The 288,358-nt window shown below is 45.0% G+C and overlaps 1 protein-coding gene across 1 annotated transcript; it reads left to right on the top strand.

Annotated features, from left to right (window-relative positions):
- Positions 1-62,734: 62,734 nt before the first annotated feature.
- Positions 62,735-215,463, top strand: DCLK3 (doublecortin like kinase 3). The gene is made up of 5 exons (XM_069214970.1): positions 62,735-63,081; positions 115,758-117,634; positions 166,864-166,996; positions 199,620-199,787; positions 214,879-215,463. Exons 1-5 carry the CDS (start codon positions 63,021-63,023, stop codon positions 215,073-215,075), a joined length of 2,436 nt encoding a protein of 811 aa, XP_069071071.1. The 5' UTR covers positions 62,735-63,020; the 3' UTR covers positions 215,076-215,463.
- Positions 215,464-288,358: the final 72,895 nt, after the last annotated feature.

Raw genomic sequence — 288,358 nt, 5'->3', positions numbered from 1 at the left:
AAAACCCCCAAATAAAACATTTAAAATCACCTTAAAAATCTTCCCCCAACATACAATATACAAATCCTCCTGAAATAACCGCATCAGAATGATAATAATCACTATTCGCATGTACCTAAAAGACTTTTTACAGCAATCAAAAACCTGCCAAGGGTGCATGCAACATTCAAGAATCGCATAGGTTCCCTGTGGGTGCAGGACTGTCCGACAATCCATTAGAATGTGCAAAATATTGCATTTAATTCCCAGGCCACAAGTCCATTTGCCAGCAGCATCCATCTAAGTTGAGTTTATCTCAGATGAACAATAACCGGGGTTAATTCCAACTCTTGCCCTTAATAGTTCATGTCTTATCCTACATTCGGGTGAAAATCCAAAGAAGGAAACCATTCTTCATGTCCCCATGAATTTAGCATAAACTGGACGGAACCTTTACCCACTAAATATTTCTGATCAAATTCTCTAGACAATTCCTTGCCATGTGTTTTGATATCCTTCCTTGAAACCTCCAAATTAAAATTCTCCGGGCTCATCTTTACCTTCATACTACTACAGATATCCATCAAACTTTCCATTACACACACAGCCCAGTTCATTTCATTTTTCACAGTCTCGTACTTGCACCATAGAGTGACCTTTTGCTCTTCTTCCGCCCTCAACCGATTCCTAAAACTAATTAGAGCTACTTGAGCTAATATGCCCCAAGATCCCATTTCTGTTTCCAATCTCACAGCCTGAATCATCGCTGATAGGGACATAATATTTTTTAAACATTTCCCCTCCTCTTTATCCCAATCAGTTTTCCCACTCACACACAACAACTCAGCTCCATACAAACTTTGTAAGGGTATCATGGCATGTAGGAGGCTGGCATGGCTTATAGTGGGTACCTTGTGGTACTTACACCTTGTGCCAGGTCCAGTTATCCCTTATTAGTAGATTAGAGGTGTTCTAGCAGCTTAGGCTGATAGAGGTAGCTATAGCAGAGCAGCTTAGGCTGAACTAGGAGACATGCAAAGCTCCGACCATACCACTTATATCACTTAGCACTATTTCACAAGAAAACACAATACTCAGAGTTACTAAAAATAAAGGTACTTTATTTTTATGACAATATGCCAAAAGTATCTCAGAGGATACCCTCACTTAGGCGGTAAGTAATATACACAAATTATATGTACACAAACCCAAAACAGGTAAGTAACAGTTAGAAAAGTAGTGCAAACAATGTAGAATCACAATCGAATGCACTAGACAAAATAGGCCCAGGGGCACCACAAACCATATACTCCAAAAGTGGAATGCAAACCACGAATGGACCCCAGGCCTAGTGTAGTGTGTAGAGGGTCACTGGGAGTGTAAGAAAACACTAAAGGTGTCCAAGATACCCCAACCCAAGACCCTGAAAAGTAGAAGTAAAGTTACCCTACTACCCCAGAAAGACAGTAAAGTCCAGATAGGGGATTCTGCAAGGAGAACAACTGACTGCAAAGTGCTGAAGACAGATTCCTGGACATGAGGACCTGCAAAGGAAGGGGACCAAGTCCAAGAGTCACACAAGTGTCCGGGGGGGGGGGGGGCAGGAGCCCACTAAACCTTGGATAAAGGTGCAAAAGGGCTGCCTCCGAGTGGAAGAAGCCGAAGATTCTGCAACAACGGAAGGTGCCAGGAACGTCTCCTTTGGTCAGAAGATGTCCCATGGCGTGCTGCAGGATGCAGAGGTGTTTCCATGCAGAAAGACTGCAAACAAGCCTTGCAAGCTGCAAGAGTCGCGGTTGAAGGTTTTGGGTGCTGCCAGGGCCCAGAAAGGACCAGGAGGTCGTCCCTCGAAGGAGGAGACAGAGTGGGCACTCACCAACACAGAGAGCCCATGCAGAAGCAGGCAGCACCCGCAGAAGCATTCTGAAGATCCAGGCACGACGGTCGACTCAACACAACAAAAGGGAGTTCCCACGAAGTCGGAGTCCAACTCAGCGAGTTGGGCAATGCAGGATGGAGTGCTGGGGATCTGGGCTAGGCTGTGCATGAAGGAAGTCTTGTAAAAGTGCACAGAAGCCCTAGCAGCTGCAGTTCACGCAGTACACAGGATTACTGTCTGGCGTGGGGAGGCAAGGACTTACCTCCACCAAATTTGGACAGGAGGGCCACTGGACTGTCGGGGACACTTAGACCCAGCTCCTGTGTTCCGGGGACCATGTTTGTCCGGATGAGAGGGGACCCAGAGGAACGGTGATGCAGACGTTTGGTGCCTGCGTTGGCAGGGGGAAGATTCCGTCGACCCACAGGAGATTTCTTCTTGGCTTCCAGTGCAGGGTGAAGGCAGACTGCCCTCAGAGCATGCACCACCAGGAAACAGTTGAGAAAGCCGGCAGGATGAGGCGCTACAATGTTGCTGGTAGTTGTCTTGCTACTTTGTTGCGGTTTTGCAGGCGTCCTGGAGCAGTCAGCGGTCGATCCTTGGCAGAAGTCAAAGAGGGAAGTGCAGAGGAACTTTGGTGAGCTCTTGCATTCGTTATATGGTGAGATACCCACAGGAGAGACCCTAAATAGCCCTCATAGGAGATTTGGCTACAGAGAAAGGTAAGCACCTATCAGGAGGGGTCTTTGACGTCACCTGCTAGCACTGGCCACTCAGAGCAGTCCATTGTGCCCTCACACCTCTGCATCCAGGATGGCAGAGGTCTGGGACACACTGGAGGAGCTCTGGGCCCCTTTCCTTTGTCCAGTTTCACGCCAGAGCAGGGCTGGGGGGACACCCGAACCGGTGTAGACTGGCTTATGCAAGGAGGGCACCATCTGTGCCCTTCAAAGCATTTCCAGAGGCCAGGAGAGGCTACTCCTCTCAGGCCCTTAACACCTGTTTCCAAAGGGAGAGGGTGTAACACCCTCTCTCAGAGGAAATCCTTTGTTCTGCCTTCCTGGGACTGGGCTGCCCAGGCCCCAGGGGGGCAGAAACCTGTCTGAGTGTTGGCAGCAGCTGTAGCTGCAGAGAAAACCCCAGAGAATAGTTTGGCAGTACCCGGGCTCTATGCTGGAGCCCCGGGGATGCATGGAACATGATCCTAGACATGTTACATGGCCATGTTCGGAGTTACCATGGTGACGCTACATATAGGTATTGACCTATATGTAGTGCATGCGTGTAATGGTGTCCCTACACTCACAAAGTCCGGGGAAATTGCCCTGAACAATGTGGGGGCACCTTGGCTAGTGCCAGGGTGCCCTCACACTAAGTAACATTGCACCTAACCTTCACTAAGTGAGTGTTAGACATATAGGTCCTTATAAGTTACTTAAGTGCAGTGTAAAATGGCTGTGAAATAACGTGGACGTTATTTCACTCAGTCTGCAGTGACAGTCCTGTGTAAGAATTGTCAGAGCTCCCTATGGGTGGCAAAAGAAATGCTGCAGCCCATAGAGATCTCCTGGAACCCCAATACCCTGGGTACCTAGGTACCATATACTAGGGAATTATAAGGGTGTTCCAGTGTGCCAATCAGAATTGGTCAAATTATTCACTAACCTGCAGTGACAATTTTAAAAGCAGAGAGAGCATAAACACTGAGGTTCTGGTTAGCAGAGCCTCAGCGATAGAGTTAGGCACCACACAGGGAACACATATAGGCCACAAACTTATGAGCACTGGGGTCCTGGCTAGCAGGATCCCAGTTACACATATCAAACATACTGCCAACATAGGGTTTTCAGTATGAGCACTGGGCCCTGGCTAGCAGGATCCCAGTGAGACAGTAAAAACACCCTGACATATACTCACAAACAGGCCAAAAGTGGGGGTAACAAGGCTAGAAAGAGGCTACCTTCCTACATAGCAGCATAAGCTTTCAGTGGCGGCCTATGGGACATCTCACCAAAGTCCCTGTTAAATTGTTTTTTTTTGCTTACCGATGTGACAGCTTTTACTTTTGCTGCTTCAATATGTACACCCCCACCTCAAGGATGTTGTGAACCAAACCCCCAAATACTTGTATTAGTTCACCTGATCCAACTTAGTGCCGCCGAAGTACCAGCTAAATGCAGTGGCTTTCCTACAAATACACATCACTTTCGTCTTCTCAAGATTCACCACTAACGTTTTTGTTTGGCAATAATTTGAAAATGCATCCAACTTTCTTTTCAAACTTATTCCTGTCTGGTCTAATTTCACTAAATCATTGGCATGCAAAAGGCATGCCACATGATGGGCATCATCCATTTTGGGGCTTACACCCCTTTCCGCAATCAACACAGCAGGCAAGTCAGCGATGAACAGGGAGAACAGTAGAGGGGCCAACACACATTCCGGACGTAACCTGTTGTTAATTGGGGTTTTCTGATTTAGGGTCCCCTCTCCATCTATAATAACTTGGGCCTACTAAGCGTATTCAATTCCTGAATTAATAACAACAGGCTCTTTGGTATATCCTGCTTAATCGAAGTTTCCCACAAGCACTAACGATCCACCAAATCAAAAGCTGCACAGAAATCCACAAAGCAGCAAAACAACCTATCCCCTTGATCTATCGACTTCCGAGCAATGGACCATAAGGCAAAACAATGATTAATAGTTGAATGGCCCTCTTTGAAACAGCAATGCTTGGGAGGAATGATTTGGTTTGTAGCAGTCCAATCCTTAAGTAAACCCAGTACAATTTTCGAAAACAGTTTTCCCCCAACATTCAGCAGGTTAATCAGCCTATAATTCTTTGGGTTTGTTAGACCTGACAGCCTTAGGGTTTTCACCCCCCAACTTTTTGCCTTCCTCCCTCCATTTTTCTGACACTGTTTTTGCTGGTTTTAGGACTCTGCACACTTTACCACTGCTGTCCAGTGCTAGAGCGAATATTTTCTCTCTCCTAAACATGGTAACATTGGTTCCTACCCAATTGGCATATTTAATTTACCTGTAAATCCCTAGAAAAGTGCACTACAGGTGCCCAGGGCATGTAAATTAAATGCTACTAGTGGGCTTACAGCAGTGATTGTGCCACCCACATAAGTAGCGCCTTAACCATATCTCAGGCCTGCCATTGCAAGGTCAGTGTGTGCAGTTTCACTGCCTCTTCGACCTGACATTTAAAACTACTTCCCAAGCCTTAAACTCCCTTTTTCTACATATAAGTCACCCCTAAGGGAGGCCCTAGGCAAACCCATAGTGCAGGGTGCTATGTAGGTAAAAGGCAGGACACGCACTTATGTGTTTTACATGTCCTGGTAGTGAAAAACTCCTAAATTAGTTTTCCACTACTGTGAGGCCTGTTTCTCTCATAGACTAGCAATAGAACTGCCCTCATATACTGTTAAGTGGTAGATTCTGATCTGGAGGAGTAGCCATGTCTTGCTGGGAATTGCCTGACTGGTAATAGAGAATCCTGCTTACTGGTGAAGTTGAATTTAATATTACTATTTTAGAAATGCCACTTTTACCATCTGTGCCTTACAGCCTATCTCTAATCCATGCCTGGTCTGTGCCGGTTGACAGCTCCCCTTGTGCATTCCACCCATACAACCATAAACACTGGACACTCAGTCACATCTGCATACTGAACGGGTCTTCCTGGGCAGGAAGAGTGGAGGGGCTCCCAATTACATTTCAAAGGCCAGTGACCTGCCCTCACACAAAGGACTGATAACCCCCCCTCCCGCAGGGATCCTGGCAGACAGGGCTGGCCTGAATGGGTAACTTGTGCACTTCAAAACTACTCTTTGAGGTTTCTCCCACTTCAAAGGCTTTTTTGGGCAATAAACTGGGTCTCTGACCCCACCAAATTAGACACTTCCGGACCTACATCTGCACTCTGTCAGAGGGACTGCCTCGCTGCCCAAAATACTCATCTGGACTTCTTTGCGGGAGAAGGACTGCTGCCCTGCTTGTTGTCCTGCTGGCCTCTGACTCTGCTGCAAGGACTCTGCCTTCCTCCTGAAGTGATCTCCAAGGGCTTGGATTGAGCTTGCTTCCTGTTTCTGAAGTCTGGGAAATCGCCGCACCACCGACCGGAATAATACAGCACCGACTTCCTGACAGAGAATTCGACGCAGCCCCTGCCTTGCAATGGAAATTTCAATGCATCACCTACCAGATCGATGCAGCGCCTGCTCCTTCTACCAGAGCATCAAGGATTTGATGTGACTCAAAGTCCCTGGGTGTCACAATATCCCCGCATCTCTGTGAGGAACAGTAGACACCTGAAAAATGGCGCAAACCCTTGCAGCATGGAAAGAAGCAACAAATCGTCTGTGCAGCTGTGGTAAATCCGACGCAAACCTTATTTTTCCATGCATCTCCTCCTCTGAGGGTCCCCGTGCATCATTATTTTTGATGCATCTCAGGTACTGTGTGTAACAAGGAAACAACTGTTGATTTCTAAGGATCGAGATTCTTTTAAACCTTTTAAAAGTGATATTTCAACTTGTACTTGTTGGATATTCGTTGTTTTGACCTTTATTATTATATAATCTATTTTTCTAAACCTGTGTGGTGTATTTTTGCGGTGTTTTCACTGTGTTACTATATGATTTATTGCACAAATTCTTTACAAGTTGTCTTCTAAGTTAAGCCTGACTGCTCAGGACCAAGCTACCAGAGGGTGGACACAGGATTATCTGGATTGTGTTGTGATTTACCCTGACTAGGATTGTGGTCCCTACTTGGACAAGGGTGTACACCTCTGACAACTAGAGACCCCATTTCTAACAGGGTCCTGTACATCCCCTATTTTATGGTTGGGCCTAACAATTGCGCCTCTCCAGCTTGCAGGAAACTCGCCTAAATCCAATATATTGTTCTGCAGAAAAAATCCACCCACCAATCGGATCGGATCTTTATTATAACGGCTGGAAGATTATCCGGGCAGGCTGCTGGAGTCAATACCAATTTCCATATAGTGCGTTTAATACTTTCTACCAAAAATAGGGATCTAGTAACCTTATCTACCCCCACCCACTGGGTGGTTGGCCCTGCCACCTGCTCCATTGCAGCACTATAAATTTATTTTAAGTATTGGACCCAGGCATCTTCTTTCACCGCACACTTCATAACCCCGTGTGATTTTCCAGAACCATCCTGCACAAGTTTCCAAAACATTTTTAGGTTTTCACTATGTATTGCATCCAATAAATAATCCCAACACTTCTCCTTACATAACCTCTTCTGATTATGGACCATATTATTATATACTTTCTTCAATTTTGGAAGGCTATTATAACTCTCAAAATCATACCTAAATCTAAGACTTCTCTCATGCTTTCTTACTAGGGCCTTTAGGTTCCTATAGTCCTCATTCAACCAAGCACTTCTTTTCCCCTGGCAGCTCTGAGCCCGATACTCTTGCCCCATTTTACCTTTTAGGACCACCTTTAAACAAGCAATTACTTGGTTGGGAATGTTCTCAAATGGCCTTAGATTTTTAGCCTGGCCTTACTTAACGTAATCTCTTGTTGGAAGGAGGCTGATACTGCCAGTGACTCCTTTGAGATACGTGTTCTAAGGTGCTTTGGGTAATCAATAATTATCTCTGTCTTCTTGCTTCCATGATTAGTTCCTATTTTAAGGGGTAATGGTCGCTTCATCCTTCTTCCCCTACACAAAACCAATTGATTTAATCAAAGTTCCATGCATGCATGAAAATAAAATCAATAGGGTAGGACTGCACCCCATTCTTAAACGTTCGATTTGCGGGTCAATCTGACTCTATTTGACCATTAATGTAGAACAGGGCCTTTGAAGCCAGGAAATTATTAAGTTCTTCCTCCTGTGCCTCACATTTTGTAACTGGGAAGATGGCAGGATTAATATATATGCCAATAATATTTCTTTATGCCATGGGTCTATTCTCCCTCGATTTAACTTATTATGAAAGTCCCCTGACTTTATGGAACTTATCACACAATGAGTCTATTTCATCCTTGAATCTTCCCAGTTCAAATTTACATCCTACCCCACAAATGTCCTATAAATATACATTAACTATTATTGTGGTGTCATAGCCAGCCACTTACAGTTCAATTCTATTGGAAAGACCTTCTCAGCAATTTTTGTGGAGACCAAGGTTATTAGCACCCAGAGAGTCTGCTCTGATGGCTTTTCTTAGCAATCCTATTTAATAGAGTAAGCCCATCAAACAATTGGGTTTCATCACACTGACAGGTTTCCTGCATGCACATGATCTCATACATCTTCATCGCCTGTTCAAATCTTTCAGATTTTAACATACTTGCTAGACCATTCATGTTCCATGTCAGTACCACTAGACTGTGTAACGACCCAGAATCCAAGTCAATCTCACTCAACCACCCTTCTTCCTCATAACCTGGGAATGATAAGCCTGCATACCTTTTCTCATGGCTCATATCCTTCCAGGCAATGGCCATACCGGGGCTCTGCACAGTTATTTCCAAGACATCCTGATCGCAATACCCCTTGCCAATCAACCTGCCTTGTCTAGTGCCAAGCCCTGTGTGGTGTCTAAGGAATGCTTGGTTTTGACCATCGTCCTCCAGCATTTCAGTTCCCTGGACAAACCTTATCCCTTCCGTTAATACCTCACTTTCGGCCTTTATAAGTAGCAGCTTAACTGAACCTTAATAGAACTGGCCTTTAGTCACTTCATTCCCCTTATTATTTTTTATAAAACCTACCTGTTTAAGGTCCTTGGTTCCTATGTCTTTCAGACCAGGGCATTTGGAGAAGGCAAACAATAATTTAGATCAATCTTGAGGGAGTAACTTCTTTATTCGTTTCCCTTTTTCCTCCTTTTGGGCTGGTTCAAAATACAGCCATAGGTTGCTACTGCCTCCGTTGCCTATGGCTGTGGATGCTAAACCACCCCTGCCCCTACTCACACTACCTTTCCTTTCCTACCCTTCCCCCTTAAGTAACTTGTATAACCTTCTTGGCCTTTACTTGCTTATCATGCTCTGTTTTCTCTCTACTTAGGGACTGAGGGTTCCTTCCTTCACAATTCTCCTGAGTTGTCTTTCCGTTCCAGTTTTGACAACTCATCCTTCCTATTGCCCTAATGGCCTTTTTGAATGGTTTACTTTCATGGTCTTATATTGGGGAATTTCTCCTACCCCCTGGGTCAGGCACCTTTGAATTCCTAGTGTTTATTCACACACTCTTAACTTGCTTTACTCTTATAGGTCTTGGTATATACTGCCTATAACAAGTATATTACCCTAGCCTCTTCACAAGCATAGGTTGCCTAGACACATATATACTCTGCACTCCTGCCTCCTCTTTGTGTGGTACTTCAGTTTCTTGCTTATCTCCTTCCACAGATCTAACCATAAGGGCCTTTTTCTGCTGTAATTTACCCTCAATTACCTTGAACTGCTCTTATGTGCCTTCAGAACATTGTGACTCATTAATCAAACCTCTACTAGCCCTTGCAAAGTCTTCTGTAACATTAACATCATATCTAGCATTGACGCCGAGAGTGATGCTTTAAAATTTTCATTCAGAGTGGAACTTTGCTCTATATCATCTAAAGCTTCTGTTACAGTGACTGAGCGCCCCCTGTCTCTCTCCTCACGCTCCCTCCCATAGCCAGTAAGATCCTCCCAACCGGACCCAGCCTCTGCATCCCCATTCCTTTCTTCATCTTGCCTCTCTCCTCTCTCAAAACACGAAAGAGTCTTGGTGACGAGGACAGTCTTTAGTGTTCAATTCATTCTGGCTTAACATCAGTAAACTTAAATCTGAGGATAGGCCGCCGGAGTCCCTTGGTAGTTCTTCTCTCATTAGGCCCAACTCAGCTAGAGGTTGTGATATTTTCCTTTTGAAGTGCTTACCCACAAAATCGATCTACTCACTGACGCCCCGCCGAGTCGTTCCTTGGGGGGCTACCATATTGGGTTTATCTCCTTCTGTTCCAACCTATAGGCTTTCCTTTGCCTTCTTTATCAAGGCCTTCTGGTTCTACCAGGTCCTCCACTGGCCTATCTTCTAATGCCAAAACAGAATCCTCGTGATGTCTGGTAATAGACTTTTTCTCAGCTTCACTCTCCCATGCACCATCTTCCCTTGATGCCTAGCTTGGGCGCCTACTCTGAAGCCTTTGTGCCCTTATGTCTATACAATTGCTTCCAATACTAACTTTCCTTGGGCAGCTTGATTTTAAAATCATTCCATGGTACTTACCTCTGCTTAACTGAGCCAATGTCTTACCAAGAAGCCGCCGGACCAGTGCTGCCACCTCCACCCAACTTCCTTGCACCGACTCCTTTAGCTCCAGGTCCTGTGGATCCTCTAAATGGTTTCAGAAATTTCTCTCCTCACTCCTTTATGCTTGCGTTTCAGAGATAAAGACTCCCTAACCACAGCAAGCGTATTCTGTACGCCATGCACCTCGTGGCTTCCCATGTGGGGGGGTGGCACAGTTGCCCCACGCTGGCCCAACAACTCTCAATACCGCAGGCTTTCAGACTTTCCCTTCCGGCGTAATTATTCTGTTGCACCCACCTCACCAGCTCTCACAGCTCTCGCAGCACACAGTTTCCCAAGGCACAATCAGCATCTCCGGATGGGGCGGGCGGGCAGACACGAGCATGGCAGCGCCCCCATGCACACCTGCGCAGCATAATGTGGTGAGGCATTGCAGTCCAGCTGCAGAGGAACACTTAAGGGTAAACTATGGTACGTGATTTCCTCACTTACTGATGAAAGCAACTGAGTGCATATGTAGCAGTCTCTAGCTTCCATTGTATATACAGAATCATATAACAACTTATATTACACATTTGCAGATAAATCACCTCTACAGCCATCAGTGTGTAAGTATTTGTCATCATTGTAAAGTAGATTTTAATCAGCAATGGAATTTGCTAAATGTGGGGTATTTGTGAATGTAACCTTGTCTGAATCACTTGCTATGAGCAGACTCAAACCAATAAGCTTTATTATAATCATGATAACTATTACTACCACTAAGCCTATACATATGTATCTGCATTTCCTACCTCAATTTCGATTCGACAACATGAGTTCTCTAATTTCAGACCAAAAGTTCAAATAAAATATTAAATAAAAAAAATGCAAAGCAGCTTTAACGTATCACTGTCCCTTTCAGTCCTTTTCGTTTGTGAGCAAAGCAAAAATCTATCAAAAGTAATCACTTTTAAAAGCACAAATTATTCACAAAAAGTCTGTGATTTGTAGAAAGTTCATTAAGTGTTTTCTCTATTTGTAAATGTTTCAATGCTTCTACTAAAAGTTAAAATGTCTCTAATAAAGGCTCAGCCCATCATCACTAATATTCCCTTCCAAAACGTAATGTCTTTATCCAATAAGCAGCAATGAGATTTCAAAGTTTAGCTCCACTGCAATTTAAAACTCAAGAATATTAAACTGGATTCGAATTGTTGAAGCAAAAGGGTGCAAACTCCTTCTCCCAGCTATTTGCAGCAAAATATGTCCATTCAGGTGCTGGGTATTTTCAGCTTGGTACTCTCTTTCTCTTTGATCTTCTATTTATGCGACCTTTAGCATCACTTTCACTTTGGCTTGACTCTTCAGTCTCCTCAGCAATAGTTCAAAGCACTTGTACAGCTGGCACTGAGTGCTCTTTAGTCTAATTGTCTCCTGGTACAGCTCTTTTATCTACAGCAACTGGTCCTTCGTCAGCTACCGAGCTTCCAAGCAGCTGTGAGTTAACTGATTCTATCTCAACCCTTCTGTACTATCTACTGTTGTTGACTTCCTCAGACCCCCCTCAGACCGCACTTGTGCTATAGCAGCCACTTGTCTGGCCCCAACAGCTTGACTAACCTGATTCCTTTAACCGACCCTTCTATAACTGGTGCTGTATCATCTAGGGGACCTGGAACTTTGAAAGTGTGGCTAGCATGTACCCAGTTAGGGAGACCAGCACACTTCACTGCAGTAGTGGCTGCCAAAACAACTTGATGAGGTCCTCTCCAGCGCGGTTCAAAGTATGTCTTCCTTGCATGCTTTTTCACCATGATCCAGTCGCCTGGACATAGTTCATGGCAACGCTCCTGTTGTGGCAGTGCTGAAGCTTCTTCAACCTGATGAGACAAAGAATGAATCATGTCAGTCAGTCCTTTGCAATAATCCAGCACCAAGTCATCTTTAATGTTCACCATCCCATGCACAGGCACTGCTGGCCATCTCATGTCTCTCCCCATGATAATCTCATGAGTGGCCAACCCAGTTTTTCTGTCTGGTATATTGCGCATACTCATCAAAACTAGAGTGAACTCGCCTGGCCATTTCTCAGTGGTGGATGCACGTACTTTTGCCAGTCTGGACTTCAGGGTGCCATTAATCTGTTTGATAAGTCCTGAAGCCCCAGGTCTGTAGCTGCAACGTAATGCTGCACAAAACAATTTCAGGACCTCACTGTTGAAATGAGTTCCTCAGTATGACTCTCCATAAGACGGGAATTCGAACCGTGGAATCAGTTCCCTAAGTAAAAGCTTTTCTCCTCTGAGACTATCATTTCTCCTGTTAGCTTCAACCCAGTGTGAGAAAATGCATACAATGACTAAGACATATCTTAGTCCATTGGACACAGGCAGCTCTATGAAATCCAGCTGCATCCTGTTGAACTGTCCTCCTGATCTATGTATATGACTCAGTGTAACAACTGTGCATTTTTCTACTTTCATCTGTTGGCATGTGACATCAATGGCACACAGCTTCTGCAATCGTTCTAAATCTGGGGTTAAAAATGTATGTCTAAATGTTCTGATTGTTGTATCTCTACCTATAAGTGAATGTCCATGATAGTATCTAGCCGTCAGTGACATTAAACTATTGGGCAACACTGCTCTTCCATCACTTGAAACTCAAATATCATCCTCATTTCTCTTGACACATCCTGCTTTAACTCAACTTTGCTGCTCTTCTTCTGTCACTTCCTCTTGCAATCTCTTAGCTTCCTCCCATGTATCAACAGCAGTTAACAGGAAATTTTGATTTGTCTCATCGCTGTTCTCCATTAAAGGAAGTACAACTTAGAGCACAATATCTTGTCACCTTATCAGCATATGTATTACCTAAGGTTACATAGTCAGTAGATTTCTTGTATGCTGCACACTTGAGAACAGCAATTTTTACGGGCAGCTGTAGTACATTCAACAGATTGTAAATCTTATCACCATTATGGAAAGGGGATCCAGGAGAGGTCATGAACCCTCTCTGGGATCACAATTGTCCGAAATTGTGAACAACACCAAAACCATACTATCAGTGAAGATTCGGCTACTTAGGCAGAAAAGACTTCTCAAAGCCAGGAGGCTTGAATCACACCTGAGACTGTGCAATCTGCATAACCAGCTCTCGGGATACCATCTTTATCTCTTAAACAGAAGCTATAAACGAACATGACATAATCGATTTCAGTTAAGGTTACATCTTGAATGTCAGGTCTTGGATAGGTGCACAATCCAGTCACATTGCGACAGTCATGCTCAACCTCATTCACACAATCACTGACATTTTCTACAGGATTTGGCAATAACGTAGCACGGATTCAGAATGGTACATCTGTTGATGTTAACATTCGGTGAAACAAGGATGACTTGCTCATAGCAGGTCAAATGAACACTGGTCAAATAATGTGTTTTAGTTCAGGTTACCAACATTTCCACAGAGTGGGGAATGAACACATTCAGGGGATGACCCATAACAATTCCTATGCACTGTTAGATGCTGATGCTCAGGGCAGCGACTGCCTGCAAACAATCAGGCACCGCTGAAGCCAGAAGATAAAGTGTGGCAGAAAAATAAGCCACTGGCTTGTTCGCATTTCCATGCAGCTATGTTTAAACTGAGAGACCACATCCATCCCTCTCACAGCATAACGAAGAAAAACTTTTGTTATAATCAGACATTCCCAGAGCGGGGGCTCGGCATAACCTTTCTTGCAACTCTGTGAAGGCATGTATTCAGTTGCCATCCAATGGTACAAGATCAGACACATCTTTGTGCCTCAGACTCTGTAAAGGCTTGGCCGCAAGGGAAAAGTTTGGAAATCTACTGGCAACTGTAGCCAACCATGTGGACTTATTTCTGTGTGACAGGGGGATTCATTTTCATGATTGCTGAGATTCTTTCTTGAACCACTTTCCACACATCTTTCTCAAGGTGGTGACCTAAATACAGGACTTCTTTCTTGCAATACTGTAATTTTGCTTATGTCTATTCTCTCCTAAATGATTCAGAAGAGCAATTGTGTCTCTCATGCATGCTTCTCGGGTGTTTCATGCAACAAGAAAGCCGTCTATGTACTGCACTAAAACTGAGTGATAGGACATTTTAAGTGATTCCAGATTATTTTTTCAAGATCTGTTTGAAAATTGAAGGACTCTCAGTATACCCTTGTGGAACTTGGCCCCCTGCTAAAACATGACTGCTGAGTATAAACACATGAGGAATCGACTTTCCTCATGCAATGGTATGGAGAAAAAAGCTTGACATGAGTCAGTCACAGTAAACCATTCTGCTTCAAATGGAATGAGGAATAGAATCACTGCAGGATTCAATACCATGGGACAACATGGAACAACAATCTAATTTACCTTTCTAAGGTCATGGACTATGCAGTACTTTCAACTGGGCTTCCTCAGTCCTAAAATGGGAGAGTTACATGGACTTCCCACTATCTCTTTCAGGATATCTTGTTCAATTAAGCAATTTATCAGAGGAGTGATTCCAACAAAATTGGGTATCTTGTTATATGGAGATGTTTTGGGATATGCTTCATTTGGCTTCACTGTTATTTTACTAGCCTCAACTCCTTTGTTAAGTCCTATTTCCTTTCCTGAAAAGTCCCAATCTTCAGGTGTCACTGTGTCTTTTAAATTTTCAGGCAGTTGATTACATGTCAGGATTGGGTACAAGGTGACACTCGGATACTGCTTCACATTATACAGGGTGCACCTTCCTCATTTATTTGGATTGTGATTCCTCAGGGTGTGCAGCTAATAGAACAATTTAGCTTACGCAATAGGTTATGTCCAAGTAAGATTACAGGGCCTGAATCACACACCACAAATTGGTGCTCATCTTCAATAGAACCTATTTTTACTGGGACACATTCTGTCACAGGGTTGGAAAACTGTTTATTTGCGACTCCTACAACCTGGATTCTTTTTCCTGATAGGGGCAAATTTGGTACTTCTGCTGCTCTGACAGTGAAACGTGTAGCTTGAGTGTCAACATTATGACCCATAATGTTAACATTTACATTGGGACCACATTAATCTACTTCTAAGGATGCACCGCACATGCAATCCCCATAATCGGAGCTTGAAGAATTGATGAATTTCTAAAAACTCCTCATCACTCAGGTTCATTAGCGGAAACTGCAATGGTTTCTGACTCATGTTTGCACTTTCAATTTGATTTAAATCCAGTTGGGGTATGACCATTTGCTGTTAAGTCATTGGGGCTTACGGTACCTGCATCTGCTGTCCTGGGGACACATTTACATTTTGCACTCAGGGACGCTTAACTCTTTGATTTGAACTTGAGTATTGCCTTGTACTTGAGCAACTCAAGTATTCTGCCCTTGATTATTAACATTATTAAGGGGATACTCCCTTCATCAATGCCCAGAATTTCCACATACATAACACTGATTAGTTCTCTTCAAAGTCTGAATATCAAGAACCCCCTCCTTTGATCTACCTGCACACCATGGCCTCTACCTCTAGGCTGGACAACATTAGTCACCTGCTATGATTATATAATTTGAAATACAATTTTGCACAGGCAGATTCACATCAGGTAACTGCACCATTTGGTACACATTAGAATCTGTCTAAACCTGATTCACAACAGGACTTGGTACAGGCTGAAGTGTGTTAAATCTCTGAACTCATTGAATTTGAAGGTGTACCTGTTTCTATCTGATTCAGGGTCTGTGGAACTGGAGCAGTTGGCACATTCAGGGTCACATTTTGTACTGCTTCACTTCTTGGTCCTACCTCAACTGAGTGATACAGTACTGGATGATTCACCAGGATCTGATTTATAAACTTATCATCTGAATTACTCTCATATGTCACTGTCTTTTTATCCTCAGTTTATGTTGCCTGTTCTGCCTTTCCTGTCCTTTTCTTAGTCTTAGGTTTAGTGCTTTTGTCATCTTCATTTAAAATAGCCGGGTACATTCTGACTCCCTCAATCACATTTGTTCTCCACAGTTTCTGTTCTGCATCCCATTTAGCATCTGCAAGTGTCTTTATTGGTTTCTGCATTCTGTTCACATTTTTTGTTTGTCATTTTCTCTTGTGCTATGAGTTCCCAAATATAAACAGCTTCAGATTGTACTGGTCTTGAAGATGGTTTCATCTCATAAAGTATTTTCCTCAGATTGTCTAGAATTGTCAAATTAAAAGTTCCATAATGGAGAAATGCTAGGGCACCTTATTTCTCAGTAATGTTCATGCCTCAAACTTGCATAAAATCCTTTAACAGGTGATACATAATGACCTGGAGTACCTTTGGGTGGGGTCTCTATACCCTCTCTAACTGGAAAATACACATCTACTACTAACACTCTCTGTAAAACTTTAAGGAATTTAATTTTTAATAAAAAATCAGCCAGTTTACTGCAATACCCTTTCAGTCGAATCAGGAAGTAACTTAAATCCCACAATTCTATTCTCTCCATGGCTTCAACCAAGAGCAATGCGGCACTATCCACAAATACCAGCGTGGCTTCACACCAACTGACCTATACCAGCAAGGCACACAATGCCATCACACTCACTTCTTTCAGCACTGCAGGCAGTTTGCAATTGCCTCTCACACATTCACCCACACACATCTAACGCAAAATATTGCAAGCGAAAAATAACCTGTCTGCACACTACAGAGTAGGAACTCAAACACTTCAAAGCTGTAAGGAGACACACCTTCCAGATGTAGCTTTCACAATTACACGAGTAAAACTTGACCAGCAAACCACACTTCTCTTGATACAGATCCTCTATGTGCAATCAGGATTCACTTAATACCAACCAATAACTCACATTCATTCAAGGAAATCTATTGGCACTGTCAATGAAGTTGCATGACAAGTACTTCAGTGCAGACAATAAATTCACCAAATGTCTTCTACACTTGTGCGTTATCCCGGGTCTTAGGCCACGGCGGACCCGTCAACAACAACAACAACCGCAGACATTTTTTTGATCAACAAGCACCAAGTGCCACAATCAAATGAGTTTGAAGACTCTACAAAAAGTTTCACAGCATAATACTTTATCGCAACCTTCAGGCCAAATGCAATGCAAGCACAAACCCAATTAATACTGTAGGAAGCTCGCTCTTTATATGATATATCAAATTGAGATATGTTGTGCAAAGAGTCCAGGGGGTTCCATGCTAGTGGACAAGGGGTTGCTCTAGCAATCTCAAGGTGCTCTTTTAGCGGGTAGTGTGGTCGAGCAGCCTTAGGCTTATCAGAGAGGATTGTTAGACATCCACAAATATACACACAGTCAATAAATGAGACACATGACTCAAGAGGGATATCCCCACCCACACCAATTTACAGAAATAACTAGTAACCTTTTTATATGTTTTGACACCAGAATCAATACGATCAGATAAGTATGTTTTGCAAGAGAAATCTTTACAGTTTAGTTTAGTTAGAGTATAGTACACACCAACAGGTCACACTGGGCAGCACTGAGGTGGCCAGTGTTACACTATGGGGGTCAGTCAGGTCGAAAAGATGCTACAGGCGGGAGTAACCAACAAGTGGGTTTCAATCTTGAGATGTCCAGGGACGAGAGGACACCTTCAATCCTCTTCTCCAGGGATGACGTGTGCAGAGGTGTCTTGAGGCATCTCCATTGGAGCACTCGTGGTTGATGGGACCTGCGTGTAGAGGCTACAGGTGACGTTGGAGTGTCCACAGTGGGCAAATCCACTCGAGGGCTCTCTCTGGAGGGCTGGAGAACCATGCTGGCACCGTTGGTCCGCTTCAACTCAGGCAGTGCGGCACTGGTGCAGTTTTGCACTGCTAGTTCGACCTGGCAGGTGTACCCCCTTGCCAGGCCCAAACCTTCCCTTTTGTTACATGTAAGTCATATCCAAGGTAGGCCCAAGGCAGCCCAGTGGGCAGGGTTCAGTGTATTTAAAAGGTAGGACATATACTAGTGTGTTTCACATGTCCTGATAATGAAATTCTGCTAAATTCTGTTTTCACTACTGCAAGGCCTATCCCTCCCATAGGGTAACATGGGGATTGCCTTGAGATGTCTTCTAAGTGCAGTTACCCATTGGGAGCAGATAGAGATAGGAGTTTGGGGTCTCTGAACTCACAATTTAAAACCTTAGGTGACTTTGTGCCAAGTTTTAGACACGACTCATCCATCTTGTAAGAAAATGTCGTACCGAAGTGCAAGTTATTTTGATGCATCACTGCCCCAACACACTGATGCGTCACTTCATGTAAATATGCCCTAAATCTTCTAGGATATTCCCAACTCTGTGGAAAACCACACCCTGTTTGACTCAAATGGCAATATGTATGGCTTTAATTGAGTTGCTACCCTTTGCTGTTCCAAAACTTACCAAATCATCTTCTTCCTCAAAATATCATACTTTTTTTCTACTACCAAAAGAATTAAACATTACCCTCCTTCACTTGATAATCCGTCCTCACCTGTTTCAATGGAACTCCTACTTGAAGAGATCAGGGCATTTCAACCTTTTGTCAAAGTCACTACTAAATGCATTCGGAGCCTCGATGATAGGTGATCTCTCATTGAAAGGAGGGTCTCCGAAGTGTTGTTGCGCCACGCCCCCAGCCTCTCCTGCAGTATTAGAGGCCCAAAATTGGGCATGGGGCCTTGCTTCTTTTTAGCGCAGCGCGCCTCCATGCACAAATAACCTCTCCCCCACTCACCTGCTATTTTGTCCTTCTTTACTGTCGCCCTCGTTTGTTCTTCCCTTTATGTTTTTCCTTTTTCCCATTATTCCCCTCTCTTCCCAGCATGCATTGGTTCCCTTCTCACTATGGTTCCTTGTCCATTACTTTCTATGTATTTTTCCCTATCCAATATGGTGTCCTTGCACTTCCTGCTGGTCGCTTCCTGTTCTATGGGTATTTAAGGGCTGTGATTCCTTTCCTCCTTGCGCTGCAACACTTTCTGTTTGGATGGTGTCTTAGCTCCTTCTCACTTGTGTCAGATACTGGTTACGCTTTTTGGTCTAGTGTTTTTCCTGTGCATTTTGGTCTTGTATTCTACGTATTGATTTTTGCTCTTGTTCCAGGATTTTCCTTTTTGAGGTTTTTTCTCCTTTTTAGGTTTTTTTTTCCATCTGGCACTACTTCTGAAGGACATGGACTGCCCTTGGCGTTCCTATCGCCTACAGCACCGTGGCTACCAGAAAGAGTCGCCCCTACCTGGGCCAAGGCAGAACATTCAAGAACAAGAACCTCGTCACTCGTTCAGCGGACTCAAGGCTCAAGCAACGCGTAAGTCGTGACAAGTGTAATAGAGCGTAAGTGACATTCAGGAAGATATGCTCAAAGTTGATGTATTGTAAAAGGAAGTAGCATTGTTGAAGACACAATTATAAGATTTGGAGAATAGGAAACAGGTGGAACAATCTATGACTTTATGGCCTTCCAGAAGACATAGAAGGCACAGACCCTATCTCATTGTTTGATTCATTTTTGCCTCAAGTGGTTGACTTACAACCTTTGACCGTATTGACTACCAGAGAATGCATTGACTGGGTCAACGTGTGAATTCTACTGCTTCCTCTTCTAAGCCCAGAGGTGTCATTCTTTCATTTCTAGAATGTATTGATCTCCTCAAAGTGCTTAATGCTGTAAAAGCCTAGAAGCAATTACTCTGGTCTGGAAAAACCATTTTAGGATCGCAGCTAATCGACAAAAAGAAATTCTTGATCTATACCCATATCTTCGATCTATGGGTGCTCTATATGGTCTGTTCCATGCATGTATTTTTAAGGTCACCTATAACAATAAGACTACTACCTAAGAAGACCTTACCAAGCTCTGGAAGTCTTTTGAGGATTGCACAAGTGAAGTTATGAACACATCAAGACCTCTAGGTATTAATGTTCCTTTTATCGTACTTCTGAATTGCAGATTATTCTTTGTTTTTCTTGTTATTTCTTATGTCTCTAGTTTACTTATATTGTGATAAGGTGGTCCTGTTTGATGTCTTAACTTTTTCTTTCTGTTTCCTTCATTATATCTAGTCCTTGTCCAACGCTTGTTTCTTGCTTGTTGTGCCGCCTTCACTTGCCCCATCTCCTTTTTTTTATCTTCCAGTCAGATACATTATTTTCAGTCGTCTCTTGTTTGAAATGTACTTTATCTTTTTGTCTTATATTATTTAGCCTTTTCTCATCTATGTTCTTCTTTTCTTTTATTTCTTCTCTTTTCCCCTTTACTCAGTTTTTTCCAATATTTATTGTGCTTGTTTGTTCTTCACTAAGATGTTTTTCTTCACCAACAAAGAAGACCTAGTCATTTTTTTCAATGTTCTATACTTTATATTATTCAGGGTTATTTTATGGAATATGAAAGGTTTTAATAATCCCATACAGAGCCGGAGAGTTCTTTCTCATCTGGGTAAGCTAAAATCCAGCTATGGTTATTATTCAAGATCCTCATCTTTCTGAACTTGAAGCTCTGAAACTCAAATGATGTTGTGTTGGAATGGCTCTTGTATCCACTGCTCTCAATAGGGAAAATTGTGATATTATCCTTTGTAACAAGAAATGTAATGTTACTGTTGTGCCCCAGAAAATTGATGGGGAGGACATATGGATAATTGGTACATTTTTTATGACTAATATTCCTAAATCTGTATTTAAAGTATATGGTCCCACACAGATTGATTATACTGATTTAGGGAAGAAGTGCCTTCAATATGTGGCTGATTATTTTTAAATGGGGATGATTATAATTAGAGAATGGTCTGTTTTCAGGATCATCAATCATTGGTCAAAATTGTACCACATGAAATACATAAACAGTTCAATTTCACTGTCTCTCAGAGTGCCTTGACTGACCTGTGGAGGCATTGTAATCCCACCACCAGAGACTATACTTTTTATTCCCCAGTTCATAGCTCACTTTCAAGATTAGATCATATCTTTTTAAGCGAAAGCCTCTCTCAAAATGTTGAAATTGGGTCCATTCTGATTTTGGGTCACACCCCGGTCATTGTTGATATAGATGTGATTCCTGTCCAAGACCCCCGGTGTAGATGGAGGTTTAATAACACTGTGACGGGGCGTCTGGCACAGCAGCCGCCCCTTGGTGTCCCGGGGGCACTGCTCGGTGGGAGGAAGGCCCCGGGGTACCTTTCTGTGACTGTTCGCCTTACAGAGAAGCCATGCAGGAGGTTTCCAGCTCTTCTGAGAGGAGAAACGCGGCTGCAGGGCTTGGTAAAAGCCAAACCCGGCATATGTGGAGAGAGGAGGAAGCGGAGGACAAATTCCAGAGCTCGGCCGAGGCAGAGGGACACGACCAGCTGACATCTTGGAGCACAGGGAGCCAGGAGGAGGACGAACGCTAAACCGTACGGAAGGGGGACATTAAAAAGGATCGGGAAGTGGAGTTGTTGTTGGTTTTTCCTTTTTGCAAGGGTTTTTTTTATTTTGGGTAGTATTGTTAGTCTTTTTCTGTTGGGGACAAGTTATTGTCTGTCCCACTGAGAAAAAAAAACTGTTTTTCTTTATTTCGCCATGTTTATGTCTACTTTTTTTGCCTGAGGGGTGTGGGAGCTGAAATTTTGGTACAATCCGGATAACGCCTATAGACATTGCTATGTCGGGCTCCTGATAACCCCAACAAAGATTTGTTTCTTTATTTTTCTCGGTTTAAGTACGCATGACATAAAACAAACCTCCCTATAAACAGTTTCCGAATTTATTCCTTTCGGTATTAATTTGGCTCACCAGGTCAGCTACAAGAGACGAGTGAATAGGAGGGAAAGTTCGAGTTTTTTTGTTTTTTTTGTTTAGGGGCCGAATTAGTAGCAGGAAAGCAAATAAAACTGCACCTACCACAAAAATGGTAAAACTACAGAAAGTAAAAACCATAGAAAACTGAAGGAGAGCAGTTAACCTCTTTGAGCAGAAAGAGAGAAAAGAAAAAAAAAAGGAAAGAAAGAAAGAAGGAACCAGTGAGAAGAACTACAAGAAACGACAGAAGGAAAGCAGGAACAGGACACTAGCGAAAGGAAAGAAATGGCTAAGTAAAGAAAAGGAAAGAGCAAAAACGAGACCAGTCAGACAAACGCAGGGAATAAAGAGATGGGGAGATAGAAGGCAGGAAAAGAGGAAAATAAAAGGAGAAACACTTACCCACTATTTCTGTTCTTCTTTCTTTTGCATGCTTCTCCTGAGTGAACCCTGGGAACGAAAGAGAGACGAGAAAGAACGTGTGAAGACCCACATAAAGAAGGAACAGCACAAAAAGAGCTGCAAAGACACTCCTAAAACCTGTTCGTATCATATAACAAATCAATAAAACATTTGCTTTGTGTATAACAATACCACAGCGTCCTTCCATTTTCTGGCGCCTCTCACAAACACTTTATTGAAGGATGCTGAATTTTCTTCATCCTTTACGTCTTTTGCTCTGGAATTTGTTGATATTCACAGTGGTCCTACTCTATATGGTCAACTGTTATGGAACACATGTAAAACTATTACCTTTGGCTGTAGCCAGGAAAAGAAGCAATTTGATAAGGAACATAAAACACTGCTAACATCTATCAAAAATGTAGAACATCAGTTTTACTCTTAATCCCCTACAGTGCTACAGGATATAGTTAAAACCAAAATGTGATTTAGTGAAATACCTTCAAATGCTGCCTCCACCATGCTCCTCAAAAGTAGTGCTCGCTATTATAGAAGTTGTAATGAAGTTGGAAAGTTATTAAATAACTATCTGAAGGTTAAGCAACAATGTACCAGGACAGACCACTGGCAGAATTCTCAGGGCTGTCAATTTCTTAAAGATAATGCAATTTATGCAGAATTTGAACATTTCTCTAGATCTTTATATACTCTAGTTGTTGTTCCCCAGCATGCTGTGATTGATGATTTACTAATAAATATTCATGTATTCTGAATGTTGCATTTGCATAGAAAATGAGTTAATATAGAAAATAATACACGGCTTAGAGAATGTGCCTACTTGAATGGCTGCCAGTGAACACGAAGCGCCCTTATTAATTGCTCATTAATATGGACTGATGTGCTCATGTTTAAATTAATGTAGTTGTATGTTATATTAATGATTACTTATTATTTATTTGGTTTATTAATTGTAGGCCTTATGTTAGCAAGTTCTTGGGCCTAGTTGCACAGCCTCATGTTAAGTTGCACTGTTTAAATCATTCACATAAAAGAGCTGTTTAGAGAAATGAATACTTGCATTGTTTCACTGCGTTGACCAAATGCTAGTAGATGGCTTCCTTTCCAATGAGCACTGCTTGCTAGAATACACTGTATTAGCTATCGTTACAATGTAAAGTTTAGTGTGTGTGTGAAAGTGATGTTCCCAGAAGCTAACAATGGATGCACTGACTGAAGGACAGAGAGATACAAAGTTGTTACCTGACGAGTATGACAATGGGAACAGGAGAAGAGGAGCCAATCATCGACATGTGAAAGACAGTTTAGTTATATCCTAGATTTGAAGTTCTACTTTCAGTGGACTAAAATGTAAACATACGATTCTTTGACCAATAGCAACGTGGGAAGAGTTTGAGAGGATTTTAACTTAGGCCGTCTGCACAGAGAGAAGCGCGCCATTCTGATCATTGTCACCTTCCATGCTCATTCATATTTGATTCCTTACTTAGAGAATTCTTTCCTTAACTTTATTGCTTATATTTTGATGCTGAATGCTGATCTTTAGAATAGGCTTTGCAAGTGGTTCGGATAGCTTAGAGCCCCCTGTTCTGAACCGTTTCTTTTCATGATCCGATGCTAATGCTGACCGAACAGATGTCCAATTGACGAAGACAGTTGCAGGTTGCTGATCCATATCCAGGAGAGGTACTAATCAAATGTTATTGTTTGATGTAATTTGTCTTTTGTTTCTAGGAACCAACCGCTAATTTTGATAGATCCATAGCTAGATGCTTTCCAAATTCGTGTTGACTAAATTGTTTTGCATGAAGTCCAAACATGCTATTCTAATCAGAAGCTTATCTAGGAGACCTAAACAAGATGTTTGCTAATTATTAACAATATTTTATGTTGTTTCTTTGCGGAATCTAAATGTATGCTATTTCTATTTCGCAGTTGTTCTTGCTATTAATTTGTACTGTAACCCTAGAATGTGTAACAATACATGCATTTGTTAAATTGAGATTCTTTCGAAGATTTGGTCAAATGGTGTTGTTTCTGTATCTATACCATTTGATTTTGAGATGTGATATTAGCATTGTTAATGTAGGGGAAATAAACATTCTAACTTTTACATAAAGGTGTGGTTATTCATGGCCAAAGGGTCATGGTGTGTGGAATTACTGACTCCAAAGATTGTTGATTCTATTGATTGATATTGTTATTGATTGGTATTGAATTTGAGTCTTATGGTGGGGTTCACTCTAAGAGCAGCCAAAAGGTCGATCGAACCTCTAACGCGTCCCCTTATAAATTAAAGATAAAAAGCCAAATAAGGTCAGACGCACTAGCATGATTTTTTAAGATACATTGATCACCCTTCGACTACAGACATAGATTTTCCTTTTTGGAACAATATGTTTCTTTGCAGAAAATCATGCAGGCTATCTGCTCACTTAAGTAAGGAAAGTCACCTGGTCCTGATGGTTTCTCTGTGGAATGTTTCCATTATTTCTCTGATCTTTTAACTCCAAAATTATTTCTGTTATTTTGTTTCTTTGCTTTGACGGCTTCAGTTACAGGAACCTTTCCAGAAGCCACTTCATGCCTTATTCATAAGGATGGGAAGGACCCTGCCTATTGTAAAAATATATTGCACCATTTCTCGTCTTAATATAGCCATATAGCAGGCTTCTGAGGGCTATACCAGTTGTTAAAGGCCCAGAACTTTAGTTATTGGCCCAAGCCCCTGGCAAGGTCCTATAACTGCAGAGAGGGCCTTTAACAACAGGTATAGCCTAAGGCATAAAGGCTATAGGACCATTAGAACTCCCCCCCCAAGGATAGAATGTTTTAAAGTAAAAAGAGAGAAACATGAAGACAGACATTGGAACTTTGGTGCTCCGGGCATATATCAGCCATTATAAGCTTAGGGCCACTCCATTGTTTTCAATGGCGCTCTCAACATTCTAATGTTCTAATGTTGATTACAAAGTTTATGTAAAAATATTGACTTTGTAACTAGATTCTTTTCTTTCTGCACTAATTGGGAAAGAAAAGTCAGGGTTTATTAAGGGTAAACCTGCCTCAGACAAGAAGTGCTTATGTTTTAAGGTTCTTGATAGAGTATTGTCTTAACCATTAGCAGCAATAACTATTGATGGTAAGAAAGCCTTCAATAGACTGGTTTGGGATTTTATGCTTTCAGCTTCAAGATGGCATCGTTTTGGTCCTAAAATGATATCCCTTATAGCCTTATTATATCAATCACCTATGGCTTCATTGATAGTGAATGGCATGACCTCTCCCTACTTCCCACTCTGGAGAGGTGGCCATCAAGGCTGCCCTCTCTCTCCACTTATACTTATTCTTGCGCTGGAAAGTTGTCTTTCTCAGATTAGGTCTAACTCGCTGATTGTGGGCTTTTAATATGGTGATAACCACTTGAAATCCTCAATTTATGCAGATGATATTCTTCATTTTGCCTCTAATCCAGATGCCTAACTATTGGCTTTAATTAATGATTTTTCATTGTTCTCATTCATCTCCGGGTATAAAATGAACTCTGCTACAACACAATACTTCCTTTAAATAAATTCTGCACTAAACAATCCTTTGACTCTTTTGGCTTTATTTGGACTTCTTCCAAGATCAAATACTTGGGTCGATGGTTCACTAACTCCATAACTGGAACAATACATATTAATCTTAAGGACTTTCTGTCCAGAGCTGACACCTTATTTTCAGGTTGGAATCCTTTATTCTTCTCTTCGTGGGGTGGCACAGATACTATTAAATTGATGATCTTATCTATTTTACTTTATACCATCTCAATGATACTTGTAAGAATCCCTCTCTCTCGTTTTGAAAACGTTGATTTCATTCTCTCTACGTTTTTTATGAAAGAAGAAAGCTTCTTGATTCTCTTTGAGTATGCTAAAACAAATCTAGACGTGAGAGAGGAGTTAACTTTCCAGATTTTGGTGAATACCATAAGGCATTTTGCCTTTGTTAGGCTTCAATGTGGGTACGAAAGAATGCCTCTACATTTTCCCCATTTTGGCTTAAAGGTGAGGAATCTTACTCACCCCTTCCCTTTTCAAGAAATAATTTTCTTTTACTTAAGTACTCTTTGTCATTAATCACTGAGGCCCTCATTGTGACATTGGCGGTAAATGCTGCTTATCGCCACGCTGACGGCCGCCAACATACTGCCACAGTGGTGGATATCCGTTCACCATTTTATGACACACACACACCAATCCGACAGAATACAGCCACATACACAAATCTGCCAGACCAAAGGTCAGTGATAAAGTGGCGGTTCCAAAACCCATACCGTTTCGCCAACAAAACAATGCCCATCACATTAAGACCGGCAATTCACCAAGGCGGACATTCAACGATGGTAAACCATTAGCGGTACATACCGCTGCGCACAGAATGGACACCCACATACAAAACAACACAACATTGGCCAATACCAAATACACACACCTGACACCCATACACACACCACACCCACAAACCCACATCACTATAAAACACACACCCACATTACCCACAACCACTTACAAACAACAATTGCTACCAGGAGACTGAGAAGAAGAGCACAGAAACAACTAGAAACACACACCACTTACACCCATACACCACAACGGCACCCCAGTTTAACTGAGGAGGAGTTAAGGGTCATGGTGGAGGAAATTGTCAGGGTAGAGCCACAGCTCTTTGGAGCACAGGTACAGCAGATATCCATTGCAAGGAAGATGAAGCTATGGCAGAGAATCATGGACAGGGTCAATGCTGTGGGACAGCACCCAAGAACAAGGGACGACATCAGGAAGAGGTGGAACAACTTAAGGGGGAAGGTATGTTCCATAGCAGCAAGACACCAGCTCACCATACAGAGGACTGGCGGTGAACCCTCACCTCCTCCTCCACAGCTCAGAGCATGGGAGGAGCAGTTACTGGCAATACTGCATCCTGAGGGACTCACTGGAGTAGCTGGAGGACTGGACACTGGTAAGTCAATATTTACTGCCAATACCTGGATGCCATCCCACACCCACACCTTCACTCCCATCACTCCACTCCATCCCACACACTGGACCTACACATTTCACTAACTCCAATGCCAAGCCCTGCACTGATGGAAGTTGCACAAGAGGGGGAATCTAAGTCAGATGACGGATAGCTGATAGCAGGTCAGGCTCCAACTGGGCACACAGCTCTGTGATTGTGGCCCTGTCCAGTCTATAGGTGAGTATAATGTGCCTGTCCTCCAGTGTAGCTAAGTCCACCAGGGGTCTGTACACGGGGTATGTCTCCATCTCCTATTCATCCACAGGGGTAGGTATCTAAGGGACACAAGAGTGTGTAGGCTGTCACAATTTGAACAACTAAACCTCAACAGCAGTCCAAATTGTGCAATTACGTATTGGGACAGTGTAAATTTCAAAGTATGTGCCTATTTATCCTGTGACGCAGCAATTATCGATAGGCCTGTTCACTCCCCCCCCCTGAAATGGGGACCACCTGTCCTGTGTGGAGGGACAGGAGGAAGTGAGGTAATTCCGCCGATGTTGGGCGTGGTAGGCGGTCATGAACCGCCGTGCATTTCCTCATTGGATAATATTGAGCCCTATGGAGTACAGTGGCGAATGGGGATGTACGCCGACAGTGATGGTGTACCCCGCCAGGGACGTGACCACCATTTTCTAAATCATTCCTCACTTGTTTCCTGACCTTCAACAGGAGAAGATCTACACTGCATGTGCTGCTGTGACCTGTGGCTGGAACATACAATGGCCCATGTGACCAGGGAAAAGGCCCCAGCCTTCACTTCGGAGGAGTTGGAGCAACTGGTGGATGGGGCCCTGCCCCAATTTGGACTGCTGTATGGGCCTCCAGACCAACAGGTGAGTACACTGTGGGCACGATGCATGTGGCATGAATGCATGGAGATGTGAGTGAAAGCATTCTGTAAGGGGGGGATTATCTGTTGGTGGTGTACATGTTGTGTGCTGGGCAATGTGTGTGCCAATGGTGATGGAAAAGGGTATGACGAGCCGTGTGTGATAACCTGGACTGTTAGTTTAATGATGTTCTCCTGTCTGTATTGCCTCTGCAGGTCAGCGCCCATCAAAAGAAGGGAATATGGCGTGCCATAGCCAAGGAGGTGTGGACCCTAGGGGTCTATGGCATGCGGAGCACCCACTGTCGCAAACGGTGGAAGGACCTGAGATGCTGGGCACGGAAGACGGCGGAGGCCCAGCTGGGGATGGCCTCCTAATGAGGAAGGACTGCCCGTCGGACCCTGAACCCCCTGATGGCCTGCACACTGGCGGTGGCCTACCCTGAGCTGGTTGGGCGCTTGAGAGAATCACAGCAGACACAAGGGGGTGAGTACAGTGGGTATCATAACAATGTTTGGCTGGTGGGGTCGTATCTGGGTGGTGGTAGTGTGTTAGTGGGTGCCCCTAAAGCCAGTCCAGACAATGCAGCGTAGTTCCTCTGAAGGGTTATGGTTGCATGCCAAATACACGTAACCTAACTTGTTAGTAGTCACTTCCAGGGCATCGTGGGTCCCAGATGTGCTGCAGTTGGAGGTGTGTGCTTCTCATCATGCCTTGGTGACTAGCCATATCACTTGTAGTGCAATGCACATTGCGTAGGCCTTTTCCCTGTGGTGTTGGTGCAGCCATTGACCCAGTGTATCCTTTGTGTCTCTCCCCCCTTTCTTGTTTTGTCATCCTGTCCTTGTGTGCATTAGCATCATCTGGCGGAGGAGCAGGGGCACCAGCGACCGAGGGAGCTGCATCCCACATGATCCTGGAGGCAGAGTCCACCGACGCCGAGGGAACCAGTGAGACGGAGGGCGAGGGGAGCACCACGGCGGAGACTGGAGGGGACAACACAGAGTCTGATACCTCCTCTGATGGGAGCTCTCTTGTCGTGGTGGGCAACTCTGTGACCACCCCAGGTGAGGTACAGCCACCACCCCTGTACCAGCACCGCCCTCCCAGTAGCCCCTCAGCGAGTTGCCTGTGCTAGCTCACCCAGGAGGATGGGCATTTCCTTCATCCCAGGCACCTCAGGCCCTGCCCCAGTAATCCCTGCTGCCATGAGTGAGGAGGCTATTGATCTCCTGAGATCCATCTCTGTAGGGCAGTCAACCATTGTGAATGCCGTCCAGGGGCTGGCATCCCAGATGCAGCAATGCAATGCTTTCCTGGAGGGCATTCACGGTGGATTTGCTGCCCAACAGAGATTGATTCAGGCTCTGGCCTCCTCTCTGATGGCAGCCATTGTCCCTGTTTCTACCGTCCCCCCTCCAACTACCACTTCCCAGTCCCAGTCCCACTCCCCTCAACCCCAACCCATCCCAGGCACACATACAGACGAGCATGCACACAAGGCAACACTCAAGAGTGGCACAGGCAAACACAAGCACCACACTTCATCCCACAGACACTCACACAAACACCATACAATTGAAGACACCGCAACATCCACTGCCTCCATTGTCTCCCTCCCTCCTCCTTCACCACCTCCCTCGCAGTCACGTCCACACTCACACCTGCATGCACTACATCTACTATCAGCGTCACCACACCAAGCAGAACATACATCTCACTGGTAGACACCTCCACAACAGCCATGCACACGTCCCGTGTCCTCTCCCACCGTGTCTATCCCTCCTCCTAAGGGACACAAACGCAAACACTCACACAACCAACAGCCATCCACCTCACATCAGCATGCAGCCCATGCACCTGCACCCAAATCCAGCAGACATACACCTCCAACAACCACTCCCTCATCCTCCACTCCCATTACTCCTCCCTCCTCCCGCTCCAACGTCCCTAAAAATCTTTTCCTTTCCCAAATTGACCTCTTCCCTACCCCTCCCCCCATCCTGCATGCCTGGGCAGGGTACCAAGGACACAGCCCAGGACCTCAGCCAAACAGTCCACGGGGACAGTGGTAGCACCACCTACTTGTGGTGGTAAGGATACCAGACCTACAACACAGAAGGGGAAGGAGTCAGCACCACCAGGGAAGAAGGGTAGGGGGCCTGCACCACCAGGGAAGAGTGTGAAGAGTTCTGCACCACCAGGGAAGAGTGTGAAGAGTCCTGCACCACCATGGAAGAGTGTGAAGAGTCCTGCACTACCAGGGAAGAGCGTGAAGGGGCCTGCACCAGCTGTGAAGAAGGGGAAGAAGCCTGCACCACCAGGCAGGGAGGGGAAGAGCCCATCCACCCATGCCAGGAAGGGTAAAGGATCTACGACCCATGGACAGGAGGAGAAGAGGCACTCTACGCCTGCGGAAGCTGTCAGGCTAACAACGCCACCACCACCAGCTGTCACGGGCCCCCACTGCCAACTGTGGAAGTGCAGCCATCAGGGAGTGCAGGTTCTGTCCAGGAGGCTCCTCCAACCACCACCACAATGCAGCTATCTGACAGTGCAGTGTCTGCCCAGGAGACTCCGCCATCCACTACCACAATGCAGTCATCAGGGAGTGCAGGGTCTGCCCAGGAGGCTCCACCAACCACCACCACAATGCAGCCATCAGGGAGTGCAGGGTCTGCCTAGGAGGCTCCTCCAACCACCACCACAATGCAGCTATCTGACAGTGCAGGGTCTGCCCAGGAGGCTCCGCCAACCACCACCACAATGCAGCCATCAGGGAGTGCAGGGTCTGCCCAGGAAGCTCCTCCAACCACCACCACAATGCAGCTATCGGAAAGTGTAGGGGCTCCCCAGGAGGCTCCGCCAACCACCACCACAGTGCAGCTGTCACCGCCAGCGGACGCCATGTAGGCCACCCTCCAGGGCCTGCTGTGCGGGCTGCCACCTCCAGAACCAGTAGGCAAGTCACCCACATGAAAGACTGCGGCCTTGCACTCACCAGGACAAAGCAATGGGCATGTTGCCCCCTCCAGAAACAGTGGACAAGTTACCCACTTGAGAGACTGTGGCCTTGCACCCCCCTAGGACAAAGCAATGGGCATATTGCCTCTTCTAGAACCAGTGGGGACGTTCCCATATTCGGCTGAGGTGCCCCCCCACCTGAGGTGCTTTTCCACTTGCAAGATGATGTCCCTGCAGTGCTCTCTCCGGCTGTGTCAGTAAACAGGTTGGGCCTTGGACTAGGCCCTGTGGCCTTGTGTGCCCTCATGACTTTGGACAGAGCATTGGCACTCCATGGACATTTGTATATATTTGGTTAGCGTGGTGGATTTTGCTATGCTAATACATTGTCGTTACTCCACCATTATGGTGTGTGTTTTATTATGGCATGTGTCATTGGTTTATGTGTGCAGCTGGTTGTGTGCATGATGTGTCTGTCGGGTGTGTGTTGTGTCTGTGTGTGTCACTCTTGTTTTCCTCCCTCCCTCCCTTGTGTGCTAGGTGGCTGTCCTCACCGTCGTCGTCTTAGTCGGCGTTGGTGTTCCAGGTGGAGCATGACGTAGAAGATCATTGCGAAGACTTGCAGTTCGGGTTCCATGGTGGCGTGGTTGTTCCCTGTGTCTCCAATAGTGAGTCCTTTCACTTCTGAGCTCTGTTTCCGACAGGTATTGCCCCGGAAAAGGTGGCGGTTTCCTGTCTCATAATATGGTGGGCGGTACTTTGTCTCCCACCTGGCTGTTGTTGATTACCGCAGTGGTGACTGTTGTTTCCGCCACGGCGGTTGGTGTGGTAGATTGGCTGTCTATGGGAGTTATCACCTACACATCATAATTTGGCAGTACTTACCGCAAGCCTGTTGGTGGTATTACCGCCACTTTATCACTCACTGCCAGGGGCGTAATGAGGGCCTAAGTGTTGAAATATGCATGTTCATTGTTGTTTTCATACTTGTCTGGGAACCCTCTTTAAGTAAGGCTTTTCTTCAGAAGCCCTTATGGTATAATAAACTTATTAAACTTCATAATAGACCTCTCTACTTGAAATCATGGAGTCCACAGGTTATTAAATGGGGTTTGGATTTCGTTCCTCAATTTCTATCCCATTTCTAATACCCCAACTCCTTTCAACCTATGTTCTCCCTTTTATTGAATTTTGTGTTGGGTATTCTGTACTCTTTACAATGATACTCTTTAGATGATATTTCCAATTCCTATCTTCCTACACTTGGTTTACCTCAGATTTTTCATTCCTACCTCAAAACATCCCTTATATATCTAAAATCCTTTCCTTTCCCACCCAGTCAAGACTGAAATCTAGGCTTGAGCTCTTGTGGGAGAAGAATTCCAACCTTATTTGTCTGCTTATTGTCTGGGACAAACCTGGCTAAAGATTCAAAACCCTTCTAGGACTGCCAAATTTACATAGACATTGTTCTTTCTATATAATAGGCTGTATGTTACTCTCTTAATTGCTTCTAAATTCTCTCAAAATAGGTCTAGTAATTGCTGGACTCGTGCTCAACTCAATAGTGATTTATGCCATTTGTCATTTTGGTGTTCACATACACTGTCATTCTGGCATGAAGTCTGGAAACAAATCCAGTTGATTTTCCACATCCCATCCCCCTTCAATATCACTACTACATTTCCTGGTAGATTTTCCACATTCCAACCCCCTTCAGTATCGCTACTATATTTCTTGGTAATTTAGCTGATCTCATATACTATTCAATAATAAATTGTTTGACCTCTTATTGGCTGTTGCTTTCCAAAAATAACAATTAATTGGAAGTGTTCATAAAACATTTATTTTCAAGAATAATGGTACACAGTTTGTTAACATCATAGGTTAGATTGTGCGTTTGTGAGCTGCTCTGTTAAGGTGGTCAACAGAGAATCATTTTGGCTTCCTCTAACTACTTTTCTGAATGCTTTGCCTAAGGAGAATTTACATTTTTCCACTGCTACTGCAGAAAATATTAAACCTTTGTTTAATGGATCTTGCCTCTTTCTTTCTTTATTAATAGTACTATTCTGTATTTTCCTCCCTATACTTTCTCACAAATCCTTCATACTTTGCATAATTTGTAATCCTTGGTTTCAATAATCTTCTCCATACTCTTCTTGGTACCTATTTTTTTATCCCTCCTTTTCCTTTCCTAGCAGTGCTCTATCTTTATGAAAGCTATAAAAGCTTTAGTTTCATATGAAGAAATATTTTGTCTATTATTACCTTTGTATAACATTGTTCTGTAATTTTCTATGTATTCTCACATGCTATATATATATATATATATATATATATATATATATATATATATATATATATATATATATATAATTTACTCTATATCTCGTTCTATGGGTTATATAAAGCTTTTTACACTTTAAAAAGGACAGTTGAATACAGTTGCTAGTGGAAGAGCACAATTTTATATTTGCATAATTAATACATTAATTAGCAAAGTGTGATTTACATTGTTAAAAAAAGTGTGCATATAATTTGAAGTAGATGACCACATTTAGCCATTATAAGCAGCACCTGAGTTAGCATGCTGTATAACTTAAACTTAGCCACATTTCTATTGCCATATCGAAAGTCGTATTTCACATGTTAAAGGCTAAGAGGCCTGTACATTTCATTTCCATTGTTTTGCACCTTATGTGTTTTTCTACTGCAGATGCTGTGTTTTTCTAGATGTTCTTTCCTAGCTAGTGTATAGCTTATTGTTATGTATTAGTCGACTTATAGCGAGCTTCTCATCAGAAGAAGAAGATTCGAAGATTGCGGAGCGATTTGTGTGAAGAGCAGACTGTACCGGACAGTGTCCAGTGTAAAAACTCAAGGACATAACCATGCATTGACCATTTTGTTACACTGAGAAAGAGGAGAGTTTATTTGCTCCCAGAGTCTGGAGAAATATGACTAGTTTCCGCGAGTGAGAACAAGCTGAAAGTCGCATCTAGTGTTTTTCTTGTGTGGGTTCTTTAGACTAGTGAGGAGAGATGCTTGTTGACTTTGAACTGAGAAGACCCTTTTCATCTCTGCTGATCTCCTCTTCCTGAGTGTAAAGGCTTAATGCCCAAGTATTCATATGCTGTTGTCAGAGAACTTTTTTTGGTTTTCTGATGCTGTCACCTTATTTACATGCCTAACCAAATGCTCTTTCTTGACCTATACCCACTTAATTTAAATAGCGGCTTTCGTTAATGGAATACGCATTATGATATTCTTTTTGTAGCCTCGTTAATGTTCTATTTTTCCTTCTCTGGTCCCATGAACCATTTAAAAATCATGCTTAAATATGAATATTTTTTTATTTTTCATTTATAATTTTCTTTATTGAATATGAATACTTAATGAATTAATGACCTTAGATTTAACAATTGTATTAATAAATCCTTTTAATGTACTACAATTATGTTGTAATTTCCTGTGGCACTCTATTGGTCTTTACTGTTTATGGAAATGAATGTAAATTATTGGTCCTAGGTCTCTCTCCTTGTCGATGAAAAAAGGTTCATACGACCAGTGACAGGGTTTGAATTATTATTATATTGTAAGTTTGAAATTTAAGAATCCTGGCTCCATCACTACATTGTTCTAATGTTTCATGTTGTGACAATTGGAATAGCTAACTTTTACATGAGGATGATGGGGGGAAATAGATGTTACATATAATGGGCACTGTGTTTTACTTATTCCTTTTACATAGTGAGCAAAGTGATTTTCTCTATCAGGAATGCTGAGTGTGAATTAGCTATTACATACACCTAGTATTATATATATATTATATTTCTAACTTCTGTGATTGATGTAAGGAAACAGTAAATGGCTATTTCCTCACCTTGAAATATGCCTGAGGCATCAAACTGGATCTAGACAATCTTGAGCAGTACCTCTGAGGTAGGTGGCAGTTGTTCGGCTCCATGTCTTCGACGGAGTGACATTGTGGTGCCTACATAGGTGCTACCCTGGCATGCTGACATCAGTTCCTGGAGAGCTACCTAAGTCACTTTTTGACCACCTTTTTGCTGTTTTTTGTGGAATTTTGCAAGAGGGTGATGAAACTCCTGTCGGTGGGGCAGAAGAAGGCTCCATGCCCTTCTCGGTCCATTTCCTATTCTCAGGGCTGCTCATCTCGGGTCACTCTGACAGACAATTGTCTTCACACCCAAAGACTTCTTCCTCCAAGTTGGTTAAGCTGAAGAAGCAGAAGAAAAAGCAGTTGAAGTGCACTTTGACTTCATCCCCCAAACACCATGCTGCTAGGGCTCGCTCCCACACCCTGCCTGCAAAGCTAGCACCACAGCCTTCTCCATGCTACCCTGAGTTTTCTGGAACAAGAGCAACACATGAGCAATTAACAGAATTCTATAACACTGTGCATGCCATATTTAGGCCACAGACTCGCTCTGGAGCACCTTTGGGCCCCACAGATCCAAGAGATGCTCCCCCTGGGTTAGCATCAATGGCTTCACCCTCAACGCCAACCGGGTTTTCTGGATCCATTCTCAGATCCAGACTAAAGCTGAAATGGATGTCTCTACCCACCATGGCTTCATCCTGCCCAGCGCCACCACCGGCACTGCTCAACAATAAGCCAATAGCCATTCCAGACACTGATCTGATGCTTCCTTTGCACCACTCGACATCGCTGGTCACGCTGTCTAGACTATCTCAATCCTAGGACGGCCTTGCTGATCCCTATCTTCCCGAAAGAGATGATGGAGCGGAGGTGTATGGTACCCTGGAAGACTCTGATGATGATCATGATGGCAACTGGTATGAGGAGGTAGGCAATGCCAGTGGCCTGGATACCTCCCCAAGTGCCAGCATAGTCTTTCCTCTGGGCCAGATATCGGAGCAAGATGCAACCTTTGCCACCATGATGCACAGGGGGGCAGAGGTCCTAGATCTTCAACTGCTAGTTGTTGACATCAAGACCAAGACCCTTGACGGAGGTGGTTCAACCTGGGGCAGGCTCATACTCTCTTTGATGAAGTCATCACTGACGTACTCCTGGGGCCTGGGAGAAACCTTGCATAGGGGTTTCTGTACACAGATTGATTGCCTATCAGCACCATTCCACCCTGGCAGAACTAGCCTTTCCCTTCTCAGCACCTCTGCCCTAAGAGCCTGGGGATGCAGGCATCACCAGCGAAGGTCAACCCAATCGTGTTTCCTACCACACCACTGGATAGGGAATCCAAGAGGCTGGACACCTTTGGGAAACACATTCTTAATTCCACCAACCTTGTCATGTGGTCCATGAACACCACATGCCTCTTGGGATGCTATTCCTATGTGTTGTGTGATTCTGTTGCGCAGCTGCTTCTCATCCTGCTTGAGGAAGATCACACCATTCTCAACCAAGCTCTGGTGGATGGCAGGGATGCAGCAAAGTTTGCCATCTGGTGTGGACTTACACCACTGACTCCCTGGGTAAAGCCAAGGCTTCTATGCAGCCCCTACATCATCATACCTGGTTAAGGTTCACTGGGTTCTCAGAGGATGTCCAATCTTCATTGATCGACATGCTCTTTGATGGCTCCTGCCTATTTGGCAATAAGGCTGATGCAGCACTTGAGTGCTTTCGCAAGAGCAGGGTCACTGACAGGCTCTTTGGTCTTTCCCTCTTGATCCAGCCACAGCAGAAGTCCTTTCGCCCTTACTACAGACATGGAAGGGGTCATTTCGAAGTCCTGAAATATCAGTCATACCTTGAGTAGCAGCCCGTTCAACCCTTTTGAGGAAAGGGCCATGGAGCCCAGAAAGATTGCTTGAGCCTGTTACAGCGTGGTGTCTAGTACCCTGCACCTCAAACTGCGGCAGCCTCAAAACCTCTTTAGTGTGCCCTCTATCGAGCACAGCAATCCCATTGGCAGCAGAATCAGGCACAACCTGCCCCAGTTGTTGGCAATAACATCTGAAAAGTGGGTGCTTCCGATAATCCAGAAGGGGTACGCCCTACCATTTTTGGAAACACCTCCATCTCCCACCATCCCCGGGAAGTGCAGGCTTTTTTGACCAAACAAGCCATTGAGAGGGTGCTCTCAAAGTAGGGCATGGTTGTTATTCCAGCTACTTCCTGGTGCTAAGGAAGGAGGGAGGCCTCTGCCATATATAACACCTGCACCCTCTCAACTTCCCCTCTCAGCTACTTAATGAAAAAAGTGAAATTCAGGATGCTCACGCTGGCTCTGGTTCTGTCTGCCATGGATCGTGGAGAGTGGATGGTATGCATGTGACCAGCAGGATGCATGCTTTCACATCCCCTTTCTGGTAGCCCACAGGTGTTACCTGCAGTTCATGGTGAGCCACATGCATTTTCAGTTCTCTGTCCTCCCCTTGGCTTTACCAGTATCCCTTAGGTGTTAAGAAAAGTGATGCCGGTGGTTGCAGTCCATCTCCAGAGGTTGGGAGTTCCAGACTTCCCCTACTAGACAACTGGCTGTTTAAGGAAATCTCACTCCAGGCAGCTGTTGCCGACCTCCAGACCTCAATGGACATCTTCCACTCACTAGGGGTTCACTCTCAATGTGCAGAAGCCACACCTGACTCCCATTCAGATGCACCCTTTTATCTGAGCCATTCTGGACACAGTGCAGTTCCACATCTACCCTCCGGGAGGGCGAATCCAGGATATTCAGACTATGGTTCCAATAGTTCAGCATCTATCCTGAATGTTGGTGGGACTGACTCAGAACCTGCTGGGTCTCATGGCCTCTTGTATCCTGCTGGTCACACATGCCTGCTGACATATGTGGACTTTGCAGTGGAATCTTAAGTCCCAATGGGCTCAGCATCAGGGGAATCTCTCCAACCTGGTCCATATATCTAAGGGAACTGTAAAAAACCTACAGTGGTATTTAACAAACTCTGCTTGGGACTGCAGCAGACCCCTCTCCCTTCCCCAGCAAGAGTGGTGACAGAAGCGTCACTCCTGGTTTGGGGCAGCCTTCTGGCAGAGGTGGAGTTCAAAGGACTTTATTCTTGAGTGGAGTCTCCACATCAATTTGTTGGTGTTGAGGGCAATTCGCTTGGTGATGAAATCCTTTCCTCTATCAAAGGAAGGCTGGTTAAGGTGTTTACAGTCAACAACACCGCCATATGGTACTACAACAAACAGGATACAGGGTGGTTGTGGATGCTGTGCCAGGAGGCTCTGCACTTATGGGCATGGTTGGAACGTCAGGACATTTTCCTGGTTGTACAATGTCTAGCAGAATCTTAGAGCACAAGGGTGAATGAACTCAGACATTGATGCCTTGTGGATCAGGGAGTGGTTTAAGGCATCTTCAGGATTGTGGAGAACCTTCGTTAGATCTATTAGCCACCACCAAGAAGGTACAAAGTCAGCATCTTTGTACGCTGAAATTTCCTAAGCGGTGTTTGCTCAGAGACGCATTCCATCTTGAGTGAGACTCAGGACTCTTGTACACCTTTTAGGCTGATACCACTCCTATCCCGAGTTCTCAAGTATATCAAAAACAACCAGGCCCAAGTCATCCTAGTGGATCTGGGTTGGGCACGGGGTGTGGTAACCTGGCCTCATGAGCATGAGCATCTGTCCTCTGGTCAAGCTACCCCTTTGGGGGGACCTTCTATCACAACAACAGGGCAGGGTCCTGCACTCGAATCTGCACATGCTCCACCCTCAGGCATGCAGATAGAGCGGCGATAGTTGAGGGTTTTTTGATCTCTCTCCTGAAGATGTCATTCTGGCAGTCAGGTGTCCCATCTACTAAAACTGCCTGTTGTTGGGATACGTTTGTGACTTGGTGTGCCTCACGGCATGTGGACCCCCTTTCTGCACCTTTTGCTGATGGTTTGTTGCTAATTCTTTCTTTAGCTTGGTAAGGACTTGATCTGTGCACCGTTAACATTTTCAGGTCAGCCATCCCGACTCTTTTGCGGCTGCCAGTCAACCCTCCCTCTTTAAGTCACATGTTGTGACTTGGGTTTTGAATAGTTTGCAGCGTGTTTCCACCTACTCCTTTTGTGATTACCCACTGAGACCTCAATTTGGACTTTACTTTTCTTGTGTGTTCTCCCATAGAAACCTGGAAGCATGCCATTGCCAAGCCACTCTTCAAGTAATTATCTGCTGGCACAGCCACACTCTCAACTATAGACCCATCTCCCTCCTACCATATCTGGCCAAGGTCTTAGAGAAATTAGTCAACCAACACCTCACCAACCACCAGCTCCTCAACCACACACAGACCGCCAAAACAAGAAACAAGTCCTAAACGACTGCTCACTGGATGAACGTCATCTGCCTCCAGCCTCCAGCTTAACACCAACAAGACAAAAGGAGTGATCTTGGGCAACAACACCTTCAGTGGGGGTCCAAACTAGTAGTCAGCTGAACACAGACCAGCACCCTTTCCGGTAACCTCTGGATCATCACTGACAAAGTGGACATGCCCGCACAAGGCAATGCCATCACTGCATCCTGCTTCCACACTCTGAAGATGCAGAGGAAGATCTTCAAATGGTTTCCAAACAACACCAGAAAAACCACCACTTTCACCCTAGTCACCAGCAAGTGGCACTACATGAACACTCTCTATCACCACCAAGCAACTCGCCTGAAGACTACAAACCATCCAGAACTCAGCAGCCAGACTCATTCTCAACCTACCACACAGAAATTACATCACCCCTCATCAGGGGGCTCCACTGGCACCTGATACACAAATGTACTCATTTTAGACTCCTCACACTCATTCAAGGCAGTGAACAACTTAGCCCCCACCTATCTGAATAGTTGCTTCTCCTTCTACCAAGAAATCAGACACCTCCGCTCCACAGGACTCATATTCACACACCTACCACTCATACACAGAACCAGATCAGGAAGATGGGCTTTCCCTTACATCACTCTTGGTGTGAAATGACCTCTCACTCCAAATCAGAGCCTTCTGCTCTCTTCTTGAATTCTGCAAGATGCTGAAGGCCTGGCTTTTCAATTAACCAATCAACCCTAGGCAGGGCTAGGCATACATAACTTCGCAACGAGTAAAGCGCACCCTTGCTGGCGATAGTGCACTTTACACATACACGTAACAAATACATTTTCAATTATGTTCTAATGTTACCTGTATAAAAAATATGAATTGCTAATTTGTACGCAGGAGATTACGGGGGAGATAAGGTATCTCATCACAGGCACAGTGTTTTACTTCTCCCTCTTGGGATAATGGGCATAGCATTTTTCTCCATTGAGAATGAAGACGTTAAATAGCTATTAAATGTACTTGGCACTATGATGTCATGATTTCTGTAAGGAAACAGCAATTAGCTATATTACGTCTTAGGGATTATGCCTATTGAACGGCTGTTGAGTGCATTTTCTACTACGTTATAATGATTCCTATAGAGAAAACGAAAGTAGCTAATGTTTACATGCGCGTTTATGGATGGTAAATGGCTATTACATATGCTGGGCATGGTATGTTACTCATTTCTCTTGAAAAAATGGATTAGATGGTTTCTACATGGTGGTAGATAGTTGTTAAATCGCTGTTACCTATACCTAACATAGTAATATAATGATTCATTTGAGGATGTGGTAATTGATAGCCTCCGCACATAGAAATAAAGGTGTTATATGGCGGTAGCATATCATTGCCAATCTATTCTAATTGTTCCTGTAAGGAAAATTGGAATAACTAATTTTTACAACGGGGATTATTGATGAGTAATGTTATTCCATATCTTTGTCACAATGTTTCACTTACTTCTCTTGGGATAATGGGCATTATGATTTTCTACATGGGCTGTGATGGATGTTAAATGGACATTAAACATCTGATACTATGTTTTAGTCATTTCTGTTAGCGAAATGGCCACAGAAAATTTCTGTATGTGAGATTATGGTTGCTAAACAGGGAACACACCTGGTTATTTATCTACTATTTTCAGTTAGACAATTTGTCATATAAAATTTCTTTAATTGTGGTTATTGTGTTTTATTGGTAATTATACAGTGCTTTCTTGCCTTATGCTTGGGCCAAAGTGATCTCTGGATTCTCAAGTAAGCAATGTATATAGTACTTCAATGTCATACAGTGCTACAATTTGCATATAGTTCGTTGGCATATTTTGGAACATTGTTTAAAGGATGTTGGTTGTAGGTTGGCCTTAATAGTTATGGATCCGGAATATTAAATCCAAAATATTGTCTGGCTTTAATTTCATGGTCAAATGATATGATTACAAAAATAATGAGAAAGCAGATATTCAGGTGAGTTTGCCTTTTTTGTTTCTTAGCACGGTGTACCTTAGCTTGATGGCTAAAAGTTTGTAGTTTTGTTTTTTTAACAAGATTATTTCATTTATTTAATTGTTAAATATATGCATGTTTCATTATTTTGCATTTATCATATACACGTTTTTACATTTTTATTTTGTGAGATTTACTGGTGAATTGGGTGAGTACTATTTTATGTGAAATATATTTTAAGTAAGAATTTATTATGAAAATGAATTGTGTTGCTCATCCATCATAAGACAAACGTGTGCTGTGACGTGGACATCGCTGTACGCGTCATATTGATTTTGAAACTGCCCCGTTGTCCATTCCATCCAAGCCTCCCTCCTGTTGTTGATGTTGCCCATTAAACACAACCCACCCTCTGCTTTCCATGTTGTTCACACCCACCTACCATAAGGAAAAAGAGCATTCGCAATGCAAAGGGTCTCACATTTGCTCGAGTTAGGATTATTAGCGTTGCAAACTCCTAACCGGACTTTTCTTGCCACACAAATGACAAGAAAAAAAACACAGCATGATCGCGCTATGTAAAATGCAGCGCGATCACCCTGAAATTGGAAATGGAAAAACCAAACGCGATTGCTCTATGTAAACTTCTGCGCGATCGCGCTGCGTGGAAAATAAAAAGGTAAAGTAGTCCGGAAACCATGCTGAAAACATCAAGCCTCGGATGGTTTCAGTAGTTTACAGGTGCTGTGTAGGTGGGCTAAACACTGGAAAAGGCATGACGTATGCATGCCTTTCACAAATGAAAGCAAGCAGATTTTAAAAGGCAAGCCCACTAACCAATGAAAGTGACTGACATGACATGGGCGTGATTAGAAGCCCAAAGAGAGATTACAGCATGGGATGGAGCACTTTGCGCTCCCCCATAAAAAAATGCGCAATAACGTGGCCAGTGCTGGCCATGCAATGATGCTTTTTTCTATTTTAGCCATGCTGCACAACAGCTGTGCTGTTCTACCACATGGCTAAATGAAACTGACAAACCAATAGCTTTTGCATTAGGGAAATTTTTGTTCAGCAAAGTACTTGTAAGTAGTGTGTTTTTAACAATCACTTCTTAATTAAGTTTAATTAGTGATTCTAGATATATTTTAAATTATTTTACAGTAATATTGAAAAGCTATATTTTGGAAGTAATATTGTTTTTAAACTATTATTTAATTTAACATACTGTATTTGTAGTTGATTTTTTCATAGTGGTTATTTTTGTAGTTGATATTTTAGTTATTTACTTTTTATCTATGTAAACTCAATATTTGTTTTGCAACTACATTCTTGGTCTCAGTTGTAGTCACACTTAAGTACCCTAATTTATGTATTCTGTGAGATCTCAGCACCTGGTTTTCACAAACCTCATCTGCAAAGACTTCAAATTACTCACTAACCCTGCCATGTTCAGTTGCAACCTACTCGTCACTGGGATGACTGAAGGTGAAAGCCATACCCTTTTTTAAAAAAATTTATTTGATTTATTTTCAAATGAGATGAAGTCTCAAACACAGTCAATGACTGACAGATCGCACCCAGTCTCTATATCCCTTTACTTTCCTGTCTCTCATGCTCAAGGACGTCAGTTCACCAAAATGCCAGGGGTAGCAGAAGTGACATCACACGCTATTTTATCTTTACTTTCACTGACGCACATGCTTCCACACACATTCACTCATGCACACACTTTTTTTTAAATAAGCACACGCACACCTGCAGTTGTGTACACAACATACATTCAAAAGTGGCTTTTTACTTACCTCAGCTACCATGGAGGATCATAGACTCCTAGGCCAGGCAACTGTACTCCACTTTTATTACATTAATAGTTGAATAATATAATATAATTCTCTATTATCGTAATAAAAAAACTGATTGAAAACAAGGAAGTGGATCACCAAGTGACGTCTGTAAGAATGAGCTCCCCCTGGGTTCCTGGCACTGATTTTGCCACCTTTGAGGCTGGGGGTCACAACGACAGTGCCAGAAGTCACAAGGGCAAGCTGAGGATTGCAGCTATGACCCCTGGTGACCCCTAAATGACGTCCATGCTCATGCTCCCCATTCTTTATCACATTTGCTGGAGCATCCTATGCCTTCATACACAATCTTTCCCCTTATCCTATACATCTCCATTCCCAGTACCCAGTCATGCATCTTCAGGCCTATTTTGCTGCCCCATTTCTGGTCGATCTCCATCTTTGACACTATGCACTCCAGATTATTCAGTAGTCTGTTGTAAATTGACATTTCTGAGTCATTCCATAGGCCCAAAAATATATGGTTGGTAGTTGCCTCAATAATCAGTCCCATAGCCTCTTCTAGTTTGAAACATTCTTATAACACAGGAAGGAAGGTGACCTTCTGGACACATTGTCAGAAGTATCAGTTATCTATAACTCTACCCAGTTTGTATAATAGTGGTCAGGTGTAGTATATTCTGTGTAGAACATTCAACAGGATTAGGCAGAAACTTGACTTTATTGCTACTACCCTTGGGAATTGTTGTTCACCTCTCCAATCCTCATCTTCCAGTTCCCCTATATTTCTATGTCAATGGGCCTTCAACCATTCAAGGTCCCCCTGTGTGTTTCTCATCAGCATGGCAGTGTGAGGGAGATAGCTTTTTTGGTCATGCGCCATTCCAATAGTCTATTTTCCAGAGGGAATTCTTACATTGCCTCCTCCCTCCTCAGGATCCTTGTTTGTAGTGCGTTATGTAGTTGTAAGTATATAAATAACTGCGTTGTGGCCATGTCATATTCTGTTCAAAGGTGTGTAAATGGACATTTGCGTCCCAAACATCTTCTACTGCGGATAGTTGTTGAAAGCCTGACAGTTTTGTCACAGGGCTGAGTTTTCTGCCCAGTCCTAGAGGGATTTTTGGTGTCAGTCTTTTGTCCCAACACATTTCTGTATTCAGTTTAGGTTACAGTTGCTGGTGGGATATCTTTTTTCATTTTCTCTCCACGCAATATATGGAAGTATCTTCCTTTCCTAATTTCTCCCAGTCCGTTCTAAAGGGGGGGGGGTCATCTAGTTGAGCATATGCCCATTAATTAACTATGCCAACCTGTGTTGCCTTGTAATATTTGCATATGTCTGGCAGTGCTATGCTCCCCCCAAACACCGATTGTTGGAGGGTGCCTTGGGTGATTTTCAGTGGACCATTCTGCCATATTAGGGATCGTATCAACCTATTTAACTTCTGAAAGAATGGACCTGGGATATTGTAAGGGCTGTTCTGCAATATGTAAGTAAACTGGGGTAGTGCAAACATTTTGAATATTGCCTCCCTTCCCATGATGGAAAGCTGTAGGTTTTCTCTTAGTGTTGTATTTCTTCTTCTAGGCTGGTCAGTAGCGAGCCAGGTTATCATTGTAGTGTGTACGGTCATCTCTAGAGACCCACAATACCAGGAATTTTAAATGTTGTGTTGCCACTTTTAGTGGTAAGGGCAGAGCATCCTTAGGGTCCCAGTTTCCCATTGGAAAGATCAGGGATTTCTCAGGTTATACCTAGGCCGAAGTATTCCCTGTTTGGCATGAAGATCTCTTTAAGTCATATAAAGGAGGTCTCTGGTTCCACCAGATATAGCAGGATGTCATGAAGGCCATACCCTTGATGCTATGTTTATCTCAGTTACAAGAATTGCTGCATCAATTAACCCATTGATATATTTGTCACAATTCCAGGCAAGGCCCACTGGGTCTTTTGATGCAAAGGCTTCCCCTAGAGCATCAGGACACCTGCAAACATTCTTGAAAATAAATCACTTAACTGGGACATAAAACTACAGATACCAAAAACCATAAATCTTGAAAAAATATTGAGAAAAATGCATAACTAGATGAAGAGGAGAGAACCAGAAAATTGACCATATAGGATATGCAGGGTAACTATTAAAAAAGCCAAACATTCACATTATTGTCAATCAATTTTAGATGCCATCCGTACAACCCAAAAAATATTTTCTAGATCATTTTAGAGTATCAAAACCTGATATGCATCTCAGACTGCACCAACCTCTCAAAGTAATTCTGCATCTCCTTTTAGAACACTTAAGTAAATAAAAAACAAGGATAAAGATGTTGAGTTCCACTTCCCAATAATTGTATCCATGGCCACCTTTTATTCCCAATCTGACCTATTCTGTCCATTATAATACGAAAAAACTATTCTCTTTCAGCATTCTCCACATAGAAGAAACAAATAAACAAATTAAACCCATCATCATTTCTGGGTTACCTTCTGATCCATGGTCCCAAATATATTCAGGAATATCCTCCAAACTTTCTCAGCAGCCATGCCAGTCAGATGAATCATTAATGAGTCACGTTCAAACAGTAAATTCCCAAGTAAATTGAAAATATCCTGTATGAGACCAATCATGAAAAAAGAATGGACTCCACCCAATGAACTGACAAATTAATCCCTTAACCCATTTGGTGCGGGTGTTGGCCACTGGCCGACGCCCACACTACCTCCCTGGTGCGGGTCACGACCAGTGGCTGACACCAGGGAGGGGGTTAAAAAAGCCTTGGTGCTATTTTTTTTTTTTAAACCCCCGGGAGACATGGAAGATCTTCTGTGTTTCCTCCCACCCGCCCCTTTGTGCTGACGTCACTGTTTTGTTCTCGACATTGGAGCAGGAAGCGGCCTTATGGCCGCTTCCTGGTCCAATGGGAAGACAGCTTCAAACGGCCTTCCCAACGTTCAGGAAGGCCTCGTTTGAAAGGGAAGACTCTCCCCTTTCAAACAAGGCCTTCCTGAACAGGTTTCCTGGCCCTTGATTGCAGCACAACTGCGATCGAGGGCCAGGAAACCCCACTAGACACCAGGGATTTCACTTGGGGGGGTCGGCCCCCTCGGCAAACGGGCCACCCCCCCCACTGGGCGCACCGTGGGCAGGGCGACCCCCTGTGGGAGCAATATTTTTTTTAGTAGTTGTAGGGTTTCACTGGGGGCCAGTATGGCCCCCAAGGAAACCATACAACTACTAAAAAATATATATAGATCTATATATATATATATATATATATATATATATTATATATATAGATAAAATATATATAGATCACTTTTGTCAATGCATGTGTAGTTTCCCTGGGGGCTGCGATCGGCCCCCAGGAAAACCAGACCCACATATAAAAATTATATATATACATATATATATATATATACATATATATATATATATATATATATATATATATATATATATATATATTTGCCACCAGTTGTCTTGCAGTTGCAGCTTGCGTCTTCAAAGCAATGCACATACTTCAACTGACATGTTTCAACTGTAGCTTTTAGGCAGGAATAAAAAAGTCAAGTAAGTCTTGTGATTATGTTTCTGCTACAAAAGGATCAGACATTTGTCTAGTGGCAGTTTTGGTGCCACAAAGAAACTCAGAAGGTTTATATGCCTACTGCAAAGAGCAAATCTGTATTCTATGTAAATAGCTGAGTACATTAGTAAAGTCAGCCATTACCTGCGCAATAATACAAATTAAATGTATGTGCGAGGGAGCGGCTATGGAGAGATGAAGGGCACTTTTGCTGGATGGTAGTGAGGGAATTTGAGGAGGAGGACATGGGAGTGGGAACACCAATAATGATTGTTGGACTGGGCGCTAGAGTTGCTAAAGACTGTGACGATTGGTATGTGACAAGGTGTTTTTTAAGTGTCTTGAAAGAACGTGCTGATTGAGGAAAGAAGCGCAGGTAAGGTGATCTCTACTGTTGCATGTTTCACACACACACCGGCAATTTTGTGACTGTCTACGTAGGCTAGTGTTTTAGAGCAACAGTTTAGCCAGTAGCAGAGACGACATCTCGTTGGATGACTGCTGCTCACACCCTCACTCAGGTTTTAGAGGACAGCTCTGAAATAGGATCAGAGACTGAGACAGCAGATACTGAGACAGCATCTGAGGGATAGGACAGTGGTGCAGACTCTGGGATTGATTTTTCAGTCGGAGGAGTCCCATTTGATAACTCCTCTTCCAGTAATTATGAGGGAGATGGTGAGGACAGTCCTGCTGTCCCCTCGCAAGCACAGTCTGTGCAGTGGGACAGCAGCGGGTTAGCCCAAACCAGAGAGCAGGTGAATGCGGCAGCAAGTACAGAGAGAGAGTGCTCTCTTGGGAACTCCTCAATTTAGTTCAGCCCCAAATTCCACCGCCCAAATTGTATTGTGGAGACATCAAAATTATATATCACAAAACAAACTGTTTTTTTAAGGAAGGCACCTATGTTTTTGGTCCTGGGCTTGGCGGCCATATAACGAAACATACTAAACCCAGACATTTCTGGAAACTAGACATGTGGGGGAGTCCACAGAGGTGTGACTTGTGTGGATTCCCCAAAGTTTTCTTACCCAGAATACCCTGCAAAGCTGAAATGTTGAATAAAAACTCTATTTTTTCTTGCATTTCTGTCGCACAAACTACAGGAATATGCTGGGATCCACAAAATTCCTACCACCCAGTGATTCCTCACCCGTCCTGATAAAAACACTACCCCACTTGAGTGCCTGTACCTAGTGCCTGCATTAGGAATGGATCACCCCAGGGTCAACAGTTGCCTCATGTAAGGACCAACATTGACCGTTGTGTGAACTATTCCTGCTGCGGGCCCTAGGCCTACCCACACAAGTGAGGTATCATTTGTATCGGGAGACTTAGGGGAATGCTGGGTCGAAGAAAATTTGTGGCTCCTCTCAGATTCCAGAACTTTCTATCACCGAAATGTGAGGAAAACGTTTTTTTTTTTGGCCAAATATTGAGGTTTACAAAGAATTCTGGGTAACAGAGCCTGGTGAGAGGCCCACAAGTCACCCCATCTTGGATTCCCCTAGGTGTCTAGTTTTCAAAAATGCACAGGTTTGGTAGGTCACTAACTGGAAGGAGGCTGAAAGCTTAAAAAATAGTAAAAATGGGGTATGTCCCAGTAAAATTCCTGAAAGATGGGAAGATGGTGATTTTAGCACCGCAAATCCTTTGTTGATGCCATTTTCAGGGAAAAAACTACAAGCCTTCTTCGGCAGCCCTTTTTTCCCATTTTTTTGAAAAAAACTAATTTTTTGCTGTATTTTGGCTAATTTCTTGGTCTCCTCCAGGGGAACCCACAATCTCTGGGTACCTCTGGAATCCCTAGGATGTTTGAAAAAAGGATGCAAACTTGGTGTGGATAGTTTATGTGGACAAAAAGATATGAAGGCCTAAGTGCAAACTACCCCAAATAGCCAAAAAAGGGCTCAGCACTGGGTGGGGGGGAAGGCCCAGCAGCTAAGAGGTTAACTGTTGTAGGAAAGTACCATCTTTCCTGGCATGTTACCCCCATTTTTTACTGTATGTATGTTTGTTTTTGCCTGTGTCACTGGGATCCTGCTAGCCAGGACCCCAGTGCTCATAAAGTATGCCCTGTATGTGTTCCCTGTGTGGTACCTAACTGTATCACTGAGGCTCTGCTAACCAGAACCTCAGTGTTTATGCTCTCTCTGCTTTTAAAATTGTCACTGCAGGCTAGTGACTAATTTTACCAATTCTGATTGGCACAATGGAACACCCTTATAATTCCCTAGTATATGGTGCCTAGGTACCCAGGGTATTTGGGGTTCCAGGAGATCCGTATGGGCTGCAGCATTTCTTTTGCCACCCATAGGGAGCTCAGACAATTCTTACACAGGACTGCCACTGCAGCCTGAGTGAAATAACGTTCACGTTATTTCACAGCCATTTTACACTGCTCTTAAGTAACTTATAAGTCACCTATATGTCTAACCCTCACTTAGTGAAAGTTAGGTGCAAAGTTACTTAGTGTGTGGGCACCCTGGCACTAGCCAAGGTGCCCCCACATTGTTCAGGGCAAATTCCCCAGACTTTGTGAGTGCGGGGACACCATTACACGCGTGCACTACATATAGGTCAATACCTATATGTAGCATCACAATAGTAACTCCTAACATGGCCATGTAACATGTCTCGGATCATGGAATTGTCACCCCAATACCATCCTGGTATTGGGGTGACAATTCCATGCATCACCGGGTCTCCAGCATAGAGCCCAGGTACTGCCAAACTAACTTTCCGGGGTTTTCTCTGCAGCTACCGCTGCTGCCAACCCTCAGACAGGTTTCTGCCCTCCTGGGGCCTGGGCAACCCAGTCCCAGGAGGGCAGAACAAAGGATTTATTCTGAGAGAGGGTGTTACACCCTCTCCCTTTGGAAATAGGTGTGAAGGGCCTGAGAGGAGTAGCCTCTCCTGGCCTCTGGAAATGCTTTGAAGGGCACAGATGGTGCCCTCCTTGCATAAGCCAGTCTACAATGGTTCAGGGATCCCCCCAGCCCTGCTCTGGCGCGAACCTGGACAAAGGAAAGGGGAGTGACCACTCCCTTGACCAGCACCTCCCAGGGGAGGTGCCCAGAGCTCCTCCAGTGTGTCCCAGACCTCTGCCATCTTGGATGCAGAGGTGTGAGGGCACAATGGACACCTCTGAGTGGCCAGTGCCAGCAGGTGATGTCAGAGACCCCTCCTGATAGGTGCTTACCTTTCTCTGTAGCCAATCCTCCTCTGTGGGCTATTTAGGATCTCTCCTATGGGTATCTCACCAGATAACGAATGCAAGAGCTCACCAGAGTTCCTCTGCACTTCCATCTTCGACCTCTGCCAAGGATCGACCGCTGACTGCTCCAGGACGCCTGCAAAACCGCAACAAAGTAGCAAGAAGACTACCAGCAACATTGTAGCGCCTCATCCTGCTGGCTTTCTCAACTGTTTCCTGGTGTTGCATGCTCTGAGGGCCGTCTGCCTTCATCCTGCACTGGAAGCCAAGAAGAAATCTCCCGTGGGTCGACGGAATCTTCCCCCTGCCAACGCAGACACCAAGCTTCTGCATCACAGATCCTCTGGGTCCCCCCTCATCTTGACGAGTGTTGTCCCTGGAACACAGGAGCTGGATCCAAGTGTACTCGACAGTCCAGTGGCCCTTCTGTCCAAAGTTGGTGGAGGTAAGTCCTTGCCTTCCCACGCCAGACAGTAATCCTGTATACTGCGTGAACTGCAGCTGCTCGGGCTTCTGTGCACTTTTGCAAGACTTCCTTTGTGCACAGCCTAACCCCAGGTCCCCAGCACTCCGTCCTGCATTGCCCAACTCGCTGAGTTGGGCTCCGACGTCGTGGGACCCTCTTTTGTTGTTCTGAGTCAACCGCCGTCCTCAGATATTCTGAATGCCTGTTCAGGTGCTTCTGCGGGTGCTGCCTGCTTCTGCATGGGCTCTCTGTATTGCTGAGTGCTCCCCTGTCTCCTTGTCCAAGGGGTGACCTCCTGGTCCTTCCTGGGCCCTAGCATCACCCAAAACCTTCAACTGTGACTCTTGCAGCTAGCAAGGCTTGTTCACGGTCTTTCTGCGTGGAAACACATCTGCATCCTCCAGCACGCCATGGGACATCTTCTCACCAAAGGAGAAGTTCCTGGCACCTTCCGTTGTTGCAGAGTCTTCAGCTTCTTCCATCCAGAGGCAGCCCTTTTGCGCCTTCATCCGGGGTTTAGTGGGTGTTACATATAGTCCCAGACGCCCCAACACAAAGGGATGCACCCTGTCATGGGGTTACTGCCCTACACGAGGCAGGTGTGTTGCCTACAGTAAGAGATAGTGAGGTGATTTGATACCCCCTATTTCTTGCTGCTGTACTACTCTCCAGTACGAGACCATGCTCTCATGAATTTGTTGTAAAGCTGGAAAGAGGAAAGTGGGACTGAGACTTGATTTATTATCGCCTGTCTGCGAAAGTCAGACATTAAATCTATCCTGGCCCAAAGAATTGACTGTTATTAGTGTTATAAAGCCGTACATAGTGTGTGTGTACTTAGCCGAGTTGTACCTATTGCATGTGTGCCTTCATAGCGTGATATCAAATTCCTGGGATCTCTGCCCTTTATTGTTCTGATAGAATGTGGTGCAAATAACAAGATAGACCCTCCTAGATTTGCATGGATGGAGAGATAAAGGTAAGTTATGATGTGCAGTGTGGGACTGTGGGACATGCAAAAGAGGCCCATGAGGCTGAACCAATTATGCAGAGGGAAGCAAATAAGAGTACCCTGTTTCGGTATCAGGAGGGTGCAGGTGAGGTGACTGAGATAACCTGGATGTAATTATGCATGTAGTTTGCATGTCATTGGCTAAGAGGCTGAGGGTTAATGTCTGGTGGAAACTTGGAGAGATTGTGCAGGTGAGTGAGTCAGAGTGAATGGCTATTTCTTGAGTGTGGTGTGAGAAGCAGTACACCCCGTTTGCCACCAGGGGGGCGGGTTAGGGTATTTTTCTAGTCCACAGCCTTAGCCTAAGGTGTGTTCTGGGTGGAATGGGGTAATTTAGTAACTGCCCAGCCATAGTCTAGGGCAGTGGTTCCCAACCTTTTGACTTCGTTTGACCCCCACTTAATCATTACTGGCATCTGGGGAACCCCACTGAGTCATTACTGGTAGTCGGGAACCCCGGCTGAAACATTTGATGATTTGAACCGCAAAACAATACACCAAAAATGCAGAAAAAAACATTCATCAAACAAATACACAAATGATGATACATTTATTAAAATTCTCAAACACATAAATACAAAAAAATCAAAATTTGAATGTCAATAGAAAGGTTGAAGCTTTTCTAAATTTAATTGAGGCCACTCATCGTCCATTCTATGCTCTGCTTGATGCATCTGCACTGATCTCACAAATCAATCTGAGGATGCTAATTTAATTTTTAACCTCCAATTTCCAACTCCTTCACATTTACAGTATGTTTTAAATTTTTCAATTGTACATTAAACTTCTTTATTTATATACACTTTATTAATCTATTTAATTTTCCAAGTAGTCACAGACCCTCAGTGGTCCCCAGACCACAGGTTGGGAACCACTGCTCTAGGGTGTGTACTGTGTTGGTTAAGGTAATTTGGTAGTTTGCAGTCTTAGTCTAGGGTGTGTACTGAGAGGGCTAGTTCATTTTAGTATCACCCAGCCTTACAGCCTTAGCCTAAAGTATGTTCTGGGTGAGACTGGGTATTTTAGTAGCCTCCCAGTCTTAGTCTTGGGTATGTTTTAGGTGGTTTATGGTATTTTGGCAGCCCACAGCTAGAACTGGCCCTTGCTCCAGGGGCTCCCTGGGTGGAAAGATATTTTCTGCCCTCCTTAATGCTGGCGAACAAAATGAGACACCAGCCAGTCTCCAGCTGACTACATCAGATCAGTGAATTGCCTTTGAACTCACATCTCCCCACCTCCCCAGCTCACCTGAATCACCCACAATTTAACTCTCTCAGGCTATTTGTTGTGGAGTGGAGGGGGCGGTGATATGTTGCGTGGGAGGTGAGAGGTAGATGGGAGAGCAAGGTAGGGGGCTGATAGGGTGTTGAAAGTATGGCACTTAAAACAATTAGGAGCACTTTAACCGAAATGACTGGAGCCAAGGAAGAGTAGCATTGCTGTTTCAAGGACATTTTTGCAGACAGTTATTTTCGTCTCTCTGAAGATTGCCACCCTGCGCCTGGGCCCAGCCCTCCCATGCCTCTCACTACATCATTAATCCCCACACCTCAGGCGTAGAAAAGGTAGGTGCTCTTTCCATCATAGGAAGCGCCACTTGAGATTTTTCCTATTGGGGTTAGAAGCCATGCCCCCCTCCGTGGCTGCTGTCACTGGAGGATTTCACTTAGTAATTGTAGAACTACCAACACATGGAAAAACAACGCGAGCAGAACCAGTCAACAGCATGGCATGGATATTCTGATACGTTTCTCATAAAAATTGACTTTCTTTACCTATTTAAACAGGCATACTGTAAATGAAAGTTTATATTTAAAAACATATGACTACTAAGAATAATATTTGGAAGGATAATTTTCAGGACGATATATATAAAGAAATGATTATGTGAATTAAAAATATTCTTACTCCTTAATACTTACTTATGGCCTATAGTTTGCTCTTTAAGTCCAGTTAACAAAACAAGGAATACAGATGACTGATTGTTGCAGCTCCCTTCAGCCATTGAACAGATCTTAAATTCTTGCTGTTTTGTTGTGTGGCATTGCATGGTTGTTATGCTGCTGATTCTCTAAAACAATGATTCCCAACCTTTTGACTTTTGTGGACCCCCACTGAATCACTATTGGAATTTGGGGACACCCGACTGAGTCATTACTGAAATCTTGGGACCTAATCTGTTAATATAATTTAATTTTCTAAGCAGTCGCAGACCCCCTGAGGAGGCTTCGCGGACCACCAGGGGTCACCGGACCATTGGGAACCACTGCTCTAAAATGTTTTATTGCGTTTCTCAATGTATCGCAGGAGTAACATTAACCCATACTATTTATGGCAGAAGTAATAAGAATGGGGGATAACCAGTGCTTTAAATAGGCTGGTACTGCCCGGTACTGAGTACCAGCAGTTTTTTATTTTGAGAGTGAGAGTACCTGCACTCGTCAAGAAACACGTAATACTTTTAATTGGAGAGTACCGGCACTTCTCAGAAACAAGCAGGTACTCTGACTCAGAGTACCGGCACTTCTATTTTTCCATTTCAAGTACTGGGGATGACTGCGTTTTCCTTCTTGAGCATCAAAGGGTTCTCATTTCTTGCTGGTGTCTTCATGAGACTCGTTTATCTGCAGGATCCGGTGCGCAGCCAGTCCACCTACGTCAGGCCCTGGGATGTGAATTCTACCCCGCGCCTGGATATTCCACACGCTGCACTGTCGCCTAGCCAACCTCGCTGCCACACAATACTTCCGGTTGTAATCATGTTACAGAACCCTCACGCGGACAGGAGCTCTCTCGCTTGTGCGGGGACATGTCAGGTTGCTTCGCTTCTGAAGGTAAAAGGTGCTTGCTATCAAGCAGCCGGTGGAACACAGGCTGTCCGACTCAACACGTTTTAAAGGTACCTCCTCGTCCTTTAAATGCACCCCACAGGTTAAATACACAGTTTATTCACTGCATGGGTTACTGTAATCTACCAAGCCTCTAAACGCTTCTCTTTATAAACAGAGTAGTGAAAGTGGGCACATTTACGAGTGAAAATCCGACCATGTCAGAGTGCATCTGCCTTCTGATGCTGGAGAAGGGCGGCCAACTTTTAACCAGTATACAGTGCAGCAATTGTACCGACTCATGATGCAAGTCATCAAGAACGTACGGAAAATAGCAAGAGAAGGAACGTGGGGCCTGATTTAAAGCTTGGGAAAGAGGGTACTCCCTTGCAACAGCAACAAACTACCCTGCTGGCCCTGGCAGGAATACTGCTCTTTTTCAGCGAAGATTTATGTTTCATCAGGATCATCAAAACACGGTGTTGGACGTAGAACAGTATTTTATATCTGTGGGCCCATTTGAAACCAAACTACAGAAACCCGGGTGTGATTGGCAGGGAAATGTAATTTGAGTAGGAAGCATCCTTATTTTTACATCAAACATGGTTACAGATACTACAGTATAGCATTATAGCCCGCTGCCGAGGTGTCTACCGATTGTTACAGGCTCTCAAGCAGAGCTATAAACCTGAGCCATAGGCAAGGGCCTACAAAAGGGAGCGGGCCATTAACAACCGGTGTAACTCAAAACAGAAGGGCTGTAATGCTGTATCCCATGCATACTTTCACATATATTCTTAATGACTCCACCAAACATGGAAGCAGAAGTGGCTACCTTCATAATCACCCACATCTTTAATCACTGTTCCAGACAAGGCAGGGACACATAATTGCCAAGAATTGTTACACACACTATCATCAGTGATATGACGTGGCAATCTGTCACAAACCAGCACTTTACCAAACAATGCAATAACTAAGTGAAGAAGTAAATTAATTAATAAATTGGTCTGGCCTGGTGCCCTTAAGCCCCCTTTGCGGTCACTTTAGATTGGAGAAAGACCCGGAGCCTTTGGGCATTCCAGCTGTCTGCATTGGAAACTGCCAGCCATGAACCCTTAGGGAGCTGTGACAGGGCATGCCTGAAGCCAGTCAGCCACATACGGCACTTTTTTTGTATTTTGACTTAATGTAATACATATTAACAGTAAACGAAAGGATCACGCGTTCATTCTGGAAGGAATCACTTGTTCTTTTATACTAATAACACTTTTTTTAGAGGGCGTTTGTATTCAAAATGCTTCCCTTACAACATTTTTGGACTCATTTTGTGCAGTTTAACCTGGTACTCATTTTCTTATAAGGTACAGATTCCGCATCTATTGACGATGCGAGGATCTTGACATGAGAGCTGTATGCTGCACACCGATCTCAGCAGGCAGTGTCTCAAATACTAAGAGTTATTAAAACAGGTCACAAACCTAAGATCTAGCACAATATAGACATGCACTAAAAACAGAGATGAGCAAGATTGTTGCGCAATTATATGAGATTTATGCGCAAGTATAAAAATATTACTATCTGCGTGACTAAACTGAATGCCTGCAAGGTGAATCAACAGGATATTAGATCTTCATAAAATGTAATACTGACCCATTCCCATTCAAATAACGGTTACACCAGGGATGTGACATCACTTCCTGTGAAAGTGCTGCATAGGCCAAAGCAAGTTATTCCCTCCACCAAGGGGAATTAACTGGTTGCTGGAGGTCCGATGGTTAAACAAAATGATACTTGTTTAAAGTCCGAACAGTTCCTTACCAGTGCCTTTTTCGGTGTTTTGGTCGTTAAAACCCCACACGGAATGATAAATACACGTTCACTAGTCAGCTCTGCTAAAAAAAGTTTTAAGCCGTTCGTAAATCCGATATTATAGGATAGACAAGCAACGTCTCTTTTACGTATCCCACCCGCACATTGACAAGTTAGGCAAGGGGTTGTTCCAGAATGATATAAAGGCGGGAGTGATTTATGTGAGCGTGTGTTTGGGCTGAAGCTTGAGGCCTGACATGGTTGCCAAGGTGCCTCCCTTGTCATCCCGGGAAATGTCTTGGGAGAAGGCTCCCCGCGCTCGGCGGCGCTGCATTATTCGTCACCACCTCTGCTGTTACCGGGAGAGGAGCATCAGCAGCCGGGGAGTAGGCGGGGGAAGTGGGCATGAGCTGGGTTTACTTCCACTCACGCCGCTGCCCTCAGCCCCCTCAAATATGGTACGTCTCTGCAATAAAACAGCAAACACTGCCCAGTGGAAGCTAAAGGGCAGGCGCAGCGTGAGAGACAGTTCAAACAATTCTGTTCACCCAGGAGCAATAACAGAGTGGGGGAACCATTTGTTGTGTGGCAGTTGCTAAGGTAGCTGATGAAATCTGTTCAGACAATCCCATTTTAAGCTCTCTTTGAAGGGATGAAGGACATTTTAGGGCACATGTGTAAACTTTAAAGGACACGCCGAGCGCCAGGAGTTTTTATCTGGGTTTATATGGGTGGGCCCAGTGTAGGGTGACCAGACGTCCCAGATTTCCCCGGACAGTCCCGGATTTTAGAGGACTGTCCCGGTGTCCCGACGCTTCTCCTAATTTTAAATAAATGTCCTGGATTTTGGGACAAAGGTCAGATCATTTAGGGATGCACAAGTGTTAAAGAGGCCTAAAAAGTATAATAATTTAAAAGCAAATAGTAAAAAATTGAAGTATTTTATCTGTTCTTGTCAGGCAACACAGTCCCCTGTCTGCTTCCAGCAGCGAGACGGCGTGGGGAGCAGACAGAGGTGGTTGAGGGTGCAGGGTGGGAGGTCAAGCCATAGCTAATTTTATATATGTAGTCTTGTACATGTGTGTGTGTGTGTGTATTTATATACACACACACGTATAGGCACACATTCACAAAGCTATGCAAAAAAACGGGAAAGGCCAGATATACAAGTGAGAGTAATGTCTTTAGTCCTTCTTTTATGTCTTACTTGTCCCGGGTTTGCTCCTCAAAATCTGGTCACCCCAGCCTAGTGTGGACCAAATTGTGGTTCTTTCTAGGGTGGTAGTCATCACAGCCCATATTTCATCATATAGATTTCCAGACATGAGACACAATGCAAACAGTAGATTCTAGTTGAATAAGGGGGCTTAATGAAGCCTGAATTGGTGAAACAGAGGGAGACCCCCCGACTCACACCCAGATGGACTATTGACTGAGATGGCAGGTAGCTAAGGTTTCCCTCAGGACTAGGAAGTCAGGCATCCCCTGTACTGCAAAGGTTGTTGGGCCTGTTTTATGCCCCTGGGGAGTTAAGAATAATAGCTGATGGTAGTCTGTCCTCATCTGTCACAACATTGCCAATTTCTGGCATGACAGGCTTCAAGGCACTCTTCAACATACCATGTTGATTGTTGGGGACATGAGTATAAGGCCTTAGGCTTGATGGAAATGTTAAAGGTTGGCTATTCACTCGTTTCATTTAGCCCAACATTTACAGCCTTTTCCTATCATGGTACAATAGCCTGCACTTTCTTCCTGTATGTGGTTTCTAAACAAATCCTGTCTGACTGTGTTTAGTTGGACAAAATTCACATTCCAGTGTGTTGTATGTATATGGGGAGCATTTTGGTGTTGTGCTTGAGTTACCAGGATGGTGCTGTTATCCTGGCTTAGGTTGTTGTGCTCAGGTGCATAATAACAGGTGTGAGAGACAGAACACAGTGCTTTGTAGGATCCATAGAGGAGCAATAGATGAAAGGCTCATGGTACGTACTGGATACAGACAGTCATTGCAGAAGCTCCATAAAGCCTTCTACAGTGACAGATAAAGAGCAATTCAGTGGCATACTCTGTTTACAGGTAGGCGGTGCTCAATATAAATATTGTGTTTGCAGATCCACAAAGAATCTAGATGAAATGAGACACATACACGTGGCAAGTCACAGGCCAAATTACATTCAGCATCTGTAATGCATGTGTGAGGAGCTCACCCACGAACAGCACCATGGCTGCTGTTCAGCATAGCTAAAATTTAGTGATGTGGCTTAGAGCAGAGTGGCATAGAGGAGAGTAGAGTGGAGTGGTATGGAGTGGCATAGACTAGAGTGGTGTATAGTGGAGTGACAGAGTGGAGTAGAGTAGAGTGACATAGAGTAGAATGGCATAGAGTGGAAGGGAGTTGGGTGGTGTGGTGCAGAGTAAAGTGGCATAGAGTAGTGTGGCCTAGAATGGAGTGACATAGAGCATCATAGAGTATCATAGAGTGGCATTGGTGTAGAGTGGAGTGATGTAGAGCGAAGTGCCATGGAGTGGCATAGACTGGAGTGGCTTAGAGTGGCGTGGCATAGAGTTGTGTAAAGTAGAGTGGCGTAGATTAGATCAGTAAAGATTACAGTGGCATAGAATGGGGTAGAGTGGAGGGGTGTACGGCAGCATAAAGGAAAGTAGAGTGGCATAGACAGAAGTGGTGTAGACTGGTACAGTGTAGAATGGAGTGATGTGGAGTGGCATTGTGTGGCATGGAATGGCGTAGAGTGGCATGGAGTAGTGTATTAGAATTGCATAGAGATGAGGTGGGGTGGAGCAGAATGGCATGAAGGGCCGTGAAGTGGTGTAGAGTAAAATAGGATATCGATGAGGTGCAGTGGAGCAATGATTAGAGTAGTATAGAGTAGATTGGCATAGGATGAAGTGGCATTGTGTTGAGTGAAGTGGCCCAAATGAGAGTAGCACAGACTAGATTGGAAAAGAGTGGAATGGAGTGGCATAGAGTGGCATATAGTGGGGTGGAGTAGAGTGGCATGGTGTAGACTGCAGTAGCATAGAGGGGAGCAGAGTAGATTAGAGTGGAGTGGTATAGAGTGAAGTGGGTTCGAGTGGAGTGGAGTGTCATAGAGTAGAATGGCAAAGAGGAGAGTACCATGCAATAGAGTGGCGTGGAGTGATGTCGAGTGCCATAGAGAGGCATTGTGAGGAATGTAGTGGCACAAACTGGAGTGCCATAGTGTACAGTGGCATGAAATAAAGTGGCACAGAGTGGAGTGGTGTAGAGTTCCGTAGACTGGCATTTTGTGAAGAAGAGTGGCAGAAAGTGGAGTAGAGATGAGTGTCATATACTGGCGTAGGTTAGAGTGGCATAGGGTGGAGTGGAGTGGAGTAGAGTGGCATGCAGTAGATTGGCATGGAGGAGAGTGGAGTGGCATAGAGTGCAGCAGTGTAGAGTAGTGTAGAGTAGAATGGAGCGGTGTAGAGTTGAGTGGAGTGGTGCAGAGTTGAATGGAGTGGTGTAGAGTGGCACTAAGTGGAGTGGCATAAAGTGATGAGGACTGAAGTGGAGTACAGTGGCATGGAGTGCAGTCGCGTAGAGTGGAATAGAGTGACATGGAGTAGATTTGCATAGAGTGGAGTGATATAGAATGAAGTAGATTAGAATGAGGTGGAGTGGCATACAGTGAGATGAAAAAAGAACAGCTGATGGGTGGAATGCTGAACAATGCAGACATTCACCCCAGTCACAAATATCTGGGCTTAATCCATCGTTTTTTTGCTCGCCACCCCACTTTGGACCCAGCCATATGCATATCAGTCTTGACCCTGTTCCCCATGTGAATAGGCCAGCAGGAACTGCCAAGCCAGGTCCTTCCTGGACCGGAAACAAGCATCCTAGGACCGGTTTCAGAGTATCACCCTTCATCAGCCAGGCTAGCTTGAATCCAGTGGCGCAGTGAGCACGAGACCCATGTCTGGGCATACCCTTCGAACTTGGGGCGACAAATGCAAAATGAACAGATGATGGATGGAATGCTGAATAATGCAGACATTCACTCCCAGTCATAAAGATCTGGGTTTAAACTAACGTTTTTTCGCTCACCATGCTACCCCAGTTTGGACCCAGCCATATGCAAATCAGTCTTCACCCTGATCTAGTGGGAACAGGCCAGCCCGAAATGCCAAGCCAGGTCCTCCCTGGACCAGAAACAAGCATCCTAGGACCGGTTTCAAGATAGCACCCTTCTTCAGCCTGGCTAGCTTGAATCCAGTGGTGCAGTGAGCACGGGACCTACGTCTGGGCATACCCTTCCCACTTGGGGCGACAAATGCAAAAAGAAAAGATGATGGATGGAATGCTGAACAATGCAGACATTCCCCCCAGTCGCAAAGATCTAGGTTTAATCCATCTATTTTTCACTCACCACGTCACCCCAGTTTGGACCCAGCCATATGCAAATCAGTCAGCCCGAACTGCCAACCCAGGTCCTCCCTGGACTGGAATCAATCATCTTAGGACTGGTTTCAGGGTATCACCCTTTATCAGCCAGGCTAGCTTGAATCCAGTGGCTCAGTGAGTAGGGGTCCCACGTCTGGGCATACCCTTCCCACTCATAAAGTGAGATGGAGCAGAGTGGAGTGACATAGACTAGAATGGTGAAAAGTGACATAGAGTAAAATTTAGTGATGTAGAATAGAGTGGGGTATAGTGGAGTAGCATAGAGTAGAGTGCGTTAGAGTAGAATGCCATGAGTGCAGTGGAGTGGAATTGTGTGGAGTGGAGTGTTATGGAGTGGCATAGGTTAGAATGGCAACGAGTAGAGTGGCGTAGAGTTCAATGGAGTGTTGTAGAGTGGAGTTGCATAAAGTGGAGTGGTGCAGAATAGAGTGGTGTAGAATTGAGTGGAGTAGAGTGGTGTGGAGTGGCAAAGAGTGGTATTCTGTGAAGTAGAGTGGCATATAGTGGCATAGAGGAGAGTGGCATAGAGATGAGTGGCACATGGTGGCATGGAGCAGAGTGGTATAGGGTGGAGCTGCATGCACTAGATTGGCGTGGAGTAGAGTGGAGCTGCATAGAATGGAGTGGTGTAGAGTGGAGAGATGTAGACAATGAATCAGCACTGATGGCATCTGGTGCAACATTCTTTTTTTACATCCTCCTCTCCAACGACTGCCTTGTCTACGAATCCCCTCACTACCACAACCAGCAGTACCCCTCATCTCTTCATAGCTCCTCTCACAAATACATTTAATTTGTTTTATAACACTATTCACATCAGTGTAGACTGTTGGAACACTTTACATCACACATAAACTATACAGAGACAATGAATCAAACGTGTGTAAATCAGACTACTGGAAATGTTACATAAGACAAAAAGGATCACACTATGTAGGAATCACCTGTCATCCATACTAGTAGGCAGTATATTTTAAGAGTTTTTGGGCTGAAGAAGCATGCATTTAGGATTTAAAACATACCATACTGATTGGAGTTGACTTTTATTCCAAACCAACCATAACCAGCATAATCTTGACATTTTTATTATTGCCTGAAATCTGTTGGACGCACAAATAAACTGCAGGGGGTGCTTTTAAACCTGTAAGCTATTTCTTAACACAGAGCCCCCCAAAACTCAGCGCCAGTTGCGGTTGCTTTGGTCGCACCACCCTAAAGCTGGCTCAGGGTGTATAGTGGCACAGAGCAAATTAGAGTGATGCAGAGTAGAGTGGCGTAGAGTGGAGTAGCATAGACTAAAGTGGTGTACAGTTAAGTGCTGTAGAGTGGCATTGTGTAGAGTGGAGTGTTATGGAGTGGAACAGGTTAGAGTGGCAAAGAGTAGAGTGGTGTAGTGTGAAATTGAGTGGTGTAGAATAGAGTGGCATAAAGTTGGATTGTGTGGTGTCCAGTGGCATAGAGTGAAGTGCGAGAGAGATCAGCAGTGTTGTTTTCAGACATTTCTTTTGATGTTGTATACCTCGAAATATGGACCTCTTGGTAAGAGAAAGAGACGTCTGCTGGACTGAATTAATATCTCCAGTGCATTCTTCATTTAGACAGGAAGGCTCACATTTTAGTTGAATGTAGGCATGATGAATGCCTTATCTTGAAAAATGTATACCGACGACCACCTAAGGGTAATTTCGTCCATGTGCTTTACGTATTGGGAATAACACCTAAAACCATAGTATGGTTACTATTTCACAGCTAATTGGACCAATTAATATCCGTATCCGGGGAGATTTGATGAATTGGTATGAATTTCTAGTTGTTTCAAACTTTCCTTTTCTGCTTAAACTTGCAGCCAGGGAGCCAAGACACTCTTTTGACATTTACAAGTAAAAAGAAACCGACGTCAGGACGTTTTTGTTCTCAGCAACATAGAAAATGGTGTCACACATTGAAAATTGCGGAGTCTTAGGCTGCATGTTTTTAAAAGTCTTAATCTTCCTCAGAGCCGTTCAAGCCACCTGCTTTGAAAAACTCCTCAGACTAATTTAAAAAAGTTCTGACGTTGTTGCAGGGACGTTCTCAGCCTGGCTCCGGGGAGGCAGCGAGAGGCAAACGGCGCAGCCCTCCCTTTCCACCCCTGAGAGATGTCTCGTGTAAACCCGCCTCTGGACTGCCGGGTCTCCCCGTGCCTCTCTTGTTTATCATCTCTCCACAACAATACGCACAGCCTGTTCCCTGTGCATGGCTAAGGGTCTCACAGGAGTGCGGCTCACAGCGTGCCCTCATCCCAACGCGACATTCTACCGCTGAAGGAGTGTCCTATCATATCTTACCGTACCCACGCCTGTGGGGTTGGACAGGAGATGCCTGCTCTCCAGAGGGGCGCCGAGGAAGCGCTACCCTGCGCCTGCCGCCACCAGATGGGTGAGTACTACCTGGACCAAGGATGGGAGGGTGTAAATTCATCCTTCCACAGCTCTTGGAGGGTGTTCTAGCTGCTTCTGTGGGTGCAATTCCCACCTCTTTTTTCATGGGCACCCAATATTTTACTGTTAGCTTATTGATTTGATGCCTAAAGTATCTAGAAAATTGGATGAGAAATGGAGGAGTGTTGTGCTTTTTGCTGCATTCTTTTCTTGCCGGCATTTTTTTAAAAATCTTTCCTCTTTTCATTTGTTAGCGTGAGTATTGCATTTCTGGAGCGTGGGTTTTTTTGTCCGTTCATTTCAATACGTTGAAGATGTCGGTGAAGGTAGCTGAACCCTAGTTATGCAGACTGAGAGTGAACTCTGTATACACTTTGAATTGTCAGACCCGTGAAGGAGGGAAAAGATAGCGCAATGTAACAGTATGCATGAAATACTGCATGGAATACCGAATATCCATATCTCGGTGCATTTGTGTTCAAAGGCACACCAAATACCATTGTAATTCTAGAACTGGTAACAATAATATCAATAATATCCGTTTTTACTAATTTGGCTGGCATGTTAGTTAATGTTGCTATTTTACAACACTGCACGTCTGAAACAAACACGTTCTAAACACATATATTTTTAAATGTATTTCTTATTAAGATATTTTAGAAAGCTCTACCCGTCTCCTTTCGGTTACTTCAAGGAGGTGTCGAAATGAACACTACATAAATGATAGAAGCAATAGTGGCACTCTACTATTAGAAGCTGCTCTGCCGGGAAGTAAGTTAAAATTTAAACACCAGGATTGAACCATTTGTAGGAAGTTGAGAACAATGAACCATATGAATACATATTTTTATTTATTTGTTTTGTAAAGCGCTGACTTGTCATAGATTATGACTTCGTAGCATTTATGTTTGACACTGTGGGCCCAATTCACAAAGGGGAAGTTAGACCAGGTCTAATCTTAGATTTCAAGTCTAAACGCAGACTTCAGGTTTAAACTTAGACTTCAAGTTTAAACTCAGACTTTAGGTCTAAAAGTGCCTTTGTGGATTGAGCCCAGTGTGTTTAAAGCCATGTTTCTTCAATGCCCCAAGTATCCTGGCCACATGATGCAGGTTTGGTTTCTCCTGACCACTTCTCTAAAATGACCTCTTTTCATTCTTCTTTCTCACATACTCCCTCCTAGCTTGTATTACTGCCTGCTTCTCTGTTATCACTCAAACCCACCTCCACCAGTAAATGGGCCACGGCTTAATTGTACCTCTTCATTATCCTTTACGCTACTCACTCCAACCACCTAAGCGCAAGTATTCAATTTTCCAGCCACTCCTTCAATTTATTGAGCTTGACATCACAGGAACAGCATATAGCACAATCACACCCTGATCTCTAATGTATGATGTACATAATGTTTTTGTAATCATCATATACTTTTTGTGTGCGTCATGCTCTCCTTCGAATAATTATTTAAGTTACCTTGTGGTGTGAAGTTCCTGCGTGCGATTTGATTCAACCTAAGTTCATTTCTGTTCAAACGGCTCAGCAAATACACCCACATGGACACAAAATACAGGACATAGTACTGCAATACAATTGACTGTGTTATCTCTAAATTTTACTCAGGATGGCACCCTATAAGGGCCACTGCACTTCTGCTCTGACACGTTTTAAAATGAATACTATGTAGGCCGATTGAAATGAAGCATTCTTAGAGTTACAGTTTTTTGAAGTTATTCGTTGTGTCTTCCTCCATTTTGGGGCATTGATTTTTGAGTGCCAGCCATCTCCTGGCCAACCAGCTAAAAAAATGAGCCTCAGACGCCAGCAACAAAAATCAGCTTCACACTCAAACATGCAGCAGGTGCACCGCTGGCACGCCAAAGACAAGTCCATCTGCGCCCATCTACCCCTGTACAGGGTCAGGGGCCAGAAACGCTGGCCATTTAAACACTCGGGCCCATATTTATACTTTTTGACGCTAAACTGCGCTAACGCAGTTTAGCGTAAAAAAATTTAGCGCCGTCTAACGCCATTCTGAAGCGCCATGCGGGCGCCGTATTTATGGAATGGCGTTAGCCGGCGCTAGCAGACCGGCGCTGCCTGGTGTGCGTGGAAAAAAACCACGTAGACCAGGCAGCGCCGGCGTAGGGGGAAAATGGCGTTAGGGCGTCTTAAAATGGGGCAAGTCAGGTTGAGGGAAAAAAATCGCCTCAACCCGATTTGCGCCATTATTTTCGACGCCCAGACGCCATTTAAATGACTCCTGTCTTAGTAAAGACAGGAGTCATGCCCCCTTGCCCAATGGCCATGCCCAGGGGACTTATGTCCCCTGGGCATGGTCATTGGGCATAGTGGCATGTAGGGGGGCAAAAATAAGGCCCCCCTATGCCACCCAAAAAAAATTAAAAAATATAAAAAATTATACTTACCTGAACTTACCTGAATGTCCCTGGGGTCGGTCCCTCCATCCTTGGGTGTCCTCCTGGGGTGGGCAGGGGTGGCAGGGGGGGTCCCTGGGGGCAGGGGAGGGCACCTGTGGGCTCATTTTGAGCCCACAGGCCCCTTAACGCCTACCCTGACCCAGGCGTTAAATAGTGGCGCAAATGCGGTTTTTTTTGACCCGCCACCTCCCGGGCGTGATTTTTGCCCGGGAGTATAAATACGACGCATTTGCGTCACCGTCATTTTTTTAGACGGGAACGCCTTCCTTGCATCTCATTAACGCAAGGAAGGCGTTCACGCAAAAAAATGACGCTATTTGCCCATACTTTGGCGCTAGACGCGTCTAACGCCAAAGTATAAATATGGCGTTAGTTTTGCGCCGAATTTGCGTCGAAAAAAACGACGCTAATTCGGCGCAAACGGAGTATAAATACGGGCCTCGGTGTTTCCAGGACAGCAGAGAGCAGCTCATGTACTGGTACACAACTAGTGAAGCATGCGACATCCATAGCTTTTCACCTGGGGATACTTCTCAGATGTATGGGGTGTGGTTTTCAGTTTTCTCCTCCAGCTGAAGAGTATAAAGGACTAGTTAATCCCTATTTAATATGAGTTTGAATAACTTTCGTCTGGCTAGTCCAAATTAGCACTCCCTACCCAAACAAAAGTTAGACATTTTTCATCTGATTTTAAATATTAATCTGGATGTACATTTTGTTATTTTTTTTTAGCTTAATTCATACTCAGTGCCTGATATAGCGCTGGTACTTCCTGTTAAGTTCTCCATCGCCAGACAGATCCCCTTAATAGTCAAGGCTGGGGATTTGCTATTGTATATGTTACAGTACACATGTGCATTTACTTTCTTTGAGTCTATGGGTTGTGAAGATATTGTGTTCTCAGTTCATCATTCTGGCTCCTTTTCTGTGTTTGTGGTGCTGATTTACTGCCCATCCAGTTCGGACGTCAGTTTGGAGTGTTTCTGGCTGACTATTTCTACTCTCCATTAAAATATACACATTTTATAATGGTGGATGATTTTAATCTCCACTTTAATGATTGTAAAGATCTGTCTACAATTAAGTTAGTTCAGAGTCTCAAGCCTCTTCATTTCACCCAATTGGCAAAAGCTCCTAAAAATAAAGCAGAACACACCCTGGATCTGGTCTTTTCTAACTTAGTTGGTCTTACGGTAGGACCTTTGCTCCCTTTGCTCTAGACTGACCATTATGTAGCTCCTTTCCAAGCACCTTTAGGCAAAAAGTTAATCTTTCAGTCTCTCAAAGACAGCTGTATAATGCTTGGACCAAGTTTGAGGAGTCTCAGGCATAACTCTGAACTGGTTTGACTCGTTTCTAAGCAATCACTCTTTTCAGGTGCTATCTAAAGCTTCTATGTCTATGTACTTCTACTAGAAAGGTTTGGGGTCTCAGGCATAACTTTGAACTGGTTTTACTCATTTCCCAGCGATCTCTCTTTTCAGGTACTATCTAAAGCTTCTACAGCATCATTGAGACAAATTTGGTATGGGGTGCCACAATGCTCTTCTCTGAACCCCGTGCTTTTCAACATTTATGCGTGCCCTTTAGCAGATACAGTGGAAACTTTCAACTTCTCTATAATTTACTGTGTGGAAGACACTCAGATTATCATCAGATTGATGTCTGATGAGAACAAGGACTCAACCAAATTTAAACAATGTCTTCGATCAGTGGCCAAATGAATCACTGTTAATTGTCTAACAATGGAAGGCAGTAAACCTCTTTATAGAGGCCTTAATTGGTGGCTGGCAGATTTAAGTCTGATCCCAGCATTGACATTCATAGTGAAAAATCGGGTATTTCCCTGAATACCCACTTTGAGTTTGACAATCAAATTAATAAAGCAACTACCTCCTGTTTCGGTATTTTCAGATGCTTGAGGAAATTTGTCTAGGCTTTGCTGGATGAGTCTCAGAAAATTGTTTATGCAAGCTGTTATTATTTCTTGTCTGGACTATGGAAATGATTTATACTTGGGAGTCTAGTTACTCGAATCCAATTCTCTAAAACAGCAAAAGCGTATCAAATTAACTGTAACCATCAGGGTATAATGATTGTTTGGGTAGTTTTTCCTAACAAATTTAATGTCCTGTTGGTAAATTTCTCCAACGCTGTTTGGGACTCCGGATGTCAAATCAGGGTCCTTTTCTCAGTTCTCCAGTTAAGGAAGTGCAGAATGGAGGAGGTTGGGGTGGAATTTTGTGCGGTTGTGTCAGGTGATTTTAATGCCAAGATAGGCACCCTTTTGAGGAGGATCGTGAGGTACATTTGGCTAAGAGTTCACAGGACCCTAGGGGCAGGAACTTGATTAAGGACCTATGGAGGTTGGGTCTTCTGAACATTTGCGATATTGAAGTTGTGGGTATGTGTCCCCATCTTTAAAAAAGCTGGTTATGTATTGGGAGGTGTTAGAGAAGTACTTTAGTGACCATAACCCCCTCACAGTCCACTTCAATTTCCCAGAGGCTTTATACAAACCAAGATGGGGAGGGCTAGCTTGGTGAGGGCCAAAGATCAGGGTAGGAGGCTTGGATGGAGACAGGTAAATAATCCAGGAAGTAGTAGGAAGGGTGGTGGGTGACAACCTAAAGCTGATTATAGGCACACTCTGGCAGAGACTCCCAGCCCAGGGGAAGTTCTGGATGCTGTGCTTAGAGTGAATAGAGCTTTTAAAGATTGTTTGATCGCAGATGCTCATTCCTCCCGTAAGTATAAGGGTGGATGGTTTAGTAAGCTCTGCTATGAGGCTAAGTAATCTTTGAGGAAGGCGTTAAAGGAGCACCCTAGACATAAGGCCCATGTTAGAGAAGCGAGGGCTAAGTATAAAACTGTCCTAAGGGCAAGGAAGCTAAAGCCCAAGGAACTAGCCTGGGAGAAACTGGAATGTGCAGTAGATCATAAGAACCCTTGCCTGTTTTGGAAGGTTGTAAATAGGGGTTTCATTGAATCAGAAACTTCTGAGGGCCTGGGCTTTAATATTGCTCCCAAGGCTTGGGTGAGCCATTTTTGTAGAATCTTTCAGGGGAGCTCTTTAGGAGATAATGGGGGTAAACAATATGAGGATCACCCCAATTTAACTATTAGGTTTACAATCCAAGAGGTAAGGGAGGCTCTTCATAACAGTGCCAGCAACAAAGTTCCGGGCCCAGACACAATCCCAATGGACCTCTATAAATCTTGTCTCCAGCTATGGGCGGCAATCCTGCTTAATGTCCTCAATGCAGCAGTTAGTGTGGGAATCCCTGTCACTTGGAGATCGGCTTGTATTATTCCTGTGTACAAAAAAGGGGACCTAAATGATCCCAAGTCATATCGCCCAATTTCTCTCCTTGATTCTTCAGCCAAAATTTTGCGCTGGTTTATCTTAAGGCGAATGAGGCTTGGAAGGCTGAAAATGCAATTTTGAGCCGGGTACAATATGGCTTTAGGGAAGGGCTTGGTACCCAGGAACAGTGTTTAAACCTGCTGATGGTTATTGGGAAATACACACAAGCTAGGAAAGGCACTCTATATCTTGCATTTATGGATCTTAGCTGTGCCTTTGATAAGGTCAATCGGACTAAGCTGTGGGAGAGGCTAATCCGGCTGGGTATGGATCCCCAAATTGTGGAGCTGCTTCGGTACCTCCACCTAGGAACTAATGCTAACGTGAGGGTTGGAACAAATGTGGATTGCTCGGATGCTTTTGAACTTAATAGGGGTGTGCGCCAGGGGTGTGTCCTGGCTCCTAACCTTTTTCTTCTGTACACAAATGGGTTGTTTGATTTTTTAGTTGAACGTTGCAAGGATGCTCCTGAGAGAGCATAGTTTAAATATTACATGTTATAGACGTGAAATGCTTATATTTAACAATGCTGCATTAATAATTGAAATGTATTAATAAATATGGAGAATTATTCACCTGTGTAAACTAATGTCAACTAGAGGAAATAATCATTTATAATTGTGTGCATTAACACGTATAAAACCTTATTCATTAGAACTCGTACATCTTAAGTTAGCATGAGTCGCGAATTAGCTGTGTGACTCTCATATTAAAGCGTATTTTTCTGTTTCTCCAGTGTGCTGACTTGCAAAAGACCATGACCCAGCGATTGTTCTTTTTCTTACTTATTCGCTACAATGCTCAACTATCCCATTCGCATGCTAGTAGCTTTTAGTATAAATTATGAGGCTTCGAAACAAACATGGACACTTTCAAGGACAATAAAGCGAGGAGAAGAGAACTCTTGACCCGAGATGTGTGCCAAGGAGATGAAGTAACCCCGGATATGCCACCTACGAAAAACGTCAATTATGAAGACCAATTAGGATTTAGAAAGATATCATGAAATGACAAATGCATTACTTAATGTATAATTTGATTGGTTACCAATAGTGGGGAATAGCGACTGACCAATAGAATTTTGGGGGAATGTATTTTGGAGAAAGGGATAAAAACCCATGACACAGGAGACAAGACGCATTAGGTAGGGAATGATATCGATTGCATCCAGAAACTCTATCACTCTATTTGGTGATTTGAGACTTAGACAATAATCTTTGCCCATATACTGCCCATTACACTTTCCTCCTTAAGGGAAGAGTGTCCCTTGCCTTTACTTAGATAGACTGACGGTGATCTAACTGATGTCCTGAAGACGAAGACTGATCCTGTATGCTGACCTATCCAGAGGAGGGTAATAACATTACTAATGAAATCTATTTAGCCTTTTCTTTCTAGGTACCAACTGCTGTGTGTTTTTAATTAGAGATCTTAGTTAGAGGTTTCCAAATTGATGTTCTAAATTGTTTTACATGAAGCCCCACATGTTAATGCTAATTCGAGGTTAGATAAGGTATTCATTAGACTGACGGAACTGACGTGACTGTCGTAGTGCTATGCTGAACTAAGACCTCTAGGAGGTATTATGTATCGCGATCTGTTCTTATTGACCTAACTATCTTATGTTCCTGATCTTTACATTATTGAAAGCTTATCGTAGTTTTCACCGTGTGATTATGTTCATATGCTTCTTGGTTTTGAGACTAATGCACTTGCTATTAGATTGTAATCAATAGGGAATAAAATTCACTAAAATCTCTATTAAGGTGTGGTTATTCGTGACTGAAAGGTCATGATTGCGCCGAAGGTTTATTAATGACTGAAGTGAAATATATTTTGATGTTAACCTTTGACAATGTTATTGACATATTGATTGACTTATTGATTGGTTATCTCGTCTTACGGAGTCTCACCACTGGGCCCAAAGATTCATCGACCTAAAACGAGTCCTGATGTGTATAAATTAACATAGACGGACGCGTTAACACTCCTAAAGGTACGGGTAAGAGTGTCCTGGTATTGATTTAGGTGGATGATGCAGTGCTTATGGCCCGTACTATGAATGGCCTTCGTGAGGCGGTTAGAGCCTATGAAACTATTATGTCAGCTTTAGACCTAGAGATAAATTGCAATAAATCACACTTTATGGTGTATGGGAAACCACTTAGCAGCGTGGGGGGGGCTGAAGATAAACGAGCAAGTAATCAGTAAGGTTCAGGAATTCCCCTTACTTAGGGGTTAATTTCGATGACAAGGGTACCTCGAAATCTTGTATTTCCAGGAGAGGGGTGCTTTTCAACGCAACAGTTGGTGCCACTTTTGAGTTTGCTGCTAGGGTGGGAAATAAACCTATTAAGCCCTTGCTCGAAGTTTATAGGTGCAAATGTCTCCCAGTCCAGCTGAATGTTGCTCCACTTTGTTATTACACAGAAAACAGGGTCCTGCGATAGAGGAAAATTGCTTTTGCAGAAGGCTGTTAGGAATTGGCCAAAATACCTCTGGCTTCTGTTTGCATGCTAAATTGGATCTTGACTTTATAGAGGATACTATCAAGATTGCTCCCCTCATGTTATGGATCTCTGTCTGGACTAATGAGTTTGCCACTTTTAATAGAGAGATTCTGCGGGATTGCATGGCATGTGGTCATGCAAAGGATATTCCCTGGATGATGCATATAAGAAAAGTAGCCTATGTACTGGGGCGGCCGGATATGTTCGAGGCTCCAGAGGGTCTAATTAGCTCTGACAAACGCTGTGCTAAGGAGATTTTTTCAAAATCGTGGGGGTTAAGAGGGAGGAGGAGGAACTAAGGAAAACATCAGTAAGGGATTTTATAATGTTAAAGATGGGGGTGGGTCCTGAGGCTTGGCTCTTGGAGATAAGAAATGTGAGGGAAAGGACTCTTATCTCGCAATTCCGCCTAGGGGTTATCAGAAGTAATCTGTTTCTTCCGTTAGGTCAGTTTGATGAAAAATCCATAAAACCATGCCTTTGTGATGGAGGGTCTTTGCAGATTTTAATTTATTTTACTTTGTTCTTTGACTTTTATGCCCCCTTTAGGCAACACTACTTATTTCCCTTATTGAGGTCTATGGGTTTTGTGCAATATCGCCCAGCTTTTCTGTGGTTGCATATGGCTTCTGATGCGCTGGTGTGGCGGAGGTGGGGTCTTTTCTTAAGGGAGCTATAACCTAGCGGAACAATATAGAGTATTTCTAAATGAGATAACATTTTTAATCTTATTGAAATGTTATTCTTTTAATGAAATTTGGAATGTAATTTGTATATGTGTAAAAATGTTTAGTAGGACATGAGGTGATATACAAACTGGTTTAATTAACTTCTTTTTAAACTTTGTTATTAAGTATTTATTGGATAGGGCAGGTGCACAATTGTATTTTTGATAGTGATTTTTGATAGTGTTATGTGATGTGTTGTTAATTTATTTGTATGATTAATAATTTTCATACCAAACAAATAGTTTTTTGTACTTGGGAGTCAAAAAAACTTTTCTTCAACGTCTTCAGATGATCCAGAACATGGCAGACCACCTTTTGGAAAATTTGCCTAAATATGGCCATATTTCGGCCTAATTAGGGATCTTCACTGGCTTCCTGTGGACAAACCTATTCATTTCAAGGGTGGTGGCCAGGTGTGTCTTCCCCACCGGATCTCTCAATATTCTCATGAGAGCTGCATGTGATCCTCCAATAGGCCCCTGGCCCAGATTCAGAGAGTGAGACAAGCCAATGAGAGCAGACGTTCATTCATTTACTTGACTTCAAAATTTCACAATTCCCTTCCTCCCCAGCTGCAGGCCTCTCCTGTGAAGATCGATTTTGTAAACTCTTTAAAACTTGTTTTTTCACAAATAGGGCACTAACATAGTTTTCTTAAGGCAACATCAGTATATCCTCTGAAAGATATTTTAGCTTTGGGTAGTCATGTGCTCTACGCATTCAATAAATAGAAATAAACAGAAAATTGCTTAACCAGCTCTAAACTGCTTAAATGTCCTATCAGTATCATATCGGAAACCTTGACATAAGTTGCTTTGTTTTAATACAAATTGGTTTTATCCATGTACAACCATTATAGCCAAAATATTTCAGCTTATCCTCAAATTTCTAAATATTTGCTAGGTGCATACATGTATTCATCATAATCTAAGGGCGGAAAGAATATTCAGTTGCAAATACAATGGAGTACTCTGTCTGCTAAACTCTTGATCTACCCGCCTAATATTAAAACTGATGGATCATAAGATTTTCGTCGATGGAGCCGTTGTTTGCTTCATCAATGGAAAACCTCCTTTAATGGTCTGATGGAGTAGTAGCCATTGGATGAAAGGCATAACACCATCCATCAAATGCAGGTTGGCTGGTGCAATGCCCTTTCCTTCTGTCCCTCATTGCCAGGAAAAACCTGGTGATGAGGGACAGAAAGAAATTATGACCCCCCCCCCACCACACCCAGGGAGCTTTTGCATAATTTTTTTGTTTTTCAAAAACATACAAAAATGTTAAAAGTTTGGTGGATGTCTGTCAAAAGTGATGGCAGACATTCAGCAAACCTTTTGCACTTTGATGGGAACCACCGTGACCACTGGGCTAGCAGCCATCTCTAATTCTGGTGGACAATGTGCAGCTGTAATGTTCTCTGCCACCCGGAGGGGCTGTACTGTATCTGCTAAAGCCTAAATCAGGCCCCAAGACTTAATTACATATTGTATCCTTGTATCATACTCAGTGAGTCTCAATGGAGCATCTGGAAGTGGGTTATCTTGCATTAATCATGGTGATGGACATGCAGCCCTAACCTTACCAATTGCAATGATGTCTAGATTCCCATTGCTGATTTGTTGTCATGGGTGAACACGGATCATGTGTGTGTGCCTTAACATTGGCCTATCTCATGGGTTATTTTCTTTTTGGACTGAGAAGGGCACCCAAAGCACTACCCTCATAGTGGTAAAAGGCTACTGCTTGAGTGCGGTGGTGTCAACATAACGTGTAGCTATCAGTAGGAGTGAACAGGCCTTTTTACCTGTGTCACTGGAGGCATACTTATTTAAAGTTTCACTGCTGTGTGCTTGACTCACCCTTGGCCTACATCGATTCAGAGTATGTGTGTGTTATGCATGTGCTGAGTGGGTGTATGTGTGCCTTTGAAAGATACAACACATAAAAGATGCAGTGCTGTGCAGTACATGTTATATGCATGTTGTGTGTGTATGTGTGCTTGTGAATGGTACAATACATGGAAGATTCTGTGTTCCGTTTTGGGGGACCCAACGCTAACTGGAAGAACATGAGGTGGGAGAGGAATCTCTCCCCCCCAACAGCTATGGGGATTGTTGCCTTTTTGTAAGCTGGGTGTGACACACTGGAAGAAAAGAGAGCCAGCCTCTTCTGTGCACTTCAAATGATGCTCTTTGATTTAGAGAGATGGTCACAAGGAAGGACCCTGGACACATCTCAGAAAAGGGATGGAGCTAACAAGAGTAAGGTGGGGCCCTGGGGTTACATTTTGATACACATATCACTGTGGCTGACATCCAGGTGTGAATCTTTAGTGCTTCCCATGACCTTTGTTGCAGGCCTTTCAGATTTGGAGTAGTTCCTACTATGACAGACCGCTTTCTGGAAGAAGAACAGGGCAGAGGAGAGGGCACTTAAAAGGAAGCAAATCACCAACACAAACTTCAAAGACTTAGACTTTAAATCACATATGGTGTCTGGAAATGGACTATAAATAGGAGAGCTCGGGGGCAACATAATTGTCAACAGTCAGGTAGCCAGTCGGGCTATGCAAGGAGAGAAGCTTTGCAAGACTTCTGTCTGTGACCAGGACTGGGGGCCTAGGCCTGCCGTTCTCCTTCCTGAGTGAGTGTACATCACCAAAGGAATCCAAGACCACCTGCCCCTGAAGCCTGGAGCACCAGTGCCTTCTTGCTTTCCAAGACCAGTGTGCCCTGTGAGGGAGAGGAGAGCATTAGCTGGAGCAAGGTCCAGTGGGGGATCCTATTGATTGGATCACTCTAGTGAGGTGTGAGGAGATGACTACTGCACTGATGTGGTCAATGCCCATGTTGCAGGGAAAGGTTGGCGACCCTTTATGCCAGGTGGGGTGGTCGCAGTGACGATTGCTACAATGCAGATTGGGCCATAGCCCGTGTTCAGCCCAAAGTCGGTGACCCATATATGCCAGGTGGGGCCACCATGAAGATAGCTGCCTTGCTGATTGGTTGTATCCCGTTGTGGAGTGAAGTCTGTGACCCCCATGTGCCAGGTGGGGTAGCTGCGTAGATTGCTGCTGTACTGGTTGGGCCACAGGCGGTGTCCAGAATGCTAGGGGATGGACCAAGCAAAGAGCATGGTCTAGTCGAGATCATTGTTGTGGGGAGGAGGCCGAAGTGGTGATCTGAGCAGAGCCAAGCCACTACTGAGGACCAGCACCAGGACCACATGTGAAGGACTCGAGGACACCTGACCCACTGCTCTTCCCGGGCCTGTTTTGAGAAGAACTTACTGGAGACAACCACTGCAGCTTTAATGCCTGCAAAGGGGGTGGGTTTGGAGACTCGGATTGTTCAGATACTGCTGGCACGGGTATGGCTCATTTACAGGCCAGACTGCTCTGGGGGAACTTGTCTGCTGTATAGTGCTTATGTCCCGGAACACTTATGACTTTAATGAAGGGTCAGAGTGGGACTCCTGTGACTTAGGCTACTTGTGCGACTTAATCTAAATGTTGCCTATAGTCAATGGGGAATAGCTACTACTGCTAGAGAGAGGAGAATGTTACTTAGGAACATGCGTATAAAACACGAGAGCCCTGACATCAGGGGACTGTGTGTATTGTTTGTGAATGCTGTAGTTTAATTTGTGTTTGTGTATAAATACTCCCTTTTCCTTAAAAGCAATTACATGACTGGACTGTTATTTACTGCTGCTGCTGCTGAACGTATCTTGAGCTATGAGCCTGTGTTCACCTCTTTGTGTCTATTCACCTAGTACCAGGAATCCTTGTACTGCTCAATCCGTGCTAACACTGAGAGCCACGTGCTGAAAGGGTACTTGACCCAGTTGCTCAGAATCCATAGTAGTTTGAGTCCCAGGACATCAGGGGTAAAAGACCTCAACCCCCACGTTTGGGCCCAGTAACTCCAGCTTGCTCCATGGCATTCTAAAGAGGGTTCTGACATACTCTATCACTACATCGAGAATAGAGCACACTATTTCATGCTAGGCTTTGTCAAAGTCTGGTAACCTCTCTCTCACTTCACTTCCCTAGACAATAGGACACCTCCAACGTCTGCCCTCCTTTCCATGTCTCTATGTCAGATTTCAAATTTAGGAGCTGTGGGGCCTCCCACTTCATTGTTACTTTTCACTTTGCCAGCACTGAAGCAACGTTTAGTCATGTCTTCCTTGGCCTTTGATGTGGGTATATTCCTAATATACAAAGTTCTCATTCTCTTATTATATACCATCCAGTGTCCCCATTATCCAGATTATCTACTTTTTTCTCCAATATCCATGTAATTAAGGAAAGAGCTGGATCATGTGAGGAAAGACAGAGTTATCTTCACTACATCTGGGGCATAGGACCTAGGCATCAGAGTAGATCTTTATAGGATTGCATCTATTTCCCTGAACATATCCCTTGGGACTATGACAGAAAGGGTGGTGAAGTAATATGTTAATTGAGGTAGAGATACTATTTTCAACAGGGCTGCCCTTCCTGAGGCTGACAGCAGTAGCTCTTTTCAGAATGCTGTGTTCATTTTCATTGCAGTTATCACTAATCTTTTATAACCTACCAAGAGATCTATTTTTGTCCTATAAACTTGCACCCTCAGATACTTCATGGTTTTAGTCTATGCGCCAAGTCAGAGATGCCTGTGGCAGTGATGTCCAGATGTGTCATTGTGTCAATGGCTTTTTGAGTTGGGGAATGATTTGAGAGTTCTCATCAGGACAAATCTAGTGTGGGGACACCTATGTAACAAACAAGGATTAGAAACATATAGGTGGTCATTACAACCTCGGCGGTCTTTTTACAAGACCGCCGAGGGACCGCGTGTGGAAGACCGCCAGTAGTGGCGGTTTGCCGCTCGGCATATTATGACAGTTGGCTGCTCTCCGTCCTTTTTCGGACGGAGAGCTGCCAACAGCCATACTGGCGGGCGGCGGGGAAGTGGAGGTTCCTCCACCTCCACCGCCACGCCAACAGAACACCGCCCACCGAATCACGTCCTGTGATTCGGCGTGGTGCCGGTGGAGCAGCCCCCATGGCTCCCGTCCCCTCCCAGAGGATCGACGGACCAGGTAAGTCGATTGTCCGTTAGGGGAGGGGGGGGTGTTGTGTGTTGTGTGCGTGCATGGGCGTGTGCGTCTGTGTATGTAGAGGGGGTGTGTGAGTGCGTGTATGATTGCGGGGGTTTTGCGTGTTTGGGAATGAGTGCGTGTATGTCTGTGGGTATGTCTGTATGGATGTGTGCGTGTATGTTTGAATGTGGGTGTGCGTGTCTGACTGTGTGTGTGGATGTTGGCATGTATGTCGGTGTGTGTGCGTGTGTGTGTTGGTGGTGCCTGCGTGCGTGTCGGGTGTGTGTGTTATGTGATGTTGGGGTGGGGAGGGGGGCCCTGCCACCTTTGGGGGGTGGCAGGGGCGGTGGGGGGTGTAGGGGAGGGAGTCAGGGTGGGGGGTGGGGGAGAACCCTATCAGTGCCAGGGAAGGAATTCCCTGGCACTGATAGTGCTTACCGCCATGGATTTCATGGCGGTTTCAAACCGCATGAAATCCATGGCGGTCAGCCGGGTCAAAATACCACCGGCGGTACAGTGACGGCCGCCGGGCTGGAGACCCAGGTCTCCAGCCCGGCGGTCGTCTCCGCCCTGGCGGGCGGAACGGAGAACCGGCGGATGGCCATGGTGGTAACCGCCATGGTCATAATACAAAAAAAAAGACCACCAGCCTGTTGACGGTCTTACCGCCGCTTTCCCGCCTTCCACCAGGGTCAGAATGATCCCTATAATGAGTCTAGACATGAAATATAGGTAAAACAAAGGCAATAATGACCTAATGCCAAGTAAGAGCACATCTGAAAGGCATTTGACAAAGTCACAATGGAATATGTTCCAGGACAGATAAAGTTGTGGTATTTCATTTTACAAAATGAAAGAAAATGTCAAATATATGGTTCACAAGATCAACCCTGCAAATGAGGAAACATCAAGTAGGATGACTCGCTTATCATCAAAGAAAAGCCCAGAAGCAATTCTCAATTTAGAAAATGCAACATGGAGTATGTTCAGAGATAATCACTGCAAATTTTATGATTTCTGTTCTTGTGATTTTTTACATACATGTCCACACATTGTTTTAGTCCTTATGAGACCTCCCAAATGACACCCGAGGTCGAAATGCCATTGATACTGTGATGCTCACACTAGGTCTGTATCCATTGCTGGCCAGAACTGTGAATTGTAACATTTCTATATTCAGCTCTTCTATAGCCACTGCAGTTGCTTGTCTTTTGTATATACAAACATTTAATTATTCCAATAATGTTCTTTTCTTTAGTGTGATCAGTTTTTTCTGTACCATTTGCCTATGTTTTTATGGCTATTTTTTTTATGATTTTCAATAATTAAATATATTTTTTGCCATACAGAGAGGCTAATTACATTTGTGTTATTTCATTAACTGTTTATAGTAATTGGTTTGATATTATCTATATACTTGTACTTTGAATGCGTCACTTATGAACCATTTTTTCCAGCTTTATTCTCTTATTTACTCAGATGCCCCATGACATAATGAGTTGCTCTTGTGCTTTAGATAGAAGATGGAAAGGAACTATGGAAGGCGCAACAGGCGAGAGGCAGCTTAAAGATAGACCTGGGCTGCAAAGGGCTGAAGATGTGTTAGCAAGCACTTGACAAACGGGAATTAAAAATGGGTGGGAAGGAAATTGTACCACTCCACAGGAAGCTGCATGTCATATGAGATATGTCACATACATCGTGGGGTCAAGCTCAAGGTTACAGCTGCTCCACCAAACCTTCTCTGTTTCTGCTACTTGGGAGAAAGCAGAGGATCAGAGTGAAAAGTTTGAGGGCCCTTCTCTGACTGATTTACATATTCACATTGATAGCCAGAGTGGACAGTCAAAACCTTCCTTCCTCAAACTCTAGAAGTCAGACAGTTCTTCTGGAGTAGAGCAATTATATAGCAAAGCTTATGCTCTAGATTAGAAGATACCTTCTTTAATGAGAGGTCTGGTGGGTGTTGCCCAGCAATGGTATTATAGGCCCTAATGAAAGTAATAAAAGTGGGCCCTGTTCCCGATTTGCTAGTAAAAAACAACCATGAATTTGGGTAAAGTGGGCACTTCACACCCCAATGTCACTGTACCTGCTGCACCATTGATGGCTACATCTGTTTGACAGCACTGGAGGCCCAAGTTGCTACACTAGAAGAGATGGGTGAAAAACGATTTTAAATTTTAAATCTTCCAATGAAGATGTGAAGACATAAAGAATATGCTCTGTGGATGTAATTTGCAGGTCATATTATACCGGAAGGGATGAAGGGCCTAGCGAATGGCCTAGCAGGAAATGGATCTACAACCAAGTAGGTTGTTAAGTTGTTATAGAAGTTCATTGTGGGAGAAAGTAATAATTTAAGAAAATAATTATTCGATGTTCCTGTGGCACACAGTGTCCTATTTAAACCTGAACGATGGTAGTTGCCACTCTATGACAATTATGCATTTTCCAGGATTTTTCACTGAAGAAAAAAACATTACTAGGAATAGCTTGAGAAAAGTGTCAGACAGTACCCTTAGTGCTTTCACTTTCAGCGTTTCTTGGTTTGTCCTTAGAATCTGCTGGTGTTAAAAAGAGAGGAAACGGTTTTCAGCCAAGCTAAAAGACCTGGTAGTCCATGTCACAATAGTGTATATCTATACATGGAAAGTGAGTTGGCAGTGAGACTTCCACATTATGTCTGAACCAGAGACGTCCATGAATTTCTGGAATAGATTAAAGTAGATCTTCTGTATAGTAGGTCAGCTATAGTTGCATTGCAATACCTTTTGTGTGGGGAATATAATGTCACTTTAGGGATAAGTTTTCCTCAGTGCTTTAGGAATTTTAGGTAAGAAGGCATGGAGGAGTCTGGTCCTATGCAGATTTCCCCATTCAATAGGACAGTGAAAAGAGGAGTGGTAGAGAGAAGGGCTTTCCTGGGAGACAAAATTCACTGGCAGGCTATTTTGTTAGAGTTGTTTATAATATTGAGTGAATATTAGCATATTCAATGTAAACAGATTTAATAATGTGCAGGCCTAGATCTGTTTTGGAATATCTGGTGAAAGAAAAAGCTAGTTTGTATCCAACAATGCGTTATTTCATTGTGCTGAGCTCAGGAGATTATTCTGTTAAGTACAGAGGCCCACAGTGAGGAGTAGCCTTTAGTCATGCTAGGAGGGTTGATACAGGTGGAAAAACAAGATGGTCAGACTAGAAAATGGGGTCATTGCCCTGATCTATGGAGAAAATGTATGGAGGTATAGTTTGACAATGTTTTAATCATCAGTGATTGATGAACCATTCTCTCAGAAGGAATTTAATATGGTTTTGCCACAATATCTAATACCACATATTTCAGTGTAACCTTTTTACTGGTCCTTGGCTTCCATTAATAAGGAGAGCATTAGATAAGAAAAGATCATCCGATTCACAACGCTAAGGTGAGGAAGGTGGTGGCTTCAAGAAACTTGACATTTGAGGCTTAAAAATCGTTGCAGTCAAGGAAACACTTTGTTTCATCTCAAGATTTGACTCGAATTGACTATTTATTTTATTTGAAAAGATCTTGATAATGCATGGTTTGAAATAAAATCCATGTTTTCGTGTGATAATAAGCGTGCAATGGATCTGCTGATCTTTAGCATGTTGGCTACAACCCTGAATGTTATCGAACCCTGAGGTAAAACAACATGTAATTATAGAGGCTACATTTGTTTTCATATTCAATATTGAAACAACATAGTCAGTGAAGTGTATCAGAATGGAAGCCTTACACACCAAGCTGATCCAGCTTCACCAGAACCGTTGCACCATTATAACGAACTGGTAGATTGAAAGCAAAATCATAAAACATGCTAAGATTTGCTGAAATTGTGAACCCAAAGACTCTTAAAAACAACTATAATGAGGAGAGGAAAAAAATAAGAAAATTAACCCCTTGAAAGAGCAAAAGGCAAATGGCACCTAACATAGCACAGATATTTAATGAAACTTAAAGGACCCAAAGGAGCCACTGAAAAGGTATCATGTTTTTTTTCATCAAGATTTGTAAGAAGCAAATGTAAAAGTGAGTTTTGAAAGTAAACCGAAATTCTATCTAATATGAGTCTCATGATTTCATCACCAGCGGGTTAGGGCAGATGTTAATGAACAATCCATGGAGAATAGTATAAGGAATTACCAATTGAGTGTGTTTCTAGTATTTCAAAACATGGTTTTGGGACATGGTCTGATTTCTATCTCATTAAAAAAAAGTACCAATATTTCTGAAATCAAACAAAGATCCATGGGTAGTAGCTCTTTACACCAAGTAACTCTCCATAACTGAGAATGTGATTTTAAATTAATCATGAAGACTGTGTTAAATTGATTAAGAGACTTAAAATGTGCTCTGGTTGGGAGGATCAAGTAAAGGTTCTCCTCAGAATATTCTTAGCTGCCAATACAAACTAAATGGCTTGCGTAGCAACCATAGATGCAGAGAAAGTGTTGGATCTGGCGAACAGGGAGAATTAGGCCCTCATTATGAGGCTGGCAGTCATCAGACCACCAGCCTCGCCCTGGCAGTCTTTCCAATGCGTACCTGGTGCTAAAGACCACCACATCACAAGTTGTGGGGTTTGGCAGAAGCCAAACCTCCACAACGCCACCTAGCCCTCCTGTGCGGTCACACTGACGTGGCCGGCGGTGACCACCTCCAACCCGGTGGCAGGCCTCAGCCTGCCGGCTGGATTACTAGGCTTCACACAGCCAGGCTTCCCGTGGAGGTCACCCCGCCATGAAAACTCTGGCAGAAACACACCCGGTGACAGGAATCCCCATTCCTGTTGCCGGCGCACGCACCCCACACATGCACTCACACACATCCACACTCTTACAAACATGCACCCCACTCACCCACACACTCGCTACATACATCCCCATTCATTTGGAGGCACACACTCAAATACCCACACTAAAACACGCATTCACGCACTGACACATGCACACATTCACCTTCAATCGCATACATGCACGCATTCACAACCCCCTCCTCATACCTGCACTTATACTACAGCCACTCCCTTCTCTGCATACTCGCACTTATAGTACAGCCATTTCCTTCTCTGCATGCTCACACACTCACACAAGGAGACGCACACACAGACACCCCCTGCATTGCATACGCGCACCCACAAACACCCCCCCAACCGTACACATCCATTCACACACCCGCACTGAAACATACTCACCCCCCTCACAGGGCTAAAAAAATCCACTCGATCACTTGTACTGGGGAGTCTTACTTGATCAGGTTGAGCTATTTTAATACTTACTCATCCGAGTTGACACTCAACAGGTGTTCTGTACAGTCAAAAAGTGGAGGGGCAATAAAAGATGCCTTTAAATCTTGTTCTAATGTCACATTTCCTCTGTGTTCACAGACAGAGGTCAAAAGTCAGTTTTTCTTGCAATTAATTTTCCTTCTGACTGCAGAGTTCCAGTACTTTGTATGGTGAACTGCTACTTAGAATGTAAAATAAAAGTATATAGGGTGTCAGGATTTTCCTAACACACAAAATTTAAATGACTAAGTAAACTGTGAAAACATTTCAAAATATATTTCAGTAGTTGTGAAAGCCCTTTTTTATATTTCTGTGTGATGAATTTTTTTTTTTAATAGGATGGAAACAAATCAGAATACTTTATGTGTTGATGTGCAAAGGATATGTTTTCTGAAACCCAATTTTCAAAGATTGTTAATACACTACACACGAGCAGCAAGCCGAGCAAGCCGAGCGGGAAGCGGTGTGCAGCACGCAGCACCCCTCACGGAGTTCTCCCCCGGGCAGAGGGAGCAGCCTGAAAGCTGAGCGGTCCAACCCACGCCCCAACCTACGCCGGGGAGCCGTGGAGAGCTTGCAGCGGTAGCAGCAGCAGCTTTCCCTGGCTGCTGCACACCTTGCTACGGGAAAAGTCACCACCAGCATCTCGCGAGTCCCGCGGAGGACAGCGTCTGTTTTGGGTTGCCGCCTCGCCTCCTCGCCGCAACCCTCGCCTCCTCGCCGCGGCCCTGCGCGGCCACGTCAGGGCCCATCGCTGCTCTCATCGGTGCACTCTGCCCGAGGGGGAAGGCCTCTCCCCTCGTGTCTGGCCTCAAGCGGAGCGTGGCGCTGCCCGCACGGGTCGTCCCGAACCTCGGGCAGGATTTCGGTTGTCGCCGGAGACTCCCGGTGTCTCCGTGCAGCCGAGTCTAGTGTCTGGGCGACATCCATCTGGCAAGAAATATGGGTGACCTCTGCAAAACAATCATTTGCTAAAATGCTATGCAAGAGCTATTGAGTTTGGCAAGCTTTATGCGCCAGACAATGCGCGACTGGACAACTGACTCCTGCGGGTCACCCTCCTCTCTGAAACCATAACCAGGGGATACCGTCGGATACCGTCGGACTTGCTGTTTGCTGCTGGTTTGCCTTTGGACTCTCCTTTACTTCGCGGGTCCCGTTGCGGTGTGAGTGCAAAACCTACGGACAGTTTCAGTGAGGGACTGGGCGAGTGCAGGGGCTGCGAGCGTCGGGGACAGGACTACGTCTCCCAGCAGTCCTGTTAACCCGCGCCTCTTGTCACCTGGCCGCTCTCCCTGCAAGCCCCGCCCCACTCACAGCCTGAAAAACCACCTCTGATCTTCACTCCCCTGGGATACCGTCGGACTTGCTGTTTGCTACTGGTTTGCCTTTGGACTCTCCTCTACTTCTGCTGAACCCGCTTCGCGGGTCCCGCTGTGGCGTGAGAGCCGCTTGTGCAAAACCTACGGACAGTTTCAGTGAGGGACTGGGCGAGTGCAGGGCTGCGAGTGTCGGGACAGGACTACGTCTCCCAGCAGTCCTGTTAACCCGCGCCTCCTGTCACCTGGCCGCTCTCCCTGCAAGCCCCGCCCTACTCATAGCTTAACTTTTCTCTTATAAACTCAAACAGCTACTTCCGCGTCACGCGTCGCGCGGGTGCGCCCGGGGATAAGCCCGGGACAAGGGCGGGACCGTCTGTGGCCGTCAGGGCACGCAGGAGGCTGGGCTGGGCCCACTCTCTTTCACCTGCATTTCCTTGATCCCACTTGGTATGCGAAAAAGGTTCTGGGTATGCCATCATCAGCCCTAGGTGGAACAGCAGCGAAGGAGGGGGGAGCCAACACTGGGACTCTGGACAATTACTTTAAATCGGTAAAGGATGATGGGGGAATCGAAACCTCTTTGGAGATGCGTAGGACAGAGCGTCGTCGCTCGATTGAACACATGAAAAAAAGGCCCCTCAGTGACATAACTCCCTATCCTATCTCCCAAGAGGAAGGTTCCCTCAATGGCAGCCCGGATCTTTCATCCCAAGAAGACGTTCCCCTATTACTCCGGGATAGTTCTTCCATTTCTGGCCCACCTCCTAAACAAACTACGGACACCACTCCACTATCAGTTGCCAGTAGTTCGGCAGTTGACTTATTCACCCAAACACACACCAGAGCCAAAATTAAGATTAATAAGCTAAAGCAAACTGTGGTGGCAGAGGTGTATGACCTACCACCAAATAAACGCAGAAGGAAGATGAGGGGTGGTCAGGGGAAGAAAAAGATCCCCCACTCTGATTTTGGAAAGTCACTCAAGTCCGTACCTATGTTGGACAGGCCTTTAGTTAATGTGCAGAAGGCTACTCCCCCCAAGGGTACCAATATTATTACCACTGCTTCCATTAGCGACAAAGGGAAGAGCCCACTTAACACATTACTTCCCGGTAGCTCTTTGGGGAGCATTGAATCTTTAATTAGATCACTCTTGTTGCCCATTAGCGAGAGCTTGCAGAAAATAGAATTCAGGCTGACCACTCTGGAGGCAACTTTAACCACCCTGAAAATTTTGGACAACAAACAGAGTAGAACCACTGAGTCCAATCTATCAATAGGAACCTTCCCCAATATACAAAACCCACCGATCCACACGGGGCTTCCCTTGGGCACCACTGCCGCCCCTCTTTTACAGCCACTTATGGCTATCCCAGTTCCAATTTTACCTACTAACTCTAACATCCTACCATCAGAAACAGATGGCCCAGCACTCCAACGTATACTCCCTGGTAAGCCTGCCCCTAGACCACGAGGACCCGACTTACCACCAGAGGCTGACAGCCTCATGGTGGTGTTGGCTGGTGTTCCCTCTCTAGAATTGGGTGAAATTGAGAACTATCACTCACTCAAGAGGAAAACCATTAAATGGTTGAATTGGAACAGACCTCTTCCAGCTCACCTCAACAATGAGATCATTATGGTAAGAAGGGTACCATGGTTGGGGAAGTCGGGGAAATCAATAGCAGGGGACTGTATCATTGTGTCTTTTCGAGACCCTGGAACAGTACTATACATTTGTGCTGGGTCAAATAGATCACTGGATTCTACCATACAGACTTTGCCAGTTTCTTTCTTTTTCCCTCCCATTCGCTTGCACCATGACTTGTCACAAGGTAATTGGACAAGGGTGGATCGAAGATCTAGATACAGGGGATATGCTCCACGTCCAGTTTATCGACCTTCGGAGACTCCCTTTTTGGACCACAATCGTTTTAACTGCCTGAATGGTCTGGATGGTGTGGACTGACTGCCCCCAAACCCGAACTCAAATCCTGTGACCTTGGATAATGGTCCCAGTAAACTGCCTGATCCGGCTGAACCCATTTCTGAAAATGACCCTGTTAGAGCAATTGGTGTAGTTTCTGGCTTTGGTACTGGCTCTTCCCCCCACTCCATCCCTGCAATCTGTTCTGTGGCTTCTCCAGCGCACATGAGACTAATTTGGTGGAATGTGGCTGGTTTAGCCAGCAAACTGGGCACCCAAGATTGGATAACTTACATTGAGTCCGGGGATGTTTGCATGTTCCAAGAGACTTGGGCAAGGGAAGATTATAACCATCAAGGTTACGAGTCATTTTCCATCTCGGCTAGGTGGGAGGGTAAGGGCCGCCCCTCTGGTGGACTCACAACTTGGGTGGCTTCCCACTTAGGATGTCAGGCTTCACGCCTACCGGTGCCATCAGATGATATCCTAGTGGTTTTATTAGCCTGGCCGAACCTAGCGAAACTTGCCCTGATAAATATTTACTCCAGGCCAGTGGGAGCTTCGCGTGAATCCCCCACTATAGAGGAGCTCTCAGTATATTTAGCGGAAATGCCAAGAGATATCCCTTACATAGTGGGAGGGGATTTAAATTCCCATTTCGAGCCGTTGGTCGGTCTCGTAGAGGGATTTTCCACGGAAGAAGAGTTCAGGTGGTCAGTACCCTCTGTTGTAGCACCTTCCCCAAAGGCATGGACGCCTGTGGCTTTGCAGATTACTGCTCTCACCTTAAAGCATGGAATTAGAGCCTGCAATGGACGTATTAAGTCTGATGTACCAAGCAAAACCACGTACAACAGAGTGGGAAGAGAGTCCCGCTTGGACTATGCTCTTGTACAGATAGTGAACTGGTCTTCTATCCTGGACTTTAGGGTGGTGGAGAGACTGGATAGTGACCATAACGCCCTTGAACTCGATCTTAGCCATCCTGGGCCAAAGGCCTCCATAACAACCATGGGGGAGTCCAAACCTGAACTACTATTAGACAATAACAGGAGAAGAATCAGGTGGGATAAACTAGCTACGAGCCAAGTGAAACTTTCGAAGCTCTACGCAGGTTTAATCCCCATTTTGGAAAAAGTGGGAGAGCTAGCCAACGATGTGGGCAATATAGTCCACCATGAGAAATTATATCAGGCTCATGAGGACCTTATAAAGGGAGCGGCCTCTGAGCTTTTTACCATGGTCCAGAATCAGAAGAGGATCCAACAACATAACTCCTTATGGTACAATGCAGTCTGTAGGAAGGCAAAGGGAGAACTCCTCAGATGCATTAAGGAGGGAACAGATAGAGAGAAGCTGCGAGAAAGTAGACGGGCTTATAAAAAACTGGTCATCCATGCTAAAACCGAATGGGAGGAGAACCAGTGGGAGGAGCTTACCACTTCCCTCGCAAAAAGAGACCACCGAATGTTTTGGAGAGTAGTAAACGGGGGGTCGGGGAACCTCCATTCGGCAATAGAACCAAATATTGCAGCAGGGGTGTGGCAGGCACACTTCCAGTCTCTCTACAGTTCCGAGCAGGGAGAAACTAAGATTGATTCCGGTACTGGACTGGTAGAGTATGGCGGGGATTTGATAACAGTGGGGGAGGTGAAGGTAGCACTAATGGGACTTAAAGCAGGAAAGGCGCCAGGATTGGACGGCCTGCCCGGGGACCTGTTCAAGCAGGAGCCCGGTGTTTGGGCCCCCTATCTGGCTGCAGTGTTTAATGGAGTTTTGTGTGGCATGGAAATTCCGAGTACTTGGCTGGGGGCAGAGGTGGTTCCTATATTTAAAAAGGGCTCGCCCCTGCTCCCAGCCAACTACAGACCAATCAGTCTAATTGACGTGTCACAGAAGCTGTTTGGCAGGATACTGCTGAATCGGCTTCAGGACTGGGTGGAAGAAACGGGTGCCCTCAGTCCGTATCAGGCGGGATTTAGAAAGGGAGTTTCTACAGTGGACCAGGTTTTTCGTCTGAACGTTATCTATTGGAGGGCAGCAATATTGGAAGGGGGTAGTTTATACACTATATTTGTGGACCTGAGGGCTGCGTTCGACCTCGTGCCCAGAGGGAAACTCTGGAGTGTTCTGGCTGAGATGGGGGTCCCCCCAGACATCCTGATAATTTTAAAGAGATTGCACCATAATAACTATGCCCGGGTCAGGTGCGGGAAACACGGGGAATTAACGGACAGATTCCCCGTTGACGGGGGGGTTAGACAGGGCTGTGTATTGGCACCGACCCTGTTCTGCCTCTTCGTCAACGGGGTAATCGCCCATCTCAATGGAACTGAACACACTGATGCCCCAAAATTGAATGGCAGCAGGGTGCCTGCAATCATGTTTGCAGATGACACCCTGCTGCTGTCCAAAACCCCTATGGGGATACAGAGGATCCTTGATTCTTTTGTGGCTTTTTGCACAGATAGGGGATTAGAAATTAATGCTAACAAAACCAAGTTTATGGTTATGAACCCAACCCCAAGATCACGCCCGAACCCCTTACTGGGAGCTTCACGTTCAGAGAGAGTCTCCACCTTTGAATATCTAGGTGTAACGTTGAATGAAACCATGTCCTGGGGAACTCACCAGACTAGGGTTAATCTTAAATTAGTGCAGACCACTGGCGGCATTGCTCGGTTGATGAGAAGCTCCACATATCGACCGCTGGGGCCGCTTATTCAGATATACAAGGCACAGGCAAGAGGAGCTCTGATGTACGGGGCGGAACTGTGGGGTCACACAGCTTCCTGCAGTTTGTCTATAACTGAGAACAACTTCATTAGACAGATAGTAGCACTCCCTTCCAGTACTCCGCTCTTCCCCCTGAGGATGGATCTGGGTCTGAGACCAATAGCAGATGAATTAGGTCTCAGACCCATAGTCTTCTGGCGAAGGCTATGGAGCACCGAAGAACTCTCTTCTTATAGGGCGGAACTGAGGGAGTTTTTAACCCACCCTAAAGCTCTACAGATCCCGTGGATAAAATATATAAAAAAAGTCCTGTATGGGATTGGGCCTCCCTGACCTGTGGTCGGATCCAGCTAACGCCTCACTAAGGATCCCACGAAGAGCTTTGGTCAGTGCTTACCACGAGCAGAAATTAGTTATGGCCCTAGACTGCAAGAATGAGGGGTCATTAACATCTGTATTCGCGCAAAGCAAGGACTCATACCGTCTGGAGAGGGTTCTGGATGCTATGTCTCCTGTGCTGGCCAGGAAGCTATTTCTCCAATGGAGATATGGCACATTGCCTCTGCGATCTTACACCTGCTCCTGGTCAACACTGCCATCTACCAAGCTATGTCCGACTTGTGTGGGAGCAGAGGAAAGCGATCTGCATGTGGTCTTGTTTTGTCCAACTTACAAGGCCGCCAGGAAATATTGGCTCTTACCACTTATTAGAAACCTTGGTTTTAGGGAGTTCCTCCCGGTGTACAGAATTTTAAAAACTGATGTTTCAGGTCCAATTGTGTTTGCACTAGCCAAATTCCTTACCAATGTCTGGCATATTCGTACCCGTATTTTAAAGTTGCAGGCTCCTATCTAATTTTAAGTTTTTATTTTTAATTGTATGGTCTTTTATCTGATGTGTTTCCTGTTTACTTTTCCTTGATGGTTCGACATGTTCACATGTGTGTTTTTTGTGTACATCTTTTATGGCCAAATTGGCCGAAATAAAGATTATAAAAAAAAAAAAAAATACACTATATAGTTTTATCAGTAAAGCTGAAAGTTAATGGAGAGGTTTTTAGACATTTCTTGGAAAGTTACTGTGTGTAGATGACAAACTGAGAAACACTCCTGCCCTGATGGCAGTGTTTTTAGTAAACTAAAAGAAGTCCTAGGTTATGTGGGCTAGACGCCATGGGTATGCGGGCTAGATTCTTGTGATGCATGCAACAAACTTTAGTCTACTTAATCGAACAAAAGAGTTTTTTTTGTAGTGCAGAAATGCTGAGCTCACATATTTGAAGGTGCAATCATGTGTGAGAATGAAGAAAAAGGCGACTCTGTAAACTATTGAATAGGATCACATAATTTGAGACCTGTTTATGGGTCAAATTAGGTTGAATAGATTATTTAGGATACTTGACCTGCAGGTCTAGTATAATTTTTATGATTTTTCGAACCCTGCCCCTCATCCGGACACTTGCACACAGACACCCGCCACTCACTCACACTCATACACCCCTATTCGCACACATACACACACTAATACACCCCCTTTCGCAGACAGATATACGCACTTATACACCACATTCTCACACGTACACGCACACACCACACACATGCACCCAACACTCTCCACCTCCTTCGAACGATCACCTTTCCTTTACTGCAATCTGGTTGTCCTGGAGGGGAAGGGTCCTGGTGGTTTTGCACCACCAGCACCACCACACCAGCAAGACTCCGCCAATCCGTACTACGGCTTGTAATACGCCATGTGGAGTCTTGCTGCCGTGATGGTGCTAGCGAAGCATCCGCTTCTTCGGAGTCGGACGTCTGCGTATAAATGAGCTAAAGTCCTCCACTGACTCCAAATATGGCGGTCAGCAGACCTGCTGGTTGCAGTGGCTTCGGCGGTCTTTGGAAAAGACCACCAAAGTCATAATGAGGGCCTTAGTCTTGAATTCCTCTGCCTTTCTCCACACGTCCTCAGATTGATAACTAGAATTTATATGTACCAACCTCAGAAATTCTTGTTAGAAGTGCAAATACTGGTGCTTTTTAAATGTTTCTTGATCCCCAACAAGGTTCCCTTTATCATTGCCTAGTCCCTCCCATTGAGCCCCTTGCTGTACTGATGCGAAGGTCAGTGGCGTAGCGTGGGGGGTGCAGGGGGGGCCGGCCGCACCGGGCGCAACATCTTGGAAGAGACTAAATCCACGGGTTAGGGGGCGCAAATTACTTGCCTTGCCCCGGGTTAGGGGGCGCAAATTACTTGCCTTGCCCCGGGTGCTGACAACCCACGCTACGCCACTGGCAAAGGTAGACAGGTATGCTTTCCATATTATTAAATATATACATACAGATGTCAATATCACATCTGAGAAGAGCGAGATGGGCATAAAAGAATGACTAAGAAGAAATTTGTATTTTACTTGAAGTCTGAAAAATCTCTGCGAAATATAAACTACGAAATGAGAGAAGATGCGCAGAGTGGTTTATACGTATACATTTGCACAGCTGATGTCATGTATTTCTTATGTTATAGTGTCCAAAAACGCTACTACCAAAGCTCAATTTGCATTAAGTTCCGATAACATAACACCACCACGCTGATGTAATGCCTTATTCATTGTGCGTTTTATTTCACTTGCTGACCCCTAAAGGCAGAGCACAATGCTCTGTCCTTGCAAATCTGTAACTCTCTTGCATCTCATGTAATACTGTTTAAAAAGAACAAACACCCCTAGCAGTTTAAAAAATAAAGATACATGTTCTTAAGCTTCAGATTGTTGCCTTTCTCAAGCTCAAATGTTTTGAGATTCATGATGAGCAGGAACCATTCGTCAGAATTACTTAAGAAAAACAAACTTGGTACATTTACAAGCTTCTCATCTCTCCCTTGAAAAACTCCTCACATACACTAGTAGATTTACTGACTCTCTCTCTTTCAATTATTTACAGTAAGTCACTTGAGCAAGGCAGTATCGCTACACTTACTTAAATTACATGCTGTAGATTACAACAACAACACAATGACACAATTAAAGTGAGCTACAGGAGGAAACAAGAGCAATCGAGAGGTGGCTGTCGTCGGGGTGCAGTCCAAGCTTTCGTGAGGTAAAATCTCTGCCACATTTCTGACGTTTGCTGGCAAAGTGACATTTCTCATATCAGGAGAAAGCAAGGTGACTGTAGAATTTAACACAAATGAACACTACAAATGTTAGGACGATCAAATATTTCAGTTCACAAAGTATGCTCACATCTTGTTGTGTCAAGAGGCTAGATAACAGCTACACAGAAATATTTACTTTAAAAAAACCTTTATTAACTATTTAGCAACTACATACATCCATGATGATCAAGACATTAATATGCAGGCGAACTAATACCATCAATGACAAATTATGCATTTGGCGATACAAGGCCACAAGGTGATGGAACAAGTGCCCTGGCGAGAGGATAAGACCCAGGGCTGATCATGCCACCTCAGTGAGAGACTTATCAGGGAGAATAATGACACAGGCAGGGTGTTACATGCATCCTCGTTTACAGTTTGGAACAATTATGCTGGGAGCCATCTGAATGTACAATACAAAAAGAACACTGCCGTATTATTCCCATGGCCCAGTAGATACCCGTATCCGGTTGAAGTCTCTGGTGTTGGCTTGTGTTCCCCAGCCATCCCCGTCCCCAAGTCCTCTGAGTCTGCATCACTCCCTCTATAGAGGTAAGCCCAGTATGATCCCCAAATATCCCTCGGGCGACTGCAGATGGGAAGCAGCTCCCGGTAAACATCTGATTGTGTACTACAATACATCATGTCATTTACCACTCATATAATGTTGGCAAAGTGTCGCACCCCCACCACATCGCCACCCTGTGTCTTGACAATAACAAGCTAATTGCCAACAACTTCCTATTTGCGCAGGGAATATCTCTGCCATATCCTAGCAGGGTCAATAATGGATCTCTAGGTATTGTGTGATCTGTAATAGCCGCCAGGGTTTGGAGGACATGTATCCCAGAAGCTCTGAATCCCAGAGCCATTCCAAGCAAAGTGTGCAAACCCTGCATCATCGATCCTGTAGTGCATACAGTGAGCTGTCTCGCACAGTCCATATCCGCCAAGTCTAACTGGGTTGTAGTATACTCTGTTAATATATATAAAGTGTATTAACCTATGTCTGCTATTTAGGGAGACTGTTTGCGTAACTGAGCAGCAATAACTGTTTATCTGTGATTCTGATTCCTAGATCTCTTTGCCAGTCCAGTCTGCCCTTGGCCACCTCCAGTTCAAGAGCCTCCTGTGTATATGCATAAATTCTGGCTACTATGCGGGTAGGAGTAGACCTGTCTACAACAGAGAAGTTAAGGCTGGAATCTCCAGAGGCTCCTGCAGATCCTTACCTAAGAGCTTACCCATAGCCTGTCGGGACCCACAATAATGAAAATGCATTAGTGCAGTGGATGCAGCAACTGGTGTAGAGACCTCTTCCCAGCTACGCATCACACCCCCTTCAAAGAAGGTGCCCATGTTTTGTATGTGAAGGTGACCTAAAGCTTGTGCCACGCCCTTTTCCTGCCGTACTGGGAACCACAGGCACCAGTCCATGCAAGCACACTGGGAGTACAAGTACGAGCCATGCTGGTGCTCCATTAGCCTTCCCCATGACCAGGTCATAAGATTCAAGGAGTCAAAAACGTGGTATTGTTGCGCCGGTTGCAGAAGAGCACCTGCTGCAGTGCAGTACCGACCAGGGATCGTTCCAGCCGTAAATGTGGGAAATCCCCCTTCTCATGTACCCAGTAATGTGCAGAGTTCTTCTGCGCTGCTTGAAAGTGGGCTTCAAGGTCTGGAGCCTTTAGTCTACCCTTATCATATGGTAGTGTAAGGGTTCCCCAGCACACACATGGTTGCTTCCCCGCACAGGCTAGTCAAATCATTAAAGATCGCAGCGTGTTCCAGAAAGATCGTGATAACAATATAGGAATATTTAGTAATAGAAACGAGAAGCGGGGGAGCACCACCATTTTAATTATGACCAGGCGGCCAGTCAACAAGAGCAAGATTTTTATATAGTATTTTACAGCTTCGGACAGTTTTTGTACTGCCTTCCCATAGTTTTCTAGTAGGGCAATCTTGTGGTCCCTTTGTACCTGTATATCCAAATAGTGAACCGCTTCTGTCATTCATTGTAATGGGTACTCCATCTGTGCCGGGGTCGTGGCTGGAGTGAGGGGGAAACATCAAGGATAAATCCCTATTGATACATAGCCCTGAGTGGCTTCCGAACAGTGTCACCTCATGCAACACCGACATCAAGTTACGTTCTGGTTCGCATATATCAAACAACGTGTCATCCAAGTAAGCTGAAACAATGAACCTGTAGTGGAAAAATGAAAGCCTGTGATGCGCATGGTATTCACGAAGTGCGCAGAGCATTGGCTCAGCTACCAATGCATAAAGCATAGGGAAGACGGGGGACCCCTGTCGGGTGCCTCTCTCTATGGCAGTGGGCTCCGAGATCACACCATTGACGTGTACAATATATTGACTACATGCAGGAATATGTCCTCTAATGCAAACCTCCTCATAACTGCCTTCATGAAGCTCCAAGCCACTGAATCAAATGACTTTTCAGGGCCCATAAATACTGCAACTGCCTCTGTATCAGTGTCAATGCTCCCAAAACAATTCTGAGGTTATACACCAGAGTGCGACCCGGAACATATCCTGATTGCTCCGGGCCCACCATAGTTGGTAGTATTAGTGCTAGGCGGTTGGCAAGGATTTTAGCACAAATTGTGGTGTCCAAATTTTGTACTGACAGTGGGCAATAGGAGAACCAGGCTTTTGCCGATTTGCCAGGTTTCAATAGTGTAATAAGTAATGCCTTTCTCATAGTAGTGGGCATCTGGCCATATGTGGTTATCCCCTTGAATAAGGTTATCAAGTGAGGTATCAGTGTATCTTGAAATGCCTTAGAGAAACTTACTGTTAGCCCATCTGTGCCTGGGGCCTTCCCAGCCGGCATATCTTTTAGTGCGCCCTAATCTCCCCCGGCTCTAATGGAGCCATCAACCTCTGTCTCTCTCTGCTCATTAGTAAGCCATGTCATAGATATGTGTGTTAGATAGTCCGTGGTAGTTTCATCATCTGCAGTTGGCCATGCTTTGTAAAGAGTGGTGAAGTATCTGCAAAAACAGTTTGCTATAGCCGCAGTGATGTGTACAGATTGTCCCTTTTCATCTAATAATTATGTTACTACATTACTGTCCCTGTGAGTTCGTAGCAAGGCCACCAGGATAGCGCTTGGGCTTTCCCCTTCAGCACACACCCAAGCCACTGCATATTTTCCTAGATGATTCACCTCACTCTGAGCTAGCTCATGGTACTCGTCTATTTTGGTTTTTATGTCTACTAACAAATGCAGCACTCTGGTCTCCCCATGTCTCTGTTCTAGGAATGCAAGGTCTTGTTCTAATTGTGTTTATTTATTCTGGATAGCCTGAAGAACCCCATCATGTTTGGACAAAATGATACCTCTTCTGTAAACTTTAAAGTCTTCCTAGATCACAGCAAACTTGTCTACAGACCCAAAGTTGGTGGGAAAGAACTTTTCTATGGCCTGGTGCAGTTCGACATTAAAGGATGCATCTAACAGCGAGTATGGAGGAAAGCACCAAATTAATGGTGCTTGCATAGAGGAGCATGACTCAAGATTCAGCACCACCAGAGAGTAACCGAGTATGTGAGGAAGAGGCTCACACTGGCATACTCTCGGCATCAGCCCACTGGACAGCAGCCAAAAATGTATATGTGTATGCAAATCTTGGTCAGAGGAATAGTGTGTATAACCCAGCATATTTGGGGAGTGACAGTGCCACACATCTGATAAACCACTTTGTGGCCCATGCACCTGCCGACAGATCTTGGAGCGGCCCGCCCAAGTGATCTTCCTAAGGACACAGCACGCAATTAAAATCCCCACCCCGCAATTATGGTATGTCTGTCCATTGCATCAGCTTAGCACTTAATAAGTAATAGAACTGTGGGTCATCATAGTCAGATCCGTAGACTTCTACCAGCAAGACCGTCAAGTATCCCCTGCAACAGCACATGGCTACATACTTTCCCCCTGGGTCTATGCTCAACTCCTGCAGCGTGATGTCCGAGCCTTTATGGGTCCATATAAGAACTCCTCTAGTGTGTGAGTTCAATCCTGCAGCACAATACTTTCCCTGCATTCTGCAAGATGTCAGCATACTATTCTCTGGTGCTAGATGCATTTTTTGTAGAACAGAGACATCTATCTTGTATCTTTTAAGATATGCCACAACCTTGCATAGTTTTTCTGCAATTGTTTAAGCCTCTCACATTCCAGTAAGGAATCAGACCAGCGGGTAGCCCACAGAGTCCACTGCAGATCCGGGTATGTGGTCACCCCCATCTCCTCTCTTAGCTCGTTGCCCACTCTCCATCCCTGCAAGCAATTTATGGTATGAGCCTGTCATGTATGTGAATGACTGCTGTATGTAGCAAAACCCTCCACCCTCCCACATTGCACCGTACCCCAGCTAGAACAATGTTGACATTCTCTCCCTTTGCCTGCCCAAACCCCAACAGTCTCTCCTTAGATATGCAACTGATGGTAAACACAGATGTGGGGTTTACACTTGCCACACCCAGTAACTCGTGCCCGTTCTGCCACTCAGGCCATTGACAATAATCAAGTCAAGTGACCTCCTGCTCTGATCATGCCCTCACTCCATCATCCATCCTTCGCGAATAAGCATGTCCCAGTCCAAGTATTTTAGTATCTGAAAAAACAGCAGCCCCAATTGAACACAAACCCCTCACCCCCCGCTCCCTTATGATTCCCCTTGTGTCTAAGGTAACCCTAGGAACAGAGCAAATAATTACAGCCAATCAGTCTACTTTACGGGTAGAAGATATTGCCAGACATGCAACAGCGACCAAGAATAACAAACATGTATGTTACTAATAATATTGCAGATTGCTCCTTCGTAAGAGATCACCTGAACAGGTGCAATGTTCAATAATTAATGAGGGGGATGTTTAATCATTCCACCATATGTAACTCTTTGTTGCCTGTCTCTGCTGTGGCTCCTGGGGACCGACCGTGTGAGTTCTTTGATTCCCTGCATTTCAGAAACTGCTGTACTAAGTTTGCTCCCTGAAAAAATTATTGCTTTGCCCTCTGCCACAACTCTTAGTCTTGGAGGATATAGCATGTTGTACTCCAGTTTAAGTCTGCGTAGTTTGAGTTTGACTGGGAGAAATTGTTTCCTTGCATCATGTACTTGCTGTGTAAAGTCTGGGTAGAGTGACACCACTGTGTCTCCCTACCATAGTTCTTTGAGCTTCCTTGCTCTGCAGAGTGCTAAATCTATGTCCCTGTAGTTTCATAGTTGTGCAATGATCAGTAGCGGTGGCACCCCTGGAGTAGGGCGAGGTGCAAGGGAGTATTTGTTAAGAGCAACATTTGTGATTGAGGTGGCCTCTTAGCGCTCAGCCCAAGAAAGAAGAGAGGAAAGGACAGTTGTGCATGTGATATTCCAGTTGTGATAAAAAGGTTAGTAGTATCAGGAGAGATAGTTTGGAAAGGGTTTGAATGGAAGACAGGAAGATGGTCAACAGTTTTGAAGCTTGTACTACAAATCAGTTGCTAACCTTTAAGCTGTCTTGGTGACTAGGCAGATATTGATGTGAAAACCAATGCAATGGTCCCTAAAAGAGGAGGAGATCAAGAGCCAAGTGGATGCTGGTTAATTCTGAAAGCTTGTCTCTGTGAGTAGGAGTTTCATTTTATCGCTGTGATGTTTCACAATTAAGTATGCATTCATCTATTTGGTAGATATTATTGCAGGCTGGGTGGAGTTTTGTTTAGATTTTGGTGCATCTAGACCAGGAGTTGTACCTCAACACGGGAGTAAAGGTAAGGGCAAATGAGTGAACCAAAGAAGTTAGTGCCATGGGTAGATGCCAAGGAAAAAGGGGCAAAGGCAATAAGGAGTCTTGCCAAAATCCTTCAGAGACTCTTTGTGGTACGGATTAAAAAGGAGGAAGGGCTGCAATTTGGTATCTGATGGAGAGGAACGAGATTCATGTCACAGCATGTCCTTATACTCAATTTGCCTCGTCCTGGTTGTGGAGGAGGATGTTGTTGTAAACACTAACGGAGTGCACCCCCTACAATCTCATTGGCATCCATGTGTTTATCATTGAGGATAACGTTGATAACAAATTTTTGGCCTTTTTTATTTATTTATTTTGGTCTTTTATAAAGAATCACCTGTCCTAAAATGATAACTTCTAAATAGTGAAATTTATACATTAATGAGACAAATATAAGCAATCAATACAGAGGAGGCACTGTAATTCTGATGGGAAAATGGTAACGATTACAACATTCTTTAGTAGCAAACTTTGGGAGATGTAGTTAGAGGTTATCTTGAAAATATCCTTCACAGATTTTCTGAATTAGAGGTATTTAGGTATGGCTCCAGGTTTGTGGTATGGGGCGGTTCATAGTTTGGGGGTAACAACGCTATTTATCATCAAGAAGAATGTTACTTACCAAGAAGGTCTAGAAATAGCTGATCATGACAGAATGCAGAAACCCACATTAGCACGTAGTCTGGGGCAGAGCATGTGTCAACCAGTCAAAGGAAGAACCAGCCACAAAGAAGAAAGAAATAGTGTCCTGTTGGGTGCGGTACCCTTGATTGGTGATGTGCCCTTAAGGTTAGTGACCAATTCTTTACTCTTTGACCAATTAGATTCCATATAGGGCACCTAATGCACTAGATTCATTGAGAAGTTGCTTAATACCAAAATAAGCAAAACATAAATCCCCAATTTTGCCTACGGTATGTGAGCTAGGAGACAGTCCCCTCGTTAACTTGGGGAAGCCCATACCTAACAGCAATTACTGTGTAAAATACATATCTACAAATGTTTGAACAGTTATTAGAAACTAGCTATGTCATTAGTGGTGGGAACCACGACAGTAAATCCTGGGTTGATTAATTCAATTCATCCTAGTTGGATATTCTTTCCTTCTAAAATTCTGGAATGCTGGCAGGACACTCAGAATGTAGCTGGCTGGATGGTATTTGGGACGCTGCAGAGGCCTTGGGATCTCTGCACTTTACCTTTCTGTTAGTGCAGAGCTAAAATCAAAGGTGGCACTGGGCCCGTTTCACAAAGGCTCTTGATGGAAAGCCAGAAATGTACACTTGCAAGTTTGAGCCTACAATTTGTGTTCTTTTCTGATTTTCCTGGAGTTCACAAAAAATACGTCTGGGAACCTGTGACTGAGACAAATTCTCAGGAGTACTTTCACTCTTAAACATTAATATGCACAATAATGTAGCAAGACTCTTTTCTGCATGTGGAAAAGTAGAGCCAGAATTGTGCTTCTTCATGTGGCAACAGTATTTTCCCACAGGAAAAAAAAATCTACAATTCTTCGGCTTTCAGAACGCACCCGATGAGCCGATTCACTCACATGAAAGCGGAATTTGAAGCGTCGGTAAATGAATTTTTGAAGGACAAAGGGCCTGATTCTAACTTTGGAGGACGGTGTTAAACCGTCCCAAAAGTGGCGGATATACCACCTACCGTATTACGAGTTCCATAGGATATAATGGACTCGTAATACGGTAGGTGGTATATCCGCCACTTTTGGGACGGTTTAACACCGTCCTCCAAAGTTAGAATCAGGCCCAAAATCCCCTGAGTGTAAACAGGGTTTTACTGTGTGACACTTATGAGCCCAAATAACTGTCCGAATCAGGTATTTTACATGCTTTTACTCCATGACGCCTTAACGTCTTTAAACGGAATGTTTGTTGACGTGACCATTTCTTTACTCATGTCCAAGATTTAGATAAATATCTCATTCCTCTTAGCTGTCACTTAGCAGCAGATGTACCCTCCTCTACAGCATTTGTGGCAAGGAGCCCAATACAAGTTTTGTTACTGAAAAACTCATGCCTAAACTCCAGATGCTGAAAGTTTAGTGCTTTCTTCTCTGATGACCGCGGTGAGGATCAAATAAATAACAGTGTGTTCAGTTCCACAATGTGTAACTACAGCATATCTTCAGGTAGTGTACCCAATTACCTTTGACCTGAGAAACTAAGCCAGGTATGTGTGAATTGGATATAGGAGAGGAAATCACTTTTGACTATGAGCTGGTTGGATCTGATGTCTTTGTGGCAAACAAATGAACAAAACAAGATTCACACAGTTAAACCAATAGGGGTGCTTGCTTCCAGTCGTGGCTCGGATGTAGGCAGACTGGGGGAGCGGGCAAATGTGGTGTTGGTGCGTGCGTGCATGTATGCAAGGTGAGTGGTGTGTGTAAATAAAAAGAAAAAATACTTACCTTGCTTGTTGCACAATGTCCGATATCCTCGTCACTCAAGTCTTTTCTCAGGCTCCAGCAAATACCCTTAAGCAATAATCGTGCTGCTTTCATGCTGATAAACAGCATGAAAGAAGCATTAGGACTGGAGGGAGTGGCCTCTCTCAGCGCTTCTAAGAGCACTAGGGGCCTGTGCTTTCTCTAACCCAGCTGTTTTAAGGCAGCTAGGTCAGAGAAGTTTAAAGCGCGCATGTCTGGCTGGCCGTCGCAAGACAGCCAGCCGACAAGACATGCACACTTTAAACTGTGCACAGCTCACTGCTGCCACTCAGCAGCAGTGGCCCCGCCGTGTTCTGACACTCGGTTCAGGATGGGAGGATGGAATAAGTTAATAAGTTAACTTTATTGCCATTTTATTTTTCAACCCTGAGGGGCATTTTAGGAAGAGGGGCGATGCTTCTCTGCCCTGAAGGTGGAACCACCACTGCTCTCTTTCTCCAGTTTGTCAATGCAATGCTCATCCTTTTAAGAAACTGGAGTCTATTGTAATTTGTTGAGACTCGAATTATCCCACCTCTTTCATCACACTCTTTACGGATCCCCACTCTCCAAGACAGACTAGATTATTGCCACAAAAGAAAAAATAAGCGTCATTACAATTTAAATGCACAAACTTTTCATTTTTATATGACTTTTTTTATTCTAACTCCTCCTTTTCCTGTAGGCTTTCTATGAAGCACAGTGCTGGCTCAATCAAAACTATGAATACTGGAAGTAAACAGGCTGATTTTGACTACATTTACTAAGAATCATTTGTAAAGGCTGAGACAAGCATTGCTAGTCAATGTCTGATCTCACTCCATTGAACCTTCCTCTTAACCTTTCACATGCATCCAATAACTCCTGTGTTTTTTCTGGTCTCTCTGTGTCAGCAGGTGGTTGGTGTGCTCCTGCATGGCCATGATCAGGAAAGTGTAGGTTTTACCAGGTTATGTTTATTTTCTAAAGTGGCATCTGGAACTCCACTGGTGCCGTAGTTCAATTGGCAGAGAACATTGGGTTGGTCTTGGTATGCGTGATCTGGGCTGCCTATTTTCAGTATATGGCTACTCTGGCCATGTCGCATCAGCGTGGAGTTGTTGGTGTGGTATGGTATCATGCAGTGTAGGTAGTGGCAAAGGAATTTATCTGACACTTGAATGTTCTACGTGTGTTGCAGAATGGAGCCTCATAAGTGTGTGCCAAAGCAACACCATGTCTCTGATTTAGAAGATGTGAGCATTGTGGGGTCAGTGGAACCCCACTTGTTCTCTCCATGGGAGAGGGCTTTCAAGTGTTAAACAACCACAGTGTGAGTATAGCGCTGAGTTCTTGTGAGTCACTGGCAAAACAGTGTTAGTTGGCCCTAGGTATCTCTGGTGTGGGAGAAGGGGAGGGCTTTCACTCTAAGAGCAAATAGATCTGGAGTGGTCAGAAAGAGAGTTTTTACATCATTTGATGTTAATTTTGTTTTTTTCTGCCCTGTTCATTTTTCAGGAGGAGGGCATTTTTGATCAGTATCAGCTCATTCATTTGGGAGTTCCTGCTGTGCATGCACCTGTGCACAAGTTAATGCCAAAAGAGTGAAAAGAAATTGAGAGAGCTTTTTTGCCTTGGAGTTTGACCAACGTTTGTCATTTGGAGTGGTTTGAGGCTGATTTCCTCTCTCTTCCAAATATCTATGCTAATTAGGTGTGTTAGATTTCTGTGATGCCTGGTGACACTCGTTTCCCTGATTCTGTTCACAAGAAAGTTAAGATGGCATTGAAGCGATCATATGCAGCTCCCAACTTTTCTTTAAGGCAATCTGCATATGCTGCCTCTACTGTCCAGTCCTTATTAAAAGACTTCCTGGTGATCTGAAATGTCTCCCATAAAGATGGGTATGGTTTACAGTTACTGGGTTATATGGAGCTACAAAAGTGCTTATTGCTGGAACTATCTTTACATGAGGGTAAGGCTAGAGGCAACCACCAGGCACCACATCTGGATTTGTCTATGAAAAATTGGATGTGTTACAGAATAGTTAACTGCTTTGTCTGCCATTCCTGGGACTTTATTGTTTAAGAACCAGCAGGTAGAATTTAGAGAACTGTATTGCATTAGCCACTTTTAATCAGTCACTGGGAAAATACTTTTCCCCACTTTTGCAGTAGGGGGGGCTTCCCAAACTGCTCAGGGTAATCTCTTTTGCTGTAGGGCATGAGGCTTAGTTGTTGCCTACATGGACAGAGTATAGCCTTAGACTACTTTTTCCTCTCCCTCAACCCCAATCGAGGGCAACACTAAGCCAAGATTCCAGCAGTCCTTTTGGGGTAGATGGGGTGACTAAATCATTTCCTAGACAACCTGAAAAGAATGGTGTCAGAAGATTTGTTACTACAGGTCCTTGAATGGGGATATTTAGTCAGCTCTGAGGCAGTTTCCCCAGTTGCTATCTGGGCTGCTCTCTTTTTAGATATCCAGACTCAGCTATCCAAGTAAGTCAAAGGGAGGGGCCCTGTATTGAGGGGTCTGCAGCCAATATTGTGTTCTCTTCCTAGTATAGAAACCTTGAAGGAACTATGACCCTGTGTAGAACCTTCTTGCTGTCAATAAGTTGTTGTTTCAATGTTTCTTTAGGATATTGGCATTGCAGTCGATTCTTTATTCAACCAAGTAATTTTACAATACAATGTAATAAGTACTTGTAGAATGCATGACTTACACAAGGAGTAGCCTCGTACCGATAAGGGGGGCTATGCTGGCTGTGTCTGGTGAGGAACTAAGTCTTCATTTTCTTTGTGGAATATGAAGACTGAGGAGTTGGCTCTGATGTGCCAGGGGAGGTTGTTACAGGTATGAGAACACTTGACTGCTGGCTTTGAGTATCTGAGGAATGTGTGTTAGTAAGGTGCCGGCCTACTATAAGTTCCTTATTGGGGTGTGGCAATTGTGGCTGCTGAGGTATGAGTGGGGCTTAGATTGTGCAGGGCTTTGTATGTGTGTGTGTGTGGGTGTGAGAAGCTTTAGGAGTGCATGTTTGTGCACAGGAAACCACTGGTGGTCTCTGAGGTGTGGATGAGGTGTGTGTGGGTGGGATCCTGAGTGTGAGTCTGTCTACTGCATTTTGTATGGTCTGAAGTCTTTTGGTCAGTTGGGTGGTGATGACAGCATAGAGTGTGTTGCTGTAGTCCAGTCTGCTGGTGATGGGGTCCTGGATGACGGTAGAGTGGTAGCCATTTAAAGACATTTTTTCAGGATCTTGAGGGTATAGAAGCAGGAAGAGGCAACTGGATTGAGTTAGCTGGTCAACGAAAGTTGGCTGTCCGCCACTATTCCTAGATTTTTGGCTTGGATGGCTTGGCAGGATGTTGGCCCGAACTCTGTGGGTCACCAGGTGGCGTTCCATAGTGAGCTGTCCTGGATGAAGAGTATGCTTTTTCTGTGTTGATGTTCATCTACACAAAAGGATGATGAAAAGGTTTCAAACATTCACCCCAGTCACAGATCTAGGTTTAATCCATCGTTCTTTTGCTCACCATGCCACTCCAGTTTGGACTCAGCCATATACAAATCATTCTTGACCATGCTCCCTATGGTAACAGTCCAGCCCAAACTACCAGGCCAGGTCTTCCCGGACTGGAAACAAGCATCATGGGACCGGTTTTGAGGTATCACCCCTCATCAGCCAGTCTAACTTGAATCCAGTGGCACAATGAACAAGGGTCCCACATCTGGGCATACCTTGACCACTTATGGTGACTTTAGCTACACAAAAGGATGATGGACAGAGTGCTGAAACTTTTCAAACACTCACGCTCAGTCACAGATCTGGGTCGAATCAATCGTTGTATTGCTCACCATGCCACCCAAGTTTGGACTCAGCCATATGCAAATCAGTCTTGGCCCTGCTCCCCATGGGAACAGTCCAAACTGAACTGCCAGGTCAGGTCTTCCCTGGACCAGAAGCAAGCATCCTGGGGCTGGTTTAGGGGTATCACCCCTCATCAGCCAGGCTAGCTTGAATCCAGTGGCACAGTGAGCAAGGGACCCACGTCTGGATATACCCTGGCCACTTACTGTGACTTTAGCTACACAAAAGGATGATGGACCGAGTGCTGAAACCTTTCAAACACTCACCCTCAGTCACAGATCTGGGTCAAATCCATTGTTCTTTTGCTTACCATGCCAGCCCAGTATGGACTCAGCCATATGCACATCTGTCTTGACCCTGCTGCCCATGTGAACAGTCCAGCCTGACCTGACAGGCCAGGTCTTTCCTGGACTGTAAACAAACACCCTGGTACCGGTGTGGGGGTATCACCACCTCATCAGCCAAGCTTGCTTGACTCCAGTGGCACATTGAAGTTCAGACAGTTTATCTTCGTCCACCTGGCAACTTCGGACTTGCAGGAGGTGAAGTTGGTGTGGATGCTTGGTGTTTCATAGAGAGGAAGAGGAATAGCTGGGTGTTGTCGTCAAAGGAGATAATGTTGACCAGATAATGGTAGTGAGAGTCACCATGTAAGATGTGAACAGTGTGGAGCTAAGAGAAGTTTCTTGGGGTACTCCACAGATGAGATTGGTGATGATGGTAGTGCAGGGGGCCAGGCTGACTGACTGGATGTGGCTGGTCAAGAAGGAGCAGATCCACTTGAAAGTGGGTCCTTGAATGTCGGCCTTGGGGAGGCATTGAATAAGGATGGAATGGGTGTGGTGTTAAAGGTGGTGGATAGGTTGAATAAGATGAGGGCTGCAGTCTAACCTCTCTCTCTGATCAGTCAGATGTTATCTATGGTAGGAAAGAGGACTGTCTCAGTTCTTTGGTTGGGCCTGAATCTTAATTGGGATTGGGTCATGGAGGTGGATGTTGTTAAGGTGGTTAGCAAGTTACTTTTTGATGGTTATTTCCAATATGTTATCCAGGTAGTGGAGCAGGGAGATAGATCTGTAGTTGTCGAGCATCCAGACATCTGGAAAAGTCATTCTGTTGGTGGAACTGTTGAGAACTAGGGCCAGTTACTTGGCTACAAGAGCTGCCTATAATCCCATGAGGCCTGGGTATAAATACTATAGTAAAACAATAGCCCTCGCAAGTATCACTTAAACAATTGATGAATCATTTAAATGGTTGAATAGCCAACTGCAAATAATGCTGTCACCATATAATTATACTTCAGACCAGCATAATAATAATAATAATAATAATTTCAAACAGTATTTGTCATATTCATTCATGGAGAAAAACATAAAAGAAATCTGCATCCACTAAAGCCATGAAATCAAGTGCACAGTTTCCCCCTGAGACCAGAGAACAAAAAAACAGCAAAAGAGACACATTTAAACAAATTCTCTTCTGTTTCTCATAGCAAACAACTTAAAATCATTGTAAATAGTCCATATGGCTTATCTTGCATAACTGTTTGTTATATTTGTCGATTACGTTTCAACCCAGCTTAAAATAACCAGGTTGCATCAGGACATAAAGGTTATAGAAAACATCTTACACCCAGAGTGGTGAAGGCTGCCTAATATATCACCCGCTTGAGATATCCAAACAAAATATTTACTCTGGTGGCAAAGGGTAGTTCCCTTGGGAACAAAGCCTAATGAATCATTGATATAGAGGGACTGCATGTAGTGGTTCCAAAACACAGGGAAAACACCAGGAGTGAACCAGTTACTGCTTGTAAAGCCCAGGGTCAGGCCTGAGCTGATGAGATCCAGTCCTTTGGCGAAGATGTGGTATGGGCAAGGGTCAGACGGTACTACTGAACAGATGGAGATCATGGTTGCTACTAAGCTTGCTTCAGGGCTGGTCCTGGTGGTTACGGTGGTCTTGAGCTGTGCCAGGGCATTGGTGCAGGAGGTGATCCATGTGCTGAAGTTGGTGATGGATGGTGAGAGGATGTGGTTGGCTGGCTTGGAGCCTGGAAGTCCATTTTTTCTTTTGTGATCCTGTTCCAATTTTGTTGGGTGGATTTAAGAGGAGATGTTTTGAGGCAGTGGGGAATGAGGTGGTCGAAGTAGACAAGGGCATAGTGGGTCCACAAAAGGGTGGTGGGCTGGTTCTCCAAGATGTTGAAGTTTGTGAAGATGGGACCAGGAAATGTCTGTTGGCATGGGGGTCCTCTTGCTGGGTGAGTCTACATGTGGTTAGACCTTACAGGCAGTTGATGGTGTTGGGGTCTGTGAGTTCTTCCAGGTGGTATTTGAGGTCACCAAAGAAGATGAAGGTTCCTGAGTAAAGAACCAAATGTGCGATGGAGTCTGCAGTGCTGTTTCCATAGTTGGCTTGAGTTCCTGGGGGCCAGTAGATGAAGAAGGTGCATGAACGGGTTTGTCTTTGTCATGGTTGTGACTGGAGTATGTGATTAGACCTCATGGACTATTACTGGCAAGAACCAAATTTACTTAGTGGCAAATGTTTCCTAAGGTTTCCAGTAGAGGACACTCATTACCAGTTTTCTGTAATTCCTTTTGACCTGGTGTCTATCCTCTGTGTCTTTACAAAGGTATCCTGAGATTCTTCTCCTTTACTAGCTGAGAGAGAGTATGTTTCCCTACCTTTGGCTTATTTCTGCTTTTCTTTAAAGGCAATAGCGGCGTTTCTATTTCTTAATCAAGCCTTTCGGCTGCTGGGTCTTCAAGGTCAAATTGTGGCTATCACTTTTGTAGTTCTTGTGGCCCCTTTTGTATCATCTTTGAATCCAGTGGGCTGTGAGATATGAGAAATATGACTTAAGAACTGTCAGAGGGGAACACCGTGTTGTCCCCCAACCAGGGAAGCAGAATATGCAGGCATATTGGTTTAGGCTGTTACTTCTTTTCCCAATAAACTGTAACCTACATAATGATTTGCTTCCTCAAATTGTATCTCAGTGGGGTTTGCTAGAAATGGACCTCTTTGTCAGTGATGAGGAGTCCTTGTTTCAAAGGCTTTGGTAATTGGCTCCACCCTGCCTTGCATAGAGGGGTGATGGCATGTCATTCGATTGGCCAAATATGGTGCTATAATCCTCTCATGTCTTCTCTATCCCCATATATTGGCAAAGATTTGAGACAAGAGTTCTGAGGTGATTCTCATTGCTCCATGGGGGCATTGATGCCCATGGTTTCCTCTACATCACCCACAGGCAGCGGCACCTTCTTGAGAGTTCCCTTTTAATCTTTTGCCCCTTCTTATAACTATGCAGTTAGTAGGCACATTTATGCTTCTTCATCTGATGACCAGGAAATTGAGCAGAAAGGCCTGCAGATGAAGGGTTGTTCTCTAGATTTTGCTGTTGAGATACAGTAGTCCATCTGTGCAGAAACTTTGCATGTCTGTGTAACTGGCCTCATTTTATATGTCTAGCACAATCTCACAGCCTGCTTTGCAGATCCTGAAATGCAGTTGCATTTTTAATTTCTTGTAGGATCAGCATATTTTGGCTCATTTATTTCTATTTTACACAGCTAATGGGCTTCTAGTCTTGCCTTTGGTGAAAAATGGGCAGAAGTATCTCAGATCCACCCTTTGGTTTGATCATGTGTTCAGCCATTGGAGTTAACTGCTCTTGTATCAACCCCATTTGAACTTTCATTGGTCATAGCTAAGCTTATTTTTCTTGTTGCTATTACTTCCACAAGTCATACAGGACAACAAGGGGGATTTATTATGCTAAGCCCCTATATTTTCCATCTTTTCAGGTTTCTCCTGCACAGCACTTGTGCTGTGGCCAAATCTTTTGTCTTTGAAAAACAAATCTGAAAAGGGACTTACAGCCTGCCCACAGGCTTACAGCGCACCTACAGCCTTCCTGTTACTTACCATTGGTTGGCTTCTTCGGTCACTCTTCCTTTCCTTGCTTCTCGTTGGTTGGCAGGAATCCTAATGTCATCAGGCTGTGCTTCGTGCCATCTCCTTTGGGCTTTGGCTGTTCTCTGGAGCTTGGACAAAGTACTCCTTTCAGTTGGCGATCAGTGGCTGGTGGTCAGTGCCCTTCCACATGCAGTAGGCTTCTGAGGTACTTTTTTTAAACTTTCTTCCCAGCTGTTGATGCGCCTGCAACATCATCATTTGTCCTCTCCCTATCCTCCAGCTCCTCTGTGCTGCCTTACCCACCCACTCCCTCCTACTTCTTGATTCGTAGTGCTGAGATGTTACAGTTTATGCATGTGCAAAGTGTGTGTGTGTGTGTCTGCATGCATGTGTCTTCATTTTGTACTCTGTTCAACTTCCTGTTTCTCTCCTTTGTTCATTTGTCTGCACTTCTTGCTTTACGTCTTCATTTCTCTTTACTCCTGTTTAATACTTTACCTTCTTTCTGCATTTTTCTCTCCCTCTCTGTTTCTTTCTCTTTTCTGTTTTTCTCTGTTGCTTTTCCAATTCTTTTGTTCATGCTGTTTTTCTCATTCTTAATGCTTCTCTTTTCCATTCTTTGTCAAACAAGACAATTGCATTCCGACAAAGGAGTAGACTGGATCGTGGATCCCCTTATTAACCACTCTGTCCATAGACAGATGAGTGACATTGAGGCTGGGGTCTGGAGGAAGTATTGAAAGAATTTGGAGACATACGTTACCTAACATGAAGGACCCATACCCTACTAGTGTGGTCCCCTACCAGTATAGCATTATCTAACTGCAGCATAATAACTTAGCAGAATGCCTGCCCCGTGCTGTGCACAAATAGCACATCTTGAAATACGATGAGTACATTAGGGGTGATGACTCAAGAACTGTTTCTCTTATAGCTGTTTTTGGCTTCTAAATAGGAACGTTTTTTCCTCTGTTCTCTGACTGTCTTTACAAGTCTGTCTTTGCAGTAGTGAGAGACATAGGTCCATTTGGTGCCATAATTTAAAGTTGTGAAATGCAATACTATGACAGACAGCAACGTTAACTACAGTGCCCCGTGTGAACAGCATGGGGCGTGTGACACAGTCTGCGAACCACCCTTTCAGATGGTGAATACCAATTTGTCTTCATCATTCATGTCAATGCACAGTGAGCAGAGCTTTGAAAATGTCTAAGAAGACTGCAACACAGTGGCGCAGCCATCTTGCTTAATTTTCTGCCCTTGTTCTGAACAGAAGGACATTTTGGAAAGGTTATTGATGTATACTCTTGCTTGCGTTTCATGTCTAATGTTGGAACTGATTCCTACTGGAGTTTGAGCATGCTTCTGGTTAGTCTTACTCAGTATTACTTCCAATGCACAGGTGAACTGGTGTCTTTTAAACGTGAGGTCGTATCAACAATGTCTTGTTGATGTGTTCTTGTATGAATGGAATAGAGTAGCAGCATACTGATTCCATCTTTACTTCTGTTCTACAAAGTTCCCGATATGTTAATATTATATTAATATTATATGTTTAACTATGTTGACTTCAAAACCAGGCATGTGATCTGATTGTATACTGTCTAGTCACTCAAAGACATACTTTTTGCACATGACCTAGACAACAGTGGAGGCAGCCTGATCTTTGTAATGATTCTGCATGTCTGGTAAAATGGTTTGTGATGTCTGGGTTGTAATGTGTGCCCTTCTAGCCATTCCCTTGGATAGGAAATCAATCCACACCAGGTACATGGATGCTGCACTTTATGCATAGCCCAATGCAGATATCCCTTAGGTATGGTCTTCAGAGTAATGCAAGTAGACATCTTACTGGTGGTCACTCAGTGCTGCTGTGCAATTTCATTGTGCTTACTGTATTGTGCTACTGCCAAGGATACTGATAGAATTCAGCAGCAAGGGGGACTTCAGACAAGCAACACTTTATCTTTACATTTATTTTTCAACTAGCAAAATGCATCTCATCCACTGTTATATTTCACTCTCTGTATTTGGAAGAAAGGGAACCACCAGATTTTTTTTTATTATTCATGCATAAGCAGAACCAAGACCATGCACTGATGCAAGGACCTAGCGCTGTTATTTCAAACTGAGGCCATACTCTGCATCCTTCCCCTACCTGTACCAAACTTGTATATCATATGCTCCTCAAATCACCCGCTGTTCCTTCACCACCCCATTCCATTGTCAAACACAAAGCTTGCCCATAGGCGAAACCTATTGGCATTCCCAATGCTTGTTTCCTTTTCTAGTTTTTCCTGAGAAAGCGGTGCACCATCCTCTGGTCATTCATGAGGTGCTGCCTGTTTATTATGAGATGATGGATCCTTTTTTTGATATACAAGCCTTATTTGTCTCCCGTAACTCTTCTGTTAAGGCAAGACACCTTTTCAGTTCACTGTGAGGGTTTTAACTAAGGTTTACTAAGACGGAAGAAGGACTGCTTGCTTACTGGTACTCTTCATTACTCCGAGTCCAAGCCTTCCTTATCGTATTCCTATGTGTCCTGCCTCCCAGCTTTCTGGTGTTATCTCATTGCTCTTTAGTGACGTACTGGAATGATGTGGGGCAGGGTTGGGGAAGGCTTTATTGGAAGCCTACAGGAAAGAAATCAGTCACAATGAAAACTTTAATATGTGAGTTTGAGTTCTTCAGAATTTTATTTTTTCATTTGAGGCAATTGTGTCCGTCAATTTAAGATTACCAATAAGTAATCAGGCCGTGATACTCCAGTCGAAGCTGTATGCCATCCGCAGGTCTTTGTCATAGAGCCATCTTAGCATTCCCTGCAACTAGGAGTTTTGCTCACCATTGCTTCTTCCTTTATGAGTGCTCTACATACATACATCTTGAACAGTTTGCGCTGGGTAAAAGAATGTAGGTTCACATAGTGGTTGCCCCATGAATTAGCTGCTTTTGTCCATTTGTTGAGAGATGCGGACTCCGAAACAGTCCATTAGTGAGTGATTGAAAATATCTGACGTTAGAAACCATGCACCAAAACATCACTATGGTCCCTCATATGTAGTTACTGCACACAGCAACAGCGCAAACAACAAACCTTAAATAAAGCCAGCACATTTAGAGAGAGGTTGAAAGAGAAGGAAATTAGAGTTCCTGTCCTGTCAGTTTGAGGAGGTAGGCATGTTTGTGCTTCAAATTATAAGAGGTTTTTTGACAAACTGTTCTTTGTAGTGTGTAGTTATCTTATCGGGTTACTAAAGATGATTTTATACTTTCATGGTAAAATTTGCTCTAGGAAAATAAAATACACATGGCTAAATAAAGGCTCGTATCATTTATCTCCTCACTTCTTCCAGAGGTTGTTAAGTATCAATCGTATTTATACTTGACAGCCAGCTAATTTTGATTGAGCTAAACATACATCTATGACAAAACCTAATATATTAGGTTTTCATGCCCAGAACGGAGTACAACAACTTAATTGTTCTGACCTCTGAATCCTACCCTATGCTTGACATGCAAGTGTCATCACACTGACTGGTTAGAAAGGAAGAAAAGTGGAAAGAAACTTAAAAAAATGAGGACCACTGAAGGAATAGTTCTGCAAAGACATAAGTGAGTACAGGAGTCCTAAATTCATCACATATTGTACAGCGATGCCCCATAAAAAAAAGTGCAATAGATGCTGACTACTCATATTTATCCCTGGCACAGAGGATTCTATGCTGCTACAGACACCGGTGACCACGAACATTTTCTGTGTACCGGGCGATGGGCCAGCGTGACCCCATGGAGCCTATTCTTTAGTGGAGATGGGCGACTGATAGGAAAGGAAAACCAGTCCGGTTTAGTCCTAGTAAGTGACTGATGACGCCCTGACTTTGAGCGTTAGTCAGCAGGAGTGTAGGTATTTTGTTTTGTCTTTTTGAGAATAATCTATGATTTAGTAGGTCCTGAAGAAGCGTCACAGGATCCTGTTGGACCAAATACGACGCGAAACATGTCGACCGCATACTAAGGAGTGTTGGATCTTCTCCGTCCTCCTTAAATTTTGATTGTTTCTATGTGAGTGTCCGAGCATTATCTCCAGTTGCACTCCCTTTACTTCTTTTTAATCTTGACCATTTCCCAACAGCAAGTAATAAACTATTGAGTGAGGGATCTGAGCCAATTTTACTTATTTCTGTACATTTTTTCCTCTCTCGGACCCATATTTGGCTCCGCGGCATCATCGAGTATATTAAAAAAGATCTCCGGCAAAGAGCCCCCCCTCGGGGGGTGCCCGTCAGACATTGCAGCGCCGGTCTGACGAGGAGCTGTCCGATGATGAAGCATGACACCAAATACGGTGTGTGAGGACTATTGCTCCTGATTATCAGGACTCTTTCTCTTTCCTTGTCCCTTGATTCCGGAACAGTGTACCATATTACATTAGCACATTGTTGGGAGGGTGTACACTGGACCGCCCAATCCTCCTTTTTTCCCCCTTTTTTTTGAAGTACAGAGGATTCTATGGCAACACAAAGATAATAGAGGATCCTTTGTAATCGTTAGAGGGCAATCTCTGCTATTCCTAGAAGGTCATCCAATGTAATGGCTAAAAGGCCATATACTGGAATATCTAGATGATCATCCAATGAAATTGCTGAAAGATCATATACTGGAATAGGGAGAATGTCACCAAGTGGAATATCTAGAAAGCCATATACGTGAACACTATAAGGTCATCAAAAAATTAGCTAGAAGCCAATATACTGGAGTAGCTGGAAAGCCATACAATGGAATTGTTTGAAGGAATAGCTAGAGGGTCATCTAATGAAACAGCAAGAAAGTCGTACAATGTAATAGGTAGAAGGCCATCCAAAGAAATCGATTCACTAGAATACAATGGAATAGTTTGAAGCAATGACTAAAATGCATTGAATAGAATAGCTAGAAAACTATAGCAGTGTAACAGAAGGCAGTCAAATGAGATTGCTAGAAAGCCTTACAATGGAATTGCTAGAAAGCAATGCAATGAAAAAACTAGAAGAGCTATGTAATGGGATAATTAGAAGGTAATGCAAATGAATGGCTAGAAGGCCATCCAGTGAGTGTATATGGCATCTTTTGGGACCAAAACAACTATATTTTAATTTACTTTCTATATGTGCTGCTTCAGATATTCTTAGTTATTTCATTGGTTACCTAAAACATCCGTTTTGGACTCAAATGACGTTCAGTTCAAACGTTTTACGGTGGAGATTTAGGTATATCGTACTGGATAGTGAAACATGCAAATATTCTTTACTCCGTTGTAATTAATAGCACAGCCGCAAGCTCTAATTAACTGTAAAACCATGCTGTCTGAACATTTGCAATGTCTGCCCCTGATGTGACTGAATGACAACTACAGCGGAGCTCTGCAGACAGACTTGCACAGCCCCCACGACAGCTTCCTTTTAGTGTAAACCACCCCCGGGAATACTAGTGCAAACCACGCCCGGGGATACTAGGGACGTGCACTGGGGATTGCTAGGACACGCAATGCTCCTAGTTCTTGGTGAAGGCCAGTTTACCCCCTCGTGCTCCCTGCTAACTCGGCTCCTCTCCTGCTACCACAGAACCACAGAGCAGCGTGCACTACGTCTGCCTGAACTGTCTTGCTATAGCAGCAAGAGCCACGAAAAGCAGGGAAACTCAGAACAGCTCGTGACGTTCACTGACACCAACACGAGCATGTTCTAATAACGTTAATATCCTAGGCAGGGAAGATACCTGCCCTTCACATGCGCTGGGCGGCTCCTCCTTCACCGGAATTTGGGCGGGTGGCAGTTACCTTATGATAATACCCAATGCTCACTTCACTAATAGTGTAGTAATTAGGTAGATAGAAATAATCTACATCAGTTGTAACCTGTTTATTGACACACCTCTTAATACAGGGGATGTTCTCAAGCTTGATGATTGTGAAATAAAGAATCCAGTTACTATCGCGAAAAGGTAAATCTGCCACTTTGAAACGTAAAAATGAGGTAAAGGACCACAAAGTACAATTGATATGATATATTGCTGTCAACAAGTCAACTTTCACAAGCAGTTAGTGAACAAATATATTTACTTAATATAAAAACAATGGTTAAAGCTAATTTATAGCTAGGAAAACGTTATTTATTCTTTCTTTACAACCCCAACTTTAACTATACAAACTTCTGAAATTCTTAAGATATAGTTATAACTTAAATTTCTGATGTACGCAAAACCTTCAGTGTACTGTAATTCACTCACCTCTATACACAGACTTGTTATCTCGCTGGCCACATGACATTAACTATTTAATTAAATGTAAATGTTTTTTTAACCAAAAATGTTTTTTTAAATCTTAGTGTCGAGTGTCATTAAGTTGAGTGTTGTTAAGTGGAAGGTCGTAGAGTATAGTGGAGGACAGAGTCATAGAGTGTAGTGTTGTACAGTGGAATACAGTGTAGATGAGTAGAGTGGAGTGACATAGTGTACAGTGGAGTGGCCTGGTGAGTCGTATAGTGGAGTGGAGTATCGTAGGGTGGGGTGGCAAAGAGTGGACTAGCGTATAGTGGCGTGCCATTGAGTGGAGTTACATACAGTAGAATAGTGTAGAGTGGAGTAGCGTACAATGGAGTGATAGACTTGCGTGGTGTAGAGTGTAGTAAGGTGGAGTATAGTGGCTGTTGGAAATGGCCCTCCCTGCAAGGTCACCCACAAATCGTTTTCTTATACCCCTGCACTTTTTGCTGAATTCGATTTTGTTGACCTTAGGACTCTGTGCACGTTACCAATGCTCACCAGTGCTAAAGTGTTGTGCTCTCTCCCTAAGACATGGTTACATTTAGCTTATATACGATTGGCACACATGCAGGGGTCTCAAAGGGAGTAAAAGGCGTCACAAGGGGCAAGCCAGCGGTTGCAGCTGCGACCCCCAGTGACCCCTCTCCCTAAAACATGGTTAAATTGGCTTATACCCAATTGGCATATTTAAGGGGTCTCAAAGGGAGTACTAGGGGTCACAAAGGGCAAACCAGGGATTGCAGCTGTGACCCCCGGTGACCTCTAAATTATTTCTATGCGCTGGACATGCTGAGGTACACTGGCTGCAGCTTGGGTGAGGCCCAGGTCAAGGGCAGGCCTGTCTGTGGACTGCCAGAGGCTAGATGACGCCTGGCTGGACACCGTTTTTTTGTTTTGTCATTCAGCCTTGTAGAATCTTGTGATCTTTGCTTAAACTGCATTCCATGGTGAAGCGGAAGATGGTTGGCCTCTCAAATAAAGGTGGTTCTGTATAAGCATGTGGCATGTTGCCTCTCCAGAATACGTTTGACATACAGGCATCCATAAGTACTTGGGAACACCCTTGTATGGTTTAATTGACCTGTACTCTGGGAACGCCTTTTGTTGGAGAAAAAATGGTCTAGCACTTCTGGCTGTTCTAATGCTGACAAGAGATTGAGTAAGTAAGATACACCTCGGATCTGACAATGCTGTTTTCTGCTAAAAATGGAATTATTAAGGTGGGGTTTTTAGATCCCGATATTGAGCTTCAGTGGACATGTTACTTCATAGTGCAAATTATTTGGATCCACTTAAGCAGCATTTTCAAAAGCTATTCTTTTAGCTTAAGCTTCAAATTATGCATATGAAATAGCCTCTTTTTTACTGTAAATGTGATAAACTAACAGTATCTATAGCTCCACTCTTGTTGCAAAGTATATATTATGTCTTGCCCTATCAGTGCTCACTTTCCAGTGCTGTAAAAGCAAAAACTTTGAGTCTATTATATACCTGATGGAGCAGCACAGATGCACCGGCTGAGGCTGACACAGAAATATGTGATGATTGTCACCATTGGCAAAGTTCTTGTACTTTATTAAAATGTTATTTTCTTCAGGTGCAAATGCATTCACAGGGAAGTTCAATAGGATATGCCGTTATCATACATTTGAAAAAAATGATGACTAGTTTTTAAATAATTGTTTTTTTTAGTACAGCAGTCTAATATCTTCGTTTTATTTATTTCAGGCCAACCACCGATATCTGATCAACCGTCCAACTCCTTCAGCCCAAGAAAGCCGGATAGAGTATGGCAAGGAACATATCCACCTGTGGGCCGTGGATGTTTTGGAAAACCATTCTTGGCAATGAACACCTACAGTTCACCATTTTTCAGTTCCCGAAATGGTTTTCACACAATCCACTCGGAGAATAGCCCAGTCAAGCCAAAAATTGTGACAGTGGTAAAACCTGGAAATTGTACCCTGCGAAAGATCACATTATTACTAAACAGACGATCTGTGCAGACTTTTGAACAGTTGATTGCTGATATTTCAGAAGCTCTTGGATTACCACGATGGAAAAATGATCGTGTGAGGAAGCTGTACACCATAAAGGGCAAAGAAATAGGAGGTATTTCTGATTTCTTCAGAGGTGATGATGTTTTCATTGCTATGGGACGGGAACAGCTTACAACAAAGAACATTGAAACAGTCATAGAAGAACTTTATCCAGACAGCCTCTCAGCACATGCTACTGGTAAAGGGCACTGTGAGCTCTCTGAAAGAACTCTGGGTGAGACAGTTGACCAAACTTTGAACGCAGACAGCGGCTTTGAGGAGTCCAAAATCCCAAAGGTCTGTTGTGGTGCCAAATCTCCTCGTCTAGCCACCAAACATGATGAGAAAACTGAGTGCAAGACCCGACATACTGAAACAGTAAGGATGAAAAAGTGGGAGAGGGAGAAGTGGCACAGAGATCAAGGAAGACCCCCTGAGAAATTAAGAGAGGGGCCGAAGTACCCCAAAAAAGATACAAATATCAAGGATAGGATTGCAGACGTGAATCTGAATGACATTGTCCAGTGTGAACAGTGCAGAAAGCAGAGACAGGGTAGGCGTAAACTACACCATGAGAGACAGGTGTGTGTTTCATTAGATGTCAAGCACCCAAACCTGGGGAGCTGTCAGAGATACAGCTTGGAAAGAAAGACACACATAACAAGTTGTGGGACGTTTTCAAGAAGTGCCATAGGAGGTCATGAATCGGAATGTATTGGCAAAGACTGTACCCATCACCACAAGCACATTTACAGTAACTTTAATGAAATTAATAAACGACAAGACATCACTGAAAACCAAAGGGACATCTCTCTAGATCAGAATGAACTTCACTATAGGCAATTTGTGCCGGTTAAGCACTTGGCTTTTGATCCTCAATATGGCATCAACCAAGACAGATCAGAAGATAGGAAAAAGAAAGGAAGTGTCTGCATGCTGCGAGAAAGTTGTAGAATATCTGAGGATTGTCATGTACATGAAGAAAAACAAATCAAAACACACATGGAAGGAAATGTACAGGACACAAAACAATTGTCAAGGACAGTGAATACAGAAACTGATTTGGAAAGAGCACAAGAGAATGGAGGCCTTTCAGCCACCACAGAAACAAAAGAGTTTAATCAACTTTCTGATAGGGAGCCAAAGCATTTGAGGTGTAGAGCTGATGTAGAGCACTATTATGAGATTGGCAGAACAATTGGGGATGGGAACTTTGCCATTGTGAAAGAGTGCAGAGTGCGCAGTGTAAATCAACACTATGCCATGAAAATTATTGACAAGTCCAAACTCAAAGGAAAGGAAGACATGATTGAGAATGAGATTTCCATAATCAAGGATCTTTCTCACCCCAACATAGTGAAATTGCTAGATGAGTATGAAACTGAGACTGAGATTTACTTGATCATGGAGTATGTGAAGGGGGGTGATCTTTTTGATGCAATTATAGAGAGTGTTAGATTCACAGAACATGATGCTGCACTCATGATTGCCGACCTGTGTGAGGCTCTTGTTTACATTCACTGCAAGAACATTGTCCATAGAGATCTCAAACCAGAAAATCTCCTGGTAAGTTGTATTTCTGGCCACTTTTAAATTTACATTTTGAAGTGGTCTCTGAGTTCCAAAGACTAATTGTGTGTCATATCCAACTTCTGGAGCTTTTGTTTCATAGAGGTGTGAACATGAAGACTCAAATCGATCAAACAATAGAATGTTGCAGTATACAACTCAATCTGGTGTGCTTATTATGAATATGGCAGCTATTGACATTATCTGTATTCTAGATTACTAGAATCTGTCCTTTCTTCCCCAACAACAGAGAGTATTTTCTGGCTCTAGAATTCTTATTAGTAATGAGCAGGTGTCACGACAGTTTGCCTGACATTGGTGTTTTCAAACTCCTGTTGCCATTTCCTGTCTGCTAGTGTCGACTCCTAACTGTCAGTTGTCATGAGAAAGCCATTTAGACCCATCTGCAGATAGCCTGTGGTTGACTGGCTTGATCCTGGTTGAATATCACCCCAGACTGGAGGATAAGTCGAAACAGGAGTGGCTGTGATAGGCACAGGAGTGGCTCCTTGAGCTGTTGCCTTGGTACTGCACTTGAATGAAACCCCAAAGGACATTTTAAAGAATTGGGGAGGTAGGTGCCAGGCAGCTGAGTGATTTGCTTCCTTGTGACTTTAGGTGACTGTGTTCACGTTGAAAATTTAGCTGAACTAGCGAGTAGCCATCTTAGGAGTGGACCTTGTGTGTTTGTAATGATGAATAAACCTCTGTAAAATATTCTCACATGTACAAGAGAACTGGGCACTGAATTATATGACACTGAATAAGATTGTTTAAGACACTTCAAATGGACATCTATAAATAGAGTGCTGTCAAACGTCTTTGGGGATCTTCTTTACAATTGGTTATGCTTTTGATGTGATGGGGAAAAACTATTACTACTACAGTCAGAAGATCATTAACCAGCTGTCTTTTCTGAAATAGACTTTGAAACATATAATATGGGTGGGAGGAAAACTTCTTTAAACTCATTTTGTTGGCTCATTGACGTCTTTTAACTAGTGCAGATGCTTTGCCAGGAAAACTTCATTTGACTATCCAAAGGCACTTTTAAATATTTTGTTTTTCAACAAATAAAATTACACTTAGCATAAGGCACATGCACACTTATACAGCTCAGTTTCAGGAGGTTAAATAAATATTAAAAGATTCACGTTTTCCTGTTAGAGAATCTATCAGCCAATGAAACACAGGCAGAAAAATAGACACATAAGGAATCAACTAAGAAGCATCAAACATTGAAAGTTGCTATAAAAAGCATTCATATGTTCATTTAAACCCCATACTCTATTAATACATTTGTTTCCATAGGCTTTCTTCCATACATGCCCTTTTCTCTTGCAGAAATGGTAGGTAGTCCCTGGATCCAAACTCGATATGAAGATTTCCTAAAGAACAGTATTTGTTTCTTAGCCATAACCAGGGATTGGGCCTTGTTGCTCATATTACAGAGAAACCTCGACTAAAGAATGGAGCTGACTCAGTACCGAAACAAGAGTTTTGGGAAGAGCTGTTTTGGATATTCACCAGATACACCTTCCAGAATTACTGGACTCTCTCACAAGAAAAGAGGCTTTCAATATGACAGCCTGTGTACATCTGAAATGGGAAACAATCTCCAGAATCAAGAGAAGAATGGTTAAACAATTTTAATGGAGACCTATTTCTCTGGAGTACATCCCCTTGTTATATAGCCCAAACCTATTTAACTGAAAAACGAATTGAAGCAAATGTTCCTCAGGAGTCTGCCCTAGGTTCTTTCCTTATATACCACTCCTCCATGTTTCTCTTATTTCTGCTTCTAACGTTAATTCTTATGCAGATGATTCTCAAATCTTCTTTTTCTTCTCTTCATTTGCACCACGTTTACACCTGCATACCTCTGTTTTTTTCTATTGAATCCTGGTTGTCTTCTCATAGTCTTAAGGTTAACCCAATTACAGCTAACTCTTCTGCTCCTCTTCCCCCGATATTCTTTTTCCTCCACTTTCACTTCCATAAAAATTGTAAAATCAAACCATTTCTGTACCTTACCTTATCTAGAAAACAAAGTTTTTATCAGAGCGTAATCATTTTTCTCGTTCTAGCACTTCCTACAAAAATACTTAATTGACTTACTTCAATCGGTGCAAAATGCTTTTATTTGTTTGTTTTTACATTTAGTCCATGCTGTGATGTTCTCTTTATTGCTCGCACTTACGTTGGTTACCAATCTCCTCTCAATGTTGACTTTGTTTTCTCTGACTTGTTTATTAATGTATTCACTCTTTAGCCTCATCATATCTGTTCTCTCTGATTTCCTTCTATATTCCTTTAAGACCCTTATGTTCCATATCTTTACATTTGCCTACTGTGCCTCACCCGCATACTTTTTTGCTTCTTATTCACTCCAAATTGTGGAATAAACTTCCACTTTCCCTAAGGTCCACTCCTTCACATTCAAATTATGAAAAGAATGGCTTTGTCATGATCCTGTACTCAAGAATGATTCTGTGATGTTACTAATGTTATTTTTTGGTGCTCTTTGTGTCGAGTTTGAGGTCCTGATGTAACGCTTTGCAGAAAGTACTACAATAGATTAAATAAATAAATAATACATTGTAGAATAATACTCACTGCCTAGCTTTTGTCTGCACAGTTATTCCAACTTTCCTCCCTTTTTTTCAAATCTATTTATTTTAAATAGTTGGAAGTCGCAGCCATGTACATTTTAACAGGTGACACCCATAGTTTTCACTATGTGAATGCAAAAGAAGAAAATTCGAGCCTGATTTATATTTATGTGGGAGGCCCGTTTCTCCGCCAGGGTGACAGAGTAAATTACTCCATCACTCTGATATAGGTGCCTCCTGCCTAATTTAAAAATGGCAGTCATCTCTAAAGCATGGGCAGAAATCGCCATCACATCGTTTCCTGCCAATGCTTTTTGCAGTTTGGTGCAGGGCGCCGTCAACATGATGAAGCATTGTAACAAATGGTTTTTTTTGTTTCTCCAAAAAACATGAAAATGCTCCCCCTCGCATGGGAGTCCTCTCCCATAGCATAGGGAGCATTTAGCTGTTTTCGCTGCCCCTTACCACCAGGTGGTGAAGGGGAGTGAAAACTGACCTCTAATTCTGCCCATTTAAATCATGTGGGTGGCATTAGAGTTCTGCTGTTGATGGCCCTTACTCCACAGGGCCATGATTAAACCTAGGGTCCTCCTACATTTGAATCAGGCAGAAAGACAACTGAGTTGGCAGGGAGGGAATACTGTCTTTGCTGCGATGGAGTTTCCTCAATGCCAACAGATAAATTAGGCCCTTAATCACGAAGCTTCAATGAATCCCGAACATAGCTCCAGACAAGTACTGAACCTAGACCAGACCTCATCTTCCCCACTTTCAAGAACTTTCACTAGTTACATGTGGCAAGAAGAATACCCTATCAAGACCTCTGCATTGCACACCAGATGGATCCAAAGGTAGAGAAACCGAATCTCCAACCTTCCTACAATCTTAGGAGAAACCTCAGATAATGAATGACCCGACTCTGATAATACCTCCTTCCCAAAAATCCACATAGGAGGTACCTGCTTCCCAGTACAGATAGGTAAGCTATGTGGAATATACTTTCAAACAAAATAGGAAACATCCGCAATCATTGTTAATTCAGCACAGCAATGAAAACAATTCCAAACACAGGACCCAAGTCATGCTTAAGCTAGAGCCCTACATGCGGTTTACAAACATATCCTCACAGTCCTTCCTTTTTTGCATCATATCTATACTACAGTATGTGCTAGCAAGCTACTGCATAACATCTGAAGTACACCCTCTGGGGTCCACATTTGTCATCAAAATGCAGCACTAATAAACTAGATTTCAAGGTGCATCATTTTCTGGTGCACACACTACAGAAATTGGAACTACTCATCTGATGTTCTGAAAGCTCTTTGGTGCTATGACAAGAAGTAAGAACATCCTTTAGAATTGCAATTCTGTAGAGTACAATAAATATGATGGAAGCATCAATAACCTGGCAAAGATCTAGAAGCAGAATGTTGTCTTTGTTACCCTTTCTCGCCCTATACTCAGCAAATGTATTGCTTCCCTGGTTTGCCTGCCCTCTATAAAGCCCACCTGAATTGGATGGACCAAGTATTGCATCACTTTTTTGCAGACTTGGTGCAAATATTAAAGATGGTAGTATTGTCTGTATTTAGGAAGCCCGTATGATGGTCAGTCGGCGATGGGTGTGCAAGTGTGGCAATCAGAGACACACTGACTTCCATCATAGTTGCAGTGACTGTTTTAGTGTGCTTAATCTTATTAAACACCCCAAGTTGGATGGTGAGAAAGCTGCAGACATGATCATTGACTCAAGTAGCTTCATGGTGCTCCGCTGAAAGATAACAGCATTGTGATTCACCAACATGCTGATGATACACAGTTCTACTTGAAGGTCTCTTCTGCCCTGTAGAGCACCAGGAATACATTGGGACCCTGAGCCTTAGGTGACCTAAGGCCATGAATTGCCTTCAGTATATCCTCCTTTGTTATGGCATTTCCAGTCTGGATTGCTTATCCCTAGTTAACTATGACAACACCGCTTTCAGTACAGAGTCCAATCTGTCTTCAGCATCGGTTGCATCCCCTTGAAAGCGGGCTTTCTAGAATGTTTCAAATACTTCCACTTTTCCTCTTTCCTCCTCTGTATATTATTCCTTTTGCTTCAATTACTTCCATGACCTAGCTTCATACCTGTTTCACTTGTAAGACATTGCCTTATTATCCCTGTCCCCCACACAGTTCTCTGTTTCAGTCTTTTGTCTCTTTTTTATGTAGAGTGCATTGATCAATCTAAACAGAAATTTCTTTACTTCGCCTTCCTCGAGTTTCTTAACCAAGTTACCAGTCACGTCTTTTCCCCATTTTTATAGTCAAAGTGTTGAGGTCTGAAATATTCCTGTTTGTCTTTAGTTTCTCATTCATGTTCCTAGCTGCATGTTCGGTGTTTAGACAGAGTATCTGAACCAAAAATATAGTGGGACAAAATAATGCATAAAGAATATGGGACAAAAATATAGTGAAGGTAAGTTTCTATAGTTAAGTGAAGTTTTACTATATATAACTCCACATATGTGTACTTTGATGATATATATATCTTCAAGGAACACAGATGTGGAGTTAAGAATAGTAAATCTATACTTACCTATTTGCACTTGCATGCCCGATATTTTAGTTCATTTTATTATTGGCACAATATTCAATCCATACAATATTTTTGGTTCCGATATTTTGTCAGTGATCTGCATATTCAGACCCCATACCTAGAATCTCCCACAAGGATATATATACAGCCATACACCTTCATACAGTTTGTCAGGTCACACTGCTGCAAGGCTAGTGATACCCTTGATGGCTGCTAACTGGGCAGAGCTAATTTGCTACAAGTCTACAACCTCCAGAACTACACTGCAGGAATACAGGACAAATTCATGTTTCCATGTGCACTGGTGCTCCAAACTAAGTGCTGCTTTAGTGACACTTGTGTACTTGGTTACAAGGCGAGATACTGTCATTCAGCCATCTTACATCGCACCTGTGATCACTCTTCCATCACCAGTAATTATCAGCTCACCCTTTCTCACTCCGGCTGCTACCACCAACCTCCACCAACTAGCTAGCAGTGCCTCATCCCTACCATAGGATAGTGATGATTGGGCAGCCAAGCGCATGACATACTAGGCTTCTCAGGTAAGTCGTGGTCACTCAGGTCGCATCCGGTTCTCTCATTTACAATTCAGTCTCATATATACATGACAAACAGAAGCAGTATATGTTTCAATAATTAGTTTAATAAAACAACTGCATCTTTGATAGCAAAGCGTGAGCTGCAATAACCAGGACGATACAACATGACAATATTAAAATAGTGACAAGGAGAGTGAAACATAAAAACGTTATCATATTGTCACTATAGTCGAAGGTCTGTTTCCTATCTAGGTTATGATTCGAGCACAGCGTGTTAAGCTCTAATTCTGCCTTTCGGGTTCTCCTGGGAAGACATCAACCCCCATAGCTGAGAAAAGGCTTGTGGTCTGCGTTAGCATCTGTAACGAAGCATTCAGCAATCAGCATACAGTTGTGGTTCTCTGGCTGGAATCTCCCTCTAACGTGTAAGGGACAAGCAAGTGTTTTTATAACAACACAGCTGATGTTCTGAGAAAATGTCCCTACGTAAGGATGTGTATTTTCTACGAATGCTGGAAACTAAACTTCTACCACATTCACCAGCAATGTACCGAACTGTAGCCTTGAATGAAGCACAGAGTGATCAAGAATGTCTTGTTTGAGAACACAGTGCTGGGCTATGCAAAAACAGTTAGACAGATGAAAATAAAACAAGACCCTAAGCGCTCAATATAACTTGGGGCAGAAGGAAGCATGAACTATGTCATGTCATCTGTGAGGAATGCACACCCAATATCAGTAATATTAATGGCACTGCATTTCCCCATGCCAGCTGTCTCTCAGTTCTCCGCATCACCTGGAACTCTTGGAGGAACAAAAGATCGAGGTTATAGGCATAAGCTCCAAAACATTGTGGCCAGCTTGAGCTCAACCACTCCCACAATCTGCCCTCCTCTTTTAATTTTATTATGAAAAAGCAATTTATGGAGATAAGACTTGCCTTTCAAAGAATTGCTAAAAGGTAGATGGTTTTGAGGTGTCAGCGAATATCACATTGGTAATCATGCAGAAGAGCTCATCTGGTGAGTGTACTTTCTTTGAAAGAATGTCACTCGACCATCAACCCAAGCAACACCAATCTTCCTGACACCCCATTTGAACCTTGCCTTCCAATATATATTCATATGATTTCTGTACTCTTTAAAGGGCAGGATTAGTAAATGTTTCTAAACCTTGTCCCTTTGGAGGATTGAAGAGAGAGATATCCCAGAATTCAGTTTAATTTCTGTTTCTAACAATCATCCAACAATATTAAATTAGGTTTTCCATCCTGTAGTTCAAAAGTAGACAATCGTAGTCGGACCCACAGAACATAGGAGGAGGCTTGTTTCACATCTTTACAGCAAATAAATCTCATGATTGAGCATAACCAGCAGTATGCCCTAATCCAAACAAGACTCAATCAATGACACATTTATACTTGTCCTTTCCTTCGGTCAACACACTTATATACCTTATTCACAATCAGTTACATTTTGTGGATGAACAGTCCTCACCGCAGTTTTTACTCACGCTAATTATTATAGTAGCTTCCACTCAAACACCCGACATTCTGCACACACTCTGGGTCACACTGTTCATTCGCTAATTTCCTTGAATCTCCAAATCCACAAGGAAGCCGTTTTTGCAAAATCTCAGATCACTGGACAATCACATTTACCATTTGAGCTGTCTAACTTCCTAGGACACCTACACAAAATGAGTCCTGTAATATTTAGCCTGACCTATCACCCAGATGGAAGACAGCCTTTATTCCTATTCCTATTCATTTAATTTTATCTATATCTGAAACCTCTGGCTAATATTGACTGAAGACATAATTTTCCGTCCCAGTGCTGTTTGGAAAGCTCCAAACATAACTTTATTGATAAGCCTGGCACTCCTTCAAATTTCAAAGCTAAAATTAGCCTGGGTGTTCTCATTAACCTTTAGAGATGGATGCAATCAAATTACCTTCCCATTTATGTTGAAAAAAGGGAAACATTCCGCTTTGGTCAGCAAAATTCTTTTTTTATTTTACATTCTACTGTCCCTCTATCCACTGCTCTTCTCCAAACATGGAGTCATCGTCGTTGTGTAAGTGCCCTGTAGACACCAAATCAGTTACTTTAAGTCAGGGTACTATACTAAGTTACCCATTTGTCAAGAACTTCACCCCTGCCTGAACATCCAGACCATATATAATATCATAAGACGAGTTGTGATTTCCAGCCTGTAATATACTACACTACAATAAATCACAATCTGTGTAATTTCCCAGCCTCCTCGTTCATTAAATCCCACCACAAAGAGAATAGTGCCATTTAACTGCTTTGCAGGCTCAGATTGTCAGACAGCATCTTTCAGATTACATCTCATTCATTTGCTGTCAATCAGAAGTTAATACTGAAGGTTACAGAGTTGTTCATCTTTTGAGGTAGGAGAACTAAATATGAACAACACCAATACATACACACATATGTATCTTAAATAAACTTGCCTTGCATTGTAAGTAGATGCATGGTAAAGGTATACGCATGGTAATGGCATGTGTGGTAAAGGCATTGTGCTGTAAAGGCAATGCATGATAAATAATCAATCAATCAAACAGTCAATGCATTTGTAGAGCGCGCTACACACCTGTGAGGGTCTCAAGGTGCTTGAGGAGGGGGGGAGCTGCTACTGCTCGAACAGCCAGGTCTTGAGGAGTCTCCTGAAGGTCAGTAGGTCCTTGCTCTGCGGTAGGTGGATGGGGAGGGTGTTCCAGGTCTTGGCCACGAGGTAGGAGAAGGATCTGCTGCCGGTTGTTGCCCTGTGGATGCGTGGGACGGTGGCGAGGTCGGTGGAGCAGAGCTGCCGGTTCGGGGTGTAGAACGTCATTGAGGTATGCTGGTCCGGGGTTGTGGAGTGCTTTGTGGGCATGGGTTAGGAGTTTGAATGTGATCCATTTGTTGAGTATAGGTCTCTCAGGTGGGCTGTGATGTGGCTGTGGCGGGGGATGTTGAGGATGAGGCGTGCAGAGGCATTCTGTATCCATTGTAGTCTTTTCTGGAGAGCTGCCGTGGTTCCCGCGTAGAGAGCGTTGCCATAGTCCAGTCTGCTGCTGACGAGGGCCTGGGTAACCGTCCTTCTGGTTTCAGTAGAGATCCACTTGTAGATTTTGCAGAACATGCTGAGGGTGGTGAAGCAGAAGGAAGAGGCGGTGTTGACTTGTTGGGTCATGGAGAGCGATGAGTCAAGGATGAAACCCAGGTTGCGGGCATTGTTGGTGGGCGTTGGTGCGGCTCCCAGCGTGGGCGGCCACCAGGAGGCGTCCCAAGTGGAGGGTGGGTGGTAAATGCAGTGTGGTAATGTCTACATTTTAAAAGCTGTTTCCTCTGGTTACTTCTTTAGGGCCAATCCTTGGGGAAGAAGATTTGCAAAATGAAAAGCTTTGTTAGGCCATTGTAAGAGGAATTGTGTATTGTTTTGCCAAATGTTGTTTTGTACAAGATTTGTTTTTACTCTATGCCTGGCGATTGCCTTGTGGAAAGACTTATGGAGACCTCATTTGATTATGCTGACAAGCCAATTCAAATGACTGTGGCCTTATGAGGGCCCAAAGATTTCGTTTTCTGTTACGCTTGTGTAATCGAAAACATTTACAGGAAATCCATGCATACATGCCTACTTATACATACGTGCCCAACATGTATGCACCCTTAAAATATGACAGCCATTTTGGAACTTTAAAACACCAATATGTCATATACAATACCACTACAAGATGGCTGCCTATAGGTATGTGTAATTAATTGTTTTTGTGAGTATATGCACCATGTTTAGGTGCCTGAATTGTTTCCTTTTTCTCCATTTATCATTATGGGGGTCATTCTTGACCGCCGGGGCCGGGGTCGGCGGGAGCACCGCCAACAGGCTGGCGGTGCTCCGCAGGGCATTCTGACTGCGGCGGTATGGCCGCGGTCAGAACAGGAAAACCGGCGGTGTCCCGCCGGTTTTCCGCTGCCCTGAGGAATCCCCCATGGCGGCGCAGCTTGCTGCGCCGCCATGGGGGATTCCGACCCCCTCACCGCCATCCTGTTTCTGGCGGTTCCGACCGCCAGGAACAGGATGGCGGTGAGGGGTGTCGTGGGGCCCCTGGGGGCCCCTGCAGTGCTCATGCCAACGGCATGGGCACTGCAGGGGCCCCCGTAAGAGGGCCCCACTTTGAATTTCAGTGTCTGCTTAGCAGACACTGAAATTCGCGACGGGTGCTACTGCACCCGTCGCACCCTTCCCACTCCGCCGGCTCCATTCGGAGCCGGCTTCCTCGTGGGAAGGGGTTTCCCGCTGGGCTGGCGGGGGGCCTTCTGGCGGACGCCCGCCAGCCCAGCGGGAAAGCCAGAATGGCCTCCGCGGTCTTTCGACCGCGGAGCGGCCATATGGCGGTTCCCGCCAGGCGGGCGGCGACCGCCGCCCGCCGGCCTCAGAATGAGGCCCTATATATCTTACACATGCCTGTTGAGTTTGTTTATTTGTTTTATTGTGGATCGGTAAGTTGGTGAATGTAAGAATGAGTCAGCATTTGATGAATGGATGCATGAATGCAAGGATGAGTGACAGAGTGTATGTATGCTGACTTATTGGGTGCCTAAACGCACCAATGACTTAATAGCCTCTTTTAGTTATAAACCGGAATTATTTGCATTGACAACGCTTGCCTATATTAATGCTTTTATTCTCATATGGTGCTAAAACAATTGAAGTAAAGCCTTTGCAGTGAGAGGCATAGCAATGCTACCTGGCAATTTTTAGAAAATTTGCTGGAACACTTTTTTGACTTAGACCTTTTTATAAATTCAGAAAGACAATTTGAGTTCAGCTAAGGAACAGCAGTCTCATTTACTGCACATTTACAGTCTGACGGCGGCAAGTATGAAATAATTGGACCTTTAGGGGTAAATAGGCTCTTAGTATTGTTATTCTGATGCAAACACTAGGGAGAGCACCGTGTGTCAAGAAATTTGTCCGAGATATGTTGTAATCTTATGTATCACATCGAATGTTTGTCATGATCATAATGTGCTATTGTAAAACCAGTACTCACCCTGCTGTGATATGCTAACAAATAAAATCAATACATTGAATATGAGAGACAAACATTTCATCTAAGTAGGGCCTAAAACCTTAACTGCTTAGTCAATGCAATTTGCATAGTTGGGAAATTACACACCGCTCTGTGTCCTTTCAAACCTTCAAGGGGCAATTGCTTACGTCGAGTCAGGGGATTTGAAACCGGTATTCCATATAAAACAGCTCCAAAAGGCCTTTGTATGTGGGTGATTTTACATGTACAGGCATGATTTGTTTTTTCTTTTATTTAATGAAAAAGCTCAATCAGAAATAATGTGATTATGTAAAAGAAATAAACGGGGCATCTGATCAAGGCTGTGGATGGGTACATTAGCCGAGAAAGTTGAAGTGGTGGTGTTTGTGATGACACTAATAGTGATAGTGGTTGAAATCCACTGAGGATGTGAGGAGCCAGGTCAAGTAGGGAATAGTTGTGCATGCCTTGTGGGGTATGCAAGTATTAGAAGCCTTGTGTGTAACTGTGCTGGATTCTGACCTGCTCAGCATTTTGGTTATAGAGGGTTGAGGGAGCACTGTGTCGTGTATTTCTGGTGCTGAGCTTCTTTGCTCTTTGGTTATGGGTGGGATGGAGTGTGTTTGGTTTGAAAGGGTGCAGACTGCAAAGTTCAAGATTTTGTCGAGGGATTGGAATACATGTGATGAAGTCAGAGGAATAAGAACCTGTGGCAGTGATCTACTTTGCTGTGCACCCCTATTTCGCTGGTGGCCACATTAGTCTTTGGGTTGGGGGGAGCTATATATAACCGGGCTGACGCGACCACGCAGCACTGCTGAACAAGGTGGGAGCTTGATGTGAATTTTTAAAAAGCTGCTATCTTTTTTACTGTTTTAAGGACTCTTTGCCTATTTGATCTTTTACCTATTTGCACATTTCTACCTTTAAACGCCTGGACGGTACCCGTCTGTTAGAACGGGCCTTCCATTTCCCTGGTTGACACACTAGACTTTGGGTTGGGAGGGGCTCTATATGACCAGGCTGACATGACTATGAAGTAGATGCATGCAGCAGGTGCGCCTAAGGCAAGCCCGACTGCACCCAGATCGCAGAAAGGGCCCTTTCGCGGCAGGAAAGCCACTCTATTTGTGGTACTCCAGGTAAGAACTTTTGGCTTCTAACCCGGGTGGTCAGGACATGCTTTGTAACAGTCTCGTACCACACCTTGGTCCTTATCTGGTGCAATGCTCAAATTGTAATTTGACTCTTACTAATGCCAAAATATAAGATTTACACAATCTAAGACCTGTTTCAGCCTCTCACAGCTCTTCACACAGAGGGGGTTATTCTAACTTTGGAGGAGGTGTTAATCCGTCCCAAAAGTGACGGAAAAGTGACGGATTTACCACCAGCCGTATTACGAGTCCATTATATCCTATGGAACTCGTAATACGGCTGGTGGTATATCCGTCACTTTACCGTCACTTTTGGGACGGATTAACACTCCTCCAAAGTTAGAATAACCCCCAGAGTCTTTAAATGTCCCTTGATAAATGCAAGGTCTTTAATTAGACACAAATAAAGTTTGCAGAATTCCTAATAACACATGACTTGGTTCAGGCAATCCCAGTCATCTATAAAGTTGTTAATGTAGATAGAGTAAATAAAAGGGGAGGAAGGTTGGTTATGGCTGTAAGTAGTTCAAGCTGTGAATCACTTTTCTTTGAAATGGACCTCACTGAGCATTAAAGCTGTAATGTTTAAAATGAATTAACCTTCGCCTTCGCCCTGGAGTGGAATGAATCCCCACGTTACCAAGGGCAGGGCCTGTCAGAAAGTTAGTTCATCAACCCAACATTCTGCCCTATCAGATTCCTTGTTTAAATTTAAGTCCAGTTCCAACACAGTTCTTGATTTAACTAGACAAAACTATGGCACCTGGCTAAGCAGGACGATTGGCTCCCTCGCGCCAGAAACGTTTTTCATTAATTGCAGGAAAAATCCCTCAGAACCTTGATTTCGGAGAGCTTGAGGGCCCAGAAACAACTGTGCAGAAGTAAGGAGTGAATTTGGAGATTAAACTATGACCCTCAAGACCAAGACACTTATAAGCAATCAATCACAGAGTATAAAAAGATGATATTAGAAGCAAAAAATAAATATTTTTCCAGCAAGAAACTTCAATCTAAGAATCCAGAAAAGTAACTTTTTAATATTGTGAAACGCTTAGTGAAAACACCTGTGCCTAACAGTAACAGTGGTGACTAAGAGTTCTGTAATATTTTAGCTACGTTTTTTCAGTCAAAAGAAAAAGAAGTTTACGACTCGTTTGTATTCCATAATCATTTATCTGCCATTGTTTTCTCAGTCAAGGAAGGGCAGCCCACTACTGCTGTCTTTCAGAAATTCTCTATGCTTAGTACCGAGCAGGTCTCTAAGCTAATTTTAGCCAGTAAACCTGGATCGCCATGATTTTTAATTAAATAATCAGTACTGATTGCTTCCCTCTTGACTGGAAGAAGGCATCCATTCCACCTTTGATAAAATAAAAAGTCTTGATCCACAAGAGCCCAGTAGTTACAGGCCCATTTCTAGGTTACCTTTTCCAGCTAAGCTACTGGAAAAAGCTATGAATAAGGAACTAATGACATTCATTACCAATCACGGCCTGCTGGACTCCACTCAATATGGGTTTAGATATGCACAGAGCGCAGAGATAGCATTGGTAGCCGCTTCAGAGAAGCTGAGGGCAATCCTACATGGTGGTGGCAAGGCAGCAATGATATTATTGGATCTCTTGGTGGCTTTTGACACGGTCAATCATACTGTTTTGATTGACCGACTCGCTGAGTTAGGGTTAGGCAGCCTTGTACTTAGCCTGATAAAATCCTTTCTCTTCGGGAGAGTGCAGCATGTTGCATTTGGAGAGTTAATTTCTGATCAGTTCTGCCTGTGATGTGGGGTGTCTCAGCGCTCCTCGCTGAGCCCAACTTTGTTCAATCTTCACGTCATGATTCAACACTTGTACGTCTCAAATAGGCAACTGGATGGAGTCTAATTGTTCGAAACTTAAGTCCAGGAAAACAGAGGTTCTTCTCCATGGCTGAGACACTTCATTGTGGTCAGCAAGCTAGTGGTCTCAGTGAATGGGGGCACTTCCACTGACAGTCCGGAAAGTGAGGAACCTAGGGATTCTCCTTGACAATATACTCAATTTTGAAGATCAGGTTAATGCCCTTGTGTTATCAGTTGTCTTCACTTTAAAAATAATCAGGAAAACCCTGCCCCTTCCTGCCCATAGAACTTCAGAAATTGGTGGTTACTTCTCTCGCCCTATCCAAACTGAGTTATGGGAATGCCCTATTTATTGCCATCCAGAAAAGACTTCTTCATAAACTTCAGATGCTGCAGAATGCAGCAGCCCGACTTTTGTGGGGAATCTCAAAATATCAGTCTGTGTCTCAAGCTCCGATTAGGCTTCATTGGCTTCCAGTGGTAAAGAGGATAGAGTTTAAGGCCCTTTGTATAGCCTTCAAGGTCCTGCACAACACCAGCCCTAACTATCTCCAGGACAGATTCATTTGGTATGTTCCATCCAGAAAACTTAAACCCATATTTATACTTTTTTAGTGCCACATTTGCGTCATTTTCTGATGCAAAAGCAGCAAAAACGTACAAAATACAATTGTATTTTGTACGTTTGCGCTGCTTTTGCGTCAAAAAGTGGCGCAAATGCGGCGCTAAAAAAGTATAAATATGGGCCTTAGATCCTCGGAAGCCAACTGTCTAGTGCTACTAAAAATCAAACAAGCACCATGGGGAGGCAGAAGCTTTCTGTTTAGGATGTCAAAGCTATGGAACTCTCTCCCCATGGCCCTAAAGAACTGCTCGGACATTCTGTCCTACAGGAACTCTCTTAAGAACTTGCTTTTTAATCATTGAGTACCATAGTTCTACAATTCTCTTCTATGGCAACAGCAGCGCCAAGATGCCCCTGGGTATTCAAGCACTATATAAAATTAAAATCAAATCAAGGATTGGCTGTGTGGAAGGTAGAGACTGAGCTTCCATATGGTTTAGAGCTGGTACCAAATGGTGGAAGCTGTAGAAGTGATGAAATCTAACCTTTATTGCAGTGTGAAAATCCCAGCCAGCTACTACCTGACAAATATGGATGTGTACTCTCAAAGGTACAGGCTCTAGGGTGTGTGAGAAGGAGTATGTGGAGCATTCTTGAGCCAAAGAAAATGAAGTAAATGACTTCACGAACTACTGAGAAGGGTGCAGATCTAAGGAACTTCACCACAGTATGATATAAAAAAGTATTTTCCAGTAAGTAGATATGTTGAATAAGTTAGAAATCTGACGGAGTCCAGGAAATATTCAAAGGGAAAGGAGACTAACTATATGGTATACTTATCAGGAAGAGAAAAAAAGTGAAAGAAAAACTCAGCAAAGTAAAATCTAAAAAAACACACTGCGTGATGAAGAGAAACAGGTAGCCTGACAGTCGGTAAGTCATAGAGAATCAAAGGGGAGTAGCAGGGAAAATGATAGAGGGAGGTGGGCTGAACGAAGAAGGGTTGTGAGGAGGGCAGAGATGGTAAAGGAATAATGTGAAAAATCAGAAATAAAGCAAGAAAATAAAGAGTTTAAAAGGAAGAATGTGCAACTCCCAGGGTGTTCACAAACCCCAGTGGATAATCAGAGAGCAACTCACAAGAAGGAAAGGAAGTGAGAATGCTGGGTAGGGCGGCAAGCTACAGATAAAAAAAACCTGTCTAGGCTGTAACAGAGAATGAACGAGCGACATTGCTTTATGATACATAAATACACTCAAGCAGCACGTTTTAAATAATCCAGCAGAACCCATATACGGGATATTTCATCCAAGCTGGAATTTAGGGGGCAGCTTTCTTTGAAACAATGAAACCAAATTGGAAATGAAAGGTAATTTCTGAAAACTACCTACGCTAAGTTGTTCCCAACAGTTTTAAAACTTTTTATTCACCGGACATCCAATCAAAAATTGCAAAAAGGAATGCAAAAATATCACCCTCTGTGATTCACCAAAGACACTAACAGGGGGTATCCAATACAGAATCTAAATGGGCAATTCTGAAACGAACCTATCGTTCCACATTGCTGATGTTGATGACGTAGCGTGCTCAAGTGTACTTGAAACCATCCTCAGATGATTTCTTAAAACACCTATCTGAGCAATAAGGTATTTTCCAAAGTTCTGAACAACCCCAACTTCAGAAACTACATAATATGTATGGGCAATAATGATTCAGTTGAGTAACAAAAATGAAAAATCTAGCCCTAGGTCCAAACCAAATTAACAACATAATACCCCAGCACAGTAGTTACACTGGCTCCCAACGCAATAGAGAGTAAATTTGAAGAAACGGTATGTGGGTTACAAAGAATTACTGACATGACAAGAATATCTGGGAAGGCCATCTCACAGCCTGAGATATGGGGGCGTGGCTTGAACGAGGAGACGCATGGGTGGATAACTCTGTCTCTCCCAGCGATGCGGCTGAAAAAGTGAACAATTACGCCGCTTTCAGACCTTCATTTGACTGGAGACTAGAAGATTCTGGTGTGTGAAGTGTCCGACCCCAAGATACGTACTCGGAATAAGGTCAGTAACAACCAAATCAATGGGTTTCCAACTTTGCTCTCTTGCATAGCTCCGATCACGCGTTGCTCAAAATGGCGGCACCCCGATCCCAAATTACACGAGGAGAGGGCAAAAGCATATAGACTGTCAATGGGCCCATAAAATATGCACTATCTAGAGCTATAGATAGTTTGACTAAGCACACCTTACCTGTTTGCATCAAGCACACTAAATACTCAAGTGTATGGATCGTTCTAGCTCTGCCTGACCCTAAAATGGCACACGTACTTCGTACATGTGCCGACTTCGTGTTTTACTCATTCTGCTACACGGATATAAAGGAACACTTGAAAGATTCCCTGGCACACAATTAATTTGCTTACATGACCTCCACAACATAGGATTCTGCTGCCAGAATCTATAACTCACCACAGTACCGGACATACAGAGCCTATGCAAGTCAGAAAAGACTTTAGACATGTGTCGAATTTTTCATTGTTTCACAGTGCTCCTCAACGTGAATATTAAAAGACAGCTGAAAGAACTCCTGGCACACAATTAAAATGCTCTACATGTTCCTCAGGTCATAAATCTAAAGCTAGCAGGAATAGAATTCACCATACTACAGGTCAAAAAGGGTCCTTGCTCATCAGATCAGACACTAGTCACATCTAACTTCACGGCTGTGCCAAATAGGACCTAAAGACAGTAAATGACCCCTAACAGTCATTATCATCATATACAATAAAATCCTATAATAAACTACATCACCAATAAAATCCTATAATAAACTACATCACCAAGCCCTACCAAAGTACTGCACCAAGCCCTACCAAACGTAATGCTCAAAATGGCTGAGAAGGATAACAAACCACATGTTAAACGTTCCAAAGCGGAACCAACTTTACCGGATTCTCCAATCAAAAGTAAAGCTGATATTAACAGTACGATGGATATGATCCTGAAAAAACTTTCGGATGTACATGACCTGGCCAAATCTACCAAAACAAACACTGACTCAATGCAACTTGAACTAACAGCCATTAGAGTGGATATCAACACCACCAACAATAGAGTATCTGAGACAGAACTAAGAATCAGCGACCTGGAAAGTACTAAAACCAAAACGGACAAGGAACTTCTCTTACTCCATGCCTCTGCGTCATCTATGAGGAAGCCTATTGCTGATTTGGAAGACCGTAACAGAAGAGGCAATCTAAGAATTTTTGGACTTCCGGAAGACTCTGAGACAAAAGAAGACTCACTACATCAGTGCATCTCCTTTCTTGAGACATGAATACCTAAAATTACTGGTCTTCAATTTGATGAGAAATTTGAACTAGAAAGAGCACACAGAGTCCCATCTTTCCAACAGCATTATGGCCCTTTATCCAAACCCAGACCAATAGTCTGCAGACTTCTGCGATTCTAACATACAGAATCAATCTTACTCTATATGCACAAAAATAACCACATCAGCTGGAACGGCTCTAGAATCTTTGTTTCACAAGATTACTCCAAAACAACAGTTGACACAAGGAAAGGATTATTGGCGCTACACAGTAGACTTAAAGACATGAGAGTCCAATTTTCATTTGCAGGACCAGCGAAATTCAGGATCATAGTAGAAGGAAAATACCAAAATTTCGATGACCATAATGCACTAAAATCTTATTTGGACAATTTGACAGAACAAGAAATGGACGTAAATAGATCCTTATCAAACAAAAGGAAACAGTAACTTCTTTTACACTGGACAAAACCTTGTAATCTTTGTAATTTTGTTTTTTTACAGACTTATGTAAATTACATGATTGAAATCTGTCCTTGCTATTAGGTTTTGTTGGGGCTTACTATGAGATCTATGTTCATTGTATCACTTCATCTCCTAAGAAGTCCCACTCCATCCTGCTGACTAAAAGTAGAACATAATACATGAGGTTATCTCTTGAAACACTATGCTAGACAATTAGGTTATCACTCCTAGAATAACTTTACTCGATGAATATGTTGAGAATATTACAATATTTTTGTGCTGTTGTTTAAATACTAACACCTGTTGACAGAAATATACCCTAACCTTTGTTACAGGACTAGTTAGTCCTTTGTTTAGTCTTCCCTGGGATATTATTTTTTTTGCGGCGTATATATGTTACAGCTGTTATTACTCCGCGTTGCCACGAGAGACGTTTTTGCTCCTCTTTGTCGCCATCTCTATGGCACTATTTCAAAGTAAGGGGGAGGGTTATTTGGGTGGGGTGTTATTTGGTCTTTTATTTCTTGTTGTATCTTTTCCATCTCCTTTCTTCATTCTCCTTTTTTTCTTGTCGTCCTATTTCCCTTTTGAAACTCCCCATTGAACAGTATAAAGATGATATGAAATTATCCAAAAATCCAGCTCGTAGGATCGTAGTTAACAAGAGCTGAATTGAATAAACATACACTGAATACTGGTATACTAAACCCAGCTTTAGGTATAGCACACACGTTTGCAGTCTCTAAATACATATTAAGATGACTCCACTTCCACGAAAGTGTCCTTTCTTGATAGAAAGTACTCTACAACATACTACTACACATACTTATCTCCTCCCCTACTAAAGAAACTATTAACATAATTTCCTGGAATGTGAAGGGCATAAATCATCTGATAAAACACAAGAAAATAATAAGCCATCTTAACAAATCCAAGTGCAATATTATTCTCCTTCAAGAAATGAGAATTTCTGAATCAGAGGCACTCAAACTTAAAACTAATTGGATTGTTGATATCCACTGTTCAGAGGCAACCCACAAAAAAAGAGGTGTGGTCACTTTGATCTCCAGAAACACCAGTCTGCTGAGTCCTACACCACAGATACAGAAGGCAGATGGGTCAGCTCTACTTTAAAGAGTGATGTAGCAAGAATACATGTAATTAATAAATATGGCCCAAATAACGACTACTGTGACTTCTGGAGCATGATTTCAAGAAAAATAAATCAAATACCAAATTATCTCATAATAGTTGAGGGTGACTTTAACCTTCCCTTGGATATCACACTAGAATGACAATCCAGATGTAACTATCGCCCACCCAAAAAATTCTAAAGGACATTTGTTTGAAACACGATCTTAAAGACACATGGAGACTCCAACACCCAGCTGTGAGAGATTACACGTTCTATTCTCACTCACATGACTCGTATACAAGAATAGACTATATCCTCATCTCAGCTTCCCACACTCACCTCATAGATCAAACAAACATCTCACCAATACTGATCTCTGACCACGCATGCATCAACCAGTTAATAACTGGGTCCAATCCCAGAAACCGGACTAACAAATGGGGATTTAACTACAAGATTTTAACTGAAGAAAATATACATTGAATTTAGAGGGCCATTACTGATTTTTGCTCAAATAACGTTACCAGAGATGTCCCTTTTCAAACCTTCTGGGATGCTCTTAAAGCTACCCTAAGAAGCACTTTGATAGATTTGAAAACTAGAATCAAGAAAGCAAGGAACAACTCCCTTTTGGAGCTAGAACTTTAAATTGGCCTCTTAAAAGCCTCCCATATCATAACACTTGGTAAACAGATCCTCAGTAAACTTGCCTCTAAGAAATATGAATACAGCAGAATAATTAGTGAATTTGCTGGAGTGTGGATTAATAAATTTAAGGACCTTAAACTATGTGAATCCAACAAGGCAGTGAAAACGTTAGCTTCATCCTTAAAACATAAACAAAACCAAAAGAATATATCTGCCATTACGGATAAGCAAAATTTGGTCCACACCAACCCGCAAAATATCATAGACACTTTTAGACAATTCTACATGGAGTTATACTCCGAAAACAACCAGACTGCACCTGAACAATGTATGACATACCTACATAAATCAAACTTACCCAGGCTATCAGAAGGGGATAAGAAGACACTAGCCAAACCAATTTCCACAAAAGAAATCATGGATGCAATTAACACACTAAAAGATAATAAGGCTTCTGGACAAGATGGCTTCAATGCCAAATTCTATAAAACATTTACAAATTCCCTCCATCCTTCTCTTTTAAAACTATTTAACACATAGGCCTCCTCTGGGGAAATTACCAGCACAACTGCCAACGCACATATTATTATCATAACCAAAGAAGGTAAATACTCTTTACTGCCAAAGAATTACAGACCAATCTCGCTAATAAACCTTGATTGCAAAACATATGCAAAAATCCATGCCAAAAGACTTAGGCCCATATTTATACTTTTTTAGTGCCGCATTTGCGCCGCTTTTTGACGCAAAAGTGGCGCAAACTTACAAAATACAGTTGTATTTTGTAAGTTTGCGCCGCTGTTGCGTCAAAAAGCGGCGCAAATGCGGTGCTAAAAAAGTATAAATATGGGCCTTAGGGCCAGATGTAGCAAAACGCCAATTTGCGACTTGCAAATTGCGAGTCCCTGCGACTCGCAATTTGCAAGTCGCAAATTGGTATGCAGTACGGTGTCTCAGACACCGACTGCGACTCGCTATGGGGTCACAATGACCCACCTCATGAATATTCATGAGGTGGGTCGCAAATTGCGGCCCCATAGCGAGTATAGGCACTTGCAAACATGGAGGCCTGCTGTCGTCAGCAGACCTCCATGTTCGTGACTGCTTTCAATAAAGCAGTTTTTTTTTTTTTAAGTATAGCCCGTTTTCCTTAAAGGAAAACGAGCTGCACTTAAAAAAAAAAACGAAACCTTTAGTTTCGGTATTTTTTCAGGGCAGGGAGTGGTCCCTTGGCCACTCCCTGCCCTGAAAAAATATTTGTGGGTCCATTCACAAAGTGGAAGGGGTCCCATGGTGACCCCTTCCAATTTGCGAGTGGGTTACCATCCACTTCAAGTGGATGGTAACTGCGAGTCCATTTGCGACCGCACATGCGGTAACAAATGGAATTGCATTCCACTCCGAATCGCAAATAGGAAGGGAACACCCCTTCCTATTTGCGATTCTGAAATGCATATTGCGAGTCGGTCCTGACTCGCAATATGCATTTCTGAATAGCAAAGAGGCTATTGCGCCTCGCAAACGGCGATTTTCGCCGTTTGCGAGGCGCAAACCCTTTGCTACATCTGGCCCTTAATCCCTTCCTACCTCAACTAATTAGCAACTCACAAGTAGGGTTCTTAACAAACAGAATGGCCAACGATAATACACGACTTCTCTACCATGCCATAGAACGAGCCAAGTACTTATCCACGCCTTCAGTGGCTATTGCATTAGAGGCAGAAAAGGCTTTTGACAAGGTCTCATGGACATTTCTGGAACAATCTCTTAAATTCTTTAACCTTGGAGATGTCTTTATAAAAATGATCATGGAACTATACAGTAACCCTAGAGCTGCGCTCTCTGTAAATGGCATGGTTTCTACGCCCTTTAACCAAGAAAAAGGCATGAGGCAAAGTTTCCCACTCTCACCCTCCCTATTCTTGATAGCCCTTGAACCATTAATCTCACATATCAATAATAATCCACAGATAGCAGGTATAGACTTCTATAATAAAAAAATTAAACTGATAGCCTATGCTGACGACATCTTAATCTTATCAGATGACCCTCAACCCTCCAATCAGGCCTTAATGGACACAATTGAACAATATTCTCATGTATCCGGCTATAAATTAAACATAGATAAATCATAAGTGAAATCACTAAACCCACTAGGCCCACAAACTCTACCGGGGAATTCAGGTCTAACATGGCAACCAAATTACATAAAATACTTAGGTTTAGAGTTTGGATCAGACCTAATAAACACCCTAATACATAATGAACACCTAACTCTGGAAAAAAATCCCACAACTCCTAGAGGGATGTTTTCCTAAATTAATCACCTGGTGGGGTCACATTGAAACAATAAAAATTATTATGGGTCCTGTAGTGAACTATTTAGTGAGTATGCTCCCCTTATACCTCACTAATGACTTCCACCATAAAATAGATAAAATAATCAATAACTTTGTATGGAATGGTAAGAAACCTAGGATAGCCTTACACAAACTAAAACTCCCCAAAAATCTGGGAGGTGTTAACCTACCCAACTTCAGAACTTACCAGGCAGCATTTCTTGCCAAACAAGGATCTTATTGGCTTTCACCAGTCTCTAATTACACCCCTCTATGGTATGAAGCAGAAAAAGCCATACTAGGGAACATAGACCCAGCAACCCTACTCACTTCTACTGACAAACATATACCATATTCTAAATATATATTCAGGAATATGAAATGTGCACTACTCTCCATTAACAATAAACTACAAGTTAAATTGAAATTCTCCAACTCCACTTCCCTATGGCACAACCGAAATATCAAATACAAAGGACAAACCCTCCATTGGCAATTGTGGATAAACAAGGGCATTTTCTATCCAAAGCAACTAGGTACGCCCTCCAACCCTCATACATTTGCGAATCTACAAAATATATACCATATTGAAGACAAGGAATTTTATAACTTCCTCAAACTTAAAGTAGCACTGTCAAAAACTCACTCCCTTCACGAAGTCCCATCAATTCTTCCCCTAACCCTGGAATTATTCAAAAATGGACATCAGGTTTCTAAGCCATACCATTTCCTCACACCATCAACTACCAACTCTTTGAAAAAACAACTAGCCTTCTGGAATATCTGGGTCGGTGATTACAGACTTGGACTGGACAAAAATCTGAAAATCAGTGACTCTACACAAAGTCACCCCTGTTCTTTCGCAGACTAAATTTTGGACATTACATAATATTTTCTGGACACCCTCTCACCTACACACAATACACATAACAGATACTCCTACTTGTTGGAACTGCCAGAAGGAAACTGGGGATCTTCCTCATCTGATCTTTTTTTGTACACAGGTTCAACCATTTTGGTCTGAAGTATTCCTTTTTATCTCCAAATTGTTCCACATTATTCCAAGAAATGATTTTTCATACTTAATTACTGGCTTCCTAGATAACAACATCAAATCACAATTGGATCGCCTTCTTCTTGACCTTATGCTCACTGCAGCAATCAAATCGGTTACAGCAAATTGGAAAACCACTGTAGGAAGTTGGCTCTGTAAATACTATCTCAAAGTAAGAGATAGTGTACACAGAGTCCAAGGGTTCCTCTTAAAGGTAAGATGGTGGCAAAGTTAGATAATTTTAATGCTCTATTTTGTGGTAGTGTGGTCGCGCAGTAGGCTTATCAGAGGGTAGTGTTAAGCATTTGTTGTACACACACAGGCAATAAATGAGGAACACACACTCAAAGACTTAACTCCAGGCCAATACTTTTTACATAGAAAATATATTTTCTTAATTTATTTTTAGAATCACAAGTTCAAGATTTGAAGTAAATACATAAAGTGCAGGGTACTCCACACAGGTAAGTTAGGAACTTTGAATTAGAGCAGTAGCATACACAGTTTTAGTTAAAATGACAATAAGCTATTTTAAAAGTGGACACAGTGCAAAAATCAACAGTTCCTGGGGGACGTAAGTAATGGTTAGTTTGTCAGGTAAGTAAGACACTTACAAGTCTAAGTTCCTGGGCATAGGCAGCCCATCGTTAGGGGTTCAAGGCAACCCAAAAGTTACCACACCAGCAGCACAGGGCCGGTCCGTTGCAGAGGTCAAAGAGGTGCCCAAAACACATAGGCACCTATGAAGAACAGGGGTGCACTGGTTCCAGTCTGCCAGCAGGTAAGGACCTGCGTCCTCGTTGGAGGGCAGACCGGGGGGGTTTTATAGAGCACTGAAGGGAACACAAGTAGGCATACAAAACACACCCTGAGCGGCACAGGGGCGGCCGGGTAAAGTGTACAAAGCAAGCGTCGGGTTTTGTATTAGAATCAATGGAGGGACCGGGGGTCCCTCTAGAGGTGCAGACAGGGCACAGGAGGGCTTCTTGGGCCAGCCACCGACTAAGCTAGGCAGAGGGTTGTCTGAGGGTCATTTCTGCACTGAGGTTGGGTTCCTTCTGGTCCTGGGGGCTGCGGGTGCAGTGCTTGGTCCAGGCATCGGGTTTCTTGTTACAGGCAGTCAGGGGGAGCCTCTGGATTCTCTCTGCATGCGTCGCTGTGGAGTCCAGGGGGTTGTCTCGAGCTACTCACGAGGTTGCAGTCACCTCTGAGTCCTCCCTGTAGTGTTGGTTCTCTGGAGCTTGAGCCGGGGGCGTCGGGTGCAGAGGGTGAAGTCTCACGCTTCCAGCAGGAAGAGTGAAGTCTTTAAAAGTGGCAAGAAAGTTGCAAAGTTGTTGCTGTTGTTGAGCAGAGCCACTGCTCACAGGAGTTTCTTGGTCCTTTGGTTCAGGGCAGTCCTCTGCGGCTTCAGAGTTCGCTGGTCCCTGTCGGATGCGTCACTGTTGCAGTTTTCTTTGAGTCAGGAGACAGGCCGGTAGGGCTGGGGCCAAAGCAATTGTCGCCTCCGTCGTCTCTGCAGGGCTTTCAGGTCAGCAGTCCTTCTTCTTGTTTCAGGTTGCGGGAATCTGATTTCCTAGGTTCTGGGTCGCCCCTAAATACTGAATTTAGGAGTGTGTTTAGGTCAGGAGGGCAGTAGCCAATGGCTACTGTCCTGGAGGGTGGCTACACCATCTTTGTCCCTCCTCCCTGAGGCATCCCTCATTCCTCTGAACTTAAAAAAAAGCCTAATATATGCACCAGTTATCAAAATCACAGACAATTTTCAACATAAAAATGCTACAGAGGTAGAGACCCATCTACACTAGATCAAAAGGCTAATACTTGTTGCATCTGAAACTGCAACCACAACACTATATGAATTGTTTTCAGATTCATTAAAGCTATTTGTGATATGTTATGTCACTCAGTCTGCTTCAGGTTATTACTATAATTTATTTACTCTCACGTTTTTTTACTACATGCCTGCCATTAGGCAACTGTATTTTGGAGCTTCAGTGGAAGTTAGAGGATGATTCTAGGGTGATGATTCATGTGGTCTTTTATTCCTTGTTCGCGTGGCACAGATTGGTCTTGATGGAGGGTGGGGTAGGGACAACGAAAACAGTTGGACTTGCTGTCTCCACTGGAATCAAAGTAATATTCTTCTAATTGGAGATGAATAAGCATAAGGCTTTGAAATGATGAGACTTGTATCAGCAATGATATACCCCAAAACATTTTCATATATTGACAGGTGAACAGCAAATAGGTTTTGGTGGCTGACTTTAAGTATTTAGACAGCTGGTGAGGCGTTGACAGTTTTTAGAGGCAGGTAGTGCATACGCTGTGCATCACTTTCTGAATAGTTCAGAATACTTCTTTTTAGAGTGGAAACAAGTGAAGAGCTTTTAAGGTCGAGGTAATGTGATCTCTGTATTCAAACTCTTGTCTCAATACAACAGCAGGCACAAACTGCACAATGTTTACTGCAACCCATACATCCAGACAAAAATCTAATTATAACATGAATCTTGTGATTCATAAAACTTGAAGAAAAGAGCAGTGTCAACAACTTTATTTCCAAAAGCCTTCCCCCAAAAATGATTTGTTCTTGCAATCATATAGTTACTGGTAAACTAACGGATAAAAAGAAAAGTGTACTACTTTGCAGACATTAGAATTCACAGTGTATGGGTGCATCACTCATTGGTGTAATACATTATTGTGGAGGGATCCATAAAAAGGCATCCAGAGTATGTATACTATAAGGTAGTTCCTTAACAAATGAAAAGTCAGCAAAGTTAAAGTTGCTCCATTTAGGAAATTCCAATAGTAAAACATTTCTCTAAAATACATTTATAGTTATCTGCTATATGAAAGTCATGCAATGACAGAGTTAAAGATTTTTCAGATATGCAATTGTGGGTGACAAGGCATTTGTGTGAATTAGTAATTTGTAAGTGATAAGTGATGCTTATGACCGTAACCCATTTTCTACTTATATTGTACTTGAAATGATATGATTATCTCATTTAGAAGTTGATAAATAATGAAATATGCTTATGCCACATTTCAGTATGAGGCGCCATTTAATTAAAATGCATGCAATTTCTGGTGTGCTGCTTATCTTGCTCCTGCTAATTCCCCCTCCCAGTCAAAGACCTGCTTCAGGACTTTTCTCCCCACAGTTTCTGTTGAACATGGAGTGCTATATCATCAACAGATTGAAGTAATAGAAAGAAATGTATTGTGAATTAAACTTTCCATCATGTACCTAATGGATCATTTTGAATTAATTAAGATGGAAGTTCCTATGTAGATATGTAGAAGAACATGATTCTATGGGCTATTGTTAAAGAATGTTTCATGCTGGGTTTTACATCTCTGGAGTACAGTTACTAAGGAAGTAAGCACAGGATTTCTCACACGCTTAAAAAATGGGTTAGTGTTAAGGACCTTTTGAACTTATGAAACTGCTTTTGATTTGCCAATGTGATCTAACAATGGTCACACCATGCTGAATTTGCAGTTTTATTAATTACTATGCCTAAAATGTGTATAGAACTCACTGGTTTTGAGGGATCGGGGCGACTTCTCATTTTCCTCCCGAGACCATGTACGATTATTTTGAAATTTTCTTCCTCATTAGGGTGCTGTCAGTACTCTTCATGAGTTTGACACTGAGGGGCATATTTAAGTGTCCCTAGCACCACCTTAGCTCTGCCATAGTATCATTTTTGGGGCCTTTTTCCCGCACCATATTTACAAAGTGGTGCAATGCAAGCATTGCACCACTTTGTAAACCCTTGCACCACATTATGCCTGCACTAGGCATAATGTATGCAGGGCGGCATTCCCCCATTAGTGGGGCTGAAAAAATGGCGCAAGGAAATGTAAGAGATTTCCTTGCACCGTTTATTTCGGCTCTCTTAACGTCTGCTCAGAGCAGGCATTACAAGGGGGCATACCATTATTTATGATGGGGCCCTATTTACTCGGCAGGTCTAGCACCAAAATTTTGGCATTACTCCTGCAGAGTACATCAATAGCGTAAAATAAAAATACACTATTGCACCCTACCCTGTGCTATGGTGTGCTGTATTTTAAAAATAGCGTGCACATGGTGGTGGTAGAGGGCTGCAACGAAAGTGGCGCTGCACTTTCCTTGAATTTACCCCTGAGAATTTAGAAGGATTTTTATTAACTAACTAAGGGCCTGATTTGGAGTTTGGCAGATGGGGTTACTATGTCACAAACATGATGGCTATCCCGTCCACTGTATTACAATCTCATTATATCCTATGGGATTCATAATACGATGGACAGGATATCCATCATGTTTGTGATGGGGTAACCCATCCCCCAAACTCAAAATCTGGCCCTAGGAATCTGCAGTAATTTATGATTTTCTATTTCTGTATTCTGAGTCTTTATGATGAAGCTATGTATTCCTCTGTAGTGTTTTATTACTGATTCTGTATTAACATTTTTTAATTTAATTTCAATCTAGAACTCAGTTCTTGACTGGTTGCAAATTATATTTATGAATTTACTCTGCTAAGTTTGTGGTATTATGAGGGTATGATGGGGAGAATAGGCTCTTACCGCTAGATCAATTAGAAGAATTGTCAGAGTGAACTGCATACTGTATATTTGGGGGTTCTTTTTATATTGCGGTTCATGAGATTATTGGGGTTTGGCTCCCATAAATCTTGGTAGCAGAGGATTGCTTGGGTAAGAGCACTTCCTATTTAAGGGGCCCGAAGGACTTTTGCAGGTTTTGTTTCCTTTGTGGCGGGGATAGTGCTTCACTTGTGTTGTGTGTGTTGGAGTGTGAGTGTGTGTGTTGGAGTGTGAGTATGAATAAGGGGAAAGTGAGCTTATGAATGTGTTCTGAAGTATGAGTTGTGAATATATATTTCTGTTTCTGTGTTGATTTGTTTGGATATATGATGATGATTGTGGGCTCGATTGGTGGATTGATTACTGTTGTGATGATGTACTATTCACATTTGTAATCTCATTTGAAGATTAATGCATTAGTAAAGAAATAGAGTTGGTTATCGGATTTGTTGTACATCCAAGATCTCATGATATTGACTATTTATCTATACTGTGGGGTGTAGAGTGAGGCATGGCTTAAACATCTATAGGGTTTCTGAATAAAGACTTTTTCTTTTTCGGCCATGAAGTTTACTTTGAGTTGATGTGCTTACCCTGGGTGCATGGAGGTAGATTTCTGCTGGTCAGGATTTTGCCTAGCAAGAACTTTTGCAGGATTGCTGTGACCCTTTCCTTTAATTGCTCAAATTTCAACTTTACAGTTTGCTACTGAGTTTGTTTTACTGGAAGCAATGACTTTTATTTCCTTTCTAGGGTAAACAGTCAAAGGTTTATTGATTAAATGTGGTTTCATAAATGTTTTCCTGTTCACAAAAAAGTCATTCTGTGTTTGGTTGCTCAGCCAGGGACCCGCACTAGCACTGGAGAGACATCACAACATAGCCCTGCTCTAATCCACTGATTGCTGTATAGTCGCACTGTGATAGGTTGACCTTTGATAGATCAAGGCTGTTAGTGGCTGTTGTTTGCTAAGTTAGTTAATAACATTTTACTGTGAATGTGAGTTTGTTTTGAGTCTGTTTTGGGTATATTTTCAAAACTTAAACGAAAGAAAGAGATACCTAGAGAGGTTCAGTAACTAGAGATTGAAGGAACGCCAGCATATAAAATGATGGCAGAGGTCAGGTATTACATGTGCACCTGGATACCTGAATGGAACAAATACATTGCGCATGATGAGGTTTTACAGTTTCCACTGAGGACCACCTTTAATATTAACGAGCTAGAGTTTCTAAGACAAACCACGTTTGATATGAACCCAATACCTAGAACCAAACAGTTTGGGCACTTATAAAATGGGATTGCACAGCAACTGAAAAGGTAAAAGGAGAAAAAAAACAAATCATGAAGAAATCATTCTGGGGTTGGTTCTAAAATAAACAAGATCTCCAAATAAAGACAGAGGGAGGACATGATATAATGTGTAAAGACCTTTCCTGCTATCGTTAATTGAGAGAACAATAAGAAAAAGAAAAATGTGGAGTCAAATGATGACGAAGATCTAATTATGAGCGAATTGTTGAATTTTACACCTTCACCATATAGGAATAGATCGATGAAGTGCAACCCAGTCTGCTATACTCGGATTAACAAATCAGACACCTCCTAAATGGGGCTCACAGAATGCCTACGTTATAAATTACATACCCAAAAGATTTATCACAGGAAGCAACTAACCACAAATACCTTGTCTTTTCCACTATCTGCGAGGTACTGTGTGACAGTTTGTGTGTTAGCAGGTCTGAACCTGGAAAATTAGTAAATCTCCATTAATACCTATTTCCACTCCATATGGCATTTCACAATTACAAAAGGTAGGCCTACAGACTTTGTTAAAAGGATAGGCCTGTCACCTTAGTCAATGCATTTCCCAGTCCATCACAACCATTCTACTGACTTCAAAATAAGCATAAGGCTCATAGAGAGACCTGAAACATATTCAGACAGAATGGATTGAAACTAACTCTCTGAGTTATGGTTTGGGATGAAACATGTAGAACTTCTGAAAATTCGCCTGTTCTGGTTATAAATGCGTGCAACAAATGCCATAATTGCACCACGTGCCTTGTTACTTTCCCGATAATTTGTTTCTCTTTCTGTGCTGTTAAGAAATAGGCGTTTTGAGCATGCCTGTTGCTGCAAGTTGTGGCATGTGTTGTGTACTTTGATAACACTAACTGGTGAATTTCATTGATTTTGCATATTTGAGCCAGAACAATAATTGAATTTCTAACGAAAATTGCAGTTATTGATTCTTAATTTCATTAATTATTGGAATGAATTTTTAATCACATTTCTAAAATATCAGCACATGTTTTGGGGGCCACCCCTTCCTCAAGGCCTATCATTTAGTTGTATTCCAACTTTGTCAGCTTCCAAATCACATTTGCTTCAGCAGTCCCAATTTAGATAAACTTCATACTTCATACTTCATACTTATAATACCATGTCACATTTCTCCTCATAGAATAATTAAATAGTAATTCATCATCAAAAGAATCTTTCTTCACTAGCAACAATTAAGTCCCCCATTAAATGGTACTGTGAACAAAGGGTTCCTCAATCCACATGAAACCATACTCAACTATTAAGTATTGGCTTTGCATGGAGTAAGGAACCCTTTGTTCCCCGTACCATTTAGTTGGGGTCTTAACTGTTGAGTATCCGTTTCACGTGGCATGAGCGTGAAATGAAGGGAAGACAGCATATGTGTGAGAGATATGAGTAAATAACAGGATAACAGGAGTGTGTAAAGAATGAGAGAAAAGTTAGAAAAAGGAGACACAAAAAGTAGCAAAAAAGTGAAAACATGGATGAGAAAGTGAAAGAATCCCTTCTGAGAGAAAAAGATTAAAATGTGAAAACAAGTGAATGAACATGAAAAAAGAGTTTAACATAAAACCCAGAAAGCCTAGTGGATAGTAAGGGAGGCATCTCTAAAGCCACCTTGTTATCGAGTGGCCAGGCCGTCTCTGCAGAACTAGAATTATTTAAAGTATTTCACGAGTACCACTCGAAACAGCCTGTAAATGATATGGCTTGTTAATCGTTGTTTTGCAAAGTCCGACAGGAAAATTCACAATTTGGCACCATTTTTCTAGTATTTTAGTGGTGTAGTGACCCCACCCCAAAAACAAAAATACCCTTAGACTCACATTTGCACCATCTGAACCATAACTCAGAGAGTTAGTCTAACAAGAGGACAATATGATATTCCATCACTAAAATGTGATAGGGAGCATAAAGAAAACGAAGTAACAACCTTTGAAATTCCAGTGTGTTGATGGACAGCTCATCAAAACAATAACAAACCTTGAAAAATACACAAAAGCTAATGGCTGAAGATGGCTGACTTTAAGCCTACTTTCTCTATACACTTCGTATTTAACTTAATTAAAAAAAAAAATGCTAATAATAGGGTTTTCGAGACCTGGGCACTAAACTAAAATTAGTAGGAAAAACGGTAACACACGCCTACAATTAGGATAGGGTTTGTGTTTTATCACTGAACACATTTGCTGTAACATTACATTTCCTGTTTTTGAAACATTGTTATTCTTTCAGTACCTAGTTTCAGCCCTTTCGTCTGCTTGCTCAGTAGTAAAGAATTACTGACCGTCTGAACGTAATTTGCTGAGGCTCTCAATAAATTGCTGTGCATGCACTGCCACCTAGTGTTTATTTTGAAAAGTGAAGCATTCTACTCTGAATGTTTTAGTAATTTTTACTACAATAAATAAATACCCCTTTTTCGGTTAACAAAAACTATACATCGGAAAGTTGGTAACTAACGTAAGAAACCTTTGTAAAGTTTGTGTTGCGTTCCCAAGAGATAATGAGAGTTTTAAAACGAGTAGAGGCATGCCTTAAAATTGTATGTGTGAATGCATAAAGCTTTATAGCAGATTCATAATACCATTCTTAATTTTCATTTTTATTAGTGTTGGACCTGGCCCTTGTGGCAGGTTCATCCCCTGACTTGTTGCCTCCTTCCTCCTATTTTTTCTGAACTCTCGCTGTTGGCTCTAGGATTCTGAGCACTTTATCACTGGTGATCAGTGCTAAAGTGCAGGTGCTCTCCCTTCTAAAGTTGGTATGATTAGCTTATACCTATTTGGCATATTTAATTTACCTGTAAGTCTCTTGTACAGTGGTATCTCTATGCCTAGGGCCTGTAAATTTAATGCTACTAGTGGGCCTGCAGTGCTGCTTGAGCACCCACTAAAGTAGCCTTTCAAACCTGTCTCAGGGCTGCTAGCGCAGGGCCGGTGTGCGCAGTTTTCTGCCGCAGGGACCTGGCATCTAAATGTACTTGCCAATCCAAGAACTCCTCTTTTATTACATGTAAGTCACCCCTAGGGTAGGTCCCAGCTAGCCCTGTGGGCAGGACATTTGCCAGATAGCGTGGCCTGTCCTGGTAGTGACAAACAACCTATTTAGTTTCTCACTGCTGTGAGTGCTGCCTTCTCATAGGATTGCATTGGAAATGCCCTGCCTTATGTGTAGGGGGTATTGTCTGATTTATGAGGGGTAGCGTAGGCATGTTTGGTATGGTTGTAATGGTAGTGAGAAATGCTGCTTACTGGTGTAAGTGGATTTTTTATTACTATTACAGAAATACCACTTCTAGAAAGTGAGCATTTCTCTGTGCTTATGACTCTGGTGTTTTGCAGCTTGACTCCAATCCACTTCTGGGAAGATCGACAGTTGGGCTTTGTGCATAATTTTCAGACAGCCTGTACACTGGGAGGGTGGATGTGTCACAGAGGTGCATCTGCCTACTGAATAGTCTTCCTGGGCTGAGAGGATGGAGAGGCAGGGCACACCTGCATTTGTAAAGGCTGTGCCCTCACACAATAGGGTTTTTTACCCCCAACTGATGTTTGAGCCTGTGTTGGAGGACAGAGGGGCACTCCCAGAACCAGTTGTAACTGGTTGGAACGTCCTCTCCCCTTCCTTTGTAAACACACTGTAAAACTGAGTCTAAATACAGGGGAGGTTTCCCCACAATGTGATGACACTTTGGAACTTACCTGGAACTGGACACAGAATGTTGGAGGGACTCACAAGGAACCGCCATGGACTGCTGCTGCTGTACTGACCTGTGACCTGCTGGGTCACTAGGAGAGACTGCCATCTGCCTGCATCCCCGTTGCGCTGGCCTACTGCTGGGTCCTACCACCTGTGCCCCTTCTCTTTGCCTGTTGTCCCCCAGGGGCAGGGTGCTGTGGCCCCTGACCCCTTCATCTGCCGAAGCGCATGAGGCTCGCTTCTCCTCCTCTGATGTAGCACCTTGAGAGCACTTTCTTTTGCCTATTTGCACTTGGTAAAGCGCATGCTTAAAAAACCTGAAGTAACCGCCGTGACCTGGGCTTGTGGAATGCCCTCTGCACTTTTAAAAGCGAAGTGCTGCTGAGAGGGATTCACCGCCGTGACCCGGCTTTGTTTTCAAAAGCACACTGGAGTCGCACTAAAAGAAAAGGAAGTGCGCTCCTATCATGCCCCGGGGCGAAGCATGCTCTGAGGAGCAGCACGGGGGCACAGGCAGGCACCTACTCTGATGTCTGCCTTCTACTGAGGCCGGGCAGGCTCCGAGCTGCTGGAAAAGGAGACGGGCGAGGAAGAGAGTGTCATCGGTGGCTCCCCGCCCCACTGGAGCCCCTGGTGTGTTGTGAACAGGCAGGGGGGAAAGGAAGCCTCATCGGAGGCTTCTTCTGGCTCAACGAAGCCCTGATCTGGTTTGCAAAGACTGCGGGCGAGGCGGAAGCCTCACTGGAGGCCCCCACGCCGCCAGTCCCCCTTTGTGCCCCCCCCTCAGTGATCGTGGGCCCCAGGAGGGGCCTGATACAAATATCTTGAAGGGCAGGCATGGTGGAAACCTCATTGGATGCTTCCCGTGCCACTGAGCACCCTATTGTTCATTTTGGGCATTGTTGTGGGCCCCCCATGTTGAAGGGCCAGTGGAGGTCCTAAGAGATCAAGGGGCCCCAGGAGGGGCCTGTTGTAAACCTAGAAGAGGTGTGTCCCCCAATTACCGGAGGGCCCCCGTTTTGCGCAGTGGAGCGCGGGGGCCTTGTTTGTTTGCTTCTAGGCAATGGAAAGGCTTTTCATCTGGACAAATAGGTACTTTAAAAGGCATCCCTATTTCTAAGGTTCCTAATATGGATCTTATGGATTTATATGTTAACCTGTTTGCTTTATGATGTGCTACATATATGTTTTGCAAATATTCCTTTGTTTGACATGCTCTGCTAATATGTTTTCCTGACTTGCCATATGTTTTATAATGTTCCTGATATGGGCATTTATGATATTTCTATGACAAGTGCATTGGTGTAGTAATATGATTCCTGACTACTGCTTATGTTGCAGAATACTAAGTAACCTGTGTGTTATGTGTGACTATTGCTAGTTCTGCACAGTAACTAATGTGTAACGTTCTGGCAACTGCTTGGGTAGCAGGATATTACTGACATGTTGTGTTTGGTCTAATAATTGCGTTGTGTGCAATACAGTATATTTTCATATAACTGTTGTGTTTCCTTTGTGGCGGGGATAGTGCTTCACTTGTGTTGTGTGTGTTGTGCAAACGCTTTACACATTGCCTCTAGGATAGGACTGACTACTCGTGCCAAGCTACCAAGGAGGTGAGCAGGGGCTATCTTGGAAGTATAACTCCCTTTCCCTAACTAGAGTGGGTGGGTTCTGTCTGGCTTAGGTACATACCCTAGCCAACCAGAAACCCCATTTCTAACAATTACTTACATTATATTCCTGTTACCTGTGATCGCCAATTCCTTGGGTATGTATGATGTCACATTGCGGACCACCTCAGACTGGGTTTATCAGGTCAGTAATTTATTAAATGACTTGATCGCTCACGTAGACCCAATTCCTGACAAACGTGGAATAATAATTACATATAAACAATTTGCTGAATCTGCCTCAACTGTGATGCTAAACCAAAAAGTGTGTTGTGATGTTTTAAAATGCAGTGGTTCTGTGGTGAAATCCATGTGCATGCAACATTATTTTTTCATTTATATATATTATATTTCAAAATTTTTGATGCTATTGTGGTGCTTTGCTACACTATCATCAAAAATGTTGACGCTAGTGTGGCAAAGTGCAAGGAGGCTCATAGGTTTCTATGGGAGCGGCATTTTATTGCTTGCTCTGATCAGCTGTTAAAAATGACTCAAAAAATGGCGCAGTAAATTCTGTTAAATTTCACTGCACCATTTTTGCATGCCTCCTAGTGCCGGAACGCCCATCTTGCATACATTATGCCTGGCACAGGCATAATGTGGTGCAAAGGTTTAGAAAGTGCCACAATGCATGCATTGCTCTACTTTGTAAATATGGCCTGAGGAAAAAGCAACTTTAGTTGTGCCTTAGTGTAAAAAACAAATGACACTATGGCAGTTCTAAGGTGGCGCTAGGGGCTCTTAAATATGCACCTAAGTTTGAAGTTGTGGATTTGCCAGCTGGCAAATTACTCTATGACCGCTATTAGAGACAGACATGATGGTGATGTGATCCGTGATCCTGGATCATTTTGAGGGAAGTACGTAAGTTATTTCTATTTTATCTTTGCTGAATGCTGGCTAATCATGGAGATGAGGTATAGACACACATAAAGAAGAAATACTGGACTTCCAAGCTATACCATAGGAGGTCATCTCATTACATGTCACAGGCACCAGTGACACGCATGTGGAACACATTTGTTGGAGTCACCATCAAGCAGGAACCACCTGCTACTGTGGACATAATTCTTGCAAAAAAAGAAACATGAAGGCCAAGTCCTCTGGTAAAGAGTGCTATCTACAAAGTACGATGTAGGCTCTGCAGTGACATACTTGTTCTTCAAGCCAAAGATGGTGCAGTCGCCGTGCTGGCTCGTCATCAATAAACTGGCTGGGTCTACTTTATTATTCTATGAGTATATTCTGTAGCAGAGCACTGGGCCCAGGACGAGTTCGGTTCAGGGTGAAGAACCATGACATTTACCCTAATCTCCTCGTACAGATCTTCCTACTCTGGCATTGTTCATCCTGCAGCACTTCTTTGGCTTTCTCTTCTTGCTCTCATTTCTTTTGTCTTGTTTTCCCTCCTGTGGCTCTCTCAGCTTCGAACATTTCCTACATCTTGGCATCTTTGCATGTCTTCCATTTCCCTTCCCTCCTTAGCACTCCATTTTTCCTTGTGATACTTTTTGATCTTGTAGCTCTGGCCTCTCAGCCTGCTGCTGCAGTACTTTCCAACTCCTTTTTGCACTCTCTTCTGTTCAACTCACCGGCTGCACCTTGTTAGAAATTGGGTCTCTAGATGGCAGAGGTATACACCCTTGTTCAAGTAGGGACCATATTCCTAGTCAGGGTAAGTCATAACACAACCCACATTATCCTGTGCTCACCCTCTGGTGGCTTGGCACAGAGCAGGCAGGCTTAACTTAGAAGGCAATTGTAAAGTGTTTGTGCTGTAACTCATACAGTAACACAGTGAAAACACCATAAAAATACACCGCACAGGTTTAGAAAAATAGATATTATTTATCTGAATACAATAAGGACAACATTATGAAAATCCAATGTACCAAAGCAAAGTTTTGAATTTTTAAAGATTAAATCCCACTAAAGCACATAGACACTCAATAGCTCCAACTGGGGCTATCACGGTGTTGATGATTAAATCGTTCCCAATAATCTGACACCACAGGTGTTGGTCGAGGAGTCACAGACACAGGGGGTCATTACGACCCTGGCGAAACAAGTCCGCCAGGGCCGTGGGACGCGGTGGCACCGCCGACAGGCCGGCGGTGCCCCGCGGGGCATTCTGAGCGCGGCGGCTCAGCCGCGGTCAGAGAAGGGAAACCGGCGGTCTCCCGCCGGTTTCCCGCTGCCCCAAAGGAATCCTCCAAGCCTGGACTCCCCCTCCCGCCATCCAGTTCCTGGCGGTTCTCCCGCCGGGAACCGGATGGCGGGAGGGGGAGTCGCGGGGCCCCTGGGGGCCCCTGCCGTGCCCATGCCTATGGCATGGGCACGGCAGGGGCCCCCGTAAGAGGGCCCCTAAAAGTATTTCAGTGTCTGCAAAGCAGACACTGAAATACGCGACGGGTGCAACTGCACCCGTCGCACCTTCCCACTCCGCCGGCTCTATTACGAGCCGGCGTCATCGTGGGAAGGCAGTTTTCCCCTGGGCTGGTGGGCGGTCTTGTGAAGACCGCCCGCCAGCCCAGGGGAAAACTCGGAATACCCTCCGCGGTCTTACGACCGCGGAGCGGTATTTCGGAGGGGGGAAGCCTGGCGGGCGGCCTCCGCCGCCCGCCAGGCTCGGAATGAGGGCCACAGTATCGTTGAGAATGAAGAAACAAAGATATTGCATGGAGTTGTGGAGGTGAAGTGTCGCTGAAGCCGGTGCAGTGTTAATCCCTTATGGCATCTGGGGAGATGAGGCGTTGGGTCCGTTCTGTGAGGCAAGGGAGGCGAGGCGTCGGTTCTGTCCGGTTGCAGGGGGAGTTGGTGTGGCTTCGAAGTGAGGCATTGGTTCTTTGTGACCCGGCGGGGTGGATGAATCCGGTTGGTCAAGATGTGATGAGTCGACTTCGCAGTGTCGCAATCACAGTGTGTGATGTTACCGGCATCACGACAATGTCAGATTTGTGTTGCAGGCCATGGTCATTGCATGCACTGAGATCCATGGGGCGGGAGCAGCTGCGGCATTGGTGCTGGCGTTGCTGAAGTCATTCCTGGCATCGATGAATTCGGAAAACTAGTTAAAAGCTAGCTGGTGAAGTCAGTCCCAGTCAGAGAGTGAATAAATTTGAAATTATGAGTGATATACAGTCAGTTTTTCATAAAATCAGACGGAAAAAGTTCTTCCAACATAGAGACACTAACCAAGAACATTTCATAGAGACCTTTAAACCTCAATCTAAGTTTATTTCTAATTTAGAATCTTTGGGCCCAGAAGTGGGAGTCTTTGAGAAGATAGTCTACAATAAAATTAATAGGGCACTCCAGTATATACCTTCTCCTGTTCCGAACCTCACAGTAGAACAATCAAAAGTGCTTTGACATCTTCCGAATAACAAAGAAATTACTGTTAAACCATGTGACAAAGGAGGAGGTATTGTGCTGCTGAAGACTGAAATTTATAAACAAAAGATGAGAACTATGCTTGCAGTGACAACACACTATCAGAAAATAAGAACTAATCCTAATACATATATTAGTTCAAAGATCAGAGCCATCTGCAGTTGTGGCATCCTTAGTGGTGCCATAACGAAGGCCCAAGCGGAATACTTGTTGGTTAGTAAGCCCAAATGACCTACCATCTACAGAGTACCTAAAACGCATAAACATATAAACAATCCCCCTCTAAGACCTATTGTCTCGACCATTGGATCAGCGATTGAACCTATATAAAAATATATTGATTTTTTCCTTAAACCTTTGGTTACAAAGTTCCTTCCTACATAGGAGACACAGGGCATATGATAACTAGAACTGTGGGACTAGAGTTTAATCCTAATAGAGCTTTTTAAGTCACCTTGGACATTGAGGTCCTATACACTAACATCCCCCAAGAAGCAGCATATAATGCTGTTGGACAAATAGTCACAGAAGAAACTAATGATGTTCCAGTAGAGTTCATCATGAGCTGTCTGGATGTAGTGTTAACAAATAATATCTTTGAATTTGATGGTGAAGTATTTAGACAGATCAAGGGAGTGGGCTTGGTAGCTGCTTGTGCCCCAAGTGTAGCCAATATATATATATTGGCCTATTTGAGAGGAAATTCATATATAACGAAATTGCCCCTTTTTTTTTTAAATGTCACGAATTGGAGACGGTACATTGATGACATCTTTTTTATCTGGGAAGGAGAGGAAGATCAACTGTTGGAATTTATAGAATGGCTGAACCTTTGTGACATCAACCTCAAATTCACCTCCAATTACAGCAATCACAAGATAGAGTTTCTAGACATCTTGATTTTTGAAGAAAGGAAACATCTTGAAGTGACTTTGTGTACAAAACCCACAGCTAAGAATACGCTATTACATTGTAAGAGTTACCATCCCACAAGCATCCCTTTTAGCCAATTTCTTAGAATTCGAAGAAATTGCAGAAACTTAGCTGAATATGACAAGAATGCTGAAAAGATGAAAGAGAATTTTCTACAAAGAGGCTATCCTTATTGAGTAGTAAAGGATGCCTATAAAAGGGCAAAATATTACAATTGGGATAATTTAGTAGAAACTCACAAAAAACAAACGAAGGAACAAAACAGGTTGGTATGTGTCATTAGGTATTCGAATATAAATAATAAGATACAAGGAATAATTAACACCATTTGGAACATTTTGAATACCAGTGATGGAGATATTTCGCTTGTGAGACCAATGTTTGAGTTCAAAAGAAACTCTAATTTGAGAGACAAACTAGTACACTCTTGTGTTAAGTGTTAAAATAAAAACCGGTATTGGGTAACCACCAATGTGGTACTTGTCATGCCTGTGCACAAGCCATAGTCACTGACATATTTGATTACAACAATAGAACAATAAGTTTAAAAAATCTGACAAATTGTTTAAGTTGCAGCATTATGTATTGTGTTCTATGTCCTTGTCATCTGGGTTACATAGGAGAAACGGGACGTCAATTTAGGGTACGTTTCAGTGAGCATAAGTCAGCGATTAGGCACGAACGCCTTCAAGTTCATCTGGTAGATCATTGTAGGGAAAAACAACATCATGAAAGGGAACTACAATAGATTATACTAGAAAAATCAAAGCGGTTCAGGTTTAAAAGGACAAGTACAGGAAAAAAATGGAACGAATTCCATGGGAAAACACTTTCCTGTGAAGTGAACTTAAGTTCTGGTTTGTTACATGTCCCGCTAGTTATGAGTTGTTAAATTTTATCAAAAAGAGTTGTCATAGAGACAGTATAAAATATCTATTGCATGATGTTGCGCATGCTTTCTTTTGTGGTACAATTGAGTATTTGGAGCAGGTGCCTATATGTATAACATGAATCTCTTAAGTGTGTAGATAGGAGCGCTAGGCATTAGAATAGGTCACTTATATGGTTCTCCATTGTAATAACTAGTTAACCAGAATTTTCAACTTTTTATTTTTTTCAGCCTTTCGCCCTTGTTTTAAATTGTGTATAGAAAGGTAGTTGCCATAATTGTACCACTAATATTTGGTTTAAGATGATGTCCATTAATTGGTTGTTTACATCATAGTTTAGGGCATAGGTGCCCAGAAATGCACCATAGATATCCATTCCAATATGGCGCTCATGTTTTCATTGGAGTTGTCTCTCAGTTGATGTGGTGCCCTTTGTTTGTTTACATCATTCAATCAATTTCTCTCTAGTTCAGCCGGGGTCTTTCTTGCTTATAAGCTTCAGCTGGTTTTTAAGTCAAGTTGGCTTTTTGTATCGGAACAGGCGGGATTTCAGCCGTTCCGTACATTGTGTACATCGTGGAGCACGGAGAGCCTTTCTTTAGATCATTCATTCAGCCTGCCACGGCGCTGGTCCATTTTCCACGTGTCGGTCTGTTTCTCGCATGATCGTATCGTCAGGATCTGGCTGCTCCAACCGCCCGTGTAGCGTAACACATGGCTATCAGATACGTGTATCGATAGAAGTACAAGGCAAGAAATGGAGTCAATGGTACAAGATCACTAAACAAGATGTAGTTACTGGAGGAGACGCATCTGTATAGGGAAGCCTCCCTGTCAGCATAATTTATGGGCACAAACTATTTTTATGACCCATATATCTATACTCGCTGTTTGATTGTGTGCAGGTACCTCTATACATTTTATCTGTGAGAAGATCAACTTGCTCAGGAGGAGACTAGTGCCATCCTTTGCAACAGTTCCTCTCGATACTCAGTGAGGTATCGCCCTTCTTTTCAGCAATTTTTATATAGAGCACTTTGGGGTAAAAAGGAAAAAGAGAGCACCTTGGGCGTATATTTTTTCTGGATTTAAATCATTACTTTGGAGCATTTATATTAATATCACATTTGCCTCACGGTGGTACACTTGGACTACATAAATCAGGAAAGACATTTGTTTGTCTTTATTGTTCCGCCTGTATTTTATAGGTATAGGCATGATCACCTATTATTGGCTAGTGTCTTTGCTCTTTCTTTTTTTTGTGTTATTTTGTTTGTCTGTCCTCAGTTTGTATGGTTGTTTGGAGATGTCATAATTGCAGACATATTTATTTTGTGTTTTACATTCCAGAATTATGTATCTAGTAAACTGTTCCCTGGCACAACTGTATATATACTAAGATTTTGTGCCCTGAAGAAGGTGAGCGACCTGCCCTGGGCCGCTGCTCACCTAAACGTACGTCGGCACTACTACAAATGAAAAGGACAATTGTCGGAATTAACATGGACATTGTTTTGAAAAGTATATATTAACGTTTTTCGTCTGATATGAAGAGGGGCCACAAGATACACTTTATTGACATTCTTGGAGAATCATCTTTTTACATTATTGCTGGCGAGACCGAGTGGCCCGCTAGATATAGGCACAATGTGTAATCTTAAAAACTGAATAATGGTTGGCCCTACACATTTAGTTTAGTCCATGTTATTCTCATGTTTTAATATGGTATGAGTGAAGTAGTCTGAATGCGCTTATTGGGTTTTAGTCTCTGTTTTGTTTTCCAGGGTTCGCATTATGGGTTCTTATTTGATTGCCATTTATCTGTTGGACATCATTTTGAGCATATTTATGATAATTAAAGACATATAGTATTGAGCAATTTCTTTGACATATTTTCATATCTTTTTGTATGTCTGGTTTGTTTACCTGGGATTCCTCTCTTGGTACCTGGAGTATCCTTGGGACATTTTCGATTCTATATTGAACTCTTTGTTGACCCTGAGACTTCGGAACAGGAGGCAGGCTCAATAAAAGCCCTTGGAGAGCACTTATGTGGAAGGCAGAGACCTTCCAGCAAAGTAAGAGGCCAGCAAGCAACAAGGCAACAGCAGGACAGCAGTCCTTCTCAGCAAAGCAGTCCAGATGAGTCCTTTGGGCAGCCAGGCAGTTCCTCTTACAGAGTTCAGGTGTAGATCCAGAAGTGTCTGATTTGATGTGCTCAGAGACCCAGTTTATATACCGAAAAATGCCTTTGAAGTGGGGGAAACCCAGCACATGTAAAACACATAAGTACATGTCCTGCCTTTTACTTACATAGCACCCTGCCCTATTGGTTCCCTAGGGCCTACCTTAGGGGTGACTTATATGTAGAAAAGGGAGAGTTTAAGGCTTGGTAAGTAGTTTTAAATGCCAAGTCGAAGTGGCAGTGAAACTGCACACACATGCCTTGCAATGGTAGGCCTGAGACATGGTTAAGAGGCTACTTATGTGGGTGGCACAATCAGTGCTGCAGGCCCATTAGTAGCATTTAATTAATGTGGCAGGTTACATGCCCTGGGCACAAGTAGTGTCAATTGGGTAAGAGCCAATGTTACCATGTGTTTAGGGAGAGAGCACATGCACTTTAGCACCGGCTAGCAGTGGCGAAGTGTCCAGAGCCCTAGAGCCAACAAACATCAAGCCAGAAAAAGAGGAGGGGTGACCCTTCAGAGAGGGCAATTTTCCAACACAACTCTTTCATCTCCCCTCTCAACTGCAGCCCAGCCACAAAGACAACTCCTGCAGCCCTGTCTTACTTCTGATTCCCCACTATTATATGTATTGAATGTAGTATCTTTTCACTATGTAACACTCACTTCCCTTGCATCCACCATTATCTCTCCTCTTACTTCTGGCAGACCTTTCTTGTCTTTCTTGTCTGACACAGCACTTTCCTCAGTCTTCCTTTCTGCTTTTCTAAATCTTGTAGCCCTTTCTTCTCACTGTCTCATTCATTTATCCTGCAGCCTTCCTGTGTGGACCCTATCCAAATAGCATACTGGCCACCAACATGTGATAAAGCCCCACACATGATTCTGACAGAAAGATAGATCCTGGGGGTGACACGCTGTGCATGGTGGAAGGATGAAGAGGGGCACGCACTGTGGTGGTTAAACAGGTTTCTAAAAATCTTGCTTGCTAAGCCATGCGTCAAATGGACGAGCCTCCATTATCACAGCTGCCATTATCACAGAGGAGCACAGGATAAAAACATAGGATAGGTCATTGCAGAACTTTGCTGAAGCCTTGATGGAAGGCAACTACTGGACATCCTGATTTCTGGGAGGTGAGTTTGTACTATCTATGTCAACAGAGGTGGACCTTTCTAAACCTCAAGAAATGAATATGGACAGTAGACAGCCTTTTCCAGGAAAGATAATTTCAGGGTTATCTCTAAGATCCCGTATTTAGCCACACTAGATCACACAACGCTACAGGCCAAGTGGAACAGTTTAGGTGCATGCTGAAGAAGAACTTCTGAATTCCTAAGGATCCGATGACTGACAACTGTGTGAAAACATTATTGAACTACAAGTGGCCAGCAATCATGCTATTAGGTTAACCCATCAGAAGGGCCATGGTCTGTTATAAAATGTGACTTAGTGGAACCACAGTGGAAAAAAAGACGACAAAGAAATGTACATGCCTTTCCCACTGACATTGATAAAACAGATAAGCATCATTTTCTGCCCACTGATATGACAATGGCATCACTAGAAATGTATGTATGTCCACAAAGTTCAAGGAAAAAAACACTCAACAGTATCTACATGGCAGTGACATAGATGACTCCTGAGGCTCCCCACCGACATCCACCACTGAGTATCCAGCAAAGGAGGGTGACCTAGCCCCAATTCTTAGCATGTTAGAAAACAGTCGAGAACTTACTGTACCCTGTTAAAACATTACTTCTGGGTTGAGGAATTTACTGAGTGAGGTAAGTACGCCCTACTGTTTGTTTTTCACTTGGAAATGAGGCATAACATGCACAATGTGGTCCTTAGTCATGTTTTCCCCAATACATTTTGGCACGTTTTAACATCTAACAGGCAACATTTAAAAGGAAATAACAGTTAACAACTTTTAATTCCGATTGCTGTTCAACATCATGCATGCACTGGGGTTGGAATTTAACCCCCTGCTCCTAATCAGGGCCTCTGTGGCCAAGGTCTCCAAGGCTTAATTTTGCAGCTGCACTTGTTTTCTCGCTCGATATTTTTCGGCAAAAATATTATTTTAATTCAAGACTTAAATACATGAGAAAATAAAATCTATCCTGTGTGCTTATTTAAGTGTGTGGCGCACAACTCTTCATGCTTGGCAAAAATGCTCAAACCAGCCCCGCTCCCTTCCTCTTCTCCCGCTACTGCTCTCTTTCCATCCATCTATTCTGTCTCCTTTCTCCTATTTCTCTTCTCCCTCTCTGATTGCTTTCTATCTACCTTTCCCTTCCCTCCCTTTCTTTCTCCCATGAAGCCTCCCTGTGCTTGCTGCAGGTAACCTCAGGGAGCTGGAGAAAGTGTCACAGACACCAGGAGCGCCCTTTAAAACCAGCCTCCTTGCAACCGGGAAAGTGCCTGATGGAAAAAACAAGCCCTGTCCGGCCTTTGTCGACTCCAGCAGATACATTTTTTAACTAAACTGACGATGCTGATAATAGCAACATAAAAGTATCTCTGTGATTCAAGAAACGTAGTTCACCTGTTCAATAAAGAGTTTGAAGTTTTGAGGGCTATCGTGAGCTTTACTTTTCTTCATAGTATAAAATCTGTTTTTATTGTTTTGACTGAGCGCTACTCGCTCCCCCGAGAGCAGTGGAGACAATACGCAAATCCGGTGTTTTGGTGGTAATCAGAGTACCTGGGGGAACTCATTTACGTCAAGAAGGAAGAGGAACTGCAGTTTTAATGAGCCCTGGGGCTCAACAAAGGAAGAATGGGCAAAAGGTTAATATTCAGGACTCCACGTCTATGAAGTAATACTTAGCTAAATGTACTCTTTTGATTCCAACTCTAATATTTTTTTCAAACATACACTTGTGGAAGTAAACATGTTTTATTCTAGAACATGAGAATGTGGTTGAGAGCGGTATTTACAAATGTTTTGTGTATAAGACAACTTGTGCTCACCAAGGGCCAGATGTAGCAAGCAGTTTTTCCCATTCTGTGTCTATGGAAAAATGTGTTTGTACATATGGCCCTAAATGCAGTACAATGTCCTTTTAACTACCTCGAAGAGCCTAATTTAAAAGAGTGTCGTAACCGGATTCCCCCATAAAGTGTCAGGATTCTTATTTACTCTCCTCTTTTACCCTCCCCTATAACTAGGATAGGTGGAAGGGCTTATAGATTTGAGGATGCAGACATCACTCATCTTGTCATTGGGCGTGTAATGATGATGTTCCCAATAATGATGCTTCACTGAACTCCCAGTTTACAATTTTCATTGGATCCGAGCCTTAGGAAGTTTGCTATGTAAATCACTCTGGCCTTCCAGACAAAGTTCTGTAAGTGCTCCTGACATACTGATAGAAACCACAAAGAACACCCAGGACACTTGCAAGGTCTCTGCTGGAAATAGACCCACATTTTGTTGTTACATTTCTAAGAATTAAGGGCCACATGTATCAAGATTCCAGTTAGCGATTCTCAAATTGTGATTTTTAAGAAATCTCACTTTAAGAAATGCAAAAAGCGATGTATCAAATTTGAAAATCACTAATAGCAATTTCTTAAAATTCGCAAACGCAATTTGCGAGATGCAAATACCAAATTGCAAAAAATATTTGCGATTCGGTAATTGAAAATCGGAAATTGTGACAACGGCAAACCGGAACAGCCTGATGACATCACAACCAGGAAGTGAGTCAGCCCATGCTGTTTCCAGGAGCCACACCCACAGGAGCAGGGAGAGAGGCACAGCCAAGCACCAGGGAGTCAGCATTGTGAGTAGGCCAGGACCAAACTGCAACATGGCCAATGCTAGAAATGGGAAGGAGAAGGGAGACAGGAAGAGGAAGCTCAAATTTAGTGAGGCAGAATTGGAGGTGCTCATTGAGGAGGTTGTTGGGAACCATGATAGACTATTTGGAAAAAACTCACTCCAAGTACCTGAGAGTGAGAAGCGGAACCTCTGGTCTGACATCCAGAAAAAAATATACACAGTGGGTGTTGCGCAGCGCTCTGTGGAGTATAACCTGGACTCAGATGAAATGCCAGAACACGAACCCACACCACCACCAGAGGCGAGTCCCACAGGAAGACAGCAGTCCCTGCACCAGCGAGAGTCAACTCCCCTCAGGAGGCACCACAACGCAGGCAGACAGTGCACAGAAGAAGGAGGCGGCCCATCAATCTTTGGCAGCCTTGAAGCTTCCATGCTGAAGGTTCAGCGCCTGCAATGCAAACAACTGAAGACACTGCACATACAGTTTGTGTCTCACAACAGCAATATATGGTTCCTACACAAGCAGTTGGAGAATCTGATTGAGGGACAGCAAACAGTTGCTGAAAATACCAAGGAGTTGACACAGGCCATTGCGGAACTCTGCACTGAGATACGTCAGGAGTGCGTCAGCCAGCGCAGGCGCCATCACCAATATTTGGAAAGGTTTGATAGCTTCTGTAGATCCGTCAATCGGTTCGCAAGTTCTACAGCACTGATTTCACGGCGTGCCGTTGCCACACAGGTGGAGATGGCACATTGCATTCAGGACATTGCACAGGGATTGGTGCAAAGTACCAACGTACTGGATGCCATGCAAACAGCATGCAGTGCCACAACTAGCGAACTGGGTGGTGGGGACAGTGAGGAGTCCTCTAGCCTCAGCAGTCTGACAGTCCCTGTGATTGATCCGAGGCGTCGCAGTGCCAGACACAGTACTGCATGTGAACCTGCTACTAGAGGTGCCAGCGAGTGCACAGAGCACTCAAGTGGAGTGCGTAGACGTAAGAAGTGATGTTGAGGGCTACAGGGGACCACCTACACATGTAGAAATACAGTCATCCCATGATGCTAATAGTGTGACACTGTGAATTGTTCATGTCTGCCCATTTTGAATAGCTATGTCCTAATGACACATTGTTTACCTGAAGTCAAGGTAATAAAGATGGTAAATACAGAAATACATTTCATTTAAGTGGATTTGTCATTACTTACATCAAAATGGTTGTGTGTGATGTCAGCACGTCTTTGCCTGCCCTCTGCTGCACTGGTCCTGTCTGCTGGTTGAAGGGGTGGTAAGGGATCATCATCCTCATCTGAGTCTGGCTCCATGAGTTCCACTGGTATGCCCCTGGTGGTTGCTATGTTGTGCAAGATAGCACATGTGGCCACAATTTTGCATGTCGTCTCTGGGCTGTACTGTAGTGCACTTCCACTCTTATGGATGCAACTGAAGCGGCTCTTCATCAGCCCAAAAGTGCGCTCCACCACATGGCAGTTTGCACTATGTGCAGCATTGTACCTTCTCTCTGCTGGAGTTGCAGGGCTCAGGTAGGGTGTTAGCATAGAGGTGTGCACAGCGTAGGCACTGTCTCCTGAATGCACAGAGAGTAAAATGAGTACATGTGCTGTCTGACGTCACGCTTACATCAATGCATTACTCTGAACTAACAAATTACCTAGTAGGTATCCTTCATCAAACTCCCCAACTAGCAGTCTTGTGTGTATCCCGCGGTGGCGAAAGATGTAGGAGTCCTGTGTGCTCCCTGGGTATCTGGCCACGAGATCGGTAATGATGTAGGATGCATTGCATATCACCTGTATGTTCATAGAATGATGGTTTTTACAGTTGCGATACACATACTCGCTGGCCGATGGTGGACAGATTGCTACGTGTGTCCCATCGATGGCACTTAGGACATGTGGGAACTGTGCTATCTGGTAGAAATTAACTTTAGTTTGTTGTAATGCCTATGGGGTGTTGGAGAATCTTATGTATAGTTGAATTCTGCTGAGCATGCCATTGAGAAATGCATTGAAAAATCGAGAGAGGGCACTCTTTGATACCCTTCCAGCTGCTACTATGACCCCTTGATAGCTCCCTGAGGCTAGTAGGTGCCGGGAGCATAATGGGTGGGTATGCTATTGGTCCTGTGTGTGTTTCGCTGCAGCATGGGTTGTAGCTCAGCTATCAGGTCAAGTATCATGGCTGAGCTTAACCTGTACTTCTCATAAATTTCCTCCTCAGTCTGATCAAAAAGGGTTATGTGCACTCTGAAAACGCGCTCCTGTCTCCTCCTCTCTCTCCTCAAACCTGCCAAGATCCTCATTCTCCTCGCCATGACGTAGAGTGCAGCCATTGTGGAAGAGGAGCTGAGGCATTCTGGGCCTTTTTATATAGGTTGCATCTGGTTACCACCTGATTTCAGTTCGTGGTAAATTGCATGTGCAAACGGCCATTCTGCAAATAATCGCAAATTGCTATTTTTTGATGCATCGCATTGCGAATCCGTTTTTGCGTGTTGCAATCTGCGTATCGCAAATAGCGTCATGATTTAGCGGTTCGCTATCTGCGATTCGCTAATCTGTATCGCAATTAGCGTTTTTCGCAAAGTGCGAGTCGGTAAATCATGACGCTATTTGTGATACGCTGTTTGCGGCACGCTAATTCATGTCTCATTCGCAAAAATTCGCTATTTTAGCGATTTCTTATTTTCACACTGCGAATGTCTTTCATACATCGGAAAACAAATTTTTGCATTCGCAAACGGACATTCGCATTATTTGCAAATCCAAAAACGCTTGATACATCTGGTCCTATGTCACTTAGTGGCCAAGTCATCGTGCTATGCAGGCATAGTGAAATTGCATACAGTAGGGTCTTGATTACAGTAGCCTCTCTTAGTTGCCAGACTGTTGAGTATTTAAATAAGATGTTTGATCTGATTAGGTTATAGCTGTTGAAATTTACCAGGGGAAGAGGACGAATCCCCAACGGGACATACAGATTTTGGTGAGATAAGCATGAAAATCTATAGGTTATGCCCTTTTCTGAGGACAGTAGTCATAATTGGGTGCTCTTCATTGCACCTAAATTTCAATCTCTTTGGTGTCGGAGAATATTGAGTGAAATAAGTATTGCACCCTTTTATGGGCCAACCTTCATTGCGACTGAAGGTTTCCCCTGAGGCGACTCCTACCATGACAGGGGAAAAGTTTCACAATAACGGTAGATATATTTAAATAGGGCTCTTCTTCCTCAACCAGCATACATAGGTCTTGTCTCTGCCTCACTGGTTGCAAGTCTGAAATTCATTGTTAATATATTTTATTAGCACATATTAAAACCAATGTTATTTTTTGATGTCATTTACAGATACAGCATAATCCAGACAAATCTACTACTCTAAAACTAGCTGACTTTGGACTTGCCGTGCATGTGACTGGACCCATATTCACAGTGTGTGGAACGCCAACCTATGTGGCTCCTGAGATACTGCTGGAAAATGGTGAATATGAAATTGAATTTTCTTATTGTGCATCCGGTAAGAATTGACTTCTTTAAAACGAGAGCTGTACCACCATTACTAATTTACTTCCAAATCACACCTCCTGAACTAGCAGAATACATGCGAGGAGCATAGCATGTTCATAGCTTTGTTGCCAAACTAACATTTTGCTAAATCTGCAAAATATTTCACCAGCAAAACTGGTCGGATCCGGAAATAGTTGTGGAAGGATGCTTCACTAAGATTGTTCACCAAAGTGATTTTCGTAGCCTATTTATATGACAAATGCCACTGTTCCTGTAGTTGCCTCATTTTCATGGGTAGGACGTGGTGTGTGGTGGCGTGAATTAGATCAACTAAAAGCACAACTCAAGACAAGAAATCCAATAATAGGAACACACAACTTATGCCAGATAAGACACTGATGTCTTTCAATGGCTGAACATTGTGAATGGACTACACTTTCCTCTGTGAAATATCTTGTTTATCCCCCATGCACACAATACTAACACATGCTGAGAATCAGAAACTGTAACCTGCAATTTACACTCAGCTCTCAGCAGACGGTGCACAAACCCAGTGAGGCATTTGAAATAAAAAGGTTATACACAGTTTTGAGCTGCAGGTTCACCATCTAAAAGCGATAACATGCTGTCATCAGAAAATGTGACCTGCAAATTGCACACACCTTTGTTGCAGCTACATTATTCAATGAGATGTTTTAAGGACATGTTTGAGAAATCTGTTTGTTGGATGACTGGGGTGTGAGCCCTGGTCAAGCAGCAACCACAATCCTTGTCAGGGTGAAACATGCACCAACCGTAGATTAATCTGTGCGCATCCCTCTGGTAGCGTGACACAGAGCAGTCAGACTGAACTTAAAAACAATGTATAAAATGTTTGTGCAACATTTGAAAAAATAATAAAATTATAACACTACACAAAAAGAATCCCACACCAAGTTAGAAAAATAGAACTTGTTTTTAGAAAAATGAAACAAGACCAAAAATGATAAAAATCCAATCAGTGGAACCAGAGATATGCAATTTTAAAGATTTAAGTGAAAAAAAACACCAAAAAACACAAAACACCAACTGAGTTTATCTGTTTGCGCTGGACCAGGACAAAGTCAAAAGTTCAGGCTCACTGCAATGGAGCGTGGGCCAGCTACAGGGACCAGTTAGGCCTACTGAACACTTAAGTACCTTAAATCTTGGTATGCAGAGTGTTGTATGAATCCAAGTCAAAGATGCAGGGGCATATTTATACTCCGTCTGCGCCGAATGTGCGTCAAAACTTTTGATGCACATTCAGCACAAACGTTGCCCTGTGTTGAAACTTTGACGCCCGAGCCCGCGGCCGACAAAAGTCCACCGTGTACGTCATTTTTTGGATGCGGCAACCCGCCTTGCATTAATGGATGTTCCTGTCCAAAAAATGACAAACGCCCGTTCGTCGTATTTATGCTTTCGGGCAAAAATGACGCACGGCCGGGAGGCGGAGCCGGAAAATGACGCTCAGCCCGATTTGCATCAAAATTTAAGGCCTGGGTCAGGGCAGGCGTTAAAATGGGGCAAAAACACCTGTATTTAATCAGAACACACAGAAGCAACAGCAGAGCAGCAGAGCAGCAAAAGGGAGACATGGAGGTGATTCTTATCCAGCGTGCACGCAGACGCAGAGTCCAGCAGCTACAACAGCAGCTACCAAAACACCAGCAGGGACCCCAAAGGCAGCGCAGAAGGCAGGAGAGGATATTCCGCCCCAGAACAACCCTTAATGGCCTCAGGGAGCACGACATCATCCAGAGGTACAGGTTGAACTGGCAAGCCATTCAGCAGCTGCTGTGAAACATTGAGCCGCAGTTGGCACCCACTTTGCTGACACCCCGCACCATCCCAACAGAAACCAAGCTGCTTGCCGTACTTCACATGCTGGCAAGTGGCTCTTTTCAAACAACTGGTGCCCTGGTTGCCGGAATATCACAACCATCATTCTCTGCCTTTTGCCCAAAGTACTGGATGCCATCATTGGACTTACACCTTGCCACATCTGTTTCCCTAACACATTGCAGAAGCAGCAGGAAACAAAACATGGGTTCTACCTCATTAGTGGCTTCCTACACGTCCTTGGTGCAATCGACTGCACACATGTACGCCTTGTGCCACCTGCTGCAACTGAACATCTCTACCGCAACAGGAAGCACACACACTCTATAAATGTGCAGGCCATTGTCGATCACCAAGGATTGAACACCAACATCTTGGCTAAATATCCTGGGAGTGTCCATGACTCATTCATCTTCCGTCACTGCACCATCAATGAACACTTCCAGGATGGACGGTATGGCAATGGACTACTTGTTGGTAAGTATAAAAACCTACTTATATATACACACTGCACAGCAACCCTCTAGGACACACAACACATTCTCCACAACAGCAACATGTCGGCAGGAACACACTGAGGTCGTGACACCGCTAGGCATGTTTCTTAGGTCACCATTGAACCTGTCACACATCGGAAATTAGTGTACAGTCTAATGTTAAGACGTGAAAGATCACAACGTGTGGAGTGGTTTGCCTAAATGTCACCTTGCAAATTGTAAGTGTCCCAATGACGTTTACATTAATCCATTGCATAAGTCTAAAGGCATGGGATGTCCAGGGTACATTGATATGAACGTGTTAACAACACTGTCAAAATGAATCTGTGTATGGAACTATCATCTCACCCCCAGTGAAGACACACGGACACCTGTATCACAAGTCACAATGCTAGGGAGGGCACACTGTACTGCAAATCCCAAAACATACTGCTGACAACCGGTCAGCAGGCAAACACTCATTCAGCCAAGGAAACAACACAATGCAGATGGTACATCCTACAAGCCTAGGATGCGACATAATAACACAAAAGAGTCACAGACAACACAAGACAACTACTGCCATGAAAGGTGATTTCAATGGGGCTAGCTACATCAACATGATCCCCTTCATTTTCTCTGCAGCCGATCAGGGGTATGGCATCAAGCCATGGATAATGACACCTATTGGCAACCCGAGTACTGCAGCAGAGTGTGCCTACAATGACGCACATAGGAGGACACGCACCATAGTCGAGAGGACCTTCGGCATCCTCGAGTCAAGGTTCCGGTGCCTCGACATCACTGGTGGTAGCCTCCTATATTCCCCGGAGATAGTCTGTTAGATCATCCTAACATGTGCTATTCTGTACAACATTTGCATCAAAAGGAACATTCCCCTCATGGACCCCGAGCCACACATGCCTGAAGTGGAGGAAGAGGAGGATGGTGGCCTGCAACATGAGGGGGAACTACAGAACACGTCCACTGGTATACGCAGGTGGCAACATACCGTGAACAATTTCTTTTCAATATAATCACCATCACCACTATATGAACTAATTTAAATAAACACCTATAATAATCACCATATCATTGTTTGGCCATTCATTTTTGCACACCTTCATCTCTAACTATCAGAATAAGAGTGTTGCCTCATGGAGCATTGCTGATATACCGATTAGGACACTGAAAATCCCAGAGCTAATGTGATGCGTAACATACAATGGTCAAATACACACACACTGTAAATGACATATATCATGTACATTTCTCCTTTGAAGGCCAATAGCAGAGGACCACACCTATTTCACACATACATGTTGAAATCAAGGTCCAACGCAGCATATGGCACACAACTAAGACACCATCACTCAATAAGGGGAAAACAAGCCTCATACATGAGGCAGTTGATGTGCTTTTGCATCAGTAACAGGAATGTCTGACCAGACCCTTGACAGCAGTAAGTCCAAGTGCACCCAATATTTGCAAGGACTATCTGTGACCAGAGTTCCATAGAAGCAGTACATAGACAGCACAAGTGCCACACATATGAGCAGCATTGTGCACATGACATTCCATGTACATGTCAGCCCATTTCCTAACTCCTGACACACCCATGCACCTGGTCACAACCCACCTGTCTGAAGAGGTCCCTGGTATACTAAGATGTGTACCCTGATATTCCCTCCTCTACACACACAGCTTGTCAATAGCAATCCAGTGTGCTATACCCTTTCCTATGGTATGCCATTGTAATAGAACATCTGACTGCATGGACTTCAGGTCAATTAATACACTGGCTTCTAGTTTCCAAGCCCTGTTAGCACCTGTAGATTGCTTCCTGTGTGAAAATGTCTGTTGGCCATTAGAATGCAAATCTCACCTACAGGACTTGTGAGAAACAGATGCAGCCCACACCTGTGATCACCTCCATGCACACCACCCATTTCAACAAGCACTGCCCCTGCTGATGCCTGGAACAGCATAGGAGTTGGCATTTTGTCAAATACACCGCTAAGCATTGATACTAATTAAGCCGTGTAACACAGCCCTTGGGTTAATTTGTCACCTTCAAAAACACAGGCCATACACAGTTAGACATGTCAACTGTCTAGTTCATCCTCCAAACAGTCTTAGTCAGACCACTGATTATGTAACTTGTCAAATTGCTGTATCCTGATTCACCCTGCATTCTGTCAGCCTGACTGGCATCTGTCTGTGCGTCACACTAAAGTATCCCTGTGTCTACATATGTACCACACTTGTGTTAGCAAACCTCTCATTCATCAGGGGGTATTTGGGCATGTGCTTCTTCAATGCATACCCAAATACATTGTATAGCATCATCTGCCTTTTAACTGTACCATATGAGTTAAATCCTCTGTGAAAACCAAAATTCATGGCCCATCCCTTGTCTGGGTGTCATTTATGCATGATTGACAAAGTGTGACAGTGTCCCATGGCCGTATGCAGGGATTGGGTAGAGGGCCTTCAGCAGAACCAGCAACCTCTGATAATGTCCATGAAAAATCCACACATGTCAGGACCCTGACAGTTCACACACAGAACTACATTGCTCACAACATATTGATGGGCCGTGTGTGGTGAATAGCTGCCAGAATAATCAGCACAGAGGCTATGATGTTCCCAGATGCAGTGGGAATTGCCGAGGCTAACCTATGTACAAATGTTGTAATGATACCTGCCGAAACATGACACCTGAGACATTATCTCACTCAGCACACCAAGGTTGCCCTGTTGACTGTCTCATTACACGTCTTTAGTGACAGGGTGGGACCATCCCATGTAGGTTCTCATGTCCACATCCACTTTACTCACATTGATCAACAAAGGATACTCAGTAGATACAGGAATAGCTGCCACTGACTCATGATGAGTCCTGGACCGAACTGTGACAAATTACACCCCCAAAAATATACAGGATCAACATTGGACCACACACATGAACAAGACACCTATGTGCAATTGATCACTGGAAATATGTGGACACGTGCTGCCTCGTCTGCTGGTCCACCACAGCCACTTGAGAGTTGTGGCTCACTTATATGACCTCAACTGTGGTGTCATCATACATTTGTGATTCACCTTTGTCTGTCTGGGCAAACAACATGGTACCCACTTCCTCAATGCATGTGTATGACTCACTGTGGGATTCACCAACTAGTGCCTAGGAAGCTGTTACCAAAGCTCTACGACATAGGATGTTGAAAATGTGGACCATTGACATGAACAAGCGTCTGCCATCTATCTGGTGCATGCTTTGTCATATGTGGTGTCTACGTTACCCTAAATCTTGGAAGTCCACATTACGGATTTTGCTACATGTATGACTAACACATGTCCTCTCTCATTTCCACAATGACTTGCATCTAAGGTTTGGACACATGGACGTCACATTCATACAAGCAAATGTGCAATAATGCATCATGTAATACACACACACTTGGTCAACAAATACATTAGTTGCCACAGCACACACATTGAGCCAAAGGAATTTAGGTATTGTACATATGTGCGTCACATTTCTATCCTCTCCTGATGCCAAACATGCCCAATTTGTGCAATACATATATGTTGGCCACACATATGGCCATCTAGTGCATCAGCCAACCGTCAAAATACTGTGAAGGAAGTAGCGGATCATGGTCATCTGCAGTATGATGTCACATATGTGAACATACACCATCAACACCATAGTGGGTGCCATCAGGCTATCTCTGATGTGTCCCAAATGTAACATAACATAAAAACAGAAAAAAAGCCCAAAACCAGTTCATGCACTGAAATTTTGACGTTACTAGCGTTATGCGTCATTTTATGTACACCAATACTGATTTTGCATCATTTTTTTGATGCACAGAAGTGAACATTAGGCCGCATCCAGATAATTGTACAGGCTATTTACTATTATTTGGATGCGGGCTAATTTTCACTCCTGTGCGTCAAAAAAAATGACGCACAAACTGTATGCGTGAAAAAAGTATGACGCATAACGCGAAAAAGGGCAGACATTTTATACAGGAAGTGATGTAATAGGATATCCTGTTTACAGATCATGTACAGTGGGTGTACTTTCACTTTCATTTTGCAGTCTATGATTCTTCTAGACTGTGCGGCTGTGTACAGAGTGGTGTCCATATATTTTGTGCTTTTGTGTCCTGTGTGCTGTCTCTATTGTCAATTTGTGAAATAAATATTTTGGAGGTATACTGTCCTACTGTGTTTTGTGTACATTTGTCCTATCATCTAGTGTTTTTGTTGTTTGTGGGAGTCTGTTGTAGGTAGTGCTAGCTTGGGGATAGTTGGGCTCTTTTAGTGGTTAAGTTTACTTTTCTTCTGTATTTGTACCCCTACTTTCCCCCTTTTCCCCTTTCTATTTCTTTAACCCCTGTTCCCTTTCACATTTCTACAATGTCTGGTAGGCCACGTCTTGGCAGGATGGGTGAAGAGGAGTTGGGGGGCTTCATATGGCTTGTGTGCCATTTCTTGCCACTGATGATCGAGGCAGGGTGATACAGGGGTATCACACAAAGGTGCGTAGAATCTGGTGGGGAAAGGTGCTGCATCACCTGCAGTGTGTGTATACCAGCCAGAGGAGTGACCACCAGCTGAAGCACCGGTGGGCTGACCTCATCACCAGGGAGCCGGATCTCTTGGACCACCTGGGCATCGTGATTGGTGGCCCTGTTGGTGAGTACTAATCATGTAAGTGTGCACGATTAAATGCTCTGTAGTGACATCAGATGATTTGTACAATGTCTGCCAGCTAAGGTGCTGACTGTGTGTAATGCTGGGGAAACATACTGGGATAATTGATGCACTATGGGAAGGATCACAATTGCTAGCTGTCAGGTAGCAGGTGCTCAGCAAACTTACAGGATATTTTTTCGTGAAGTAAATTGGTGCTGCCTTTGTGTCAGACAACCAAACAAAATAGGAGCCAATCATGTCTATATAGGGCACATTTGCCAGAGAAGTAAAGATGTACCAACATATTGGCTTACTTTGTTGACGCAATAGCTAGACTGACTTTAGAATCACTACATGATGCAGAAAATGAGTGCTGGCTTCACGTCAATTGATGATAGCAAAGTGGCTCAGACATATGTCTCATGTGAGTCTGGTGACTGTGTAAGGAAAGCGTTCACAGAAGTTCTATGAATGTTAGGGATTATCGTGGTCCTTTATCTTTTTGGATACATGTCAGATCTGGATTTGAAAACATTGTGAAAAGGTGTAAGGTGCCCTCAGCTAACATCTTAGAATGTTGCTTGGAGTTAGTTGTGCCACACTCCAATTAGGGATGGCAGTGCAAAGGTATGCACATGGGTTCACATCTCCATAGTTGGTGCAAATCACCATAGCTGGGCCACATCAAATGAAGAAACTGTAACAACATGAGGGCTTACAAAAGTCCCTGTCCCTCTGTACATTGTACCTATGTGTAATAAATGTGTCATGGCCACATAGGCTGTTTGACTGGTAATGCAGTCCTCAAGTAACCAGGCTTTGGATGTCTCTCTTGGATGCACATGATGAGACGATTACACTCCATATTTTTTTCTGGTCACCAATGACGGGGCATGTTTGCCACCACATGATAGTTAGGGCCACTGCATGTATGCAGATATGTGTGTAACTGTCACAGGAGACCCATGCTATGTACAAGTTGTCCGTGATATATCAGATGCAGTATTGTCATGTCTGAATGGCTGCCATTTCCGTATTCAGCCTACACATTGTATATGTTTATGAAATTGTTGGTCTGTGCACAGATTTTGAGCACATTTCTTCCTTCCATGCCTTACAGGTGGACCGGCACCCTACACTGTGGGAGAGGTGGCTACATTTGAGGACACCGACCACTCCAGTAAGTGTTGATATGTCTGTTATGTGTTGTGTTTGCTGGTTATGGACTCCTGTGTGTTGAACGCATAGCAAGGTGTGATGCGTTGGACAATCATTTATCTTGTTCCATGAGTGGGATTTAATTTACTCATATGTTTTGAGTTGGCCAATGCGTATCCTATTGTATTATCTAGGGATTGTAGGCCATTCCTGTAGGCACCACAGTGAGTACTGGGGTGAGTCATGTGGATGACACTTGTATCAACAAGAGTCGCACTGGAAGTCAGCTCAGATTTAGTCAGCCTGTCAGACCCACATTCTCCAAGATTGGTACAGCAAATTGCTTTCCAATAGACTTCTGCTTCCCTATTTACCAAGGTACTTATTAAACTGTAGGTAGAACTTCCTAGCAGGATGTACTTCCACATGTAGTGCTACAAGTATGTGGAACCTGAATGCAATGGCCTAGGTGTGCATGCTAATCATGATCATGGCTGTTCTTTCAACTCTGTGTCTGATGTAAGTCATGCCTTACTGGAAGTATTTGTTGTGTACCAAGCTCTGCATTTCCTGACATGTGTGGCGCTATGATTGGTCAAGGGTTTGCAGACTCCTAATTGTTGATAGACCTTACATGTGGTGTGTGTGTAGAGACAAACACTTGTGGAGTTTTCTATACGTTCCTCGGTGTCCATGTTGTTTGGAATAGATAGTTGTTTATCCACCCCCCCCACCCTCAAACACAGGCATGGGTTTGTGAATGGGGTACCTAGGACTGATGCTACCAGTATGTTACACATATATGTGAAAAAGTGACTGTTTGGTTGGAACCTAGTATACACACTCAGGTTTGGCACATGGGTACTATACTGGCAAGTCCTGTTACAACTTGCAGACCATGTGGCTTTAGTTTTGCATTCCGTACACTGACATTTGTAGCCCAGGTATTGGCGGAGGATATGCAGCATGATTGTTAGCTGATAACTGGCAGAACTCAGATGGCAAGTCAATGCCAGTTGTTACCCATCTTGTAGGTTATGGATGTGCTATGTGTGATGTGACATTTGTAGGCTGGCCTGCCATGTACTTCCTCAGGGACATTCAATGATATGTATTGTGATATGAGCTGTTACAAGTACAGTAGATGTATTGTCTAATTGACTTCTTGTGCCATTTCACACAATGCAGTTCCTAATGTACATTATTTGCATTTGTCTTCACAGCTGCAAAAATGACTCCAGACCAGGTCTGTGAGTTCGTGCAGTGGGCCATGAGATACCAGCACATCCTGCTGGTGGAGACGGGGTTCAGGAGGATGGCCCGTCGATATCGCCATGAACGGGCCTCCGGGGCATGGATGGCCTTCCCACAGGATGGACCTACTTTGACCACCACAGCCACCACCAGCACAACCACCACTTCAAGCCAGGTGGCCCCACCCACAGCTGGGACTGTTGTCCCTACATCTGCCGGACTTCCAGGCCCCAGCATTGCTACAGGTGCAGGACAGCCCACAGGCCTTGGCTCCACACACACACAGACCTCCTCCACCGGTACCCAGACTGCCCCAGCTCCATCTGTTGACCCTGCAGCATTCAACAACATGGAACGGAAGATGGACCGTGTGTTGCGCAAGTTAAGCCATCTGAGCCGGGATGTTCGCCACATTAACCGGCGTGTGAAGTCAATCAAGAGGACCCTCCGCAGGGCCAACCTCTAGACTTTTTTGATCTGGACATGATTCCCTCCCCTCCCTCCTCTTTCCTTGTTCTTATACTTAGTGGGCTTAGGGGGCTTAGTGTTAGGTTCGTATAGGCTGTTAGTTTAGTTAGTGTTAGTGGGTGGGGGATGGGCGGTCCTGATTCTTTCTATTTTTACTTATTACGTGTGATGGGCTATGTTGGGGTTCTTGTGTGTTTAAAAAAATATATATATTAAAAAAAACAAATTTACAAAAAAATATATATTTGTTTAGTATTGGATAGTATGTGTTTAGGTTAGTATGTGTTGTCCTCCATGTGTCCCGTCTCATAAGGGGGTTGGGGTGGATGTTTAGAACATTTCGTCACATGTGATAAGTAAGTTTAGCTTAGGTTAGTTAGGGACAGTTGTGGGTAATGAGTAGTCAGGGTAGATTAGGGTAGGTAAGACTTTTCCCTCAGTTTCCTCTTCTGTGATTAGCATTTAATAAATATTTTGTTAACCCTTAACAGTATGTGTTAAATGGTACTTGATCCTGGGCTTGGAATTAGTGTACCTGAATGTTGTTCTATTACATTTGTGTCCTATGCTACAAACAAATCCCAACTGAGCTGTAAGATTGGCAGCTACCCCAGAGCTACCTTGCAAAGTTTCCACCCTTTGTTGCAACCACCAATCACAGTTAATATGGATCACAATGTGTTTCTGTTGATAAGTGTGTTTTCTACGTCACAAACAGTGCTTCCAGACTTGGTATTGGGGGAACAGTTTTAGGTCTGACTGCAGTCTGATGATCAAGGACACCCTTATAAGATGCGTTCTCGTAGGCACTCTTGTATTCTTGTCTTCATGACTCACATACGTCATTTGTGACACAGTTCAGCATGAGTACCTATTTGTATGTAAACTCAGACAGCTTCATTGATGCAGTTTTTGTAGTGTTTGCTTAGATTAGTGTGCACTGTTATATGTGTTAGTATTGCATGGTGACAACATTTTGCTGCCACTATTTTATGACTTAGATATCCCTTGAGGAAGCATTATTCTGTCCAACACAGCATGATGGTGTATGGTTTCTCACTTCATCAGATATGTCCCTCAGGATGGGCAGAGTATGATGCAACCATGGGCACTGTGCAGATTTATCTGACTACATAATATCAGGACAGTTGTATTTACAAGCTACGTAATTTGACAGTAGGCACATTTCAGTTATCTACTGCACAGTTGATATGTCACATTACCCAGAGACAGATTTGTTGTGTAAGTGCTATTTATTGAAAAGGGCTGTAGTTCTATCTGTACATTGTCCATGATTGTGAGTCCATTAGAGTGACATCTTACATTGTGATCCTACAGAAGGGGTTACGGAAATGCTTTTGACATGCTGGGGTGATGTTTCAGACAGTGCAGAGGGATAGGATTTGCCAATGAGTAAGAGAGAGACAATCACTGGGCAGGCTGACAAGATATACAGTGGTAAGCAGAACAGCCATTAAGTGGAGTTGTTGTAAGACTGGCATGTTACAAAGCGCAGGACCTTGGTAATTGTTGGCCATGTGGCAGGGACTAGTGCCTCCGGGTACTTTTCCGTGTGAAGGTGATCTGTTCCATGTCTTCTTCTTCTGATGTGTGTGTTGCCTCCTCTGTTCTTGGTGGTGGTGGTTGTGAAGGGGCAACACACACCTCAGTGTTAGAAGACGTGGAGTCAGACATCACGGTCGCTGCTACCCGTGAAGGTCTTAAGGGCAGTACTGCAGCAAGGAGGATCTGCTGATTCTTAAGAATAGCAGCCACATCACGATGGTAGGCAGGCAGGTCGGCCCTGAGGGGTTCAATTTTGCATTCGTGCATGCGTTGACAGGATTGCTGTTGTAAGTGTTGGGTCAACTGTATTACAGCTGTTCTGATTTCCTTCTGTTTTTTTTTGCTGTTCCTGCAAGATAGATGTTAGGGCTTGCATAGCTGCTGCCTGATCTGCAGATGACATCATGCACGAATGCACCCCCTCTAGGCTGGCTGACATAGTTTGCATTCCCACCCGCACCTCCTTGGCCAGCTCCCACTGTACCCCAACTACAGCTCTCTCAAAGCTGGTGCCTGTGTCGTCTGAGTCCTCAGCTGTATTGGAGCTGGCAGGTCTTACAATTGGGGTGGTGGGTGGGTCCTCTGTGATGGCTGCTTGGTCTGTGCTCCTCCTTGTGACTGAAGGTGGGGTCTGGAGGGTTTCAAGGACCTTTTGGATGGTCTCCTGGGGAATGTTTATCAGCTCGTCATCCATGTCATCAGGGTAATCTGGGACAGGCATATCCACAGGAGATCCATCTTCCTCTGCAATGAAACGGGGTACAATTAGTGTGTCTGTGTTGTGGCATTAGTGATGTGACATGCCTGCCTTGTAATGATTTCACATTGTGATCTTGTTTCGTGTTTATTGCTCCAGTCTTTCAGATGGGCATTCTCCCAGGCCTATGGCCCACCTGCATGTCACATGTATGTTATTAAGTTATTAGACTAGTCGGCATCATCTCTTCTAGGTGTTGGTTTTGGCCAAATAGTGAATTGTCACCTTCTTGTCCTATTCAACCCTCCGTCTACATCCATTCTCATGGTGAGACCTTTCACTGGCTGTGGGAGTTCTGATGGCACTGGCAGCACACTTAACAATCTGGACCTGCCCCAGTCTCTGATCTTTCACATCCACTTAAATGTAGTTGACATGTAGCATATCCTATGCATAGCAATGTAAGGGCACGATATGGATGTTGGCACTGGTAATGTGTACAGCTGATGTTGGGAATGTGTGGTACATTGGATTGCCCTGCTAATCGTATCAGTGTCCTATTTCCTCATCTGACTGTGCAGGTGTATGTCAGTGACCAGTTACATGTGTCCCCCCCCAATGCTGTTGTCAGAGCAGTATGACATTTGGGATGTTACATTGTGACCCAGGCACAGGATGGACCCTGACATATGCAGCATGGGTATGTCCTTAGTGCTGTGTAGCTCCTATTGTTGTTGACATTGGCTGATGTTTGCGACAACTATGGGCATTGATATTTGACAGTACTGGGGCCTTTGTCTTTTTTCAGGGGATTGTTGAAGTTGTCATCCTCAACCCTCTAATTTAGTTGTGTATGATCCATGGGGAGGTTACTGCCATTGGCTACTTGAGCTGCACACAGAGCGGAGGTGGTAGTGGCAACTGTTGTTGCAGTTACATTCCAGTTGTCGGTATGGCTAGAGGTTGTTAATAGGGCCCTTTAATGTGGGGGGGTATAGTGGCTGACGTGTGACGGGATGTCAGTTTGATGTTGTGCCCTTCCCTCCTGGCGTGGCTTTCCCTTTGCTCCATCGTTGGCATGGCAGCATGCCCCATGGGACTGTTGTTGGCGTAGTGTAATGGTGTGCCCCAGCTTCTGTCTGTGCAGGCCATGCCCCCATGCCGTGCCCCTTTACCCATGCCACTCCATGTATATGATGACTTACATGCAATGTGTAGTAGGTATTCCCCCCCCGGTTGCAGTTGACATTAGTGCATTTCAATTCCCCATGCGACTTACCCTGCATGTGCGTTGTCTTCTGGTAGTCTACGCTGCCTTGTCCTTGAATCCCTGTGACGATCTCCTCAGGGATGACAGCTGCGACCATCTCCTCCATGTGGTCCAGGGCCTCCTGGTGTGCTGGTCTCCCACCTCCAGTCTGCAGTGCTGCCTTCCTGTTCCTGGCCATCTTTTCCTTGGTCCTGCGCTTGCAGTCATGCCAGCGTTTCTTGCACTCGATGACTGTTCTGCGTACTTTTGCCACACTGTTGATCTTGTCAACAGTTTGTTGCCATACAGCCTCTCTCCTACTAATTGGCAATTTTGAGGTGACAGACAGTTGGTGCTGATGTTCCGTCACCTCTTTAACCAGAATTTCCTGCTCCTCTGCACTGGAGCGACACTTTCTTTTCTTCTTATAGGTGTCCTGGTTCTTTTGTGGGTCCTCCTGGCTGGTTCCTGGTCTGTTGTCATCTTCCTGGGGTCTGTTGTGGCATCTGGGATCCATTTTGGCTCTCCTCTGGTGAAATGGCAGTGTTTGCCGGGTTTTTTGACGCTATTGTGTAAAAAAATGGCACATATCCGGTTTGCGGGGTCGTAAATCGACCCACAGTCATTTCCGCCGCGTTAACATAATTCTGCTTTACGACTTGACGCTGCGGTGTGCGTCAAAATAAATGACTCCCACCTGTGGTTTGCACCGCCGTGCGTCAAAGTATAAATTTGACGGCCGCACGGCGCACCACAATGACGGTATTATTTTTGACGCAAAACTGCGCCAGCGCAGTTTTGCGACAAAAAGTATAAATATGGCCCGCAATGTGCATCCGATGAAATACATCAGTTCCGAGATGAGGTGAGGCTGCTATGCGAGGGCCTGTGTTGTTGAGGATCCCGTCAATGGGACTTGCAATATGAAGTCCAGCATGGATGATGCAGTGTGCAGTCGGGGCAATGTGTCAGTTCTGAAGAGCAGGCATGGTCGTCGAGACTGCCTTTGACAAGGGATGCGAGGGCCTGTACTGAGGATACATCATGTAGTGGTGGTTCAGATGGACTCTAGCGGTGATGTAGGTTTTTACGACGGGTCCAATCCACACAGCAGAGGCAATGCATTGGCCCTGGTTGGGTTTGCGCTGCTCAGCAGAAGGGATGTGTCAGTTCTGCATGATCCACAGAGCCGGCAGAGCTCCTTAAGATCACTTCCAAGTTTCCAGGACTGGGGTGGCACCACTTGGCAGGGAAGACACACAAATAGCAGAGCCAAGGTACAGATGCAAGGTTGTAGGAAGCCTGTTGTGACCAGAGAGTTCAGATCAGGAAACCAGCCACAGGTCAGGAAGTGTACAGATGTGGTAGTTTCTGAGGTCCAGTACTTATCCCCAGTTGTACCTCTTAATTGAGAAAAAGCTTCAAGAGCCATGCCTTTCAAGTGCGGAGGTGCCCTGCCTTCCTGGACCTGGCTTCAGGGGATAGACAACCCTTTGTGTGGAGACAGGACACAGCCTATTCAAGTGCAAGTGTGGCTGGATCCAGCTCCTTTCCCCCATCCTGCCATTGATGGCCCATCCAGTCACACCTAAGCCCCTCCTTTTGTGTGTTGGCTGTGTAGGAAGAATACACAAAGTCCAACTGCCACCCACAACTAGTCATGTGACCCAGACACCATCTGCAGGCACCAAATGACTAAGGCAAGAAAAAGCCAAATTTCTAAAAGTGTTGTTTTCAGAATTGTCACTTATAATCTGACTTCACCATAAGTTAGGATTTTAAATTTCAATTTCAGAGACACCAAACATGAACTGTGAACCTGTTCCCATGTGGAAATGACACTTAGAAAATGGAATAAGATAACTCCAATGTTATCCTGTGGGAGAGGTAGGCCTTACAGTAGTTAAAAATGCATCATCTACATTTTAACCCCTTTGCAGCCAAGGACGTAACGGTTACGTCCTTGGCTGCAGCGCTAAGGCGCCAAGGACGTAACCGTTACGTCCTTGTACTGGCTCATGGGAGAGCGCTAGCCTCGCCTCAGTGCCCCCACTGCAGGAATGGAAGGGGAATCGCGTCCCCTTCCAACCCTGCCTCCCACACCCCTGTGGCATCTGATGACTTCAACGTGTGATCGAGCGCTGACCTCATCACAGGTCTGCCCCTCTGCGCTGGAAGCTCAGAAACCCCCTAGACACCTGGGATAAAACATTTTTTTATATTGTTTCTTTTATATGTGGGGAGTGACCCCCGAGGCAAGGGTCGCTCCCCGGGGGCAAAATTAATTTTAGGCCCAGGAGGGCAGAAACCACTAGACATCAGGGATTTTTTTTTTTTACATGAGGGGAGCGGCTCCTTGGGCAAGGGCCGCTCCCCAGGGGGCCAAATATAATACAATATAATTAGGCCGATCTGCTCCCAGGGGGAGCAGAAACCCCCTAGACACTAGGGATCATTTATTTTTTATTTTTTTATATGTGGGGAGCGACAGCTTAGGCAAGGGTAGCTCCCTGGGGGCAAAATTCATTTTAGTCAATTTCTGCCCCCCCCTTGGGGGCAGAAACCACTAGACACAAGGGAATTTTTTGTTGTTGTTTATGACATGAGGGGAGCGGCCCCTTGGGCAAGGGTGTAAAACATTTTTAGGCCTTTTCTGCCCCTCCGGGGGCAGATCAGCCTATTATAATTAGGCCGATCTGCCTCCAGGGGGGAAGAAACACCTAGACACCAGGGATATATATTTTTTTATGTTTACTTTTGTTTTTAATATATATGGGGAGTGACCCCTTAGGCAAGGGTCGCTCCCCTGGGGGGCATATTGTATTGAGGCCATTTCTGCCCCCTGTGGGGGCAGATCAGCTTATTTTTGTAAGGCCAATATGCCCCTGGGGGGCAGAAACCACTTAGGCACCAGGGATTGGTGTGTGTGCATGTGTGGGTTTTGTTTGGGGGGGCAGCCCCTTGGGCAAGGGTCGCTCCCTATGGGGGCACATTACTGTTCGGCCTATTTTTGGAAGGCCCATCTGCCCCCAGGGGGGGCAGAAAGCCCACCAGAAACCAGGGAAGATTTGTTTTTTCAAAATAAGAGGGTGGGGGTATGGCCATACCCCATCCCAAATAAATGGAGCCAAAGTTGTTCTGCCCACCAGTGGGCAGATGGGGTAATTACCCCCGATCCAAACCCCGAGGGGGGAGAAAGTCTACTAGACGCCAGGGAATAAAAAAAAAAAAAGAAATAGTGGGGTGCTGGCTACCATTCTGTGTGGGCCTGGTTATGCTCCCACCCCAACTGAAGGGGGTACATGTCTTTCAGCTCTCCCCCGCACACTAAAATATCTTATCCCATGGCAAGGAAGAGGACATTTGATTATTTTAGGTTTTGATTTTACAGTTGGCCCATGAGAGCTTGGCTAACTCTCAGAATCGGCCCATTTGGAATGGTGAGGGCTGCACATTTTGAACTTTGGGACGCTGCCATGTAGAAATACCCACAAGACCTAGAAACATCTGAAAACTAAACATCTAGGGGAGTCCAGGGTGGTATGCTTCACATGCATCCCGTACCATTTTCTTACCCACAAAGCCCTGCAAACCTCCAACTTTGCTGGAAATCACACATTTTTCCCAACTTTTTGTGATGGAACCTTCCAGAATCTGCAGGAATCCACAACATTCCTACCACCGAGCATTGTCTCATCTATACTGATAATAATTCTTCTGCACTTGTCAGCCTAAAAATGTTTTTTTTTTTTTCAAACTGCCCTTTTGGACCCGCTTTGGTTCCCCCTCAATTTCAACATGTTTTTAGCTCTTCCCAGTCACAGGCAGTTGGCCCATCTATACAAGTGAGGTATCAGTTTTACCAGGAGACTGAGGGGAATGTTGAGTGGTAGGAAAATGGTCCCAGTGGGTTGATCGCCTCACAGAAATGTGGGAAAAATTTGATTTTTTAAAGCAAAATTTGAGGTTTGCTGAGGATTCGGGGTAAGAAAACACTGGGGATCCACACAAGTCACACCTCCCTAGACTCCCTCGGGTGTCTTGTTTTCAGAAATGTCTGGGTTTGGTAGGTTTCCCTAGATGGCTGCTGAGCCCAGTACCAAAAACGCAGGTGGCCCTGTACAAACAGGTAGTTCTGTATTTGATAATTTTGATGTGTCCAGATAGTGTTTTGGGACATGTACTATACCTACTCACACAAGTAAGGTACCATTTGTATCGGGAGACTTCGGGGAATGCTGGGTGGAAGGAAATGTGTGGCTCCTCTCAGATTCCAGAACTTTCTGTCTCCGAAATGTGAGGAAAAAGAGTTTGTTTAGCCAAATTTTGAGGCTTGCAAAGGATTCTGGGTAACAGAACCTGGTGGAAGCCCCATGAGTCAACCCATCTTGGATTCCACTAGGTGTCTAGTTTAAAAAATGTGCAGGTTTAGTAGGAATCCCTAGGTGCCAACTAAGCTAGAAGCCAAAATCCACAGATAGGCACTTGTATTTTTGGGCATTTCTTTTCGCGGGCACTAGGCCTACCAACACAAATGGGGTACTATTTTTATCGGGAGATTTGGGGGAATGCTGGGTGGATGGAAATTTGTGGCTCCTCTCAGATTCCAGAACTTTCTGTCACCAAAATTTGAGGAAAAAGTGTTTTATTGACCAAATGTTGAAGTTTGCCAAAGATTCTGGGTAACAGAACCTGGTGAGAGCCCCACAAGTCACCCCATCTTGGATTCCCCTGGGTATCTATTTCTCAAAAATGCGCAGGTTTGGGAGGTTTCCCTAGGTGCCGGCTGAGGTAGAGGCCAAAATCCACAGCTAGGCATTTTGCAAAAAACAGCTCTGTTGTCTTTGGGAAAATGTGATGTGTCCACATTGTGTTTTGGGACATTTCCTGTTGAAGGTGCTATGCCTACCCACACAAGTAAGGTACCATTTTTATCAGGAGACTTGGGGGAACGCTGGGTGGAAGGAAATGTGTGGCTCCTCTCAGATTCCAGAACTTTCTATCACCGAACTTTGAGGAAAAAGGGTTTTTTTTTGTGCTAAATTTTGAGGTTTGCAAAGGATTCTGGGTAGCAGAACCTGGTGAGAGCCCCACAAGTCACCCCATCTTGGAATCCCGTTAGGTGTCTAGTTTTCAAAAATGCACAGGTTTGGTTGGTTTCCCTAGGTGCCGGCTGAGGTAGAGGCCAAAATCCACAGCTAGGCAGTTTCTAAAAAACAGGTTTGTTTTCTTTGGGAAAATGTGATGTGTCCACATTGTGTTTTGGGGCATTTTCTGTTGAGGGCGCTAGGCCTAACCACGCAGGTGGGGTATCATTTTTATCGGGAGACTTGGGGGAAAGCTGAGTGGGAGGAAATTTGTGGCTCCTCTCAGATTCCAGAACTTTCTGTCACCGCAATGTGAGGAAAAAGTGTTTGTTTTTGCCAAATTTTGAGGTTTGAAAAGGATTCTGGATAACAGAAGCTGGTGGGAACACCATAAGTCACCCATTTTGGATTCCTCTAGGTGTCTAGTTTTCAAAAATGCGCAGGCTTGGTAGGTTTCCATAGGTGCCGGCTGAGCTAAAGGCCAAAATCCACAGCTAGGCACTTTGGAAAAAACAGGACTGTTTTCTTTGGGAAAATGTGATGTGTCCACATTGTGTTTTGGGGCATTTCCTGCCGAGGGCGCTGGGCCTAACCACACAAGTGGGGTACTATTTTTATCGGGAGACTTTGGGGGATGCTGGATGGATGGAAATTTGTGGCTCCTCTCAGATTCCAGAACTTTCTGTCACCAAAATTTGAGGAAAAAGTGTTTTATTTACCAAATGTTGAAGTTTGCCAAGGATTCTGGGCAACAGAACCTGGTGAGAGCCCCACAAGTCACCCCATCTTGAATTCCCCTGGGTATCTATTTCTCAAAAATGGGCAGGTTTGGGAGGTTTCCCTAGGTGCCGGCTGAGGTAGAAGCCAAAATCCACAGCTAGGCACTTTGCAAAAAACAACTCTGTTTTCTTTGGGAAAATGTGATGTGTCCACGTTGTGTTTTGGGGCATTTCCTGTTGAGGGTGCTATGCCTACCCAGACAAGTGAGGTACAATTTTTATCAGGAGACTTGGGGGAACGCTCGGTGGAAGGACATTTGTGGCTCCTCTCAGATTCCAGAACTTTCTATCACCGAAATTTGAGGGAAAAGGTTTTTTTTTTGGCTAAATTTTGAGGTTTGCAAAGGATTCTGGGTAGCAGAACCTGGTGAGAGCCCCACAAGTCACCCCATCTTGGAATCCCGTTAGGTGTCTAGTTTTCAAAAATGCGCAGGTTTGGTAGGTTTCCCTAGGTGCCGGCTGAGGTAGAGGCCAAAATCCACAGCTAGGCAGTTTCTAAAAAAGAGGTCTGTTTTCTTTGGGAAAATGTGATGTGGCCACATTGTGTTTTGGGGCATTTAATGTTGAGGGCGCTAGGCCTAACCAGGCAGGTGGGGTACCATTTTTATCAGGAGACTTGGGGGAAAGCTGAGTGGGAGGAAATTTGTGGCTCCTCTCAGATTCCAGAACTTTCTGTCACCGGAATGTGAGGAAAAAGTGTTTTTTTTGCCAAATTTTGAGGTTTGAAAAGGATTCTGGATAACAGAAGCTGGTAGGTGCACCATAAGTCACCCATCTTGGATTCCCCTAGGTGTCTAGTTTTCAAAAATGCGCAGGCTTGGTAGGTTTCCATAGGTGCCGGCTGAGCTAAAGGCCAAAATCCACAGCTAGGCACTTTGCAAAAAACAGGACTGTTTTCTTTGGGAAAATGTGATGCGTCCACATTGTGTTTTGGGGCATTTCCTGTCGAGGGCGCTGGGCCCAACCACACAAGTCGGGTACTATTTTTATCCGGAGACTTGGGGGAATGCTGGGTGGATGTAAATTTGTGGCTCCTCTCAGATTCCAGAACTTTCTGTCAACAAAATTTGAGGAAAAAGTGTTTTATTTACCAAATGTTGAAGTTTGCCAAGGATTCTGGGCAACAGAACCTGGTGAGAGCCCCACAAGTCACCCCATCTTGGATTCCCCTGGGTATCTATTTCTCAAAAATGGGCAGGTTTGGGAGGTTTCCCTAGGTGCCGGCTGAGGTAGAAGCCAAAATCCACAGCTAGGCACTTTGCAAAAAACAGCTCTGTTTTCTTTGGGAAAATGTGATGTTTCCACGTTGTGTTTTGGGGCATTTCCTGTCGAGGGTGCTATGCCTACCCACACAAGTGAGGTACCATTTTTATCAGGAGACTTGGGGGAACGCTGGTTGGAAGGACATTTGTGGCTCCTCTCAAATTCCAGAACTTTCTATCACCGAAATTTGAGGAAAAAGGTTTTTTTTTTGTGCAAAATTTTGAGGTTTGCAAAGGATTCTGGGTAACAGAACCTGGTGAGAGCCCTACAAGTCACCCCATCTTGGAATCCCGTTAGGTGTCTAGTTTTCAAAAATGTGCAGGTTTGGTAGGTTTCCCTAGGTGCCGGCTGAGCTAAAGGCCAAAATCCACAGCTAGGCACTTTGCAAAAAACAGGACTGTTTTCTTTGGGAAAATGTGATGCGTCCACATTGTGTTTTGGGGCATTTCCTGTCGAGGGCGCTGGGCCCAACCACACAAGTCGGGTACTATTTTTATCTGGAGACTTGGGGGAATGCTGGGTGGATGTAAATTTGTGGCTCCTCTCAGATTCCAGAACTTTCTGTCAACAAAATTTGAGGAAAAAGTGTTTTATTTACCAAATGTTGAAGTTTGCCAAGGATTCTGGGCAACAGAACCTGGTGAGAGCCCCACAAGTCACCCCATCTTGGATTCCCCTGGGTATCTATTTCTCAAAAATGGGCAGGTTTGGGAGGTTTCCCTAGGTGCCGGCTGAGGTAGAAGCCAAAATCCACAGCTAGGCACTTTGCAAAAAACAGCTCTGTTTTCTTTGGGAAAATGTGATGTTTCCACGTTGTGTTTTGGGGCATTTCCTGTCGAGGGTGCTATGCCTACCCACACAAGTGAGGTACCATTTTTATCAGGAGACTTGGGGGAACGCTGGTTGGAAGGACATTTGTGGCTCCTCTCAAATTCCAGAACTTTCTATCACCGAAATTTGAGGAAAAAGGTTTTTTTTTTGTGCAAAATTTTGAGGTTTGCAAAGGATTCTGGGTAACAGAACCTGGTGAGAGCCCTACAAGTCACCCCATCTTGGAATCCCGTTAGGTGTCTAGTTTTCAAAAATGTGCAGGTTTGGTAGGTTTCCCTAGGTGCCGGCTGAGCTAAAGGCCAAAATCCACAGCTAGGCACTTTGCAAAAAACAGGACTGTTTTCTTTGGGAAAATGTGATGCGTCCACATTGTGTTTTGGGGCATTTCCTGTCGAGGGCGCTGGGCCCAACCACACAAGTCGGGTACTATTTTTATCTGGAGACTTGGGGGAATGCTGGGTGGATGTAAATTTGTGGCTCCTCTCAGATTCCAGAACTTTCTGTCAACAAAATTTGAGGAAAAAGTGTTTTATTTACCAAATGTTGAAGTTTGCCAAGGATTCTGGGCAACAGAACCTGGTGAGAGCCCCACAAGTCACCCCATCTTGGATTCCCCTGGGTATCTATTTCTCAAAAATGGGCAGGTTTGGGAGGTTTCCCTAGGTGCCGGCTGAGGTAGAAGCCAAAATCCACAGCTAGGCACTTTGCAAAAAACAGCTCTGTTTTCTTTGGGAAAATGTGATGTTTCCACGTTGTGTTTTGGGGCATTTCCTGTCGAGGGTGCTATGCCTACCCACACAAGTGAGGTACCATTTTTATCAGGAGACTTGGGGGAACGCTGGTTGGAAGGACATTTGTGGCTCCTCTCAAATTCCAGAACTTTCTATCACCGAAATTTGAGGAAAAAGGTTTTTTTTTTGTGCAAAATTTTGAGGTTTGCAAAGGATTCTGGGTAACAGAACCTGGTGAGAGCCCTACAAGTCACCCCATCTTGGAATCCCGTTAGGTGTCTAGTTTTCAAAAATGTGCAGGTTTGGTAGGTTTCCCTAGGTGCCGGCTGAGCTAAAGGCCAAATCCACAGCTAGTCACTTTGCAAAAAACAGACCTGTTTTCTTTGTGAAAATGCAATGTGTCCACATTGTGTTTTGGGGCATTTTCTGTTGAGGGCACTAGGCCTAACCACGCAGGTGGGATACCATTTTTATCGGGAGACTTGGGGGAATGCTGAGTGGGAGGACATTTGTGGCTCCTCTCAGATTCCAGAACTTTCTGTCACCGAAATGTGAGGAAAAAGCATTTTTTTTGCCAAATTTTGAGGTTTGCAAAGGATTCTGGGTAACAGAATCTGGTGGGAGCCCCATAAGTCACCCCATATTGGATTCCCCTAGGTGTCTAGTTTTCAAAAATGCGCAGACTTGGTAGGTTTCCATAGGTGCAGGCTGAGGTAGAGGCCAAAATCCACAGCTAGGCACTTTGCAAAAACAGCTCTGTTTTCTTTGGGAAAATGTGATGGGGCCACGTTGTGTTTTGGGGCATTTCGTGTCGCAGGCGCTAGGCCTACTCACACAAGTGAGGTACCATTTTTATCGGGAGACTTGGAGGAACACTGGGTCGAAGGGAATTTGTGGCTCCTCTCAGATTCCGGAACTTTCTGTCACCAAAGTGTGAGTAAAAAGAGTTTGGCCAAATTTTTAGGTTTGCAAAGGATTCTGGGTAACAGAACCTGGTGAGAGCCCCACAATTAACCCCATCTTGATTCCCCAAGGTGTCTAGTTTAAAAAAATGCACAGGTTTGGTAGGTTTCCATAGGTGCCGGCTGAGCTAGAGGCCAAAATCCACAGCTAGGCCCTTTGCAAAAAAGAGCTCTGTTTTCTTCGGAAAAATGTGATGTGTCCACGCTGTGTTTTGGTGCATTTCCTGTCGCGGGCGCTATGCTGACCTACACAAGTGAGGTACCATTTTTATCAGGAGACTTGGCGGAACGCTGGGTGGAAGGAAATTTGTTGCTCCTCTCAGATTCCAGAACTTTCTGTCACTGAAATGTGAGAAAAAAGTGTTTGTTTGTGGCAAATTTTGAGGTTTGCAAAGGATTATGGAGAACAGAACCTGGTGAGAGCCCCACAGGTCACCCCATCTTAAATTTCCCTAGGTTTCTGGTTTAAAAAAATGCGCAGGTTTGGTAAGTTTCCCTAAGTGCTGGCTCAGCTAGAGGCCTAAATCCACAGCTAGGCACTTTGCAAAAAAGAGTCCTGTTTTCTTTGGGAAAATGTGATGTGTCCACGTTGTGTTTTGGGGCGTTTCCTGTGGCGAGTTCTAGGCTTACCCACACAAGTGAGGTATTATTGTTATTGGGATACTTGGTGGAAGGTAATTTGTGGCTCCTCTCAGATTCCAGAACTTTCTGTCACCGAAATGTGAGGAAAAAGTGTTTTTTGGGCCAAATTTTGAGGTTTGCAAAGGATTATGGGTAACAGAACCTGGTGAGAGCCTCACAAGTCACCCCATCTTGGATTCCCCTAGGTGTCTAGTTTTCAAAAATGTGCAAGTTTGGTAGGTTTCCCTAGATGCCGGCTGAGCTAGATCCCAAAATCTACAACTAGGCACTTTGCAAAAAACACGTCAGATTTCAATGTAAAAATGTGATGTGTCCATGTTGCGTTTCCTGTCGCAAGCATTAGGCCTACCCATGCAGCTGAGGTACCATTTTTATCAGGAGACTTGGGAGATCACAGAATGGCAAACAAGTGTTATTGCCCCTTGTCTTTCTCTACATTTATTCCTTCCAAATGTAAGATAGTGTGTAAGAAAGATGTCTATTTGAGAAATGCACATGCTAGTATGGGCACCCCCGGAATTCAAAGATGTGCAAATAACCACTGCTTCTCAACACCTTATTTTGTGCCCATTTTGGAAATACAAAGGTTTTCTTTATTCGTATTTGTCACTCTTTATATTTCAGCAAATGATTTGCTGTATACCTGGTATAGAATGAAAACCCATTGCAAGGTGCAGCTCATTTATTGGCTCTGGGCACCTAGGGATCTTGATGAACCTACAAGCCCTATATATCCCCGTAACCAGAAGAGTCCAGCAGATGTAACGGTATATTGCTTTCGAAAATCTGACATCGCAGGAAAAAGCTACAGACTAAAGCGTGGAGAAAAATTGCTTTTTTACCTCAATTTCAATATATTTTAATTTCAGCTGTTATTTTCTGTAGGAAACCCTTGTAGGATCTACACGAATTACCCCTTGCTGAATTCAGAATTTGTCTACTTTTTAGAAATGTTTAGCTTTCTGGGATCCAGCATTGTTTGTATACCCATTTCTGTCGCTAACTGGAAGGAGGCTAAAAGCACAAAACATTGTGAAAATGGGGTATGTCCCAGTAAAATGACAACATTGTGTTGAAAAATTGGGTTTTCTGATTCAAGTCTGCCTCTTCCTGAAAGCTGGGAAGATGGTAATTTTAGCAGTGTAATCCCTTTTGTTGATGCCTTTTTCAGGGAAAAAACACAAGCCTTCTTCTGCAGCCCTTTTTACCCATATTTTGGAAAAAACAAAATTTTTGCTGCTTTTTGGCTAATGTCTTGGTCTCCTTTAGGGGAACCCACAAAGTCTGGGTACCTCTAGAATCCCAAGGATGTTGGGAAAAAAGGACGCAAATGTGGCGTGGGTAGCTTATGTGGACAAAAAGGCGAACTGCCCCAAACAGCCAAAAATGGGCTTGGCACCTGAGGGGGAAAGGCCTGGCAGCGAAGGGGTTATATACATTTCACCCTACCCTCTGTGCTGTCCAGTGCCTACCCAAGGGGGTGAATTATATGTATTAAAAAGGCAGGATTGGGCCTGGCCAAATAGTTATTTCACCAGGTCATAATGGCAGGTTAAAACTGCACACACAGGCTGCAATGGCAGGGGTGAGACATGGTTAAGGTGCTACTTAACGGGATGGCACAATCAGTGCTACAGGTCCAACAGTAGTATTTAATATTACAGGCCCTGAGCAAATGTAGTATCATTTTGTAGGAGGCTGGCCTGGTTTGTAGTGGGTAACTAAGGTACCTACACCTTATACAGGTCCATTTATCCCCTATTAGTGAACTTTAGGCAGTGTCTAGAACCCGGGCTCTCTAGGGGTAGCTGTAGCTGAGTAGGCAAGGCTTATTTAGGAGACATGGAAACCTCATGCAATACCACTGTAGTCACACAGTACTCACACACATGAATGAAAATACTCAGTGTTACAAAAATAAAGGTACTTTATTTTGGTGACACAAATGCCAAAAATACCATAGAGACTATACTCCCTTAGGAGGTAAGTAATACACAAATTATATACACTAGTATGCAGAAATAGCTGTAAAAACAATTAAAAACAGTGCAAATAGTGAAAATCACTATAGTTAGAAATGGGTCTAAGGGGAACACAAACCATATATTAAGAAAGTGGAATGCAAATTTTGGTTTCCCACCTAGGCAAGTGTAGTGTGTAGAGGAGCGCTGGGAGTATTAGCAAACATCAAAAGTAAGTAATAGAACCCACCCACTAGCCGAGGAAAGCATGAGTAAATCACAATAACTTTCCTAGAACACACAAGAACATGAGAAAAAATATATTGGAAGAACCAGAAGAGACTGCAAGACACCAATGTTGGATTTCTGGACCTGAAGACCTGTGAAAGAAGGGGACCAAATCCAAGAGGCACCGAAGAGTCCAGGGAGAACAGGAGCCCCTGCTAACCCAGATGAAGGTGCTAAAGAAGAACTACAGGTGAAGAACAACAGTCAGTACTGCACCCAAGAAGACGGATGTAGGTTCCTGGTTGGTGCAGATGATGTCCCACACTGGTTGGATGATTGCAGTCTGGTTTGCGTTGCTGGATTCCACCAACAAGCCTTGGCACAAGCAAAGCTCGAAGTTAGCGGAAAATGGCACTGCCCGGGACCAGGAGGGACCTGGTGGACTCTACCCAGGAGGGGGAGTCAGAGGGGGCTCTCACCAACTTAGAGAGCCCTCATAAGACCAGGCAGTGCACAGGAGTCCCACAGCACGGGGACAAAGAAGGTGCAAAAGGAGGCCCATGCAGCACTACAACCAAGGCTCCCATGCTGCCAGAGAACCACACAGGAAGCTGTGCGTGCTGGGGGCCGGAGCTGCACGGTGCACAAAGAACTTTGTGGAAAGATGCCAACAAGCCTTGGCAACTGCAAAACAAGCGGTGCACTGGGTATTGTCTTGCATGAGGAGGCAAGCTCTTACCTCCACCAAAGTTAGACAGTTGGACGTCAGGACCATCAGGGCCACTTCATTCCACCACCCGTGATGCAGGATCCACGCAGCTCGTCAGGAGAGGGGTCCCACACAACTGGTCATCTTTGTAGAGAGATGCCTGCTGAAGCCAGGGAGTGACTCTTTCACTTCAAGGGAGAATCTTTTGTTCTTCTGGTGCAGGCTGAAGACATGCTTTCCTCTGAGAATGCACAACCTGGAAACAGTTGCAGTTGCTGGCAGGAGCTGAAGATTCAATGTTGTAGAAGTCATTTTTGCTTCTTTGTTGCAGTTGTAGAGTTCCTGGAGGACCCAGATGCAGTTTCTTTGGTAAGAAGGTGAAGTAAAGGATGCAGAGGATTCCTGCTGGAGTCTTGCAATCTGAATTTGAAGAACCACCCAAGAGAGAGACCATAAATAGCCCTGAAAGGGGAATTGGTCAGCTAACAGGTAAGCACCTATCAGGGTAGGGCTCTGACATCACCTGCTGGACCTGGGCACTCAGATGCTCCCAGAGTTCCCTGCCAATGTGGGATTCAAGATGGCAAAACCCAGGGACCCTCTGGAGGAGCTCTGAGCACCATCCCTGGGGGGGTGGTGATGGAAAGGGGAGTGGTCACTCCCCTTTCCTTTGTCCAGTTTCACGCCAGAGCAGGTACTGGGGGTCCCTTAAACAGTGTAGACTGGATTATGCAAGAAGGGCACCACCTGTGCCCTTCAAAGCATTTCCAGAGACTTTAGGGGACTACCCATCTCAAGCCTGTAAAACCTATTTCTAAAGGGAGAGGGTGAAACCCCCTCTCTCCCAAAGGAAATCCTTTTTTTCTGCCTTCCTGGGCTTGAGCTGCTCAAGCAGCAGGAGGGCAAAATCCTGTCTTGAGAGGTGGCAGCAGCTGGGGCTGCCTGGAAAATCTCAGAAGGCTGGAATGGCAATACTGAGGATCCTCTAAGGAACCCCCAGAGTGAATGGAATCATACAACCAATGCTTGCAAAAGGGACTTATAATGGGGCACCAGTATGCCAATTGTGGGTGAAATGCTGGATTAGCAGTATGCAATAACCATAATTTAAGGGAAAGAGCATAACTACTGGGGTCCTGATTAGCAGGATCCCAGTAGACACAGTCAAACACACTGACAAACAGGCCAAAAGTGGGAGTAACCATGCTAGAAAGACGCCACTTTCCTGCACATTTTACTAGTAATTTACCAGTAAACCAAATGTGCCATCTGGGTACAAGCCAATCCAACAGGTTTTAAGGAGAAAGCACAGGCAGTTTAGCACTGGTTAGCAGTGATAAGGTATCCAGAGTCCCAAGGCCAGCAAGCACAAAGTCAGTAAAACCAGGAGGTCTGAAGGCACAAAGTTAGAGGGAAACCACACCAAGGATGCTAGTTCTAACAACGTGTTTGCTTGTAAATTGCCAAAACTTCAAATAATTGTGCTTGCTTTTACCAGGGGGTTAATGGGATTAGGGAAAATTTACTATACACAAATGCTCAGAATTTCTGTATCACTGGATTTGGTTTATGAAAAAGTGGGTGTCAAAGAGAAGCCAGGCCTATCATCTGAGAAGAGAAAAGCACCAGGCAGTAGATGTAGCCTGTTCAGAAATAATAGACACTGTCCAGCCGAGAGACAGCCTGTGCTTGAAACCAACTAACAACAAGAATGTTCCCAGTCCTGGACGAAGGTGAACTATGAGCTCTTACTGAGTAGATTTGCATGCACTGCTGAAGAAAGGAGACGTGGAGGGGGGCCTCTCAGAGTGGATTGAGAATTGTTGTAATGATGTACAATGCCTGACACTTGAATGTGAGGTGGTGGGGGAGAGGTACAGAGTGTCGTCTTATAGTGGATCGGGTATTGGTTTAGTGATGTGCAATGTCTGGTGCTTGCTGGTGAGTGGTGGGGGAGAGGTGGAGAGGCTCCTCTTAGAGTGGAGTTGTATTACCAGGCAATTCCATATAATATTGTAGAAAGTGCTAAGAAACACCTTGCATCATAAGCAATTATGGTCCATTCCTGGCTTCCTTTTGATCAGTCTGGTCAGACTATAGGACACCTTTTCTCCTCCCAGTTCTTCCAGGCTCCCACCTTACTTCCTTCTTATCTCCTATCCTCCTTTCATCCTTCTCTTCTTCCATCCACCATTCAATGTCCCATACCATACCCCTTTCTGTTCTAATCCCACCCATTTGACCACTCTCACTTCTATTTTTTTTCCAGTCACATTACATCGCCCTAATTAGAACAATAAAGTTGGTTTGGTCTTAGTCATCATCAATGAATAACGTGATGCACATAGAAATGAGTTATTGTAAAACAGCTTCAATTAGGATTTGCCCAAAGGAAAAAACAAATAATATTTATAGGAATCTCATCACAAAGAGCTGTATTGTTACACTTGCTCCTTGCGTAGGCTTATTAGCTCCAGCCATAGTGCAAAAACCAGGCGGATGTTCTTATCCTAGTCATACTCCTTGCCACCACGTAACCAAGGTGTTAGATCTGGAAGCCTTGGGGTGGTGTTCCCCTACACTTTTTGCCTGCTTGCCATTTATTTTTGCTGATTTCTTTTTGTTGGCATTGGGGCTCTAGCACTGACCAATGCTAAAGTGCATGTGCTCTCTCTCTAAAAACATGGTGTGACTGGCATATTTAGTTTACTTATAAGTCTCTAGGAAAGTGTACTACATGTGCCCAAGGCCTGTAAATTAAATGCTATTAGTGGCCTGCAACACTGCTTTTGCCACCTACTTAAGTAGCACTTTAAAACATGTGCCATGTCTGCCACTGAAGCCTGAATGCAATCTTGCCAAGTCTTAAACTCCCCTTTTATTACATATAAGTCACCTTAAGGTAGGCCCTAGGTAGCCCACAGGGTAGGGTGCTATGTACTTAAAAAGCAGGAGATATACCTTTATGTTCTACATATCCTGGTAGTGAAAAAATCTCAAATTATTTTTCACTACTGTGAGGCCTTCCACTCACAAAGGATAATATTGTGGTTCCTTAATACATTTAGGCCCTCATTCTGACCTTGGCGGTCTTTTCGCGAGACCGCCGAGTTACCGCCGCGGTGAAGACCGCCGACCGCGGCGGTATGCCGCTGTGCGCATTCCGAACGCTGGGAGCGTTCCGCCGGGAAACCGCCAGCAGCCACACTGGCGGTCGGCGGAAAAGTGGAGACTGGTCAACCTCCACCGCCACGCCAGCAGAACACCGCCCACAGAATTACGACCCACATATCTGTGTGGCGGTCTTCTGTTGGCGGTGTTCTGTTGGCGGTCACCTCCCCATGGCTCCCGTCGCCTCCCGGAGGACCAACGCACAAGGTAAGTTGACCGTCTGTGAGGGGAGGGGGAGGGGGGGTGTTGTGTGATGTGGGCGTGCATGGGGGTGTGCGTGTGAGTGTGTAGAGGGGGTGTGTGAGTGCGTGTATGCGGGCGGGGGGTGCTGCTGTGTCTATGGGTAATGTGTGCTGTTCGGCAGGTGCGCATGTCTGCATGTATGTGTGCGGGTATGTGTCCCTGTTGTGTATGTGTGTGTAGGGGGTGTGTATATGTGCATGTTGGGGGTGTGTGCATGTCGGGGTGCATGTATGTGCATGTCGGGGTGGGGGTGGGGAGGGGGTTCGTACCACCTCTGGGGGGTGGCAGGGGGGTGAAGGGTGTGGGGGGAGGACTCGGGTGGGAAGTGGGGGGTGGGGGAGACCCCTATCAGTGCCAGGGAAGGAATTCCCTGGCCCCAATAGTGCTTACCGCCATGGTTCGCATGGCGGTTCCCGACCGCCAGAAACCGCGGCGGTAGGCAGGGTCATGATACCGTTGGCGGTCTTGGGACGACCGCCGGGCCGGAGTGCGCAAACTCCAGCCCGGCGGTCATGACCGCCGTGGCGGTCGGAGTGGGGAAGTGGCGGTCGATCGCGGCGGTGACCGCCGCGGTCAGAATGCCATTTTTCTGACCGCCGGTCTGTTCGCGGTCCGACCGCCGCCTCTCCGCCGACCGCCAAGGTCAGAATGAGGGCCTTAGTAAGCTGTAATTCCTGTTTGAGAAGGAGTTGACCTGTCATGTTTGTTCTTGTGAAATTGTAATTATACATCCTCTTTAATGGTAAAAATGTATTTGTGGTTACAATTTTGAAAATTACACTTTTAGAAAGTTGGCATTTCCCTGCCCCTATCCCTGTGTGGCTGCAGCCTGTCTCCAATACACATCTGCGGTAAGAAGGCAACTGGGCTTGTGCATTTCCTCTCGGCAGCCACACACAAATGGAGCTTAGGTGTGACCGATGGTCCATCAAAATCCTGATGGGCCATACTGGGTATGATGGGAGGGGAGAGCTGGGCACAGTCTCACACTTACACCTGAATAGGCTGGGCTCTGTCCCCACACAAAGGACTGCATAATCTCCTGCAGTGAGTCTGGAACCTGGGCAGAAATGGAGGACCTCTGTGCACTTCAAACCCCTTCTTTGACGTCTCCCCCACTTCAAAGGCACCACTAGGTTTAAGAACTGGACTTCTGACCCTACCAACTCAATATACTTCTGGACCTGTTGATACTCTGCCAGGAAGAAGGAGTGCTGTGCTGCTCTGGAAGAACAGCTTGTTGTGCTTTCCTATTGCCTGTGGCCCTCCTTGTCTGGGTAAGAAGGAATGGACCAACAACACTTGAACCTAGAACCAGAGTAACTCCAACGGCTTGCTAGCTTGTCTCTTGTTCTTTGGAAGACTCAGGGACGAAAAAGACTTCCAACTCATCACCGATAGCGCCAGGACTCTGCCATCTGTGAGTCTTGCCCTGCCAAGTGGTGCGAATCCAGTCCTAGGCAGTTGTAAGGGGGTATAAAGTACTGCTGCGAGGATGAAGCACAACGCATCACTGTCAATGCTGGCACATCGCTGCTGCTGCTAGGATCAGGAACACCGCATTGCCCCCTATGTGATGCAGTGCCGCCATTCCCAATGCATCTTCGACTTTGTGTAACTTTGAGCCGGTGCATCACCTACATCTTCGGGATCAACACCAACGCATCACCTCCTTTGCTCCTCATATCTTGTTCTCGACTTTGAAGCAACTCTGAACCAAGGTACTGTTTCAACTTGCCTAGGCTGGTCCCTATATCTGGGCTGCACTCCATTGACTTTTTAGATTTAGCCAGGTCTAGCACGACCAGATACCTGTGTTGGTGTTTTATGCTTTTAATCTTCAAAAAATCATATCTCGACTTCTACCTATTGACTTTTTGTTGTTTTGGTATTGTTTATTTGTTCATTAAATTAAAATGTTTTTTTTAACCAGGTGTGATATATTTTTGTGTGGTGTTTTCAATCCTTTACTGTTTGAAGTGTTGCACAAATACTTAACACATTGCCTCTTAAGTTAAGCCTGACTTCACTGTGCCAAGCTACCAGAGGGAGAGCACAGGCTCATTTAGGATGTGTGGTGATGAATTTAGGATGTGTGGTGACTTACCCTTACTAGGATTGTGGTCCATTCTTGGACTGGGTGCATACCTCTGCCAACCAGAAACACAATTTCTAACACTAGGCTTGTCCGTTCATAGCTTAAGAAAGGAGACTCTGCTTTAGCAGTGTGTGAAAGTATTCCATAAATGTCAACTAGATTCTATGCTTGATGTGGGATACTTCCTTAAACAGAATTTTATATTATCAGTACATTCTTCAAATTATAACCATGAAGCGCCAATTTGAGAAGAGATCTGATTTGTCTACAATCACCTAATGTCAGTGAGCCAGGGCTCTAGCTACAAATAAGGTCGCTTCCTCAGACCTGGTCTCACATTATCTGGGTGGACACTGGTCTTGCCTAGTTTTTAAAACATTTAGTACAGTGAGCCTTTTCTTAAAGCAATACACCACATTTGTAATATTTGTGTTTCCTCTTTTGACAGGGTATGGACTGGAGGTAGACCTGTGGGCTACTGGTGTTATTCTCTACATTCTGCTTTGTGGGTTTCCTCCTTTCCGGAGCCAAGAACGAGATCAAGAAGAACTATTTCAAATCATCCAGAATGGTCATTATGAATTCACCTCACCATACTGGGACAAAATTTCAGATGGTAAGGGATATCATAAAAAAAACTGAGGTCAGGTTTAATTATATCTGCCATTACTACTGAAAACGTTTGTCTCTCGCATCGTTGATCTCCACTGTTTCCCAACAATCAGAATATCCTCTCACTTAGAAGAACCAAATGACACACAAATTGGGTTTACGGCTTATGAATTTCCATTCGCCCAATAACAGCATCTCTATTTGCATAGAATCCAGCTCAGTTTGCATGTTACATCACTGATCTGAAGAAATGTGCCAAAACTGAGTTCATGCAAATAATTCTGAAGGGCAGTCAATTTGTAATAATATAGTGTTAATAATGTTAGATTTTGAGCAACATGTTGATCAATGTATTTATGTAAAGTACTTAAATGCTAATAAACATGCATTTAATAATAAGACTATTGTGTAAATTACTGGTTTCAAGATATCCCTCAGGGTTACATTATCTTGGTGTTTCCATTACATCATCATCAAAGAGGTCCTGCTGACTGTTCTGTAGTTGCCCTTACCCTCCCTGTCCCACTTTGGTGCAGTATTCCTTCAGTACTGTTTCTTGGACCATCCATAGTTGGCAATTAAACACTGTTGCTTTGCTTTAATGTAATGTAGTGTAACATGGATTTGTAGAATGCAAACTTGTTACCCATGAACGTATCCAGGTGCTGAATAGGTGCAGGTTCTGCAAGTAGAATCAGTTTTAGAGGCAGGTTTTCAGTTTCTTGCAGAAATCCGTAAGTGACACAGCTGTCCTGATATGTTAGGAGAGATTGTTTCAGGATTTAGCTGCCAGGTAAGAGCAAGCCCTGTCTCCTGTCTTGCTTCTCTGGATATAGGTGTGTGGGTGAGCTCTCCACTTGATTCCTGGCTCCTGGTGGGACTACGAGTCCCAGGAGCACCCGCAAACCTGAAGGGGATGGACAAGGCATCGCGGGCGCTAAAATGCGCCCTGCAACATCCCGCGGCGCGGGACGCTCGCGGGCCACGCTCGGGCAAAGCCCGGGCCAAGGGCGGGCCCGTCTGTGCCCGTCAGAGACCGCCAGAAGGCCGGGCTGGGCAATCCCCCTTTTGTTGTAAGGTAGGATCTTTCACAATTTAAACTCTGTGTAGAGATTCCCTTTCTTCAGACTTTTAGGTATTTTTTTGTTATAGCAAATAGCTCCTATGGGGAAACGCAAAGCCAGAAACAGCCCATTAGGGGGAAATGCCCAGACCAAGATTCCCAAGTTATTTAAAACTCCTCGCGCTCTGTCTGGTTGTGTGGCAGATTATATTGACATCTTAATAGAGGAAGTGGAGGCCTTGCTGACCAAAAAAGATAAAGAACCACAAAAGTACTTAAAAAATGGCTCCCTTTCAACTTTCCTAAAACCTTGTGACAAGGGAAAGACCCTTATCAGTGATGCCATTACAAGGCCCATGCCTTGCCAAAGCAAAGGGGGCCCTCATGGAGCCTTGTCAACTGTGGAGGAAACCCCAGCCAGAAGTGTGATTGTCCACGAGATCCCATGCTCAAACCGTTTCTCTGCTTTGGAGTCCCTGGGCTCTAACGATGATCTGGGTGTTTTTAACGATCAAGCCATTAGTCAACATTCTACTTTTCCCACGCAGAAGGATCTTTTAACTCTTGTCATAGAATTAAAAGAAGAAGTGAAAGATCTAAAATCTTCTTTAGCTGAGGTCTTGTCTCTACTTCGCTCTAAAAGTACTCCTATGGAACTTTGTAATCCAAATAATCATGAGCCACCCATTAAGACAAGGCCTTATAAAGCACCTGCCCCTGGGAAAATTAAGGAAAAATCTTTGCTACAGCCACTTAGTGCCTCGGTTCAGGCAAACTCCGCTTCACCATCTGGCCAGAGTAGCTCCTCTGGAACCATAAAAAACCCTTGTGTACCAACATTGGCCCATCCAAAGCATATAAGGGTTGTGAACTCTGCACAAAATGCATTCCAGTCTAGAGACTATGACCATTCAATTTACATGTGCAGGGTTCCACCCGTAGCAACAGATATTAAAGAAGACGCGATGTCTCTAAAAAATAATGTCATACATTGGATTCGGCACACTCGCCAATGTTGCTCTGTAATACACTCAGACATAATCTCTGCTCAGCGATATCCCTCATCGGTAGGCCAATTTGATACGATAAAGCTGACATTATCTACCCCTGATTTGGTAAGGGGTCTTCTATCTCTGGAAATGAGAAACCCTTTGAAAAATGGTTTGATGATCTACTTCAAAAGTTGCTGGCTCAAAAAAGACCATGTGCCAATTATGAACTTACGAGCTTCTAAGAGACCTTTGCTACAATCCAACAATCAGGATAGTCCCCTCGTGAATGTTCCAACATCTCCAAAGAGTCCTGTCCAATTATCCCTGACAGACGAATCTGATTTACTTATTCCCGAACAGGATCAAAGGGAGTCCCTCAACCTTACATTTTTTGGGGAAAAGGGGGCCCCATCAGTGCCTCCTGCTGAAAGGAGGGAGAAATCTCCATTCCCAGGTACAAAAAATGTCTTATTTAACTCTACCTCTAAAAACCCAAATGATAACATGTGTAGTCTTGCACCCCCACTGAAGAAGACTGCAAGTGATGGGCATTTAACCCCAAACCTTTTGTCATGGAACTTGGCAGGAATTCGTACTAAATTGGCTGATCCAAACTGGGGGGTCTACATCGACAACTTTGATATTTGTTTTTTCCAAGAAACATGGACGATAGATAATGCTCTTAGACAAGGTTTCAAATCCTACTGTAAACCAGCAAGTCCTTCCCCAATGGGGCGACCAGCTGGAGGGCTCATTACATGGCTGAAGATTTCAGTCAAGGGGAAAATTAAAGAAATTGAAGTGGACTCAGAGGACATACTGGCCTTATCCATACAGCAGAAGTGTGGTTCTTTTTTACTATGTATTAATATCTACAATAGACCAGGTCCCCCTAACAAATTGTCCAAAACCTTCTATGTACTAAATGCCTTAGTTTTAGAATATATAAATTCGCATTTTATTTTTATTGTAGGTGACCTAAATGTAACACTTGAACCAAATTGTGCTTTCTCAGAAGTAATTCAATTAGAAGACGCAGCATGGAATATCCCGCCTTTTTCCTCTCTAAAGAAACAGGTCAGGGCAAACACTAGAGTGCTCCAATTTATTCACTTTATGATTACTCATGGCCTTCGCCCTGCGAATGGCCGTTTTCCCTTGGACATACCTGCAAACCACACTTTTTTCAGAGGCCAGTATAGTAGTACATTGGATTATGCGGTAATCAATACAAGAATTTGGGTTAGTGTACATGACATGCGTGTAGGAAGACAGTATACAAGTGACCACGCCCCAATTTTAGTCACCTACGAGGGCCTAATTCTAGAAAATGAGGATATCCATTGTAATAAGAGAATCTTTCTGCCCCTAACACTCTCCTCTAACAAGCGTACCTTGAAATGGGAGTGCTTCCAAAAGTCAACAAAATTACAGAAGATTATGTATGATATAGTATCAACACATCAGCTTGTTGAAACCTCTTCTTTCCATTCTCCAAATGAGATCCTGAGTCTCCATACGGCATTATTTGATACTCTGCGGGATCTTTTTCTAAAAACTAACAGAGAAGTCAAACACCCAGTGCGCTTCTGTCACAGGTAGTTTGACAAAACATGCAGGGCTGCTAGAAATGGTCTGATCAAAGCGATCAAATCAAGAGATAAAAACCTGATAACGAATGTCAGACGAGATTATGTGTCAACAATAAAGCAGGCCAAAAACAATTGGGAAATGGAGGCCTGGCAGAACCTATTCACAGCAGCCAGGGAAAAGCATACTGTATAAAACGTTTTTGCTCCCTGGTAGCTTCCAATGGGCTAAACCAGGGCAATAGACTTGACTGCCATATCCCCGCCGATACTTGGGCTGATCACTTCACGAAACTCTATGAAGAGGAAGTTTATGTTCCTGAGGCATACAAATTGGGTTCTCTTTCTGAAAACAACCCTATGCCATTTACACTACCTGAAACAAGAGAGGCAGTTATGGCCCAAAAATCGGGAAAGGCTCCTGGCCTCGATGGTATTCCGGCAGATTTAAATAAATCCTACCCAGAGATATGGGTCCCGTATATAAATAAAGTATCAAATGCAGTCTTGGCCACTGGAAATTTCCCTTGCACCTGGAGGGGTGCTATCATTATACCTATCTATAAAAAGGGAAACAGATCTGACCCAATAAATTACAGGCCAATCAGTCTTTTAGATAACCTACAAAAAATATTTTGCCATCAGATTCTGATGAGAACCAAGGTATGGATGCAAGAATCACAAATCCTGAGTGACTTCCAGGCTGGCTTTAGGGAAAAAATTAGCACAATCGACCAGATATTCAGATTCCTCACGATTAAATGGAAGTCTGTCGACCAGGATGGAGGGAAGTTATTCGTAGCCTTCGTGGATCTTAGATCTGCATTTGACCTGGTCCCACGCCAAAAGCTATGGGAGATACTGGATAGATCAGAACTCCCATGTACGCTACTAAATATAATCAAAAGCTTGTATAATAAGACCTTTGCCAAAGTTAGATGGGGAGCAAATGGGGAAGTAACTAGAGAGATCCCAATTAAAAGGGGAGTGAGACAAGGGTGTGTTGTAGCCCCAACCCTCTTCCTTATATTTATAAATGCTTGCATTCCTTATCTTTTTGCTTGTGACAATGATGCTCCCAAATTAGGGGGGGTGAAGACACCATGCCTGCTCTTCGCGGATGATACCTAATTGTTATCCCAAACTGCGTCTGGTTTAGCAAACTTACTCCAAAAATTCACATCCTTCTGTAGAGATCACAGTCTTGAAGTGAACTCTATGAAAACAAAGTACATGATCTTTGGTGACAACAAACATAAAGTAAGAAAGAGCATCTCTATGGAAGGGGTAGAGTTGGAGAGAGTCGCTGAATTTGTGTATTTGGGGGTTAGATTGGAGGATACGCATAGATGGCAGGCTCAGATAGCAAGGGCACATATGTCACTGAAGCAGAACCTGGGTGGTGTTCTGAGATTTGCAAACAGGTCCCCCAGGTTTGCAATCACTCCAGCAATGGAAATATACAAGCTACAAGCAAGAGGGAATGCTCTTTATGGAGCAGAGCTATGGGGGCATGGAAACCTAAAGGATCTGGAGATTGCTGAAAACTTTTTTATAAAGTCTATTCTGAGAATGCCCACTAGTTCTCCTACGTTGCCTGTACGCATGGACGTGAACCTCAATTCTATTGCTCATATAGCAGCGCTGAGACCAATACTATATTGGATCAGACTATGGTCCTTGGATATACTTAGCCCGTATAGAACATGGTTGAAAGCTTTGATAAGTGGAAACAACACAGAAAAAATCCCCTGGTGCAAGTATGTTAGGGCTAGTCTGACTAAACTGGGGCTGGCCCATTTTTGGATGGCTCCTAATAATTTACCCAAAAATGTGGCACAAGTTGTAAAGGATGGATATTTGCGGTGGGTAAAAGTGGGGAATTTAACAGAAGTCCCTCTAGGTAGTTTGACGGACAAGTTCACATCAGTCAAATTTCACTATGAGTTTGAATCATATGTGGATTTGATTACATTCCCTCGAGCCCGCACCCTTTACATCAGATTCAGGCTAGGCTTGCTACCGCTACATTCTTTCACCTGTACTTGGTCTAAAGATTATCCCTATGCCAATCTTTGTCCGATGGGCTGCTCCCTTCCTGAATGTAGCACTCATGTACTATTCCATTGTCCTGCTTACGATAAACAACGAAACAAATGGATTGTACCTCTTTGTAGAATCATGGGCTTCCAGAACCGTTTTACTGCCCTCAGAATTTTTAGGTCTAATACTGAGGGCACGGTGGCATTTGCCTTAGCAAGCTATTTAGATGAAATTTGGTGTGTTAGAATAAAAATGTTAAAATCATCCCATTAATAGGAGTGCATAAAGGGAATGCTTTGTACTTTCATTTTAACCCATCTCTCGTTTTTAAATTAGGAATATATTTGTGTCATGATATTTATTATGGAAAATGCAATATTTATTCTATCACGATTTTATATGGTTTGTTCTTAAAGGGAAATGTCTTACATTCAAGGACTTTTATTCACGGACCTTTATCTATAGTATATTTTTGTAAAATTGTGATTTTTTGTGATGTGCTTTTATGGTATCTGTGTTTACCGAAATAAAGCTACGATGATGATGATGATGGGTGAGCACGAGTGATGCAGACCGGAGGTTCCTGGTTGGTTGGTAGAAGTTTAGATGGTGGTTGAGGTAGGTAATACCCTAGTTGTGGAGTTCCTTTTAGGCATAAGTGAGCATCTTAAACTGGTAGCATTTCCGAATGGGCAGCCAGTGTTGTTTTCAGAGGTGGGGTGTGATGTGCATGCAGTGAGCAAGGTTGAGGATTAGTCTAGCAGCAGCGTTTTGGATGGTTTCCAGTACGCATAGCAGGTGTGCAGAGATGCCGTAGTAGGGGCATTGCCACAGTCCAGACTCCTTGTAATGAGAGACTGAGTGACAGTTTTTCTGGTGCCAGGAGGGAGCTACTTGACACTTTTTCTGAGCATGCGAAGTATGTGAAAACAGGCGGAGGGGACATTGTTGATTTGATGTCTCAATCAATCAATCAGTATTTGTAAGGCACAACTACTACCCTTTGAGGGTCTCAAGGCGCGGGGGGTGGAGAGGGGCCTCATCTAATGGGGATGTCAGTGTCCAGGATGATGCTCAAGTTTCTGGCATGGTCGGAGGTTGAGCGGGGTAATCCCAGCTCTGTGGGCCGCCAAGCGGTGTCCCAGGATGAGTTATTGTTGCCAAATATCAGCACTTATGTCTTGTCAGCGCTGAGTTTGAGGTAGTTGTCTGTCGTCCAGTTGGCCGTATTAGTCATGCACATTTTGAAATTACTTTTGGTGATGTTGGTGTTTTTTGAGAGCGACAGAATGAGTTGGGTTTTGCCAGCATAAGAGATGATGTTGAGCCAATGGGTCCGAATGATGCTTACTAGAGAAGTCATGTATACTTTGAAGAGAGTGGGGCTGAGTGAAAAGCCATGCTGGGCCTCGCAGATTATGTCTTTGGGGTCTGTGGAGAACAAAGGGAGCTTGACCCATTGTGTTCTTATGGTCAGGAAAAAGAATATCCACTTGAGAGTAGGTGCTTGGATTCTGGTTTCGTGGAGACTGGAGATAAGTGTGTGGTGGGAGACAGCGGAGAGGTCCAGGAGGACGAGTGCTGAAGTGTGACCTTGATCTAGTATGGTGTGAATGCCGCCTGAAGCTGTGATGAGGGCTGTCTTGTGCTGTGGTTACTGTGGAGAACTAATTGCGAGTTGTCCAGGAATTTGTGGTGTTCAAGGTAGTGGGTGTGCTGAAGGTTGATAGCCTTTTCTATTACTTTGACTGGGAAGGGGAGCAAGGAGATGGGTTGATAGTTGCTGAGGACTTCGGGGTCTGCAGATGGTTTCTTGAGGAACGGGTGACATCTCTGTCTTTCCAGGCATCTGGGAAACTGGATTTAGTGATGGGAGTGTTGATTACATGTTGTGAGTGCTGTGCTTATTATGGGTCTTCCTAGTTTGAGGAAGCGATGGGGACATGGGTCCATGGGGGGCCCCAGTCGATGGATGCCATTATAGCAGTTGTATCTTTGTTGGCCACCGGGGTCCACTCTGTGAGTGTGGTGACCTTCATGGTGGAGGTCAGAGGTGAGGTAGGGTGTGGTCGAGAGTGATGAATCCTGTAGATTTAATATATCCAGAGAGCTGGTTGCAGAGTCCTTGCGATGGGGTAATGGAGTTAACAGTGGCTGCTGAATGGGTGAACTCCTTAACGATGGTGAAGAGTTCTTTGTATTTGTTATTGCTGGCTTCAATCCTCTTCCTCAGAGCTTTCTTCTTGGTCTCTTTCAGTTTGTGATGGTAGCTCCTGAGTGAGGTCTTGTAGGCCTTTCTGGAGTTGGGCTCTTTTGAGGTTGCTACCAGTACCACTCTTTTTTTGTAATATTGACAAAATAGGTTTTATTTTCCTTGCTACACTCTGATAAAAATTTTTAGATGCTGCTCGTATGGACATTCTCTTTCTTGCTATGGTCATGTGCCACATGCTACTCATTATCCGAATAGAATGTGGTGTCTTTGCTTAACTGACTTAATGCTTATAAAGTATGCTACCTACGTTGCATGCTTTCAGTTAAGAGTTTGAGGTCTTATTCAAAACTGTTTGGGAAATGCTTATCTTTCCTTTGATTTTGTTCACTCAATAAGTGAATTGCTTCTTTGTCTTAGTCATTACAGATAATATTTTCCCTAATTCCCTGAGCTTAGTTTACAGAAATATTTATTGCAACGGGATCCTCATGTATCCTATGTGGGTGAACTTCTCAATTTTTTTCTTCAAGGATTCTTGTGAAAATCATCTATCTACCAAGGATGGAACCTAAATTCTAATAAACATGAATGAATGTTGCCCATTAGAGTGAAACTCCACGTCTATTAAATATGTCACCTCAGAACCAGAAAATATGACCGTCAATTGAAAGTTTTAAAAATGACAGAGTTTTATAAAAATCCATCATGACATTGAAACCCGTAAATAGTTGGGTATCTTTGCTAAAAGATAATGTAAAGCTTTAATTTCACCTGAAGGAACAGTGCCAACATTTTTAAATTAAGGTGCTTATACATTGTTAACTTGAAGTAGTAATAGCGATTAGTAATTCCCTATCCCCACCTGCCAACTGTCTCTACTGCTTGTGTATAGAAACAATTGGACACTTTTTCTCTTATTTGCCAAGGGCTGTAGCAGGAATGCCATTTGGGGGTAGGTGTAATTTGCAGATGCTACACTTAATTGGCTATTTATAGCTCTGAAGCAGACCCTCCGCTGTGGTAAAGGCGATGCTTATCTGTTTGTTGAACGTGAATAATTTTTATGGTTTGGGTTTTATCTGTGACATTAGGCCAAAAGGGCTTTAGTTCCTTGCAATGAAAGAGGTTTAAACACCAGAGTACCCCACCATTGATTTCATTCCTCATGCTAAAGAGTATAATGGTAAGTAGTTGATGGCTATAATGTAAAAAAGATTGTATATGAGATACTCCTCCCTCTATAATACAAACGTACAACAGGATTACCAAAACTGTCCAAGGCGCGCACTGCGGCCCATATTTATACTTTTTTAGCGCCGCATTTGCATCTTTTTTTGATGCCAAAGCGGGGCAAACATACAAAATACAGGCCCATATTTATACTTTTTTACGCAAACCAGCGCCAGCGCTGGTTTGCGGCCAAAGTTTTACCGCCGGCTAACGCCATTCCTACGCGTCATGCGGGCGCCTTATTTAAGGAATGACGTTAGCCGGTGCTGCGGACTGGTCTGAGTACTCAAACCAGGCAGCGCCGGCATAGGGGAAAATGGGTGTTGTACCTCAAAAAATGGTGCAAGTCAGGTTTGAGGCAAAAATCATGCCTCAAACCGGACTTGGGCCATTTTTTGACGCACAACCCCCATTGAAATGACTCCTGTCTTAGCAAAGACAGGAGTCATGCCCCCTTGCCCAAGGGACGTAAGTCTCCTGGGCATGGCCATTGGGCACAGTGGCATGTAGGGGGGCCCAAATAAAGTCCCCCTGTGCGACTTTAAAAAAATAAAAAATAATACCTACCTCAACTTACCTGTACTTACCTGGGATGGGTCCCCCATCCATGGGTGTCCTCCAGGGGTGGGCGAGGGTGGCAGGAGGTGTCCCTGGGGGCAGGGAAGGGCACCTCTGGACTCCTTCCATGGTCAGAGACCATGGAAGTCAGCCCACAGCTCCCTTAACGCCTGCCCTGACCCAGGCGTTAAAAAACGGCGCACATGAGGCTGTGTGATGTTTTTTAAGGCTTGCCCCCTCCTGTGCATCAAAATGACGCAGGAGTATAAATAAGGCGCACAGGCCTTAAAGTAATTTTTTGGGTGGGAACGCCTACCTTGCATGTCATTAACGCAAGGCAGTTTCCTGCATCCAAAAAATTACGCAAACTGAGGAATTTTGACGTCCACGGGCTCGGCCGTCAAAGTTTAAATATGGTGCACGGTTTGCGCCAAATGTGCGTCAAACGTTTTTAAGCACATTCGGCGCAAACAGAGTATATACCCCACAATTGTATTTTGTGTTTGCCCCGCTTTTGCATAAAAAAGCGGCGCAAATGCGGCGATAAAAAAGTATACATATGGGTCTGCATGTCTTATGCTCAGCCTTGGTCCTTAGCCCAACACCAAGGACAGCACATGAACAACGTATTTTCAAAAACAGGTAATCTCAACAGGCATTCTGAGGCATTCTGATAACAAAATATAAAAATGTTGACAGCAACAACAAAACTATGTTATTTTGCAATTTTCTTTAGACTTGATATTTTTATCTAATGACTGTCAAAGTTCTAGCCAGGAGGCCTGTACTTGGCTAGAAATACAAGTTCACAGAGGACACACTACATAGTGTGGAGTGCCCTGTGGTGATAATGTTCCCAAGACTGTTACCGCAAGTTACTCCCTATTCCAACTAAGAAAACACAGGATCAGATGAATTAATCACTCATACTGCCGCACGATTATCATGCACCGAGACTACGAAGACTACCAAGAGTGCTTTCTCTGACAGCTTATGTGGCTGATAGGTCCTCCAGCTCTTAATGAGTGGGCATAGTGGTGTCCGAAACTTTATGCTAACTCGTGAATCTGGTTTCACCCAGGAAGCGCATTTAACTGCCTTTTTACTTCAAGTACTTCAAAAATTTGCAAAGGAACAGTGGAATCTTAACAGACAGCCAACCACTTGCCCTGCAAACGCAGATTGCTAGTCAATGAGAAATAGTCATGTATCAAACACAAGTTCACACTACCTTGAGTGAATGTTAACCTTACGCAAAGTCAAGCGAACCCGGCACGATTAGCAAGGTGTATCCATAAGTTCATTGTACACACACAGACAGAAAGACAGTGCGAGAGCTACACATGTCACACAATTGCACAGAGTGTGCATATTTCACCTGAAGGAACAGTGCCAGCACCACAGCAGAACCAGATGTCCAAAGTAGGAGTGAGCAGCATCCGCTCATGAACCTGCATCTGTGAGGAGCCTTCAGGTCGACTAGAAGCACCACTGTGTGCCCATGCACCATCATGTACATTTCAGACGATCTTCTAGGTGAAAACAACAATGATTGAGCGATGTTAGCCATTCACCAAATTTAATAAAGGCCATACTCTTATTTGTGTACTCTTCGTATCTAAGGGCCATCTAGGTTGGGTCCTTGCTAAGGAACTGTAGACATTTTACATTTCTGGGCCAATCAAGATGGATGTGTTCCCGTTGGGATCCGTTTCCGGTTAGTTAGAGGTTTATAATGGCTGGTCCTTGAGTTCTGAGCCATGTTTTTTCTCACTCCAATTACATGCTTTCATGCATTTCCCCCTCTTAATCATTGGCTGGTCATGTTTTTCAGACCTCTACCAAGACTAGTTCTAGGCCACATCAGAATTTACAAGGGTCAGGAGGCAAATTGCTCCTATAATAACCCCTGCTCACCCCCTTGGTATCTTGGCACGAGCAGTCAGGCTTATCATAGAAGCAATGTGTAAAGCATTTGCACAGAACACACAGTAATAAGTGAAAAACTACAAAAGGACACCACACCAGTTTTAGAAAAATAGCCAATATTTATCTTTATTAAACAAGACCAAATACAATAAAAATCCAACATACAGTAATAAAAATATGAATTCTGCAAGATTTACTCAAAAGTTCCTTGAAGTTGATAGCTCCACCTAGGGCTCCACCTAGGGCTATCACTGCATTGTGATCAACATAACTAACAGTTCAGGTTAGCTGCGGTGTTGCAGGCCAGCTACGGTGTCCGGAAGACCCCCAAAAAGTACCTTTGGAATTGTAGGGCGCTGTGATCCCCGCGGTGAGCTTTGGAGAGTGGCGTTGCTGGTGTCAAGGTGTCGGTTCCGGAGTGAGTGCAAGAGTCGTCGGGCCCTTGAAATCACCAGCATTGCTGATCGAACTTCAGGCTGGTGAAGTCAGGAGTGCTGGCGTGGACGGCATCGGGGCTGTGATGCAACGTGGGATGATGCAACGTGCAGTGCCCACAGCTCACGATGCAGGCAGCGGCTCAGTGATGGCATCCAGCGGCGTCGGTGAGACCAGGACTGCGGTGTGAAGCAGGGCTGTGCGATGTGCAGTGTCACCAGGTAACGGTGCAGGCAGCGCCATCGTTGTTGCTGAAGCGCTGTTGTCGGTAGGCTCAATCCAGCGGTGCGGGACAGGATAGTGCTTCGTGACCCTCACGAGCGTTGTCCACAGGATACGGTGCAGGCAGGGGTGCCAGTGTCAGCAGGAGCGGTGTCATCGGTGATGCCCAAGCTGCAGTGTGAGCAAGGAGATGCCTGAGTGCAGGGCCCACAGGTCGCAGTGTGAGCATCGGCTCGGTGAAGTCGTCCGATGATGGCATTGGTGAGACCAGGGTCCCGCTGCGAAGCGGGGCAGTGCGGCTCCGTGCGGCATAGTCAGGTCACGGTGCAGGCCGGCGGTGTAATTGCCGGCTTTGTGGTGGTTCATCCTCTTGAACAGATCCCAGTGCTGCAGGTCGAGGAAACTGAAATCTCTGGTGTCCCTGAGACTTCCAACAGGGGGAAAACTCTACTTCAAACCCTTGGAGAACTTTCTCAAGCAGGACACACAGCAAAGTTCACCATTTGCACTGTTTTCAGGCAGAAGCAGCAACTGCAGGCCAGAAAGATTTAAAAAGTCTGTGGTTTTCAGTTCTCTTCTTATACCTCTTTCTGCCTTTGAAGTTGGCAAACTTCAAAGCAAAGTCTAAAGTATTTACAAGATCCTTCCTTGTCCAGGCCAGGCCCCAGACACACACCAGGGGATTGAAGACTGCATTGTGTGAGGGCAGGCACAGTTCTTTTAGGTGCAAACGACCACTCCACCCTCCACTGTAGCTCAGATGGCTACAGGATATGCAGGCAACATCCCAGCTCCGTTTGTGCCACTGTCTGGAGGAGAGGTGTAAACAACTCAACTGTCAAACTGACCCGGACGGGGAATCCACAAACAGGCAGAGTCACAGAATTGTTTATGTCCTACCTTTTAAACACACTGCACCCTGCCCATGGGGCTACCTAGGGCCTACCTTAGGGGTGCCTTACATGTACAAAAAGGGAAGGTTTACTCACTTACCAGGTCGGATTGGCAGTTTAAAACTGCACTCACAGACACTGCAGTGGCAGGTCTGAGCCATGTTTACAGGGCTACTTATGTGGGTGGCACAATCAGTGCTGCAGGCCCACTAGTAGCATTTGATTTACAGGCCCTGGGCACCTGTGGTGCACTTTATCAGGGACTTACCAGTAAATAAAATACGCAGTCGTGTATAAGCCAATCAACAGTACAATTCACCTAGGGAGCACTTTGCACTTTAGCACTGATCAGCAGTGGTAAAGTGCGCTGAGACAATAAACCAGCAAAAACAGAGTCCAGTAAACCATAAAAACAGGAGGTCAAAAGGCAAAAAGACAGGGGAGACACACCAAAAAGCTGCCAGGTCTAAAACACCCCAACTAAGAAAAATAAGTATATGCATATCTACTACTAGAGGCATGGACCTTCCATAATTAATCCAACATGTGCTGTCTATCTCAATGTACTCCCACTTCTCCTTCTCTTATCACATATGCTCAATGTCTCTACCTTAGAGCTGAACTCAGCCTTGACTTTTGCCTTCTCTGACATCCTTAAGACAGTTACACTGCCTACCCCTCTCCTGGTCAGATCATGCTCTCCCCCTTCTCCAGTTTGGAAATAATCAACCCCAAAAAGGACCTCTGACCCTCAAATATGCTACCTCTTTCTTCAGAAAGAAACAACTTTAAAGCTTGTCATATGGTGGACAGGATATCCGTCACATTTGTGGGGGAGTAATCAATCCACTGAACTCTAAATCAGGGCCTTAATCTCTCTGCCTGAAAAAATGGATCTGACCTGACCTTCACCAGAAAAATGTAATCTGGTGCTTATGTATAGCTCTCCAGTGCCTAGAGATCGGATTTGTACTATATAAAACTGCACAATATATATATATATATATTTTTTAAACCTCCTCCTCCGGCAATGAAACGAATGTCCCTTTTTCCTGAATTCTGATTACTTCAGTTATTTTAAAGATCAAACTTTTTATTTCTGTGAATATGCGATTTAATTTCCCTGTGCTCAGGTGAGCCTGTTCTGTGGTATTGTGCTTTATCAAATACATTGTGCTTCTTCAAATGTTTTTTTCTTTTTTGCAGCCCACTCGCTTTTGTCATCCCCTATTTGTTTAGTCAGGCTCAATACTCACGAATACTCATGTAATTTGATCAAAAAGCAGCTATTGAATATTTAGGTAATTGTTAATTTAAGATCAACAGTGGATCAGAGGCTACCCCATACTATTTCGCCATATTGGCTTCCTCAGGCGTGCTGGGTAAAAGAGCACTGGCAAAGCCAAAATATCATGGTTTGATGTTCTGACCAATTATAGCAAGATTTGCACAAGTGTGCATTTGTACATGCATTAGCAACTAGGAGTCGAGAGAGGGAGATGCAGAGAGGCATACAATAGTTCCTCGTGCATATCAATGTATCGGCTACTTTGGAGGAAGAAGGACACACCCACCCAGCCAACATCATTAGGTAAGGGAGTATTATTCCTTATGCGCTGGGTCCAGGTGTGATTGTCGTATACTCAAGCCAATGGCAGAAGCAGACTGGTCTAGAAAAGCAGGTGGTCCGCTGTGTGTATTTTGGAAGCAGTAGGTTTGTTTGGACAGCTTTGGCGCCAAACTCAGACCGAAAAAGGGCGAGGGAGGTGATTGTATTTTTAAAAAATGTCTTACAAAAGGTGGGGATACAGTCTTCAGGCATTAGGTAAACTTGATCCCATATGTGACTTTCTGGCTAAAGTATTGTTTATTTTCTATGGACGGCATTTCTAACTTGTGCCTATTGATTTATTTTTGATCTAACAGCAGCCAAAGATCTGATAAGCAAGCTGCTTGTGGTTGACCCCAAAACGCGCTTCACTGCCAGTCAAGCTCTTCAGCATCGCTGGATTAGTTCAGACGGAAAAAGGAATAGCAGAAACCTGCAGAGGGAAGTAACAATGAACATCGAGCGCCACTTTCAGAGCCGACGCAGACAGGAGGCCTCCACCAGTGACCGCTGACTTCTGTCTTGTGATTATCGACAAGGCACCAGAAACTGTCTCAAATGATGCCTGACCTCCCTGTGAACGTTCAGAAATCCTCTCGGAAGTCTGTATGTGAAAAGAAAGTGACTTACTATTTTTGTATTCGTACTTTCATGAAAACAATCTTACTCAAACACGCGTTTTAACATGGAGTTAAGTAGACTGTCGCATATTCCATTAACAGTTAGTGATCAAAAGTCAAAATCACGAAAAAGAATCTCCGTATACCTTTTTTAGGTCTTGCATGACAGTGCTGCTGTCTAGTGACCTATCACTACTAGGTTTAGATAGTCTAGCTCATGGGTACTCACAAACTTTTTCTCGGGGGCCAAAATTGCAGTATGGTTTGCGGCCGAGGGCCGCACTGAAGGGACAGCGGGGGGCGGGGCTTAGAGGGGGCGGGGCTTAGAGGGGGAACAACCACCCCACCCCCTTTTTCAAAACAATGCCCCTTCCCCAGTAACACACACAGCGCGCACACATACAGCGCCATCTGCTCTCACCCCTACCCCAGTAACACACACAGCGCGCACACATACAGCGCCATCTGCTCTCACCCCTACCCCAGTAACACACACAGCGCCATCTGCTCCCACCCCTACCCCAGGAACACACACAGCGCCATCTGCACACAGCGCCATCTGCTCTCACCCCTACCCCAGTAACACACACAGCGCCATCTGCTCTCACCCCTACCCCAGTAACACACACTGCACCATCTGCACACAGCGCCATCTGCTCTCACCCCTACCCCAGTAACGCACACTGCGCCATCTGCACACAGCGCCATCTGCTCTCACCCCTACCCCAGTAACACACACAGCGCCATCTGCTCTCACCCCTACCCCAGTAACACACACTGCACCATCTGCACACAGCGCCATCTGCTCTCACCCCTACCCCAGTAACACACACTGCGCCATCTGCACACAGCGCCATCTGCTCTCACCCCTACCCCAGTAACACACACTGCGCCATCTGCACACAGCGCCATCTGCTCCCACCCCTACCCCAGTAACACACACAGCGCCATCTGCTCTCACCCCTACCCCAGTAACACACACAGCGCCATCTGCTCTCACCCCTACCCCAGTAACACACACTGCGCCATCTGCTCTCACCCCTACCCCAGTAACACACACTGCGCCATCTGCACACAGCGCCATCTGCTCTCACCCCACCCCAGTAACACACACACACAGCGCACACACACAGTGCCATCTGCTCTCACCCCTACCCCAGTAACACACACAGCGCGCACACACACAGCACCATCTGCTCTCACCCCTACCCCAGTAACACACACACACAGCGCACACACACAGCGCAATCTGCTCTCACGCCTACCCCAGTAACACACACTACATTAAAAACAAATAAATAAATAACCAAAGAGCCTTACCTGACTCAAAGCACTGTAAAGATGCCACAAATGTGGAACAGCAGGCAGGCAGGCGGGCAGCAGACGTGGAGCCGGTGACAGGAAGCTGACGACCAAAGCCCCATAAAAGTTAGCTGCAAGCGCTGACTTTTATGGGGCTTTGGCTTCCAGGATCGTCAGGGCAACGCCATAAACAATGGCCGCCGTATGTAAACATAGAGGAGGGCCGCGGGAGCATGCTCCCGCGGCCCTCTTCTATGTTTACATACTGCTGCCATTATGATGTGGCGTTTGGTGTGCGTCTCGCGGGCCGCCAAGCTAGGTCCGTGGGGCCGCTGGCGGCCCGCGGGCCGTACTTTGAGTACCGTTGGTCTAGATTATTATTCATTTCCCTCTCAACTCATGATATTCACTGTTTGGGGTATCTCTCCGCCTCCTTTGGACTGCATGGATTGCAGTGTGGGGACTGTTATTTACAGCCCAAAAGTACACCGAATCATTACACTTCTGGTCACACATTTTATACAGAAAACATTCCTTTTTTGTTTTAGTTCTTGCCTGTAGCAACCTTTTTTAAATGTTTTAGTCAGGACCAAGGGGACTTTTCCCTGTACATCTCCCACATTGTTCTTTCCTTTGTGTTTTTTCTATTGACTTTTCATTTATGTTTATTTCTCATTGATTTCCATTGTCCGACTTTTCCCATTATGTTCTCCATATGTCTCTTATCCGATGTTCTTCCTGTTTTCTCTTGTAGACTTTTTCAAAGCCTTCAGGTTTGGCTTTAATGAGCTCACACATTCAAATACAGGTATGGTATCCTGCCTCAAGGAACATGTGTCCTATTCCCCTGCAACACAGTTTCTTTTCATTAGTGTCTGATGAGAACATGCGGAATGGTGGAAGGGTAAGAAATTATTGCTGCTGGATCTATGCAGACTCTCCTTTTCTCAAACCTTACCACAATTAGTAAAAGAAAGATGACACTGCGATATATGAAATTAAAATCTTCTAACAATTGTACATATTAATTTGACCATTTGGACCCGATTTGAAGAGACGTCTGTATATCAAATTCAGACTAGGGATTCTTCCTATACTACATTTCGGTTAAAAAAAAGGTCCTCTTTCAAAAACATTTCGGACCACTGTAATTGTAATTTTGGCAGCCAACAGCATATTTCCTGTTTCTCTGTTCCAAAACATTGCGACTAAAGAAACAACTTCTGATATCCCCATTCTGGGCATACAACCTAAAACATGTAAAGAGGCTTTGGACATGTGGCTGAGAAGAAACTTATCAAATATATACTCAATAGACTGTAACGTTCCCATTGAACTAGCAAGAGGAACAGATTTGTAATTCCTGTATAATCAATGCTGCTATTTTAGAAACATAATTTTATACTTGTAATGCTTATCAGCGGAAACAAGTAAATATTTGTGATTATATGATTTGATATTGCAAGTATCATTCTACAAAACTGTCCATGAAAGTTCAGTGGCTTAATCATATCTGTGTGTCCCAATTCAGGAGCATTCAAATATACAAGAATTAATCTGTATTCAAGGTAAATCCATTTAAGACACTTGTTCTCAAATTTGTTTAACATCTTATCTTAGTGTATTTAGTTACATTTTAATTTCTGTTTAATTTTCTTCTAAAACAGTTATTATCTTTAGAATAGTTATGGCGACAAAAAATGTAAAATGTAAAACAAAAAGTTCAAGAAGACTTAAGTAACTAAGTTACAGCCTGTATTCTAATATTATAACTTTGCTCAATGCTTCATTTTATGATAAAACATTGCCTTAAATAAAGACAGAGAAATAAAAACTGCATTGTTAATGTTGTTTTGACTCTTTTCTTGAGGAAGGGATTTTGCCAAATGTCTGACACCAGTGTTCATTCAAGATAGAATGACTTGCAGTTACTCACTAGGCTGGCAGTAATCATGGTGTGCAACTGCTGTATTCAAAATCACAGTTTGTAACATGTGGAGTCTTGGCTAGCAGTCACTCTAGGGATGTGTGGACACATTCAAATTTGTCTAGTAAAATCAATGGAGGACGAAATAAGTTGACTTTTTATAATGGTGACATAGCATGCCAGTACATGTGTCAACATTTAGAAGGGTTTAATAGCCGAATACAATGACTACTTAATATAAATGTGTTTTAATACTGAATTATGATAAAATATTTGTTTGTATTTGAGTCGTCGAAATTCAAAGTGCTGTTGATGATAACACAGTCCCTATTTTATCCAAATTTAGTAGAGACCCACCAGCAAATATTTTATAGCAAGAGAGATAAATATATTATTACTCAAACAATAAACTCTAGAAGTATAAATAAATTACCAGAAATGGCTAGCAATTATCATAGCTTGGGAGTCAGAAACAAACTTACCGGATGCCCATGGTGGAATAAGGGATAAAGGTAAAGAAAAATAGATTTAGAAGCTCAAGGAAGTTGACATGGGGATATTACTGAAAGCAGATGAAAGAGGGCCAAAAGAATGAAGCAACTGAACAACAAAGCACTGAACATTTAACTGGAACATTAAAGAAATAGAAAGTGAAGTTATTCAGGAAACACCTATGAAAAGTACGGAAAGTATGGCAGACACTATGAAATACTAACTACAGGCTATAGAACACCTGTAAAGGATTAAAGTTATATAGCAAGGAAGATGAAAAATGACATGTCTAGAGTAACAAAAAATGCAAACAACAGTGAGAAGCTAATAAACACATGGACTAGCCTAGTCTAAGCTTAGTGAGGATCTAATACCTGGACCAGAATCATAGGACATAGGTCTTGGTGAGATCATAAGGACAGGGAAAGGAGCACCTCCCGACTGTCTTCATTTTGCCAGTACAGTGTTTTAAGTGGAATAGGAAACAGGAAGGGGTCCTAAAGCATCACTGTTGGAAATAGCCTGTTATTTAATGCAATCCCCAGACTTTTTGCCTTTTCCCTCCACTTTTTTGCTGAATTCATTTTTGCTGGCTTTAGGTACTTTACACCTTCTGACCAGTGCTAAAGTGCATGTGGTCTCTGGTAACATAGACATATCTATAATGGCATATTTAATTTACTTATAAGTTCCTAGTAAAGTGGTGCTACATGTACCCATGGCCCATATGTTGCATGCTACTAGTGGGCCTGCAGCAGTGTTTTTGCCACCCACTTAAGTAGCCCTTCAACACGTCTCAGGCCTGCCACTGCAAAGCCTGTGTGTCCAGTTTTAAACTACAATCTCGACCTGGCAAAATAAACCTTTTGCCAGGCCCAAACTTTCCTTTTTAATGCTTTAAGTCACCCCTAAGGTAGGCTCTAGACAGCCCTAAGGGCAGGGAGGACTGTATTTAAAAAATTTGGATATGTACATCTAAGTTTCACATGTCCTAGTAGTGAAAAACTCTAACATTCAGTTTCACTACTGCAAGGTCTATCTTATCCAAAGGTTGACATTGGGATCACCTTATTACATCTTATAAGTGTAATTTCCAATTGGGAAGAGATTGGACCCCAAGTTTGATGTCCCTGGAATCACAATTTAAAGCCACAACTAATGGTGAAGTCAAATTTTAAATTGTAATTATGAAAATTCCACTTTTAGAAAGTTGGCATTTTCTTATGTTATCCGTTTGGTGCCCTCTGTCTGTCTCTCAATACACATCTGTGGTGTGTGGTAGCTGGGCTTTGTGCATTCCCTCTAGACAGTCACACACAAAGGGAGCTTAGGTGTGACTGATGGGCCATCCACGTTCTGCTGGGCCATCCTGGGCAGGATAGGAGGTAAGAGTTTACACTTACACCTGAATAGGCTGTGTCCTGTCCCCACACAAGGGGCTGTGCCCCCTCTGTAGTCTGGAGCCAGTGCAGGAAGGTCAGGGACTCTGGGCACTTTCAAGGCCTCTATTTGAAGTCTCCCCCACTTCAAAGGCACAACTCAGTATAAGTACTGGACATCACCAACTCAACAGGTCTGGACCTGTGGATACTCTGCCAGGAAGAAGGACCTCTGTGCAGCTGAAAGGACAGCCACTCTGCTGGGCTGCTACTCTGCTGTACCCCTGCTCTGCTATGTTGACCTGCTGCCTGCTGCTCTCCGTGCCTGTGAGTGAGAAGGATTGGGCCTGCATCTCTCCAACACAGAACCAAAGTGACTCCAAGGACTTGTTGGTTTGCCTCAGGTTTCAACTCAAGATTAATTAAATAGACCCCAATAATTATTCTAAATTCTGATACTTAACTCAAAGTGTCTCCCTGAGCAAAAGAGCCAACCTATTGCAATACAAATGTACTGAGTTGCTTAAAGTCTTTACAAAACTATTTTGAAAATCAGGAACTTAATCCAAACTACAGTCAATACACAAGAAGCTGCCCCTCTTTCACCGCTCATAGGCAATTTGGTCCAACTTCACTTTTATAACTGAAGCACACATTGCTAAATTCATTAGAGGCAGTAAATCAACATTCTTCTATGAGTATGTTTTGACTTATATCATCAAACATACTTTTCGCTTATTAAAAAAATGGTGGGCTAATAAACTCTTCTTTAAAACAAGGCATCTTCCTGGATTCCATCAAAACTGGCCAAATTGTTCCCTTCCTAAAGAGGCCCGAGGAAGACTCCAACCAACTTTCCAGTTTCTTTTGTCAAACTAGCAGAGGCTGGGTAAGATAGAAGAAAAATGCGATGCTCATAAACAATCCTTTTACATCCAGCAAGAAAAGATGTTAGCCCTTTACCAATTCAGCTTTCACAGAGGTTGTAGTATCAAACCTACAACACTTAAAATTGTGCATGAATCCCACTGCATTCTGTACTAAAGATGTTGTCTGCCGCCCAATTCTTCTTGATTTATCAGCTGTGTTTAATACAATTCACCATCAGAGGTTCATCTCAATTCTTAAATCCCACGTGTGCTTCAAAGGTATGGTCCTTGGTTTTTTCTCCTTCTTCCTAACAAACTTTAACCAGATGGTTAGGATGGCCAATATCTCCTCTATTTCTATAATTCTCACATGCAGGATCTATCCTTGTGCCAATACTGTTCAACTTGCACTTGGAACCAATAATAATCATAATTCAAGAGGGAGGGATGGTGATTCACCTAAGAAATTAGAAGTGATCCTCAGTAGACAATGATATGAATCCCAATCCAGCATGAATTAGCTAGCTGATTTATGCATTAACTGCTTTTGCTCTACCCTGGGTGACAAAGTTAAATCACTGGGCCTGTGAAAAGATAACTATCTGCCCATAAACTTGCAAATCATACACTTTGCTAAATTGGCAAGAATTTCCCCCCACTGAATATATATATATATATATACATAAATAAACTTGCTCCTTTTTTCACTCTCGGACGGGTGCCATACCCGATGGGGATAAGCCCATCCAACAAATATATACGGTTCTTAAATAAAGTGGTAGGCATCACGGGGTAAAAATTAAACTGTTCGTTTATTCCAAAAGGACAGCATTCATTTTGGAATGAACAAACAGTATAACATTTTCCCCCTTGGAGTGCCGACCACTTTGTTTGAGACGCATATATAGAAAAATTGAAAAAATCTTTTTAAAAAAGTGGAATTTTTCTAAAAAATAATACAATATAAAAATAAGTTTTACTAAAAATGTATATTACAAACATTTCTAATTATAAAATATAATTTAAAATACACTGAAAGATAATATTAATACAATTTTAAATAATATAAACAAAACTGTAAATTTCTAGGAATAATACATATAATATTCCCACTCCAGTCTGTGCAACAGTAGGGAAAATGGACTGAGGAGGGTTACATTTTGCTGCTCTCACTCCATTTTGTACACTAGTAGGGAAAGTGCTGAACTCAGGAGGGGTAAAATTTACTATTCACACTCCAGTATGTGCAACAGTCGGGAAAGCACTGGATTCAGAAGAGGTAAAGTTTACTATTCCCACTCCAGTCGCTGTAGCAGTAGGGAAAGTGTTGGACTCAAGAGAGGCACAATTTAAAGTTCCCTTTCCAGTCTGTGCAACAGTAGAAAAAGCAGTGAACTCATAAGGAGTAAAACTTACTATTGCCACTCCAGTTGGTGCAACAGTAGGGAGAGCGTTGGACTCAGGAGGAGTGAAATTTACTATTCCCACTCCAGTCAGTGCAACAGTAGGGAAAGTGTTGGACTCAGGATGGGTAAAATTTACTATTCGCACTCCAGTCTGTTCAACAGTAGGGAAAGTGTTGAACTCAGGAGGTGTAAACTTTACTATTGACACTCTAGTCGATGCAACAGTAGTGAACGTATCGGACTCACTCGGGGTAAAATTTACTATTCCCACTCCAGTGTGTGCAACAGTAGAGAAAGCATTGGACTCAGGAGGGGTAAAATTTACTATTCCCACTACAGTCGGTGCAACAGTAGGGAAAGCGTTGGGCTCAGGAGATGTGAAATGTACTGTTCACACTCCAGTCTGTGCCACAGTTGGAAAAGTACTTCACTTCAAGCACATACCTTATTTTAATACAAGTATTAATTTCCCAAAATTATAAAACTATTAACATACAATTAACTATATACATTAAGAAAATAATTACATAATGAAAATAATGGGCATATTTTTAAAAATTAATATAAAAAATATTATTTAATAATTATTTAAATAAATTCTCAGAATATAATAGCACAGTAAACATATATCTACATTTTAAAGTTATAATAATTGCACAATTTACATAATTAATTTATCATAAATAAATAATTTATAATCAATTATTATTTAATTAACTTCCCACCCTATACCTCTACAAACCCAGCAACTTGCATCTAAAATGTAAATTTAAATTTATAATAATTAAAAATTTACGTAATTAACTAACACGTATTAATTAATACATAATAATAATGTATTATATCAATAACTTCCTACCCTATACTCCTACAAACCCAACAACCCAAACCTAAAATATTATTTGCACAATTTACATAATTAATAATCAAATAAATAATAACTTCCCACCCTGTATCACTACAAACCTCACAACCTGATATGATGCTATAAATTACTGTTTTACAATTAAATTAAAAATATAAATAACTACAAATTACAAACTATATAATTAAAAACATTAACAACAATTATGCAAACAATATACAACATAGACAATTAAAATATTATTTAAATACATAAAGAAACGTAAAAAATGTTATTTCTTACCTTAAGATATCAATTTTTTGTCAACAATATGTTTGCGCACAATATTTCTGTGTCACGATATTAAAAATTTGATAGTTCTGTAACTCAATATTTTTAAATCAATATTTTATCTGAACACCTAGAAATTGCTATCAGAGGTATATACTCCAACCTACATTTAATCTCATGGTTCCCTAATAGCAATTTCTACAAATTTGTTATTTGGAAATCGCTACGCCAAACTTTCGTACATATGGCCTTTAATCTGAAGCAAGTACTCATGACTGCCAGAGCTGAGGAATGTGCAGAACGCCACGCTGCTGACATGGAGGCCAGAGATGTAAAAAGTGAGTCAGTCATGAATATTAAAAGTAAGCAGAAACACAAGGCTAAATGACACTAAGGGGGTCATTACAACCCTGGCGGACGGTGTTAAAGCTGCGGTAATACCGCAAACAGGCCGGCGGACAAAAAAAGGGAATTATGACCGTGGCGGAAACCGCCAACATAGACAGCCACTTTAACACTCCGACCGCCACGTTGGTACAGACAGGCAGCGCGGCGGTCACCGCCACCAGACAGGCGGGAGACAATGTACTGCCCACAGTATCACAACCCGCCAATCCGCCACCTTTTCCGGGGCGGATTCACCGTGGAGAAAAACACGGCGGAAACAGCTTTTGCAATGGGAAAACGCTCACCTTAATACACTCCAAAAGGAAGGAGGCCACCATGGAGCCCGAACTACAAATACTCCCTGCGCTTGTCTTTCTGCACCTCTACGAACACCAGCAACGTAGGCGTCGAAGACAACGGTGAGTACTGCACCTGCGACAAAGGGGAGGGGGAAGGCAGAAGTCAGGGGGACACACACGCAACACCCCCACCCCCAACCCGACCCTCAGCCACTACAACACACACACCAATGCATTTCCAAACAGCACAGTAACAACCCACAACCAACCCGGAAGAATGCAAAGACAAAAGGAAATCAGTTCAACCATTGTAATGTATCAAAATACAGTAACCAAATATATACAGATATATATACACATTCCAGAATGTATACATTACGATTAGTAGTGCAGGTATGCACATATCAATGTCCGTGCACCACTGGGCCCAAAATGCATGGGCGAGGCCCACACTAGATCCCTGTCCACAAACGGAGAGAACACTGCAGGGGCATCAGATAGAAATACAACAGGCACCTCAGGGTGACGGGAATGGGGGGCACCTCAGCCGGATTACAGCACCACGCCAGATCCACTGCCCACTGTACCATCCTGCACTCCACACACCTTTAACACGCACCACTGGTACTGGACTTTTTTTGGCTGAGGTGCTACTACGGGACCTATGAATTGGAGGGGTGGGGGTGGTGGCAAAGAGGTCAACGTTGGTGAGGAAGAGTTTCTGACGAACACTGGGATGGGTAGCTGGAGGGGGTCTGGGAGTGGAGGAAGAGGAGGTGGTTGTAGGAGGTGTAACTTTAGGTGATTTGGGTGCAGGTGCAGGTACTGGAGGCTGTCGTGAGGTGGATGGATGTTGGGTGTGTGGGTGCCCGCGTTTGTGTACTTTGGGAGGGGGCGTCACAGACACACTGGGAGTGGACACAGGGGATGTGTAAATGGTAGTGGGGGTGGTGAGTGCAGGTGAGCGGGGTGTGGTGCTGGGTGTTCTGGTGCGAGTCCTAGTGCCTGTAGATGTAGTGCATGCAGGTGAGAGTGTAGACAACACTGGGAGGGAGGAGGGAGACGACGAGGAGGGGGACACAGTGGAGGCAGTGGATGTTGTTGTGTCTATATGTGGGTGATGCTTGTTTGAGTGCCTGTGGGTTGTGTGGTGCTTATGTTTGCCTGAGCTACTTTTGTGTGTTGAGGTGTATGCATGCTTGTCTGATGGTGTGCTTGGGATAGGCTTGGGTACAGGGGACTGGGTCTAGGTGGAGGAAGTTGGAGGGGGGAGGCTAGACACAGGGACAATGCCTGCCATCAGTGCTGAGGCCAGAGATTGCAGGGTTCGATGAAGGGCAGCCTGACCAGAATGAATGCCCTCCAGGAATGCATTACTGTGTTGCAACTCCCTTTCTACACCCTGGATGGCATTTACAATGGTAGACTGCCCAACAGTGAGTGACCTGAGGAGGTCAATGGCCTCCTCACTGCGGGCAGCAGGGATGACGGGGGCAGGGGCTGAGGTGCCTGGGGCGAAGGTGATGCCCACCCTCCTGGGTGAGCGGGCACGGGGCGAAGGCTGAGGGGCTGCTGGGAGGGCGGTGCTGGTAGGGGAGGTGGCGGCTGTACCTGTAGAAGTGGTGGGCACAGATGGTGCCGCCACCACAAGGGAGCTCCCATCGGCGGACGAGTCCATGTCGCTGTTTGGTGATCCGGTGACCGACGTGAAGCTCCCCTCGCCCTCCGTCCCACTGGTGTATTCAGAGTCTGTGGTGTGGCCCTCCATGGCCATGTGGGATGCAGCTCCCTCGTGCTCCGGTGCCACTGTATCTCCGCCTGATGATGCTGATGCACACAAGAACAGGGAGAGCACAAAAAGGGGGGGGGAACGACAGAAGAAAGACAGGTTGAGTGCATGGCTTACCGCTACCGTGGGCGGACAATACAGACACAGCAGCCCCCTGCACTACGCCGTGCTCTTGGCCTCTACAGATGCAATTCCTGGGATCTGCCCTACATGGCTATGGTGGTCATCTGCACACATAGATGACACAGGGGCATGTATACCTGTACTTGGCACTCTACAGAGGTGGGGTGGAGTGCCACATGGCCTGCATTCCGGAGGGGCCTAGCCTACGTAACTCACCCTGGCCTAGGGAAACCCACATCCCTCCTCCCCCACCCAGACCCCTCCACTGCACGCAAAGTCCGCAGAATGAGAGTGTACTCACCCCCTTGTGTCTGCTGTGATGCCCTCAAGCGCCCATCCAACTCAGGGTAGGCCACCGCCAGGATCCGGAACATCAGGGGGGTCATGGTTCGACGGGCACCCCTCCCACGTTGGGAGGCCATCCCCAGCTGAGCCTCCGCCGTCTTCTTGCTCCAGCGGCGAATGTCCTCCCATCTTTTCCGGCAGTGGGTGCCCCGTCTCTGGTGGACCCCCAGGGTCCGGACGTCCTTGGCGATGGCACGCCAAATGTCCTTCTTCTGGTGGGCGCTGACCTACATGACATGTACAGGGGAAGAAGAGAAGTCATTAACAACAGCACTGTCGAAGTGAGTGGCCCCCATCCCTACCCTTGCCATGTGGCACATGCATTTACAGTCCTTCATGTTCCCTGAACTCTGCCCCCTTCCTACTGACATCCAGCCCTCTCCACCCAGGCATAGCCCATACAACGTGCTCCCTGTGTACTTACCTGTTGGTCTGGAGGACCGTAGAGTAGCATGTACTGGGGAGGACCCCGTCCACGAGCTTCTCCAACTCCTGAGCAGTGAAGGCAGGGGCCCTTTCCCCGGACGCAGCAGCCATTATCTCTTCCAGACCGAGGTCACAGCAGCACTTGCAGTGTAGGTCCTCTCCTGTCGAAGATCAGGTATCGAGTGATTGAACAGATAGAAAATGGCGGTCACGTCCGCGGCGGTGACGTCCGTGGCGGTGCGTCTCATCACCGCCGGCACACCTCATCATTGGCTCCTGGGACCCATAGGGTCCAATGTTAACCAATGCAGCATTGCGCCACGGTCTACGACCGCCTACCGCGACGGTGTACAACGCCAGCGCAGTTACCTCACATCCCATTGTCCCAGTTTAGAGGTCAGGCAGCCGCCATTTCAGGGACCCACGTGGATTCATTTACTACTACGTCACACATACCTAGGCCTACACTCAACACACATACAGGAAGAGTTTTGAATTTGGTGTTGTGTTCTGTGTAGCTGTGGGTACATACCTGGAAATTTGTTGACTCTGTGGTCGCTGTTGACCTTCTTAGGCACCGTCAGCTGGGACATTTGAGGAGATGGCGTAATCCTCTGGTGTACCGACCGCTGGTGGACCTGTTAACAATGGAGGAGTGACATTTAATCATCACCTACAGGTTTGACGTGCCACAATCCAGGAACTGTGTACCCAGTTGGAGCCAGACATGATCTCACCAATTCGCCATCCCACAGGAATCCCCCCTGAAGTGCAGGTGCTATCAGTGCTCCATTTCCTTGCAAGTGGATCATTTCAAACAACTGTGGCCATGGCATCACGGATGTCCCAGCCTATGTTTTCCAACGTGTTGTCCAGAGTGTTGTCTGCCCTGCTGAAACACGTAAGGAGCTACATCGTTTTCCCTCAGGTGGAGGATTTGGCTACAGTGAAAGGTGACTTCTATGCCTATGGACATATCCCCAACATCATAGGTGCTATTGATGGCACCCATGTAGCTCTGGTCCCCCCCCCCACAGGAGTGAACAGGTGTACAGGAACCGGAAGAGTTATCATTCCATGAATGTACAGATTGTATGTTTGGCAGACCAGTACATCTCCCAGGTAAATGCTATGTTCCCTGGCTCAGTGCATGACGCCTACATCCTGCGGAATAGCAGCATCCCTTATATGATGGGTCAACTCCAGAGGCACCGGGTGTGGCTATTAGGGGACTCTGGTTACCCCAACCTGTCCTGGCTATTGACCCCAGTGAGGAATCCCAGGACCAGGGCAGAGGAACGCTACAATGAGGCCCATGGGCGGACTAGGAGGATGATCGAACGCACCTTCGGCCTCCTGAAGGCCAGGTTCAGGTGCCTCCATATGACAGGTGGTTCACTATTCTACTCACCAAGGAAGGTGTGCCAGATCATCATCGCCTGCTCGATGCTTCACAATCTTGCTTTGTGACGCCAGGTGCCTTTTCTGCAGGAGGATAGTCCAGATGACGGTGTTGTGGCAGCTGTGGAGCCTGTGGAGCCTGTGGACAGTGATGAGGAGGAAGCTGAGGAAGAAGACATAGACAACAGGGAGTCAGTCATACAGCAATATTTCCAGTGACACACAGGTGAGAATTTTTTTTATTACTATTACATTCACTTTCACACTTCTACCTCTATCCTGTCTGTCATTTAGGAGCAGTATTTGGTAACTGAGTTGTACCTTTCTATTACGGTTTCACAGGTGTGGTTACCAACGTGTGTCATCTGCTTGCATCCTTCATGGACTTGTTATGTGTGACATAGGTATGTTAGCATTACAATTGAAAACGCATTTTGACACTGTCATTGCTAATACAAATTTTCAAAATCACAGACTGACTCAAGATTGTTTTGTGGTTCAAGGGTGTTTATTGAAGTGCTAATTATTGGAGGGGGTGGCAAAATGGTGTTGGGTGATGTTGGAGGAATGTCCATGGCAGAGTCCAGTCTATTAGTCACACAGGTGCACTGCCCATATGGGCATAGGAAGTGGAGCTGGGGCAGTTCCAATCTGGACAGGGTAAAAAAAGTGGGACAGTGGGAGGACAATCAGGGTGGTCTCATTTTCTGGCGGGGTCTTGCCATCTTGCTCTGTCCTGTTCCTGGATCTCAGGGACCGCTTGCGGGTGGTTGTCCTTCTGCAGGGGGTGGGGTGCTGGTGTGGTGGTCCTGTGGCGGGCGTCCTGTCCACTTGCGCCGGCGGAGGTGGTGGGCAGTTCATCGTCTATGCTAGTGTCAGGGGCCCCTTGGAGTGCCACAGTGTCCCTCATGGTCTTTTGTATGTCCTTCAGCACCCGTACGATGGTGCCCAGGGCGGAGCTGATGGTTCTGAGCTCCACCCTGAACCCCAAATACTGTTCCTCCTGCAGGCGCTGGGTCTCCTGAAACTTGGCCAGGACCGTAGCCATCGTCTCCTGGGAGTGGTGGTATGCTCCCATGATGGAGGAGTGGGCCTCGTGGAGGGTGGGTTCCCTTGGCCTGTCTGCCCCCTGTCGCACAGCAGCCCTCCCAGTTCCCCTGTGTTCCTGTGCCTCCATCCCCTGGACCGTGTGCCCACTACCACTGCCCCCAGGTCCCTGTTGTTGTTGGGGTGGTGGGTTAGCCTGGGTTCCCTGTAGTGGTGGACACACCGCTGATTGATGTGTCCTGGGGACGGAGGTATGGGTCCGCTAGGTGGGTGCTGTGCTTGTGTTACCAGAGGGTGGAAGGTCAGTGTTGGGCTGTGCCTGTGCGAGGGGAACCGACTGTCCCGAGGCCCACGATGGTCCGGGCTGGTCATCTGGATCCAGTTGGCCACAGCTGCTGTCGTCACTGTAGGCCTGTTCTGTGGGTGGAGTGGAGATGTCTGGACCCTCCTGTGTGGTGACATTCCGTAGTGGTCCTGCAGGGGTATAAGAGCATGATTATTGCATGTGTGTGTGTCATGGTGTGCAATGGGTGGGTGTGCGTGTACCCCAGTGCAAGCATTCCTGTGTGGGGGTTTGTGTGATGATGGTTAGGGGGTTGTTAAGAGTATGTGCAGTGAGCATGCTTTAGTGAGGGGTGACCATGCTTAGTTGTTGCATGCAGGGCTTGGTGTTGGGATGTGTGGTTTGTGTTATTAGTACATTAGTGAGGAGTTGGAGTGATAGGGGAGGGGCTGAGGGTGGGGATGTGTGATAGCATGCAGGTAGGGTGGGGGATATGATAGTTAAGATTTGACTTACCAGTGTCCCATCCTCCACTGACTCCTCTGAGGCCCTCTGGATGCATGATGGTCAAGACTTGCTCCTCCCATGTTGTTAGTTGTGGGGGAGGAGGTGGGGGTCCGCCGCCAGTCCGCCGCCAGTCCGCTGAATCGCGATGTTGTGCCTGGAGACCACGGAAAGCACCTTCCCCCTTAGGTCGTTCCACCTCTTCCTGATATCTTCCCGATTTCTTTGATGCTGTCCCACAGCGTTGATCCTGTCCACGATTCTGCGCCATAGCTCCATCTTCCTGGCTATGGAGGTGTGCTGCACCTGTGAGCCAAATAGCGGTGGCTCTACCCGGATGATTTCCTCCACCATAACCCTGAGCTCCTCCTCGGAAAACCTGGGGTGTCTTTGGCGTGACATGGGGTGGTGTGGGTGATGTGTGGGGTGGTGTATGTGTTGATGAGTGTGGTGATGTGTAGTGGTGTGTGGTGTTTTGTGCGTTGAATGTTGTATGGGTGATGGTGTTGTGTGCCTCTGTGTGGTGGGGTTCTCAATTGCTGTGCTCTCTGTCTCTCGGCTTCCTCAAAATTTCTGGTCGTAGGGGTTTGTGGGTGATGTGGGTGTGTGTTTTATATTGTGTTGGGTGTGTGGGAGTGGTGTTTGTATGTGTATCAGGTGTGTATATTTCGAATTGTCCAATGTGGCGGTGTTTTGGAGATGTGTGTGTATTTTGAGTGCGGCGGTGTGTACCGCCAATGGAATACCGCGGTTGAAAGACCGCTGTGTGGATTCGTGGGTCGTGATAGCATGGGCGTGTTTCTGTTGTGCGTGACGGTGGCGGTTTTGTTTTCGCCAGTTTAACACTGACCTTTGGTGTGGCGGACTTGTCTGGATGTCTGAATTTCGGCGGTTTACGGTATGTGTGTCATAATAGCTGTGGCGGAATTCCACGGCCGCGGCTGTGTATTGGCGGTCTTCTGCACGGCGGTAAGCGGCTTTTACTGCCAAAGTTGTAATGACCCCTGTATCCGGCTTCCCGGTGACGCAGCTCCCATTACAGAATGGCGCTGTTCGCGCGGCCGCGCGAACAGCGTCTCTTCTTGCCATGACGACCGGGGGGCCGGCGTCAGTGACACGCACCCAGATTTCCGGGGTCGGGGAGATTTAAAAAGAGAAGACGGACAAGAGAAGAGGTGGAGGGAGCCGAACGCGGATGTTTGGAAATGGATCGGAACCACAGACGCAGAGAGGAACGACCAGGAGCAACACAGAGCGGAACTGGAGAATCCTGACGGCGTCAAGACAGCGGAAGGCCGGAGGAACCAGGAACCGAGCGAGGACACACTCAGAACCCGCCACGTCCCAGGAGGGGCGTGGCACACCAAGGTACGGTCCCTTCTGAGGGATAGACAGTTGTTTAAATGGGAAAAGGGCGGCAGGAGGGAGGAGGGCAGAGAGGGGAGGGAAGGGGTTGGAGAGGGGAACAGTGGGAACGGGCAGGGAGGTGAGGTACCAAAGAGTAACTAAAGTAAAAGAACAGCACTATTGTCAGTCATAACAATACAGAGACTTTACGCAGTAGCCAGAGTCTGAATCACCACCGAGGGTGACTACCATCACAGTCTAACATTCATTCCTTTCCACATACGCACCCGGGTTTCTCTCTCTCTCTCTCTCTCTCTCTCTCTCAACACCAAGATACTGTGACACCTATAAGAACCTTTAAATAAATACACCTTATCACTTACCTGAGTCTCAGAGTCCTTCTATCACCGACCCACTGTAACAACCCCCTAAGTGATGTCTCTGAAGAAAAAGAAACTATGCTTTAGATGCGGATTTTCATTACCATTTGAAGGTAAATGTCCTTCCATTGGACAAAGATGCAGAGGCTGCGGGAAAGAGATCCATTTTGTAATGGTTTGCAAGACGAAGGACAAACTAAGGGCCCTATTACGAGTTTGGCAGTCCATCGACCTCCATGGCGGCGGTGGTGGTCCTGACCGCTCTCGGGATGGCAGTCGGACTGCCATAATATGAGTCATGTGGGCCTATGGAGCAGAGACAGCTGTGGTTTTACCGACACCGCCAGGCAGCATAGACCACCACGGTCACAAGGCAGCACAAACAGGCTGGCGGAGACAGTGTTTCCGTTCAACAAATTACAAGGTTGCACACCACCAATGTGACCATGGCGGTCCAACCACCACGCCTCAGCAGGCGGAAACGGACAGTTTAAAGGGAGACATTGAACTGCAGGCAGCCTCACATGTCCGGAGCCGCCATGGAACACATCATGCTTGTCCTGCCGCTGTTGCTGATCATCAATAGAGCGCAACTGACTGTAAGTACACACAACTACCTGTGTCATTACCCTCAACAACAGATTGTTGCACCATCATCTACATCATATGAGGGATCAAGCTACAGGCACCAAATACACGTCTCATTGTGTACATAGTCCATATCATACATGAAGATGGACATATTCTCAGTCACAATACGCCCCTTTTCGGGCAGCACACTCACACTGCACATCAACACCAAACAAAACTACAGGTCCACACATCTCAGGCACACGGACAGTGAAGGCTACACAACATTCTCACACACATCACCAACAGCACACAAACATCACGCCTACAAATACAACTCACACACTCCCCTGCCACACAGTCCAGGGGGACTGTCATCACATACAACACACATATATAGATGTGGCATGGAACACAAACAACACTCCCAGTAAAGAATCCTACAACGGACACACACCACACACATTACAGCACAATGGAAGGACAATGGCATGCAAAATAGACAGAGAGACAAACAGGCACAGAGCACCACACAAACAATACCTGCACAACAGGCATGGGGCCAGCAAGAACACCCAGGGAAGGAGGCTTCACTGGGACACGTATCACTTTGCACAGGCCCCTAAAACATGATGAGAACAGGAAATGGCCCTACATGTGACTCAGGGACAAACAATGCTAGACCCAAATGACATGCCTATCTGCGCAAATTGAAAGTGCAAGTCAACAAAGCACATACAACTCCAACTACATGGGACATACCTCTACAGGAACTAGCTGCAGTGTACACACAGCTAAATGAACACATCCACAGTCAAATGCCAACAAAGCTAGTACAATTCAACCACTCCATTTCTACACAAACAAAACTTGAGCTCCCATTCATCAGAGAAATACATAAACCATATCAGGGACAAGTCTAACACCATACATGCTCACAGTGGACAACACAAGATGAAATACTTACCATAACAAACAGAACACAATGCCATGACACCACCATTGCATTCACAACCACATATCCATACACTCATCATATACCCTTGTCTTGGGGGACAACAGCACTGCCCACAAAGTCAGATACTTCAAACAGCAGCAAATTGATCAGTAAGTTGGCCCCAAACACTCACAACTGTAGGCACACAGCAGAAGTCAATCAGGTAGAAGATTAAGGTATAAAAGGAATTGCAGGACAAATGTATACCAAAAAACAACAACTGTTTGGAATTTATTACATTTAAAATGTAATAGTCCGAAGGCCATTGGCCAGTCCATTTTCAAGTCCAATAATGGCAGTGTTGTACCTCAACTTGACTCCCAACTGCCATGTAACCTTCACAGAAAGGGACATTCAGAGGGGCAGACAGCCACCTCAGGGATTATCAGGGGAGGTGGAGTCGAATTTGGAAGGGGGTTTTGGGCTTATGCTTGGGAGGGGTGGTCTTCCTCTTGGGAGGGGTGGGCTTCTTCTTGGAAGGCAGAGGTAGGAGAGCTTGCAGGGAGGCAGTGGCGGTCTGGGAGGTGGAAGGGAGGAACTGTGAGCTGGGTGGGGGGCTCTTGGGTTTGGAACAAGGAGTGGAGGGAACAAGGGTAAGGTTCAGGTCAAACAAAAAAAGTTTCTTAGGGCCATGTGGATGGTCAGCAGAAGGGGGTCGTTATTTGGAGGTCGAGGGAGTCATTGTCTGCTGTGTTTGTGTAGATGCTGTTGGTGTGTGCTTATGGGAGGTATGCTTGTGTGTGTTGGGTGGGTGAGTGAATGCATTTGTGTGTCTTGGGGGACTAGGTGGTGGAGGTGCCGGGGGATGGAGTGGTGGATGTGCATGTGGCTGTTGTGGTGGTGACTGTGGGTGTGGCACCTGTGGTGGATGTCTAGGGGTTTGCTGGGGTGGTGTCTGTTGGTATTATGGGTGTGGTGGGTGTGTTGTGCTTGTGGGTATGCCTGATGTTGTGTGTGTGATTCTGGGGTGGTGGGGGTGTCTGGGGAAGTCATGGCTGTTGTGTCTGTGGGTGGATGTTGTTTGCTTGCATGCCGTGTGATTTGTGTTGTTTGTGTTTGTGTATGCTCCTCTTGTGTGTTAATGTTGATGTGTGCAGATCTGTCTGTTTTCTTTGGGTAGATTGGGGAAGCAGGGATTTTGATTGGGAAGAGGGGACAGAAGGTGGTGCATGACTGGCTGCCGTCTGTGTAGAGGCCAGAGGGCCAGCCATTCCAACACAAAATTCTTCCAGGAAGACGTTGGTTTGCTGTAGTTGGGTGGCCAGTCCCTGGATGGCATTCACAATGGCTGACTGACCCACAGAGATCATTCTCAGGAGGTCAATACCCTCCTCACTGAGGGTAGGAGGGGTAGCAGGGGCACAGGAGGCATCCACCCTCTGGGTGAGCTGGCACGGCTAACTGTGCAGGGAGCAACAGAGAGGGTGGTGATAGAACTGGGGGTGGCAGACAAGGATGGTACTGGGGGATGACCCGATAGGTCTGCCACCACTAGGTAGTGTCCACTGCAAGAGGAATTTGATGGTGATGAGAATTATGTTACAGTCTCCCCCGTGGCACTCCCCTCACCCTTTGGGCCACTGGGTCCCTCTGTGTTAGTTGTGTCTTGACCCAAGTCCAGTGGCCAGATACTTCCCCACTCGGATCTGTCCCGTCTCCTTTGCTTGCTGGTGCTGATGCTGCAAATACAAAGAGGAATAGGGTCATCACATGTCCATGATCACACTTGAAAAACAGCTCAGATTAGCAAACAAGTAGGCCCCAGCAACAAATTTCAGCTAAGTGGCCCATACATATACCATGTTATATGCATGCATGCCAGCTGAACTGTCAACAGTTGCCCACAGGAAAATCAGAATCTCACACAATTACAATTGCCTGGCTGAAGTTGTGCAATAACAATGAGCATTGAACCATCAGGAAACACCATCACTCTCAAAACCTTGCCTCATGGAGCAGACCACAGTCACCTGTTGGCGTACAATAGTAGGCCAATACAAAATACATTTCCACAAATCCAACACTAGGTCATGCACACATCTCTTTGTCACATACCTGATGACCTAACAATGAGGACTGATGATACAAAATCATGCCATGTTGATGACAACAGTGCAATATCCTGGAGAAGGTGACATGGAAATACCCATGTCACACTGTAAACATACCAACAATGTACACTTCACAATGTGATATTTTTCCCAATTGAGTCAAGGAGGTAGTATCAATGTTGCTCAGATAGGCCACACATGTGGCATGGAAATGAACACTGTAGACATCATGTGCAAGATGTCAAGGAGGGATATCCCTAAAATACCAACGCAATGAATCAGCAAACCCGAGGGTAGTCACCACTAATGGCTGACCCCCTTAACAATTACATACTCTAAGTGCTTCAGTAAAAGTCATTAGTCCATTGCATGTTGGAGAGACAGAAATTTGCAAGGACTTGCAGAAGGCCCCAACATGTTGCCCAAAGGGTAGCTACATCAATGATCTCATCTTACTTATGTAAAACCAGATGTCTGTCTGTGGATGAATACCTGTACCCAAACACATGTGATTTAAACCTAACTGCAGGTCACTCCATGATGCAAATCAACAGGCAGGGCACAAACCTTGCCCGTTACACATGTGCAGTGCACTTATTTACCTGATGCCACCTCAAGGCCATAGATATTCACATTGTGGCTCTAAACTTGAGCCCTACCTGTCATGTCCCTCATTGCTACTGCAGTTGTACTTTCCAAATGACATGCTATGACGACTGAGGGCATGTGTCAGCCAATAAACAATGGTGACACACTCCTGTCTGTAGTACAACATGAAATGTATTGGAAATGTACATTTCCACAAACAGGTTGGCATGTACATATATGTGAGAGAATACAGACATCATTCCATCAACATAACTAGATCATACGTGAAAGTGCAGCTTACAAAAGTTTTTAAAAGAGAAAGGGACCCATGCTGATGTAGGCACAAGGAATGTTGGCAACAGTGATTACACATAAATCATGTCAATGGACATTCCTCACTTACCAAGGGAAAGTAGTGACCTATAACTGCATCCAAAGAACAATGTAAGCCATGTCAAATGTATGTTGGACACCTTCACATTACAGACTGCAGTGAGGTACCAGCACCCATCATATGCTGAGGAAAACTAGCTTCTGGGTGGCAGATACCAACACACACATTTACCAAGACACATGGTAGAGGGCAGTGATCCATCACCTATCTACCTTTGACCTTGAACTCTAAGGAGTAGTGGTCTGTTGCATAGAAATTACACTCACTACAACAACAAACAGTACATGACTGATCAATGTGCACAGCCATATCTAGTCCCTGTAGAGCAAGTGGTTCGTAGATTCCACCCAGTATTGTCCCAGGTCCCTGCTCCAATAGGCAGGGCACATCAGTATACAACATATGACATGTCAACACAAACTATCTCTCATCTACTGTGTGACACATGGCTCATCCCTAATTGTCAAGGGGAGCTGTCAGAACCTCACTCAATCACTTGGCAATGGGACAGGCAGGAATATGCCATGTACTGACCGCTTTGTGGATGCTGTGCTGCCCTCAAGCTCTGGATAGGCTACCACCAGGACAGTCCCAGCTTGGCCTCCGTGACCTAGTGGCCCCAACGTCTCAGGTCCTCCAATCTTTTTCTGCAGTGGGTGCTCCACTAGCTGTGGACCTCCAGGCTCCGCACCTTCTTAGGGATGGCTCTTCAAATTCCCTTTTTTGATGGGCAGTGACCTGCATGGATTCAAAAGACAAATCAAGAGATTATGATTACAAGTTTCATCACAAATAGTGGAATTACATACATGTCAGTAACATCTAGCTAGGACTTTCCTATTTGTCAATATTCCCCAGGTGTGACACATACAAGCCAAGAAATACAGGGTCATGACTACAGAAATATACTTTCTAATCTGCAGGCCGACCCATCACCCTGCTCAGGCTCTACAATGACTAAGCGAGCTTACTGACATCATGTGACACATGCTCTATAAACCTGCCTGAGATGCGACCCACTGTGATACACATCACACCTCTGTGGCTTCTGAAGGGTGATCTCCTTAGTCATGAATGGACCAACACATTCACACTTGTGAGGATGCCATTCTCTGCAGACAGTCCATACAGTCTACTGTCAGAGAATAAACTCAAACATCACACAAGGGTAGCAATGAAGGGACTGGCATGATGGGTACAGAAAGTGTCTTTCCTGTCCATGTGTGGACATTTGGACTAACAAATGCAGACTGATGCCACTTCAGGGGGTGGGGTTATGTGCTATGTACCTGTACCTTTGGACATATGTGTCTATCCTACGGATATGACATCCAAAAAACAAAGACATGCATTGTACAGTTTCTGCAATATGACCCAACTACTGAGTCCCATAAAATGGTCTCCCAGGAAGCAGCACACTGTCTGCACTGAGGGACTGTGATTTATGCAATATGCCTCTACGAGAAAAATATGACATGTGGGAAGGTGACAACAGGGCTGTGGGAGTAAGGGACCTGTCAAAGACACACATTAACATTGAGGCAAAATGCATATATGGACTAGCTTAATGACTTACCTCTGTTCCTATTCCTAATCTAATCAAAGGAATGAGGCATTCTGGCTAGGATTTTACTCAAGAGGATCATATTGCCCACATGAGAGGATTCACTGGGGTACTGGAAGTGGGCACAGTGCCACAATTGCATAGCCACAGTGACTCCACCCCGGCACACAATAGGACCCGTACTGGGAAAAATATTTGTCAGGCTCTGGTCTCTGCAGGCTGAGCAGACTGAACCTACTTGACACTCGTTTCCACTTCACATGCATAACAGCACATAATGAAGCCAACAGCTATTTGGCATGTGGTGTGTGTGGCAACCTGAAGGGCACAGTGAGTCATTATATGGATTCCAAACAACAGTCTAGTAAGAGGAATATGTGTTTAGAAATCTCTGTGGCACCACAAACATTGCTCACATTACTCTAATCTGACTCATACAACATCCAAACTCTGCTCATGCTGTCATGCACATACATGTCGTCTCACATATACAACAATTATGAGGAAAGAGATGTCAATGGATGGCTGTAATGTCACCTCCCCTAGTTATGTGGATCCAACACAAGGTGGATCTAGGAACACATCATACACACACACCACAATATGAATGAGTTCAACAAATGGCACTGGCCACCAATACCTGTACATTGTACATCCCATTGATGTCAAACAGGCCCCATCTACAGGCTAATGAGTAGTCAATCTGGCACATATGGGCACAATATAGCCCGTGAGGAGAGAAAGGATGGTGAAGTACAGAGAAAAATGTGTACATGAGGCACTTACCGGCTCCTCTGGTGCACCATAGAGCTGTTTATAGAGGGGTAGGGCCTCAGTCACCAGCTGCTTCTCCAGCTCCCCTGGTGAGAAGGCTGGGGCCCCTTCACCTGCAGGACCTGGCATGATTGCTCCCAGAGGCGGTACACGGCAGCTCAGTGGCAGAGGTCATGCTGGCAGCAGAGTCAGGAGTCAAGTGATGGAATCTGCAGAACATGGCGGTCACGTCCTCCACATACGCGGTCATTGCGAAAGGTGTTCACTGCCATTTGACTGTGACTGCCACTGGTAACAACATTAGCCTATCGCTGTGCCCTCCACAGTTGCAACTGCCTACTGCCATGACGACTTCTGCCAGAGGTCGTGGGCGGTTCCTAATGTCCTGTAGAGTAGGCAGACAGCAGCCCTTTTAGAGGCCTGAAACTCTGTTTTGGGCTTCACAAACTACATCACACCTCCAAAAATGTTGTTTAGATTTCACAAACATGCTAATCCTGTCTTGTCATATAGGTCCTACTACTCAAACACCATTGTAGTATGTTGCAGGGCACAGATGGTATTTTACAGTGGGTTACAGTCCACCCCTGTCAAAGATCATTTTTGTGGTCAGGATATCCAGTGACATTTCAAGGAGCATTTGTGATGCACATCTTTAAGTTGGGTCCAGATACATGATGTATACACATGTGTGGCAATCCGTAGAGGTCACGTGTGACCCTTGTATCATTGGCAGCTGTGATGTGTACTGTTTGCCATGTCTATTCCTTTTAAATTGTCTTGTCACATGTAATCAAGTACATGCATCATGTATGTAGCTGGGGACACATTTACTAAAGTCAGAACTCATTTCTTGTCATATATAGGTACCCAGGGGAAAGGGTGGATGTGCCAACCACCTGTCTATTGTCCACTGCCAGACCTACAGACCATGGAAGAATGCCACGTGATACTCCTATAGCATCTGAATCGCACACAATAGTGGACTTATATAGTCAGTTGGAGCCAGATCTGATGCCAGCTATTAGTAATCCAACCAGCATACTACCCATTGTACAAGTCATGTCAGTACTACACTTCCTAGCCACAGGGTCCTTCCAGCATACTGTGGCCCTAACTGCTGGTATTTCCCAAATCTATGTTCAGTTTGGTGTTAAAGGATGTTCTCTCAGCAATGTTGAAACACATTGACTGCTACATCCAGTTTTCCCTATGTGAGGAATTAGCCCATATGAAGGCTGACTTTTATGGTTTTGCAAGCCTACCACGTGGTGGGGGCTATTGATGGCACACATGTTGGCTTGATCCTACTGCATGCAACAGAAAGAACTTCGATTCCATCAACGTCCAAGTTGTATGTTTGGCAGACCTATACATTTCACAGGTCTATGCCTATTATCCGGGTTTAGTCCATAATTCCTTCATAATGCAGAACAGCACTATCCCCTAGTTGATGTCGTGGCTGTACCCAGAGAGGGCCTGGCTGGTTGGTAAGTCACATCTGTCCTGTTTGTGTATGTGCAATGCCTGGGACCACAATTCTGATAAGAGGGACGCATTGTGGCACATATGTCCCATTCCATAACAAATGACTTTGCATATCCAAACCGTCCTTGGTTGTTGGCGCCACCAAGGAATCCAACTACACCACAGGAAGTCAGTTTCAATGAGGCCCATGGAAGAACAAGGCGGGTAGTGGAACAGGCTTTTGAGCTCCTGAAGGCCAGATTTAGATGTCTGAACCGGACAGATGGAGCCCTCCTCTACTCACCCGGAAAAGTGTGTCTGATCACTGTGGCATACTGCATGCTCCACAACATTGTCCTACAGGGGAATATCTCATACATCCCAGAGGAGTTGGAGCCTGCAGTGCCTCCGGGTGTGCCTCCTGAAATGCCAAGTGAGGATGGCAGTGGTGAAAAGGAAGGAGCTGACTTGCAGAAAGATCTCTTCAATAGCTACTTTTCATGAGTAGCTATTGAAGCTATTACTTTTCATGTGACGTAACGGCTGTGATTGCACGAAGAACTGTATTTGTCAGAATGTGTTGAGTTGAGTGTTTTGGCCAAAACTGGGGAGCATATGCTCTGCAATATTCAGTCATGGGCGCTTGAAGGATTAGTCTTTGGCATGTCCCCATCTTAAGATAGCTACATTGTTTGTATCTGTCTCATTGTAATGTAGTTTCCTTTACAGATGCTTTCCATATGAACTGTTTAATGTACTTTCCTTTCCAGGTGCTTGCCATTTGAATTGTGTAATAGGAATTTTTTCAAGCCCATACTCCTTGTTTTGTCTTTGTCCAGGTATGTTCACCATGACATGCTCATGTGGGCATTTCAGAGTTGTGACTTTAGCAGGTATCTGATTCTATTCTGACATAGCAGGTGGACATGGATTGTTCCAGGTAATGTGGGTCACAGAGTTGGGGTGTATGAGACCTTTGCCAAGGCAGCTTGACCACTCTTTGGGTGGAAGGTCTGGAGTGCACATTGTACTTGTTTATTGTGCTGTGTGGGGATGATAGCATCATGTGTGTGATCATGTGCCCATTAAATATGTTTTGATCGGTTGTATGTCGGAACGACGCCTGCCGGAACAACGAATTCCAGAACAACGAGGTCGGAACAACGACCTCGTTGTTACCACTAATGCCTTTACCACGAATGCCTTAACAACGATTGTTCGTTGTAAAGGCATTCCTGGTAAAGGCATTAGTGATAGGCATCCATTGTTCCTGCATGCGTCCCCCCTGGCCCCCCACCCCCACCCCTAAAAATTACCACGACCCCCCCTAAAACCACACCAACCCCCCACCCTTGCCCCTAAAACTACCCCTGCCCGCCCCTAAAACTGACCCCCACCCTACCCCCAAAACCTAAAACAACCCCAACCCCCACCCCATCCCTGAAACCTAAAGTACCCCCACCACTAAAACTACTCCGAGCCCCCCACCCTGCCCCTAAACCTAAACCCCCCAACCCGCCCCTAAAATTACCCAACCCACCCCTAAAACCTAAAACCCCAACCCCCCACCCCCGCCCCTAAAACTGCTCCCACCCTACCCCCAAAACCTAAAACAACCCCCACCCAATCCCTGAAACCTAAAGTACCCCAACCCCCACCCCTAAAACTACTCTGAGCCCCCCACTCTGACCCTAAACCTCAACCCCCCCAACCCCCCACCCGCCCCTAAAATTACCCGACCCCCACCCCTAAAACCTAAAACCCCAACCCCCGCCCCTAAACCAGAAAATGCCCCGACCCCACCACCCCCGGCCCTAAACCTGAAACCTAAAGTACCCCAACCCCAACCCCTAAAACTACTCCGAGCCCCCCACCCTGCCCCTAAACCTAAACCCCCCCCCAACCCCCCACCCCGCCCCTAAAATTACCCGACCCCCAACCCACCCCTAAAACCTAAAACACCAACCCCCCACCCCGCCCCTAAAACTGACCCCCACCCTACCCCCAAAACCTAAAACAACCCCAACCCCCACCCCATCCCTGAAACCTAAAGTACCCCAACCCCCACCCCTAAAACTACTCCGAGCCCCCCACCCTGCCCCTAAACCTAAACCCCCCCAACCCCCTTCCCCGCCCCTAAAATTACCCGACCCCCAACCCACCCCTAAAACCTAAAACCCCAACCCCCACCCCGCCCCTAAACCAGAAAATACCCCGACCCCACCACCCCCGGCCCTAAACCTAAAACCCCGACCCCCCACCCCGCCCCTAAACCAGAAAATACCCCGACCCCCCAACACTGGCCCTAAACCTAAAACCCCGACCCCCCACCCCCAAACAGAAAATACCCCGACCCCCCACCCCCGGCCCTAAAACTTAAACCCCGACCCCCCACCCCTAAAACAGAAAATACCCCGACCCCCACCCCGGCCCTAAAACTTAAACCCCAACCCTCCACCCCCGCCCCACTTACCTGAATCGTCGCCTCGTCGCGTCGTCCTCCTCAGCCGACTCCCTTGTTTGTGCCTTAACCACGCATGTGCGTTGTTCAGCACATGCATGGTTAAGGCACAAAATAACGAAGTCGTGGTTAAGGAAAGCGGTGTTCTGCTTTCGTTAACCAGGACTTCGTTGTTCGGGAGTCGGCCTTAAGGCCGTTTACCGTTCTGATCAAGTGCAAGCAAGGTATTCACCATTCACATAGGCTAAACAATCTTCTTGTATGACCTGTATATAGCTGTGGATGTGTTTCATCATAGGAGGCCACAGTGCCTGTGCCACATCACTGACATAGTTTTGTGGCATACCACCAGATGCATGGTTATCGATTAAGATGGACCCTTGATCAGGGACTGTTGTACTGCCCTCTCTCTATACCTTGGTATATGTGATGTTGAATTACTTTGGTTTGGTATGTGATAAGGCTCAAGCTGGTGACACCATTCACTTTTCTGTTTGCCTATTGTACAGGCCAATGTCTGACAAGGCCTTTCCTTCTGTGGTCTGGTGGGCTGTACCTTAGTATATCTACCATGACACAATATGAGTCAGCCATTCCTGGCTCAGACAGTACAGACATATGGACAGCCTATGTGCTGCACAGTGCAATAAAATATTTGGGGGCATATTTATACTCCGTTTGCGCCGGATTTGCGTCGTTATTTTACGCAAATTCGACGCAAAACGAACTCCATATTTATACTCTGGCGTTAGATGCGTCTAGCGCCAAAGTTCATGGAATTTGCGTCATTTTTTAGCGTGGACACCTACTTTGCGTTAATGATATGCAAGGTAGGCGTTCCCGTCTAAAAAATGACTCCGAGGCATGTGCGCCGTATTTACACTCCCGGGCAAAAATGACGCCCGGGAGTGGGCGGGTCAAAAAAAATGCCGTCCAGCCGCTTTTGCGTCGTTTTTTAGCGCCTGGTCAGGGCAGGCGTTAAGGGACCTGTGGGCTCGGAAGGAGCCCAGAGGTGCCCTCCCATGCCCCCAGGGACACCCCCTGTCAACCATGCCCACCCCAGGAGGACGCCCAAGGATGGAGGGACCCATCCCAGGGAACTTAAGGTAAGTTCAGGTAAGTATTTATTTTTATTTTTTTGTGGCATAGGGGGGCCTGATTTGTGCCCCCCTACATGCCACTATGCCCAATGACCATGCCCAGGGGACATAAGTCCCCTGGGCATGACCATTGGGCAAGGGGGCATGACTCCTGTCTTTGCTAAGACAGGAGTCATTTTAATGGGGGTTGGGAGTAAAAATAAATGGCGCAAATCGGGTTGAGGTGAAAATTTTGCCTCAGCCTGACTTGCCCCATTGTTTGACGCCCAAACTCCATATTCCCCTACGCCGGCGCTGCCTGGTGTACGTCATTTTTTTTCACGCATACCAGGCAGCTCCGCCGGCTAACGCCGGCTAACATCATTGAATAAATACGGCGCCCGCATGGCGCTTCAGAATGGCGTTAGCCGGCGTTAGATTTTTTGACGCACAACTGCGTTGGCGCAGTTGTGCGTCGAAAGTATAAATATGGCCCTAGGTGAGGCCAGACACTTGTAGCAATGCGTTTGTATGGGTTGGTAGTAATCTTTAATAAGACACTGTACCTGTTACATCTCCCTCCTTGCATTAGTATCTTGTGTCTTCCTCATTTACTTCACATATTCTTACAGTTCTACATAGCAAAAGGAAGCATACAATGAGTTTGTGATAGGTGGGTTTATTTAAGAAAATGTGTTTTAAAAATTAATAGATGCATGGTTGAAAAGAATGGTGAAAGGTTCAGGCACGGTACTCCTCCCATAGGAAATGGGAGGTGATTTAAGAACAGTCAACAGAGTGAATATGGGGCACACAACGGAGGTCATTTTGGAAGAAGGCTCTTGATGGCAGTGGTGCATGCCTTGCCATCCATACCTCTTGGAGTCTTTGTTGGACGTCCCCGCTTGCATGATCTTCTGCGACAGAGACAGGGGTGTCTGTGGCGGGTTCTTCCCTTGACAGGGCCTCCCTTCCAGTGGCTGGCACCAATGAAGGGCCAGGCATTGCTGCGCCAAAGGAAGGGGTAAATTGTTGTTGATGGTCCCTAATCAGGGTGGTGTTAATGTCCCTCAACACCCATTAGGGAGGCCATGTTGTTACTGTGAGCCTCCCACTTTCCAAGCATATCCATATGGATGTCACTCTGCATCTGCTTGATCTCCCTGAGCTCTGCAAGTACCTTGCCCATTATGCCTTGGGACTCCTGATAGACCCCAAGATGTGGCTGGTGGTGTCCTGGCCAAGAGCGTCCCCAGTAGCCTGACACCCCTGACCGATAGCATCCCTCCCATGCTCCCAATCCCAAGGGGCCTGTGCCCTTGCCACAAGGTGCCCTCTCCCACTGGTTCCAGGGCCACCATTGTCAGAGGTGTGATGCTATGACTCCGGATCTTGGACTGGGAGTCACAAGATGATAAACACTGTCCTAGGGATACAGATTGGGGGTGAATGGCTGCCTGTGATGTAGAGGCAACTGGGCTGGGAGGTGTTGATGTGGCCACAGTGAGACTCACTGTTGGTGTCTGACCAAGATGTCCAGTTGGGCCAGAACTGTCCTCCACGTCTAGACGTCTAGGAGTATCTTCATCACTGAGGGCTTCATCCATGGGGGTAGTGGCAATCTCTTTTGCCTGGTGGACACTGGGCCGGTGAGTGGAGTAACAGTTGACGTGGCATACGGTGAGCTGCGAGCATGCAAGAATTTAGGTGACACTTTTGGTGTTGTGACATACGAGACTCCACTCCCCCAGGTATTCCAGTCAAGCCTCCAGGATGCAGGATAGCCAAGACCTTCTCCTCCCAGGGATAGAATTGTAGGGGAGGAGTGGGAGTGCCAATGCCAGTCTTCTTGACCTGCCCCTGGTACCTGGAGACCAGGGAGCAGACCTTGCTCCTGATGTCATTCTATCTCTTCCTAATGTCTTCCCTTGTGTGCAGGGTGGTGCCTACAGCATTGACTGTCAACGATCCTGTCCCACATTTCCATTTTCTTACTGAGAAATGTGTGCTGGACTTGTGCTCCAAACAATTGTGGCTCTACTCATATGATTTCATCCACCATGACTCTTAGCTCTTCATATGTGAAATGGGGATTTTTAAAATGTACCATGCTGGAAAAAAAGCATGTGGCAGTGACTTTCGAAAGAGGGGAAGTGCAATAGGGTGTGACTGAACAAAAGTGTTTGCTGGGTGTGAGAAGAAGTGGTGCCTAGTATCTGTGCTGTGTGGTAAATAATTTGCTCTGTATTCTGTGTTTGGCATTGTTGATGCAGAGGATTATGGTGTGTGAAGTGCTGTGTTTTAGACTGTCCTTTGCAGGTGTGTCCAGTGTGGCAATGTGTGCCAAATGTGTTGTTTTCAAATTCATCCAATGTGCAATTGTGTATTACTTTGGGGACCGCGGACCGCTGTGGTTCGGATCGCCATTTGCTGACCACCATGGGTGCCCACCAATGCGACTTTGGACTTGTAATACAGTCAGTGGTTAGTCGCTGTGCTGTCGGTGCTAGAGGTTGGACTGCCTATTTCTGGCCCTTCATGCCGCTACCTGTCTGCCTTTTTTGTTTGATGGTCGGTGGTCAGCAGTCCTGCCTGTGTAACTAGTAATAGGGCAGTCTGAAAGACCAACAACATGGTGGTCTTTTCAGGACCGCCAACATGGTGGTCTGACAGTCCGACTGCCAAACTTGTAATGAGGTAATAAGTGTGCCACGCAGAGAAGACAAACTGGATGCCTGAACCTCCAGAACAGATGGTCTATGCACGCCCACAAGGCCAAGTGGCAATTCAACACTAAACAAAGTTGTTTGTGATCTAAATCTTTGTCTAAGAGTTTTCAGTTTCAATGTCAAGTGATAGTGAAGAAGCTGGATGCGCAATGTTGATATTTACTTCAGAAAAATGCGCACATGACAAACCAGCTGCATATGAAGAAAAATACAAGTCAAAGAAAAGTAAAAAATCACAAAAGCCAGTCAAACATTGTCCAAAAATCACACTGAAGGGATATGGCTGTTCCATAACTTTTATCATTGACAGTGGTGCGTCGATAAACATTATGCCTGAGGAGAAATACAATGAACTGTCTCCATTGCCCCGTCTCACACCATAAAAAACTAAAGTGTACACATGGGCTGCATCAATGCCATTAAGGTTCATTTGTAGCAGCCCTGAAGCTCAAAAAGACAAAGGTACAAGCTCCTATTCATGTACTTCAGGATACTGCGTTAAGTGCCTGTTTATTCACTTTCAATGCTGCTGCTGAAATGGGAAGGATATTTGTGAACTACAACATGATTGCTCATCATGAAATAGTAAGTCAGTTCCCTTCATTGTTTCATGGATCAGGAAAACTAAAAACCATAGAACTGCACCTTCATATTAATGAGGAGGTTAGTCCTATTGCTCAAAGACATAGCAAAATTGCATTTCATTTAAAATAAGCTGTGCAGAAAGAGACTGAGACCTTACTAAAACATATCATTGAATGGTCAACTGGTCTAACTCTATTGGTTTTGCTCATAGTGGTAGTAACTAACAAGGACAGTGAAGAAGCTGTACGTATTTGTGTTGACATGCGTCAAGCTAACAAGGCGATTGAAAGAGAACAACATCCCAATCCGCACATTGCCAACATGGTCACACAGTTAAATGGTGGCAAAGTGTTCTCTAACCTTGATCTGAACAAAGGATATCATCAGTTGGAACTTGAAGAAAATTGCTGATATGTTACTAACTTTTCTACACATGTTGGCTTGTTCTGATACAAAAGATTATGTTTAGATGTGTCATCAGTTGCAGAACTGTTTCAAGATGTCATTCGATATATAATTCATCCTGCCACTAATGCTTTCAATTACAGTGATGACACATTGGTTTTTGGGGCCACATGATAAAGCATGTACACAAGTTTGTCAACCAGTTGTTAATGCAGGTTTAAACTTGAATGCAGAAAAGTTTGAGCTCCACAAAACACAACTCAAATTCTTTGGCCATATCTTTTATGATGGGGGTATGATGCCAGATCCAGCTAAAGTACAAGCCTTGTCAGCTACTAATCCCCACAAAATGTTACCATGTTATGTTCATTCCTTGGCATGGACAGTTACTGTTCTAGATACTTACATGACTTTGCCACTGTAAGTGCTCCCTTAAGAGAATTAACAAAAAATAATTTTCCATTTTACTGGTCACATGAACATCAAGCATGCAATTGAGAATGCCACTGAAATAGCATACTTTGATCCAAAGCTGCAAAAAGAGGTTCTTGTTGATGCAAACCCAGTCGGGTTGGGCATGATCCTTGCCCAACACAATGGACATCCGAATGCGCGAAGACATATTGTGGTCTATGCAAGCAGACGTTTGTCATAAACTGAAGATGCCTACTCACAAACGTGAAAAAGAGATTTTAGCAGTAGTCTGGGCATGTGAACCTTTCACTCTTGTAACTGATCATCAAGCATTGCTTACTATCTTTGGTAATCCAAAAGCCAAGATGCCTCCCAGAATTAAGCTTTGGGGTTTGCGTCTATATAGTCCAGGGACTGCATTGACCAGAGAAGGATCAAAGCCCTGCTTACTACTTTTCATGAGTTCCAGTACAGTCAGGGTACCCCTCCCAAAGTGACTGAAGCCTACATTAACTTCATTATGAGGTCAAATATTCCTGATGCTATGTCTTTGAACAAATGATTTATGCTACAAGCAAAGATAGCGACATGTTGATACTAAAAGATATCATTACACATCAATCCTGGAGACAGCACACTTGAACTCTCACATGTGACAGATAATATCAAAAGTTCAAGAATGTAAAAGATGAACTATCAGTTACTCAAGAAAGCATTGTTTTTATGAGGTTCAAGAATTTACATACCGGAGAGTCTGTGACAACAAGTAGTTGAAGTGGCCCACAAAGATCTTAGTGAAATTGTTGCTTTCAAACAAGCTCTTTGAAACCAAGTTTGGTTTCCTCATCTTGATGAGAGAGTCGAGAAAGAATTGAAAGCCTGTCATTTGTGCAGTTGCTAATCTACCAAAGTCACTCCATGTCACTTGAATATGTCAGACTTGCCAAAACATGTATGGGAGAGAGCTACTGTAGAATTATTTGGTCCTATTGACAATGGGCATCACCTCATGGTGATCATCGATAAGAATTCTCATTTTCCACTTGTCAAAGATCTTTCATCAATTACTGAAGAGAAAGTCATTGAAAGATTAGATGGAATCTTTGCATTATGGGGTGTTCCCTCAATTTTGAAATCTGACAATGGTCCACCTTTCACCAGTCAAGAGTTCAGAGACTTTCTCACACAACTCAATGTAAAGCATCAAAAACTCACACCTCTTTGGCCACAAGCAAATGGCGCTGTTGAAAGCTTTATGAATATCTTAAAATAGACTGTAAAAAATGCAATATTAGAGAAGCTTAGTTTGAAGTCAGCTCTCCATGCTACTCTTCAAGCATACAGATCAACTCCTCATTCAACGACAGGTGAACGTCCTGGCACACTAATGTTTGGGAGAGCCATGATAACCAAGTTACCACATTGGGCCAACAGAAGATCTACTGCTGATAGTGAACTTCGTCAGAAACACCTGGATCATAAACAAAAGATAAAAGTGTATGCTGACAAATATAGAGGTGCCAAGAATGTTAATTTTCATGACGGAGATCAAGTGTTGGTGCGACAACATAGAAAGTGTAAATGTGATGCTCCCTTTGATGCTGAAAACTTTAAAGTTGTCCTTAGCAAGGGACACGTGGTGACTGCTCACCCTCCTGGGAAGTCCATTACATGAGAGTTTTTGCACTTCAGAACTCTGCCTCAACCTTCAACAGTTACTAATAGCCTAGCTGAGACTGGTTCAAGTGATTCTGCAGATCAATCCCTGATTGCATCTGTCCCCATGTCACTTGTGTCAACAGTGGACGCTACTCATCCTTCTACCCAACTTTAAAGGACACAATCTGGGAGTTTGGTAAAAGCTCAAAGAGACTGATAGAAGATTTGTAATATAGGTGTATATGTCTGTAAAAAAGTGTAGTTTTTGTTTAGCAAGGAGGGAGATGTAGAGTTGTGTGAAAAGTAATGACAGGACCCTTTTGGTTGCTGAAGGACTCCATACAACTGTGTCCTGAGTGGGTGTGGTGACTGGATTTCAGTTTTAGAATTTTGAGTTCGCAATAGCACACAGAAGAATAAAGACGTGTAAGACCAAGCTCTGTGTGTGGCATGTTCATTTAAGAGTACCTAGTCTGGGAAGGACACTACAGGGTCTTTTGTCGAGGTGGATGAACAAGAAGAAGATTAAAAAAATACACTTACTTGCAGTAGGGCTGCTTGTGGCGGCTCCTCATTGCACAGATCTAAATTTAAAAAGAGGACAGTATCAAAGAATGATAAAAAAAACAACAGACAACAGAAGGACATGAGGTAGAGGAGACAGAAAGAAGGGTCAGTAAGATTAAAGAGAGACTCTAATTTTGACCAGTCAGAAAGTAGTACAGAGAAGGAAGATGCAAGGTGAGCGGAAGGCTCACTCTGGGAAGCGGACTCCAAAGAGGAAGACAGGATCCAGAAGCAGGAGAGTCCTGGCTCGGACGTCTGAGTTGGAGAGGAGAGAGAGGAAAAAGGGGTGGGAGAAGAGGGGCCTGGAGAGACATCTGTGCCAACTGGGAGCAAGAAGCGGAAAGGGACACTGATCCGGGTGTTGTTTCAGGAGGACGTTTGGTGAGATAAAGCCCATGAGGAGATCAGGAGATGGGATGGGCAAACACAGGCAGTCAAAAAAGCATTGTCCTCTGCCCGACAGACTGCAAGACGGAACCATCCTTTCCCATTTTCTTTTCAAATGAGGATAATGTTGGGGAAGAGGCCATCCAAAAGAATTGTTTGTCATTAAGCTTAAGGTGGAGGGAGGAAACTCTCCTCACAGGGAGACTCTGGGAAAGTGTGAGAAAAATATGTCCTAAATATTAAAATATGAAACTAGTCTGGGGAAATGCCTTTGAGATTTCTGTTTTTCCCCCCTATCTACTAGGTTTAACTCTACACCTGCCATCATGCCTGTGCGGTATAAGACACATAATTGTAGGGAAAGCCCGGCTAATACCTTTTTGTTGAGAAAATAAGGCCTGTCAGAAACAGCCGTGAATACCGACCAGATTTAATTTTTGTTTATTTCCACCTGGAACACTAACCTGATGGCATTTGTTTCTTCTTCTGAGGGTATCAGTGATTGATGGGCTGACTGTCTGACTCCTAAGAAAAGAAAGGAAAGAAAGAAACTGAGAACAACCCCTGTTCTAGATATCAATTTATCTTGCTTTAATTGACCTAGAGTAAAAGTGTCAATGCTATAAAGCTTCAAACGAGGCTTCCTAGACTTTATTTTTATCCACCCATTCACAGGGTCGAGAGTTATCAATGGGGCAACAGTGCTGGAGACAAGGAAAGAGAAATGATGAAAAATTGGAGAAAAGAGAGAAAAAGAAAGGGGGAGAAGAGAAACAAAAAGTATGGCAGCAAGGAAAAGAGAAAAAGAAAGAATCTGAGAAGAACTTAATAAGGAAAGCTAGAAAAATGGAGAAAGAGTTATTGGAGCAAAACACCCAGTCAGTGCCAACAACACCTCCTAAAAACCTATAGGGGTGGTCTGACGTCCTTGTTTTGTCCACTCAGTGCATCTGAACACTGACTGGACAGGGTTATTTTAGTTTCTGACTAATCCCTTGATTACGGTTGCTGTGTGTGTTAGGCTCTTTATAATTAGGTTAATTAAATGAGTTGTAATGGGGCTGAATGTTAAAAGGGAAGTCCATGGACGGTGCTTGCTTTGTGGGAAACTAATGTAGTGTGTGATTTCTAGACACTGTACCCTGTCATGAGGGTCATCATCAAGTTCAAGGTCAAGTAGTTAATTTTGGGGAGTGAGTAGAATATTTATTTACTCTGTGATATGTAGTTAAATGCTATAATAATTTAGAAAGTGAATACTTCCATCTCTCACATGAATCATGCCTATGTGTGGTCTAGTTCCTCTCTGGGTAGTCAATGTGTGTACTTTTGTACTTTTGTAGCTGTACAGAGAGGCTGCTTTAAAGAGAGGCTCTATTCAAGAATGCTGGTGGCTAAGTAGAGGGCTCTGGGTTTGGTATTTGACAACATTTTTGTCTTTGCCAGTGCGAGAGGTGCTTTTTCCAGGTAATGGTCTAGATTACTTTATTAATGCTGTTCTTATGCTATATTTTTGTTCCTCGACGAATCTGCAGATTGATAATGATGAGCTGGATGGAGAAGGTGAGGGTAAGCTAGTGGTGTTGCAGTCAGTGGAGATGTCAGGCATGGATTTCTTGTCTTTTTAAACTTTACTGATTTTCACGTTTTAGATGATTCATTCAATTACACAGAGCGAGGATCACAGTGTGAATTGACTGCCGTCAGTTCGCAATTCTAAAGACATTTCAAACAGTGCATACAACATTCAAAGTGTGTATCTCCATCTGCTATGTGATGCGTCTGTGCCTGGATTAAATCATTAATAAACTGCAGCCATACTGCATGGTAACTAGGAGCGCAGTTTAATTCCCATTCCTGCCATATAAAGAATAACATGGAAACAATGCAACCCAGTTACATCGTACAAGGTCAGATTCATTTTTCCCCATGCCATCGTGGCAGATGAGTGTTAATGTCTTTAGCCATCACAAGTCAAAAATGTGGTGCCGTAATGAAGGTTGAAGATATGATATCTGAGAATTTAATCAATCGCCTACTCATTCACATTTATGAGTGAGTACGTTTTTTCCACTATAGGTTTTTTGTGTTCTTTGATACATAGTGTATTGCAGTGCTTAATTTGTAAATAAAAAGTGCCCAAAGCCCCCCTCTTAAACACGCGGCTGCTGCAATTAAATGTGCGAGCACAGAATACTGAGGCAACGTAATCCTGAAGCCATCTCGGGCCTCTTCAATTCATTTAAAGCCAGTCTTAACCCTTCCGCTCACTCTTCAAGCTTTCTGCTTTCTCCTATTGTGACGCTTTTTCGTGTATCTCTTCCTCCGTCTTTCCCATATGTGTCTTTTGCTCGCAGCAAATGCTTGAGGCAGAAAAATAAGCGCCGGCCCTCAAAAATAAGTGCCAGTGCTCAGCACCGGAAACAACAAGCACAAATTAAGCACTGGTGTATCGTCTAGGAGGGAATGTCATTGATAGAAAAAGAGTCGTCAGTTTTAATGGAACCTAGTCTTCTCCCATCGTATTTGTCACTAGGTAAGACTTGTGGGTTGGCAATAAAATTTGAAAGTAGTTTTGACAGACTGGTGAATAAGATCTCAGACGTGTTGGTACATGAGCCAGGAATCTAAACAGATATGTTGTTACATTGGTCAGGAGTCTGAACTGGTATGAAGTTCTCTTTGTTTTAGGTTGGTGGGTATAATAAGATCACACAAAAAATGGATTTAATATGGGGCAAATGGTATATTCAGACATTGGCCACCACTTAGTAGACATTTGCAAGAGTGTGGAAAGCATTTGGAAGGACAAATCCCATTTAGGTGTAAAATCACGTTAAGATTGGGATGGGCGAAAAATTCACCTCCACCAGCAGAGTTTGTGGAGTTTTGGCTACTCTGTGTTACGCATGTAACATGGAGTTCCAGACAAATTCTGAACTCCCCTGCATGGCAATTTTTTCTCATGTGCAGTTTGCCAAGGGTAAGAATTTGCATACCCAGCACAATTTTTGGCAGTTTGGAGAGCACCCAGTGAGAATTTTCCCAACACGGGCAGTCGTGGGCAGTAGCGACCGTTCTTGTAGGAAAGCTGCTGCTCAAGTAGAAAATCTACTTGAGTGGCAGCAATACCAACTCGTGCAGCAGCATCCTTGGTGCACAACATGGTGCAGTTTGAACTGATTTCTCGGTGTGGAACAAGCTCTCAGTGCTAAAAATCAAAGTGGGCAGTGTGATGTACCAATTTCCCCCTGCTAGCAGAACTCCGTGGAATCTCGATGACTTTTTATGTAACTCCGTGGGATTCAGTGGAGTGAAACTCCGCAAGTTCAGCCCACCCCTAGTTAAGATGTAAAAACCACTTTCACATGCAAAGTCGTGTTTGGTGGAAATTAAACTTGATTGTGGAGTCTCAGTTTGAAGCAAAAACACATTTAAGTGCAAACTTACTTTTGATTGAGTAGTGTGAAAATTCATGAAAGTGTAAAAAGACAGGGGCAAAAACACAGCTGGTGCAGATTCAGAGCAATACAATATTACATTTTGGTGCAAATCACTCAGTGTAAGAGGTATGCATCAGCACGTCCAAAATCACAGTGTAAAGGAAAACACATTCATGTGCAAAATGCCATTTAGGTGCAACATCACCACAATGTAACTTAAACTGTATTATTGAAACACTTTTAGAAGCACATATATTTAAAACCAAAACCCATTTTGGTGCAAAGTCACCAGTGGTGCAACATCAACATGAGTGTAGTGACAGATTTTTGAGCTAAACATGTTTATGTGCAAAAACCACCCACATTAGGAAGATTTAGAACACAAATCACATTTAGGTGCAAATTCAAAAGCTGTGGAAAGCTAGCAGTATTTTGACATATTGTAGAATAAAATCACTTTTTGTGCAACATTAGCAAAACAAAGGGTGGAACACTTTGCATAAATGTTCATCCAGTGAAGAAGATTTACGTTTTTTGCCACCGTCTGTTCACTTCAAGAGAAGTGACTCTTTAGGATGGCACTCTGGCATTATCCAAAATTTGATTAGTACTTTCGTCTAGTAATGGTCAATGCAAGATTACCCAAATGAATCAGTGATAGAGGCTGACCAAAAACCCCTGTTGCGTGTTTTTATATTGATGAAATTAACTTTAGCAAACAGTTAAAGCTGTCTGTAGCCATACCTTAAAAACAGAATGGGCCATTTGAGATTACATAACCAGGTTTTTAGCTGTCCATAATACAATTGTTAGACATGTGCGCGTTAGGATGGTCTTCCCCAAGCATTTTTCCTTCCACTTCCATTTTTACTGACCTTGTTTTTGCTGGCTGTAGGACTCTTTGTACTTTACCTCTGCTAACCAGTCCTAAAGTGGTTTTGCTCTCTCCTCTCAACTTGGTAACATTGACTTATGCTAACTGGCACATTTAGTTTATTTGTAAGTCCCTAATAAAGTGGTGCTACATGTACCCAGGGCCTGCAGCACTGATTGTGCCACCCACTTAAGTAGCCGTTGCCGAGCCTGTGTGGACAGTTTTAAACTGCTATTTCAACCTGGAAAATTAAACATTTTGCCAAACCTTATATTCTAATACAAATAAGTCACCTTTAGGGTAGGCCTTGGGCTTCCCAGAGGGCAAAGTAGAAAGTATTTAAAAAGTAGGCATGTACTTTACATTTTTATATGTCGTGGTAGTGAAAAAATCTTAAATTCATTTTTCACTACTACAAGGTCTATCTCTCCCATAGGATAACAGTGGAGTTGCCTTATTACATCTTATAATTGTAATTTCCAAATGGAGAGAGGTGGCCAGTTCATGTTTGGTGTCTCTGAAATCACAATTTAAAATTCTAATTTATGGTGAACTGGGCAGGGAAGGCAGGATGCTTGGGGACATAAAAGGGAAACCTCTAGAAGCTTCACCTGTAGATACCTTGCTGGAAAGAAGGATTACTGTGCTGCTACGAGGAATGCCACTCTGTTGGACTGCTACTCTGAAAGATCTGCTGATTTTCTGTGCTTCCCTTCTGTCTGATGCCTTCTTGCCTGAGTTTCAGGTACTGGACCTGCCTCTCTTGAACCCAGAACCAGAGTGACTTCAAGGGCTAGTTGGCTGGCCTCCTGATCTGAAGCCTCAGGGGCATAACAGACTTCCAAAAACCTTGCATCTGCACCTTGGTGAGTTTACCCCACCAAGTGGTGGCACCCCAGTCCTGGATCTTTGAAATTGGGCTTAAGGTACTCTGCCAACTTTGGTGGATCCTGTGGAACCAACACATCTCCTCTACTATGTGGTGCAAACCCGAGCAGAACCAATGCATCTCTGCTGCTGCATGGATTGGGCTCGTTGCAAAGACCTGCAACACATCGCAACTCTTCAGAACCGCCTCATTGTCCTGACTTTGTGATACATCCTTGTTACAGGCCAGTGCATCCCTTGTCGACAGTAGACTCGATTATGACACTGGACTATGCATCACAGCTTTGCAGCTCCTCAGAACTAATGCATCACCCTGCCTGTGTGCTGCACACTTGAAGCCAGACTTTGCATCGCAAGTCCCGTCGACTTGGCCCTCAACGATGACACAGGCTGTCACATTGTAGCCTTTCTGCATTTTAGAACCGATGCATCGCTTCGACTGCACAACACATCTTTGAAGCAGATCCTCGCAGCACTCTGCAAAGCAGGATTAATGTACTTTGCTCAGTGAGCCTAACTGCGATCCTGTAGTCAACTGGCCTGAACTTGTGACTTTGTCGCAGTCTGATGCAACAATATATCCACAATTGATTCTTTGTGCTTTTTGGTGCTATTTTTACATAAAATCTTAAAAATGTAATATCTGCAGTTCTACTAATTGGATTTGTGTCATTTTGGTCTTGTTTTATTTATTTAAAAAAGTCAATTTCTTCTAACTTGGTGTGAGATTCCTTTTGTGTGGTGTTTTCACTGTTTTACTGTTTGAAGTGTTGGTCAAATAATTTACACATTGCCTCTGAGTGAAGCCTGAGTGCTTGGTGCCACGCTACCACGGGGTAGATGTAGGAAAGTGGCCTCTTTCTAGCATGGTTACCCCCAACTTTAGCCTGTTTGTCAGTGTGTTTGACTGTGTCTACTGGGATCCTGCTAATCAGGACCCCAGTAGTTATGCTCTTTCCCCTAAATTATGGTTCTAGGATACTGGTAATCCAGTATTTCACCCACAATTGGCAGACTGGTGCCCCCTTATAAGTCCTTAGTATATGGTACTTAGGTACCCAGGGCATTGGGGTTCCAGGGGATCCATATGGACTGCAGCATTTCTTTTGCCACCCATAGGTAGCCCATGCAAAGGTTTCTACAGGACTGCCATTGCAAGCTGTGGGAAAAGGTGCATGCACCCTTTCACTACCATTTACACTGCACCAGATCACTTATACGTCACCCCTATAGCAGGCCCTTCAGCCCTAAGTGAAGGTTGATTAATACCTGTTTGTGAGGGCACCTCTGCACTAGCAGATGTGCCCCCACAACCTCCAGGACCATTTTCCCAGACTTTGTGAGTGTGGGGACACTGTTTTACGCATTTACTGGACATAGGTCCCAACCTATGTCCAGCTACATAATGGTAACTCCGAACATCAGCATGTTTGGTTTCCATCATGTTGGATTCATATCCCAAGGCTTTTGCAAGCACTGGTTGTATGATTCCTTGCAGTCTGAGGGCTCCCTAGAGGACCCCCAGTACTGCCATTACAGCCTTGTGAGGTTTTCCAGGCAGCCCCAGCTGCTGCCACTTCTCAGATAGGTTTCTGCCCTCCTGCTGCTTGAGCACCTCAAGCCCAGGAAGGCAGAACAAAGGATTTCCTTTGGGAGAGGGGGGTTACACCGTCTCCCTGTTGAAATAGGTGTTACAGGCTTGAGAAGGGTAGCCTCCCCAAGCCTCTGGAAATGCTTTGAAGGGCACAGATGGTGCCCTCGTTGCATAATCCAGTCTACACCAGCTTAGATACCCCCAGTCCCTGCTCTGGCACGAAACTGGACAAAGGAAAGAGGAGTGACAACTCCCCTGTCTATCACCACCCCAGGGGTGGTGCTCAGAGCTCCTCCAGATGGTCTTTGGGTTTTGCCATCTTGATTTCCAAGTTGGCAGGGCACACTGGGAGCATCTGAGTGGCCAGTGCCTGCATGTGACGTCAGAGCCCTCCCCTGAAAAGTGCTTGCCTGTTTAGCTGACCAATCCCCGTTTCAGGGCTATTTAGGGTGTCTTTCTTGGATGGTTCTTCAGATTCAGGTTGGAAGACTCCAGCAGGAATCCTCTGCATCCTTTACTTCACCTTATTACCGAAGATACTGCATCTAGACCCTCCAGGTACACTACAAACTGCAACAAGGAAGCAAAGATGACATCTGCAACATTGTATCTTCAGATTCACCCAGCAACTGCAACTATTTCCCGGTCTTGCATCCTCAGAGGACAGCCTGTCTTCAGCCTACACCAGAAGAATGAAGGAATCTCCGTTGGACTGAGGGAGTCACTCCCCTGCTTCAGCAGGCACCCCTTTGAAGCGATGACCGGTGGTGTGGGTTCCCTCTCCTGATGAAGAGCGTGGATGCAGCATCACAGGTGGTCGACTGAAGTGATTTCGATGGTCCTGACATCCTACTGTCCAACTTTGGTGGAGGTAAGAGCTTGCCTCTCCACACAAGACAGTACCCCCCCGGCACCGCATGTTTTGCAGTTGCAAAGGTGTGTTGCCGTCCATCCACAAAGTTCTTCATGCACCGTGCAGCTCTGGCCCCTGCACTCCTTCCTATGATGCATAGCTTCCTGAGTGGTTCTTCTTCAGAGTGGGACCCTTGGTTGTAGTGTTGCATGGACCTGCTTTTGCACCTTCTTTGTCCCTGTGCTGTGGGACTCCTGTGCACACCTTCTGGTCTTCTGAGGGCTCTCTGAGTTGCTGAGAGTCCCCTCCTCCTCCTGGATAGAGTCCACCAGGTCCCTCCTGGTCCCGGGCAGCGCCATCTTCTGCTAACCACAAGCTTTGCGTATGCCAAGGCTTGTTGGTGGAATCCAGTGATGCAAACCAGACTGCAATCATCCATCTGGCGTGGCACATCTTCTGCACCAACCAGGAACCCACATCTGTCTTCTTGGGTGTAGTACTGACTGTTGTTCTTTTTTGGTGGTTCTTCTTTTGCACCTTCATCCGGGCTAGCAGGGGCTCCTGTTCTCCTTGGACTCTTCAGTGCTTCTTGGAGTTGGTCCCCTTCTTCCACAGGTCTTCAGGTCCAGGAATCCATCCTTGAGGCCTTGCAGTCTCTTCTGGTTCTTGCATTATCTTGTTTCTCATGTTCTTGTGTGTTCTAGGAAAGTTACTGTGATTTACTCCTGCTTTCCTGGGCTCTGGGGTTGGTTTTATTACTTACCTTTGGTGTTTTCTCCCACCGCCCCTCTACACACCACACTTACCTAAGTAGGAAACCGACTTTCACATTCCACTTTCTTAGTATATGGTTTGTGTTCCTGTAGGCCCATTTCTAACTATTGTGATTTTCACTATTTGCACAGTTTTTAACTGTTTTTACAACTATTTCTGCATACTAGTGTGTAAAATTTGTGTATTATTTACTTCCTAGGGGAGTATAGTCTCTATGGTATTTTTGGCATTCGTGTCACCAAAATAAAGTACCTTTATTTTTGTACCACTGAGTATTTTCTTTCATGTGTGTGAGTACTGTGTGACTAGAGTGGTATTGCATGAGCTTTGCATGTCTCCTAGTTTGCCTTGGCTGCTCATCCACACTACCCCAAGAGAGCCTGGCTTCTAGACACTACCTACATTTCACTAATAAGGGATAACTGGACCTGGTACAAGGTGTAAGTACCTTAGGTAACTACTACAGGCCAGTTTCCCACATTAGAGCACAGAATAATTTGGGGTTTGCTTGTCTCTTACCATGACAAGGATTGTGGTTGCTGCTTGACCAGTGCTCACACCCCAGTCAACCAGGAACCCAATTTCATACAACAATTAACTCATTAGCTGAGTGTTATAGAACTTGTGCACAAAAATCCACTATTTTGCACAAATGTTTTCTGAGGAAAAGTGAATCCCAACACCCTTTGAGAGATTAAGAGTTAGTTACCTGACCCACAGCAAAGCACTGAAGTAATTTGTTGAGGACTCCTGTCTTTTCAACAATTAGTCTTGCACAGCTCTTCAGGTCCAGGAATCCATCCTTTGTGTCTCATCAAATAAAGCACCTGTCCCTAATTCTTTTTTTAATTTTTATTTCCCCACACTGAGCCCACCCTAGGGAGACTCGAACTGGTTAAATTATCTCGCTCGCTGCTTAAGTTGTACTCATAATAGATATTTTAAACCTACCACTTTCAAAGTTCACCAGCTACCACTGTAGACAATCCCTACCATGAGATTTCTTTCATATACTTATGAAAGGGATATTGTTTGTTTTTGGCTGTACCAAGTACAGACATCATCTGAATTTATAGAAGTTGACAAAATAAGAAAGTCTACTTCCTTGTATATACGTGGGGTCCAGCGTATGGTTGTAACCGTAATTATGTGTGGGAAAATATAGGGATATTGGTGCAGTCCTACTGGCTTGTACTTCTCTCGGATGCGCGAAATTTAAAGGTTATGACCCATATATATACTTTTTTAGTGCTGCATTTGCATCGTTTTGTGACATAAAATCGGCACAAACTTTCAACATACAATTGTGGGCCGTATTTATACTCCGTTTGCGCCGAATTAGCGTCGTTTTTTTCGACGCAAATTCGACGCTAAACTAACGCCAACTAACGCCATATTTATACTATGGCGTTAGAGGCGAATAGCGCCAAAGTTCCCGGAATGTGCGTCATTTTTTAGCGTGAACCCCTTCCTTGCGTTAATGATATGCAAGGGAGGCGTTCCCGTCTAAAAAATGACTCCCAGGCCTTTACGTGGTATTTATACTCCCGGGCAAAAGAGACGCCCGGGAGTGGGCGTGGCTAAAAACGGCGCATTTGCGCCGCTTTTTAACGCCTGGGTCAGGCATGGCGTTAAGGGACAAGTGGGCTCAAAATGAGCCCAGAGTGCCCTCCCCTGCCCCCAGGGACCCCCCCTGCCACCCTTGCCCACCCCAGGAGGACACCCAAGGCTGGAGGGACCCACCCCAGGGACATTCAGGTAAGTATTTTTTTATTTTTTTTTAATAATTTTTTTTGGCATAGGGGGGCCTGATTTGTGCCCCCCTACATGCCACTATGCCCAATGACCATGCCCAGGGGACAGAAGTCCCCTGGGCATGGCCATTGGGCAAGGGGGCATGACTCCTATCTTTACAATGATAGGAGTCATGTTGATGGGGGATGGGCGTCGAAAATAAATGGCGCAAGTCGGGTTACGACGATTTTTTCGACGTAACCTGACTTGCCCCATTTTAAGACGCCCATGCGCCATTTTCCCCCTACGCCGGCGCTGCCTGGTGTACGTGGTTTTTCTCGCGCACACCAGGCAGCGCCGGTCTGCTTGCGCCGGCTAACGCCATTCAATAAATACGGCGCCCGCATGGCGCTTCAGAATGGCGTTAGCCGGCGCAAAACTTTTTGACGCTAAACTGCGTTAGCGCAGTTTAGCGTCAAAAAGTATAAATATGGGCCTGTATTTTGTAAGTTTGCGCTGTTTTTGCGTCAAAAAATGACGCGAATGCGGCACTAAAAAGTATAAATATGGGCCTAAATTTAAAGTTAATTGGTTTTAACCTCACAAATGTATACAACAAGGTAAAAGTACCTTCTTAGAGATATCGGAAACGCTTACTTTTGCTCATTAGGTGGTGCTGTCTTCACACTAAAACACAGTTCATCTTGGCGAGGATTCGTCAGGTATGAAATGATTGCCTTCCAGAAACAGTTTTCAATAAATTCTGCTCACCGATTGAACTTGCAAATAAACATTCACTTTATTGTGCTGCTTGTGCATAAAGATCAATAGGCAATTTACAAAATCTCTTCCCTATTTCAATGATTCCTGCATTTTAATTTGTGGTCATGGCATCATAAAATGCTTATACTTTAATATTTTCAGTCTTCTGCAAAGGTCCCTAAATGTTTCCGGTTACTGACCTGTCAAAACGTATTTGGGTTTGGGATTCACTGGACGCCAAGGCAGGCGCTGCTTGCACGGTCTGTAGGCCTGTACTGTGCCTTAGAGATGAAGCAAGAGCGCGAAAGGCCGTAGCAGAAACAATTGTGCAGACATGCTATTACATTTATTGCCTGCATAAACGACATCAAACTGACTCACTGCTCCCTGATTTCACAGCGACACTGGATTAAGGACAAAGTATTCTCGTCATGCACAGCTAGGACGCCCTTCAGTCTCCGGGATTGAAAGGGTGTCAAATTCAATTACAGATTTTTTTGTGCTATTACACCAATAATGTATTTCCAATGTCACTCAAAAAGTACTTTTTGTTATGTAGTTATTCATAAGTTTATTAATGTATTTATCTATTCAGGCGCACACTAACAACATGTTTGTAGGAAAGCTCCGTAGAGCTGTTTACTAATCAGATACATTCCCAAAATGTCGCAGCATGGCTCACTAAAGCATTGTATAAGAGACCCAGATCCCAAAGTGTAATGCAGAGGACAGTTTATCAATGAATTAATAAAAGTATTCCGGAAGTGGAGTCGTAAATGGGGAGTTCATGAAATCATGGGACATAATTCAATAATTGTAATTGTTCCCCTGACCGAGCACTTTTCGGCGAGTAGCACGCTTTTTTGGGAACCCAAAAAGTTAGTGGTGGTTTAGTATGGGGAAATATGAGTTAATTTGAGCAGTGTTTGTTAGCTGGATTGAATAAGATACTGGAGGGGAGAGTCTAGAAAGTGTTGTTTGGGAGATCATAGTAGTAAGGTGAGGTCTGGGGTGAGTAAAAGGAGAGATGGAGGCGAGAAGAGTCTCTAGAAATGGATTCATAGTAGTGAGGTTTGGGACAAGTCAAAAGATGGATAGATAAGGGGAGAGTATAGAAAGAGTTGTTTGGGAGATCCTAGAAGTTAAATGAGGTTTGAGGTGATCCAAGGAGGAAGAGAGGAGGGAAGAGTCTAGAAGGGGCTATTTAGGAGATCATTGTAGTAGAATGAGGTTTGGGATGACTCGGAGAGTGGAGGCAGAGAAGATTTAAAGGTTGTTTTTCCTTCTACAGTAGGAGTAATGTCATAAATATATAGGTACATAAGTACATAGAGAGGGTATACATGTATAAGGAAGAGAATATATTGATATTTAAAGTAGTATCTCTTAAACTCAGACTTTCAAGTGTTGCTGTACTTTAAGCTAATTTATGTGTGAATTTGTATAACTAATATATGTTTTTAATGTTAGATTTTCCTCAGTCTTTAAATAGTAAAACATGTAGGAAAAATAGTTATATTATTGACATATTATGATACATTAATAAAACAGAGACCCATAAACATCTATTCAAATAACTTACATGAAAACTATGCAGTGAACTATTGTTAGAAATGGGGTTTCTGGTTGGCTAGTGTATGCACCTAAGCCAGACAGAAACCACCGACTCTAGTCAGGGTGAGGGAGTTACACACCCAAGATAACCCCTGCTCACCCTCTTGGGAGTTTGGCACGAGTAGTCAGGCCTATCCCAGAGGCAGTGTGTAAAGCGATTGCACAACACACACAACACATATGATGCACTATCCCCAAAAATAAACTGTATTGTACACATCATTAGACCAAGCACAACATATTAGTAATACCCTGCTACCCAAGAAGTTGTCAGAACATTACACAGTACTGTTACTCTGCAGAAACCAGCAGTAGTCACCTATAACTCACAGGTTACTCAGTGTTCTGCGACATAAGCAGTAGTCAGGAAAAACATTACTACAATAATGCTCATGTTACAAGATCCTCATAAATGCCCATACCAGGAAAATTAGGAAATACATGGCAAATCATAAAAGAAGGTTAGCATAAGATTCCCATAATGCCCATAAAAGGAACATCAGAAAAATATATGGCAAGTCCTGAGCAGGAAACATATCATCCTAAATGTCCTTAATGAACACGTTGCCACTAAATGTACCTGTCTTTATGCTGAAGGTACCACGAGTGCCACGAAAAAAAGGGGGCCCCTAGTGCTCCTCGGTGCCAAAATGGGGGCCGTTTGATGTTTGGGTGGGGGCAGCATGCACCCCTCTGTTCTCATGCAGGGGCCCCTCCTGGGGCCTGTGACTGAACTAGGGTGCCTACTGTCCCTGACGCCCCCCGGGTCATGACCGGCCCTCCCAGGGGAAGCAGAGAATAAAAAGAAAGGGGCCCAGCTGTGCAGGGGGCCTCCAATGAGGCTTCCACTCCGCTCACTACTCCCACACCAAGATAGGGGCTCACTGGGCGGCCGTTGGAGTGTGTGGACCTCCGATGATGCCTCTACCCCGCCCCTCTTGCAAACTGGCTAATCCGCACCCAATCTGGTGCGTGAGTCTGATGCAGCCCGCCCGGGCCGCAGCAGTGATTGGGCCAAAGTTGGGGCTGGCTAATGCCCTGGGGTGCTTCCTGCAGTGCGCTTCACCCCGGGGGGCACCACTAGGAGCACGCTCGCTCCAGACTTTGGTTCTTCTGGTGCCCCGGGGGCACAAAGCAAAGAAACACACCATGCGCTTCAGACACGCTCAACAAAGGTGTGCGCCTGGGTCGCGGAGGTGATCTTTCAGCTGCAGCAGCGCTCTCAAGGCGCTGGATAAATCTGGAGAAAGCACTCCTCATGTGGTGTCAGCAAAAATAAAAGCGCTCTCCAGCATGATGCAAATACAAAGCAGACGCTCTCAAGGTGCTCACAAGGCACCTAGCAGGCAATTGCAAACGACAGGGGCCACAGCACCCAGCCCTTGGGGACGCCAAGGTGGCGCACAGGGCGGCAGGGCCCAGTGACAGGCCAGCACAAAGGGGGATGCAGACAGTGGCAGTTCCTCCTAGTGACCCAGCAGGTCACAGATCAGCTCAGTGGCAGTAGTCCAAGTCGGTTCCCTCCACCAGCATTCTGTGTCGAGTTCCAAGTATGTTACAAGTGTCAAATGTCTCTTTTTCATGGGGAAAACCCCCTGTACTTATACTTAGTTTTGCAAAGGTTTAACAAAGAGGGGGAGAGGAGGTTCCAACCAGTTACAATTGGTTCCAGGAGTGTTCCCTCTCTCCTCCAGCACAGGCTCCAGGCATCAGTTGGGGGTAAACAAGCCCTTTGTGTGAGGCCAGGGCACATCCTTTACTGATGCAAGTGTGCCCTGCATTCCCTTCTCTCAGCCCAGGAAGACCATTCTATATGTAGATGCACCTCTGTGACACCTCCACCCTCCCTGTGTACAGGCTGTCTGAAAAGTATGCACAAAGCCCAGCTGTCACTCTGCCCAGACGTGGATTGAAGTCAAGCTGCAAAACACCAGAGTCATAAGCACAGAGAAATGCTCACTTTCTAGACGTGGCATTTCTGTAATGATAATACAAAATCCACCTACACCAGTAAGCAGCATTTCTCACTTCCATTATAACTATACCAAACATGCCCACGCTACCCCACATAAATCAGCCAATACCCCCTAGTCATAAGGCAGGTAATTTCCAATGTAATCCTATGAGCAAGGCAGCACTCAAAGCAGTGAGAAACTAAATTGGCTGTTTGTCACTACCAGGACAGGCCATACAACCAGGCACATGTCCTGCCTTCTACATAAATAGCACCCTGCCCATAGGGCTAGCTACGGCCTACCTTAGGGGTGACTTACATGTAGTAAAAAGGGAGTTCTGGGTCTGGCAAATACATTTAGATGCCAGGTCCCTGTGGCAGTAAACTGTGCATGCAGGCCCTGCGCTAGCCAGCCTAAGAGGTTGGAAAGACTACTTCAGTGGGTGGAGCAAGCAGTGCTGCAGGGCCACCAGTAGCATTTAATTTACAGGCCCTGGGTATAGGGGTACCACTGTACAAGGGACAGGTAAATTAAATGTGCCAATTAGGTGTAAGCCAATCATACCAACTTTAGTAGGGAGAGCACCTGCACTTTAGCACTGATCAGCAGTGATATAGTACTCAGAGTCCTAGAGCCAACAGCAAGAGGTCAGAAGAAATGGGAGGAAGGAGGCAAAAAGTCTGGGGATGAACCCGCAAAAAAGGCCTGGTCCAACATCTATATACATGTGAAGCATAGAATAATTTATATAGGACCATAGGTGATATATGCAATTATTAAGCAGTCCTAAAGAGTATCTATATATTTAAAAAACAAAATTATACATATCTGTACAATGAAACACATATCTAGATACATAGATACAATCCAATTATGAATGTTTATATACTCAGAGACATTCTGTACATTAGTGTTTGACTACAGTAGCTATCTAGAAAAGATCTGTCTCTTGAGTAGTCTTCTGAAGATAAGATACTTATCTGTGGATTTTATATTTTAGGGTAAAGAGTTCCACAGTTTGGCTGCTTGGATGGAGAAGGATGTGCTGTAGGAAGCTGGCTCTTTATATTGTGGACCAAAAAGAGTTACACTGTGTAAAGAGTCCAAGCTAACCCCAGAGGAATTACAGAGGCACATATGGCACCCCAATGCTGTCTTTTGTGGTAGTGTGGGTGAGCAGTTAGGCATGTCAGAGTGTAGTGCTAAGCATGTAATGCACAAACAAAGGCAGTAAGTGTGACACACACTCAGTAAAGAATTCCAACACCAATTTATAAAAATACATACTTTTAAATACATTTTAATATCAACATCATTGGAATTGGAGAGTACTTTTCAAGTTATTAATTTTTACACCTTCAAAAGTTGACACACTACACTTTTTGGAGCGGTAATGTTATCCTTTAGGGGAAAACATATACTGTATACGGGTACTTAGCTGCGACTTACAGGAGCCATCTTCTGGAGTTAAGGTAAGTATGGGGCAAGGCCCAAGGCAACATCAAGAGGTCACTTCAGAAGGCACTGGGGCATCTGGGTGTAGAGGTGCTTTTCAATGTTGGGTGCCCTATTGTTATCCTATGGTAAAAGAGACATACACTGCATTCGTGTACTTTGCAATGACCTACAGGACTGTTCTTCTGGAGTTAAAGTTAAGTATGGGGGATGGTCCAAAGCAGCACCAACAGGTCACTTCAGGAGGTACTGAGACATTGGGGTGCAGAGGTTCTTTTCAGCCTCAGGTGCCCTAATGTTATCCTATAGGAAAGAAACAGACACTGCATACGGATACTTATCAATGACTTATAGGACTGTTCTTTTAGACTTGAGGTGAGTATGGGGCAAGTCCAAGTCAGCACCAAGAGGTCACTTCAGAAGGCACTGGGGCATCCGGTGCAGAGGTGCTTTTCAATGTTGGGTGCCCTAATGTTATCCTATGGGTAAAGAAACATATACCACATTCTGGCACTTAGCAATGAGCTACAGGACACCAACAGTTCACCTCAGGGGGCTCTGGGGCATCCGGATGCAAAGATGTTAAGGCATCAGGTGTCCCATTCTCTTCAATGGACCGGTCCAGTCAGCAAGAGACTGCAATCAGGTACTGGGCGGCCAGTCCGGGGGATCCCAGGGGAGGCTTGACCCTTGATATCCTCGGGCACATAGGACACTGTTGGCTCACTTTTCCTTGGGCTGCGGGACTCAGGTGCAGTAGTGTCTTCTGTTGTTGGGTTTCAGTGCCTGGGATACTTGCGATGGGAGCGGGCCTGCAGAAAGAGGCTTCCGGAGGCAGTGGGAAGTCCACTGTTGGAAAACTCAAGGTAGGCTTTGGCTCTGGAGGGCCTAGCTACCATGTTGGCACCACTGGCCCACTTCGACTTGTGCTAGGGGGGCGTGAGTGCAATGATGCTGTCCGGTGTCGGGATTCAATGCTCCAGAGTCTTCATGAGTCTTCTCTGGTGCCTTCAGGGTTCAAGGAAGCTGCTCCGCTATTCCACGGGAGATCATGGTTACTTCTCAAAGTGCTGACAGTCCTCTCAGGCTTTTAGAGGCAGAACAACTGGAAAAGAGTTGTCTTTGGTGCAGTTGTCGAGGACAGCAGGCAGGCTGGCGGGGTTGAGGCCAAGACAGTTGCTGCTCCTGAGTTCTTGCTTCTTGCTGTTCTTCGGGTCCTTCTTCTTCTATAGGTCAGCATTTCTGAGGTCCTAGTATCACGGGGTTCCCTAAAGACGCAATTTAGGGGCATTAAGGTGAGTGAAGGGTAGTAGTCAATTGGCTACTTAGCCCAGGGCTCACTACACCGTCTAGATGACCTCCTCCCTTGGGCAGTGGGCATCACCCTATTGCAGAATTCCAAATTCCACCACACACAAGATGGTGGAATTTCTAAGGCTGTTTTCATTTCAGGCTAATCACCCTAGGGGTCCAGCCTGGAAATGCAACACACCTTCTGCATAATTAATTCTACCACCTGTCCAGGTGCCAGATGGACCCTGGAGCGGGGGGGGGGGTCGGCTACTCCCTCTGAGGAAGGCCAAATCTGCATACCAAAGGCAGTGGGCTTCTTTGAAGATCCCCTGCTTTGGAAAGCAGATTTGTGAGCCATCCGGTTGGAAGTGGAGTGTTAACATCCCTGTCAGAGCAGGCTTTGTTTCTGATCTCCAGAGAGCAAAGGCTTTCACCCCTGGGGGTCAGAACATCACAGGTGGTGGCAGGCTGGCTAAAACTGGTGAGTGAGCCCACCAGCAGTTGGTAGGTTTTCAGTGGGCACCTCTAAGGTAAGCTCGGAGACCTACCCTGTAATCAATCATCTTTAGATCTAGCATCTGAACTACTAGTTTTAAGTCATTTTTTGTTATGAAAGTTTTATCTCGCTTTACTGTCTTCAATTGATATTGGGCTTTTCAAATATAGAGGGACAGCCAACTGGGTAAGAAAATATTTAAATACCCATAAAGCCCCAGCATGGAATCATACAGTGTGCCCCTGAAGTGTTCACATTCAAAATTAAATGGGGTGTTTGCTAGCTACCCATAAAGAAAACAACATACTATTAACAGAGAGGAAAGAGAGAAAGGACAAAAGAAAGACATAAGGAAAGACAAGGAAGCAACAAAGCAACTGGACCTTATTCTTACCATTACTCCTTGTATGGATCTTTTTAGGATACCTGAGTGGTAAAGGAGAATAAGTTCAATTTCACCACCCACATAACAGTGTAACCCATTTAGTCACACATTAAGGACCAAAAGACCATAAGTAAAGTTAAATGAGTTTTATTATAAACTAAGAGCCAAACTAATATAAAAGATTCTCAAAAACATGCTATATAAGTACAAAATCACCAAAAGTGAACCAAAAATGGTTGAAAGGGTAAATCACAATAACATAAGGCATAGAAGAATCTGAGTTGAGGCAACATAAAAGATAAGAAATAGAATCTGATGATCAGCGTCCAGACCTCGATCCTCCTGTCTAAGCATGGGTAAATCTAAAATAATCTTAATTTAAGTCTAAACTAAACTAAAGACAAGAAACCCTGGTTAATTCTGGGAAAATAGGAAGATGTCAGCATAGTGGAGTCTTCTGTAGAAGAGTTCCAAGAGAGGTGTTGCAAAGCATAAGGCTAGAGAGGTCGGTACCCCTCAGAGTCTAAAGGGAATCTTCTCTCCACTAACAGTGTGAATGCCAATTAAGCTCACAGAAACATTGAAATTTGCAACTCCCCTCACGTCTCCCATCACATGGTTTAAACATCAGGATGACCCTGAGTTCCTCCCCACTTCTGATACACAAGCAGGAGTCTTTTCTTCTTAGTTCGTTAGCGCCTCTCGTCCTTTCCAAAGTATCCTCCCAGACCTCCCTATCTCTAAAACACAATGGGGGTCATTCCAACCCTGGCGGTCAGTGATAAAGCGGCGGCCAACCCGCCAACAGGCAGGCGGTCAAAAAAAAGGAATTCTGACCCTGGCGGTAACCGCCAACACAGGCCGCCACTTTAACACTCCGACCGCCACGGCGGGACAGATAAACAGCGCGGCGGTCACCGCCAACAGGCAGGCGGCAGACAATGTACCGCCCACCCTATCACAACTCACCAATCCGCCACCTTTTCCGGGGCGGGAGCCCCGCCGATAAAAACACGGCGGAAACAGACTACGAATGGGAAAACGCTCACCTCTACACACTCCACGAGGAAGGAGGACAGCATGGAACCCGAATTAAACATCCTACCAGCTATTGTCTACCTGCTCATCTACCAGGAGTACGAACGCAGGCGCAGACGACAACGGTGAGTACTGCACCTACGACACAGTGGAGGGGGGAGGAGGAAAGCTTACGGGCACACACATGCGCCATACACCCACCCCCCCACCCCAAATACCTACACCCCAAGTCAGAGTGACACCCCCCAAACCCACCGGAATAATGCAAAGACACAATTAAAATGATCTATAAAATATATGTATAAATAGCTCCATTGAAGTCATGAGAAATATGCTATATGAAAGATACAAAATAAGGAATGAACATAGTCAAAAATATATACATAGGCAATAAGTCCTGCACATTCTGTCAAAGTTCCATAGTCCGTGGGCCAATGTGCACAAACACATGGGCAAAGCCCACACAGGAGACCAGATACCATTGGAGAGAACACTGCTGCGGCATCAGATGATAAAACTACAGGCACCCCAGGGGGAAGGGAAGGGGGGGCACCTCAGCCACATGAGTCCACGACGCCAGATCCACGAGGGGCCTCCATGCCCACTGTCCCATTCTGGGGAGTGCAAAGCCACAGTCTCACAAGTCTTTACAGTGGGTGGCTTGCCCACTGGGCCATCCTGGGGAGTGCAAAGCCACAGTCTCTCAAGTCTCTACAGTGGGTGGCTTGCCCGCTGTTCCATCCTGGGAAGTGCCAAGCCACAGTCCATCAGATGGATTACCACCTCCACTGTTAATGGAGGAGGCATGGTGCCCAGAGTGCTTCGTGAAGCCCTGCTCGACACAGAACCGGCACTGTCAATGGGCCAGCGGTGCTTGAGACGGCATTGCCCAGCGGAGCGGTGCTTGAAAGGAAGGGCCCAGTGGAGCGGTGCTTGAGATGAAGGGCCCAGCGGAGCGGTGCTTGAGATGAAGGACCCAGCGGAGCGGTGCTTGACAGGAAGGGCCCAGCGGAGCGGTGCTTGAGATGAAGGGCCCAGCGGAGCGGTGCTTGACAGGAAGGGCCCAGTGGAGCGGTGCAGAGACGGCGGGGCCCAGCGGAGCGGTGCTTGAGATGAAGGGCCCATTGGAGCGGTGCTTGAGATGAAGGAACCCAGCTGAGCGGTGCTTGAGATGAAGGGCCCAGCGGAGCGGTGCAGAGACGGCGGGGCCCAGCGGAGCGGTGCTTGAGATGAAGGGCCCAGCGAAGCGGTGCTTGAGATGAAGGGCCCAGCGGAGCGGTGCTTGAGATGAAGGGCCCAGCGGAGCGGTGCTTGAGATGAAGGGCCCAGCGGAGCGGTGCTTGACAGGGAGGGCCCAGCGGAGCGGTGCAGAGATGGCGGGGCCCAGCGGAGCGGTGCTTGAGATGAAGGGAACAGCGGAGCGGTGCTTGTGATGAAGGGCCCAGCGGAGCGGTGCTTGAGATGAAGGGCCCAGCGGCGGGGCCCAGCAGAGCGGTGCTTGAGATGAAGGGCCCAGCGGAGTGGTGCTTGAGATGAAGGGCCCAGCGGAGCGGTGCAGAGACGGCGGGGCCCAGCGGAGTGGTGCTTGAGATGAAGGGCCCAGCGGAGCGGTGCTTGAGATGAAGGGCCCAGCGGAGCGGTGCTTGACAGGAAGGGCCCAGCGGAGTGGTGCTTGACAGGAAGGGCCCAGCGGAGCGGTGCAGAGACAGCGGGGCCCAGCGGAGCGGTGCTTGAGATGAAGGGCCCAGCGGAGCGGTGCTTGAGATGAAGGGCCCAGCGGAGCGGTGCTTGACAGGAAGGGCCCAGCGGAGCGGTGCAGAGACGGCGGGGCCCAGCGGAGCGGTGCTTGAGATGAAGGGCCCTGTTCAGCGGTGCTTCTCCCGGCGGGGCCCTGTTCAGCGGTTCTTGTCACGGCCACGGCGGGGCCCTGTTCAGCGGTTCTTGTCACGGCGGGTCCCTGTTCAGCGGTTCTTGTCACAGCGGGCCCCTGTTCAGTGGTTCTTGTCACGGCGGGCCCCTGTTCAGCGGTGCTTCTCCCGGCGGGGCCCTGTTCAGCGGTTCTTGTCACGGCGGGCCCCTGTTCAGCGGTTCTTGTCACGGCGGGGCCCTGTTCAGCAGTGCTTCTCCCGGCGGGGCCCTGTTCAGCGGTTCTTGTCACGGCGGGCCCCTGTTCAGCGGTTCTTGTCACGGTGGGGCCCTGTTCAGCGGTTCTTGTCACGGCGGGCCCTTGTTCAGCGGTTCTTGTCACGGCGGGCCCCTGTTCAGCGGTTCTTGTCACAGCGGGCCCCTGTTCAGCGGTGCTTCTCCCGGCGGGGCCCTGTTCAGCGGTTCTTGTCACGGCGGGCCCCTGTTCAGCGGTTCTTGTCACGGCGGGCCCCTGTTCAGCGGTTCTTGTCACGGCGGGCCCCTGTTCAGCAGTGCTTCTCCTGGTGGGGCCCTGTTCAGCGGTGCTTCTCCCGGCGGGCCCCTGTTCAGCGGTGCTTCTCCCGGCGGAGCCCTGTTCAGCGGTTCTTGTCACGGCGGGCCCCTGTTCAGCGGTTCTTGTCACGGCGGGCCCCTGTTTAGCGGTGCTTCTCCCGGCGGGCCCCTGTTCAGCGGTGCTACTCCCGGCGGGGCCCTGTTCAGTGGTGCTTCTCCCGGCGGGCCCCTGTTCAGCGGTGCTTCTCCCGGCGGGCCCCTGTTCAGAGGTGCTTCTCCCGGCGGGGCCCTGTTCAGCGGTGCTTCTCCCGGCGGGGCCCTGTTCAGCGGTGCTTCTCCCGGCGGGGCCCTGTTCAGCGGTGCTTGTCCTGTGTTTCTAGGGAGCCAGACCTGGCCAAGACTTCCCGCTCAGTCGCCATCCGACCTTGCGGTCGCGGGGCCCTCCTGTGATGGAATCCTGGGCCCATGGGTGTCGTCCGTCACAACCGGAATGGGGCTGGTGGGGCCCTCCTGGGCAGCTCGCCTGCTGCCTGACTTCTCCGCCCTGCTGCCCTTGCCCTCCTTCGCTGAAGCTCTGTGGCCCTTGCCTCCCTTTGATGATGTGGCAGGTGACGGGGCAAGGCTACTGTCCTTGGTGGCAGCCGTCTCAGGCTTGTCGCGCCGGCCCTTATTTTTTTTTGTCCTCTTCCCAGGGGGTGGGCTGGCTGTCCCCTTGCTGCTGGCCGATGTTCCTGCCCTAGGAGCTGGTGGACTCCAATAGCCCTGCACTATGGTCACAGTAGATGCAGGGCTGGTCGTGGCTGAGGTGCTTTTTTTACTCTTACCAGATGGAGGGGGTGGGTCAGTGATTGAAACGAGCTCAAGGTTGGAAAGGAAAAGGACTTGGGAAGGACAGGGACGGGTAGGTGTAGTGGGTATGGGAGTGGAGGAAAAGGATGTGGTTGTAGGAGAGTCAAGTGTGCTGTCTTTGGGTGCAGGTGCTTGTGACGGAGGCTGTCGTGAGGTGGATGGCTGTTGGGTGGGTGGCTACCTGCGCTTGTGTGGTTTGGAAGAGGGGGTGACAGACACACTGGGAGAGGACACAGGGGACGTGTAAATGGCAGTGGGGGTGGTGACTGCACGTGTGCGGACTGTAATGGAGAGTGTGCTGGTGATGGAAGTACTGGCTGATGGTGGTGTGCATGCAGGTGTGAGTGGAGACGTCACAGGGAGGGAGGAGGGAGATGAGGAGGTGGGGGACAAAGAGGGGGTAGTGACTGATGGCATGTCTGCATCTGGATGTTGCTTGGGTGAATGCTTGTGGGATCTGTGGTGCTTATGTCTGGATGAGCTGCCCTTGGGTGTAGAGGTGTGTGCAGGCTGGTCTGATGGTGTGGATGGGATAGGCAGAGGAACAGGAGACTGGGATGGGTGGCGGGAGTCAGAAGAGGGAGGCTGGAGACAGGGACAATGGCTGCCATCAGTGATGAGGCCAGAGCGTTGAACGATCGCTGATGGGCAGCCTGACCCGAATGAATGCCCTCCAGGTATGCATTGCTCCGATGCACCTCCCTTTCTACACCCTGGATGGCATTCAAAAGGGTAGACTGCCCAACAATGAGTGTCCTGAGGAGGTCAATGACCTCCTCACTGAGGGCAGCAGGGGTAACTGGGGCAGGGCCTGAGGTGCCTGGGGCGAAGGAGATGCCCGCCTTCCTGGGCGAGCGGGCACGGAGCGAAGGCTGAGGGGCTGCTGGGAGGGCGGGGCTGGTGCGCTGGGTGGCAGCTGTACCTGTTGTGGCGGTGGGCACGGATGTTGCCGCCACCGCTAGGGAGCTCCCTTCCGAGGACGTGTCGGTGTCGCTGACGTCTCCACAGGTCCCCGTTGTGGAGCTCCACTCGCCCTCCGTCTCACTGGTGTACTCGGAGTCTGTTGTATGGCCCTCCGGGGCCATGTGAGATGCAGCTCCCTTGTGCGCCGATGCCACTTCCCCTCCGCCTGATGATGCTAATGCACACATGAACAGGAAGACAAAGAAAATGGGGGGGGGAGAAATGAAGACAGGTTGAGTGCATGCATTGGCAACACCGTTGTCGGAGAGGACAGACACAGAATCCCCCTGCACTAGGCCGCGCAATCGGGGTACACTTCTCAGTTATTGTGACTAGGCCTACAGGTCTATGGACGACAAATGCACACATGGGTGAGGCCGGACCATGGATAGCTGTACTTGGCACCCTACAGAGGTGGTGGGCGGGGGCACAGGGCAGTGTCTAACGGAGGGGCCTAGCCTACAGAATGCGCCCTGGCCTAGAGATAGCCACAGCCCTCCTCCCCCACCCAGACACCTTCACTGCGCGCAAAGATAGCAGAATGTGCTGATACTCACCCGCTTGTGTCTGCTGTGATTTCCTCACGCGCCCATCCAAATCGGGGTAGGCCACCGCCAGGATCCGGGACATCAGGGGGGTCAATTGGCGGCTGGCACCCCTCCTACGTTGGGAGGCCATCCCCAGCAGAGACTCGGCGGTCTTTCTGGTCCCGTGGCGGATGTCCTCCCACCTCTTTCGGCAGTGGATGCCCCGTCTGTTGTGGACCCCCAGGGCCCGGACGTCCTTGGCGATGGCACGCCAAATGTCGATCTTCTGATGGGCGCTGACCTATGTGACATGTACAGGGTGGTAAAGGAAATCGCATCAGTTTTATGCCTGGTCAATGTGAGTGGCCCCCCCCTCCCCAACCTTGCCATGTGGCACATGCTCTCATCTTTCGTGCGTTGCACTCCTCATTCGCTCCCCTCCCCACCATCTTACATACACCCCACTCAACACAGGCATAGCCCATTCAACGTGCACCCTGTGTACTAACCTGTTGGTCTGGAGGACCGTAGAGTAGCGCATACTGGGGGAGGACCCCATCAACAAGTTTCTCCAATTCTTCGGAAGTGAAGGCAGGGGCCCTTTCCCCAGTCGCAGCAGCCATTGTATCTCCCAGACCGAGGTCACAGCAGCACTTGCAGTATAGGTCCTCTCCTGTGGATGATCAGGTCTCGAGTGATTAAGCAGTTAGAAAATGGCGGTCACGCCCGCGGCGGTGCGTACCGCGACCGCCGGCGCACATCGTCATTGGCTCCTGAGACCCATAGGGTTCAATGTTAACCAATGCTGCTTTGCGCCGCGGTCTTCGACCGCCTACCGCCACGGTGTGCCACGCCAGCGCAGTGACCTCACATCCCACTGTCACACTCCACAGGTCAGGCAGCCGCCATTTCAAGGGCCCACATGGCATAATTTCTACTGTGTCACACAGGCCTAGGCCTTGCATTGCCACTCATACAAGCCTTTCAATGCATAGCGATTCGTGTACTGTGCAAGCTGTGTGAACGAACCTGTGGGTTGCTTGACTCTGTGCTCCATGTTGTCCTTCCTAGGCACCGTCCGCTGGGACTTGCGAGGAGAAGGATGAATCCTCCCGTGTACCGACCGCTGGTGGACCTGTCGACAATGGAAGAACAACATATCATACTTACATACAGGCTTGACAGAGCAACTATACATGAACTATGTGCCCAGCTGGAGCCAGACCTGATGTCCCCCATCCGCCAACCCACAGGGATTCCCCCTCTGGTGCAGGTTCTGTCAGTACTCAATTTTTTGGCAAGTGGGTCTCTTCAGACAACAGTGGCCATATCATCTGGGATGTCTCAGCCTATGTTTTCTAAGGTTTTGTCCAGAGTGTTGTCTGCCCTGATGAAATACATGCGGAGCTACATTATTTTCCCTGAGGTGGGCGAATTGGCTACCGTGAAGGGTGATTTCTATGCCCTTGGACATATCCCCAACATCATTGGTGCCATTGATGGGACCCATGTGGCTTTGGTTCCCCCCAAAGAAAGTGAGCAGGTGTGCAGAAACAGAAAAAGTTATCATTCGATGAATGTCCAGGTGGTCTGTTTGGCTGACCAGTACATCTCCCATGTAAATGCCAAGTTCCCTGGGTCAGTGCATGACGCGTATGTCATGCGAAATAGCAGCATCCCTTATGTGATGGAACAGCTACAGAGACACCGTGTGTGGCTAATTGGTGACTCTGGTTACCCCAACCTGTCATGGCTACTGACCCCAGTGAGGAATCCCCGGACCAGGGCAGAGGAACGGTACAATGAGGCCCATGGGCGAACTAGGAGGATCATAGAAAGGACCTTCGGGGTCCTGAAGGCCAGGTTTAGGTGCCTGCATATGACAGGGGGAGCCCTAATGTACTCACCAAAGAAGGTGTGCCATATCATCGTGGCCTGCTGTATGCTTCACAATCTTGCTTTGCGACGCCAGGTGCCTTTTCTGCAGGAGGATGGTCCAGATGGTGGTGTTGTAGCAGCTGTGGAGCCTGTGGAGAGTGAAGAGGAGGAAGACAACGGGGACGACACGGACAACAGGGATACAGTCATACAACAATATTTTCAGTAGCACACAGGTAAGAATCACCCACGCCATTTTACATTTACTTAAGGCCTCATGCGTCTCCACTGTCTGTGTTTCCCCCCAGTTCCTGTTAGCTGATTTGTGACTTTCCCTTCCCTTTTCAGAGCTGTATGACCCACTGCCTGACTTCAGCTTTGTTTGCCCATGGACTAAAGCTTATTGAATTTGGTATGTTGTCATCATAAAGTAACTGGACATTATTGCACCGTTATGTGTAATACATTTGTTAAGAATACAAGCAGACTCCTGTTATTTTAAGTGCAATAAGTGATTTATTTTAAGTGCTACATATCGGTACATGATTGTAAAACGGTGATGGGTGGGGGTGGAGTAATGTCCATGGCAGAGTCCAGTTCTCAGTCGCACAGGTGCATTGTCCATATGCCTGTGGAAGGATGGAGCAGAGGCAGTTAAAGGTTGGACAGGGTGACAATGTGGGACAGTGGGATGACATCAGGGGGTATCTTAGGCTGGCGGGGGTCTTGCAATCCTACTCTGTCTTCTTGTGAGATCTCAGGTTCCGCTTGCGGGGTGGTTCTTCTTCTGCAGGAGGTGGGGTTCTGGTGGCCTGTTGTTGTGTGGGGGCCTCCTGTCCACTAGCGCCGGCGGAGGTGGTAGGCTGTTCCTGGCCTGGGCTAGTGACAGGGGCCCTTTGGGGTGCCACATGGTCCCGCAATGTGGTGACTATCTGGGTAAGGGCCACGACGATGGTCCCCATTGCGGAACCGATGTTCCTCAGTTCCTCTCTGAACCCCATGTACTGTTCCTCCTGCAGTGCCTGGACCTCCTGGAACCGGGCCAGTACCGTCGCCATTGTCTCCTGGGAGTGGTGGTAAGCTCCCATGATGGAGGAGAGGGCCTCTTGGAGAGTCGGTTCCCTGGGCCTGTCCCCCCCCTGTCGCACAGCAGCCCTCCCAGTTCCCCTGTGTTCCTGGGCCTCTGTCCCCTGGACGGTGTGCCCACTACCACTGCCCCCAGGTCCCTGTTGTTGTTGGGGTGGTGGGTCAGCCTGGGTGCCCTGTAGTGGTGGACACACCGCTGATTGACGTGTCCTGGAGACAGAGGCATGGGCCCCGCTGGGTGGGAGCTGTGCTGGTGTTCCCAGAGGGGGTTGGGTCTGGTGTAGCCTGTGGCTGTCTGTGGGGAACCGACTGTCCAGAGGTCCCCGATGGGCCGGGCTGGTCATCTGGGTCCAGGGAGACAGAGCTGCTGTCATCGCTGGGGGCCTCTTCTGGGGGTGGGATGGACATCTCTGGACCCTCTGTGGCGGTGTGGTGGCGTTCGGGTCCTGCAGGGGGATAAAGGTATGGTTATTGCTTCTGTGTGTGGCATTTCGTGTGATGGGTGGGTGTCCGTGTACCCAAGTGCAGGCATTCCCTTGTGGGGGCTTTTGTGAGGGTGGCTTGTGGGGGTGATGTGTGTGTGCAGTGGGCATGCTTTGGTGATGGGTGCCCATGCTTTGTGGTCGCATGCAGGGCTTGGTGTTGGGATGGGTGGGTTGTGATGGTGAGCCTTTTGCTAGGAGTTGGTGTGATGGGGGTGGGGGTATGATTTGGCATGCAGGTGGGGTGGGGGTGGGGGTGGGAAGCAGTAGTGAAGATTTGACTTACCAGAGTCCATTCCTCCGCCTACTCCTGCGAGGCCCTCAGGATGCAGGATGTGCAAGAATTCCTCCTCCCATGCTGTAAATTCTGGGGGAGTAGGTAGGGGTCCGCCGCCAGTCTTCTGCACCGCTATGTTGTGCCTTGATACCATGGAACGCACCTTCCCCCGTAGGTCGTTCCAGCCCTTCCTTATGTCATCCCGATTGCGTGGATGCTGTCCCATCGCGTTGACCCTGTCCACTATCCTTTGCCATAGCTCCATCTTTCTGGCAATTGTGGTGTGCTGCACCTGTGCCCCGAAGAGCTGGGGCTCTACACGGACTATTTCCTCCACCATGACCCTGAGTTCTGCGTCAGTGAACCTGGGGTGTCTTTGGGGTGCCATGGGGTGGTGTGGGTGAGGTGTGGGGTGGCGTTTGTGGTGATGAGTGTGGTGCGTGTGGTGGTGTGTGGTGTTTGGTGCGTGGATTCTGTGTGGGTGATGGTGTTGTGTGCCTCTTTGTTGTGGGATTGTCTATTCTGTGCTCTCTCTCTAGCCTTCGTCAATAATTTTGGGTCGTAGGGGTTTGTGGGTGATGTGGGTGTGTTTTTTATATTGTGTTGGGTGTGTGGGAGTGGTGTTAGTATGTGTATCAGGTGTGTGTGTTTCAAAATGACCAATGTGGCTGAGTTTTCTATGTGTGTGTGTATTTTGACCGCAGCGGTGTGTACCGCCAATGGAATACCGCGTTTGAAAGACCGCCGCGTGGATTTGTGGGTCGGAATGGTATGGGCGTATTTCTGTTGGCGTGACGGTGGAGGTTTGGTCATCGCCATTTTTTCGCTGACCTTTGGTGTGGCGGACTTTTGTGGATGTCGGGTTTTTGGCGGTTTGCAAGTTGCGGGTCAGAATGACCGTGGCGGTTTACCGCGGACGCGGCGGTGTTATGGCGGTCTTCTGACCGGCGGTAAGCGCCTTTTACCGCCGAGGTCAGAATGACCCCCAATATGCTATTCACTAACTGTGGGATCACACAAACGCACCTGCAATAATTCGAATCACTTGGATAAATAATTGGGACACTCCAAAAAGTAGAATAATTTATTGCACTGCTGCACTCTCTAATCAGTGAAGAGTTAAAATGGGAGGCTGGGGACGGCATGTATATTTGAAACATTTTCCACATAGAGGTGTTGTTAAACCAGACAGCCTTATGGTGGTCACCCCTAACTTTTTGCCTGCCTCCCTCCACTTTTTAGATACTGTTTTTGCTGGTTTTAAGACTCTGCACACTTTACCACTGCTAACCAGTGCTAAAGTGCATAGGCTCTCTCCCTTTAAGCATAACATTGGATCATACCCAATTGGACTATTTAATTTACTTATACATCCCTAGTAAAGTGCACTATATGTGCCCAGGGCCTGTAGGTTAAATGCTACTAGTGGGCCTGCAGCACTGATTGTGCCACCCACTTAAGGGGCTCCTTAACCTTGTTGCAGGCCTGCCATTGCAATGCTTGTGTGTGCAGTTCCACTGCCAATTTGACTTGGCATTTAAAAGTAGTTGCCAAGCCTAGAACTCCCCTTTTTCTACATATAAGTCACCCCTAAGGTACGCCCTAGGTAACTCATGGGGCACGGTGCAGTGTAGGCAAAAAGCAGGACATGTAACTGTGTAGTTTACATGTCCTGGTAGTGAAAAAACTCCTAAATTCGTTTTGAGACTGCTGTTTGAGTGGTAGCTGCTGACCTGAAAGGAGTAGGAAGGTCATGTTTAGTATGGCCAGAATGGTGATACAAAATCCTACTGACTGGTGAAGTTGGATTTGATATTACTATTTTGGAAATGCCACTTTTAGAAAGTGAGCATTTCTCTGCACTTAATTCCTTCTGTGCCTTACAATCCATGTCTGGCTTGGTTCAGTTGACAGCTCCCTTGTGAATTCACTCAGACACACCCCAAACACAGGATACTGAGCCTCACTTGCATACATCTGCATTTTTAATGGGTCTTCCTGGGCTGGGAGGGTAGAGGGCCTGACACTTGCATGTCAAAGGACAGTAGCCTGCCCTCCCACAAAGGACTGCCACACCCCCTACTGGGGCCCTTGCAGACAGGATTGAACTGAAAGGGGACCTTGTGCACTTCTAAGCCACTCTTTGAAGTCTTCCCCACTTCAAAGGCACACTTGGGTATTTAAACAGGGCCTCTGGCCCTACCAATTCAGACACTTCCTGGAGAAGAGAACCTGAACCTGCATCCTGCCAAGAAGATCTGCCTGGCTGCCCAAAGGACTCACCGGTCTGCTTTCTGTGAAGGACTGATGCCTTGCTGTTGCCCTGCTGCCTTGCTGCTCTCTGGCTGTGGTGAGAAGTGCTCTCCAAGGGCATGGATAGAGCTTGCCTCCTGCTCCCTGAAGTCTCAGGACCAAAAAGACTTCATCTCTACAAGAAGGACTTCTTGTGTGGTGAAAATCGACGCACAGCCTTCCAGAAACGATGCACAGCCTGCACCACAGTGAAAACCTTACTGCACCCTGAACCAGAATGACGCAGCCCGACTTTGCAACGAGAAGATCGACGCAGCACCAGCGTAGTGACTGGAAATTTGACGCACGGCCCACTGGATCGACGCACAGCTGAGCCGGAACAACACAGCCCGACTTCCAGAGAGGAATCGATGCAGCATCTGCTGTGCGGTAGAAATTTCTACGCAACACCCACCAGATCGACGCAACCCCTGTGACTTTGTCCTATCAGCGCCAGAAATCCACACACCGTCACCGGGGCGTCCGAAAACCCTGGCACCTGAAGAGGATCCACGACTAAGTGGCAGAAATCGACGCACAGCTGTGCCTGCGTGAAAACTAAACAACACATTGTTGTGTGCGGCCCGAGAAATTGACGCACACCTCCCTGTTTTCCACGCATCTCCTCTGCGGTTCTTTGCGGATATTTTGAACGAAAACCAGGTACTTTGTGCTTGAAAGAGACATTTATTGTTTTTAAAAGACACTTTACATCACTTTTACAGTGATATCTCAAACCATACTTATTGCACTTTTATTGTTTTGATCTGCATCTTATCAGATAAATATTATATATTTTTCTAAAACACTGTGTGGTGTATTTTTTGTGGTGCTATACTCTGTTATTACATGATGTATTGCACAAATACTTTACACATTGCCTTCTAAGTTAAGCCTGACTGCTCAGTGCCAATCTACTAAAGGGTGAGAACAGGATAATTTGGATTGTGTGGGACCCATTTCTAACAGGTGTGCACTGGAGTCCCTGCTGGCTATACAATCTACCTGAATCTACCTGAAAAATGTGGAATTATGAGCCTTAGGGCCGGGGTCTGAAGTTCTTAACATTTTTATGAGTTCGTTATATTAGCATCCAATTTCAGCTTTTCACTGCTCACCTGTGGCAGCTGCTAGCCACTGAAGCCAGCTTTTGACATACTACGCACCAGTGCTTGAAATGGAAAAATAGAAGTGCAGGTACTCTGTATCAGAGTACCTGCTTGTTTGTGAGAAGTGCCGGAACTCTTTACTGAAAGGGATTACGTTTTTCTTGAGAAGTGCAGGTACTCTCCCTCTCAAAATAAAAAAAGTGCTGGTACTCAGCACCAGAGAGTACCGCCCCATTTAAAGCACTGCTACCCACTGTGATCAAGACTCCAGGCCCATTCAATACATGGCTTCTGTGCTGGAATTAAGGAGGCCCCATGCTGTAATTGTAGCAGTTTTCTGGAGAAATCTCAGCTGTGTCACACAGGCAGGAAGTTTAGCCAATAAGGGTGTCATTACAACATTGGCGGTAAAAGCTGCTTACCGCCGTGCAGAAGACCGCCAATACACTGCCACGGCCGTGGAATTCCGCCACAGCTATTATGACACACATCTCGGAATCCGCCGAAATTCAGACACCCACACAAGTCCGCCACACCAAAGGTCAGCGTTAAACTGGCGAAAACAAAACCTTCACCTCCCCGCCAACAGAAACACGCCCATGCAATTACGACCCACGAATTCACGCAGCAGTCTTTCAACTGCGGTATTCCATTGGCGGTACACACCGCCGTGCTCAAAATACACACATCTCCAAAACACCGCCACATTGGACAATTCCAAATACACACATCTGATACACATACAAACACCACTCCCACACACTCAACACAATATAAAACACACACCCACATCACCCACAAACCCCTACGACCAAAAATTTGTCACGAAGGCCAGAGAGAGAGCACAGGATAGACAATATCACCACACAGAGGCACACAACACCATCACCCACACAACATCCACGCACAAAACACCACACACCACTTCACATCACTACACTAATCACCACATACACCACCTCACACATCACACACACCATCCCATGGCACGCCAAAGATACCCCCGCTTTTTTCCGAGGAGGAACTCAGGGTCATGGTGGAGGAAATCGTACGGGTAGAGCCACAGCTATTTGGCTCACAGGTGCAGCACACCTCCATAGCCAGGAAGATGGAGCTATGGCGCAGAATAGTCCACAGGGTCAATGCAGTGGGACAACACCCAAGAAATCGGGAGGACATCAGGAAGAGGTGGAACGACCTATGGGGGAAGGTGCGTTCAGTGGTCTCCAGGCACAACATCGCAGTACAGCGGACTGGCGGCGGACACCCACCTCCTCCCCCACAACTAACAACATGGGAGGAGCAAGTCTTGACCATCATGCATCCAGAGGGCCTCGGAGGAGTCGGTGGAGGAATGGACACTGGTAAGTCAAATCTTAACTATCATATCCCCCACCCTACGTGCATGCTATCACACACCCCCACCCTCACCCCCTCCCCTATCACTCCAACTCCTCACTAATGTACTAAGAACACATCCCAACAACAAGCCCTGCATGACACAACTAAGCATGGTCACCCCTCACCAAAGCATGCTCACTGCACATACCCAGAACAACCCCCTAACCATCATCACACAAGCCCCCACACAGGAATGCTAGCACTGGGGTACACGCTCACCTATCCATTGCACACCATGACACACACACATGCAATAATCATGCTCTTATGCCCCTGCAGGATCACGAAGGACCGTCACCACACTGGAGGGTCCAGACATCTCCACTCCACCCACAGAAGAGGCCCACAGTGACGATAGCAGCTCTGCCCTGCTGGAGCCTGATGACCAGCCTGGACCATCGTGGGCCTCGGGACAGTCGGTTCCCCTTGCACAGGCACAGCCCAACACTGACCTTCCACCCTCTGGTAACACCAGCACAGCACCCACCCAGCGGGCCCAAACCTCCGTACCCAGGACAGGCCAATCAGCTGTGAGCCCACCACTACAGGGAACCCAGGATAACCCACCACCCCAACAACAACAGGGACCTGGGGGCAGTGGTAGTGGGCACACGGTCCAGGAGACGGAGGCACGGGAACACAGGGGAACTGGGAGGGCTGCTGTGCGACAGGGGGCGGACAGGCCAAGGGAACCCACTCTCCACGAGGCCCTTTCCTCCATCATGGGAGTATACCACCACTCCCAGGAGACGATGGCGACGGTCCTGGTCAAGTTTCAGGAGACCCAGCGCCTGCAGGATGAACAGTATTTGGGCTTCAGGGAGGAGCTCAGGACCATCAGCTCCACCTTGGGCACCATCGTAGGGGTGCTGAAGGACATACAGCAGACCTTGAGGGACACTGTGGCACTCCAAGGGGCCCCTGACACTAGCCAGGACGATGAACTGCCCACCACCTCCACTGGCGCCGTGTCCTCCGCCTGCTTCCTCACCCTCCGCATGCTCCGCAAGATCTTCCACTGGATCCCCGCCGACACCAGAAAAACCGTGACCCACGCCCTCGTCACGAGCCGCCTGGACTACGGCAACACCCTCTACGCCGGGACCACAGCCAAACTCCAAAATCGCCTGCAACGCATTCAAAACGCCTCGGCCCGCCTCATCCTCAACATACCCCGCAGCAGCCACATCTCCGCACACCTGAGACACCTGCATTGGCTCCCTGTCAGCAAAAGGATCACCTTCCGACTTCTCACCCACGCACACAAAGCCCAAAGACCGGAATACCTCAACAGACGCCTCAGCTTCTACGTTCCCACCCGCCTCCTCCGCTCCTCTGGCCTCGCACTCGCTGCTGTCCCTCGCATCCGCCGCTCCATGGCGGGTGGGAGATCTTTCTCCTTCCTGGCGGCCAAGACCTGGAACTCCCTCCCCACCAGCCTCAGGACCACCCAGGACCACTCCGCTTTCCGGAGACTCCTAAAGACCTGGCTGTTCGAACAGCGATAACCCCCCCCCTTTTTCCCCTAGCGCCTTGAGACCCGCACGGGTGAGTAGCGCGCTTTATAAATGTTAATGATTTGATTTGATTTGATTTGGACAGGACGCCCTGCCACAGGAGCACCACACCAGCACCCCCCCCCCACTGCAGACGGACAACCACCACGCAAGCGGTCCCTGAGATCCAGGAACAGGACAGAGCAAGATGGCAAGACCCCCGCCAGCAAATGAGACCACCCTGATTGTCCCTCCACCGTCCCACTTTGTTACCCTGTCCATACTTTAACTGCCCCAGCTCCACTTCCTAAGCCCAGATGGGCAGTGCACCTGTGAGACTAATAGACTGGACTCTGCCATGGACATTCCTCCACCATCACCCATCACCATTTTACAACCCCCCTCCATTTGTGAGCACTTAAATAAACACCCTTGAACCACAAAACATTCTGGAGTCAGTCTATGATTTTGTAAAATGTATTATCAATGACAGTGTCAAAATGCTTTTTTTAATTGTTAAGGCAATATACCAATGTCACTCATCACAAGTCTTTGAAGGATGCATGCAGATGACACACGTTGGTAACCACACCTGTGAAACCGTAATGGAAAGGAACAACTCAGTTACCAAATAATCCCATCAAATTCCACACTGGATAGAGTAAGACGTGTGACAGTGAATGTAATGTCAAAAATGAAAATGTTCTCACCTGTGTGTCACTGGAAATATTGCTGTATGACTGACTCCCTGTTGTCGTTGTCTTCTTCCTCAGCTTCCTCCTCATCACTGTCCACAGGCTCCACAGGCTCCACAGGCTCCACAGCTGCCACAACACCGTCATCTGGACCATCCTCCTGCAGAAAAGGCACCTGGCGTAGCAAAGCAAGATTGTGAAGCATCGAGCAGGCGAAGATGATCTGGCACACCTTCTTCGGTGAGTAGAATAAGGAACCACCTGTCATATGGAGGCACCTGAACCTGGCCTTCAGGAGGCCGAAGGTGCGTTCGATCACCCTCCTAGTCCGCCCATGGGCCTCATTGTAGCGTTCCTCTGTCCTGGTCCTGGGATTCCTCACTGGGGTCAATAGCCATTAAAGGTTGGGGTAACCAGAGTCCCCTAATAGCCACACACAGTGCCTCTGGAGTTGACCCATCATATCAGGGATGCTGCTATTCCGCAGGATGTAGGCGTCATGCACTGAGCCAGGGAACATAGCATTTACCTGGGAGATGTACTGGTCTGCCAAACAGACCATCTGTACATTCATGGAATGATAACTCTTCCAGTTCCTGTACACCTGTTCACTCCTGTGGGGGGGGACCAGAGCTACATGGGTCCCATCAATAGCACCTATGACGTTGGGGATATGTCCAAGGGCATAGAAGTCACCTTTCACTGTAGCCAAATCTTCCACCTCAGGGAAAATGATGTATCTCCTTACATGTTTCAGCAGGGCAGACAACACTCTGGACAGGACGTTGGAAAACATAGGCTGGGACATCCCTGATGCCATGGCCACTGTTGTCTGAAAAGAGCCACTTACAAGGAAATGGAGCACTGACAGCACCTGCACGTCAGGGGGGATTCCAGTGGGATGGCGGATTGGTGACATCAGGTCTGGCTCCAACTGGGAACATAGTTCCTGGATAGTGGCACGGTCAAACCTGTAGGTGACGATTAAATGTCGCTCCTCCATTGTCAACAGGTCCACCAGCGGTCGGTACACTGGAGGATTCCGCCATCTTCTCAATTGTCCCAGCTGACGGCTGCTGGGGACGGCATGTATATTTGAAACATTTTCCACATAGAGGTGTTGTTAAACCAGACAGCCTTATGGTGGTCACCCCTAACTTTTTGCCAGCCTCCCTCCACTTTTTAGATACTGTTTTTGCTGGTTTTAAGACTCTGCGCACTTTACCACTGCTAACCAGTGCTAAAGTGCATAGGCTCTCTCCCTTTAAGCATAACATTGGATCATACCCAATTGGACTATTTAATTTACTTATACATCCCTAGTAAAGTGCACTATATGTGCCCAGGGCCTGTAGGTTAAATGCTACTAGTGGGCCTGCAGCACTGATTGTGCCACCCACTTAAGTGGCTCCTTAACCTTGTTGCAGGCCTGCCATTGCAAGGCTTGTGTGTGCAGTTCCACTGCCAATTTGACTTGGCATTTAAAAGTACTTGCCAAGCCTAGAGCTCCCCTTTTTCTACATATAAGTCACCCCTAAGGTATGCCCTAGGTAACTCATGGGACACGGTGCAGTGTAGGCAAAAAGCAGGACATGTAACTGTGTAGTTTACATGTCCTGGTAGTGAAAAAACTCCTAAATTAGTTTTGAGACTGCTGTTTGAGTGGTAGCTGCTGACCTTAATGGAGTAGGAAGGTCATGTTTAGTATGGCCAGAATGGTGATACAAAATCCTACTGACTGGTGAAGTTGGATTTGATATTACTATTTTGGAAATGCCACTTTTAGAAAGTGAGCATTTCTCTGCACTTAAATCCTTCTGTGCCTTACAATCCATGTCTGGCTTGGTTCAGTTGACAGCTCCCTTGTGAATTTACTCAGACACACCCCAAACACAGGATACTGAGCCTCACTTGCATCCATCTGCATTTTTAATGGGTCTTCCTGGGCTGGGAGGGTAGAGGGCCTGACACTTGCATGTCAAAGGACAGTAGCCTGCCCTCCCACAAAGGACTGCCACACCCCCTACTGGGGCCCTTGCAGACAGGATTGAACTGAAAGGGGACCTTGTGCACTTCTAGGCCACTCTTTAAAGTCTTCCCCACTTCAAAGGCACACTTGGGTATTTAAACAGGGCCTCTGGCCCTACCAACTCAGACACTTCCTGGAGAAGAGAACCTGAACCTGCATTCTGCCAAGAAGATCTGCCTGGCTGCCCAAAGGACTCACCAGTCTGCTTTCTGTGAAGGACTGATGCCTTGCTGTTGCCCTGCTGCCTTGCTGCTCTCTGGCTGTGGTGAGAAGTGCTCTCCAAGGGCATTGATAGAGCTTGTCTCCTGCTCCCTGAAGTCTCAGGACCAAAAAGACTTCATCTCTACAAGAAGGACTTCTTGTGTGGTGAAAATCGACGCACAGCTTTCCAGAAACGATGCACAGCCTGCACCACAGTGAAAACTTCACCGCACCCTGAACCAGAATGACGCAGCCCGACTTTGCAACGAGAAGATCGACGCAGCACCAGCGTAGTGACTGGAAATTTGACGCACGTCCCACTGGATCGACGCACAGCTGAGCCGGAACAACACAGCCCGACTTCCAGAGAGGAATCGACGCAGCGTCTGCCGTGCGGTAGAAAGTTCTACGCAACACCCACCAGATCGACGCAGCCCCTGTGACTTTGTCCTATCAGCGCCAGAAATCCACACACTGTCCCCGGGGCGTCCGAAAACCCTGGCACCTGAAGAGGATCCACGACTGAGTGCCAGAAATCGACGCACAGCTGTGCCTGCGTGAAAACTAAACAACACATTGCTGTGTGCGGCCCGAGAAATTGACGCACACCTCCCTGTTTTCCACGCATCTCCTCCTCTGCGGTTCTTTGCAGAGATTTTGAATGAAAACCAGGTACTTTGTGCTTGAAAGAGACATTTATTGTTTTTAAAAGACACTTTACATCACTTTTACAGTGATATCTCCATCCATACTTATTGCACTTTTATTGTTTTGATCTGCATCT

The sequence above is a fragment of the Pleurodeles waltl genome, chromosome 2_1 (genome assembly GCF_031143425.1).
Source record: "Pleurodeles waltl isolate 20211129_DDA chromosome 2_1, aPleWal1.hap1.20221129, whole genome shotgun sequence".
Taxonomy (NCBI): domain Eukaryota; kingdom Metazoa; phylum Chordata; class Amphibia; order Caudata; family Salamandridae; genus Pleurodeles; species Pleurodeles waltl.
Note: the sequence above shows the minus strand (reverse complement) of the source record. Positions and strands in the feature narration are given on the sequence as shown.

Excerpts from the sequence above, each read along its gene's own strand:
- DCLK3 (XM_069214970.1), top strand. The coding sequence starts at position 63,021 with ATGCCTGCTCTCCAGAGGGGCGCCGAGGAAGCGCTACCCTGCGCCTGC. Across the intron at positions 117,635-166,863 it reads TCAAACCAGAAAATCTCCTG|ATACAGCATAATCCAGACAA; the intron begins GTAAGTTGTATT and ends TGTCATTTACAG. Across the intron at positions 166,997-199,619 it reads TGAGATACTGCTGGAAAATG|GGTATGGACTGGAGGTAGAC; the intron begins GTGAATATGAAA and ends CTCTTTTGACAG.